Genomic DNA, 288,358 nt, shown 5'->3' on the forward strand with positions numbered 1-288,358 from the left:
TTGACAGAATACCATTGTGCTTTTAAAAACAATGAATGGAATGGTTTCAGAGAAACCTAGAAAGGCTTAAATGAACTGATGCAGAGTGAACAGAACCAGAAAAACAATTTATACAACAATTAGGTAAAGATAACTTTTAACTCTGATCTTTGTAATGACTAACCACAATTCCAGAAGACTAATGGAAACCTGTTATCCACTTCCTGATAGGTGGATTCAGAGTGCAGAATGAGACAACTTTTTTTTTTTTTTGCCTTTTTGGTGAGGCAATCTGGGTTAAGTGACTTGCCCAGGGTCACACAGTTAGTAAGTGTTATGTGTCTGAGGCTGGATTTGAACTCAGGTCCTCCTGACTCCAAGACCACCTAGCTTCCTCGAGACTTCTTTTCTTTTTAGCCATGGACAACAGAGAAATTTATTTTGTCTGACTATATGTGTTTGTAATAGGGGTTTTGTTTTCCTTTCATTGGGGGCGGGGGAGTGTGAAGAGGGAGAAAAGGCAGCTTTTGACTAATTGAAAAAAATGTTTTTTAAAGATAAAGATATCAAAAACATTTAAATGACCCTAGAAAATAGGTGAAAGAAAGATTCTACTACATAAAAGCCATGATTTGAAAAAAAAAAATTCCTAAAATTCCTAGACACTCTATTTAAGAAATCATGAATGAAAACTGCCTCAGAGCTACTAAAATCAGAGAGTAAAGATAGATAAAATCCACCAATCACCTACTAAAAAGAGCTCCAAAATAAAAATCCCAGGAATGCCTGTGCCAAAATCCAAAGCTCTCATATCAAAGAAAAAATACTAGAAGCAGTCAAAAAGAGTAGTTCAAGTACAAAAAAACCACTCAGGATCACATAAGACCTGGCAACATCCACAAAAAATGAGAGGATACTTCTTCCAAAAGACAAAATAAATAACACTTATGAAGAATGACTTACCCAACAAAGCTGAGTAAAATCTCACAGAGAGAAACACAAGCCTTTAATGAAATAGAGGAAGTATGAGCATTTCTGATAAAAAGATCAAAGGTGAAAAGAGATGTTGCAATATCAGTCCAGAGAAACCTAGAAGGGTAATTCATTTGATACACTGAAAGGTGTTCTATGATGATGTAGTACTAACGTTCCAAGAAAGAGAGAATGATCAAGTGCCCCTTCAGAACCTTAATGTTTTTAAAGGATATTAGGGGAGTTAAATAAGAAAAACAGAGGATCCGGGGTGGACTGATATTGCTCTGAGAGCCAGAAAAGCAAAAAGAGGGTAAAAGGAAGAAAACACTAATGTAGAAAGTAGGAAAAAAAGGGATGGAACTTGCTATTTCACATAACTGGGATGAGATTATACAAACAGGTGACAAAAAAAAAGTCACACAGGAAAATTGAGCGCCGTGTAAAAGTTTTAAGATTTAAGCTATCAATTAAGTATAAAGTGAAAGACAACTTATTTTTAAGGCCCAGGTCTGGTTTTACCTTCTCCTCTTAAACAAAGTGCAACCAACAAAGCCTTACTAAATGCTTTCTCATTCCTTCATAAAGTTTTCCTTTATCCCCTTTATTTGAGGAGACCTCTTGGTCCCTAGCCTTCCTATCATTTCACCAATGTTCTGCCAAGCCTCAGCCTTGAATAACTTCCATCATCTGCTGCCTTCACTCCTACACATGATAAACTAAGGCAGAGAAAATCATAAAACCATTCTCATTAGGTCCACTACAAACTTATATTATATAACCTCAACTAGGCCCTCATTGCTGCTAGGTAATCCTACTATACTTCCCTTATCAACTCACTATCCCACTGTCCACAGCTGCATTTCCAAACCTTTTCATCCCTCCTCAAACTTCCCATAGGTCCTCTTAACCCACCCATCTTTAACCTCCAGCCCCCTCTGAGCTAAGAATCTTACCTCATATTTTATAGAAAAACATTGAAGCCATGAACCATGAGCTCTCTCCTCACCTCTTCCTCATCTCCTATCACTCAAATGCCTTCTGCCATTATCATCTCCTTCATTCCTATCTCAAGGATGAGGTGGCCTAACTCTGTACCAAGACTAACCTCTACCTGGTCAAGTGATCCCATTTCATCCTGTCTCCTCCAACAGATTTTCTTCTCTTTCATCTCTGTTCTATCATATATTTTCAATCTCTCCCTGTCTTCTGGATGCTTCCTTACTGCATACAAACATGCCAATGTCTCCCTTATCCTCTAAAAAAAAAAAAAATCACTCAACCCCAGCATCCCTGCTATTGTCCTATATTTCTTCTGTCCTTTGTGGCTAAATTCCTGGAAAAGTCCTCCATTTCTCTGCTCTCACTCTCTTCTTTACCCCCTTACAATCTCGCTTCTGAATTCATCATTCCATCAAAACTGCTCTCTCCAAAGTTACCAATGATCTCTTAATTGCCAAATCCAATGGCCTTTTCTCAATCCTCATTCTCCTCAACTCTTCTGGAGCCTTTGACACTGTTGACAACCCTCTCCTACTTGATATTCTCTTCTCTTTAGGTTTTCATGATAGCACTCTCTCCCAATTCTTGTCCTATCTGACTCTCCTCTGTCTCCTTTGCTGGATCTTTATCCAGGTCACACTCTCCAATTGTAGATATTCCATAGGTGTTCTGTTCTGGGCCCTCTTCTCTTATGCTTCTCCACTACTTCAACTGATGATCCCATCAGCTCCCATGGATTTAATTATCATCTTTATACTGATGATTTTCAAATCTTCCTATCATGCCTTATAACCTCTCTGCTGAACTCCCATTCTTGAATCTGCAATTGCCTTTCAAACTTCACAAAATAGGCATTCAGTAATTATCTTAAATGCAACATGTTTAAAACCAAGTTCATTATCTTTCCCCCTAAAATCTACCAACCCCTTTTACCTTCCCTATTACCGTAAAGGACACCATCCTCCCAGTCCCTTGAGTTCACAACCTAGAAATCATCCTCAACTCCTAACTCTCTTACCTTTCATATCCAATCTATTGCCAAGGCCTGTCAATTTCACCTTTTGCAACATCTCTCTAATATGCTTCTTTCTCTCTTCTGACACTGCCCTCACTTTGGTGCAAGATCTCATAATCTCATGCTAGACACATGCCTGCTGGTGGCTCTGACTGCCTCACATCTCCCCCTCACTCAATCCATTCTCCATTTCAGCCACAGTGATTTTCCTAAAGCAGTCCCCCTAGTCAATGAACTCCAGTAGCTCTCTATTGCCTCCAACACCAAATACAAATTATTGTTTGGTGTACAAAGTCCTTCATATCCTAGAGCACTCCCTCACCACTACCTTTCAAGTCTTCTTACACCTTACTCTCCACCACATATTCTTCAATTCAGTCACACTGGCCTCCTTACTGTTCAACAAACAAGACACTCTTTCCCTCTGCTCTACATATTTTCTTTGGCTATCCACCATGCCTGGAATGCTCTCCCTCCTCATCTCCGCCTACTGGCTTCCTTCAAGACCCAAATAAAATCCCTTCTGCTACAAGAAGCCTCTCCCAAACCTTCTTAATTCTAGTACCTTCCTCTTCTTATTTACTTCCTATTTATTCCATATATAGTATGTATATATTCATTGGTTTGTTGTCTGTTCTGTTCGACTGTAAGCTCCTTGAGGGCAGGGGGTGTCTTTTGCTTCTTTTTGTATCCCCAGCACTTAGCACAGTGTCTGACACATGGAAGGCACTTAATAAATGTTCACTGACTGACTACAGACTATGCACCAACTGGAAATAATTATCTCTCTCTTCCTATCACCCACAGCAATTTGTTTGCACTTATCTTTTGCTTTTAGGACAATCTATTTTAGATTATATTTATTCCTGCATCAGTCTTATCTCTCCAATCAGACTTAAGTAAGTTCTTTGAGGTAAAGGGACCAAATTTTTGTAGTTCCAACAGGGAATGTCCTGCACCTGCTATGTTTTCCTATTGGTGGTTTTGTTTTTAGTTAGGACCTGTAATTTCCCTGAATAATATCAAGTGTGGAAACTCCTTCCATTGAGGCCAATCAACAACTCAATTTTAACTTAAAGTCTTATAAGAGTTGCCTGGGATAATGAAACATTAAGTGATTTGTCCAGTCACACAACTAGTATGTGTTAGAAATAAGACTTGAACTCAGGTCTTCCTGACTCCAAGGCTGGCCTTCTACCCACTTTACCATATATAACTCTTAAAAGAGCTTAAACACTTCTTTTTTTTACAGCATTTCTTAAAAGTCTTACTCCCCAAAACTGGCAGCCGAGGTCTCAATCCTAACCAAAATAAAACTAAATTCAAACACAAAATATATTTCCAACTTAGAAATAGTTACCAGAATATAACAATTTATGCAAGATGAATAAAAAGTGCTGTTGCTGAATCATTTCAGTTGTGTCCAATTCTTCAGTCATGTACAAATTCTACTTGGGGTTTTCTTATAGCACAGTATTTTTGATACAGCACAATAAAGTGATAATAAGATAATGGAGTAGTTTGCTATTTCCTCCAGCTCATTTTACCGAGGAGGAAATTGAGGCAAACAGGTTTAAGAGTCTTGCATAGGGTCACACAGCTAGTATGTATCTGAGGCCAAATTTGAACTCAGGGAAGATGAGTCTTCCTGACTCCAAATAACAAAGTAGTCAACCAGTAATCATTTATTAAGCACCTTCTATGTGCTTTCAAAAACTATGCTAAGCAAAAGAAGCTCAAAATCTAAAGGGAGTAGAAACAACTATGTACAAACCAGACATATACAGAATAATTAGGAAATAAATGGGAGGGAAGGCAACAGAATTAAGAGGGGTTGGGAAAAACTTCCTGTAGCAGATGGAATTTTAGCTGGGACTTAAAGGAAGAGAAGGAAGCCAGTAAGCTATGAAGAAGGAGAACATTCCATGCATTAGGGACAGTCAGAGAAAATGCACAGAGGCCAGGGATGCAGCATCTCGTTTTGTCAAACAGCCAGGAGACCAGTGTCACTGGACAGAAAAATATGTGGGAGGGAATAAAATGGAAGAAGATTGGAAAGGCAGGAGGAGCCTAGGTTATGGAGTCCTCTGAACACCAGACAAAAGATTCTGTAATTGATGATGAAGGCAATAAGGAGCCAGGGAAGTTTACTGAGTAGGGAGAATGGCATGGTAGGGTCTGTCCTTTAGAAAAATCACTCTGGTACCTGAATGGAGTAGAGGGAGACTTGAGGCACTAAGACCCACCAGCAGGCTGTTGCAATAGTCTAGTCTTGAAGTGATAACGGTCTGCACTAGAGTGGCAGCAATGTCAAAGGGGTAAAGAGAGCATATTTGAGGGATGTTGCAAAAGTGAAATCCATAGGCATTAGCAAGAGACTGACTATAGGGAGGGAAGGGGGATAAGAGATAGTAAAGAGTCAAGGACGACTCCTAGGTTGTGAGCTTGAAGGACTGGGAGGATTTTTGCCCTCTACTGCAACAGGCAAGGTTTTGGGGAGGGGAGTGACAGTGTTAAGAGGGAAAGATGAGTTCCATTTTGGATATATTGAGTTTAGCATGTATACTGAACATCCAATTCAAGACATCTGAAGGGCAAGTTGGAAATGCAAGATTGGAGGTCAACAGAGACTGGGGCAGAATAGATAGATAAGTACAGCAAAAGTTGTGTTATCTAATATTTACCAATGCAAAGGTTGAAAACTGAAAATTCTGATGTCTCAAGACAAATTAAACAATCTCACTAATCTTATAGGCTAGAAGTTCTACAACTGAGGGTGCCCTAGGATGGAAAATTCGTTTTAATTAACAAACACTTCTTGTGCACTTGCTCTATTTAAAGAAATGTACCAGCTGCTGGGGCTAAGAGTGGAAAAGGTGTTACAATGAATACATAGTCTCTTTCTCTTTTAGAATGAGAAAAAATTACAAGTAAAATGACTTAAGAACAGTTATGAAACAACCTATCAACAAGTACACAGTAATATAAATGGAATAAACAAATTAAACATTGTAAATAAAGGCTAAGATAAAACATGTGCCATAAAGTTAAAACTAATTTTACTGCAGCTAATGATAAGTTCTCTCAAAGTTATCGTTACACCCTCGTAAGGTTTAAATGGAATTTTTACAGTTTTATAACAAGAATGCTCTTAATTCTTCTATTTTGGTCCATTTTTTATCTTTCCTGACTTCTCTGCATCATTTAACACTACTGACTACCTGCAGAGGCTCCACTTAAACACTCTCTCCTTCCTGGTTTTCTATGACCCTGTTCTCTGCTGGTTCTCTGACAAGTCTGAGCAATCCTTTTAGTCTTCATCCCTAGCCTACTCACTGTATATGGGTATATCTCAAGACTCTACCCAGAAGTGAAGCCAAGATGGCAGAAAAAAGGCAGAGACTTGCCTGAGCTCTCCCCAAAACCCTTCGGCACACCTTTAAATAATGCCCTAAAAAAATTCTGAAGCAGCAGAACCCATAAAAAGACGGGGTGAAATACTTTTCCAGCCAAAGACAACTTAGAAGATCAGAAACAGCCAGAAAGAAACAGTTCAAGTATCATGGAGCCACTGTCAGGATAACACAAGATTTAGCAGCTTCTACGTTACAGAATCAGAGGGCTTGGAATATGACATTCTGGAGGGCAAAGGAGTTAGGACTACAACCAACAATCACCTACCCAGAAAAACTGAGTATAATTTTTCAGGGAAAAAAAATGGTTATTCAATGAAATAGAGGACTTTCAAGCATTCTTGATGAAAAGACCAGAGCTGAATAGAAAATTTTACTTTCAAATATAAGACTCAAGAGAAGCATAAAAAGTTAAACAGGAAAGGGAAATCATAAGGGACTTAAGGTTAAATTGTTTACATTCCTACATGGGAAAATGATACTTGTAACTCATAAGAACTTTCTCATTATTTGGGCAGAGTATCTACAAACAGAGGGCACAAGTATGAATTAAACATAAAGAGATGGTATCTTTAAAAAAAATAAAATTAAGGGGTGAGAAAGAAGAATGCACTAGGAGAAAGGGAAAGGGAAAGATCAAATGGGGTATATTATATCACATAAAAGAGGCCAAAAAAAAGCTTTTACAGCAGAGGGGAAGCTGGGAAAGGTGGTAGGGAATGCTTGAACCTTACTCTCACTGGAAATGGCTCAAAGAGGGAATAATATACACACTCAATTGGGTATGGAAGTCTATCTTACCCTAAAGGAAAGTAGAGGATAAGAGAAGGACAGGGTAATAGAAGGATAGACTGGGGGAAGCAGTAGTCAGAGCAAAATACTTTTGAAGAGGGAAAGGATGAAAAAAGAGAATAGAATGAATAAACGGGTGAAATAGGATGGAGGGAAATACAGTTAGCAATCATAACTCTGAAAAAAAATTTTAAGCAAGTTTCTCTGATACTGACCTGATTTCTCAAATATACAGAGAACTGAGTGAAATTTGTAAAAATAAGAGCTATTCCCCAATTGATAAATGATCAAAAGATACGAACAGTCAGTTTTCAGAGGCTATCTATAGACACATGAAAAAATGCTCTAAATCACTATTGACTGGAGAAATGCAAAATAAAATAATTCTGAGATACTACCTCACACCTATCAGATTGGCTAATAGGACAGAAAAGGAAAATGAAACTGTTGGAGGTTATGTGGGAAAATTGAGATTGTTAATGCATTGTTGGTGGAGTTGTGAACTGATTCAACCATTACGTAGAACAATTTGGAACTATGCCCAAAGAGCTGTAAAACCATGCATACCCCTTGACCATAATAAATACCACTACTAGGTCTATATCCCAAGAGATAAAAAACAAAAAGGAAAAGGACCTATATGTACAAAAATATTTATAGCAGCTCTTTTCTTGTGGCAAAGAATTGGAAATTGAGGGGATGCCTATCAGTTGGGGAATGGCTGAATAAGTGGTATACAATTGTGATGGAATACTATTGTGCTGTAAGAAATAATAAGCAGGATGCTTTTAGAAAAACCTGTAAAGACTTACATGTGACTCAAAGTGAAATGAGAACCAGGAGAACATCATACACAGTAACAGCAATACTGTAAGATGATCAACTGTGAATGACTTAGCTATTCTCAGCAATACAATGATCCAAGACAACTGTGAAAGACTTATGATGAAAAATGCAATCCATCCCCAGAGAAAGAACTAATGAAGTCTGAATATAGATCAAAGCATATTTTTTAAAACTTTATTTTTCTTGTGGGTTTTTTTAGGGGGGGTCTATACTTTCTTTTACAACATGACTAATATGGAAATATGTTTTGCATGACTATTCATGTATAACATTAAATTGCTTGCCTTCTCAATGAGGGGGGTGAGGAGGGAGAGAATTTGAAACTCAAAATTTTAAAAACAAATGTTAAAACTGTTTTTACATGTAATTAGGGAAAAATAAAATACTAAACAAAGAATTTTTAATAAAGAGTCTGCCCCAGGCCCTCCTCACATATTAACTCCCCTGTTTCTGTTGAGGGCATTACCATGTTGTCCCTAACCCCTCCATCTTCCTAAGTCTTCTTACCCAATCAACTGTCAACTATAGTTGATTCCATCTCCACAATACATCTAGCATCCATAACCTTCTCTCTATTTACATAGCAACCAACTCAGTTCAAGCTCTTATCTATCTGATGGACTGTTAAGATTAGCTTTCTAATTGGTTTCGCAGCCTCTAGGTTTTCCCCTCTTCAATTCATCTTCTATACAGCTACTGAATTGATATTTCTAAAGCACAGCTCTGATCATGTTATTCCATTAATCAGTGTCCCCCTATTGCCTCAAGACAAAATATAAACACCTCTGTTTGAATCTTTACAATATGGTTCTAATCTGCTTTTCCAGATTTACTGTATATACACCCAGCCCTCCTCTGCTTCGATGTCCCCCTCAAGTACTGTGTTTAGCTCTCAATAACACATTTTGGGAAGGATTTAGAATCCATGGCTTCCTCGTAAGCTCAACTTAGGTACTACTTCCAACACGAAGCCTATCCTGATCTCTGCCAGCAAACTACTTTGTATATATTTTGAGTTTTAATGTTCATGTACATGCTGTCTTCTCCAACAGAAAGTAAACTCCTGCAGAAGTACTGCTTTGTTTTTTTCATCTTTGCATTGTTAGCACCTGACATAACATCTGGCAACACAGTCAGCATTTAATAAATGTTTGTTGAATTTCACTGAAGAACAATGATATTCTGGAAAGCATCCAGAAGAGGGCAACCAATATAGTGCAGGAACTCAAATTCATGCCATATGAATCAACATCAATTGAAGGAACTGAGTATGTTTAGCAGAAAGAGACAGTAACTTCAGGTATCTGAAGGGCTGACACAAAGATGAGTTAGAGATGTTGTTCCTGGCTCAAGAGAAAACCGGGAGCAATAGGTAGACATTGCAAAGGGCTGATTTAGACTGATTTTAAGAAAAAGTTAAAGCTGCCAAAGCCGAAGTGGGAGCCCAAAGGAAAACTCTCGCTCCCTGGAGAGCTGAGACACATAACTGACTCTTGGCTGTAGGAGCCAGACTGGAACAGAACGCCTCTTGGATTCCTTCTATATGCTATACAAGAATGGCACCAGCCCAGGTCAAATAGTATCAAAGGCAGGGGGCAAAATTGTGGTGAAGGATGAAAGCATAGTCAGGAAACTAGGGAAATAAATCAATAAAAAACCAAACCATAAACCATTAAGAAGCAATGTGATTCACTCAGGAATTAGTTAGCTTATTAACTGAGGGAGTAGGGACTTTTTAATGCAAAGCAAAGTTACAAATAACACATACAAGAAAAATATTTCTTTCACTATGCTTAACATCACTCGTTAAAAACTGGTGACAAAGTACTACTGTGCCCTATACCATATAAAAAAGAAGATGGTGAAAAATAAAATTCAGCTTAATCAACTCAACAAGTATTTACTGAGATGTGCTACAAAGTCAGGGTCTCTCTCATGGAAGTTGTACCCATACAAGAAAAATTCCTCCTTCCTATCTATACCTTTCTCCTCCCAGAAGCTGTGCAAATTACTTAAAGACAAGACTATTTGTGTTCTAGACTAAAACGTGGTTAAAGTGAACTGGCATCTAGCAGCAACAAGAAACAGGTTTGGAGACACAAAATTATAAAGAACTTACATATCAAAGTGTTTCCAAAAATCTAGATAACTAGATGTTTTACATATTAAAACTTAATTTGTACTAGAAAACTAAACTGAAAGATTAGAATATTCAAATACAAAGAACTACAATCACTCTCATATTGAAGATGATATTAAATTAACAAATAAGACATACTGTCCTGATATAAGACTTTCCAAGTTTCTTGGTATGGTCATATGAAAATCCACTCAACAAGCAAAACTTTGGCTGGGGCAGTCAGTTTTATAATTTTGTATACATTTGTATACATTCTCCCCACAAGCAGAATATAAGACCACTCTTCCAGGTAGATCTGCTCCATTTTCTCTGCTAACATCTGAGGCCTACCATTATAAATTAATTAATTTATTCCTATTAAAATTCCCTTCTAGATTTTGGGAAAGTGGGGTAAAAAGAGATAACATCAATAAAATGACGTTCCATACAACCTGCTAACAAAATCTATTGCTTCAAAACTCTAATATAAAAAAGGGAATGTTAAAAGCTTTTAAACTTTACCACTGTTAAAAGTCTGAGTAAAAATGCAAATTTGGCAACCTGAACAGCTATGAGATCAAAAAAGTCAAACTTTTTTATGTTTGACTTAATTTTTAAATTGTCAACATACATTCTTCTCCTTTGGCTTATCTAAGATCATACACCTTCTTGGTTCTCCTACTTCTCTGATTTCTCCTTCTAACTCTTACTGATTCCTCATCATCTTCTTGCTTCTCCCACAAAAAGAATACTCTCCATGGGTCTGCCCTAGCTCTTCTCTCTATACTCTCTCCCCTGGTTATTCCTTTCATTTTCATAATGTCAATTATTACTCCTTATAGATACCTCCCTATCATCACTGCATCCCAACTCTAGTCCTGTATTTCCAATATCCACCTGGATAAACCATCAGCAGACCAAAATTAAAACATCTAAAACCAAATTCATCATCTTCCCCATTCCCACCTTCCCAGAAAGGTTTTCTATTTTTATTAATGGCACCCACTTCCCAAAGCCCATAGTGGAGGAGTCAGCTTTAACTCTTGCCCCTTTCTTACCCCACACATCTAAATCAGGTGTCAATATTGATTTCCATCATCTGCACTTGACCTCTTTTTTCTTTTTCCACTCCCAAGGCAACCACTCAAGTTCTTGTTCTCTACAGAGTACTGTAATAGTTTCCCAGTTGTCTTCCCAGTCCCAGTTTACTTCTCCCTTCAATTCAGAATTTACACCACTTCACCCATCTATTGAAGTCCCTCCCTTCCTTTAAAGGCCAAACTCAAATGCCAATTTCTCCATGAGGTCTTCCTTAATGCCTTCCAAAGTGAAAATGATCTCTCCCCACTCAAATTTTCCCTGTTAACACTTTTCCTAAATCTATTCTTTGCACTTACTCGGTGTACATCAGTTAATACGAAGATTTGTCATTTCTCCCATAGCACTGTAATGAAAAAGCAGGGCCTGTGTCATATCCATCTTTATATTCCTAAAGCCTAGCATTGTACCTTGGACATAGTGGGCATTTAAATAGTCATTTGTTGACTTGAAATGCCAATTTCATTGTTTTAAATAAAAACTTCTCTGTCAATTATTATCTTATTCAACATTAAGCATCTACTATGTATTTGTGCTAAGCAGTAGAGAATATAAATGAGACATAGTTCCTGACCTGAAGAACTTTATCATTTAATATTTGCCTAATAAAGTGGAGTCTCCTCTTTTAACTTTCTCATAGGACTTTGAAAAACGTCAACATTAAATAAAAAAAAAAAACAAGGAGAGAGAGCTGTTAAAAAGAAAGCATTCATAAATATTTACTAAAAGTAGCATTTAGGCAAGTTTAGAACTATGATATAGTTTCTGTTCTGCTGCACAGAACATTTAATTTTATGTGACCTTGCTATTAAGATTAAAGTATCAATCATTTTAAAAACTTGACCAAACCCTTATCTCTCTATAAAAAGCTATGATATTACATGCTAATTTTAGCGTCTTGATCTGCTGTTGCTCTTTTTTAAACATACCAAGGTCAAGGGCAATATGATATCACTAGCAGAAACTTCATAATTTGTCTGACTTTCAGTTGAAAAACTTAAGCACTTCAAGGGACTGGTTTCATGATTCTATTTCAGATTTATAACAGTAGAAGATAGAAATTTTGAAAAACTAAATACTTATTCCAAGTGAAGTATACTTATTTTGGTATTTTTTTTTTTACAATGCTGAGAATTCAGTGCTACTCAGTTCTAATGGGATCTGAGAAGTATATCTTATTTTCCACACACAGCAAATTTGGATCTTCGGTAGTAATGACATACAAAGAGAAGATGGTAAAGTGAAACCCAAAGAGATGCCAAATCTAATTTTACCTTCAAGGCTCTTTCCAAAAATGACTCTACTTCTCTTAAAGGTGCTTAGTGGAGAAATCAATAGGAAGAGAAGAAACAAAAGTAACAATAGAAAAATTAAAAAGGAGATGAGTATTATATTTTAAAAAAAAGTAGTATTTAAATACTAACTTGTAAAAATCTAATTTTGCTAAAAAGATATACTTTCCTTTCTCTGGAATTCTTTTCCGCCTTTTCTCTGCCTCCTGGCTTCCCTAGTTTCCAAGTCTCAGTTTCTATAACAATGACTTTGCAAATCCCCCTTAATTCTAGTGCCTTCTGGGATTGTCTCCAATTTATCCTGAATGTGCCTTAGTTGTATATTGTGGGTCAAATGCTGTCTCCCCCATTAGACTGCGACCTCCATGAGGGCAGGGATTATTTTTGCCTTCTTTTTATTTCCAGTGTTTAGCATAGTCCCTGAAGAATAGTAAGTGATTAATAAATTCTCATTAATAAATGCTTAAAAAATAAGATGTTTGGGGCAACTGGGTGGCAAAGTGGATATGCCTTTGGAGTCAGGAGGACAATGAGTTCAAATCCAGTCTCAGACACATGACACTTACTAGCTCTGTGAACCTGGGCAAGTTACTTAAACCCAACTGCCTCACCAAAAAAGCAAAAATAAATAAACAAACAAATAAATGAATAAATAAATAAGATGTTGATATAAAAAAAAATGCATAGAACGTCAAAGCATTAGTAAGCTTATTTTATTCAAAAGAATCCACTACAAAAAGGGCAGCAGTTTCATCCCACAGGTATGGTCTCTTTAAACCACAATATACCATTTTCAAAGAATTGTATTTTATGTCCCAATGTGGAGTCTCAAGGGCATATGGGCATTTCAAATTACCAACCAGAATAGTTTAGTATTATGTTGGTTTATGCCTTCCTACTTGTAACAAAAACAGATGAATAATTTGTCAAATATTAGTATCTATACTATAAATGTGAGCAGTAATTGAAGAAAAAAGTAAACTACTTCAAGCACTTAGGGTAAAATAAAAGCACTGCAAAGACAATGTGCTCTCTAAAGCACTTCTAACATGGAAATACGGTGCAAAACTAATATTAAACACAAAATCAAAAAATTCAACAAAACAGATTTTAGGACTTAGGGGATTTTTTAATGTGGTTTTAGGTTGGGTTTTATTTGTCCAATTATTTTTTATTTATTTGTTTATTGCTGGGTATGGAGGATGGACTGTGATTTCATTGGTGTAGGGAACCCCATTTTTCCAAAGTTTTACTGATTCCTTTTTTTTTAATATCACAATCATTTCTAGATATTTTCCCCAATGAGACTTCCCTTGCAATAAAGAAAAACAATTAAGCAAAACCAACGAACTCAACGTCACATTTGATATTTTATATAAACCTGAGGACAAGAGAACAGAACAGGGTCACCAAGGTTAAAATGATTTTTATAATAATACTAAGGCATTTTGTTTTTAAGGCAATAATACTAAAGCCCTTTTCACACTCATTCTCTCAAGTGAACAGTGGCATTTTTCAGAGGTTACATGATCTGTGAGTTAAGATTTAGCTGCAAGCATTAAGACTGAATTAAAATCCCATTTACAACATTTGTACTTTTGCCTCATAAGTGTACAAATCTATAGATATGGCTATATTCGCCATTTTGCTTGCATTCATCCAGTATTAGCACCAAATAACCATCAAATATCTTTTATGTGAATGCTTGGCAACAAATACAAGTGGTGCTGATACATTCAAAGTGTTGAATAAGTTTTTTGAATCTCATGATTTATTCCGGAATAACTGTGTTAACATTTGTACTGACAGTGCCAAAGCAATGGTGGGTAAAACTGCTGGCAATTTAGCACGATTCAAGACAGTGGCACTAAACTATAGTCATTGTCTTCTTCACTACCACACACTCATAGTAAAAACAAATGTCAATTTCACTTAAGCATATCCTAGAAAAAGCAATAAAAGTTAATTTTATTAAATCTCAACCTTGAGGGGCAGCTAGGTAGTACAGTGGATAGAGCACTGGCCCTGGAGTCAGGAGGACCTGAGTTCAAATATGACCTCAGACCAAACACTTGACACTTACTAGCTGTGTGACCCTGGGCAAGTCACTTAACCCCAATTATCTAAAAAAAAAAAAAAAAATCTCAACCTTGAGTATATATAAGTCTTTTTAAAATTCTGTGTGACAAAATGTGCAGTATGCATAAAGCTGGATACTGAGGAATGGTTGTTTCTAGGAAAAGCTCTCGTGTGATTTTCATGAACCATTTTTTCTTGAAAGAACTGACAAACTATTGTTATTCAGACACGGCAGGCATGTTTTTGAAAATGACTGAAGTATGCCTGTCACTTCAAGGAAAACAACTGACAGTCTTTATTGCCAAAGTTAAAATTTGAGCTTTCAAGCAAAAATTAGAATTTTAGGAAACTTGTATTCCCACCTGGAGTTTGACAGTTTCCCAATACTTAAAAAAAAAAAAACAACTTTTTAATGGTGATAATACCAAATATTTTGGGGGGGAGGGGCCGCTAGGCAATGGGGTTTAGTGACTCGCCCAGGGTCACACAGCTAGTAAGTGTTTTTATGTGTCTGAGGCCAGATTTGAACTCAGGTCCTCCTGAATTCAGGGTGGGTGTTCTATCCACTGCACCACCTAGCTGCCCCCGAATATTTTTTTTATATTGTATAATGAAATGTGTCAAACATTATAAGATCTGCGTAACAGTAAACCAAATGACCAATGCATGATGTTATAAAATCATGCATAAGTAAAAGATCCATTCAGTACAAGACAGACCAATGGATTTTCATTGAACAGAACACACACACAAAGTTCATTGATATGATTCCAGATTCCATATTGCAACTATCCCTTAAGAAACTAGTACCTGTTGAGTGGACAAAGAATCTGAACACAAATTTTCAAAGCAAGAATTGTAAACCATTAACAATCATATAAAAAAATATTCAAAATTACTAATAAAAGAAATACAAATTAAAACTCTCACATTTTACCTCAGCCATCAATTGGAAAAGATGACAAGAGAGAGAAATAGTGTTGGAAGGACTGTAGAAAGAGAAAAATATTAATGAAAACACCACTAAAAGTCACTTGAACTCAAATTAGGCCATTATTAGAAATTCCAGAGGATAAATGATATAATACACTTCCCTTTCTTAACAGTGAATGGCAGAGAGGACTACAGGTGCCTACTGGCAGATTCTGAGGCTATGCTGTTTAAATTTACTCAGCATTTTCTTTGTTACAAGGGAGCATAGAAAAGGGGGAGATTTCGGGAAGTGTCTGTGTCTTAAAAAATAAAAGATATCAATAAAAATAAGTTTCAGGGAGGCAGCAGTAGATTACCCATACGCTGATTTTCCTCCCAAAATTACCTGCTTCCACAGCATGTGTTCTTTTACATTGCCCCTTTCCATATCTCACTGCTATGATCCAATATGTATTGTACACACTCTCTCCCCCAAAAAAAAAGGCTCTAAATAGTAGTACTCGCCTTTTCTTTTCATCCTCAGCAAAGGAAAACTCAAAAGCTCCTGATTATGCATGCCTATGTTTATTAATAGTTTAACATTAATAATACTGCATATTGCAGTATTGTATGTCAGATCTTGTTACTACAAACTTTCAGCAACTGTTCAAATCCTCTTATTATTATGGAACTTTGTCCTAGTCGCCAACTTTTAAAAAAATAAATGGATGATAATTTAGGTGGTTAGAAATATTTTGCTGTATAGAGATTTTCTTACAATTGCATTTGATCTTATAACTAAGAGGCAGTATGGTATTGAAAGCAGGCCTGGGTTCAAGTCCTCAGTCTGACACACAAAGGCTGTGTGACCCTGGCCCAAGTGACAAGCTTCTAGACAACTATCTAAGATTATAAATTACAGAAAAGGTTCTAATCTGCATTGATAAAACGCATCTCCTCACTGGCGGGGCTTCCTACTCAGATGAAAACATAGGTCCAATTTAAACATACACATGCATACACACACACACACACACACACACGAAAACTACTGACAGGATTAGAAAAGATAGCAGTCACCAAGTTTCTTAGTAATCATCTATAAGAAACATATCTCATTATCTACCTTTTTTTTTTTATCTAAGCCTGTTATTTCACCAATGTCAGGAATATCTGGTATAGAAACTGATGCAGATTAGCCAAGTAACTCTAAACTAGAGCACTAAGAGATCAGGTGATTTGATTCCAGTCTCCCAGCAAGTACATGTCAGAAGCAGGACTGAAACTTCTTCAGGCCAGAGCTGACTCAATATCCACTAGGCCATGCTGCCTCTTAGAGGCGAGGTCCTTTGTTTATATAAATAGGATTTTTTTGTCATAGGCCAGAAAACTATGGGGGGAAAAAAACTTTATTTAACAAATATATTCAATTACTTAATAACCTCCCTAGCTTAAGAAAAGTATAAATTTACAACTATGCAGAGATGTCTGTTTTTCTAAATTATAGCAATTTCCATCACTCTAGGAAGCAATGTTATTTACTACCAGCAAAGAAGCCAGAAACAATCAAGAGTTCTAAGGCAGAAAATAGAATGGAAAAGCTGGACAACTATGCACCGCTGAACTATATAATCAATAAGGTGACATCTTCCAACTATAGTGAATCATGAGATCAAACATATTCATAATTAGGAAAACAAATAGTTCAACACCAAATACAAAGAATTTTTTACCTGTGCTATTCTCCAAGCGTGGACAACTCAGAATTGACTCTAATGCTTTTTCAAGCAGATATTTCTCTTTCTTAGATGAAAAGAACTAACGAAAACAAAGGACAGACCACCTTAACAACAAAGCACTACACTGAGTCAAAAAGACAAGCAAATGGGATTAGAACGACACTAGTAAGGCTACATGGAAAATGTTCAAGAGGGAAGAATAAGTATACAAAGTCTCTTGAACGAATGAGCTAAGCTAAAAACTAAAGCATTTGATAAGTACTAAGGTATCACTTACTAGTAAAGCTGAGTGAACAACTGGAGGATTGGGGTGGTCCATAAATAAAATAAGGCCTGGCAGACATCCTTGATCCTGGACAATGGCTCGCCTATTTAGTGGGTCTGCTGCAAGATCCCGAAGCTGGTTAACCACCGACAGTGCATCAGGCTCGTCGTTCGTGGCGGCAGAGCTCATCTTCTATGCCATACGAGGAAATAAAGCCTTTTTTAAAAATTCTGTTGAGAAAAATAATTTAGTTAGCACTACAGAGGAGTGATTTAAATCTCCTAGATTACAACAGAAAACCTAAAAAGTGAATAGCTGAATTAAATTTGTAAGAAAGAAGGAAGGCTGGGCTACCTTGAGAGGCATCTACCCAGGACTCAGGAGGCACAAGTTTCCCTGTGCTCTGCCCTGCTCAGATCACATCTCCAGAGTATTGTACTCAGTTCTGAGAGTCACAGTTTAGCTGATAAATTGGATAGAGTAAAAGGGGGTCAATTAGAATGGTACAAATTCCAAAAGTTCTATCGTACGAAAAGTGGTTGAAGGAATTTGGAATATTGTGGTTAGAAGACAAGATCACAGGATCATAACTTTAAAGGTGGATGGGACCTTGCAGACCATCAAGTCCAACACTCTTATTTCAATTTTCATCAAACATTTGAAGGATTGTTGCATAGTAGAAGGATTAATTGACCTTGACAGGCAGAAGTGGAAGAGAGGGCAGAAGCTGCAAGAAGTAAATCTGGCTTGATAGGGACTGGAACACTGGTATAGTAAAGTAGCATTATCTCCCAGGAAGGAGACCATGTTTCTAGTCTCAGTTCTGCAAACTAATAAACTATGTAAAAATAAATATTTTAAAAAGCACTTAGGGGCAGCTAGGTGGCGCAGCGGATAGAGCTCTGGGCTTGGAGTCAGAAGGACCTGAATTCAAATCCAGTCTCTAACATGTTACACTTACTAGCCATGTGACCCTGGGCAAGTCAGTTAACCCCAATTGCCTCACCAAAAAAAAAAACAACTTACTTTCTCTGCATTTCATCATTTAACCTAACCCCTTTATAATGTAGTTATGTTATTCTAATTAGGAAGTATCTGTTTTGAAGAATGAAATTCAAGTAGGCAGAATATATGTAAAAGTTCTATTCATATCCAAAGTTTAAAAAAGTCAACTTTCTCTCTGTATGTTACTTGAGGTGTTACTTTTCAGTGGATGTTGTCCTTTTTAATGAAAAAGTAATCTGGACCATTTATTTATACTGGAACAAAAAAGAAAAGGTGTTAGAGATCACTTGACCTTGAAACCAATCTTCAAAAAGATTTTAAAACAAGGGCCAAATTTTCAAAGAGCAAGTTCTCAGCTGTACTGAATTTTTGCAAATGTATCCATTCCTGAATCACCATAGTCAAAAAAATCGCAGGTATAATTCTCCCTTTTTAGCTAAACTGGTTCTCAGACAGTAGAAACAATGTCTCTCTGGTTTTCAGCTTTGGTTAGAGTGGACAAAACTTGTGCTAAACCGGCACTACCTTGGAGAACCTAGACTCACCTTCGCACATAGATCAAATATCATTGCTATACTAACTTGTATTGATAAGATCCATGGTATATAAAGTAATAAGATGATATATAGGAATAATAATAATAACAGGTAGTATTTGCATGGTGCTCTAAGGTTTGCAGAATGCTTCACAAATATTGTGTCATTTGATATAAATCTATATATTTCCTCCCAAATGTACACCCACCCACATTTATACAGTATTGATTTCTTATTTACTCTACGTGTCAATGCTGCAGTTTCAAGGATGTCTTAGTGAAACAATCTTGAGCTGGAAGAGACCTACCTGAGAGGCCATCTAGTCCAACTGAAATATGAACATGAAATCTTCTCTACACTATACAAATCAAGAAGTCATTCAGCCTCTGCTGGAGTAACACATTCCCCTTTTAGATAGCCTCAATTGTTAAGTATGTTTTTTTAGAAAAGGCATCACACTAAAAAAAAAAAGTGTAAATAGGGCTCAAAACGGATGATTATTAAATTTTTCCTTTTGGTTCCCTATGTGAGCATGTATTGCTCATTGTGGTATGTGTATTACATATGTACAAGCCCTATGAAAACAGTAGCCTCAGTGCAGAACTGGAGGCATCCCAGCAAGCTAGTGGAAAGCCCCACCTCAGCATACCAGGAGGAGATCCTGAAACCCAGGTGGTAGAGCACGTAAACACCAACACCTGGACCCCCAATACCTCAGTGAAGGCGGGGAAACCGGTGGAAACCAGCTTGGAAAACCATCAGGTGCCTCAGCATTCTACAGCAACTGGCTCTCCCAGTGCCTTAGCAAAACTAAAGGAAGCAGTGCTCCAAAGGGCCCCAGGCAGATAAACATCCTGCAACATCCATCTAAAAGGAGCTAAAGAAAGTGAAAGGAAGGAAAGGCCAGGGTGAGCAGGAAATCTCCAGAAGCCACACTACCCAATCCTACCCCTAGAGTTCCAGTGTTGCTGATTCCAGTCCAACACCAGGTAAGCTGCCAGAACCCTACAGCTTCCAGCTGCCAGCACTGGAGGCCCCAGAACACAAAACCAGTGACCAGGCCCTAGGCTCCCAACACAAAAAGCTTGGGTCAGGGCCCTCTGCTCCCCAGAAGGAGAGTTCAATCTCTTTAAAGGTCAGGAAATAAGCAAACACCATGAGCAAAAAGAAACGTCCAATACATGGGAAGAGTGAAGATTAAAGCAGAAATTCTGAAGATGACAATACTGTCAACAAACCCACATCTAGAACCTCAAAAGGGAATATGAACTGGTCTGAAGCCCAAAAAGTCACCTTAGAAGAGCTCAAGAAGGATTTTAAAAGTCAAATGAGAGAGGTAGAAGAAAAATGGGAAAAGAAATGAGAGGTATGCAAGAGAGAGTCAATAACTTGGAAAAGGAAGGACAAAAATTAACTGTAGAAAACAAGTCCTTAAAAAATGCAATTGGCCAACTGTAAAAAAAAAAAAGTACACTGAAGAAAACAAGTCCCTAAAAAATACAATTGGCCAAATGGAGAAGGAGGTACAAAATCTAATAGAAGAAAACAATTTGTTAAAAATTAGAATTGGGCAAATGGAAGCTAATGACTCTATGAGAGCAAGAATCAGTCAAACAAAAACAAAAGAATGAAAAAATAGATGAAAATGTAAAATACCGCATTGGTAAAACGACTGACCTGGAAAATCCATCCAGGAGAGACAAGTTAAAAATTATTGGTCTACCTGAAAACCATGATGAAAAAAAGAGCCTGGACAGCATCTTTCAAGAAATCAGCAAAGAAAACTGCCCTGAGGTCTTAGAACCAGAAGGTAAAATAGTCTTCGAAAGAATCCACAATCACCTCCTGAAAGAGATCCCAAACTGAAAATGCCAAGGAATATTGTAGCCATATTCCAAAATTAGCAGGTCAAAGAGAAAATATTGCAAGCAGCCAGAAAGAAACAATTTAAATAGCATGGATCCACAGTCAGGATTACACAGGACCTTGCAGCTTCTACATTAAAAGACTGTAGGGCATGGAATACAATATTCCATAAGGCAAAGGAACTTGGATTACAACCAAGGATCAACTACCCAGCAAAAATGGGCAAGATCTTTCAGGGGAGATGGATATTCAACAAAATAGGGGACTTTCAAACCTTCCTGATAAAAAGACCAGAGCTCAACAGAAAATTCGATCTTCAAATACAAGACTCAAGAGAGACATAAAAAAAGTAAACGGGACAGAAAGAAACAATATGTATTAATAAGAGCAAACTGTTTACATCCCTACAAGGGAAGATGACACTTGTAACCCTTGAGAACTATATTGTTATTATGCCATGTTAAAGGGGTATACATAAAGGGGATGGATATAAGTTGACTTTGATGTAATGATAAAAAAAAAATCTAATCAAGTGGGTTAAATGGATGAAAGTAATTAATTAATCTGATCTAACTAAGAAAACGTACTGAGAGAAAAGGAAAGGAGGAGGCAGACAAGGGTACATTAATTTACAGGAAAAGGCACAAAAACCTATTACAGCAGAGGGAAAGAAGGGAGGGAGATTGGCATTGTTTGAACCTTACTCTCATCAGATTTGGTTCAAGAAGGGAATAACAATCAGGTACTAATATTGCTAGACTTAACCCTTCTCAGCAATATAAGGATCTAAGACATCTCCAAAGGCCTCATGATGAAAAATGCTATCCACATCCAAAGAAATAACTATGGAGTTTGAATGCAGATCAAAGCATACTATTTGCTATTTTTTTCCTTCTGTTGTGTTTTGTTTCCTCTTTCTGGTGGTTCTTCCTATTGGTTCTAATTCTTACTTACAACATCACTAATGTGAAAATATGTTTAATAGGAATGTATATGTATAGCCTATATCAGATTGTGTGCTATCTTGGAGAGGAAGGTGGGGATGGAGGGGGAGAAAAATTTAAAACTCAAAAGCTTATGGAAGTGATTGTTGATAAATCAAAATAAATTAATTTAAAAATAAATAAATTTAATTTAATTTAAAAAAAGAAAAAAGGAGCCTCTAGAACACCAATGGCTGGTTTCCAGACAAGTGACCCAATTCAGATCTCTGAGAGCCAGGCACATTATCAGTAACAGGACTTTTTGTATGCTATTAGACCGTGGTTCCTCATTAATGCTTTTCCACCTAAGGGAAACCCTTGGGGAAAAAAATTTTCATAGGGTTTTATGCTATTCCCTCCCAAAATGCTCTTAAACCACAGCTACTGGCTTTTCCCACCCCAAGCCTGAGAAACAATATGTAGTTAGGCTTCAGAACACTCAAATACCCGAAGCAGATACCCACTGCTCAAACACATATTGGAGGTCTTCTCTGGGCTATGTGCTTAGCTTTGGGCAGAATAAAAAGAGTAGTAAGTTCCAAGGGGGTTGTGAGACAGAGGTCAGGCACTGAACTTATCTAGTATTTCAAAGGCCAACAATCCTGGCATGCATTTTCATTTTTCTTGAAATCAGACAGAAGACAGGAGGAGACTTCTAAAGCAGCTTTAACACAAAATAAAATGAAATGATACCTTTCTTCAAAAGTTAGAGACAAAACTGAATATTCTAACAGATGAAAATATGCAATTTCAACACAGTTCCTTTTGTACATAATAACTTACTCTGCTACCCTTATAACGAATCAGGCTCAGATGAGGAAAAACCTCAGCGATAGATCCTATACAGCTATTCACCAGGAAAAAAGGGCCTACCCAATAAAGGCATCTTTCTGCATGCTTGCCCTGGGAACAGTAATCAAAACAATGCTATCACAGTTACTAAAAAACAAAACAAAACAAAACTGTGTAAATCCACTATCCTATGGCGGCAATCACATTCCCAGACTCCTAGGCCAAAACTCCATTCTCTGTTCCATTTTCCTGTAAGAGTTATATCCCCCTATTAAAATGTAAATTCCTTAAGGAAGAAATTACCTGTCAGATCTATGGACAGGAGAAGAGATCACGACCAAACGAGATAAAGAAGGTACAGAAGAAATTAAAATGAACAATTTTGATTACATGAAATTTAAAAATTTTGGTACAAATAAAACCAATGTAGTTAAAATTAGAAGAGAAGCATGTAAATGAAAAAATCTTTGCAGCAAGCTTCTTTGATAAAGGTCTAATTTCTAAGACATTTAGTGAACAAAGTTAAATTTTTAAGAATAAGAGCCATTCTCCAAGGTCCAAGGTCTCCATGGTTCAAAGATATGAACAGGTTTTTTTCAGAGGAAGAAATCCAAGTTATCAAATAGCCATATGAAAAATGCTCTAGAACACTAATAATTAAGAAAAATGCAAATTAAAACAACCCCAAGGTTTATACCTCAGATGCATCAGATTGTCAATGCGGACAAAAAAAAAGGAAATGATAAATGCCAGAGGAGTTTTGAGAAAACAGGTACATTAGTGCACTTAGTAGAATGATGAATTGGTCGAGACATTTTGAAAAGCAATCTATGTAAGGAAAATAACTCTTACTGATTATCCAAATAGTTTGGTTTTTCATATAAATTGCAGCAATCCTACATTAATTCCCAAAGGTTAATTTGTTAGTTTAAGAAGCTTTTAAAAAAAAAAAAAAACCCTAATATTTTCGTATCCTTCCCACTTTGAAATCCTCATGCTGCACCCTTCACAATAAGTTTTAAAAGGATAAGAGTGTGTGTGTTATCATCTCTATGACCTTTCTTCTTTTTCTTCAGTCCTTTCTCTTAAGATAACTCAATATCAAATGGAATAGACACCTGTGACATATTCAGTAATTTCATTAAGCCCCACAGACCCAGTTATCATCTCTAGGCAGATGATTCCCAAGTCTTTTTGTTCTAGGCTAATCTTTCACCTGAATTCCAGTTCTGAATAACCAATTATTTACTGGAAACCCCCATGTGGCTCAAACTTAACACATACAAAACAGAATTCATTATATTTCTTCCTAAATGAACACCTCCTCTAAATATCCTTATTTTGGCTGAGAGAACATCTTTCCCTTCCCTCCCCTATTCAATCAGTTGCTAAGTTCTAGCAATTCTACCTCCACATCATTTCTCACATACATCCCCCACTTTCACTCCACTCATACAAAGGCAGTATGATACCATGGAAACAATGTTGTATTTAAAGGCAAGGGATATAGGTTCAAACCCTAAATGCAACTTATTATCTGTGTTACCTTGGTAATGTCACTTCATATCTCTTGAGCCTCATATATAAGATGAGAGGTTGGGGAAAGATGACTTCTAGGTTCTCTTATCTCTCAAAGTATGATTCTATGACATTTCATTGCCTCCTATTTGGGCTACTGTAAAAGCAACCTAATTGGTCTGCCTGCTTCCTATCTCTCTCCTCCTTAATTCAATCTTTTTACACAACTATAAAATAACTACTCCTACAACATGGACCTGATCATGACACTTCCTACACTTTTTAGGATAAAACACAAACCTCTATGCCTGGCATTTAAAGCACTGCGAAGTACAGGTTCCACATATTTGTCTAGAAGTAATCATATCATTTCCCTTTACATACACCATGTTCCAGTCAAATTGGCCCACTACCTTTTTTGTCAAAAAGGACATTTCATTTCCTGCCTGAGTCCTTGTACAGATTGTCCCCCATGAGTCAATTCAATGCAATAATTATTTCCTAAACTGCTTAATACACACCAGGCACTATACTAGAAAAACAAAGACAAAATAGTCACTGTCTTCAAGAAGTTTACATTCTCCTGGGGTTAGGGAGAGAAATACACCATGAATACTGAGAGGTAAATGCAAGATACAAACATACACACATTATAGGGGAGAAGGGGTCACACTAATAACTAGGTAACATTACTGTCAGAGGTAGAACTTCAGTTGAGCTTTGAAGGGAGCTGAGGGTTACAACAAATGGGGATGAGTAGAGAACACTCCAGGCATAGGAGAAAACCTCTGCAAGGGCATGGAGGCCAGAAACTAAAGTCACCTTTGGAGAATGGCAAGCAGGCAAGTTTGGCTGGAACTTATTACACAAAAGGGAGTAATGTATAATCATCCCAGAAAAATAAGCAGCAACAAGACTACAAGACTATAAAGAGTCTTACGTGCCAAATAGACACGTTTTATCAAAGAGGCAACAGGGAACCACTGAAGCTTCTGGAGCAGAAGGAACTAGGGTGGATGTAACATAAATGGAAAGAAGGGGAGAAACGAGAGATGATGGAATGAAAGGTGGAAATGACAAGCCTTGACAATTTATTGGATACAGGGGTGAGGGGCAGTGTAAAGAACTAAAGATCATTCTGAGGCTGTAAACCCAGGGGACTGGAAGAATAGTGATACCCTAAAAAGAAATAGGAAAGGAGTTTAAGGGGAAAATAATGAGTTTTGTTTTGGACTTGTTGAGTTTTAAATACCTATAGGACACCCAAGTAGAAGGGTTCAGAAGATAAACTGAAGCTCAGAAGACAGAAAAGAGCTGGATATGTATATATACCTTTGAGAGTCATCTGCATACAGAGAGCAGAACCAGTGGTAGCTGATAAGATCCAGACAAAAGGAAATGGGGGCCAGAATCCTGGACTATACAAAAGCAGGAGGGGACAGGACCAGGATGATGATCTTGCAATGGATTCTGAAAACAGCAGCTTCAGGAAAACCTAGGAGACACAGTATCCAGAAAGAGAGGACACCTAGTCAACCGTGTAAGATTAAGAAAAATGAGGACTGAGAAAAGCCCACTGGACTTAGCAAAGAAGAGAATGCCTGGTGACCTTGGAGCTCATCTTAGGAGGATGGGGAAGGGAAAAAAAGCTGGGTTGAGGAATGGGAGGTAAGAAAATGAATTTTTTCTAAATGTCAATGAAAAGAGAAGAAATACAGTTTGATAGTTGCAAGGGACCATGGGTTCAAGGAAAGGTTTTTATGGATCAGAAGGATGTGGACACATTTGTACCTAATGGCTAAGGAAATTAAAAAGAGGGATGAATAAAGAAGCATGCTCCTGGAGATGGGATCAAAGATACAAGTACAAAGGTTGGCACTGGCAAAAAAGAAGACATAACTATTATTAAGAGAATGAAGCAAAGAAGGAGAATGGAGAAAGATGGTCTCAGAATCCCTAGTTTTCTTCAAGGATCAGATCAAGTACCACCTTCCACAGTAAGTCTTCTCTGGTCTGCCCAGTTGTTACTTTTCTCTCCTTCCTCAAACAATCTTGTATTTTAATTTATATGTACATATCTTGTATCTCTGAAAAAACAAGCAAGGTCCTTGAGGGTAGGGGCCATTTCATCTTTACTTTTGCATACCCAGAGTCTCTCATACTGCACTGCCCACAAGTAGAGGCAGGGACTGGGATAGGACACGTACCTGTGATTTCACTGGCATACAGAATTCTCTAGTGAGGAAACTCCCTTTACCAATGCAGTCTGGCACTTTTTCTAATTTTAGAGTCTCTTAAAGCACTGAGAAGTTAAGTAACCTGCACAGGGTCACATGAACATTACATGTCAGGAACAAGACTTGAACCTGGATCTTCCTGGCTCCAAGGCTTGATGTTTAACCACTAGGTCATGCTGCTTCTACATAAATAAATGCTTAATAAATATTTGTTTAGCTGAATTTTAAGGATAAGACCTTCAGAAGACTACACATTCATCTAGCAAGAAAACCCCAAAAATGGGGTCACAAAGAGTCAGACAGAATGTGTACAACAGAATCAGGAATTACACAGATCTTGTTAGTTTAAACAAACCACCGTACATTACTCAGAAAGCAATGGCATACGCACAGTTTGAAAAGAGCCAATTATACCAAAACCTTCTGTGGCTATCACTGCTACCCTCACACACTTGGTAAAAAGCAGCCAAAATATTATGAAGTGAAATGTAATATGCAGATAAAATGAGGTGCTGAAAAGCAAGAAAAGAGTAAAGTTCCTATAGCAATTCCAAAACTGAGTCCATTTTTCCCCCAAACTCTTTCTTCTTCCTTTTGAGGGTACCCCCATATTTCTAGTCATCCAAGTTCACATTCTCAGTTATCCTCAACTCTTCTCTCACCTTTCATATCTAATCAAGTTGCCAAGTCTTGTTCATGTCCATAACATCTCTTTCATCAGGTCCCTTCTCTCCACTCACAGGGCTACCATGTTTACAACCTTTTTCATTCCTCACCTGGATCATTGCACCAACTTCCTAAGTGGCCTCCCAATTTCTTTCCATTCCAATCCATAATCACCTACTCAAAAAGCATCAGTGCCTCTCCCTATTAACTATAAACTCAAATACAAACTCCTATGTTTGGCATTTAATGCCTTCTACAACCTGGCTTCCACCTATCTTTCCAGGCTACCCGGAAAGTGCTCGTTCCTTTTGCCTACATTAACAGTCCAGAGAAGCTTCATTATTTGATATTCTTCATACATGACATTCCAGAAACACACTTCACCGCACTTTTCATTAAGTGCTTTAATTAAATCATTAAGAGCTTTTTGTGCTAGTCATTATACTAAGGGCTAGGATTACAAAGAAAGACTGAAACAGTCGCTGCCCTCAAGGAATTCATAATCCAGTGGGAGAAATAAAAAGTGTCAACAACTATGTGTAAGCTACATGTGTATATGTATGTGAACACACATATACATACAAATACATATTCACTGTCTGTTTATGTTTATGCATATATACATATATACACTATATATATATACACACATACAGAGTAAATTGGAGGTAATCTCAGGCAAAAGCACTAACAGTGGAAGGCTAGGAGGCGACTGGGAAGGGGGACAGAGACTCTCAAAGGCCTCTTGCAGGAGGCTGGATTTGATCAGGCTTAAGGAAAGCCAGAAGACAAAGAAGAGGGAAATCATTCCAGACGTGGAGGGAAGGCCAGTGAAAAGGCAGAACCGGGAGATGGAGGGTTGTGTACAAAGAAATGCACTATCCTCACGTTTCTACCTTTGCATTCCTAGTTTACTTCATAGCTCAGTTCAAGCACAACCTTGCTTACCCTCCCCCTCCCCGACAGCCCAGCTACTAGTGCCTTTGTCTCCAGCCCCCACCCAGAAATTAACTTATACTTAGTGTATATGTATTTTGCTTACTCATACGTGCCTCCAATTTCCCTTATAGAATATAAGCTCCCTGAAGGCGGGGAATGTTTCGTGTTTGTTTGGCTTTTTGTCTTTGCACCCCTATAGCCCAATCACAGCCCCTAGTTCCAATCAGGGGTTGAAGTTATAAGTGCTGATTGACATGACCAGTGAAAGGATGGGGGCGGATGGACAGTATTGGAGAAGACCAGGACACACAGGCTCCAACAAGACCCAACCTGGGGCCGAGAAAGAAGCCACGGACCTCGGGCCGACCAATATCCAAGGCCTCGCAGAGCTGGCCGTCCTAGCTGGGGTGAGTGCCGACCCACCCCCCAAGCCCTAGCGGTCGTTTGGCTCCGCCTGGCTTTGGCCGGCGTTTTGTCCTCCTGCCCACCAGCTCGCCTCACTGCCCGGCGGGCTGCGACGTCCCAACGTACCGACGCTCCGAGGGCAGCTTCACGCATCCAGGCCCCGCCGCATCGTGAAGCCGCACGGTCGGGAGCCTTCCAAGGCTGCGGAGGCGGCTCCGTTCGTTGCCCCAGCCGCGGCTGCCGGGAGAAACCCACCCACCCTCGACCCCTCGGAGAACGAAGAGGCTTTAGAGAGCTAGGGGCCAGGGAATAGGAGCGGACAGCGGGCTCTAGCCCAGTGACCCTATCACTTCTGCCGTCTCTGCGAGCTCATTGGCCCTAAGCTCGAGATCAATTTCCGCCAATTCCCGCAGTTCTTCTTAGGCTGCGATGGTCGTTGGCTGCGGCGAAAAAAGAGTTGTGGCCTTATAGAGACAGAGCCAATGGGAAACCAGAAACGCTGGAATGGACCTCGCGCTTCACCGTCCGCCTGGGCTCTGCCTAAAGGAGAAATCTCGTGGATTTGAGTCTTAGAAAAAAAGCGCTGATTTCAGCTTTGGAACTACAATTCCCAGAATTCAGTGTGACTTGAAAGCCTCTCATTTGTAGTGCTCCCAATTGAAGCCGCTGGGCGGAAAACTATATTTCCCAGGAAGCAGTTGGTTCAGCCTTTGATAACTTTATTAGAACAAACATGACAATACTTCCAAGAACCTAAGTATCTTAATGTTCATCAAAAAGCGGCTTTTGTTTGTTTTTGGTTTGGGGGTTTGTTTTTTTCCAAAGAAACTATTACGAGTGCTACCCAGATCTACACCTTCCTCTATTAGGCGTCCTTAGCTAACTCAAGCATGAGTACAACTCCCTTTAAAGAGTATTTCTCTCAGATTTTTTTTCTATCCTTTTCTTATCAAGAATCAAATTTTGAACAATGGAATTTTCTCAACAATTCCTCTATGCAAAACTTTCCTATTTATTCCGAATACTTAGTATAAAATGGATTGTTTATAGTCTGTTTCATCTATGGAAATATTCGATGTATGTAACACTTGAAAGTTGTGAAATGCTTTCTATATCTTCTCTCCATTTTATAAATGAAGAGCCTGAGGCTTAGCATCAATTCAACTTTACACTTCTCTCCTATTTTGGATCACTATCCCCCTCATCATATCTCAAACTACACAAGACCAAGCCTCAGCCTTGGATAACTCCCACCAACTGCCACCTTCTTTCCTACAAATGTGCTGCTAAACTGCTGAATGAAGGTGGAGAAAATCACCCAACCATTTTGACTGGGTCCACTACAGATTTATGTTACATAATTTCAACTGGGCCCTCGCTATTGCTAGGCAATCCTAATACCTTCTTCATCAACTCACTATCTCACTGCACAGATGCACTTCCAAATCTTTTCAGACCTCCTCAAACCACCCATGACTCCTCCTCCCTCCCCCTCCATTTCTTCTCAGTTGAGAACCTTGCCTCCTATTTTACAGAAAAAATGAAGCCATGCAGTTCCCTTTTCTCCCCTCCTCCTCATCTTCTGTCTAATACCTTCTGCCACTATTGCCTCCTTCATTCCTGTCTCACATGATGAGGTGGTCTTACCAAGGCTAAGTCCTCTATCTTGTCAAGCAATCCCATTCCACCCCATCTCCTCCAATAGATTTCCCCCCTCTGTCACATAGTTTTAATCTCTCTCTGTCTATTCTGCCTACAAACATGTCAATGTCTCCCTCATCTTCAAAAAACCTTCATTTGATCCTAACAGCCCTAGTAACTATTGCCTTACATCTCTTCTGCCCTTTGTAGTTAAACTCCTCATGTCTGCAATAGGTGCCTTCCACTTTCCTCTTACTCTCTTCTTTAAATTTTTAAAATTTTTTTTTTAGGCAATTGGGGTTAAGTGACCTGCTCAGGGTCACACAGCTAGTAAGTGTCAAGTGTTTGGTCTGAGGCCGGATTTGAACTCAGGTCCTCCTGACTTCAGGGCCAGTGTGCTATCCACTGTGCCACCTAGCTGCCCCTCTCTTACTCTCTTCTTAACTCCTTGTAATCTGGCTTCTGAAATCATTCCACCAAAGTTATCAATGATCTCTTAGTTGCCAAGGTCAATGCTTTTCTCAATTCTAATTCTCCTTGACCTGCTGCAGCCCTTGACACTGTTGATCACTCTTTTCCTTGATATTCTCTTCTCTCTAGGTTTTCAGGACACCATTCTCTCCTGGTTTTCCTCCTACCCATGTGACTACTCCTTCACTGTCTCCTTTGCTAGATCTTCTTCTAGAAAGGCCTTTGACTATAAGTGTCCCTCAGGGTTCTGTACTAGGCCTCCTTCTTTTCTCCCTCTATACAACTTCACATGGCAATTTCATCAGGTCCCATGGATTTAATCACCATCTCTATGCTTAAGATTCTTATCTCTACCTATTCTGCCCCAATCTCCCTGTTGACCTCCAATCTCACATTTCCAACTGCCTTTCAGATATCTCAAAATGAATGTCTAGTAGATAGCTTAAACTCAATATGTCCAAAACAAAACTTACTATCTTTTTTCCCCTAAGCTTCTCCCCTACTCCTAGCTTCCCTAATTCTGTAGAAGGCAACAACATCCTCCTGTCCCTCAAACTTACAACCTAGATTCATCCTGGATTCCTAACTATCACTCCCATATCCAAGCTATTGTTAAGACCTGTTGATTTCACCTTTGCAACAATTTATCTCATATACTCCCCCTTCTCTCCTCTGACATTGCCCTCCACTCTAATACAGGCCCTCATCACCTTACTCCTGTATTGTTGTAATACCCTGCTGGTGGATCAGCCTGCCTTATTTCTCTCCACTCTTCAATCCATTCTTGATTCAGTCACTAAAGTGATTTTCCTAAAGCACAAGTCTGGTCATATCATGCCCTACTCAATAAACTCCGGTGGTTTCTTATTGCCTCCAGGAGCAAATACAAAAATGCTGTTTGGCATTCAAAGCCCTTCATAACCTAGAGCCTGCCTACCTTTCCAGTCTTTATATACTGAACTCCTCACACACTCTTCAATCCAATGACACTGACCTCCTGGCTCTTCCACAAACAAGACATTCTATCCCTCAGCTCTGGGCATTTTCTCTGGTTATCCCTCAAGCCTGGAGAGCTCTTTCTGACTACAGATCTCTCTGGCTTCCTGTGAGTCCCTGCTAAAATTCCACCTTCTACAGGAAGCATTCCCCAATTCCTCTTAAGTCCAGTGCCTTCCCTCTGTTAATTATTTCCTATTTATCTTGTATATAGCTTCCTTTGTATATATTTGTTTGCATGTTGTCTCCCCCTAATAGGGAGACTGTAAGCTCCTTGAGAGCAAGCACTTTCTTTTGCCTTGTTTTGTATCCTTAGTGCCAGGCATATATATAGTAGGGCTTAATAAATGTTGATTGTTTGAATATTGCTTAAATCAAGGGATTTGCATTTAGTCACACAACAAGTGTCAGAAACAGTATTCAAACACGGGTCTGGCCTGACTGCAAATATTGTTATCTTTCCTCCAATCTTTGTCTCTTTACGTTCTTTCTACTTTTTCAACTAAATTTATGAAATGGCAATTTTTTCCTTAAATATGATTGTAAGCTAATGTTTCCTTACCCAAGACTGCACTGAAATTGTTCTATATTCAGTCTTTGATAATTCAAATTAATTTTTAAAGAAACAATTATTGATATAATTTGAAAAAATTTCTAATAGCTGTTTTGTTGTACTCTCCACTTCCTAGAATAGACTGGAACATATCCCATGGAGTTAGAAATGTACTTTGGTCCCTTGCTAAACCAGCAACTCTTAAACCATCATGACTAGAAACCCAAGATGGAGTAATGTCCTAAAGTGAAGAGGTCAACAAATATTTTATATTGTATTATTTTCCATTTGCTCTTTATATATAACCTAGATCTTCTTTGCTACACACACAATAATCTTTAATTAATTTTTAGTTTTCAAAATTAACTTCTATAAGCTTTTGAGTTTTAAATTTTCTCCCCCTCCCTCCCCACTTCCCTCCCCAAGATGGCATGCAATCTGATATAGGCTCTACATATACATTCCTATTAAACATATTTTCACATTAGTCATGTTGTAAAGAAGAATTAGAATCAATAGGAGGAATCACAAGAAAGAAGAAACAAAACAGAAAAAAAAGAGCAAATTGTGTGTTTCGATCTACATTCAAACTCCACAGTTATTTCTCTGGATGTGGATAACATTATCCATCATGAGACTTTTGGAGATGTCTTAGATCCTTGCATTGCTGACAAGAGCTAAGGCTATCAAAGTTAGTCATCAAACAATGTGGCTGTTACTGTGTACAATGTTCTCCTGGTTCTGCTCATTTCACTCAGCATCAGTCCATACAAGTCTTTCCAGGTTTTTCTGAAGTCCACTTGTTTGTAATTTCTTATAGGACAATAGTATTCCATTACATTCATATACTGCAACTTGTTCAGTCATTCCCCAATTGATAGGCATCCCTTCAATTTCCAATTCTTTGCCACTATAGAAAGAGCTGCTAGAAATGTTTTTATCCATGTGGGTCACACACACAATAATCTTTTACACAGCCCCAGGAACTAATATGGAGTTGCTGGGTGGGTGGTGTCCTTTAGCTAGGGGCTAAGTTACTCCTCAATTCACACTCCTCCACACCTTTATTATTATTATTGTTATTGTTAAGTGAACTGAAATCAGGATTACATTTTCAGCATTAGGTCTTGTCCTGACTTTGTTTCCCAGGTGCCCATTTTCTCCAGGATTTTTCAAGTCTTTTTAGGAAATAAATAGGATCTAGGCAAAGTCAAGTTATATTAATAGAAAGCAATTATTCAGCTTCTTTTGTACCCTGTTTTACAGGTAACAAATTTAAAGGGTTTGCATTTAGCTTGCTAGATTGTATTGAATGGTTTCTTCTCCTTAATACCACAAGAGGGAGTGGTAGTAAATGGACAGAGAAAACAACAGACGTCTCTCTCCCCAACTCCTCATTGGAGAAGAGGCAGATTCAATGTAATGAGAACCACAAAACCAGGTGCTTTATTTGTACCGTTGATTCAGCCCAAATAGAGCTATAAAGTGTTAAAAATAAATGATTAGCTGTAGAAAACTGTAGAATATAAGTGGCCCAAATGGATACTTGTCTGCTTAATCATAAAAGTCTCTGGCTTAAGTTACTAAATTACTTATAGCAAATTATTTTTGCTGTACAAATTTGTTTTTAAAGTAAAATATTTCAGTTTGACCTATGCCAACTTGAAATTTTACTAAAAAGACAGTTTAAACATTTATTGAGCACCCATAGAATCTAATGTTAATTGTAATTTTGCCTCTGCTGTGATTTGAGTCCTTATTTATCTGGTGCTGACTGTACCTTTGGAAAGAAAGAGTGGGTAAACAGCAAAAGATATTGAGTGTCTGTCACAAAAGATAATTACCAGTTGCTTAAATACCTGTTGACAGCAACCAGTTATAAACTGGTCCTGCAAGCTTTCTCCTTCCCATTTAAAGTTGAATGAGCTTTAGTGAAGTCACACTGAGATCATAATGAGTCTTACCTCATTCACTAGTCTCAGTCTCTTTTACCCTCCATGGTATATGGCATCCCTCTTTTATTGGAACAGGGCGTCAATACAAATTTCCCCTTGGGAGTGTTGCTCTGTAATCTGTATGTGTCAAAGTGTATGACACTGCCTGCAGAACGTCAGTGGTCACCCCACGGGGGAGAACAGAATGAATCCCATCAAAATGAAAACTATCCAAAGAGTACAGACCCACAGGAGAAAGACTACTGTGTCCAAAACACATTATCACGGATAACATTACCTTTTCAAGGTGCTGACTGTGCATATCCACAATACTGCACACACTAAAGTTTGGTGACTAAACATTGGACACACACTTGCCCCTGATTATGAAGTGAAGATGAATTGCAAATTGGGTCCCTAAGTCTGTCGGAAAGGCTTCCTTCCTACCTATATTATAGGGGGAAGAAAGACTTAGAATTGATGCTTTCTCTGCATGGCACCCTCAAGGCCGCCCCTCAGGACTTCATACAAAAAAACAAAAGGCCACACAAAGAGACGGCCCACGGAAGCAAACATAAAGAGCGGGGGCCGCAGCGCCACATTCCCGGCCCTGACGCCTCTTGGCCCGTTCCCACACCCAAAACACACACATGCGCAGAGCGGGCAGATCATTCACTGCCAGCTCGCGACCCAGCCGGGTGCCCGCCTGACCCCTTCCTAGTCTCCCCTCTCCACCCTAGGAGCAGCGCGGGACTTAGGACCCACCCCCTTCGGTAACGGAAGGCAGACGATTGGCCGACGGAGGCCAGGGGCGCAACCGGCGTCGGGATGGGATTGGCTGTCTGCCGGTGACGCCCTTGGGACCTCCCAGCCCGAGTCCGAAGCCGGTGAAGGAGGCACTGGCTGTCGCGGTGGGTCTGGTGAGCTGGAGGAGTGGGGGTGGGGGTCCCGGAGAGGAGGTGGGGACCCAGGAGGGCCGTTTACCCAGGTGGAAGGGGGCGGCTTCTGGATTTTGGCACTTCCGGGCGGGGGGGTGCGGGGAGTGAGGCAGGGGCAGCGAGAGGGAGAGGCCGGGGCAGGGGAGCCGCAGTTATCGACTCGCTGGGCCCCGGGGGCGGGAGGAGAGGTAGCCTGCCGAGCGGGGCGGGCGCCTGAGGGAACGGAGCGGGGCGGACGGGAGGACGCGGGCACGCCCACAACGACACGTCGCCCTGGGGTGGCCTGGAGCCGCCCCCACGCGCCCCCTCGGACTCGCGCTCCCTGGCGCCCCGCGGAGGGGATAGGCCCCCGGGCCGGGCTTCACCGCACGGCCGCCTCCGGAGCCCGAAGGAGCCGCTGCTCGCCCGCGCCGGGAAAGTAGCGTCCGTCCCCCACGTTGTAAAGAAATGTGGGTGTCGTTGCACTTGAGGGGTCCGAGGGTCAGTAAGCACTTGTCCGTGGCTGCCGCGTGCCCTGGAAGGGGACGGCGGTGTTTACTAACAGGCGCCGCGGGGTGCCGGGTAAACTGGAGGTGATCCGCGGAGGAGGGCGCCGGAGGAGGGGGGGCGGATTAAGGAGAAGGTCTGATTTGATCCGGCTTTGGAAGGAAGCCGGGAGGAGGAAGATATTTTTTTTTGGTGGTTCCCACTGTGATCTGTAGTCTTTCTCAAACTTGGCTGTGATTCTTGTATAATTGATACTGCTTGCTTACTCAATGGATGGGGGAAGGGCAGGAGAGAAGGAGAGAATTTGGAACTCCAAAATCTTATTTTAAAAATAAATTTTTTAAAAAATGTAAGATGTCCAACTTAAAAAATACCTGTGATTTCATTGGTATGGGCACTAAATCAGCAGCTTGGTGGCAGTGAGAGTAGAGCTGGGTCTGGAGTTGGGAGCTGGGGGAGAATGGAAGGGAAGAGAGCAAAGCAAATTTATTAAGCTCTTATTAAATGTCAGGCACCGTGCTAAGAGCTACAAATATCTTATTTGATCTTGTTGACAACCCTTTGAGGTATTTGGCTATTGTGATCTCCCATTTTACAGTTGAGGAAATTTAGGCAGAGAGGTTCAATGACACAGAGTTAGTGTCTGAGGCCGAGTTTGAACTCAGGTCTTCCGGACTCCGAGCCTCTTAGCCCTACCTGCTTCCGAGTTCAGCTTCTTCAGTTGTAAAATGGGTGTGATAAATAGCCCCTACTTGGAAGGATTGTTTGTGAGGACCAAGTGAAATAACATTTGTAAAGTGTCTGGCACATAGTAAGCACTTATTAAATGCTTATTACTTTTCCTCTCTCCCCTATCAAGGCAAGATGTCCTCTATAGCCTAATATCTTTTATGTCTTGGACCCCTGTTCAGAATAATGTTCTTAAATTCATAAAACACATGGGATTACAAATTAAACCAATTATATTGAAGTGCAGTTATCACAAAAAAAGTGTTTTAAACCAGTTCATAATTAAGAACCCTGGCATCAGTAGATGGAGCCTAGAACCGAGCAGGAAGAAACCCTCAGGGGTTCTAGCTGGTTTACCCTGACATTTTATATAAGAGATACGATAACAGAGCAGACAGGTAGCTAAATACATAGCAGAGTGATTCCAAATCATTTCCACAGTACAATACTTGTTTTCATGAGTTTCCATCACTGAAAAAAAAATTTATCCTGATGATTATCCCTCTGGAAACTAGGCAGCACTTAGCTAGGTTGATCCTCTTAAGAAGTACTGGGAATTCAATACTGGGCCTCTTCAAAGACCTTTTCCATGTTGATGGGGTGAAGCCCAGAGTCCTTACCTCATCACTATGACACATGAAAGTTAGATTTTAGTAGAGGATAATCAGTTATCCACACTTTGGAGACTTATTTCATATTATCCCTTTTATACTCTACTTCTCAGCAAACGGACCCATTTTCTATTCTGTCTCTAATCCCAGCCCAACTCCATAATCTCAGCAAGCAGAAATAGCAAATGTCATTCTTCTATGTGGTGAAGAAAAACCGTTGAACTTATAACTAGGTCTGAATTTTAATCGGATGAGTATATATCACTTAGAAGTTATGTAATCTTGAGTTTCCTCATCTCTAAAATGGAAGTAGTGCTTTTTCCTTGCTTCATAAAGCTCTCATGAGGAAATTTATAAACTCTATAGCACTATAAAATATAATGTACTGTTAATCTAAAGTTCAGACCACACTATAATAAAACAACAATACTTGGTTTAAGTAAAACAGATGAGATCCTGTTAAGGGATTGAGCCCCAGAAAAAAGAATCATGGAAGTATAAAATAGCAACTTAATTTTGTTAGGGGTTACATATGAATATGCTATGTTTTGAAAGCCACATAAAAATGGCTTAAATTCATATAACTTTTAAATGAAGACCCAAACTGTTTAATAACTATGGCAGACATTTTAAAATATACTTCTTTTCTTTATTATGGCTAGTTGAGGAGAAAGAAGGAAAGAATGCTGCTCTTTGAAGTAGGGTACCTGGGTTCTAGCCTAGGCTGGCCAGGAACTAACTGTATGACATTAGACCAACTCTCAGTTTTAGTTTTCTCATAGGTAAGATGGGAATATATTCCCTGTTTACATTGTAGAGTTGTGAAGATGGAATGAGATAGTGTACTTAAAAACACTTTATAAAATGAAAGGTTATTCAAAAATCAGATATTATTATAAAGTGGTTAGGGAAGACAAAGACCTTGTTCTGGGGACAATAAGAACAATATTTCAGATTAAGAAAGTTTGTATTAGGGAGTAGTAGTGTGATTAAGCTGGGAAATAGAGTGGAATTTGATTGTCAGAAGACTTGTTTGCCAGGCTGAGTTTGGACTTTATAAGTAATTGGGGTCTTTGTTTTATTGATTGACTGACTGAATCTTTTGGATGAGAGGCGTGCCTCACATTGAAAAAAAATATCGTTCTTATTATTGCCACATGTTCACTTGGTGAGTGGTGAGCTTCAGACTGGTATCATCTCTTTCCGTTGCCTTTTGAAACTTTTGCAGTTGGGGTAATGCAAGGCTTTTAAAGTTTTATTTTTTAAACTCTTAAGCTTTCTGAGTTTATAGCTATAGCTACCCACCTCAGAAAATTTTTCTCTGAGCTACTGTGGAATGAGCAGAACAGTATCCTAAGTAGAACACCCCTTGCCTCATGTTCAGAATCTCCTGATCGAGAGATCTTTCCAAAATAAATTCAGGCTTAAAACCAAGATAATTTGCTGAAGTTGTTGATAAGGTTAATTAGTCTTTATAGAGTAGTCACTTCCAAAATCTATGTCATACCTAAGATCATAGAATTTAGAAATCGAATGGGACTTTAATCTTTCTAGTCCAACCCCTGCCTAGTGGAACTCAGTTTGTCATCTGAAATCTCATAGCAACTTAATGGTCAAAATAAAACTGGAACCCAAGTCCCCTGGCTCTTGATTATTTTATTTTTTAAGTTCTTTTTTTAGTCAACGTACACATGATTGAAAATCAATTCCAATTACACATGGGTTTACTACAAAAACTTTGTATTTCTGTAATATATTTTTTAAAAATACACAAAATTAAGCAACTAGTTATGTAGTACACATTTTAATTTTTTTATAATGATCAGTTATTGCCAGGAAAAAAAAAAAAACGTTTACATTCAGTAAGTGGGAGGGTGATATAATGCAGCTTCTCAAAATCTGCTTCATAGATGATTATCTTTTTCTTAGTGGCATGAGCATTACCCACATACCCCACTAATATTTTTAGTACATCTTCCACTTAACTATTTTAACTAGGCATTTGAAATACTTATTTGGCAATCTTTGCTATTAGTTTGAAATTTTAATGGACCTTACATAAAAGAAAAAAATGCCCTAAAAAGAAATCCCTAGGATTTCAGTTACTAAAATTAATTTAATCTTAATATCCGGAAGTAGAAAAATCCCTAGGTTGTGTATTAGTATAGTGTTTGTAAGCTTTCTGGGAGAGAAAATAACTGAGAATGACTGACCCCTGAAGAAAATCATGGGAAGCAACATTCTCCATAAAATAATTTATTTTCTCAGGCCCATAGCCTACATGTTCTCTCTCCTCAAGTTTTCTTTAAGCCTTCTAACCAGTTTTGATTTGTGGAAAGATGTAGCACAGATGGAGGACTGGTTTTTACAAGGGTATAGAGGGGATTAGACTCAATTGGTTATTTCTTTAAGCTTTTTCTTAAATTTGTGGTTCTGTGATTTTAAATTATAGCCAATTAAAATTGACCCAGAGATTGACTCCTGATGAGTGAGTGAATCGATCATAAATAAGGTGCCATAATACTGTGTAAAAGTTTGCATTTATTTCTTTAATCTTGTAATTTATTGTCTCTGAAATATACTGGGCAATACAGTTTACTCCCAGGCTCTTAAGACTGTGACTTTGTAAAGAGAGTACTAGACTGAAAGATTAGTTAGCTTGTATTTTTTTCCATTTATAAAATGGAGTATATAACTATCCTATCATAAATGTCCTGAAGAAAAATCAAATAACCACTTCTTGGCATAGGCCCTGAAGATCCTTACCATGTACTGAAGTTATATAATTAAAAGTTTTTGAAGTTTTATCATTTCGATTACAATTCATTTCAGTCAAACTGTTGTGAGGATTCATCGCTTTGCTGCCACTGTTTGTTATAGCATTTTGTACTTTCTAGAAAGGTTCATTTCCTTGAGCTCCTAAGGAAAAAAAGAACTCACAAATACCCAAATGTTTTCTCTAATAATACAGATCAAAACTCATTCTTATCTTCAGGTCCATCTTGTACAACTCTATCCTCTGTCCTCCCACAAGTGTTCCACAGAGGGTCTACCCTTCATGCTGGAGCCCTTCCTTAATGTCTCCAGACATCTTGGAACACTGGTAGAACACTTAGGTTATCCACCTGTATTCCCCACTCTTGAAACTTGACCAGCCCATCTTTTTCTATCATACATTTTCAAAATGGCATTTTAAAATTCCATTCTTCAAAATTCATATATTGTAGCCTGCTCACATCCACTATAAATTGATTATTAAGCACTTAACTATGTACCAAGCAGAATGGGTTTTTTGAAGGGGGAGATAGAAAATATATTTATATTCTCAACATTTTTCTCCCAAGTTTTTCCTGCCTTCCTCCTGCTCTGTGTCCACCCATCCTCCCTTCACCCCCAAGATTATTTGAGGAGCTGCATGGAGTAGTGTACATGTTCAAAAAAATATATCAAAATGATACTTTTAAGTTTTCATCCATATGACATTTGGGCGAAAAAAAAAGAATACAACTCAATTCATAGCTCCTTTTATATTTTCAGAGAAAAAAAAACTATATTAAGGAAATATTCTGTGATTCTGTGAGCTCCCTCCATCTTCCACCCCAGTTACTGCCTTAGAGAGTTGTAACAGACTTAGTGAGATTTAACTTTGACTTTACCATGTTCACACCAGAGTGTTAAAGTGTAATGTAAACCCTGAGTTTTGCATCCAACTCTTCTAACTCCAAGGCCACCATCAATATCATTCTATGCTATTTCTCAGAATATGTTGTCTTGGGAGGGAAAACCTGTCTCACTTCTTTTTAAAATAATAACATTCACCAAAACTGTCATATATTTGGGGTCCAGATAAAGGTAGGAGCAAAACAGCACTATAGTAGGTTTACACAATTTCATTGGTGTGTGTATCAAATGAGACTTACATGAAAGCACTTTGATTAGTATTAAGGACTATTTTCTGTTTTCACTTTGACACATTGCCTGGAGGGACTCTTAGCTTGTAACACTGTACTATGTAGACCCTTAACCAGAGGAAGGGGGCCCAGTGTGCAGTATGTTATCTAATGTCTCCCCCAGGCTCTGGACTGGGAAAGGATTTTAGAGAACATCTAGTCTAACATCTTTATTTTGTAGAGAAAATAGACCCTTGTATGTATGTTGTGAAACCTTGCACTACCTTCTACTGTGAGAGGGTATAGAGAGGTAGTCCTCCCTTTTTAAAAAATAATTTCCAAATTTTTTATTATTTATTTTATATATTATTTTGAGTTCAAATTTCCTCCCTCTGGTCCTTCCCCTACCAATTAAAGAGGTAAGAAATGTATCGATTATACATGCAAAATCATGCAAAACATTTCCATATTAGCCATGTTGGAAAAAAAAATAAGGTGAAAAAATTATATTACAATTTATACTCAAGAGTTTATCAGTGGAGAGCATTTTTCGTCATGAGTCCTTCAGAATTGTCATAGATTATTGTCTTGATCAGACTAGCTAAGTTTTTCCACAGTTGATCATCATACAATATTACTATTACTGTGTATAGTGATCTCCTGGTTCCGCTCACTTCACGCTATCAATTCATGTAAGTCTTCTCAGGTTTTTCTGAAACCATCCCCCCATCATTTTTTTCAAGCATGATAATATTCCATCACAATCCCATATTACAACTTGTTCAGCCATTCCCCAATTGATGGGCATCCCTTCAATTTCCAATTCTTTGCCACCACAAAAAAGAACTGCTATAAATATTTTTGTACTAGGTCCTTTTCCTTTTTCTTTGATCTTTGGGATACAAACCTAGTTAGTAGTATTGCTGGGGATATGCATGGTTTGATAATCCTTTGGAAATAATTCCAAATTGTTCTCCAGAATGGCTGGGCCAGTTCACAACTTTACCAGCAATACATCAGTGTCCCTATTTTTCTACATCCCCTCCAGCATTTGTCATTTTCTAGTCTTTTTTTTTAATTATACAAGCAATTGAGTGTCTAAAATGACCTCACTATGTCAAATTCTGGAATATAATACAGAATGTTTTTATCAAAGTTTACAAATGCGAACAATTTAGTAAAGATGGATTGGTGAAGTGCGAGCATTGGAATGTCAGTCAGTAAACATTTATGAAGCATCTGCTATGTACCAGCACTGTGCTAAGCACTAGGGATACAAATACAAGTTAAAAGAAACCAAAAAAACATCCCCTGCCCTCAAGGAGCTTGCAATCTTATGGGGGGAAACTAAGGTGTGTTTCTGCCCCCCAGTCAGAAGAGCAGAGGGTACTGACAAGATGTGAGTACCAGGCAAATTCAGTCTTGCAGGATAATGAGATTTCCCAATAATAAGCTTCCGAGAGAAGGAAGGCATGATGAAGAAGTCCAGAGAAGTCCAAAAGCAGTACAGCTGGTAGGAAATGGGAATGTAGAAAAGTTTGTTATTTAGTTTGCCAAGTTTTTACTTTTTTCAGTTTTTCTATTCTAATCACTAGTTTTGTCAGAAGTTCGGCCCTGTAGTGTTCTTGATTGATGTTACGATTTCACTTAAGCGTTGTCTAGCATACCTTATTATACACCAATGTATCATGTGCTACTATACATGATTCAAAAATGGTGAGCTTAAAGCAGATCTCCTGTGTTAACAGTGCAGTGGCTTGCTATGTTATCAATGAGTTATATTTTCAATTTACTAATCATATGTATGTGTGGTTGAGAGATTTTGTGGATTAAATAGTTGTTTCACTTAGCTTATTGTGTTCTTTTGCCGTCTTGCTAGACAGGTAGTTAAATCTGATCTTGAAAGTATCTCATCTGCTTTCTGTCTGTAAGGTCATAAATTTGGTTTATATATATATACATACATACACAGAGGGAATGGGTTTGTTTTTTTTGGCATTTGTAAAATAAGTTTTTGGCCTTGTTTTAATTTTTGGCATTTGTAAAATAAGTTTTTGGCCTTGTTTTAGTTTTTGTTTAGCTTCCAACAAAAATTGTATTAATCCCCATTGACATTCCCAAACACAGTACTTAAATAATAATAAAAATAATAATTAGGGGCAGCTAGGTGGTGCAGTGTATAAAGCACTGGCCCTGGAGTCGGGAGGACCTGAGTTCAAATGTGGCCTCAGATGCATAACACTCATTAGCTGTGTGACTCTGGGCAAGTCACTTAACAATTGCCTCACCAAAAAGGAAAAAAAGATTTAAAAAAATAATAATTAGCATTTATGAGCTTAAGGATTACAAAGCACTTTAAAATATTATCCCATAAGTGCTCTTGTTATATCCATTTTACCGATGAGGAAACTGAGGCAAAAAGGGTCAGAGTTGGTAAGTATCTGAGACTAGATTTCAACTCAGATCTTCTTAATTCCAGGTCCAGCACTCTATTTCCTAGATCACTTAGCTTCTGAAAGACGAATTCTGGCCCCCATTGTATTACATTGTATTGTAGTATGTTAGGTTTTCCTACAGCAATTGGTGCCAGCTGATACACTGCTGAAATTCACTTCTCCAGACTTTTGCCCATTATACTTTATAATAGCACATCAGTGTTCCCCAAACCATATTCTGTTAGGTCCTGTTGTTCAACAAATAGAGTTTCCTTGAGAAAATAAAGCTAGCAATATTTCTCCTAAAACATTAAATACAACAATTTTTTTTCCAGAAACATTTAGAATGAGCAGCAGTTTTTTCTGGGTGAAAATTACTCTAGTTTCTTTTCTTTTTTTCTTGTTCCACAGTTTTCTAGACTTCCTGTTTTACTAAGATTATTCCATATTTCCACATCAGATTTTATGGAATATGTGCCTGTGTACACATGTGTCCATGCATGCGTGAATGAATGTAATAATTTGTAGCCCCCAAATGTTCTGGGCCCAATTAGATTGGAAAATGCTGTATTAATGCACTGATTCTTGCTTTGTTACTTTCAGTGTTCCTTCCTTAAAAGGTAGCAGTACTGTTGCCTTCACGTAAGATTCAGAGATGATAGGGGTAGAAGAAGAGAAGGAAGAGCAATAAAAGTGTAGTGTGTTACACTTTGAACTGCCGCTGTGTGCTGTGTGTTGTTGTGCTAAGTTGTGCAGTAAGACCAGTGTGGGCTGAAACAGCCTTGGTATGGCTGAAAGAGTTGTGAACTGATAGATGGATGGGTGGATGGGTGACTGACTCATGTCTTATGTTTTTGTGTTTCCTTTAGCTCCTAGAATAGTAATGGGCACCTAATATTAAACAGGAGGGAGGGAGAGTAAGAAATAAATTTTACCATTTAAAGTGGGCAAGATCATGATATTGATAAATTGACAATTGACTATATTGACAAACTGAGGAATTTAACACTAAAGAAACCTGGAGTTAAAGAATACCTCAAAGGAACAAACTGCATCACTTGATGCAGTGCATTGTTTTTTAATCTATAAATTAAAGAAAGTAGAGATAGTAGGATGAAAATGTTTATTTTAAATAAAATTATAACATTTTGTGTCAAATGATGGTGCTGGTTTTTTTTTTAGTATAAAAATTTGATGTGCTGGTTGATAGAGAGCCATTTAGCTCTTTGAATAAAATGACTTGAAGATAGTACTTTAGGAAAATTTATGTATGAGCAATATGCAGAATGGATTGAAGGAAAAAGTTGTTGCATAATATGCATTGCTCATCCTTCCTGTCCAATTTGACCAGCATTTATTAAGTGCTTGCTTTGACTCCAAGTGTGTAGCAGTGTGGCACAAACACAAAAAAAGTAAAGCAGCTCTTACCCTCAGGGAGCTTCCATACTTGGGGGTGGGGGATAGGAGTGGACAACAACATACACACAGATAAGCATACACAAAATATGTACAGAGGAAAGACAGATTAATTGGGTGGGAGGGATCATTTATCACCAAGGGGAATCAGGAAGGGTCTTACATAGGAGGTGGCATTTGAACTGAACCTTTAAGGAAGCGAGGGATTCTAAAAGGCAGAAGTGAGAAAGGATGCCTGTGCAAAGGCATGGAGATGAATGAGAATGTTATGTACAGGAAAGTGAATAAGCCATTTGGGCTAGAAAATAGAATGCATGTGGGAGAGGAAGATGAAATAAGTCAGGAAATTTATGTTGAAGTCAGATTGTGAAGGGCTTACAATTCCAGAGCAGGGGGGTGATGTGGTCAACCTGTGCTTTTTAATAATATCACTTTGACAGCTGTGTGAAGGATAGATTAAAGAGGGGGACAGACTGGAGGCAGAGAGATTAATTAGGAGCCTTTTGCAGAAGGCTTACCAGAAAGATGAGGATCTGAACTAGATTGGTAACTAAATTTCAAAATCTCTTGTGAAGGTAAAATGCATCAGAAGACAAAGCCTAAGAAAGGGCTATCTCTGGAAAGTGCAGGCAGAAGAGACTGTGCAAGGGGAAAAGATAGTGAAAAGTGTCAAAGATGGGGGTACGGTCAAGAAGATTAAGAACCAAGAACAGGCTTTCAGATTTGGCTATTATCAGAAATTGATTTCATTTTATCATTGGAATTGACATTAAAGACTGTTAAATGACATTAACCTCTGCTTTGAAACTATACCCAAAAAACTTTCCCAGCTTACTTACATTTGAAACGTTTCATATGTTTTATTTCCCCCATTAGAATGTAAGCTCTTTAAAATCAAGCACTGTTTTACTTTATGTTTCAATCAGTAAATGAACATTTATTAAGCACCTGCTGTGTTCCAAGCACTGTGCTAAGTGCTGGGGATACAAAAAGAGGCAAAAAACAATCGCTTCCCTTGAGGAGTTACAATAGTTACAATCCAATGAGGGAGATGACAGTACAAACAAATATTTACAAAGCAAACTATACATAGGACAAATAGAAAATAATTAACAGAGGAAGGTATTAAGAGGGATTGAGAAAGATGGAATTTTAGTTAGAACTTAACAGGAGGTCAGTAGTCAGAGTGGAGAGAGAGCATTCAGGCATGAGGGTCAGCCAGAGAAAAAGCTGAGGGATAGTGTCTTGTTCCTGGGATAGCCAGGAGGCTAGTTTCCCTGAATGTATACCTAGCACATAGCACAGTGCTTTGCATGCAACAAGAGTTTAATAAATGCTTCATTCATTCATTCTTGCCTGGACTATTGAAATAGCCTGCTGGTTGATCTCCCTGCCTCAAGTCTTTCCCCACTCACTTCAATCTATCCTCCACTCAGCTTCCAAAGTGATTTTGGCAGCTACTGAATAAATTAATAATAAATGTGAATAAACTTCAGTTGCTCCACATCATCTCTAGGATCAATTATAAAATCCACTGTTTGGCAAATAAAGCCCTTTAGAACTTGGCCCCTTCCTACTTTTCCAGCCTGCTCACACTTCCTCCATGAATTCTGTAATCTACAACTTTGGCCTACTTGAAGTGTCACTAATACAACACTGTCCTCCAGCTACATGCCTTAAGCACTAGCTGCTCTGCTTTCTCATCTCTGCCTCCTGGCTTTCCTGCCCTTTTTAAAGACTTAGCTCAAACCCAACCCTCTGCGGGGGGCCGTTTCCTCATCCATCCATCCATCCATCCATACATCCATCCATCCATCCACCATCTCACCCTTTCCCTCTATTCTTGTGTATGTACCTAATTGTTTACATGTTGGCTTCCTCATTATAATGTGAGCTCCTTGAGTTCAGATAGTGTTTTTGCCTTTCTTTGTATGCCTTGCACTTTACACAGTGCCTTGTATAGTAAACAATAAAATGCTTGTTGACTTATTACCTCAACAAAAAAGGGAAAATATAGATATGAGGTGAGAACAAATAAATAATCATAAGTATGTAGTGAGCCCTTGTTGTTTGCCCTGGGAAATGGGGCTTGAAGAATGAGTAGGATATGAATAAGTAGGACAGACAAATAGGATAGTTCCTACATTATGTGGATTCTCCACAAGGTTAAAAAACATGAACAGAAGTAGAAGGAATACATCTTAAATGTGGAGATCCCAGCCTGCTTAGAGCAGAGGGTACCAGCAGGGACTGCCAGGAAATAAGCTAGATAATAACACATTGATATCATGCTTTAAGATTTGTAAAGCACTTTCCTCACAAATAATCCATGAGTTACATGGTTCAAATATTATCTTTATTTTACAGATCAGAACACAGATCCACAGGGCTTAGATGACTGGTTCATGAACACACAGCTACTAAGTGTCTAAGATATAATTCAGAGTCAGAGTTCATAACTACAAGTCTGGCACTGTAGCCACTGAACCTTGCTGCCAGGAAGAGAAACTTAAGCTTGATGTGGCAAGTTATCCAGACCCACTTTTTTTTTTTTAAACACAGGAAGTGGTGTTAAAAGTACGTTCTGTTCAATTCAGTAGATGTATTAAGTGCCCACTATGGATACAAATAAGTAAAAGAAATATAGTCCCTGCCTTCAAGGGGCTTATAATCTGTGGGGGAAGGCAGCGTACAAAAGGAAGCTGAAATGGGAAGGGGACTTTGGCATCATGATGATGAGGAAGAGGAGGATGGAATCACATCCAAGGAGTACGGCTGGTGGGAAATGGTTGGGTAAACTGAGAATAGGCTGGCAGAAGGTTGCCTGTGGGTATTAAAGGGGTTTTTTGGCCACAGTGACTCAAGAAGATGGTTTTCAGTGCTGTTGAGCTTTGTGATCTGCATCAGTGGAGGTTAATATGCACATCAAAGAAATCACAAAACATGAGCAGCAGTGTGCAGGATAAATTGAAGATCAATGAAATAAGTCTAGCTAATGTTTTGTACTAATACTGGAATGAATTGATAAAAATGGCGACTAAGGTGGTAGAAGAAGAAAGAGCATGCATACAAGAAGTATTTCAAATAAAGAATCACAACATTTAACAACTGAATAAATATAAATTATTTACAAGAAGGATGATTCAAAGACTAATAGTGATGAGAGATATTATCTGTGCTCATTCATGTAGCTGCCTTGCACATGTTTAATAAATACTGATGTGAGCATAGATGTGAATTTCGTTTATGTATACATATATATTTAGCCTTTTCTCTGTGTAGAGAGGATTTATATAAATGTGATAATGGCAGATGTTTTTCCCCTAGCTGTTGTATTTGTCTCTTGATCTATTTCACAGACATAAGATTGTCTGTTTTAGAGCTCTCCATTCCATTATTGAACAAGCCTGGAACAAGCATAGTACAGAATAGGCACTTAATAAATGCTTATTGATTGACTCTTGTTACTCTCTCTGTCTAAGGCTTGGCACATAATAAGTACTAAATAAATGTTTTTTCATTCAATCAGTCATTGATATATATGCTCAAGGTCACAGATAATTTTTAAAATTTATTTTTTGAATAAAAAAGGTAAAGAAAACTTCGCACTACCTATCTTTCCATTTCTGCCATGTTTTACAGATTTGGAGGGTGCGGAGTAGAATGCTTAATGGAGATTGAGTAATTATCTGTGTAGACCTCTTAAGGTCTATGCAAAAAGTTAATAACTTTTGCCCAAGAGTTTTCAAAATCACCTATAGCTAAAGGAAGAAACCTTCCAAATTACTCATCCCTTTTCTCAAACAGAATGTGAAGAATTGATGGAAGCTTTTATATCAAGTGAATGTTTTTTGGGCAGCTGCATTCTTCTTGGAACATCATCCCAACTGTTAACACCACATCTGCAGTTGGCCTGAGCTAATTATTCCCTTCTGGCCTGGAGGAATATTCCCCAAATTCATATTTCCTAAAGACGTGTTTAGTAGCTTTGCGCCTGTATCTTGACATGAGACTGAGAGCCAGCAGACTGCACCCAAAAAATTTCAGTCCTATACATTTGGCTTCAGATGTAATCACAGATTTAGTGCTGAAAGAGATCTAAGGGGTCATCTTGTTCAATCCCCTCACTTTACTGGTAAGAAAAGTGAGATTCACAGAGAAATGATTTGCCCAAGGCTTTTAGAAGAGGGTTGTGTGTATTATTGGTAGATTCTTTCATTTTTTGGGTTTAACTTTTTACATAACACAATCTCACCTATTAAGAAAGCATGTGCTACTGAATGAAGGAAAATGTCAGGAGAGAATCAACTCCTGCTCCCAGTAAGTCCCTCTAACTGCCCAGTACATACGGACAAATATATAGCCTTAATTGCAAATATATTCTGTTTGATTCTCAAATTGGAATCCATAGCACATAATTATATCTGAATCTTCTAATTGGCCATGAGGCCCTTGCAGAGTGCAAGGGGCCATAACAGCCATAGCACCATTAGGTGGTCTTCACGATTCTTTCATGTTTCCTCTCCCTAGCTAAGTTAATCATAAGCTTTTTGTAAGTAGGAACAGTAAGTGCATAGAGTGATGATAGGTATGCTTAACTCTCTTGTTTAACTATTTGATTATAAAATCTGTATAATACCTACTGTACTAATGTCATAATTTCCCCTTCCCTCCCTCCCCTTAGTCCCATGTAAATTGCTTTAGAGCAGGGACTGCTTTTTCTTTTATCCCTAGTACCTCAGATAGAGTACGTGTTTAATAAATGTTTCTTGAAATATATTGGAGCTGGAACCTTAAAAACCAACCTCCTTACTTTAAATTGCTTTCCTAAGGTGTCCCAGCAAATTAGCGGCAGAGCTAAGACTAGAACCAATTTGCTGTCTTGGAGTCCTGTGCTCCTGCTACTATATTATTCCAGTTGATAATGTTAATTGAAAGTATGCCAATCTAAATGCTTCTTTTTTTAAATTTCAGTTTGATTATGGACCATGTGCTGATGTGTGTGCTTGAAATGTTGAAAATAACAATTTGTGAAGACTTTGCCATCTAGATGCTTAACTGGATTAAACGCCTAATTAGGATGGTTTGCGAACAAGTTGGAATAAGCATGGAATCAGTGAGTATCCAAAATTGATTTTATAAAGCAGTGGTAAAATATGTCTATGAAACTTAGTGGTTCCAAATGTTAAAAAATCACAAAAGACAACCTTCTTTAAGCAGGAGTATATCAGGAGTATACTTTCTTATCCAAATTTATATAGCAGACTTATATTATGAATCAGAAAACTTAAGAGCAGAAAAGGACCTTAGAAACCCAAAAATCTAGGCCAAGCCAATTTATCAATTTTAAAAAAATTTCATTCTACCCATTGAGAAAAGAAGAAAAACCGTCTATAGCAAATATGCAGAATACTATTTTTAAGTGAAAGGAAAATTGTTTGAATTTGATACTGTAATTTCATTTAGTGTCAGTATATGAATGCTCTTGGTCTGTGTTGTGTACAAAAATTTAATACAGTTTTTATCTATGAAGAATTCAGAGCCTTTTTTTAAAAATTAATTTATTTTGATTTATCAATAATCACTTCCATAAAAATTTTTCTCCCCCTTCCTTCCCACCTCCCTTTCCAAATTTAGAACCTTTTAAGAAGACAGTGGGGCAGCTAGGTGGCTTTGTGGATGGAGTGCCAGGCCTGGGTCAGAAAGACACATCTTTCTGAGTTCAAATCTAGTCTTAGACATTAGCTATGTGACCTTTGGCAAGTCACTTAACTCTGTTTGTCCCAGTTTCCTCATGTGGAAAATGAACTGGAGAAGGAAATGGCAAACCACTGCAGTATCTTTGCCAAGAAAACCCCAAAATGGGGTCATGAAGAGTTGTACTTGACTGAAGAACAGCAATAAGAAGACAACATAATTTTAAGCTTTTGAAAAAAAAAATGTTTTGAAAGGTAAAAGTGAATACATTATACTTCCAGCTTCATTGGGAGAAGATTGTGGGAGAGGACTTGAAATGAAGATAATAAGTAAAAGAAGTTAAGGGAGGTTGTTAACACAACAACAAAAAAAGAGGAATGAGTAAAAGGAAAGGAAGTTGGGTGGTAAGCCTTTATAAGGTACTAACCATGAGAAGGAAATATCAGTTAATGTCAGTGTGCAGTTTACTATAGCAGTTTTTCAAGAGCTTCTAGCAAGAAAGACTAGAATAGAAGATCTCATTTCCAGTAATTGGAAAGTAGAGCTTTTTCAGTGACTTGAATTGAATGTGAGATGTTTGTATTTCTTCATGGCCAAGTGACAAAATTTGTTCAAAGCACAAGCTACTTTCTAATACAAAGATAAGGTAAAGAGGCTTAAGGATGACCTCTTTGCTGTTCCTCCTTAGAAAAAATGAAGTGTTCCTGTGTGTGTGTGTGTGTGTGTGTGTGTGTGTGTACACAAATGTGTATATTAAAGAGGGGAGTGGGAGTGAGAAAGTTCAAAGTGAAAACTAAGGAGAGAAAGGATTTGAAGAGACAATATTGACTTGGGTCAGAAGGTTGGAAGGGCACAGCAGCTCTTTACATTCCCCCTCAGTTGTCCCTTGGTCCCATCCTCCTTCCACCCTTTCCATGTAGAGCCTTGGTCTCCGAAGTGTAGCCTTCTGTCCCATGATGATGGCCTCCTGACTGTTTCACAAATAAGACAACTCAACATCTTGGCCCTGTGCATTTTCTCTGGCTGTCCCTCATGCCTGGAACATTCTCCCTCCTCATCTTTGCCTACTGGCTTTTCTGGCTTCCTTACAAGTCCCAGTGAAAATCCCATCTTCTACAAGAAACCTTTCCTAACGACTGTTAATTCTAGTGCCTTCCCTCTGTTTATCCTGTATATAGCTTGTTTGTACATATTTGTTTGCTTGTCTTGTCTATTTGATTGTGAGCTCCTTGAAGACAAAGGTTGTCTTTTGCCTCTTTTTGTATCCCCAGAGCTTAGCACAGTGCCTGGCACATAGTAGGCATCTAATCATTATTCATTGACTAGCCGCCTAATTAATGTGTTGGGCTTTTTAAAGCCTTTTTTTTTCTTATTTTTTATAAAGAGATTGTGGCTATCAGGGTAGGGGAGCAGAAGGAATATATAAGGAAATTAAGGTGGTATAAAAACAGAAGCTAGCAGTAATTTTTAAAAAGTTCTTTCCCCAGTCTTAGCTGTGAAAGGTACCACCTCCTGTTTTCCTTTTTATAATGAGATCTGCAGTATTTGGATCATATACTGTTTGGAAATCAATAAAGCTATTTGTTTTGACCTTTTTTGGTAACATTTTCCTTCTCAGAGTCTAAAATCTTCCTGGATAGTACCTGGTCTTAAAAACTACATGTTCCCATAACTCTAGATAGTTTACCGTCAGTTCGGTCATATAAATGTAAATTTATGCTGAAAAGGACCAGAGGCCAACTAGATAGATGGTCCAATCCACTTTTACACATGTGTGGAAACTTAGGCACAGAGCAGTTAAATTACTTGCTTCAAGGTCACACATATATAGTGACAAAGGTGAGGTTTGAACTCAGTTTCTTAGTAGTCCTCCCACTCTGCCACACTGCTGTCTTCTCATTATCCTACATCTGATACATTGAACTAAGTCTTACTATGGTAAGCTCTTCAAGGACAAAGACTATGTCTTCCACCTTCATATCTTCTCTCTGTACAAAGAAAATGTTGCCATGAAGTGAGGACGGGCAGCAGGATGCATGGGGTGAAGGACTGGCTTTATGGTCAGAGTTGGTCGATTCTAGTCCCAGCTGCATTATGTACTGGGTAAAGCATTACGGTTGGAGTCAGGGAGACTCACATGAAAGTCCTGTCTCAGACACATGCTAGCTGTGTGGCCCTGGGCTTGTCTCTTAACCTCTCTCAGTTTCACTTTCCTCATTTGCAGAATCACAGTGAAGTAACACCTACAAAGTGCTTTGTAAATCATAAAGCTCTACATTAATGCTAATCTTCACCATCACTGCTACTACTACTATTCCTGTTGCTGCTGCTGCTGTTACTGCTACTACTTTTGGTACTTCTAGTACTTGACTCCACCACTTCCGCTTTGGCTTCAGTTTCTTCATTTGTAAAGTGAAGGAATTATACTAGATCATCTCAGAGGTCCCTTCTAGTTCTATATCTATAATTCTAAATTGATATTTCTTATTTTTCGTCTTTCTATTATCTTCCCTATGCCCCTTTTTAGATTTTAAAACATATTTTTACTTCTCTATTCTTTTCCTCTTCAATGAAGAATCCCATATATGTTTTTATATTACCTATTTTTTTTTTCCCGTTTGAGGAAGCAAGTATTATGGAACTGATGGGTTACTGAGCTCTTGCTTGTAGTGGACAGCAAATATTGAATCTGTGGGGAAAGAGAATATGAATTTAGAATTTTCTTGTTGTTTTAAGGAATGAACTTTTTTGCTTCCTGTGTTCTGTAGTAGGAACATGTGTATGGCTAAGAATTTCAGATGAGAAAGAAGACAACCAAGAAAAAAAATGTGTCCTTTGGTTAGAGATTTTTATGAGAATACTAGGGAGTTCCACTGTCCTGAATTTTTTTGTTTAATGTACAACTTAATCTTCCTTTTCTTCCCTACTTCACATTCATAGGCTAAAAAAACCAAGAGCTTATTTTTTCCTAGCTTGTATTTAAAACAATCCATTCACTTAAAGTGTTCATTGGGATTAAATTTACAGTTGGTATTTCCTACTAAATATTGTCTATCAGATTATTACATGAATCCGAATAAGTTAATGTAGAACAAATTTAAAAATAGAAAATAAAGTAGAAATATGGCAGCATTAATTATAATTCCCTTTACTACTACATGAAGCTAGGGTATGTAGCCAGCATGCCTCAGACAGATGACAGCTTCAGACTCAAGCCTCACACTTCAACACCTCTACTGTACCATTTCACAATGTTAAAATAGAACAAACTGCTTTCCTAATGTCACCAGATTCCCCCCATTTTGCTGTCATCACATTCAGACACTGTTGCTAAATGTTATGGACTGTCACAACTAGATACATATACACACATGCACACTGTCTCTCTACCTCTCAAATCCTTTCCCAGAATTTCTCTTAGCATTAATATAGCTATAGTTACCTCCTTGTGTGTGCATTTGATTTTTATATATGAATACACACTGTGTGCATAGCAAATGGATAAGATCAAAAATAATTTCACTGTTTAGAAAATTTTTGGAAAGTGATCCACTTCAGAGATTAGGCAATATAAGGTCAATATCAAGTAGTTTTTACCTCTCCCTCTTCTCTGATTGCTATCTGGGTATATCCAAATAACAATATATCTTAATTGCTTCAAAATAGAGGAAATCATTTTCTACACATCTACATTTACAAGGCACAGTTGAGCCAGGAGTAGAGGGAGAGAGACCCACTTGGGTCAAACAGCCTCCCAGTGTGCAGATGGTGACTTTTCAGTACCATCTGTTCCCTATTCCTTTATAGCTATTTGCATTTTGTTCTCATGAGGGCTGAGCAGAGAAAATAAAGGAAGACCTAATTCTGTGACTCCTGGAGGTTAGCTGCTCTTTTTCTCCACTTATCTTCTTCATACTGTAACAGAAGCAACTATTTCATCCTCTCCCTAGAGGCCCCAGTGAGCAGAATGCACGGACCTTTGCCTCCTGTTTCTTTATATAGTGCAAGGTGCTGTGCAGAACACAGGTGACAAAAACAGAAGAATACTATTCATTTCTTAGCTCACTGTTGTCATTAAAAAAAAAAGTAATCAAATACAACCGTCACCTTCTGTGTTGTTCAGGCATGTTTTTGGGTTTGTTTTTTTTTAACTACAACTTCCTTTTTCTGTAAAAGCTTTGATCTTGTTTTGTTTTTCTATGAAACAGTTTAGAAAATGGTAATGTAGAAAACTTAGGACTCTTTACCTGCATGTTTACTGTACAAGCCATAGTGCCATAAGCTGGAAGAGGTATTGGTAAATCTTTTACTTCTCTTGTTGAGCTTTCTCCTTTCTCATCATATCCACTCCAGATCTACTCTTATTGAAAAGAAAATTGGCTTGCTTTTGAATATTGTCTTTTTCCAATGCTTTATTACTTGTGTGATGATCAAATTATATTTTGCTTTAACTAAATCCATTTCTTATGTCATGGTATTATTTGAACTATGGCTTACTATTAGAATTACAGGAAAAAAAAATTAAGAAAGTAGGGTATTAATAACTAAAGGTTGCCATTTTTTGCCCTAGTTTCTTATGATTCTGTTTTTAAAAGATCAAGACTAAGGAAGCCCATTGAAAAATGTTTAAGGTAAAGATTTCCTTAAATATTATCTGTTAAGTCTCTGCCTATTGCATGCCCATTCAAATTTTTTTCTTGGCTTGGCAATTGCTTTGTTTTATTTATCCATTAATAAAACTCTGTGTTGCCTCACACTTTCCATTTTGTCAGATGTCCTTCCTTTCCCATATAACCTACTTCTGTTCAAGGATATATTTAAATGATAGTCCTCTCTCTGTTAGGTGGGAATTATATCATCTAAATTTCAGATCTAATTCTTAACTCTCTTAACCCATTTTTTTTTTCTGGCCTTTCCCCACTCAGAAATCAGTGAGACCCTGAACGTGCTAAAAATGGAAATCATGTAGAATCCCTGAAGGGAGACAAATGCTATTCCTGTCCTGTGCCTCTTCCAAATTGTGTTTGGCTTTGGCCCAACTCTCAGAGTTCAAGGTTAGCATAGGTAGAGTGGAGTTAGACTTAAAACTAAGTTCTCCTTCATCTGAAGCACTGCAGAGATACTAGCTTGAGCTCAGCCTGATTTGTGATAATGTATGCCCAGGGGGCCAGTCTGGACCAAGCTCCAGAACCACCTGTGTAACATTACATTCATTATTATACCCTGAGTGACAATAACGTAGAGTCAGAGTAGAATCATAGATTTGGAGCTGTAAAGGGACAAAAGGTTGAACCTAAAACCTTATTTAAAGATGAGGAAAGAGAGGCCAAAGAGGCATAATTGACGGAGCCAAGATTCAAAACCAAGCCTCTGGCTCTTGATTTAGGGCTTTCTGCACTCAATGTATCCCCAGCCTCTGGGCTACCTGGAGAGAGCACAGTGTACTGAATTACAAGATTTCAATATATAATAAACAGGTAGAATGTAGTCACAAATATCACAGACAATGATGTGTAGTAGGAAGTATAATTCAGTCCCGTGCCACTTCCATTCTTTTCTTTAGGATTTACTTTTAATGGCTCACTTCTCTTCCTTATTAATGATTGTCTTATCCTGGTCTTCCTACTACATTGTTTGCCTTTATCTCATCTGTCTTTTCTTTCAAATAAAGTATTCATGCAATCACATATATCCTTTCAGTGAAAGGCCAGTGTACTTAGGAAAACACATTGTCAGGCTTCCTAGAGGATCCAGTGTGCATCCACTAATCCACATGCGTGCCTGGTATTATTTTCTTTTGTTAAGTTTTGCTTTTTTTGTTTTGTATGTCATACATTAATAATTATAGCTGATACTGCAGTGTTTTAAGGTTTGCAAAGCATTCTGTATCCATTCTTATTTGATGTAAAATATCTGATAATATTATTTAAATCCCAACACATTTGTGTTATGTCTAGATCTTATGCTTTGAGGCTGAATCTTCAAATTTTCTAAAATGAAAGAATTAGGTTGGCCCTTTGGTAGAAAACAGTAGGGGAAAAATTCTCTGAAAGTAGACACTGCAATATAATAATAAACATGACATCAAATTAATTATTAGTTTCAATATATTACCATTACACATGCTCTCTCCAATAACCTTTGTTGCATTATTAATAGCTTAGGCTATATGCTTTTAATTTTTAATTGGGAAATACTTGAGCTATTCCCCCAAAATGTGGAGCATTCCTCCTATTATAGTATGCCATCTAATTACGTGGCACAGTCGGTGCTTTATAATTGTGTTTTATAATTGACTGATACACCTTGTATTAACAGTGTTGTAAGGATTGTCATTAAATATTTGTGTTCTCTACTTTCTCAGGTACTCTGGTCAGGCAAACCATATGGTTCATCTCGAAGTATTGTAAGGAAGATCGGTACTAACTTATCTCTGATTCAGTGTCCAAGAGTTCAATTTCAGGTATTTTTTTTCATGTTTTAAAATTTATTCATTTATATATGTACTGTATAAATTGGGGGGGGGTTTGTATTTTTTTAAAGGAGCCATCAGACTTTTGTATTTTGCTAGCTACATTAGTCTGCAAAAACAAAATAAGGATTGGGAATGCTCAGTAATTTCTTCTGTCATAAGTCTGATTTTTCTTCCTAACCTGAGTCATGTACTTGCATCCACTTTTATTTTTCACTGTTGGCAGTGTCATTGCTCTTCACTAAGAATTGCATGGTCTTATGTTTTGGAAATAAAGATAAAGACACTGTAGATTTTGTTGTAAACCAGCCCACACTAAGGTGGCAACCAGTCATTCAACGAGCATTAGGATTCAGGTTCCTTATGGCAGAAACTCAACTTAAGAATATGTGCATGTGTCCTGAGAAGCACCTTACTAAACAAAAAGCTCCTAGGCCCCAGGTGACCATCAGGTATCCTCCATTATAGTGCAGATACAGGATGCCTCCAGTATCACTGTTGCTTTCTGTTGCTACTGGAGTTACTTCCTCTGCAAAGAGGGCTTCTCTTAGAACTCACCAGTATTCCTTTTGAAAGTCTTTTGATACCTTCTGATACTGTTAATGCCCTGCAACAAAGACACAGTTGCACTGGTGGTAGTAGTAGCACAGGGAGGAAAGCTTAACTTGCTGTCAAGAAATGAGCCAAAGGACCTCACTGATGCCAAAAACCACTTGGAGCAAGGAGAAATCTTTCTTCCTGTGCTTTTCTTTGAACCAGTTTGAAATTGACCAATGACTATGTACATGTGTTTACAGCTAGAGCACCTTCCTTTCCAACTGCAACAGAACTATTTCTAAGGTGATGAAGTCCAGAGTGGGTACATCTGCTGTGCAGCAATAAAGCTGCTAAGGGGGTCTGTTCTTTGAAAGTTTGTGGTTCCTTGGAGTGTTCTGGCAATGAAGCCTTAAATCAGATGGGGACCCCTCTCTGCCTGGGGCTTAGGGATCTCCCTAAATGTCTCTGTGTGCCATGTCAGTAACAACTCTCTTTTTGCATAGAAATACATAGTTGATTTCTCTGGCTGAGGAATTTTGAATAATCCTGTTGATATAGCCTTTGATACACTATGGCTCTATAGCCATGTTCTTGTTCTTTACAGATTTAAAACACACAGCATTATGACACAGCCTCTTTCAGCGCAACTTTTTTCAGATTTAAAGCTGAATTTTATGCACACCAGTTTCATGTCACAGGTGGCATTTTGTTTAGATATTTTGGGAAGTAGAAGAAAGACAGTTCTTCTCATCCAAGAAACTCCTAGTGCTCTGGATAATAACTGCCCTTGAGTGAGGTGAGAGGAGTCACAGCTGTTATCACTGTTCATATGAAGAAATGGAAATAGGCAGATTTAAAAATGTCCAATTAATGGTTGAACCAGAAAGACAGTAAAACAAGTTATTTAAATTCTTAATTCTAAGAAAACTGCATACTGTAGTAATCATAGTTCTAGAAATTGGATTGTCTTAGAATTTAGATAAGCCTCAAAGTTGACAGATCAGAACTTTGAAGGGAAATGGACAAAAAAAATTTTGAATTGGAATACAGAATTTTGGTAGAGGTGTGCTTTGGGTTCACATCAGAACTTGAGGTTTTGTGTAAATATACTTTATTCAGGATATTCCTAGTAACTTTTTAAAATTTCCTTGATCATCTGCAGAGTATTTTTGTTTAAATCGGTGCAGACCATTTTTTCTTTTCATGCCAAGTTAGTAGGTCGGATGAGCTTTTGAAGAAAAATGTAATTAATATAAGATTGACTATTTACAAACTTTTCTTTTTTGTTATCAAAATTAACAAAATTGCAACAAATGTTCCTTATTAACCATATTTTAGTAATTCAATTCATTTTGACATAAGTGGCCAAACTGTTAACTTTATTAAAATCTAGCATTCTTTTAGGTACTAAAGAGAAGGCAAAGGCTTAGCTCTTCTCTTCCTGCCTGCAGAATCTGTTCCTCATCACTCAACCAGTTTAGTGATTTAAATGAACCTATTAAGGTTGTTTTTTTTCACTGTGATACAGAATAACATACTTTTGTTCATGTAGTTGCTAACAAATCCAAGTATCTTGGGATAGCACTTAATTGTAACCTGAATCTGCTCTGATAATGGCCTTGTCTGACTCAGTAATTGCCAAAGAAAAGCTTCTTTAGAAAGTTTCTGTTTTACCATATTTTATTCATAGTTTAGAATTAAAAATGTTTATGAAGTTTTAGAGCTAGAAAGGACCCTAATTAGAGCTCATCTAGCCCAACCTGCTCATTTTATAGATGAGCAGCCTTAGCCTCAGGGAGGTGAATCAATCAAACACCATGATCCCGTTATCTGAAACTAAGGTGGCAATTGTACATGCCCAGTGGCTATTTCTGGAATATGGTCTTTTAAATACTGCTAAATATCAACTGTATCATTCCTCAAGGGTTCAGTGGAAGACATTTGTTTGTAACAAGTGTATTTTAACCTAGTATTTTGAGACTGAGTCATGTGAAGTGGTGCTAAGTCTATGAGGGCTCCAGAACCAAGATACCTCTCACAGTGCTTGTAATTTATACATTTACCTATGACACCCCCTGTACAACATATTTTATTTTGTCCCCAGACTTTTTTTTTTTTTTTTAATTTTAGGCCAACAGAGTTAAGTGCCTAAGAGCCCAGGGTCACACAGCTAGTAAGCATCTGAGGCACATTTGAACTCAGGTCCTCCTGACTCCAGGGCCAGTGTTCTATCTACTGCGCCACTTGGCTGCCACCTGTCCACAGACTTAAGAATTACAGTCAAGAAGAATTAACTTACTCAGTTCAAAGATGCTTACTAATCAATTTTCCTATGTGCAAAACACTGTATTAGGCACAAAATATAAATTTGACATATATGATTCCTGCCCTCATTGGGATTGAGAGGGGTATGGGTAGGAGTAGGTAAGACAATTTAACTGCCTTTCATAATCATCAGACTGATTTCTTTAAAAAAAATAAAGCAGAGATTATGTTTTGCCTTATTTCAGCCATTTTATCCCACTTATGTTTCTGAGTAGATTTTGTATTTCTTCAGACTTGTAATATCATTATCACCATGTTCAGGAAGAAAAATATGTTGGAGGTATTCCTTTGAGTCTATTTAAAGAGCCTGCTTGAACTCTTCCAGGCCTTTATAAAGTAGAATGCAGTGATATATTCTGTTTTGAAGTACTCCACAAACTTCATTAATGCTTCCAAAAATGCTTCTCTGTAACCTGAGAACATCACTTTAAAAAAACCCCAAACTTAAGGCATTTTGACTTTTTAAATAAACAATAGTAATGATACGTATGTATCAGCTAGGAGTTTACCACAACTTGGTCCCTGTCTCAAGCATGTTTATACATTTGATATAGTGCATCTCTAAATTCTCAGGGTGCTTGTTCCAGTTTTAACTTAGTGATCTCAGAAAAATGGAGAGACTTCTGCTTTTATACATAATCATCATAGTGGGCATACACACACACACATACATGCTTACATATGTGTGTGTGTGTGTGTGTGTATAATGTAAGCTTTGTATGCACAACAACCCTGTGAATCAGATGTTTTTACAGCTTTTCTATTGTAGATGACAGTCTGAGATTGAGAAAAGTTAAATAATTTGACTGTGGTCACAGGGCCACTAAAGTAGAAGAGGCAACATTCAAACCTACTTTTGCACAAGTTTTGACTAAGTTTCTTCTTACTGAAAAAATAACCTTTCCTATTGTCCTTCTTTTAAAACAGTGTAGAAAATATCACTAACATTAAATTTTAAAATTTCTTTTTGGATTTTTGTTATGAAAAGATATTTGGACACAGCATTTTCAAAACTAGTTTTCATTTATTCTTTTTTTAAAAAATTTTATTCATTTTGAAGGATAATTTGCAATCAATTAACCTATTTGCCCATTTGGAAAGGTTGTTTTTGTCTTAGTACTTTTGTGGAATGGCATTGCCATCTATTGACAGTCATGAAAATAACCACTAAATCAGGAGTAAGCTTAGGTTCATTTTTGTCCCCATGGCACAAAACAGTCTGATATCAGTCTTAAATTATGTTGGAAAAAAAGCACACGAAAAACTCAGTAGACTTTTTTTATGGTTATGAAGTAGAGAAAATAGTAAGCTGAAGGTTGTGTTATATAAATCCACCCTTGTATAACTGAAAAAACTTAACTACATATTCCTCTCCCAACTTCCCCACTCTAATTATTGCTTTGCCTAACTTGAGGATTAAAGTTAGCTTTTTAAGTGGAATGGTGGTCTGGAAAGACTATCTTGAACTTTTGCTAGCATGACCCCAGGACTAAACCTACAAAAGAAATCCCAGGCTTCCTATTCATGGACTTCACCCTAGTCTCTCCCATCTATCTGATGGGAGTATCTAAAGTAAAAAGATATACACAGGGCACAGAACCTACACCAGTGTTCAAATAACAGTAATTTCCTAGGCTCTTTTTCCTAAGTATTAATTTTTTTTTGAAGATACAGAAAATGCTAATATAATTTCTTGTCAATTCCATTTTACAGTATTCAAATTAGGGATCTAAAATCATTTAACCCAACCTCTCTTTTACTGACAGTGAAGCTGAGATTCATAGAAGTTGTAAATTCCTTAGGGACACGCTATGAGTTCGTGGCAGGGTTAAGAGTAAGACTTTGGGGCTTCCAACTCACAATACTCCTTCACAATGTATATGTTCAATATACAAAAGCAAATTTCATTAGATTACAATACGAATAATCTGTACTGTTCTGTTTTGTTTTGTTTTGTTTTGGTGAGGCAATTGGGAACTCAGGTCTTCCTGACTGTTAGGCCAGAACTCTATCCACTGTCCCACCTAGCTGCCCCTTGTACTGTCTTTCTTACAACAAAAATGGCATGTGTAGAATGTGAAAGTTGTTAGCTTTTTTTAAATAAAAAGCTGAATACCAATTGACTTACTGTTGTATTTTCTGTTTGACTAAAACCTATTGTACTAGTGCTGGTAATAAAGTATAAAGTAGAAATGTTGCAATTATCAGTTAATAGACTTATTAAGGGTCTGCTTCCTGTGCTAGTTCAGTTGAAAGGGTGAAGGATAAAAGACTGTTTACCACCATAAAAAGTGCTACCTAAACTCTGCAAAGGTACTACAAAAAATTTACAATTTTTTATTTTACAGGCCAGAAACTGAAATGTGTTGTAGCTTAATATAGTGTATTAAAAATGAGAACTCACATGACCAAGTTGGGTGCTCTAAAATTCCCTGTTCTTTGTCTCAAGTCATACAGTCTTTTTCTACTTTGCTTTTCCTTTTATCAATATTATTCTGTCACTCAGTTTACTTGGTTCAAGTTAAAATTAACCAAGTACTTTAAATTGAAAATAGGCCCAATTTAGAATGACGTAAATCATTTTTATCTACCGTTATCTAGTATTTTGTCAAATATTTTTTCAACGAATGTGTTGCTTTATGTGAAATATATTGGGATACTTTGTGATATTTTATTCTTATCAAGTGGTGATTTTCATAGTGAAATTGAGTACTAATTTTAATTTTGTCTTCTATATCAAACTCTTGAAAATTTTCTATTTCTTTCTCTTTACTATTTTTCCTTCTTTTTCTTTTCTGCTAGCAGTAGTAGGAAAGGACCATGCCGTGAAACTTCAGTAAGTCAGCCTTGTCTGTCTCAAAATTCCTTTCAGTTATTGGTGCATGTTGATGCTGGTATCTGAATCATGCTACAGATAACTATAAAACTTGACTGCTAATACATGCTGCAAACTCACCTTTAACATGAACTTTTTCTAAGTGAATTGTCCTTTGGGTATTAAGTTAGTTCTTTTGTTTCCCATACTATAGCATCAGACACTTTGCATTCTGAATGTTTTCTTACCTTCTATCTATATCAAAAATCATTGAAATTACTGTTTGAATTTATTTTATCTTTTGAGTGAGTTTTTAGTATCTTTGGGGAAATAAAACCTAAGTGAGGTTTTTTTGCTTTTTGTTTTTTGGTGTTTTTTTTTTTAAGTGTCACTAGACAATAATCATGACACATGGAAAACTTAGAAATGTCAAAATCTCTTAAGTTCCCAGTACAGTAATACTTTTAAAGTAGCATAGTGTTACTTTTCAAGGATAGGATATGGAGATCTGAGCATGTAAGTGAGTAGAGATGTATGTAATGAGTAGAGCTCACTTTAATTGATTTTGGGACCAGATCTTTACAACAGCTTGTTGAGCACCAATTGTGGACATGACCTGTTACAATGGCAGTAGGTAAATTAATGTTTTAGTATTAAAGTAAAGATAACTATAGAAATTTGCATGACTTAAATAGGTGTGCCGTGCAAAGGGTAGTACTTCATATTTATATAAAGAAATAGAATAGACAAGGAAATATATGTGATACAAGGTAACTTATGTCCTTACAGAGTATTTTGAGAAAGTAATTATGTTCCTTGATCTTTGATTGCCAAAAGACATCCAAGATAGATTTAATTTATCCATGAGAACATGAGCCAAATCAACCTTTGGGGAATGAATTGGGCTGTATATAGTGCTTATGTATTTATTCTTTGAAAGCCATTTCTTTGATATTGGATTTCTCCTTTTACAAACAAAAGTTCATGAAGAGACATATTACTTGTAATTTTTAGAGCATGGCAAGAAATAAAAAGGATAGAAATAGATTTTAAACGTACCTTTTTGACAGAAGCAGTTTTATTATAATGTTTCTTTAAATTGATTTTTGTGAAAATAGTGTCCAGAAGGTCAGATTGGGGTTTTGATATGTTCAAAAGATATATGGAGGACTGCAGATGAGAAAGCCCATTAAAATGTTGTCTTTTAGGTATAATCATCCAGGTAGTCTCATAGGGCTTGCAGAGTCATATAGTAAAGGAGCCCTAACCCAGAATCTTGGCATAGGGGGCATATAGCCCACCAACAACTAATTCAGCACCCTTATTTTACCAATATAGAATTAATTCAATATTTTAATGTATCTGTGATTTCATTAATGTACATACTTTCTCCAACTATGCAAAGTAATGCTTCTTCATCCTATGCACCTCTGAATCTTCCCATCAGTCCTCCATAGAGAACCCTCCAAATGGAATGAGAGCCTTCCTCTAGGTCTCTTGTCATTACCAGGACACCAAATTAGGCTGACCATCTATTATTCTTTGCTCTTGCTATGTGACTTTCCCAAGGATAATTACACAGTGTTACTTGGAAACTTCTCAGGCCTCCCAAAATTATGCACTTATACTCAAATTCTTAAGGGTTGATGACTCTGCTCTGCAAGGGGAGAATAGAAGTCTTCCTTTTTCTTTCTTCACAAGATGTTAATGTAGGCCAAAATATAGATTCCCAGTGCTATAAATTCATAAAGGAAAATCTGCCATATAACGAGATGGAATTCACATTTACTTTACTTTTAAAAAACTCTTAATATTCCAAGATCTTTTCATTTGTGCATGTTCTTAATTTCAGTCCCACTTACTGTAAGTTTTATTTAATTTGGCTAGGTATCCCTCAGACCTATAATATATTTAGTTTATAAGCAAAAATAACATCTTTCTCTCACTTCATCTGATAAAATAAAGATGTATTGTCATGTTTAAGATATTTTATATATTAGGATATATTAGATATAAAAATGTTTTATATTTTGTGTTTGAGAAGTACATTGAGAACAAGCCTCAAAAGAACAAGGAGCAGGGTGGTCCTCAAAATCATGCTACACAAAGATTAGCTGAAACAATTAGGAATTTTGAGCCTGGAGAAAAGAAAGTTGGGCAGAGACATGATAGCTTTCTCAGAAAACAGAACTAAGAGCAGTGGTAGAAGTTTGTAAAGAGTCAAATTTAGGTTTGATCTAAGAAAAAACTTAATAGCAATTTGAATTTTCCAGAATTTGAATGGACTGCCTAGGTGGAAGCCTCCTCCAGCTCTCAGATTCTGTTGGGCACTTTGTTCCAAAGACTATATTATTATAATTCCAATTTTTCATGCCCTCTTATGTTGTTATAACTGTTTATAGGCTATATGACTTGGGCCACATTTCGTAACCTCTCAATGCCTTAGACAACTCTCTAAGACTCTTAAGTTTCAGAAAAAATGCCAGCCTGCATTGGTAGAGGGAGTATGTTCACTGGAAGTTCGCCATGCCGGTAAAATCACAGGTCTGGTCCCTGTCTCACTAAGAAATTCAAGAATCTGATTTTGTTGGTTTGAGTATTCCATTCATTGACATAATAGCAACCCTGTACGGTGTCAAGAAATGATCTTCTAGAATTGCTTGTTTAAAAAAAAGAAGTTCACCACCTTATGGTAATGAACCTCAACGTTGAACCTCTCTGAACTAGGCTACGCTGGTTGTCATGAGATAGATTACCAGACCATGTTGAAGTTTTTCTATCTTGATAAGATCTTCCAGACTTGGAAACCTTGTTCTAGCAGAGCTTTCAGGAGACCCAAGTGATCCCCTGGTCATCATCACACGAGAGTGAGGCATTAGAATAGGATTTTATCTGAGGACTAAGTAATTCTAACTTTCAAAATGATCCTACACACCAAGAGCCAAGCAATTAAGTACTTGTCGGTGATTACGTATACCACTTATTTGGCTGTCTTTTTAATTGGAGTTTTCTTTTAAACTAATTATGTTAATGTCATGTTTCACAGAATCCCAGGGTGGAAAGGAACCTCAGAGGCTATTTAGTCTAACCCATTCCTGAATAAAAATCTCTCCTAGAATATAGATGTCAAGTGACCATTCAGCCTTTGCTTTTGAATACCTCTGTTGAGGGGTAACTGCCTCAAGGGGTGTAGCCCATTCTACTTCTGAATTATAGCATGTAAGCTCTCTGAGGGTAGGGACTCTTGTTTTTTGTCTTCATATCCCTAGTTTCTAGCTCCTCATTGTAGGTACTTGATAAATAATTTTTAATTCCATCAAATAATTAATTTTTCCTAAATCTACCTTTCTAAAGCTTCTGCCTCTTATTCTAAAATATCTTACACGTGACCAACTTCAAATACTTAGACAGCTGTGATGTACTCCCTAAGTCTTCTTTTTTCCAGGTTAAACATTCCTAGTTATTTCAGCCAGTTCTCATTTGTCATGGGCTCAGTGCCCTTCAGTATCTTGGTCACTCTTTGGTGTATGAATATCCTTCCTAAAATGTGATGCACAGAAGTGAAAATAATACTCCAGGTGAATATCTGAATAGGGGAGAATACAGTGGGATAATCTATCAACTTCCTAGTCCTAGACACTGTCTGTCTTAATGAAGCCTAAGATCACATTAGCTTTTTTTGATAACAAGTTATTGACTTAGATTGAACTTAGGTCCACTAAAACCCTCAGATCTTTTTCATAAAAAATCCTATCCAGCTATACTTCTCCCATTTTATACTTGCACCGTTAATAACTTGGCTGTAACATTTATCCCTGTTAGATTTCATTTTATTTGATTCATACCAGTGTTCTAGCCTACTGAGATCTTTAGTGGGGCCTTTAACCTATTAACTTCCTCCTTGCTTTCCATTAGCTGCAAATGTGAAAAGTTTGCTAGCTATATCTTTATCCAAGTAACTGATAAATATGTTACACAAGGGCCAAGCACAGATCACTGGGGCACCCCACCAGACACCTTCATCTGGGCCTGGTAACTTGAACTCATCAAAGATAGCTAGATTATCTTTTAGTGTTCCCCTTCTTATCTTCCTACATTTCTTTCAATGGTGAGTTGTTGGTGGGTTGTTTTTTTTCTTTCTGTGAGAAGAAGGCATTATTCAGGTAGTCCCAAGGTTTGAATAGGACAGATACCTTTGCACAGGAAGAATGGAAGTAATGATTGGTGTAATGGATGTCTGTTTTCTACTTGTTTCATTTTCATTAGCTTCTGAAATTTATCCGGCAAATACTTACAATTGTCTTGCCTTAGCACTTTTTTTTTTACAAGAGCAGCTGTTGTTTTTTCTTTTGTATTTAAATTTTTAATTCTTCCATCCAAAAAATGTACTAGCAATCAGAAGTTATATTTCAAAAATAAATCTTACTAAAGTTCATATTTAGCATGTCATGTTAATTACAGAAATATTTGTATTCGTTTTACAACTTCTAAATTCCTTTCTTAGTTTACACATCTGAATAACATTTGTGATGACTAAGCAAAAGTGTAAGGGCTACCAGGACTGAAATTGAGTTGGAATTACTTTTATACTGATGCTCAGTTTCACATGGATTCTTTTGACATGCTGGACATTTTTCTTATAAACAACCCTAGCTGATCATGGCAACTTTTTTTCCCTTTTATGTCTGCAATTAGCTTGTTATCAATATCATCAATGAGATGCAGTTAGTAAGACTTTGATTTAGAAAGTGTTTTTATGATCAGTATTAATAAATGCCTTATATTTTAGATTGTATTTTGTAGATGAAAATATTTGAGCAGAAAACAGAACAACCCTGGTTCAGTTAAAAAACTAAAGCTATTATAAACATTGACCAACATTCAAAGATTAGCAAATTGTCTTAATACCACATAGTAACTGAGAATGATATTAGTAAAGTCTTTATAGAAAATTTGTGTTAGGAAAGTTTAAAATACGCTGTTTTGTAGTTCTAGTACCTGTGGTTTTTCTTTTGGGTACGTTTTTCTTACCTTATTCATTTCAGCATCAAAATAAGAACTTTTTGCCTTGTTTCTAACTTTTAGCTTACCAGTCATTTGACAGAATTGAGCCCTAATCAACACCATGAAGATACAGTGGCCTCTTTTGCTGATGTGGGATGGGTCGCCAGAGAAGAAGGAGAGGTTTCCACAAGGCTAAGGTTAGTCTTGAAGGCCAATAATAAGAGCTGAGTTGCACGTTTACCATCAGCAATAACTAACCCAGTTTTACAATTTTGTCTTAAGCATTTGAGCCTGCTCTTTGTTCCTGTTTATAACCTAACCAGTAATACCACAGATTATTTTCATTAGCTTCTAAAACTTAGCTGGTTCACCCGTTCTTCATTTGAGAGGGGAGGAAAGGGGACATGATCAGACCCGCACTTAAGGAAGATTAATTTACTGAGTTCCCACCAGGTTCTTAACATTATAGAAACCTGACAATGCATACATTTACAAATCATTCCCACCCAAAGTTCTGAGATACAAAAGAACCAATAGAAATATGTTTGCATGTCAGTAAAAATGTGTTTGAGATTCTCTCTACAAATTAAGAACTGTGTGTAGTTCTGAAAAGCACTTTCTGAAAAAGGGGGATTAAGTCGTAATCATCAAGGAAGGCTATATGTCGAACTGCTTGCATGGAAGGAGAAAAACGTAGTTAAGCAGTGGCTGGAAGGCACACTAGTTTGGAACAAAGGATAGAGACTGGAGTATAGGAGGAAATGCTAGTGTACTAGAGGAGCAGGATTAGCTGGTGAAAAGCTTTGACTGCAATTGTCCCATTTGTATTTGGTCTGGAGGAAAGTCAGTGCACTGGGGAGGTGTAGTTTGATTTTGTCATAGTGATAAATACGAACAATGCATTTTAGCTCGAGCATGCATGATAGTTTGAAGGGCAGTGGCTAACAGAACAGTCCAAAGGTTGTAATTAGTCTAGATCAGTCAGTAGGTATTAATTAAGCACCTGTTGTGCGCCAGGCACTATGCAAAGTGAGGAGGAAGGAATATTCCAGGAATGGGAAACAGCCAGTGAAAATGCCTGGAGTTTTATGTGAGGAACAGCAAGGAGGCCATTGTAACTGATAGCAGAATCTCGGGTGGGGAGATAAGGTATGATAAGATCAGAAAGGTAGGAGTGGGCCAGGTTATGAAGGGCTTTGAATGCCTAACAGGATTGTATATTTGATCCTGCGGATGATTTTTAGCGACTAGAAGTTATTCAGTGAAGGGAAAGGGGTGAGTATGGTCAGACCAGCAAAAAGACCAAAAGTCAGGTTTTACAATAGTTCAGCAGAACTGAGGTAATGAGGATCTGCACCAAGTTGGTGATAGTATCAGAAATGAGAGTGTGTGCAAGAGGTGTTATGCAATGATCAACTGTGAAAGACTTAGCTACTCTGATAAAGACAATTTTTCAAGGTAATTCCAAAGGACCCATGATGAAAAATGCTATCCATCTCCAGAGAGGGAACCGATGAACTCTCTGAATGCAGATTGAAGCATACTTTTTTCACTTTCTTCGTGTGTGTGTGTGTGTGTGTGTGTGTGTGTGTGTGTTTTCTTTTGCAACATGGCTAATATGGAAATATCTAAGATGTTATGAAGGTTAAATTGATAGGACTTGGCAGCAGATTGGATATGAGGGTTTAGGGAGAAGGAGGAGATGACACCTAGGTTTCAAGCCCGAGTGACTGGAAGTGAGTGATGGTGCCTTTGGCAGTAATCATTACATTTGGATAAGGGAATGGTTTGGAGAGAAAGATAATAAGTTCAGGGCATGTTGAGTGTAAGATGTCTGGTTTGAGATGTCTGTTAAGCAGTTGGAGTCTGGAGGTTAAGGCTGGATAAGTAGACCTAAGAATAAGTACCATACGGGTGATAATTATATCTAAGGGAGCTGAGGAGATCACCGTGTGACATAGTATAGAGGAGGAAGATAAGAAGCTCCAGGACAGAGCCCTTTGGGACACCCATGTTTAGCAGGCATGATCTGGGTGATGAAGAGATCCAGCAAAGAAGACTTGAACAGTAGTTGTCACATAGGTTAGAGGAGAACCAGGACAGAAGTGTCACAAAAACTTTGACAGTGTCAAAGGCTGCGGAGAGCTCAAGAAGAATGAGGATTGTTAAAAGGGCCAATAGATTTGGCAGTTAAGAGATCATTGATGACTTTGGAGAGGGAAGTTTCAATTGGATGTTGAGATTGGAAGCCAGACTGTATTGAGTTAAAAAGAGTGAAAGAAAAGGAAGTAGAGGTGTTACTTGTAGAACCCTTAAGGAGTTTGTCCTCAAAAGGGAAAAGAGGGACAAGAGCTATTAAGGGTAGATGGATCAAATAAGGGTTTTCTGACAACAGGGAAGACATGGGGATATTTGTAGACGGTAGGGAAGCAGCCAGGAAACAAGGAGAGATTGAAGATAAGTGAGAGGGTAGGAGACATGGGAGAAGGCAATCTACTGGAGAAATCAGGATAAACTGGTATCACTTGTACAAGTAGAGGGAATCTCTGCAAGATTTTTGATAGTGCATACTAAGAGAGTAATTTGGATTTTACTGGTGGCATGGGAAAAAAAAGAGACGAAAGTGTAAGGAGACAAAGGTAAAGGTAAGTTAGTGGCATGACCTACCATACTGGAGAATTGGTCAAAACTATTGTCAGGGAAGGCAATTGAAGGTGTATGCTATCTGTGTTACATGTGAGTTCACCTCATATATTTAACTGTAACTATGTAAATGTACATTTATATGTGTATCATTTAAAAATGGGAATATGGAGGTTTGGGGCTTTTTTAAAAATTAGATAGCAGGAGAGATGTCTCAGGACTTTATTCCCATAGTTCAGAGACATCTGAGTGAACTCAGAGAGGTCCCACTGTATTATTAGCTGACTTGTCACAGTGTCTCAAGATCCTTCACATAGAAAAAAAGCTAGAAAGATCCCTGCTATGAAAGTTTACCTGGCAGTTAAAATGAAAAGATTCAAATAGGCAGTGCTAGAGATAAGCTATATGATGTTATACTAATGTGGTGACAAAACTTAAAATTATGTTTCCTCAAGGCAAAGTTTCCTGAAAACTTTGGTACTAGATAGACAGGTGATGACAGTTAATTTTGTATTGACAGATAATGGATATCTGAGACATAAGCTTGCACTAGATGGCTTCTTAAAACAGTTTATTAAAATATATTTTCCACATGCCTTCTTTAAGTTACTTGCATTTCTGTTGACTCTCTTTTACAATTTTTTTTTCTAAAACCTACACAGATGAAATAAAATTAGATGCATTAAACCAAATGAAAACACATTGTGGAATATAATTTTAAATAGACTCCTTATAGTGTAAAATATGAAGTACCTTCTTTTTCATAAATTTCATTTGCATTCCAAACTGCTTAATTCTACGTAGAAACATCCTATTCAGAGACTCCATCTATTTATGGCACAGTTTGTTTCCTTCTCTCTCACATTTGCATTTGTATGAAAGCAGAACCTCTTTAAGAGATCTGTTTCTTATTTTTCAGATGACGTTTTTGTGGATGACATTTCAGCACCAATTAGTTGTGATGTCACAGCATTGTGTCGGTTAAGAATAGCAACAGGGACCATATGAGTCCCCAAGAGACAAGATATTAATGCTTTTTACAGGCACTTCCTTTTTCCTTTGTATTAACAGAACTGCTTGTGATTATTTGGAAAAACTCTCCCTGCCATTTGTATTAAGCATTCATGAGTCTTTAATCAGATTAATCAGTCAACAAGGATTTATTAAGGACCGACTGTGTGCCAGGCATTGTTTTAGGCTACAAGTACAAAGAATAGGTATAATTTAGAAGTATATCAAATCTTCCCCACTGTGGAATATTAACATATAATTCAACCATATAATAACTGACTACTGTGTTTAAGGAACTGTTCAGTGGTTTTGGAGGGGGAGAATAGGTGATGCAGAGTACTAAGACATTGCTCTACTATTACATAGCTAACAGTTTTAATAAGAGGATAAGACAAGCAGATAAATATAATACACACATTTTACAAATGCTTAAGAGAGTTGCAAAGCACAGTGCTGAATGAGGTTTGAGAGTAAGGAGAGGCAGGAGGTTACATGGTATGTTCACAGGACACGTAGACCAATTGATGGGAATCTCATGTGGAAAGAAGGGTGCTTTATGAAAGTAGGCCAGAAAGGGAGAGTGGCTTCAGATTTCAGAGGTCAGACAATCTGAAGATGACTCAGGAGATCTTGGTGATGTGGTGGATGAAGTGCTGTCCTTGGTCAGAACTGCCTGCATTTTCATGGTACCACTGTTCCCACACTGTGTATACCCACAGTGTGACCCTGTGCAAGTCACTAAACTTAACCTTTTTAGCCGCAACGTCTTCATCTATAAAATGGAGTCAGTAATAGCACCTACTTCATGGGGTGGTTATAATAATGAAATAATATATGTTAAGTGCTTTGCAAACCTTAAATTGCCATGTGAATGTTAGCTACTATTGCTATGAAGATCCTTTGGAAGATGGAGAGAGTATGGAGGTAGAATGGCCTACTAGATAGTTACTGTAATTAGTCTGGGGAGGTGGTAATATGATCCTGAATTTTAATGACCTCAGTGAGGGGAAAAGAGGACAGGATGGATGTGAAGAGGGGTCAAGGAGGTAGCATCAGCAGAAATTGTTATGGATAAGCCGTGAAAGAGAGAGAGAGAGAGAAGAGTCCAAGATATACCCTACATCCTGAAGGTGCCCTTCAGACATTTATACAATTTAAATTTGAAATATGTATAGTAAAGTGAAATCATATTTCTGTAGTTCTTTAATGGGATTTAAGCTACTTCACCCAATGTTTTTCTCCATTAACTTTGCTGTTTAATTTATTGATAACATTTTATTTTGCTCACAAAAAGTACTTTGGTTCTTCAAATGTGTATGCTACATGTAGAGCACTGTGTTAGGTACTGGGAATACAAAAATAAAACTAAAATGATCCATGCTTCCATTCTACTAGAAGGATATAGGATTTTCACAGAGAAGTATAGTACAAAAAAAATCAAGGTGGGAGAGAACACATCTGGGTATGGGCAGTGTTGGATCAGAACAAGATTCATAAAACAAATTACACATGGCTTGAGGCTTGAATGAATTAATGAAAAAGTATTTATTAAACTTTACTATGTACCAAGCACTATGCTAAACTGGGGTTTTAAAAACAAAAGGAAAGACAGCCCTTGCCTTCAAGAAGCTTATGTTCTAGTCACGAGTGGATACCCATGGACAGGGAGAGGTACAATCACTTCCTTCTACTATAACTCAACATTAACGTTCCTAAAAATCACCTCATTGTGCCATATGATGCAATAAAAACCACAGAGCTCATGCGGAAAATAATGTGCAGCACAACACTCAAAAACTTTGTCAGTGGCACATAAAAAAGATAAGAACCGAATAAAAATGGTAGCAAAGTTTTATGCATATTAAGTGGTTAAGAAATAGACACTACAATTAATAATGGTGCTGTCATTGGCCTTGGCTGATGCTCAGCCTGTGCCTCAGTTCCCATAGGGCCTGGGCTGGCAGAGTTGAGTCCATGCAGGCCTGTCAGCAGAGGGCCGGCCATGACGGAGGGTGGGGAAGAAAAGTGGGTCAGACCAGCCCTACTCAACTCACAGCTCCATCTTCACCAGAAGATAGGCAATAAATTTGGCATCTGACCTTGAAAAAGACATGAGGTTTGTTGGCATTGGAAGGGTTGTAGCTTGTGAGCTATTGTGCAGTTTTTTGTGTTTTCGTTGTTTTTCTCAGATGAAATCACACAGAGCAGACACAAAATTTGTGTTATATTCAAATCATTCCCTACTATATCAGTTTCATTGGAACAAAAACCTGTTTTCAAGCAAGAGTTATACTAGAGCTGACTATATTTGGGTTTAGAAGATTACTAGAATGGTAAGTGGATTTGCAGAGGAGTTGTTTGGCACACCTTTTCCAGTAGCAATGGTAGTATTGATTTGATTATGATTCCAAAACTTAAATGTGAGAGGCAGTGTGACCTAGTGGATAAAGAACAGGCCTCAGAGTGAGGGAGACCTGGACCTCTGACACATACTGGCTCTGGTCAGGTGAGGGAAGCAATGTCATCAGGGAGGAACTGGGCCCTGGGCCTCAGTGGGTGCTAGAAGATGGAGGGAATGAGGGAAGAAGAGGGAAGGAAGCTGAAAAGAAGTTTGTTAATTATGGAGCAGGCTTTCCAAAGGACACAGAGGCAGGGATGGGTGGATCTGTAGTGCGACATGGAGAGAAGGAGGAAAAGGTTGAGTTAGGTGTGGAAATAAGGGAGCAGGCCATTAGGAATGGGAACCCTGTACATTAATAGCCCCCATACACATCACCATTCAGCATCACTGGGATGGGGAGAGTAGAAGGAGATGGCAATGCAAGGTGAGCCACTTAACCTTACTGCTCCAGGTAACTGAGACTAGAAGTGGCGAAGGATGTTTCAACCTGCCATGGTAGGGGAAGTTTCCTCATCCGGGAGTTCTCTATCGTGATGAAATACAAGTTTAGAGGCTTTTACTAAACCTATCAAAAACCAAGAACATAGTGGGTGCAGAAGTGACTTTTTGATAGCACAAGTAACACTACTGTGAGCATTTTTGTAATATGCATCTTGCTGTAATCTCTCTGGCATATAATCCTAGTAGTGAGATACCTGGGTCACAATGTCTTGCATGTGGTAGGTGCTCAAGTGGTCTTGAACAAATGGTCTGCCAACATGAAACATGACTTGATTATCCAAAGAGCACAATAACACTGAATTAGTAAATAACTTGCATTATTTATTCATTCATTCATTTACCTTCAAAAGCTACCCTTTTTTACACATGAATTCCCTTAGAACTATCTCTGCATGTTTGGGGATGCATTTTTGATCAGATTAACTCAAAGGGAGAATTATAAATCTCAATTTGGCATAACACCCACAAGTCATTATTACTTTACTATTGTTTGTAACTCATTTCTGTATAAGGCCTAGTGCATTATTAAAGTCTCTAGTAGTTTTTACATAATAATAGTACAAAGAATTATTGGGATATTATTTTCCTGTGGCTCAAAATCGGGTTACATTTTATGTTCAGTTGAATGGAATTCTTTGTTTATTTGTTTAGTTATTTTTGTTAAAGCAATAAAATGATAGGATTTTCCCCTGAGTATTCATTTGTTTCTTTAGATTTAGGTAATTTATAACCTATGTCAAAGAATGTTGAAGTCTTTCCATTTACATGGATTTGAGGGTTTTTTTCCCATGTCTGATGCGACTAATATACTAAACATTATTGCTTAACTGTTTTAGCTTCCATATAAATGAGCCCAATTTGTTCAGAAATTGTGGTGAATGCTTTATATGAAAGCAACTATGTACAAATAGAAAATAGTTTGTCCGGGTAGGGGTGTAAAAAGCATAAAAGCAGAATACATGGTTGGAATGAATATTGTTAAAAATAAGATTAACATTTATATATGAAAGTTTTGGAAAAAGTTAAAAGGGCTAAACAAATGTAACAGTAGCATTAGGCTAAAGGGGGAACTTTGCTTAACTTAATACAAAAAGCTCAGTTACAGTTTGTAACAGTGTTGTAATTTGCTATTCTCTCTGTAATTTTATAAAATTGAAGAAAACTCATTGACATTGCATATTAACCCCGACCTACTCATAACTATCACAAACCAAGTAAAGCATAAAATATTGCACACAAATGACCATTCTCCTAATTTCATTAATATTTCCATTCCTCAGTATAACTCAGTATAGAAAGGTATAAACTTTAAATACAAAAAAAAGAAGCCTTTAATCCAAAATACAGCCTGACATGATTAATATTAACTGTTCTCCTTTCCTTCTCCCTAATCTCAGGTTCTTCCAACTTCTCTTAAAAATCCTTTTCCCTACTCTTCATCTAGCCACATCACACTCCTTTTCCCCTCTATCCACCTCCCATTAAATACTCTCTGTAGATGTATAAAATGTTGTTTCTAGCTTTACTAGGATGCTCAGCAGTTGTAGTTTGATAGCTCATTTGGTTAGAATGCAGTGCTGATAAAGGCAAAGAGTATGGATTCATCTTCCAGTAATCCAGTTAGCTTTGTTTTGTTACTCAGTTAAAGATTGTACCCCAGGCCTCAGCCTTATTGGTCACAAGGAGGACTGAGGGCATGTGTGTGTATCTTCATCATGTGATGATGTCTTAACTGTATTTATTGTATCTATCGACATAGTTTTGGAATGCAGATATGTCTGAATAAAGATATGTCTGTATTTAAAAGAAGAAACAAGGTGATTTAATTTGTTTAAGGTTAATAGTGTACTTACTTGAGTGTAAGTAATAAAGCTCTTTTCTAGGAATTTTATTTTGAAACTGTCAAACAGTATTTTAGAATTTCCTTTTCAAAAAATATTCAAGTTAAAATACTTAGTGTTTGTTACTGCAAGTTTATAGTATACTTTAGACTTTTTAAAAAGTCAGGAATTTAAGAGTGTTTTGCAAGTCTTTGTTTTCGTTGTAATTACCATACCTATGTGGCAACCCTTTGGAGTGGTGTTAGCCCAGATAAGGAATGCCCTACGTTGGCTGTCCCCTATTCCTACTCTTTACTGTCCCACACTAATTCCCCTTCTGACTCCCAACTGAGATATAAAAAAATTACTGTTGGAGTTTTCTGAAAGCAACTAAGATGTTTTAAAAAGGTGGGGAAAGAATGCACAAAAGCATATGAAAGGATGATAATTTTTTTAAAAGAATAGTTTAAGGTATAAAAAGTGCTTTATTTTCTTATTGCTTTTATTCAAATATTTCTTTTGACCTTCACAACAACTTCTCAAGACATGGATTATAGACATTATGCCAAACTTCTTTTTCTACAGCACTATAGTGCCTCTCTAAATCAGTTTATAGAATCTGGTTTGCGGATTGAAAGTTGGCAAAAGTTTAGCCATGGATAAAGTTTGTTGACACAGCTTAAGAAACACCTTCCCCTCCCCATACTGTTTTCCCCCATATTTAGTGTTATCTAATGCGAGAGTATCCTAGAATTTCAATTCCTAGTAGGGAGGAGATATAATAATGGGAAAGGACCACAGATCCTTCCATTTTGATTTGATGGTGGTAGTTGTATATTTTGGTTTTTAAATTGAATGCTATGTACCTGCCCTTAGTTTGATTATTCTTCTAAGTATTGTTTAAAGAGATTGTCACTCTGAGATTGCTTAACTTCCTGTTCTAGGATAAGTGTAATCTTTTTTATATCATCATTTCTTGAATTTTCCCAGAATTATGAACAAAAGTTCTAGGTGAAACTACAAATACAGTCTTCCTTGTGTATATAAATATATATATATATGTATATATATATATGTATATATATATCTGATCTGTTTTTGCTTTAAAATCTTAACTCTATTCTTAAGGACAGTAAAACAGATTGGTTCTATTTCTGAAATTTTAGTTGGCTGTTTTTGTAAAACAGTTGTCTGTGTGGGTGATGGTATGTGTTTGTTTTTTGTTTTGTTTTTCTTTTAAGTAAGATGACATATCTAAGAATTAACAGCATGCAGTCATAAACCTTGTCCCATATATAATGAGGAAAGATATACAGCAGCTACTTTTCTGTTACAGAAGAAGTTTTACATAATAGTCCGGCAGTTTGGAAAGGTCTGGCTATTTCACAGTTACTTACTTTCACCTTCGTTCCATTTTACCTTCTAAAAATCTTTGTCCTTAAGTTATAAGATTTTCTTTATTTGGCAGGAGTTGGGGAGGTCTTGCAGAATGTGCCCATGATACATACTCAAAGTAACAGACATTTCCCAAAGGAAAACATTGACTCTATATCCAAAGGTTTGTAAAACAGTGTGACCATATAGCACAAGTATTTGTTGAGATTTGTCACATTTATCTGAATAATTTTGCTAAGGACTCTGACTTTTTTTTTCTTACACTGGTATTCAAGGTTGGAGAGGAATTTGTCCTTAATTTATAATAAATGGAAACAGAAGAATAATGTTCTCTTCAAGAATTATGTATGGAGAATAGCTTAATTCTTTTGCAGTTCCAGAAAACCTGGCAACTTTATTAATGACCTCTTCCACTGTATTAAAGTTGAGAGATCTATTAAAGGAAGCTAAACTAAAATTAATGTGGATTTTTCAGATGTTGTACATTTTACACCAGAAATTCTGAACCACTAAATATGACTAATCATAGAACTTGCTAATTGGCTATTAGAATGAAAATTTTAAAGAAAAGTTTTATGAAGAATTAGTTTAATACTTACAGAATCTATAGTTTGCAGAAAAAAATTACATGAAGATTTAATCCATTAAAGTGACCATTGTGTTATAAATAAATGGCATTTTAGCTATTGTTCAGTGGAATGAAAGATTGCAATATCCCACAATGGACTTAGTTTGTCTGGAGTCAGTAGCATCTCTACACCTGTAAGTATTACAAAAAGAGGTCACTATCACATCTTACTATGTAATTTTCAAATCTGATGGACTTTTGGGGAGATTGAAAGATTTTAAAAATAATAGCAATAATAAAACTTTAGAAACATTAAACATCCTTCATGTAAAGATGTGACCACAACAGCAAAAGACACAACTCATTCTTACTCCCTCTTACTTAGAGGCAGTTAGGTAGTGCCATAGTGCCCAGTGCATTGGGCTTGGATTCAGGAAGACCTGAGTTCAAATCCAGTCTCAAACACTTGCTGGCTGTGTAACCATGGCCATATCACTTAACCTAAACCCTAAAATGGGGTTAATAATAGCACTTGCCTCCCAGATTAATTGTAAGAATTAAGTGAGATATAATATTTCTAAAGTGCTTAGCAAAGTGCCCGGCACGTGCTAAGAGCTTAATAAATGCTTGTAACCACCCTACCCCAGTGTTCCCAGATAGTCCTCCCCACCCTTAAAATACACAAAATTACTAATGCCTGCTACCTATAGATAAGGGAATATCTGCTACCAGTACATCTGTACCTTGATAACTCTCTTTTTATCATTGGGCCAGTTTCCAGTTCTCTTTAATTGTGAGGGTGGTCTCCACTAACTGCCTAGAACCCATCTATTTTCTTCAGTACTGCATGTATAAAGTAATATCCTCTCCCCCCTGGAATTTCATTTGAAGTCCAAAATTTTATATAGGTTCTATCCCACTAGTTAATTAAGTACCTACTATGTGTTAGGCAATAGGGATATAAATATAAGACTAATAGAATCCCTCCTTGCAAGGAGTTTATATTCTGAGAGGGGGAGGGTGGGAATATAGCATCTACTATGTGCCAGGCACTATGCTAAGCACTTACAATTATTATCTCATTTGATCCTCACAACAACTCAGGAGATAGGTGCTATTATTAACCCCATTTTACAGTTGGGGAAATTGAGGCAAACAGAAGTTAAATGACTTGCCTAGGGTCACACAGATAATAAGTGTCTAAGGCTAGACTCAAGGCCAACAACTTTACCAACTGTACCACTTAACTGCTTCCTTCTAATGAGTAGGTAGCAGGTATAGATAAAAAATGTATACAGCAGGAATATAAAGGGGCTTTTTTTTTTTTTTTTTTGCTTTTTTGGTGTTAAGTGACTTGCCCAGGGTCACACAGCTAGTACGTGTCAAGCATTCAGGTCCTCCCAACTCCAAGGCCAGAGCTCTATCCACTGCGCCACCTAGCTGCCCCATAAAGTTAACAAATGCAAATATATACACAGTAGCTAAATACAATATAGATTAGGTGGGAAAGAACTAGAAGTTGAGGAAATTAGCAAAGGTTTCATGCAGAGAAGGTAGTGCCTAAGCTGAATCTTCAAGGAAGGCAGATCTCTCAATTACACAGAAGTAAGAAGGGAATCCATTCCGGATGTGAAGAATAGCAAGTGCAAAAGCATAGAGGCAGGAGATTGAGTGCTATGTTTAAGGAAAAGAAAGACGGCCGGTTTGGCCAGATAGCAGAGTGCAGGATTGGGAGTGATGTCCAGTGAGACTGGCAAGATGGGTGCAAGCCAGCTTGGTTGAGAGCTTTCAGAGCTAAACTGAGGTGTTTATGTTTTTTATCCTTCATGCCATAGGAAGTTACTAGAGTTGATTGAATAATGTATGAATCACATGGTTAGGTCTGTGCTTAAGGAAAATTTTTGTTGTTCAGTTGTGTCCACCTCTTTGTGATCCCATTTAGGGTTTTCTTGGCCAAGATATTGGAGTGGTTTGCCATTTACTTTTCCAGCTCATTTTACACATGAGGAAACTGAAAGCAAACAGGGTTAAGTGACTTGCCCAGGGTCACAAAGCTAGTAAGGGTCTGAGGCTGAATTTGAACTCAGGAAGATGAGTCTTCCTGACTCCAGGCCCAGTGCTCTATCCATTGCACCACCTAGCAGTCCTATATAAATGCTAGCTATTATTATTATTATTCAGTCCAACAAGCATTTATTAATTATCCACTGTAACACTATGCTAGGCCCTGAGAATTCGAAGAAAAAAAATAGACCCTGCCCATAAGAAATTTATATTCAACTTAAGGGGAAACGACATATAACCAGATAAATTCGTCAGATTACAGAGGTCAGTATTAGTAGCATACTGTCATCAAAGGATAGATAGATAAATGCACGTGCACACACACACACGCACATGCACACGTGTGTGTGTGTGTGTAAGTAATCCCACCTTTCTCAGAACAATAATAAAACTTAGGCAGGGAATATAAAGAGATTCCTGTAGTTGTAAGCCTGTGTTTTGTTTGGGTCCAGACCTGTGATTTCATTACTGTAGGGAATTTATGATGAGGAAACACTCCCCCTTCCATTGCAGATCCCCAGCTGTTTTGCAGCTTAGCCTTAGCTTAGCCCCAATGCCTGGGGCATTGAGAGATTAAATGATTTGTTCGTGTTGTGTCCAAGGCAGCCCTTGAGCCCTATTCTTTCCATTCTTGGCCAGTTTTCTGTTCACTATGTCAAACTGCCTGCCTTCCTATGAGGATTATATAAAGAAGCAAAAGTTATCACCAAACAAAAAAAAAGAGAGAGAGAGAGAAAATAATCATTAATGAACTGGCCACTTGTAAAATTTGTCTCCATACAATATCTGAATCCTTTCCCCTTAACGTTAGGTTCTCTTCCTGCCCATTTATTTTTTCAGTCTCTGATTATTGATCTTTGCTTCAAAAGTGAATTATTTGAATAACATAGGATTAAGAAAGGCCCTTGGGAAATTGATGAAGCTGTAGATTATTTTTGCAATGGTGCCCCTCTTTATGATATGCTATAAAAGATGTAATGTTGTTTACAGTTTTGTAGGAAAAATTATGCCCTCCCAAACACTTGATTTGATCACTTCTTTGTTCTAAAAATTAGTTCATAGATGTGATTCTAGCCTAAATTATCTTAAATATAAGAATAAAATAAACTTTAATAATATTTAATTTCATTTTTTTTAAAGATAAAGTTCCAATAAAATTTTTTTTTCATTCACCATAAAATGTTGGTCCACATTTTAAAATGGATTCAGGTTAAGTGACCTTTTCCCATTACCCATTGTCCTTATCAATCAGGAAGTATTTATTAAGTGCCTAATATGTTCCAGGCACTCTGCTAAGCACTGGGAGAAAAAGGACCTCTTGTAATTTGTAAAATTTGGATATTTGTTGGGGAATGTCTGTTGTCAAAATAAAATATTAGCACATTTTAACATATCAATCGCAAAAGTACGTAATAGAGGAGAAATGTAATAATTGACAGTTTATAAAAATTAAGTTCTGGACACTTTACAGCAGTATGTTTTTTCAACAGTGTATTGTCCTGCAAGCCCAGTGTGGCTTAACAGTACAAGAAAAAGATCTTTTAAAAGCCATTTCAGTCTTTGGCAGATGTTGTATACAGAATCAGTGACATGACAGTCCTAATATACCCTTCTTTGGTCAGACCGTATGTAGAGTGGAGGGTTGTAGTCATTTGTGGTAACCACATTTTTGTAAGGTTCTGACAAATTAAAATGCATTAAAAGAAAGTTGATTAAGCTGGATACCATTCCATGTGAGCATCATTTGAAGAAACTTGGGATATTTAGCTTTAAGAAACAAAGATTTGGAGAATTCTAATGCAGCTGTCCCACTGTATTATGTGAGTGTTGGGGGGGGGAATCTAAATTTTAATCAGTTGCCTGAAAAGAGTCACTTGCAAAAAAAAATGTAAATGAAATTTAGGAGGCAGAAGAACTTGAGAATAACTAAAAATTGTCAGCCGCCTTCTAGTTACATGAAAATAAAACTAATTGCCCATCTAGCACACAAAATTATTAGAGATTAAAATTGTCAAAGTTTAACTTTTTTCCCTTTTGAATCATTTTTGGACTTGCTTATATTGCAGCAATATCTTTTGCAACAGAATTTACTGAAACTATAACACAAGGAAAATGCTAGTGATATATGTGTGCAGAAGCTGTTAGTAAGATGAAGATCAGATGAACTTTTTGAGTTGCTTCTGCTTGTGAAAAAGCTACCAGTTAAGTTTCTCTTATTTCTCTACAAGGATTAAACAGCTTCTCCTTACTTAAAAAAAGAAAAGACAGAAACTTGACACAAATAATGTTAGAACTTATGACTCTTATCTCTTGACAGTACTGTGAAGGTTATATGGGGATTAAGAGAATGATAACTAGATAGTAAGACGTCTTGAGTTGAAAAATGTTTTGTGTTTTTAAGGATCTTATGTAGAGGGTCAAAACAAACATTCATTAATTGTCTATTATGTGCCAGGCTTTGAGAATACAAAGAAAAGCAAAAAACTGCTTTCTGTTTTAAAGGAGTTCACAGTCTACTGGGAGAATATGACAAACAAACAACTATTTATACAGCAAATTTTTATATGTACAGAATAAATTGGAGATACAGCAGAAGGAAGGCACTAATTTAAAGGGGAATTTGGGGCTAACATTGAAGGAAATCAGAAAACAGAGACGAGGAAGGAGAATCTAAGGCAGGGGTGGGGAACCTGCAGCCTCAAGGCCACATGTCGCCCTCTAGGTCCTCAAGTTTGGCTCTTTGACTGAATCCAAACTTCTCAGAACAAATCCCGTTAATAAAGGATTTGTTCTGAAAAACTTGGACTCAGTCGAAAGGCCACATCCGAGGACCTAGAAGACCTCAGACTCTGAGGCATTGGGGGCAGCCAGTGAGAATGTCTAGAGTCAGGAGAGATGGGATGTCTTATGTAAGAAACAGTAAAATGTCATTGGGTCTCAGAGTACAGAAGAATAAGAAGAAAACTGGGAATGTAGAAAGCAGTCAGGTTTTGAAGGGCTTTAAATGACAAAAGGATTTTAACTTGAAAGGCTTTGAACAAGAGGTTTGTGTGTTTGATCCTAAAGGTGATATTTAGCCACTGGAGTTTATTGAATAAGAGAGTGACATAGTCCAGCCTGTACTGTGAGGAAGATCAGTTTGATGGCTGAGTGAAGAACCGACTGGAGGGGGAAATACTTGAGGCAGGGAGACCAACTCGTAGCGGAGGCTGCTGCAATAGTCCATGGATGAGGTGATAAGTTCTTGCATTGGGGTGGTGTCAGTGTCAAAGAAAAGAAAGGAGCCTATGGAAGAAAAGTTACAAAAGTAGGAAAAAACTATACAAGTTTGCAACTAATTGCCTAGAGGGGTGAGAGAAAGTGAGAAGTTGAGGATGACACCTAAGTTGTGAGCCTTTGACGGTAATGGGGAAGTTTGGAAGAAAGAAGGGTTTTTGGGAAAAGAGACTGAGTTAATTTTGGGACATGATGAGTTTAAGATGTCTAAAGGGCATCCAGTTTCAAGATATCCAATAGGCAGTTGGAGATTTTAAACTAAAGGACAAAAGTTAGGGCTGGATAAGTAGATTTTAAAAGCATCTTCATAGAGATGATCATCTATGGGAGCTGAAGAGATCACCAAGCAAAATTGTGTAGAGGGAAAAAGAGAAAAAGGCCCAGGACAGAGCCTTGGGAGCACATGTGACCTAGATGGAGATGAGCAGACAGTAGGAGAGAGGAGGCAATGAAAGCCTAAAGGTGGCTTAGCTAAGGTTAGTCTTTGTGGTAGGTATTTAGGTGGGTGATTTCTCTGGGCTATTACTACAGTTTTGGTGGCCATGTAGCTCAGCCCTACCAGGTGATAGTAATAATAGCTAACATTTTAAGTTCTTGATTTTGATGTCTATGGAAAGGAAGGAGTATTGTATAGTTTAATGTCCTTTCCATTCTTGGATTGTACTTTTAATATTTAATTATTAAAGTCATTTAAATTGGATTTTTATGGTTGGCAACTGCTAAATTTAGGCCTCGCCCACAATATTTGGTGCTAAGAGCAAAGGAGTTTGAGAGTTTGGTTGAGGGGGAGATAGAGTGGTGGTGGTTGGTTTTTTTCAGTGACCTGAAAGTCTAATTCATTTTTTAAATAGAGAAGTGATATAGAAGAAAGAGAGCCCTGGATCATAGGCTAGTTAGAAACAGGTTCTTTTTTCCCAGTGGCAAAGGCCTTGGTTAGATTCTGTGGAAAACCTCCTTTTTGGAATAGGAGTAGTTTCTACTGTATTAGAGGAAAGTCTAAATGTGGAAAGCACTGTTTCGTTCCTGCTGGCATCCATGGAAAAGAAAATGGTATGGCCGAAGTAAGGAGAAAGAATCTAAGGATTAAGCAATGAGAAGATGTAAACAGCTTTTGCTTTTTTTTTTTTAAATCACTGAATTCAGAAGACTGCCTAATGGATTTGATGATTACCCCAAATGAAGAGGTCATTGTTAATGGAGGCAGGGACTAATAGGCTCCAAGAGGAAGTTATGCTTTCTGACTCTGTTTCTCTGAAGAGTGCCTTGAACCTGTGGGATTGAGTGCTCTAAAGGAGGATAATAGAGATAATCATGATTGGGGATCAGAGCAGGAGGTGAAAGAGCTGCGGCCCCTGTGGTGTGGGGGATGCAGAACTGGGTGGCCTTTTTATGTTAAGGGACTTAGGAGGTCACAAGAGAAATTTAAAGAAGTCATTGAAACTTTAGAAAAATAGCTGATGGTCTAATGGAGCGATTTACAACATTCCTCAGTTAAAGAATTCCATCTAGGCATTTACATGCAGATGAATTAGTTGTCTCAGTTAAAGACCCCAGGTGGAGATCTCCCTTTTCAGGTGGTTTATGAAGTGGGGAATTCTGATTTGATGGGTTTAATTTATGCCCCAAAGCCTTCCATTCCTTATGACCTACCTGCTTCAGGTGCAGTTAGTTTTCCTGGCTGTCCACAAAAACAGGTGCTCTTAGGATGATGGGCATGATTTGCACCATCAGGACATGATGAAAGTCTTTCCTATAAGGAACTTTGAATATGGCTCTTAAAACATGGAATAGATAAGATGATTAGTCCATCTGAACAAGGGTAGTAAGGGTCCTTCTACCCTACCAAAACTTTGGACATTCCTAAAAGCTCTCACCTCACCTAATTAATCCTTGCATTAAACACACACACACATACACACACACACACACACACACACACACACACACACACCCTTCTGTTTATTTACAATCATAGAAGTCTTTGTATTCATATTGAGTTACTCTGTAGTAAGTCCCCTAATGAGGAGATCCAAGGTTTCTCTCCTGCCCCCACCCTTCCACCCCAGGACAGCAGAGACTGTATACCCAAATTACTATTGCTTTGGTAGGAGTGGGGTCTGAAATGCATAAAAAAGAATGCTTGATACTAGCAGCCAGGCTACTGCTATTACCAGAACATCTTCTATGACTTTAAAAAGTATAGCCCACTTTCTTTTAGGGGCTTTGGAAGGCAAATCACCAAAGGAAAGAGGTTGGTGGAAAACAACCCCGTTTGGGCCTCAGCTATAGTGCCTGATCAAGGGAAGTGTATTGTGGACATTAATATTATGAATTCTTAGAATACCTGTTCTGAGTATTTATAGTGGTAAGTTATATTCTGGGCATTACTGATCGGGCTAAATGGAAGCCCTTGGAGTTTCCTGAACCATCCCATATTGTTAATGTTAAATGTAGGGTTGGGAGGAGGAGTTTAAAAGATTTTTTATTCCTAGTAATGGAGGTGGAGGTTGGAGTACGCTTGATACACAAATTCCCCTTATAATAACCCTGTGTGGCCAGTGATAGATAGAGGACTGTACCTAGCAATTAAGAGTAGATTATCAGGAGTTAAATAAAAGTTATAACATTTGCTGTAGCTGTTGCTGATCTTGGCATTGTAGATCAGATAGCCCAGGCCGAAGTGTGGTATGGAGTTCACCAACAATCAGCTTCTCTATCCCAGTTGCTGAGACCAATTCAGGACTGGTTTGCTTTTACTGGAAAAGTTACTTTTCTTTTCTTTGGTTTTTTATCCTCAGTGTCTCATCCTCATGATTCTTTGAACTCCCTTTCATATTGCTGCAGTTTAGGGGGGGACAGACCTTAAAGGCCCCACTTGCTGAGCACATTTACTGATAATGTGTCCTAGTGATCCAGGCTCCCCAAAGCCCAGGACAACCCACATTTTTTAATCTATCTGTCTTTCTCACAGAACAGAGATTGGGTCAAAGCAAGCCCTTCCAGATGAACTTCATTTCTTTGAGAAGCCCCCAAACAGACAAGTTTCTTTACCAAACCTCTCCCAGGAAGATCCAGAACCCAAAGTGACAGTTTTAGCCAATGACGAAGCATTGCAGAAGATCAGTGCACTTGAACATGAACTGGCTACTCTCCGAGCACAGATTGCCAAAATCGTGACTTTGCAGGAACAGCAGAGTCTTACTTCAGGTATTTGAATCTTGTACTTCTTTTCTTCAGACAGATAAAATGGAAACCAGTAGAAGGAAGTCACTTGTCCTAAAATTTTCATGCCATGATGTATACTGATAATTTGTTTCATGGGTTCGGATCTGTATCCACAAAGACACGTTCACACTTTTACTAACTTACAAATGATTTAAAAATGATAATAATCATAAACTTACATGCACATAAATGTGATTACATATGATTATATGATCTTAGAAGCAAAGACAGTTAACAGAAAGATAGAGAGATAAAGAAGAAGAAATACATCACCAATCCAAGGAAGCACCAACTCCTGAACATCTAATCGGGGGGTCCTGTATCACAGCCATCAGAGTCTCAGTTGGGAAAGTCCCCACGGCAGAGCATCCTCTCCAAGGGAGACTCCCAACGTCACTTTCCCAAGAAAGACCCTTTTTATCATCCTTACACAAAGAAGTCAGGGAGCCAAGGAATAGGTGATTAATCCTAAGCATCTGAGAGTTTTGACCAAAACTCTCCAACCTCAAGAACAGTCTTGTCATGTCAAAAATGTCTCAGGTCAATGCCCAGGAACTGGCCAAGTCCCTGGATATTTACCTCAAGACCTGTTTTTAAGGAGTAGTTCCCCAAGGTGGGTCTGGGTTGAAACAAGTCCCAGAACAATATGTTAGGGAAGTTCCTTGTCCCTTGGCTTAGGCTATGGGTAGGGAAGATCTTATACATTAACCCTTCACATGATTTTTATCATCAGCTAAATATCAGGTATTTTTGGACATTCGCTAGCTGGGCAGCATGCCCAATAAAGCACTTAGTCAATGCTTTTTTATAATAATAATCCACACCACTGGAGAATAATGGATTTGGGGAATATTGTCTCCATTGAGCCAAAAAAAGTTTACATAATAACATGACCCCACACAAATGCTGTCTTTTAATATGGCTAACTTTTGATTATATGTTGACAAATTATTCCAAATAGCAAGTGAGGGAAGCGAAGGGAATAAGCATTTGTATAGTACCTGTTATGTACCAGGCACTGTGCTAAGTAAACCATTTACAAATATCATCTCATTTGATCTCACAACAACCCTGAGAGGGAGGTGCTATTATTATCTCCATTTTACAGTTAAGGAAACTGAGGCAGACAGATTAAATGACTTGCCTAGGGTAACACATCTGGTAAGTTTGAGGACAGATTAGAACTCAGAGGTCTTCCAGACTCCAGGCCCAGCTCCCTCTCTCCTGCTCAACCTAGCTGCCTCAGATAATCCCAAATTACTTATATTCTAATTTGGAATGCATTCAGAGATATATTTAAAGAGACACATGCTCAAATGACACCCAAATTAATTACTTGCATGCTAGTCTGGCAGTATGGTAAAGTGGAAAGACAGACATGGAGTGAATAGAATCATGTTTGAGTTCCAGTTCTGCCTGTTAGAGCTGTGACCTTGGGCAGGTCATTTAAACTCAAGGAGCCTCAGTTTACTCATCTATGAAATAGGGATAATACTTTCACTACTTTTAATCGTCATTAGCGAGAAATAGACATTGGAAGAGATGGGCTATAGCATTTCAATCCCCACTCCCTACTCCATTGACTTGTAATCGTGTGATACTTTTTTATAGTTGAGAAAACTGCCTTAAGTCAAAGACGGGACAGTTAACTCATATAACTCAGTGTACTTTTTAACTTTAGGTGGCTTTGTTACCAACTTGTTAGAAAAATCGCTTTGCCTCTTATTTTCTTTTATGTGGGTTAGTCTCCTATTCATTTAATAAACTTTGCCCAGATAGTTAACTTTTCCCTATAGTCTTTTTGGTTTTGTAACTTTTTAAATTATTGTTTGGCTCTACCCCCCTCTGCTGGTAGATTGGAAAAATTGCCACAAGTGAGAGTTTTACTTGCGGGTGGGGGGTAGGAGGTGCATTCCTATACACGACCTTGCGCTTTTATTATATTATCTGATCTAGATCTTAAAGAGAAATTTCTTTTGGATTAAGGTACTTTCCTCCCAGTAGCCCCAAATTATTGTCTTAAATTCAAATTGTATGGAAAGCTCATGTCCATATAATTTCTACTGTAGTTAAATAAAATAATTTGTTGGTCTTCAACTTTCTGTGTTGGATAACATAAAATTGATGGATTCCCTTCTGTCACCATAATTTTGTTGACCTCTAATGATTATGATTTGAATGACTTAGCTTGAATCATCAATTTGTCTTTTAAAATGTATATAAAAAAAGAAATTAAGTTAGCAGTTTAAATGTAAATTAGACAAATGCCAGTGTATGTCATACATTTGATCTTATAAATTGTCAAACAGCATAAATTTTAAAGGACTGTTTGTATGGCATTAATTGCCATGCAATATGGCACAGTTTGCAGCCACTATTGGTATGAATCCAAACTTGAACATTTGAGATCACAAAAGCACCCCTGTAAAAGCAGAACTTTTCCACTCTGGAAAGCTTTGGATGGAAAACTACTGTAACCTAGATTTGGGCATTTATAACAAAGTAACTGAAACCTCATTTCCACTTATGTAACCAAGATAACAAAAAGCGTATTGTGATTTCAGTACTTTGTCACATACCAGAAAATATTTTTATTTCCAAAAAATTTTTTTAAAAAATAAATCTAGAATATTGTTTGTTTCAGTGTCAAAATAGCATTAATTTTGTTGTGATTATTATTTGTGTAGGTGTCTTAAGTCCCACCACACCTGCAGTTGCCCCAGCACCACCTGCTGCTCCACCACCACCACCACCACCACCGCCGCCACCTCCTCTTCCTTCACAAGGACTACACCAAAGTATATCTGCTATTGATCTGATTAAAGAGAGAAGACAGAAGAAAACTAGTGCTGGAAAGATGTGGATAGAAAATAACCCAAAGAAAACTGACGTGCCAAATATGCTAGAAATCCTGAAAGACATGAACAGCGTAAAACTTCGGTCTGTGAAAAGGTGAAATATGTATTTATGTTCTCTGTCCTCCATTCTCCCTCATACCTATAGTTCTGTATGATTGTAGAACCCCAGACTTTTTTTTGGATCACACAAAATGCCTGGCTCTTAATGTTTAGTTCATAATAATTTGCTTACAGTGCTTTCATTCTTGAATAAGATTCTGTTCCAGTGAATGGGCCCTAGCTTCAGCTCACTTAAGAGACTAGGAAGAAACAACTTCAAGTCAAGGTTATTTTAATTTTTAAAACAATATTTTCTCCATATATCTAAAAGTAAAGTGTTTCTTCTGAAAGACAAACCTTTATTGTTACTGCTTCACAAAGCATTGAATCAGAGTGCAGTCATCTGGTATACAAAAAAAAATGGCTGACTTAGTAAAGCACAGCTCTTTTACCCATGCCTGGACTTCACTTGCTCAATGTTATAGAGAAAGTACCCTTTGTCAGCATATGACATATTGAATACAGTGTTCACAATATTCAGTACATGAAGGTGGACAGTCTCTCACCAGCAGATTTACAGCACATTAAAATTTGACCTTTTTTTTTTTAACCTCTTTAAGATCAGAGCAAGACTTAAAACCCAAACCCGTGGACCCTGCTGACCCTGCAACCCTAATTGCAGAAGCTTTGAAAAAGAAATTTGCTTATCGGTACCGAAGTGATGGCCAAAGTGAAACTGAAAAATCCATTCCAACATCTGAATCAAAGACCACCTCAGAAACAATGTTGGTAGGTACTATTTCCTTTCTGGTCATATTGCATTCATGTAATAAATATCGATTAAATGACTACCATGTATTTGTACTGTCCAGAGTAATGCTGAGAGACATCAATCCCCTCCCCCTTAGTCTCATAAATCATGCTATCCGTGCTTTCCAGTATCTGAAAATGCAGATGAGATCATGCCAAGATACTATATTACCACCTTACTTTTTTGCATAGCATTTTATAGTTTTCAAAACATTTTCTTATTTGACATGTACACAAATTCATAGGCAGCCTTATATCATGTTATTTCTTAGTAGTACAGTCACTAAAGCCATAGGAGTAGAGAGGAAGAGAAATCACTTGGCTAGAGTGATTGCGGATGGTTTCAGGGAGATGACATTTGAGCTAGGACTGGGAGGGTAGCTAAAAATGGAAATAATTTAAGTATGGAATAAGTAATACCTATTTTTCAGGGAATGATTACTTCGGTTCTAAGGAGAGGCACTTTTGTGTTCACAATGCTAATTTTAAAATTAAGATTTTAATTTTTTTTTTTGATGTTGTAAATAAGAATTAGAACCAATAGGAGGAACCACCAGAAAGAGGAAACAAAACACAACAGGTAGAAAAAAGTAGCAAATAGTACGGTTTGATCTGCATTCAAACTCCATAGTTCTTTCTTCTTTGTATTAGCATTTTCTATCACGAGGCCTTTGGAGATGTCTTAGATCCTTGTATTGCTGAGAGGGGTTAAGTTTATCAATATTAGTCATCGCACAATGTGGCTGTTATTGTGTACAATGTTCTCCTGATTCTGCTCACTTCACTCAGCATCAGTCCATACAAGTCTTTCCAGGTTTTTCTGAAGTAAGCCTGTTCATCATTTCTTATAGCACAATAGTATTCCATCACATTCATATACCACAACTTGTTCAGTCATTCCCCAGTTGATGGGCATCCTCTCAATTTCCAATTCTTTGCCACCACAAAAAGAGCTGCTTATAAATATTTTTATAAGTGTGGGTCCTTTTCCTATTTGTATGATCTCTCTGGGATATAGCCCTAGAAGTGCTATTGCTGAGAGATTTTAATATTATTAAGTTATTTGAACTTTCATTCCAGAAATATTTATCAGTAGTCATGCCTAATGTGTTGTATGGAGGATGTTATTGCTGTTATTGAACAATACGCTTATAATAATTCCTTCTATTTGTTTCTTTTCCAGTTTGGGCCACACATGTTGAAGTCTACGGGAAAAATGAAGTCTTTAATTGAAAATGTTTCACATTCCTAAGTAGACACTAAGTAGAAGGCAAAGACTGTTTTGTTGAACTGTCGTTTAGTTAGGGTTAAGTAAGGCTGGTAGAAATCAACATTATTTAGTGAATCCTTGACTTTTATGTTCAGCGGCTGCCTGTGAAACCAAAAAGTAAATTAAACCACGGAAAAAAACACTATTTTTTGTTTCTGAAAGATGGTCTTTTCTGGAGCCACTCATGGAATATATGGATTCTGACAAGTTTTAATGTATCCAAGTTGCTTGGATTTAAATTGTCCATTCTTTAAAAAATGTTTAGATTTCAGAACATTTGTGGATATTACTCTGAGATTTTTAATTCCTAAACACTAATTTATCTGTACAAATGTTTTATTTGCATGTATTTGACAGATTTAAAACAGTTTGTGATGATGGCAATGAAGTACTGTTAAGTTATCTTCATTCATATTAAATATTAATTTTGTCTACAATGATGGAACAGCTGGTATAACATAAGTTGTTGCAGTGAAACATTTAATTTGAGATTTGAATCTTCTTGCCTGAAACAGAGCTTAAGGTTTACTTACAACTCTAATTTCTTTCTTGTACTTGTTGGGAGTTAGAGGTCAAAAAGTTGCAAGAAGACAACTTACTGCTGAAATGTGTCAAAATGCTTGTTTTTGAAGTTGAAGTGGATGACCTTGAAGGCTTCTTTCATCTCGTGCCACCCAGTACCAAGTGAAAAAAATGCGACAGAAAAGGGAGGAATGGAGTTAGTTTATGACTGAGAATCCTTTTGTTTGGAAAAACCAAATGTATCACTGTGTTTTTCCCCTTTTGATGGCTCATTGTTTGTTCAGTAGATAATTCTAAAATATCAGCACAGTGAAGGATTTCAAAAAATGTAATCCTGTAAAAAAACGATGTTTGAGTGTTTCAGAAAGTGTTTGATTGTTAGTGAACTTAGTAGGTAAGAGTAAGGAGTTGTTAAATCTAGCAGTAAGAAGAAGTAACTTCCTATTGGTATATATCTGGTCACTGTGCTGTTGCACACTAGGACATGGTCAAAAAGCAGAAATCCCAGATATTAACACTTTCTGCTATTTTAAGATACATTTCCTACTTACAGCCCTTGATTACATCTTTAATAGCACCAGCAGTGCTATGCGTCTCCACCTGACAAATTCAGCTAGAGTCAGCGCCTGAAAATCTTCAACCATGATTTTTTTTACTCATTGAATTTACTTATCTCCTTGGGAAAATCCTTTACTTCTTTGGGAAGTGGGGGGAGTTTTCACTTTTAAGTTATTTAAAAATGTGTGCAATGGCCTCCTAAATATTAAAGTTTAGTTAACGTATATGCTGTGGTCTTCAAGGGTTTTGATTATTCAGTTTTAATTTTGAACTGTGACTACTTATTTTAACATGCTGTTAACAAGCATTTTGAAGTTTTTTCTGTTTTACGTATTTTAAGAGGCAACCCTTTAAAAAAATTTCAAAGCACCTAGTTTCATAAATATTTTGGCCTTCTGAGAGGTATATATTTGTACTGGTATTGAACTTAGGCCTGTGCACAGATTTAAAGACATTACTGTCTTAAAATAAAGCAAACTGTTTTGTTTCACCTCAATAATGTTGATTTTTTATCATTCACAATAGACAAGATTCCTTTACATTCATTACAAATGAATTTCACTACCATCCTTTGTCCTTGCCTTCAGTATTTTAAGAAGACATGCATTCCCTAAAATAAGCCACCAGCAGAAGGGACTGTACTTAAATTTTAAATCTTATCCAGTTTTAACTTCGTTAAGAATCTGTAGCATAGAAATTGCCACACACACAAGGTTTAGCTAGACACTGTTTCTTGAAAGCCCAGCTTAGTTCTTTGCCCCTGGTAAATCCATCTTTCGTTCTCCAGTTTTTCAAATCTAGTGTTATTAAGAACCCCTTCCCCCAACCAACACACATCTTTACGGCAGCACAATTTTGAAGCTGGAAAAGGATAGTAGAGATGATACAGATAATATTAATTGCCTGCTATGAATTCTGCTCTAAACAGAACAGGGTTCTCAGTCAGCAATTTTTGAGATTTTTTTGGTCTCAGGACTTGGTTATGCCCATAAAAATTATTGAACATCCCCACCTCCCAAGAGCTTATGTTTATATGGGTTATATCTCTTCTTACTGTATTACAAATTAAAATGTTTCAGTATTATTGTGAAAATAGTTTTGACCTTTCAGAACCCTAAAAGGATCCAGGGATCCCCTGTGAGCCACTCACTTAGACAAATAACTCATGATGGGAAAGTGAGAAAGGAGGATCAAAGCTACTGTAGTGTTTTTGCCAACGATAGTTATTTGTAAGTTAAACTTCCATGGTTCTAAGGACATGTTTGATACCTCCACTTCATTAAGATGGTGGTTGTGGCAACCGTGCAAAGGCAACTACAGAGTTAACTTGTAGGCCCCACTGATGTTTTCCTATTTCCTGCACTTTACATCTTTCTTTGTGTTGGAATCATGGAATTCTGCAGTTGGATAGAAAAAAGACTCTACGACCAGCCTTTTTGTAACCAGGGTTTCGTGTAACCCAGAACATAGGCAAGGAATGCATAGTGCACATGGAGTCGGCCAACTAGGACCTCTACCTGGCCTGGTGCTGGTTGGGACAACGATAGAATGCAATGAAATGAATATAAATTTGCCACACCTCGTTCCTAAAGGATGATTTTATTCTGGCCAGCTCTCCTACCATCTAGTGCAGTGCCCAAGAAGGCATGTTTGCTGAGGTTTGTTCCTGCAACTGGCCCTTCCTGACAGCAGAAGTTGCTGTTGTGGCTGTTCTCAGTGCTAACTTAGCATGTTTGTAGGGCCACAGGGGAGAAAAAAGGGGCTCCTGCACCATCACTGTTACATTTGAAACTTTACCACTGCTTGGTTCTACAAACTTGATACGACTGCTCAGTACATTCTCACCTCAACCCACCCCCAGCACATACCATGCATTGTGTAGTAGAGTTCTGAATTTTCAGTGAGAAGGACCTAGGGTTCAAATCCTGCCTCTCACTCTAATCCAGTCTTTTATTAGCCCCTTCCACTGTAGTCTACTGTGTAGGATGTCCATTCTGCTTTTTAAAGAAGTTAAATACATTCTATAACATTAAAAGTTTAAAAAAAAAAAAAGGTTGGCATGACAATACAGGGTTCTGCATTTGTGTGTGTCTGTCTGCACATACACGCACTCATGCAGGTATCAAGGGAGGAAAAAGCCTTGAGTCTGCAAGATAGAATTTTATTTAACATTATATCCAAGCCATTTCTAGCTTGGAGAGATATCCAAACTGGCATACTATTTCCCACATCATCAGACACTGATAGCCCCACCACAGTTTCAAGTAGAATTTATAGGAATCTTGAACAGGGAAAAGATTTAAAATAAACCAGAGTTAACAGACTTCAGCAACCATGTCACTATCCTATTCCTCCTGGACCACTACCCTCATTCATGGAATTTTTTTTTTTTTAAAGGGACCTCCTTCCTCTCATTGGTATTTTAATCCTTTCTCAATGGAGGAAAATGTGGTCTTGGGCCAATTACTTCTAGTAGGTGGCATTGCAATTAAGGGGGACCAGACAGAAGTTATTCTATTGTTCTGTCCACTTTCAAAAAATATTTTATTTTTCCAGTTATAAGTAAAAAGAATTTTTAACATTCATTTTTAAAAATTTTGAGTTCCAAATTCTCTTTGTCCTCTCCCTCCTCATTAAGAAGGCAAGCAATTTGATGTAGACTATGTTCTACCCATTTTTCTAAAGGGAGAAATCTGGAAAGAGTTTTAGGCTGGTCAAACAACACTGACTCTCTGAAATAAAATGCCCTGCCATCTCTCCAAAATGCAACTCCTCCCTGATCTGTAGGTGCAAATCATTGCAGGGAATCCTAGCTCTCCTACCAAAGGTTACCTCAGTGGTTACAGCTATGCATTATTAGTTAACCTTCCCTTTCTTTGGAGCATTATGGAGGGTAGCTCAGAGGGTAGTGTTCTCTTAAATGAACACAGAACTTTGCAGAATGAGCACCGAGCAGGGACAGACATGGTTTGAGATGTTCTCATGGCTTTAGTTCCCAGGTCTGAGACATCAGATTTCTATCATATCAGGCTGAACCTTGTTAGGCTTTCACCTCTGTTTAAATGAGGGAATGTGAGACTAGACAATATTGCTATTTTCAGTTTTTTTACAAAAATGAGTTACACTGGCTCAAGTTAAACAATTGGTTCCATTATTTAAGTTGTGAAGTTTTTAAACATGACAAGGGACAGAATTTTTCTACTCATTGCAAAGACATCCTCATGAACTCAGGGAGCTTAGCAACTTTGTCATAGTTCCCCCCAAATTTTTTCCGCAATAACATAAACAGGTACCAAACTGAATTCTGGCACGAAAGCTAAGAAAAACTCACAGTGAGTCATTTTTTCAGCCTAGGGCAGGTTAGGAAAACAGATGTGTGAACACTAGGGATGAAGCTGGCCTGGGAATACAGCATAGCAGAAGTAGCACTAGGCTATGGCTGCAACAATGGGGAGAGCAGCCCAGTGCCCAGGGAAGGTAAATGGACTGAACACCTAGGCAAAGATGCTGGGGGACTCCTGTATTAGGAAGCAGAATAGGTGCCATCTCACGCCTCTTTCTCATTAGTTACAGGTTGCAGTTTCAGGAGAGTGTGAGGGCAGTGAACAGACTTCTCCCCAGGTCACACTACATTAGAAACACTGAAAATTTACAGGCCCTCGGCTGTGAAAGCAGCAAAGGACATGAAAGACAGAAACTCAGGTTGATCATTCCCCTTACGCCAGAAAAGCGTAAGCAGAGCCCAAGGATAACATAAAGTCCAGTGGCATGAAGTATGCTGGAAAAATAAGCAAATGACAACAACAGAGAAAGAACCTGGTCATAAAAAGATACTGTGGTGACAGAGAAGCTCACAACACAAACTCAGAAGAAGACGATGACTTGACATCTACAAGCAAAGCGTCAGAGTAAAAAACATACAGATTGGATACAAGGCCAACAAGAATTCCCAGAAGAGCTAAACAAAGAAGGATTTTCATTGGGTTTTTTAAGAGCAAAAAAAGGAAATTATTCTAAAAATCAAATATGAGCAGTAGAGGAAAAACTGGGAAAATAAATGAGACCAATGCAAGAAAATTATGAAAAGAGAATTGAGTGTGGTAAAAAAAAAAAAAAGCATAAAAAGTTGAAAACAACTCTAAAAAATAGAATTGGCCAAATGGTAAAAGAGATACAAAACCTCATTAAGGAAAATAATTCCTTAAAAATTCATACTGGCCAAATGTAAGCTAATGACTCGATGAGACATTAAGAAACAATAAAACAAATCAAAAGACTGAAAAAATAGAAAATATGAAAAATTTCAGAGGAAAAACAACTGGCCTGGAAAATAGATCTAAAGAGAATTTAATAATTCTGATTCCCAAATGCTTTCTCCCATCTTCCATTTTATAGGTGAATTCACCCCATTCATGTTCACAATTGCTGTGTATTTCCCTCCATTCCATTCTTATATTTATCCTTTCATTTTTGACATTTTGCTTCCTCCTCGTCAGTTTTACTTCTGATTGCTGCCTCCCTTCCTCTTCCAACCCTCCCCCATTTTTCTCTTAGCCCCCTTCCCACCTATTTTCCTCTTGGATAAGATTAATTTCTGTACCTAACCATGTATGTGTACATTCTTTCTTTCTTGAACCAGTTCAGATGAGATGCTTTGCCCCATTCTCCCCTCTGTCATATAAACTTTTCCTTGTATACCTTATTTATGTGAGATAATTTTCCCCATTCTTCCTTCCCTCACCCCTCTCTTCACACCCATGCCCTCTTTTGACTATCTCTAACTGTAGACTCCCTCTAACTGCCCTAGTGATAAAGTTCTTAGGGGTTATATATACATACATACATAACATATATATGTGTGTGTGTATGCATATATATATGTGTGTATGTGTATATATATGTATATATATGTATGTGTATGTGTGTGTGTATATATATATATATATATATACACATCATACATACGTACACACACATATTTTCTACAGAGGAAGTTTAACAAGCACAGTTTAGCCTTGTTTAGTCTTCCCTTATGATTTCTCACGTTAATCATTTTATGTCTGTTGAATCTTGTGTTTGAATGTCAGATTTTCTATTCAGCTCTAGTCTTTTCATCAGGAGTGCTTGAAAGTCCTCTGTTTCATTAAATATCCATTTTTTTCCCCTATAGGATTATGCTTAGTTTTCCTGGGTGGACTATTCTTGGTTGTAATCCTAGTTCCTTTGCCTTCTGGAATATCATATTCCAAGAAAATAAGGGATGGAGGAAAATACATAGTAATCAAAACTAGGAGTATGAATTGAATGAACTCACCCATAAAACAGAATTGGATAGCTGAATGAATTAGAATATAACAAAGTGTTGTTTACAATATTATGCTCCAACTGAAGTTAAAAGTCAAGGGGGGGCAATCATGATCTCAGACAAAGCAAAAGCAAAAACAGACCTAATCAAAAGAGATAATCAGGGAAATTACACTTTGCTTAAAGATACTGAACATGTAAGTACCAAATGGCATAGCAATCAAATTCTCAAAACAAAAGTTAAGTGAGTTACAAGAGGAAATAGACAGTAAAATTATAATCATGGGGAACTTCAATTCAACCCTCTCTGACCTAGATAAATCTAACAAAATAAACTAAAAGGAAGTTTAGGAGATGAACAGAATTTTAGAAATGTTAGATGATAGACCTCTGGAGAATACTGAATGGAAACAGAAGTCTATTTATTGGTGTATGGCACCTTCACAAAAATTGACCATGTATTGGGTTACAAAAATCTCGCAACCAAATGCAGAAAAGTAGAAATATTCAATGCATCTTTACCTGACCATATTGCAATCAAAATTATATTCAACAAAGGACAATAAAAAAATAAAATACATTACCCTTCAGCTCATCATCCTCAGCCTGGCAAATATATGTCCCTTACACTAACCACCCGAAAATTGAGTTGCCTGTTTATATTCTGGATGCTCAATTATGGTACCATTCCAGTCAAGTTTCTTCTTAGACATCTTCATTGGCTTTTTTATTGTAATTATCAGGAATGTTTTGGTTCATAGTGAGGGTCTATCTACTGTTTCTCTGTTGAATTCTTGTGGATATAATTCAGTTGCATATATATCACTAAACCTATCATATTTAATACTTTCTAAGTATTCAAGATATAAAATCATATATAAAAGACCCTGATCTCCAAAAGCTTAATTCTAAGTATCTTTTTCATCAAACTTCACTGTTGAATTCTGTGGCATCTGTTTATGATCACCCTTACATCTTTGTTTCTTTATGTTGGAATTATAGAATTCTAGAGTAAGAGGGAAAAGGATCCATCATTAGCCCAATTTTAAAATAGCAACTAGAGCTGGGGTGGGGAACTTGCGGCCTCAAGGCCGCATGTGGCCTTCTAGGTCCTTGGGTGCGGCCTTTTGACTGAGTCCCAAGTTTTATAGAAAAAATCCTTTTATTAAGGGGATTTGTACTGTGAAGCTTGGATTCAGTCAAAGGGCCACACTTGAGGACCTAGAGGGCCACATGTTCCCCACCCCTTAACTAGACAAAGTGGCCAAGTTAGTTGTCCAGGATCACATAGCTAGTAAATGTCTCAAGGCTGGACTGAACTATAGGTGCAGTGTTCTATCCACTGGGCCACCTGGCTATCTTTCTAGCTACCCTCTATGTTATCTTCCCTCATTAGAAAACTCTTAATATTTGAGGGGAGGGATGATCATGTTTATTTGTATTTGTAACCCCTAGTACTTGGCATATTAGAACTGGGTAGATGCTGTATGTATGTTATCTATCCAAAGCCCAGGATGAAAATGAAAAGAATTATGAGAAACTGATTATTTTAGCTAGTTGAATAACATTTCAATCACTGGATAACCATACAATAGCAATTTAATAACATTTATTGACTGCCCATGTGATAAAAACCATCCCAAGTGGGACACAAAGCCAAGAAGAAAAGCTCCTGTTCTCAAGCACATACATATTAGAAGGACAAAGGCACAAAAGTTAATTTCACATTTATGAGTAAATGTGAAATACACACAAAATGATATAAATTTAGGTGAGTGGGGGAATGTAATAACAATAAGAAGTATGAGAAAAGGCCTCGCATAGGTGGACATTTGAAATTATCTTTGAAAGAAACTATAAATTCCAAGAGGCAGCGGTGAAGAAAACATTCTAAACATAGGTGACAGTCTGAAAAGGCAAGAGGCTAGAGTTGGAATATTATGTATAAAAAACAGCAAGTAGGTTTGCATTAAATTGAAATTGATTTGAATGTAGAGTATGTGAAGAGGAATAACGTAAGATAAATTTGGAAAAGGAGACTGGAGCCAGATTGAGAAGGGTTTTGAACAGCAAAGGGATATATATTTTGTTTTAGAGACAATAGGGATCCATTGACACTTCTTGAGTAGAATTAGCTGATCAGACCCATGCTTAAGAAGATTATTTTGACGTTCATATGAATGGGGAATGGTAGAGGGCAAAGTTTGGAAATACAGAGACCAATGAAGTTACTGCAATAATCTAAGTTACTGGAGAACATTTATAGAGCATTTCAAGGTTAACAAACTGCTGTGTGTGTGTGTGTATAATGCTCATTTGACCTTCACAACAACTTTATGATGTAGTTATTATCCTTCTCATTTTATAGATGAAGAAACTGAGGATGACAGGCTAAGTGACTTTCCTGAGTCATAGAGTTACAACGTGTCTGTGGAAAGATTCAAATCCACCTCCTCTTCCTGACTCAAGTCCAATGTCCAAATGAAGTAATATTGCCTCTAGTTGTACAGAAGTTTAAAAATATATGTGGAAAAATAATGCAACCATCTAAGATCAGAGTGTGAAAAGATAAGATTTTATTCATCAAAAGTTAACAGCAACAGGCACATATTAAAATGAGTATGGCAAAGCCTTTACAAATGGCTTTACACTGAAGCTTTCTCCTCCAAAATGGCTGTTGCAACAAACTGTAAACATAATTAATAAACAGTCTTTTACAGTAACAAGGGAAATACAAATGAACTAAAAGAAAGCACCAGTTTCTCTTAAAACTAGGTTACAGTTGTGCTTACTGTACTTAAAACAATTTAAAACAAACTACAAAAATGGAATGTTTTAAGTTTAAAATTAGTTCTTAAATTTTGTCCTAGAAAACATCTCCTTTTCACATCAAAAGGCCCACTGAGGGGTAACATTTCACCAAAGGGAGGAACAAGAAAACAATGCACTTTTTTTTTTTTTCAAATCAAAACAAGAAGTTTGGTCACTTAGCTGTGTGCATAGTTTAAGGCATCTGCAGCAATTTGTTACAGCTTCCAAAACTCCCTCCCCCAAGTGTGGTTGCTCATTAAGTCATCACATTCTAAAAGAATAAATTAAAAGTTTACAGTTTAAATCCTTTCCCACAAGGATAAACACATATTCAAACACAAACATTCTCTCTCTCTCTCTCTCACACACACACACACACATACACACACACACACACACACACACTCTCTCTCTCTCTCTCACTCACTCACCCCTACACTCATCCAAAAGTTTAAAATTCCTTTTTTGCACTCTCACTGCAGCGAAAGGGACACTTGTACCCTTGGTTCTGAAGGACACATTTCCCCATCCCACTATATTTCAGATTGGCAAATACCCTGAGCTGATTATGGTGTTTTTTAAACATTCCAGCTTTTCTTGCATGTGCAGGTTGAGAGTACAGTAGTGAAAACCACATGCAGCATCTTCCCTGCAGAACAGCGAGACAGCTAGGACATTGTTCATCTTCCCACCCTGCCCCCACCTCCCCATCCCACCTCTCAATTCAAAACTGGTATTTCTACTTTAAAAACGAAATTACATTCCCACGCAGCACTGGAGTGAAAACTGGGCTGTATTCTCTGACAAAAGCTCAGTTCCCAGTGCATAAAGTAAAACCATAGCAAATGGGAGACTTGTGTGGCATCCAAATGAGGAGAAAGTCAAACAAAAAGGGGATGTTTGGGTAAAGAGCTGCAGTCTCAGATTTGATCTTAAAAAATCGAGTGGTTCTTTCACAATCATGCTCCAAGGCAAATTTAGAACCCACATTTTTAGAGTCAATTTGTAAACATCAAGTCTTGTCAGAGGCAGCAGAGGCTGGGCACTTCACATTTCCATAGTTTCCATAGTGAGAACTTAGTGGTGGCAGGCCTTCTTTAAATTTTGTCCCATCAGCCTGGTTAAGTTCCGAGAGACCTCTGCTGAAGGAGCCATTTTAAGGCTCATAGTTTTGCTTTGAAAAACACATGCATGTGGCAAATGATGAAATGTCCTCTGTTACTCCTGGAGGATCCTGTCCCTGCTGTGTTTTGCATATTAAAGGGTTCACGCAAAAGTCAACTGAGGCATATGCATATTGCTATATGTTCAGGTTTTGTAACAGAAGGTGGGTTTAAAATATCCATCAAAGGAAATCTTGGAAATAAATAATGCTGGCATCATTCGTTCGGAAACCTCAGCAGACAGGAGTTAAGTTCTTTCACCTCAAGACCCCATTTCACAGCTCGTAAAAAAATCCTCCAAGAGTCTGTCTTGTGCCACCGATTCCAGGCAGGCCAGATGGAGGAGGGGTCACAACAATCGATTTTCCTGAGGTGATAATTCAGAGTCTACTTCTTCAAAGGCAGTGTCCATATCACCACCACCGCTGCATTGTTCTCCTTGCATTCCCTTCCAACTGGCTTTATTGAGTCCCACATGACCAAGCATGGTCTGTGATAGTCTGGTATTTGAAAATCTGGCCCACTCTGCAAATAATGGCTCCACTAGGTATGTCATAAAGCCTTGAAGGGGAGAAAGCAAAAACAAAAACATCAAATATGAATCTATTTTTTACATATTATCTTTTTAAAAATCTGTCAGAAACTTTAAAAAGCCTGATTCAATATTTACCACAGTCTATAATTCCTCAATGAGACTAGTAAGTAAAATTTAATTAAACTTCAAAACAGTTAAAAACAAACACAATTACACCATTCTCACACAGAGAACTCACAACTCAGTTGCCACTGGTCAAAACGTACTTGATCTCTTTCAGGACAGCAGAGTGTGATTTGGGATAGATGGTGGGTTGGACAAAACACTAAAAGCCGAGAACCCAACAAAGTTCTGGCAGGGACTTACAGAGATTCTACAGAAAGAGGTCGTAAGACCATGGTGACAGGGTTGTATAAACAGTGGGAATGGGAGGGCCTACTGAAAATTTTGTTGCGAAGTCTAACTTTTCTTTAGCTTAATTAATACTCCATCACTGATTATATCTATGGTTGATGTTAAGTATTATTCTACTAAAATGGTATGAAAGCATAAGTCCTGATTTTAAAATGCCAAAATCGATGCATTTTGTAAAATCCAAACACTACACTAACAGAAACTAATGTGTATAATAAAGCCAACAGAATACTTTTAAATAAAAAAACTGAAACTAAAAAAATAAGTGTAACTAGTAATCTAATTAATAGCTCTAATTCATTTTCACTGATCCACAAAAGGTTAATGTACAAGTATAAAATTTCAAATTATCCCCTAGCATGCTGAGTGGTCCTCTGCCAACATCTCCCATGTCATACAATTGATTCTAAAGTTCTTCAGAGAGACCCTAAAAAAAGTGTTCTTCTGACCTCCATATGAGTGCCTTCCTTGCATGAATTCTCCATAAAATAGTCTTTTAGGCAAATGTATGTTTGGCATTTGATGAACATGACCAGCCCATCGGAGGTGCACTCTCTGTAGTAGAGTTTGAATGGCTGTGGCTGTTTAGCTTGAGAAAGGACCTCAGTGTCTGGTACCTTATTTTGCCAGGTGATCTTCAGAATGTTCCTAAGATAATTATATGGAAGCAATTCAGTTTCCTGGCATGGTGCTGGTAGATTGTCCAGGTTTTATAGGCATACAACAACGAGGTCAGCATAATGGTTCTGTAGATGTTCAGTATGGTAAATGGTCTAATACCTTTTCTTTCCCATACTTTCCTTCAGAGCCTCACAAACACTGAGCTAGCTCTGGCAATGCATGCATTAACCTCATCATCTATGTGTACATCCTTAGAAAGGATACTGCCAAGTTAAGTGAACTTATCCACAGAATTCAAAATTTCTCCACTTGCTGCAACTGATGGTTCCATGTATGGATGGTAGGGCTGGTGGAAAATCTGTGTTTTCTTAGTGTTAATCGTTAGGCCAAAATTAGTACAAGCAGCAGAGAATCAATCCATACTTCGTTGCATTTTAGCTTCAGAGGTTGCATTGAGTTCACAATCATCTGTGAACAAAAAAAATAATCACACACCAACTCTCCTTCTATGTTAGTCTTGGTTTGTAGCCTTTCCAAGTTAAATAATTTACCATCGGTGCAGCTGCTAACCTTGAGGCTGTGTTCATTCTCAATGAAGGTATCTGACAACAATGCTGAGAACATCATGCTAAAAAGCATGGGAGCAAGCATACCGCCTTGCTTCACTCCACTGGTGACTGGGCAATCATGCCATTATGAAATTGATGTACAAGTACTAATGAACTTCTCCAGGCAACCAAATTTTGATATAATTTTCCATAAGCCCTCACAACTGATAGTATCAAAGAACTTAGCTCAACGAACATTGTGTACAGACCTCTGTTCTGCTCCTGACATTTCTACTAAAGTTGTCAGGCAGCAAATACCATCTCAACCACTCCTTGGCCCTTTCTGAAGCCACACTGGCTCTCAGGTAGATGACCATCTTCCAGATGAAGGATCAACCTATGAAGGAGAACTCTGGCGAGAATCTTGCCAGCAATGATTAAGAGAGTGTGATCGTCACAGGACAATCTATTTCGTTTACCTTTACAGAGATGGACAATGGAGGCATCCTGGAACTTGGGGTGGGGGGGAGATAACTTCCTTTTGCCATATAATCCAGAAAATTTCAGTCAGCTTTTTCAGCCTTTTTTTTTTTTCATATTGTATGACATTTCATTTAGATTCCATGCATGTATTTTCCTGTGTTGCCACAAGGTTGAGATCCATTCTTTCTGGAAACTCCAGCTTCTCACAGACTGCCTCCTTTACAGGTAGGTATTGTCATATTTCATTAGGCTCTATAAAAAGGGCTGGTGGTATGTGCATTAAATTTGCTATTTTGCTCTCTCTTGGAAGTGTATTCTCTTAACATGTAAGTCTTGTTACCCTCATGGTAAAGCCTTCTGTCATTCATCCTGAGGAGCACACCATCAATTCTTAAGAAAAATCTCAACAGCAGGAAAAAGCTAGAAGGTATCATTCTAATTGTCACACTTAAGCTTGAAATTCCATGATCATGAAGTTCATCTTCAAACAACAGAACTTTCTCAAAAAATTTAATCTGTTCCCTGGCTTTCAATTTCTCTGTTATCTATATGATCTGTTGTAGGCACAACCTTTAACTTAAGTGCTTCACTAAGCAATGTTCCTTTGTAAACTGTGGTATAGGTCCAATCATATGGTCTAATAACCTCTTTGGAGTGTTCACCTGCCGCCCTGCTCTCTTGCCATTCTTCAGCACATGCTACCTTAAGCACTCCCTGGTAGCTGTTTACACATTTTAAAGCATCAGTCGCATTGAACTCAATTCCAAAGCCAGAAACATGTTGGATTCTTAAAACGTTGTCTCCAAACATCATTTCAGGAAGAGATGGCCATGTGTAGCTCATCAGCTTATTTCTCCACATTGGCTGACTTCATGACGTGCATCCTGGCTGCTATCAGCTTCCACAGCCCGAAGTACAAGTCCTGGTGACTGCTCTGGATCATCATGGCCACGGTGGCGGTGCAGAACCAATGCAAGCGGTGGTGGAGGCCTCCCTTCTCCCCAACCCCTACTTCCCCCTCATCCCCAGCCCCGCTCTGCTCCACCCCAGCCTGGCCCCCAGTCAGCTTTTGTATGAGCAGTGGACCCTCTGCCTTGTAAATCTCAGCTGGAATAGAATCAGCACCAGGTGCTTTGCCATGGAGACGAACCTAATGGCATTCAAAAATCTCTTCTTCAGCTGGAAATTCAGCTAGAGAGGGACTGACTTCAATCTGAGGTAAATGGTCAATGGCTTCAGCATTGATTGATGATGATCTATTGAGAACACCACAGAAGTCTTCAGCCCAAATCTCCAGGATTATGTCCTTATCACTAATCAATGTGGCTCCATCAGCACTGAGTAATTCATATGCACCACATGTCTTTGGCCCATAAACAGCCTCCAGGGCATCATAAAAGTGCTTTGGATCTAGTTACTATCAGCATAAAACGGAATTTCATCTGCCTTCTTACTGAGCCAAGAATCCCGCAAATCTCTAAACTTCACCTGCATTTTACTTTTGTTGGAGTTAAATGCTTCCTTCTTAGGGACAGATGGTATCCTGCTGGTAAACCCTGTCGCGTTCTCATTTTTCATTTAGCAGCTTCTTAATTTCCCCTCATTTTCATCAAACCAATCTTGATGTTTGTGAGTGTTCTGACCCAGATGAGTAAATGCAGTGCTATACACCAATCTCTGAAAGATTCCCTCTAGAATTTCTAATACGATATTGAATAATACTGATGATAATGGACATCCTTGTTTTATTCTTGAACTTACTGGGAAGGCTTCCAGCTTATCCCCATTACAGATAATACTTGTTGATGGTTTTAGGTAGACATTTCTTATTATTTTAAGGAAAAAATCAACTTATACCTATGTTTTCAAGTGTTTTTTAATAGGAATAAGTGTTGTATTTTGTCAAAAGCCTTTTCTGAATCTATTGAACCTATATTTTTGTTATTGATGTAATAAATTATGTTAATAGTTTTTCTTATATTGAACCAGCCCTCCATTCTTGGCATAAATCCCACTTGGTCAAAACGTATAAGCTTTGTTATATATAGTTGCAGTCTCCCACCTAGTATTTTATCTCAACATTGAGAGAAATGATTATTTCTCTCTCATATTAATAATCAATTATTGGTTTAGGACCAGGATTTTTTTCAGAATCCTGGAGGTTGTTGAATCTCTGAAGGACATCGCTGAAAATGAGATTAAATGTTCTCAATCTTGCTCAGACCCCACCCAACCATACAAGGTGGGGAAGCTCATTGTGCTCTATACTGGTACGGTGGGAATAAATTCTTTGATTAGACTACCCAAGGTTGGGCAATTTAGGCATAAATGACATATTTAAAGTTATACCCCCCAGTGCCTCATTAGAATAGGACCACATCTCTGTAATATTCATTCCTTCTCATTAACTATTAACCAATCAGTTGATTGGCTATTTGATAGTTGATCAACTATTAACCAAGAGTTAATTGCCACCCTCACTAACACCCACTCTTCTAAGGGCACATAAACTGTGAAGCCCACTGTCTTGATTCATCTTTGGCATTTGAGAGTGTCACTGACCCCTTTTATTGGTAATATGCTACCATTATTAATAAAATGATTACCCACAAATTATATCTCTTCAATTTTTTAAATGTCACAACAGTAGTGAAATTGGTTTATAACTTCCTTCTCTGTTTTTGTTCTTCCTGGTTTAGGGATCAGCACCATATTTATTTCATAAAAGGAGTCTGGTGAGACCCCTTCTTGTCTGTTATTCCAAATAATTTTGTTAATATTGGAATTAGTTGATCTTTAAATGTTTGGTAAAATTCACTTGCAAATCCATCTGGTCCTGATGCCCTTTTTTGGGAAGCTCATTTATGGCCTTTTCAATTTCTTTTTCTAAATTAACTTGATTTATATATTCCCTTTCCTCTTCCGTTGATCTGGGAAATTTATGTTTTTGCAAGTACTCTCCCATTTCACTTAAATTGTTATATTTATTGGCATATAAATGGGCAAAATACTCCTAATAATTGCTTTAATATCATCTTCATTAGTGATGTATTCACCTTTTCATTTCTGACACTACGGATTTGATTTTTTTTCTCTCTTTTTAAAAATCACATTAACTAATGGTTTATCTATTTTATTAGTTTTTTCATAAAACCAACTCTTAGTTTATTAATTCAATGGTTTTCTCACATATAATTTTATTAATCTCACCTTTAATTTTCAGGATTTCCAATTTTGTGTTTAATTGGCAATTGCCTCCCTAATCTGCACACCTTTCTAAAAGTCTCTCTCTTATCCTATCCCCTTGCCCTATTTTTTAATCCATACACCCTTCTAAGAACCACCACCCCACACTATCCTCTTGCCTGCTCTATTTCTCTCTAAGTTAAGAAGACTCCTCTACCCTATTAAATATATATGGTTGTTCCCTCTTTAACCCAGTTCCAATGAGAATTAAGGTTTCTATACTACCCACCCTCCACTTCATCTTCCCCTTCACTATAACAGTTCTTCCACTCACACTTCTTTTGTATGAGATAATTTGCTCCATTTTACCTCTCCCTATCCAATTTTATTTTTTAGGATTACTCCTTCATCAACTCAAGCCCAAGATTTCTATATATACTCTTTCAAACTACCCTAGTAATGGTAATACTCTTAAGAGTAACAAATATCATTTTTTCCCATATAACAAATAATCAGGTTAACCTTATTAAGTCCCTTATAACTCAGTCTTTCTTGTCTACCTTATGTTTCTCTTGATTCTTATAAGTCAAATTTTCTTTTCAGTTCTGGTCTTTTCCTCAAGAATACCTGGAAGTCCTTTTGTTCATTAAATATCCATTTTTTTTTCCTCTTGCAGGATTACACACAGCTTTGCTGGGTAGGTTCTTCTTGGTTATAAACTCAGTTCCTTTGCTCTTCAGAATATTATATTTCACACCCTTAAGTCTTTTAATGTAGAAGTTGCTAAATCTTATGTCATCCTGACTCTAGCTCCACAGTATTTAAATTGTTTCTCATTGCTTGTAATATTTTTTCCTTGACCTAGGAGCTTTGAGACTTAGCTATAATGTCCTTGTGAATTTTCATTTTGGAATCTTTTCAGGCAGCAATCAGTTGTTTTCTTCAATTTCTATTTTACCCTCTAGTTCTAGAACATCATGGCAATTTTCTTTAATAATTTCTTGAAATATACTGTCTAGTTAGATTATTATTATTATTATTATTTTTAAAATAACTTCCAGGTTGTTTGACAATTCTTATATTCTCTCTCCTTGAACTGTTTTCCGGATCAGTTGTTTTTCTAATGAGATGTTTCACATTGTCTTCTATTTTTTCATTCCTTTGATTTTGTTTTATTATTTCTTCATGTCTTATGAAGTCACAAGCATCCCCCCTTGCCCAATTCTAATTTTTAAGCAGTTTTCCCGCTTGGTAAGTTTTGGGGTCTCTTTTTTCAATTGGCTGACTTTTTAAGTAACTTTCTTGCTTTTCTTGCATTATTTTTATTTCTTTTCTCAATTTTTTCTCAACCTATCTTATTTGATTTTTAAAGTCCTTTTCAAGCTCTTCCAAAAACTCTTTGGGCTGGTGACCACTTTATATTTTTCTTTGAAGCTTTACAAGAAACTATTTTTCCTTCTTTCAAGTCTGAACTCTGATCTTCTCTATCACCATAGTGGCTATCTATAGTCAAGTTCTTTCTCTCTTTCTCACTCATTTTTTAAAATGACTTATTTCTTGGCTGTTAACTTTATGTTAGATTTGGGCTTTGCTTCTAGGTGTGGGGATAACATCTCAGGCTTCAGGTTTTTCATGTTCTTGTTTACTGAGCTCCATCTGGGGGGCTCTGACCTCCTGCTTCTTTTGGTGTTCTATAATTCAAGACCAGGTATAGTCACTGCTCCTCCAGCTCATGCCTTGATCTATGAGTGACCGTAGGTACTCCTCTCTACTCCTGAGCCTCAACCAGAGCCCCCAGCACAGCTGCCACCACAACAGCTTCTGTCCCCTGAAGACTCTCAGGCAGCTCCAGCTTGCTTAGCTGCCCTGGAACCAAAAACTGAAACCAGGGACTCTGCTCTGAGAGTCTCTACAACCAGCAGGGTCCCTGCCCCTCTGTGACCACATTCACCAGTATTTGCTTGCTCCTCCTTGCCCTTACCCACAGGTTGAGACCCTTATCCAGAGGTTAAGACCCTTGTCTATTCAGTGCTTGTTCCTGGGCCCTCTGTCCAGCACCAGCAGAGGCCCTTGCAATCTTTTTTTGATACTGTCTATGGGATGAAAGCTCCCAAAACTAAGGCTACAGCTGCCCCAGCTGCCCCAGGGCTTGCTACTTATTGACTCAGCAGTATCTGCCTAGAGGCATCTGAACTTCCCTCCCATCAGACCACGACCCTAAGAGGTCAGATCTTTCCTAATGTCCTCTTAAGTTGTCTTAGGCTGGAGGACTGCTTTACCCTTTTAATTATTTCTGCCACTCTAAAATTTACTTTGAGGCATTATTTTAAGTTATGTGTTGGGGAGAATTTGGGAAAGCCATGTAGTTTCCTGCTTTATCCCACCATCTTCCCATAATTCTCTCTGAAAAATAGATTTTTTAGAAATGAAAGGGGTCATTTTTGTTTTACCAGCCGACTTAACCACTGTTGCAAAGTGACCACTACTGAGATGTACATGGTGGTCTTTTAGGCTGTACTTGCCTAAACTAGGTATTATTTTTTTTCTCCTTCATAGCAAACCAAATAAATTAACATGAAGTAAAATAAAAATGCTGGAAAATATTTTAATAGAATAAGACAATACTGAAGGTTATATTTCAAAGATATTTATCTTGAAAAAATGAAAATGAAAGCAAGTAATGACATTTTTCTAAAAAACAACACAAAATATATACACTTACCAATCTGAATGTTGGCAATTGATTCTGTCTGCCGATCACACAGCGGACTCACACTCAAATGATATTTTTTTTCAATATCTCCTACACAGGAAAAAAATGATAAAGATAAGAGAATAGTCTGTTTCTCCAACAGTAAAACATTGTCTCTGATATCCTTCTCAGATTTAAGATTTGATACTATGAGTCAGTAGATGTAAATGATTTCATTATATCAGAATCATTCAATGCTAGAAATGGAAAGTACACCACAGAAAGCATTTTATAGACAATATAATACTCTTAAGAGATTAAAAAATTTCCCAAGGCATGCAACTGAATTAGTAATAATGGTGGGATTAGAACTCAGGTTTTCTGGCTCCCAGATGAAACGCTATCACAACACTTGCCTACTTACATGTTTGTAAAATTACAGACTTAGTATTGCCTGTAAACTCTATGAACACAGAACAAGATGTCTACTAATCCTTCCATGAATTAATTTTGAGCTGGTTTAAAAAAATTATTCAGTCTCTGAAGACTAAGTTAGCATCCTGTCAAATGAAGAAGCTGAAAGATTTACTGTATATTCACTACTTAATAAGTAATTTCATCAAAGTGGAAATTCTTGAAAATAATGCAGATCACAGTATATCTTTACCTCATCCTGTTCGATTTTTATCTATGTTATTTTGTCCATGTATTTCCACATGTGATACAGTCAACACGCAGGAGGGTTTCATCTATTTCTTTTAACATTCGATGTGTACCAGTGCAGCATTCAAGCTATTTCTTGCTCTTGCTACATAACCAGACCACCTCCTTCTCCCACCATTAAAAGAAGTGTGGCAAAAGGGGTAGTTCTGAACTTGGAGTCAAAAAAGACCTGGATTCAAATCCTATCTCTGGCACTTCCTATACAACCATTTACAATCACTTCATCTCTCTGAGTCTTAGTTTCCTTGTCTGCAAAACGAGGACTACTGTGAGGATAAAATGAGTTAACACATCAAACATTTTACAAATTTTAAAATGCTAGACAAATGTCTATTATTACCACAAATTTCATGTAGGATACATTTTGTGTCCCTTCTTTTGAACAAATCATTATTAGTAATATGCTACTGCAATATTCTATTTATGCTCATTACATGCTTCTCCATAGCCCTCTTTTAGGTCACTCAAAATTTTAACTTGTTGAGAATGTAGGAGAACAGTTTATGATCTATTACTGATAATAACACTGGGAGAATACTGGTATTTATCAAATAGATTTGTGTCAGAGTAGTTTAGGATTGTTAAAAACACTATGTAATCTCCCCAAAGCAGTCCAAGTTGTTCCTTTCTTCTAATCAATTCCAGGTTCAGTTCACTATCCATCCACAGAGGATGTCTAAGACATATATACTAGTAGACTAACTCAAGGGACTGCCCATCCAAATGCGTATCAGAAACTGAACAATAAGCAGTCTTCATCCTTTTAGTTTGCTCTGTGTGGATCGTTCAACTTATCCTTCCTGTGGTGGCAAATGTTACTGAAGACTCTATATTATTCTGGGGCTTTTGTGCAATGCCATCTGCAAAGAGAAACATCTAGATGATCTTAACATCTACAGAGGATGTCTTTTATATTTGGTCTCTGCAGCTCATCTTGTGTGACAATAGTGAGTCCTTTTGGTGGGCATGTTTTCTCCACATTTTATGACCTTCTTGATATTGGTAAACGGCAGATCTTTGATTTTTTTGTGTCAAGGAATTTTGTAAGATCTTAACATATTCATCAGTCATCTTACTCGAAAGAACCTTTAAGACCATATTTTATATTACAGTCAAATACATTTTTTTTAAAGCAGTCAACCAATGTATACAGCAGGATCTTATAAATAATGTAGTCTGCTGCAGAACACTTTTTCCTATTCCCTTTTCATATTTCCATGTCACATGTACTACTGAAAACTACACATTCTGTAAGTAACTGAATCCATAGCCTCTTCATCTGATACCCAAACTGAGTGAATGAGTTGTAATGTACATCTACCTTGATGGAAGAATTCTTCTGTGACTTTTTCACTCCACTGCTTGCTTAGTTCCCAGGTCCGGCAAGGGTTGCATATATCAGCACACTTCAAAGCCATCTAGACAATACAACAACTATTATAATCATTACGTACAAAAATAAAATACTTCCATTTTCATTGTAGAGTATAAAATGTTCCCGTTAATTTCTCCAGTACTAAAATTAAAAACCACCATTACATTATGCATAGTTATTACAAAATAAAAAACTCATTATCTTTTACTTTCTGAGATGATGCCGACTATATTTATGTGTGCAGGAAAATGGCTAAAATGTCTCTATAAACTTCAAGTCTTTCAATATTAAGTATCAGTGCAGGATTTCTAATAAGCATCAGTTGGGATTAGATTGGCCTTTGCAAAGTTGTTTTAATTTTACAGGTTGACCTCTTGGAGTGCTGACTTCACCATGCTGATGTTCATAAAAGCCTCTTCAGGTTTCTTGAAAAATATACCTTTCATCATTTCCTTCAACACTGTAGTATTCATCAAATGCATATTCTATAATTTATTCAGCAAGTTCCCAACTAACAGACACCACCTAAGTTTGCAGTTCTTTGTTTTTATAAAAAGAGCACTGCCATAACAACTTTTGCACAAAAGTGTTCTTTTCTTCTTTCCTTGACCTATAGGCCTACTCATGGCTAGTTCCAACAGCTGTAGTTTAATGACTCTGGGGGCGTGGTTACAGTCTACTTTCTAAAATGACTGGACCAATTCACAGCTCTACCAACAGTGCATTAATGTGCTTATTTTCCCTCAGCTCTCCTAACAAGTGTAATTTTTCTTTTTGGTCATTTTGCCCAACAGATGGGTATTGAAGAATCTTTTCATGCAGCTATTGATAGCTTGAATTTCTTCACTGGAATACTGCCCATTCATATTGTCTGATCATGGTAAAGTTGGAGAATGGCTCTTATTCTTATAAATTTGAGTCACTTAAAAATCTTGGAAACGAGATCTTTATAAAAAAAAAACTGCACAAAAACTTCCTTGTTTCCCTTGTAATTTCAGATGCATTAGGTTTTGCTTATACAAAAACTTTTAGATTTTATGTATTTAAAATTGTCCATTTTACCTCTTGTGATCCTCCCAGCCCCTTGTGTGGTCATGAACTCTTCCTCTATCTATAAATCCAAAAGACACTTTCTTCCTTGCTCAAAGTAATTTGTCTATGATGACACCCATTTTATTTAAATCATGTTGAGTTTGCCTTGGTATTCAGTGTGAGATGTTGCTCTATACCTAGTTTAGGCCAGATTCCTTTCTAGTTTTCCTTGCAGTGTTTGTCAAAGAGCCCTTAACTCCTCAGTAGCTGAGGGATTTGAAATTATCAAGCACTAGGCTATTAGGTTGGTTTGTTGGTCTGCTGGGTACCAAATCTTTTCCAGTGATTGACTTCTCTGTTTCTTAACCATTACCAAATTTTGATGAAGTTTCATAGTCTAGTTTGAAATCTGGTACTGCTAGTCTCCATTCCTTTCCACCTTTTTTTTTTCATATTCTCCCTTTAAATCTTGATCCTTTGTTCCTTCAGATGAATTTTTTACTTTTTTTCCTAGCTCCATAACTGTTTAGTAGTTTGAGCACTAAACAAATTGATTTAGGTAGTATTGTCATTTTTATTATATTGGCTGGCACAAGAACAATTAATATCTGTTCAGTTACTCAGTTCTGTCTTTACTTCTGTAAAGATTGTTTTGTAGTATCATTCATTTAGTTCCTGCATATGTCTTTTTAAGAAGACTCCCAAGTATTTTATATACTAATTTTGAATAGAATTTTTCCTTTTGTCTCTTCTTGCTAGTTTGCATTACTAATATACAGAAATGTGGCTGATTTATGTGAGTTTATTTTACATCCTACAACTTTATTGATGTTATTAATCAGTTCAATTTTTTAAAAACTATCTAAGATTCTCTAAGTAAACCATTATCTATAAAATATCATCTACAAAAAGCCATAACTTTGCATCATCAGTGCCTATGTTTATTTTTCTCATGTCTTTTCTCTTCTTACTATAGCTAGCATTTCTATTCTCATGTTAAATAGTAATGGTGAGATGGACATCATCACTTTAACCTTTATCTTATTGGAAAAAACTCCTTTCATATGTGTTTATGTTACACACACACACACACACACACACACACACACACACACACACACACACCCCTTGCCAAGTTTTTGATAAATATTACTATGCTGAGGAAAAAATCTACTTAGTCCTACGTTTTTTAGTATTTGCAACAGAAGTATTAGATTTTATCAAAAGCTTTCCCTGCATCTACTGATATAATCATGTGGTTTTAAATTATTTTAATTATTATCCATTATGTTTACAGTTTTCTTTACATTGAACCAAACTTTTCTCCTTGGTATAAATCCAACCAGTTTATAGCGCATACTCTTAATCAAATGAGATAATAATGGTGCCTAGGCCATAGTATGTTCTATATAAAAGTCAGCTATCATTATTGTAGTTTATTTGCCAAAATTGTATCTAACATTTTTGTATCAAAATTTATTAGAAACATTGGTCTACACTTTTCTTTCTCAGCTTTGTCTCTCCCTAGTTTAGGTATGAAGACCCTACTTGTATCATAAGAGGAGTTAATTTATTGTTTTTGCGAACAGTTTATGTAATAATGGAATTAATTGTTCTCTTGAGTATTTGACAGGATTCATTTGTAAATTCATCTGATATTAGACTTATTTTTCCTTTGAGAATAATTTATATTCTTCTATTTTTTCATTTGTGACTGTTTATTTTTCTTTTTTTCTGAGAGTAAGTTAAGTAACCAATTCCTTTATTGATTATTCTGGGTATTTGATATCTTCATAAATATTCATCCATTTTATCGTTTTGTTGGCACGTGAGTGGGTAAAGTAGGTTCTGATAGTTTCCTTTATTTCTCCTTCAACTGTGGTGAATTCTACTTTCTAATTTTTATAACACTATATGGTCTTGCTATCAGATTATTTTTGCCACATTAGCTAATTCTCAATTTATTTCATTCCTTAAAAAAAAGAAACTCCTACTTTTATTTACCAACTTAATTTTTTACTTTCAATTTTAAGTTCTTCTTTCATTTTCAGTATTTCTACTTTGTTGCTTTTTTTTTAGTTGCATACCCAATTAGTTGATTTTTTTTTCTTTCGTCGATGAAAATATTTAGACATAAATTTCCCCCATAGGATTGCTTTAGCTGTGTCCCACAAGTAGTTGTGTTATTATTGTAATTTTCTTTGATGAAATTTTATATTACCTCTATGATTTGTTCTTTGATCCATTAATTGTTTAAGATTAAGTTATGTAGCACAACAACTCTTTAAGATCATCTCTAAATTGATACCTGTTTTGGTAGACAGGACACTATAAAACATCTTTAATTTCATTATTTTTCTAATACAGTGTAAGTAAATTAATTCAGAAAGTACTGTCATTTTTGTTAACTGGTTCAGCTTAACAATAAGCAATTACAATTTCTCCACATTTATGTCTATTTTTATTTTTATAAAGAGTATTTTGTAGTTTCATTCATATAGTTCTTGTGTGTGTTGCTGGTGGGCTCCCAAGTATTTTATACAGTTTTAGGTTATTTTAAGTTTCTATTTCTATCTCTTCTAACTGGATTTTGTTGGTAATATAAGAGATACTGATCATTTATATGGCTTCGTTTTATACCTAGCAACTTTCCTGATTTTAATTAACTTTAGTTGACTCTCTAAGTAAAGCAACACACCATCCGCAAATAACTAAGTTTTGTTTCATTGCTGTACTATGCTTGTTCTCAATTTCTCTTTCTTCTCTTACTGATTTATCTATTATTTCTGGCATTATATCAAACAGCAGTAGTGATACTGAATATATCCTTGTTTTATTCTTTATCTTATTGGAAAGGCATGTAAGTTAACATATGATACTGGTTCTTGGTTTTAAATAGATACTACTTAGCATATTAATGAAAGGTCTAAAACAAAGGTCTGTGTTTTCTAGTTTTTTGTTGTTGTTGTTGCTGTTGTTGTTTTTACAAAAATGGCAATTGTATTTTGTCAAAACTTTTTTGCATCTCATGACATGATTTTTCTGGTTCATGTATTAATAATGTGTACAGCCCATTTCTGATTCAGAAATAAAGCTAAAATTAAGTCAGCTAATTCTATCAATTTTTAAGATTCTAACCTGAGACTGAAGATTTTCTTCAAAGAGTTTTTCCCTTAGAGCACTTTATCAGAAATTTTCAGATAAAATACTTTAAAATAACTTTAAACACTTTAAAATAACAGCACTGAGTATTTCCTAGTTGTTATTTGATGCATTAAGATATAAACTGATTCATCTTCATTGACTTGAGTGTTTATTAGATGTGGATATACATATATCCCTTTTTTTTTAATGAAAAGGCTTTATTGCTATAGATCTTAAATCAATTCTACCTTAAGCATAGCTGATATTTATATCCACAAAATGCTACTATACTTCATTTCACTTGCTACAGTAAACCTAAGAAGTAGGTTTCATGTTACAAATGAGGGAACTATGTTTCATAAAGGTTAAGTGACTTGCATATGGTCAAATAGGTTCTAAATGTAGGAAGTGGCATTTGAACCTACATGCCTCCTGATTCCAGGCCAAGAATTCTTTTCACTACACTGCACCACCTCTCATTGCTTCTAATATACAACCAAATAATGTGAATATAACTTCTCTCCATGGAAGTCATAGCACTTTTATTCTCCAAGGCACAGGAGTTAGCTTAACTTGGTTCTGAGAGGGCACAAATCCAGCCCTGTCCACCACCTCTAATGAAGCACAGAGAGAAGGAAGTTCAGTGATCTACTCCAGCTTTCACTCCCTGGGGTTCTACCAAATAAGCTACTGCCAGGAAACCCTGTGGAAAAAAAGGAAGGAAAGAAAGAATAGAAGGCAGGAAACAGAGGAAGGAGAGCTTGAGCTCCTACTTTCTCCCTCTCAGACTCGCTACACTGAAAGGAAGGGAACATTCACCAGGGAGCTGCAGTTAGAGTCCTTAAGGAACAGAGATGGGAGAGGAGTAAATAAGGAATACGTAAAAGCAACAGAAATTAACAGTGGCTGTCTTTGTGCCTCTGTGACAGAAACAGGGAAAAATTTTATATCTATGTCTATATATGTGAGAGTTTCCTTCCATATTACCTGGTTTCTAATAGGCAATATTGCTGCCAAAGTAACATTTAATCATCTAAATATATTTCAGCGCTGGAAATCATGTAGGCCTATGTAAATTAGTGGGTCTTAGTACTTGAAGAACGTGAATGAATGTGAAAGTAAGGATAGTGGAGAAAGGAAAGTATTAGGTTCCCCCTCCATTCTATTCACATCTTTTTTCTCTTCCTTCCTCTAGAGGTACAAATTTAAAAGGTGCATTACATTCATCTTTTATACACAAGGAATAAATATTTGTTTTTAAAGTATGGCGTAGGGGCACAGCCAAGATGGCGGTGTAAAAGCAATGACTTGCTTGAGCTCTTCCCCAAACCCCTCCAAATACCTGTAAAAAATGGCTTTAAACAAATTCTAAAGGAACAGAACCTACAAAAAGACAGAGTGAAACAAATCTCCAGCCAAAGACAACCTGGATGGTTGATTGGAAAGGTCTATCATGCTGGGCAGGGAGAGGAATGCAGCTCAGCTTGGATGCGCAGGCAAAACAGGCCTCAGCGAAACTGGAGCAGGCCTCAGAGGACTGAATCATGGGCAGCTGTGGCAGTTTCCAGACTTCTCAACCCATAAACGCCAAAGAAACTTAGAAGTTCAGTAGGAAAAGTCCATGACTGCAGTGAGAGAGAAGCTCAGTCCCAGCCCCAGTCCCTGGTGCAGCCCCAAGGTGGTGGCTGCTTCCAGAGCTCTCGGCTCACAGACTGAGGGGGAAATGGAGTAGCTGATCACAGAGGGATTGCAGGGATCTCTTTGCTAGTGCTGAGGCAGTATTCTCTTGCTTTGCCCATGTCTGGATCTGGGTGGCGGTCTTGGGGCAAGGAGGAGTGCTGGCATGGTGGAGCTTGTAGTGGCAGTGGAGAGGGAATCCTCCTCACAGTTCCAAGGCAGAAAAGAGTGCTTGTGGTCACTCATAGACCAGAGCACAGGCCAGAAAAGGAGTAAACACCTTGCCCTTGTTCATACCACCTTAGAAGAGCTGAAAATTTAGAGGTCCCTAGAAGTATTTCTGAAAACAGCTACATGAAATCCCTGAAGCTTGGGACAGTGCATTCTCCACACTGGAAGCAGACCCCTATCTTTACAAAGAGTTTATAACTAAAGTAATTGGCTGTGATTATGAGAAAACTGTGCAAAAAAAGTTGTATCATAGAATCTTTCTTTGGTAACAAAGAAGATCAAAACATGCAACCAGAAAAAAGTGACAACAAAGTCAAAGCTCCTACATCCAAAACCTCCAAGAAAAATATGAATTGGTCCCAGACCATGGAAGAGCTCAAAAAGGATTTTGAGAAGCAAGTAAGAGAAGTAGAGGGAAAAATGGGAAGAGAAATGACAGTGATGCAAGAAAATCATGAAAAACAAGTCAACAAAAATACTGAAGAAAATAACATCTTAAAAAATAGCCTAACCCAAATAGCAAAAGAGGTCCAAAAAGTCAATGAGGAGAAGAATGCCTTAAAAAGCAGAATTGGCCAAATGGAAAAGGAAGTTCAAAAGCTCACTGAAGAAAATACTTCCTTAAAAGTTAGAATGGAGCAATTGGAAGCTAGTGACTTTATAAGAAATCAAGACATTGTAAAACAAAACCAAAAGAATGAAAAAATAGAAAACAATGGGGAATATCTCACTGGAAAAACAACTGACCTGGAAAATAGATCCAGGAGAGAGAATTTAAAAATTATTGGACTATCTGAAAGCCATGATCAAAAAAAGAGCCTAGACATCATCTTTCAAGAAATGATCAAGGAAAACTGCCCTGATATTTCAGAACCAGAGGGCAAAATAGAAATTGAAAGAATCCACTGATCTCTTCCTGAAAGAGATCCCCAAAGGAGAAGTCCTAGGAATATTGTAGCCAAATTCCAGAGTTCCCAGGTCAAGGAGAAAATGTTACAAGCAGCCAGAAAGAAACAATTCAAGTATTGTGGAAACACAATCAGGATAACACAAGATTTAGCAACTTCTACATTAAGGGACCACAGGGCTTAGAATATAATATTCCAGAGGGCAAAGAAGACAGGATTACAACCAAGAATCACCTACCCAGCAAAATTGAGTATAATCCTTCAAGGGAAAAAATGGACATTCAGTGAAATAGAGTACTTTCAAGCATTCTTGATGAAAAGACCAGAACTGAATAGAAAATTTGACTTTCAAATACAAGACTCAGCTGAAACATGAAGAGGTAAACAGAAAAGAGAAATCATAAGGGACTTATTAAGGTTGAACTGTTTACATTCCTGAATGGAAAGATCATATTTGTAACTCATGAGACCTTTGTCAGTATTAGGGTAGTTGAACGGAAAAAATTATATGTATGTATATCTAGATAGATAGATAAATAGAGGGCACAGGGTGAGTTGAAGATGAAGGGGTGATATCTGGAGGGGTGAGAGTGGATTATACTGGGAGGAGAAAGGCAGAGGTAGAATGGGGTAAATTATCTCACATAAAACAGACAAGAAAAGGCTTTTACAGTGGAGGGGAAATGGGGGAAGGTGAGAGGGAATGATTGAATCTTATTTTCATTGTATTTGGCTTAAGGAAGGAATAACATACACACTCAATTGGGTATGGAAAGTTATCTTACCCTACAGGAAAATAGGAGGGAAGGGGATAAGAGAGCGGGGGGATGATAGAGAGGAGGGCAGACTGGGGGAGGGGGTAATCAGAAGTAAATACTTCTAAGGAGAAACAGAGTTAAAAGAGAGAATAGAATAAATGGGGGGGTGGGATAGCATGAAGGGAAATATACTCAGTTTTTCACAACATGAGCACTATGGAAGTATTTTGCATGACTATATATGTATAACCAGTATCGAGTTGCTTGTCTTCTCAATGAGGGTGGATGGGGAGGGAGGAAGGGAGAAAATTTGGAACCCAAAGTTCTAAAAACAAATATTAAAAACTGTTTTCACATGCAACTGGAAAATAAGATACACAGGCAACGGGGTATACAACTCTATCCTGCCCTAGAGGAAAACTGAACGGGAAGGGGATAAGAGAAGGGGGGTGACAGAAGGGAGGCAGATTAGGGGAAGGGGTGTTCAGAATGCACATCATCTTGGGATGGGGGGAGGGATGAGATGGGGAGAAAATTTGGAACTCATAATCTTGTGGAAGTAAATGTTGAAAACTAAAAATAAATAAATAAAAATCGGAAAAAAAAATAAAGTATGGAATAGTTGGAGTTGGTAGACTCAAAAATGTCAGGTTGATTCTGTTTTCATATGCATCTGCAAGGCAGTTTCATTAAAATAGTATTAATCAAATACTAATCGTTCTGCTTTTCAAAAACATTATTACAATATAGTATATAGTTTTCTGCTGTTCTGACAGTAAACAGTATACTCAGATTTTAAACAAAAATAAGAATATAATCATACATAATCAACTTAAGGGGATATCTTAAAAATAATACTGTAATACATTAAAAGATGATATTATAGTCAAAGGTACCTCCTGCTAGCAACTTATAAACATTAAACTCATAGCACTGCCTCAGGATTTATGCATCACTAGAATACCAGTCTGATATTAACATTTTATTTTTATTCTGAAATCTCTCTACATGACATGCATTAGAAATACAAGTTTTGTAAGTCAGTGTCACCTGTAAAATGAAATGTCGGTGATTGGGATCTTCTAAACATAAATCTCCTTTGTCCAAATGGGATCTAAACAATGACAGATATTCATTTTGTCGACTAATGTCCGTGGCTAGAATCAAAGCACCTATCTGGTTTTCCATCTGTTGCCTGGAATGAGAAAAATAGACAAATTGTGAGATATATATTTACATAGAGCAGAAAAACTATAAACACTTCTCAATTTTTCTTAAAAGTTTTTATTTATAAAATATCCAAATTCCAATTAAAATGATTATCACAGGATGAACATATCTATCTATAACCACGATGTGAATTACTCCTGTCAAAAGAACTTATTTAAGCAACTACAGCTATGTCTTAAGATGGTTTTCAGAGAAGTAGGCATATCCAAATACTCCAAGGACAACACTTACACATTATCAGAACTAAGGTGGAATTGTGTGCTTTGGTAAACTTCCAGAAAGTTTAAATGACCAATTATCCAGTATGTTATAGAGGCAATTATTCAGTATAGGCTGGACTAGATAGCCACTGAGGTTGAACTCTGAAATTCGACGGCCAAGATGGATCATTAAAATTAATCTGAATCTGGATGCCTTTTAGGATTTTTATCTAAATTATTATAGTCATTATGTACACTATTTTGCTTCTGATTCATGTCTCAGAGGACACCTAATCCAATCCCCACATTCTACAGAAGAAGAAACTAAGGCCCAGGGAGGTTAAGTGACTTGCCTCAGGTTACACATGTAGTGCCCACAGGAGATTGGATTTGAACCCTGTTCCTCTTTAGAGCCACTGCTTTTTCTATTATACAATGATGCCTTTGGTTCATTCTAATGTCAGTCAATAAATCCTTTCCCTCCTATGTCCAAAATTGTTTTACTTTATTCTGCACTCTGAGTCCTTCATTTCTCTGTCAGGAGGTGGACAATGTTTCGTCATTAGTCTCATGGAATCCTGATTGGTCACTGAACTGATAAGAGCACAACAGTATTACATCATATTTATATATCATGACTTATTTATCATTACTCAATTTACGGGCACCCTTTCAGATTCCTGTTCTTTGCCACCTCTAAAAGAGCTATAAATATTTCTGTACACCCTTAAGAGTTCGTTTTGCTTAGGACTAATCCTTCCCTTAAACTGTCCTCTATCTACTTTTTACTCCTCCCTTTCTCCCTTTTCCCTATTTTCTGGCTGAGTGAAATGCATTTCTGTACCCAACTCTGTGTGTGTGTATGTTTCCATCTATTGACTAATTTGGACCAGAGTGAGGTGTAGTATCAGTCACTCTACCACCTCCTCCTCATTTATATAGATTTCTCCTTATGTGTACCCTCATTACATGAGATAATTTCCCTAACTACTCCCCCTCATCCCCAAAAGTATTTTTTCCCCTTTCTTTCCATTCTTTTCTTAAAATCATCAAGACATAACAAAACCATTCCCAGACTTTGTCTAATTGGACTCCTAAGAACCCTGATGATAAGGTATGGAAATACATACATCATCTTCCCAAAATTTGGATGTAAGCAGTTTATCCTTGTTTAGACATTTACTCATATTCATTCATGTTCATCTTTTTATGTTTTTCTTTACTCCTAGGTTTGAACTTCAAAGTTTCTCTGCAACTCTGGTCTTTTCATCATAAATGCTTGGAAGTCCTCTATTTCATTAAAGGTTCATTTTTCTCCCTGTAGTATTATACTCAGTTTAGATAGAAAGCATCTTAGAGGGGAAGGCACAAACAGCTGGGAGAAAAGGTAGTTTGTGTATGGACCAGGAAAAGCCTCCTGTAGAAGATAGGATTTGAATTGAGTCCTGAACTTAGTCAAGAAAACTAGGAGGCACAGCACATTTCAAATATGGAAAACAGCCAATGCAAAAGCATGGAGATGGGCTGTGGAGTGTCATGTTTGAGGAAGACCAAGTATGCCAGGGTTGCTGAATCACAGATTGCACAGACAGGAGTAAAGCATAAAAAGAATGGAAAGGAGTAAGAACCAGGTTATGAAGAGCTTCAAATGTGACACAAAGGAGCTTTTATTTAATCCTTGAAGTAAAAGGAACCACTGGAGCTCACTGAGCAAGAACAAGAGATGGTCAGACCTATGCTTTAGAAAAATCACCTTGTAAAGTCAGAGCAAAACTAGAAGAAATAAAGCAAATAATCAGGACATATTATACATGTAAGCAAAACTGAAAACACAAAAGAAATATAGGAATACTTTAAAAAATATAAAATACCCAGACTACCAGAAAACCAGTTGGAGATCTTAACTTGATCTCATAAAAAAATGAAAAAGCCTTTAATAAAATACAACACTCTTTGTGCTAAAAACTCTACAAATCCTAGGCACAGACAGATCTTTTTTTTTGTTTTGTTTCTTGTTTTTGTTTTTTTTTAGTGAGTCAACTGAGGTTAAGTGACTTGCCCAGAGTCACACAGCTAGGAAGTATTATGTGTCTGAGAACGAATTTGAATTTAGGTCCTCCTGACTCCAGGGCCAGTGCTCTATCCACTGTGCCACCTACCTGCCCCAATCTCTTTTTAAATAACATAAAAAGCATCTGCCTAAAATCAAAAGAAAGCACCATATGCCATGGAGATATAACCTTTTCCAATAAATATGAAAATGAAGTAAGGATACTCACTCTCCCCACTATTATTTGACATAGTTCTGTAAATTATAGCAAAAGCAATAAGAGAAAGGCATTAAAGAAACAATGATAGGTAAAGAGGAGATAAAACTATCCCTGTTTGCTGATAATATGATGATTTACTTGGGAAACCCCAGGGAATCAGCAAAGATACTAAGAAAATTAATAGATCCAATGAATTTCAAACTACAAAACAAATCTTCAAAAACCAAATGCATCTTCTATATATTAGAAACTAAACACAAGAAGCAATAATAGAAAGGGAAATCACATTCCTAATAACTACAAAATGCATAATATATCTGGAGAGCAACCTTCAAAAGTACACAAAAGATTTGCTTAGATTCAATTACAAAATGCTCCTTAAAAAGGGCAGCTAGGTGGCGCAGTGAATAGAGCTCCAGCCTTGGAGTCAGGAGGACCTGAGTTCAAATCTGGCCTCAGATATTTGACACTTACTAGCTGTGTAACCCTGGGCAAGTCATTTAACCTCAACTGCCTCACCAAAAAGCAAAAAAAAAAAAAAAAAAAACACCCCCCAAAAAAACCAAAAACCAAAATGTTCCTTAAAGAAAGAATAACCTAAATAGCTTGAGGAATATTCAGTGCTCATGACTAGGCCCTGACAATATAATAAAAATGACAACATTATCAACATTAACCTACATTTTTAATGCTATAACAATCAAATTACCTAGGGGATACTTTATAGATCTTCATAAAAACAATAATAAAACCCATTTAGAAAAACAAAAGCTCCAGAATATCAAGGGAAATGATGAAAATAAGTAAGAATGAAGGGGGAATAGCATTTCCAGACCTCAAACTATATTATAAAACAATAATCAAAGCCATCTAGTATTAGTTAAAAAATAGAGTGATAGATCAATGGAAGGGAATAGACAAGAGAGATATAGAAACAACAGAAGTTAGTGTCTGATAAAGTAGAAAACATGTTGCCTAGGGGAAAAACTCCCTATCTGATAAAAACTACTGAAAAACTGGAAAGCAGTTTGGCAGAAATTAGGGTCAGACCAACACCTTATAACACATAACACAATATAGTCTCAAAAGATGTATGATCTTAATATTAAATAGTACTATAAAACATTAGAAGAGAGATATCTCTCTCACAGCTAGGTATGAGATAGTTTCATAAGCAAATAAGTTAGAAGTGATTACAAAAGATAAAATGATTACTCTGATTATTTAAAAGTGAAAAGCTTTCCACAGACAACTTTAATGCATATAGGATAAGAAGAAAGTGGTTAAATGGGGAAAAAAATCTTTGTTTCAAATCTTTCTGATACGGGTTTGATATCCAATATATATAAGCAATTAATAAATGTATACAAGTATGTCTGTATGTGTGTGTATATACACACATACACGACTAATAGCCATTCCCCAATATATAAATGGTCAAAACAAATGAACAGCTCTCAAAAGAACTGCAAAATATTCACAACCATATGAAAAAAATGTTCCAAATTATTAATAAGAAAAATTCAATCAAAACAACCTTGAAGTTTCATCTTACACTTTGCAAATTGGCAAAAATAATAAAAATGGCAACAAGTCAATGTTAGAGGTGTTGTGGGGAAATAGGCAAACCAATACACTGTTGGTAGAGCTGTGAAATAGTATAAACATTTTGAAAAGCAATTTGGAATTATGCAAATAAAGTGACTAAAACATCCATATCTTTTCAACCAGAGACTCCATTGCTGGACTTATACCCCAAAGGAAATCACTGGTAAGAAAAAAAGTCCCCAAATATTCAAAAATATTTATAGTAGCACTTTTTATGGCAGCTAAGAATTGGAAACAAAATAGATGACCATCAATTGGGAAATGGCTAAACAAATTGTGGTACCTGAATGTAATGGAATATCACTGTACGGTAAAAAATGATATAGGGTAGCTAAGTGGTGCAGTCGATAGAGTGCTGGGCCTGAAGTCAGGAAGACTCATCTTTCTAAGTTCAAATCTGGCCTCCAACACTTACTAGCTGTGTTACCCTGGGCAAGTCACTTAACCCCCTTAGTTCCACATCAGCAAAATGAAGTGGAAAAGGAAATGGCAAACCACTCCAGTATCTTTGATAAGAAAACCCCAAATGGGGTCATGAAGAGTTAGACACAACTGAAACGAGTCAACAATACAACAAGAAAAGATGTGATGAATGCAGAGAAGCATGGAAAGATCTATCTGAATTGATACAGATTGAAGCAAGCAAAGCCAATAAGATAATCTATACAGTGACTACCACAACATAAATGGAAAGAACACATTAAAAAACTCAAAAGTAAATGTAACAAAATTATAAAGATGAAGTGGGACTTGAGATTTGGGAAGACAGCCCCAACCTATCCCTTTTGTGGAGGTGGGTTGTTCACACATTATACACTGCACATGTTCTTGGACTTTTTCAATGTATCAATAAGGTGTGTTGACTTTTTCCTCTCTAAAAAATACTGTCTTATGGGATGGCTCTTGGGAAAGGAGTAGAGGAGGGATACATGGGATACTATGGTGATGTAAAAAACAGAAAATAGGGGCAGCTCAGTGGTGCAGTGGATAGAGCTCTGCCCTTGGAGTCAGGAGGACCTGAATTCAAATCCAGCCTCAGATACTTAACACTTAACTAGCTGTGTGACCTTGGGCAAGTCACTTAACCCCGATTGCCTAGCAAAGAAAAAAAATAAAGGGAAAAAACCCAGCAAATATTGGGGCAGCTAGGTGATGCAATGGATAGAGCACCTGCCCTGAAGTCAGGAGGACCTGAGTTCAAATCTTGCCTCAGACCAAACACTTGACACTTACTAGCTCTCTTACCCTGGGCAAGTCACTTAACCCCAATTACCTTAAAAAAAAAAAAAGAAAATATCAATAAAAACTAATTTTTAAAAAAATCACTTTTGGAGATGAATAGTAACAAACAACATTTACAGAATTAATTGTAATGTAAAGTGACTAGAAGCAGAGGGAACAGTTAAAAGACTATTGTAATAGTCTAGCTGAGAGAGGATAAGAGCTTGAAAGTGGGGGGTGTCTATGAATGAAGAGAATAAGACATAAACAAAAATGTTATAAGATAAAAATGACAAAGATTTGGCAATGGTTTTGGTATGTGGGGTGAACGTAAAGAGTCCTGGACTGCAGACTAGGTAAATCCTTATATTCCTAATTTTTATGACCATTAGGTCACTGCATTTATATGTTATTCTGCAATTTACGGGTACCCACTCTATTTCTAGATTTTGGGGGCCTAAAAGTTATTTTTATGATCTTCTGGCATCCACCAAGTCTGAAGGGCTCCTATCCCACCCAGAAGGTACCTTTTATATCCCTAGGTGACCAGGAAGCCATGTCAACACAGCCAGAGGCCACAAGGAAGCTAAGTCAAGGGCCTTGTTCTACAGATGTCAAATATAGAAATAAAGGTCCTATGTACTCCAAAGCATTTATAATAGCACTTTTTGCAGTACAAAGAACTGGAAACAAAATAAATGTCTGTCAATTGGGAAATGGCTAAAAAATATATTGACGTATCAATATAATGGAACACGATTACATCATAGAGTATAAAGAATATTGTTAGGGGCCCCGCTCTGGACGGTGGCCTCCAGTGGGGTAGTAAGAGACGCCTGGAGGTGCTAACCTGCCCCTATGGGTACTGGGAACGCCTCAGTAACAGCGCTGAGCTCCACCTACGGGGAGGAACATGGGCAAGTTCCACCCACGGGGAGGAACAGAGTCAGGGCATATAAGAGCAGGACTCGGGGGTGTCTGGGAAGCAGAAGCAGAAGCAGAAGCAGAAGCAGCAGGCTGAAAAGGAGCAGGAAGGAGCCGGGACCTTGGGAGGCAGGAGAGCATGTAATCAATAAATCGTGTGCAGCTGCCAGCTCGGGTGTTCTGTCTAGTCATTCCCCTCCACCCTCGGAGGGGCCGGAGATGTCCGAAAACCGGGAAGGGTAAGTATCCAAGCGATGGTCCGGGTGTAGAGACCCCGGACAGAATATAAGAGAAATAATGGGAAGACTTATGTGAATGGAGACAAAGTGAAATATGTAGAATCTGGAAAATTATGTTCACAGTAACTACAACAATATAACTTAAAAAAAACAGATAAAAACAAAAACAATCTATGAAACCCAACACTAATTATAATGTCCAGGCTCAATCCTGAAGAGAAAATGCATTATCCTCTTTTGCATATAATGTTAGACTCTGTTGATATGTTTGCTACTTTTGCAGAACTGACACTGCTCTCTCTTGGTTTTCCTTCTGTGTGACTATTCCTCTATCTTTTTTGATGGATTTTCATTCAGGTGCCAACTGCTAACAATAGAGGGTTGAGAACCCAGGCTCTGTCCTGGGCCCTCTTCTCTTCTGTTGTTGTTCAGTCATGTCTGACTCTTCCTGTCTAAGGCCAGATTTGAACTCAGGAAGATGAGTATTCCTGACTTCAGGTCTAGCACTCTATCTAGCTGCCCCCTCTCTTCTCTTCTACCGCTATACTATTTTACCTGGTGACATCAATTCTCTATTTTCAATTGCCATCTCTACGCAGATAACTCACAGATACACATTTTCAGCCCTAACCCCTTTCCTGACACGCAGCATCTAATTTCCAACTGTCTTTTACACAAACTGTATGTCCCATAGATACCTTATACTGAACATGTGCCAGACTGAATTCATTATTTTCCCCCCCAAACCCTTCCCTTTTGCAAAGTTCCCTAATACTGTCATGGGTACCACCATTCTCCCAAACACCTAGACTTGAAATCTAGATATCATCCTTAACTTTTTATTCTCTATTGCCCTCCATATCCAATCAGTGGACAAATCCTTTTACTTCTACCTTTATAATATCTCTTGTATGCACCTTCTTCTCTGTTCGGACATTGCCACCAGCCTGGTGCAGGCCCTCAATACCTCACCAATAACCTGCTGATTGGTCTGCTTCCCACTTCAGTCTATCTTCCAAATGATCTTCCTAAAACACCCCCCCCCAACCCCCACCCCTGCCACACGATAAGCTCCAGTGGCTCCCAATTACCTCCGGTATAAAATATAAAACTCTCTGTTTGCCTTTCAAAGTCATTAACAACTGAGCCCCCTCCTACCTTTCCAATCTTCTTACAACTTGGTCCCTCTCTACCCCCACATACTCTGTGATCCAATGACACTGGACTTCTGTTTCTCACACATAACATTCCATCTTACAACTCTGGGCATTTTCACTGGATGTTCCCCATGTCTGAAATTCTCTCCTTCACTGTCTCTGTCTCTTACCTTCTCTGGTTTACTTTAAGTCTCTACAAGAAGCCTTTTCCAGTCTTCTATAATATGTAACTTTCCACTGAGGTTTACCCCAAATTTATTTCATATATATGTATATTATGTGTGTATATGTACATATGTATGTATACATCTATCTAATATGTACATAGTTGCATGACGTCTTCTCCATTAGACTGTGAACAGAAAACCAAGTTTTTTGTGTTTTGTTTTTATTTGTGACTTTTTTTGTATCCCCAGCATTTAACACAGAGCCTGGAACATATCAAGTATTTATTAAATGCTACTTGACTTTTTTTTTTAAATTCTTTGTTATAAGAGATGGCTTGGTAGATAAGGAAAGGAAGAGGGATGTATCTGGTAATAAAGATGATGAAAACACAGAAGATATCAATTTAAAAAAATTTAAGTGGCTCCCTCTTGCCATTAGTATAAAATACAAATTCCTCAGCTTGTAACTTAAATTCCTTCATATTCTAGTTACAATCTACCTTTCCAATCTCATTTCTTACTACTCCCTTTCATACATATCCTACGCTTCATAGCCAAACTTAGCTACTAGCTGATTACCAAAATCAGCATTCTACCCCTTGTGCCTCTGTTCCTTTGCACAGGAAGTCCCCTATGCTTGGAATATATTGCCTCGTCACTTGTCTTAAAATCCTTGGGTTCTTTGAATGTTCAGTCCTGGTGCCACTTTCTCTGACAAATTTTTACCACCACCTCTAAGTTGTTAGTCCTCTCTCTTGCTCACTCCAAATTGTCTTATATTTACTTATCTATTCAAAGGTTATATATGTAGGAGAATGTAAACTCCTTGAGGGCAGATACTGTTTTTGCCTTTTTATTGACAATGCCTAGAACAGTACTTTATATATAATAATCTCAATATTTTGTAGAGTTCTGACTGCATCAATATGGTTACTTTCCTCTATAATGTAGATCACAAACCTATCCATCCCTGACCATCATCCATATCCTATGCTAAATCAACCATAACGTGCTGAGGGGTCTTCCTCTAGGTCTCTATGATACACGGTTGACCATGAAGTTCGTGGACTGTCCATAAGGTATCCCTCACTCTCATTACATGAACAGCCCATCTTTTTATATGGTCACATAGGTCTCTAATAACATTTTTATGCTGATTTTCTTTGGATGTAGTAATCATTTAGTATTTGTGAACTGAGTCATCGCATTCATGACAAGTCCACATTAGGAGTGTTTTTGCTTATAGACTGTATGGAGACATCAATAAATTCCTTCATATGCAGAGTCATTAATGAAAAACGAGCCAATGTGATAATCTTATAATAGTGTATAGCTCCCAAAATGACTTCTATAATTTTTCTTTCATTCTGATGTGTTACTGGCTTTGATATGTCCTTTTATCCTGAGAGCAACAGAAATGTCTACAATGCAAAGAACTTTTGATAACATTTTGGTTACTGTATGTGAAAACTTCTAAACAGTGAATCTTGTGGAGATTAAAAACCAGTAGATTTTATAGATTTTTAGGAATTTGGACTTTAACTACTTTTTCTTCCTTTCCCTATTTGTTTGAATTCAGCCTTAAAGGGAAGCTAATTTAGCACCTATTTGAGATATTCATGGTATAATCTTAATATATGATTCACTCCATTGTATGGATGGAGTGGAGATGTAAATTTTAAAAACTCAGCAGCATAATTCATACAAACTAGAATATTAGAATGAATTTCTATAAAAATAAGTTTTTGGTAAAATTCTGAGTTAATTTTAAAACTAACATATATACTCTCCCAAACAAAGCCCCAGTTGTCATCCATTAATTCCAGGAAAAATACTGGAAATATGAGAGATGTCACATATATAGAAGCCTATATGTATTTTTATGAATATGCATTTTAATACATACATACATATATTATATGGATATAAATATATTTTTCTTTTTCAATTTACTGAATAGTCAAACAAAAATTTGTTAAATGGCAACAGGAAAATACTAACTTCAAAACATTTGGTAAAATAACTTTCTATGGTTCATAATAAAATGAATTTAATGTTAATGAACTACATTAAATCTATCCAACATACCTGTTTTCTAATGGCATATGGGCAAATAAACCAGATTCTCTCAACAACCCCACTGCTGATCTCCAGTGGTGATTTTCTAATACTGAGGTATTCTAAAAATAAAAGCAAAGCATTAAGTTATTTAATATATTTTAGTGATGTTTCTAAACATAAAGAATGCTTCAGTCAAACTACCTAAAAATCTCATCCCAAGAGAACTTCTACTCATTATTCTCACTCACAATATTTCACATTCTAGTGTTTCATAATTCTAAAATAACAAGTTTACTTAAGTTTTATTTTATGTTATAATTGTACTTACCTTGTATAAAGTCGCTAAGTAATGATTTGTTTTAATAAGGAAAGGTTGATTAACACCTGGGTGATCAAGATCATGTGTTGCAGCTGCAATTAAACTCAGCAAGATGTCCCAAGGAGTTACAGAGTTGGCAAGCTATAATTTAATAAAATGGATTATTAATCACCTGAATACATCTGAGAAATTCTGTACCATTACTACCACTGCATTAGTCAAAATGGATATTATACCACTTTTATTTTAATGAAGTTCTCTAAATGTTGTTCCATAAGTTAATGTAAATTACAACTACTTTTATTTTTAACAAACCTAATTTACCTATTAGTGATACTGTCTTATTAGAAGTCCTTCCTTTAGGAATTAAAAGGTCTATAGCTTCTTTCATTATTAAGTTACAGAAATCTCTTCTCTCCTCCAACATTGCCATCTCCTTTATATAGGCAGGCCCTCATCATCACATACCTGGCCTATGGCAATAGCCTGCTGGTTGTTCTCCCTTCTCTGTCTCTCCCCCTCTAGACCATCCTCTATTCAGCTGTCAGATTGATCTTAAAATGCAGGCTTTATCATGTCATTCCCCTCATACGATAAATTACAGTGGCTCCCTATAACCTTAAGGATTAAATATAAAATCCTCTGCCTTTTACAACCTGGACCCTTCCTACCTTTCTAGTCTTCTTACAACTTATTCCCCCCAGCATATTTTGCTGTCCAGAAACACTAGCCTCTTTGATATTCCTTGCATATGACATTCCATCTTCTGACTCTGAGCATTTCCTCTGGATCCATGCCTGGAATTCCCTCTCCCCTAATTTCTACCTCTTTGCTTCCCTGGCTTCCTTCAAGTGCCACCTAAAACACTCCCTTCTACAAGACGCCTTTCCTCTGTTAGTTACCTCTAATCTCTACACCCCCACCTCTCTGTGTCGTTACACTACGAGCTCCTTGAGACTAGGGACTGGTTTTTTTGCCTTGTCTTAGCACAGTGCCTGACACATAATAAGAGTTTAATAAAATGCTTGAGTGTTGACTAATTCTGGATTTTGGTTCTGACATTCCTGATACTTTTCCTTTCGGGGTTTCTTTCAGGAAATAATTGAATTCTTTCAATTTTCATTTTGCCTACTGGTTCTAATAGCTCTGGACAATTTTCACATAACATTTTCCAAGCCAAGGAGTACAATGATTCTTAAATTATCTTTTCATGACCTTTTTTTCAGGTGAGGCTGTTTTTGACAGCTGATAGCTTACATCTTGTTCCATTTTTCAATTTTATGATTCCGTTTGACTAATTTTTGTTGTTTCACTAATGTTTTGTTGTTGTTTTGTTGGGAAACCCCATTGATCTGGGGTTTCTGAGTTATGTGAACAAGAGGGAGGAGTAGATATTTTCTCTGATCCTCACAATGTCTCAAACCTCTCCAAAACAGAAATTATGCATTAGATGAAACAAGAAACTCAGCTGTCTTCATGGTCTAGGAACATCAAAAACCCTAAAGAAGGCTTAAAAAAAGCTATGAACCACTAACTATCTTGAGCTTACTTATTAAACCCTCCTACTGGCAGGAAGGCTGAACTAGCTGAACTACTCCACAGACTTACAACAAAATACACCCTGGTTCACTTCCTTCTTCATTCCAGTGCTATGGGAGATCTAAGCTCCAAACTGCAAAAATTTGCTGAAGCCTTGGCAGCCAGCATTCTGGAAGCACTCTATGATGCAAAAGATCTCTGCAGAAGAGTGGACAAACAGAGGGAAAGGGACAAGAGACCTGTCTGGTCTTGAAGTAGGGCTCAACCCCACTCTCAAACTTCTCTGGGCTCCTCCCAGAATCTCAGAGATCTAAAGGCTAAAAGACGGAAATCAATTCTTGATGCCACAACATCAGGATAGCAGTGCTCTTGACTACTAGGCCAGGAAACTTTATGTGGGTGTATGGGTGTGATGGCTGTGTGACACTCCACTAAGCCTAAGGAAAACATTCCAACATCCAGCTGGGGCTAGTTCTTTCCCACAAGTCACTAAAAGCAAAGACCCTGGCTGATGAATCTTGACTTGCTCTATATGGGATGGCTGAAATACTTTGAGACCCTAACCCCAGGGAAACCACCATCAAAGGTGAGGTAGTCAGAAAATAAGCAGAAATTGTTATTTTTCTTGGAGTGAGGTACAATGGAAAAGGGGAATCCACGGTGCAAGCTCTACAAGGCAATGGAAGAAACTTCTTAAGAAGGAAGAATCCAGAATGATACCTCACAAGCTTTGACTCTATGAAGAATGCTGAGAATAGAGAAACACTAGGCAAGTAAAGGGGTCATGAACCAAAGAAGGGGGGGTCTAGAGAAGACAGATAATTAAAAGAGTGAGAAAAATCTTCTCAGGAAAGAGATGCAAAAAAAAAAAAGGAAAAGAAAAAAGAAAAATGAAAGCTAGAATTACTGATTTCTGTTAAAAATACTGAGAATTTTGGGTCACTAAAAGAACTCTTCACTTTCCCCAAAGTCATTTCAGCCTGCTCTTTTCCTCCCATTCAATTCTTGATCCAGCATATTATCCATTGGTTATATCTGTCCTTCCTATAGGTATTGACATACTAATGGTGTGTCAACCAGATAATGTAACTGTTTCACCTTTCCCCCAAATTCCTCAAGTCTTCTCCATCCTAAGAAAAGGACATGTAATATTGTTGATTATTACTGTAATTGTTACTTATTTTTTCAACATTTATTAAGCATATATTTGGTGTAAAGCACTGTATTAGTTGTGTTAGAAGATACAAAGATGAAGCAAATAGTCTCTGTTGACACTGAGCTTTTAGTCTACTAGGAAAATATGAAGCACACACATAACTAGTAAAAAAATAATACATATAAGTGCATAGAGAAGGACAGAGTGCTAGGTGAGGTCCAAAAGAGGAAGGATCATTTCTGTATGGAAGAAATAAGTCAAGTTTATAGAGGAGTTGGCATTTAAGATAGGCTTTAAAGGATGGGTCATCCATCTCTTCTATGGGTCCTCAAAGTCCTATTTTGGATTCCTCATTGTGGAATGGAGGTGCTCTGGTTTCTTGAAGGCAATGCAGTAGAATACAAGTAAAACATTAAAAGTTTAAGCACAAAACCTAAGATGGACTATATTTTTGTCATCTGAAGATCAACTTAGTTTTGTCTGGATACACTCATCATGCTGGCCAAAGGGTGATAATTATTTTGCATTGGTAAGATTAATCTGGCAGTAATATGAAGGATGAATTAGATGGGGTAGAAAGTATAGGTGGGAAAACCAGCTTGGAGACTAAGTGGAAACTGAAATACCTGGCTAAAAAGAGGTGGATAAAAATAATGGAGAAATATTCAAGACAAATAGTGCCAATGAAGCAGTGACCACATATATCATTAACTACAGGACCCAAATTTGTAGGCAGATCTAGTCCAATCATCTCCCGACCCTTGACTTAGGCTCTCTTATCATGCCATCTAGAAACCTTTACTAGTCCAGATGCTATCTTTACATAGGCAGTTACTAATCTTTGATTTAAGACACCAAAAGAAATATGAAACATTTGAAATGAATATTCAAACATTCAAATTATGTTTTTTTCTTGTAGTAATAGAATCAATGTCAACATCTTACCTTAGGTTCTTTCAAATAACAGTGCATGGCCTGAGTCACATCAGCAGCATGAACTGCATTGTGATAAGGATTTTGACTATGATAATCTTCTTGAATCATAACTAAAGAGAGAAATATGAATTTAATTATAATGGAGAAATATATTAACATATGATAAATGCAGATTATCTATTAATATACATTTTGAGTACTCATCATCTGAAAATGACCTGATATATTTTAAAAACAAGTCACCACATACTTTAATCATATTTAAGTAATGAGTATATGAAATAATGATTTCAAAGCTTGGAATTTGTGATACTGTTAACATTTTTTGTTTTGATAAGATTCAATGCCCTGACTACAGGTTGAATGAAGGATCTGACAAAAGTATTTCTAAGAAATTTCTTACTTAATTTCTTATATTTTAAACAAAGTTTTAAAAAAATTTTCCCTTAAGAAACAAAGATGTATCATGGATACTAGTTAGAAAAGATAACTACTTGTTTGGAGTAATTTACAAGCAATATGCATATTTCTTACACAAACATACTACATGCATATCCAAACTTAGGTTTCCATTACATCCAGGGGGTGCTAAAGCCAGCTTATACCAGCTTGTGAGAGAATATTGTTTCAACATTAACACTTATACCTTGGAAATCAACAAATGCTAAAACTGAGGCTTAATTTGTTTTCTTAATTGTTTTAACTTAAGAAAGTGACAGAGAAAATGTTAATAATGCAGATTAAACTTAAGTGTTTCCTGCATTTTCAGAGAGCAGGTAATTAAACATTAACCCGCAAACACCCTGATCACAGTAAATCACAGAATTCTTTCTGCTTCTATTGGTTACTATTGGTTACAGTGGTCAGGTAGGAAAAGAGTACAGCATGAGATATTACAGTGTGCGTTCTTCTTGCAGTCTCATATTTAGGAAAGAAAAAACAGAAACTTTCATTTTTTATAGCAGGATACAACATAAAAATTTAAACAAATTCTTACATAACTTTAGGTAATTACCATGACATTAGCTAGAATTTCTTACCTAAAAACCTACGAAGCTTCATCATATCTAAGTGGAAGTATTCAATTAGTCCATGAAGACTAAATAAGTGAAAGGTTAAACTCACTAGACTGTTTCCTAAAAAGAAAAAGGAAAATGTTATGCCAATATAAATACCAGCACCTAAATTTTTTATTCCATTTTTAACCAGGAAATGCATTTGGCATATCTATAATATTAATATGTCTCTGACTACATTTACAGAGTTTTCTGTATACGTACAGACATCACTAAATATAATGTACTATCTTATGATTTTCATCTTCATTTTTTCCAAGTCAGATTTTAAAAATGAAATTTTATTTCTTATTTCTTATTTACATAAAAACGATTTCTTTATAGTTATTTTTTCCAAATGAGGATTTGACCTTTACATATTATTTTAGAAGGTGAATAAGTACAATGAATTATGAACAATGAAAATCCTCCTTATAAAACAATTTTGCAAAAGAACTACCTCATGTAAATTGATAGCATCCTAGATTTTTAACATCTTCTCTGACAGAATACTCTTTGGCAACAGGAAACATGTCTTATGCATTATTATATTCCCCCAACACCTATTAAAGTGACATATATGGTGAGCAATAAATATTCTAAAAATGAATTTCATCACATTTTTTCAGCATTTAGAAAATAAAAAAATTTAAACTTAATCAAGGGATTCATTCAAATTAATGAGTTAATAGTAGGCAGTAAGGTAACATAGAAAGAGTACTGGATACTGTCATCAGAAGACCTGAGTCTGAATCTTGCATCTGTGCTATCTTCGTGACCTACAGGTAAGTCATCGAGCCTCTTAGCACTCAGTTTCTTGATAGTAAAATGATGGGTTGAACTAGATCTATGAACTTCTTTTACAGTACACCCCCTATCAGCAAAAAAATTTTCCATACATGTGTCCTATATATAGTTAATAAGTTATATACTTATGTTACTATATTATTATATTTTTGTAAAATAATTTAAAATAAAACTTTTAAAAGAAAGATGAAATAATATTTGATCCTAAGGGTTAACAGGGAGCCATTGGATTTTCCTGAAAAGCAGAATGACATGATCATTGTTTAGTAGTCTTTTAGTCATGACCGACTCTTCATGACTCCTTTAGGGGTTTTCTTGACAAAGATACTAGAGTGGTTTGCCATTTCCCCTTCTCCAGCTCATTTTCCAGATGAAGAAACTGAGGCAAACAGAGTTAAGTGACTTGCCCAGGGTCACACAGCTAGTAAGTGACTGAGGCCACATTTGAGCTCAGGAAGATGAGTCTTCCTGATTCCAGGCCTGGCGCTCTATCTACTTTGTTACTTAGCTGCCCCTTGTGACATGATCAGGTCTGTGCTTTTGACAGCTTTGTGGAGAACAGATTGGACAGGAGAGAGACATGAGACAGTGAACAGTCCAAGCAAGAAGTGATAAAAACCTGTACTAGGGTAGTGGCTGTGTGAATGGAGAAAACGGATGTTGTAAAGATGAAAACAACAAAACATTACATGAAAACAACAAAAGATTACAACTTATTCATTCCACTGCTCCAGATCACAGAACCAACTAAGGAGAAAAGAGCAAGCTAAAGGATATCTATGGTAGCCACAAAATTATAGGGGGGGGGGGGGGGGCGGGGGGGGGAGCTGGCAGGAAGAAATAGCAAGAAGGAAGGTAATTGATATGCTGGAGGAAGGGTAAAGGGGGACTTTCCCGATATCATGTGTGCAGCTGCTGGTTACCCTGCTCAGAGGTTAGGACACAACCATACCAAGAGGTGCAAGACAGAGCTGGGGGAGGGGACTTAGAGTTTGAACAACAAAGGAGGCAGGGTGGGGTACTGTTGGGAGTTAATAGGTGGAGGAGGGCCTTGTGCTTGTGTTGCAGATAAGCTCAATGACTAGCTATTGTGTGTGTGTGGGGGGGGGGAGACCCACGTAAACCAAATTCCCAACCTCAAGTTGGTTGAACACATACACTCTTTAGACGTAGCGAGTTTAAGATGCCACCTAAAGAACATCTACTTTGAGAAACCTAAAAGGCAGTTCAAAAACAAGTACTTTTATGAAACTGAAAAAGTATCACGATTTACTAAACAAATAACAATAATTAATAAACATGAACTATGTGGTCTGGAAAATCCTTGTGAAATGAGTAAGCTATTCCTGATCCTTGTTCCAAATTTCACCTAGATTATCTAATCTGTCTCAGGAAAGTTCGCAATTATTTCCATAATATTCTATAAATGATAAATATCATGTTATCCCTACATTAATGTAGTATTATTACTACAAAGTGATACCCAATAATTTCTTTCACATGAATATAACCTATCAATTTCCTGTGGCTGAGTGAGCATGGGGCTCAGGAGTCTACGGTCTACTTTGATGGGAGAATATCCCCATCTTCTGGGGATCAGAAAAATTGCACATTGCGAATATTACATAAAACAGGACTGTAGCACAAAGGAAGAAACTTATATGTATCTAATAAAGCTTGGAACACAAATTAAACCAGAGAGGTTTTGTACATAACAGTATTTCCTTCACTGTTCCAAAATAGGAACTAATTACTATAATAAGAGTGAATGAGAAAAATTACTCAGATCAATCTATGATCATATAAATTTGGCTGACCCATTTGATGACAAAGATTGTAATCTATTCATACTTGCTGATCTTGTGCTGTTCTGGTTAAAACCAGTGGACTCTTTAAAAACATTCAATTTATAAAAATTTGAGACTACAATAAACCTTATTTTTATCATCAAAATCTACTGAAATATTACATAACAGTTTATGCTAAATCTAGGTACATATCAACAGTAGGCAAACAAGAAGTCATTTTTTTGCCAGTAGTACCATTAAGTGTTCTATTTATGTGTTAAATTTCAACTTGGCCAGTAATATATTTATTTACCTAGCTTTGCTTAGCACAGTGCCCAAACATACAAATATGTGCTAGACACAATTTATTATGATGATGGGTATGGGGGAAAGTGCTGGATTTAGAATCAGTAGACCTAAGTTTAAATCCTAACTCTGATATTTATTGCTTTTGTGACCTAGAGCAAGTTACTTAATTTCTCACTTCATTTCTTCATCTCTAAAATAAGGTTATACGAGATGACCTCTGAAGTCCCTCTCAACTTTGTCTATGGTTCTGCATACAAATGATATAAAATATGTTCAATGTTCATAGATTAAGTAATCAGTTTAACTACCTACATTGTGAAAGGCAGTATGACAGAATGGATGGAAGAGCAACCTTGGAGTGAGGAAGATCTGGGTTTAAATTAGAGCAACTGAAGTTCCACCTCATACCCATCAAATAGGAAAAAAAAAAAAAGCAAATGGTCGTGCCTGACACCTCATGACCATATTTGGGATTTTCTTGGCAAAGATATTGGAATAGTTTGCCATTTTCTTCTACAGCTCATTTTACAGATGAGGAAAGTGAGGCAAACAAGGTTAAGTGACTTGCCCAAGGTCACACAGCTAGTAAATATCTGAGCCCAGATTTGAACTCAGGAAGATAAGTCTTCCTGACTCCAGGCCTGATGCTCTATCCACTACACCCCCTAGAGGAAGAAAAATATTTTGGTCCTTCTGGCAGTGACTTATTTATAGAAATCAAATTGAGCATTTTTTTTAGACTTTCATTCTTTCTACTGTCTTTCTTTATTCCCTCACATTTCTCTACTATGGATGACTTTTGCTTTGACAGAGTAGATTAGAATAAACCATTCTTTACTTACCATTAGTTAATCTATCGAAGAGAAAGATATCAAAATTCCAACTGCCAACTTTTTCCAACATACACTGAAATAAAATAAAAATGTTTCCACTATTAACATAATTTCAATCAACATTTTCTGTTATCTGTGACTGCTTCCAAAAAAAGCAATGGAAATTGAAACTGACTCGCTCATATTATGAAGGAACATGTTACCAAATAATACACTTGTTCAAAGACCTGTCTACTTGATTCAGAAAGAGATAAAGTTACTATGATTTGAAAAATGAATCATTTCATATTTCTTTAGTGTCTGGGGTTGGGAGGGAGAATGACAGCAGAGAATAAAGCAAGAAGAAGGGGTTTTGGTCTTCTTATTCCCCATGTAATTTTAATAATCCTGTGTAAATATAATTTAAGGTTATCAACTATTTCAATCGAAGTTTTTGCAAATCACAAAGCATCATAACATTATGATGTTGATCTGGCTTATTATTTGGGATAAAGAATTAAGTTAATATGGACAATCTATTAGATATTAAACACTGCCTCCCTAAAAACAAAATTAAATAGCTTTTACCTAAACTGAAGATTCTTACTTCTATAAGGATGTGGTTTAAAACTATTCTCAACAATTCAGCCTTTATAAAATGTCTGCATAGATGTTAAAAATGTGTAGTACTGGAAGGTCTACATGGAAATAACAATTTTGCCACTGATTACTTAGATGAGCTTAAGCAAATAAGTTCTTTAAATCTCAGTTTCTCATCTGCAAAATGGAAAGGCTGGACAAGAATGTTCCTAAGGTATCTCTTAGCTCTAAAATCCTGTGAAATAATACTTGCCTAACAGCCAAAAGACATGGTGTCTATTTCTAGCTTTGGCATTAATTTCTTATGTAACAAGTCGAGTCAATCTCTCTGAGCCTCAGTTTCTTCATCTGTAAAATGGTAGGGTTGTAACCAATTTCCACATCTTTTTTTTTCCTCAAATATTATGTTCTAAAAATCTACTTTTTACTCAATGTTAAACCAATATAAGAGTATGCTTTCTTTCACTACTGCACAAACTCACGTTTTGTACCTTTCAATTTCAAAGGCAGTCATTCAAAAGAAAAAAGAGCATACAAAAGGTTAGCTCAAAAATGTATCTCAAACACTGGACTAAATCTCCATAAATTATTATGTTAGTATACATACGTGAAATTCTTTGCTTAATTTATTCAAAAAATTGAAAATGTTAAAATAAACTGTACAAACCTTAGCTTGTCCATTATAATCATCATCTAAAATGTTTAATGAATTTGAAACAGCAACACCACGGAAAAAGTGAGAAGATCTAAGATATCGCTGGAAACTTAGTAACCTTCTTATATTCCTGGCAGACACAGACACTTCAATTTCAGATTGTGCTGAAAAATAACAACAAAATCAGTAGATCAGTCAAAACTATTATTCCATAAAATATACAATGTCTTTCTGCCAATCCCTATGCTTCCACAGAAGATTTTTTAGAACTTATCTACTTAACAATTTCTACCATGCTAAGGAAAAACAGGCAATATTAATCACATTTTTTCATTGAGGATGAAAGTTGAAATGGCCTACCTGATGATCACCTGAAGAGCACAAAGAGACCCAAACAAAAGCCAGACTTTGTGCCTCTCAGACCACCTACCCCTAGCTGCACTGTTATTTGGTCTTTCTACCAGTTCTAAGTAGCATATGGACAAAATTGCCAAACCTGGATTAATACTAACTTTCATACTTAGAAACCGTTTCCAAGCTACATTTGAAACTCTCAAAATTATCTTTTAACTCTTTAGACTCTCTTAAAACGCTTTCCTAAAAAAAGAAACTGCTTTCACTGAGAGAAAAAAAAAAAGACCAAGTTGATTTAAGGATGATTTCTATAACTCATAGAGATGGGAAACAAATTTCCTAAAAGCAACTGACTGTAATTTACATTGTTTCTGGCAAATACAATATAGACTATTTTTACTAATGTTAAACACACATGTAAACACACCAGGCTAATAAAATGTCATCCAATACCATAATCTACAGTTTGCTCATTTCCAAAAGAAAGTAATGCATTTAACAATTAACTATTTTATTCCAAAACAAATATTTTGCCTCAAATAAAAGTTGTTTCAGCAAGAACAAATTTTACTTTTCTTTTCATTTTTTTAAAAATGAAAAATATTATAAAAATATAGTATAAAAAAGTCTCATACTATAAAAAATAGCCAATTAAGTCACATTTGAATGGTTAAGTGTAATAACCATGTGATCAGCTGAATACTTGCAATATCTTTTCCTAAGTCCTCTACCCTTTAATATTCCTACTTCTACCTCCCTCCTCACCTCTATTATCATCCACAAGGGGATGTGGATTTTTAAACGTTTTAAAATTTATAGTTTAAATTTCAAAAGACTTATGATGGAAAATGCCATCCACCTTCAGAGAAAGACTTGATGAAGTCTGAACGTACCTCAAAGCATACTATTTTCACTTTCTTTGTTTTTTTTGTGTGTTTTTTTTTCCTTTTGTTCAGTTTCTTCTTTCACAACACAGCTTACGTGGAAATATGTTTAACATGATTGCACACATATAACCTATATCAATCAAATGGTTTGCTATAATGGGGACAGCGGAGAAGAGGGAAGGAGAAAAATTTGGAACTCAAAATCTTATTAAAAAATTAATGTTGAAAACTGTCTTTATATGTAATTGGAAAAAATAAAATACTATTTACATAAAATTTATAGTCTAGTTTTCCAGTGTCACTCAGCTTGCCTGAGGATCATTAGTAGCAATGTGGCTGAGGAAATATAATTGCTAAATTAAGCAAAATTTAATTAGAAAGTAAATCTGGTGTTGCTAAAAATCATTTGACATCTGAATGCATTAGTCAGGTTTGTATTTGCTATGCCCCTATCTGTATATTACTAATGATATTCCCAAATAGTCATAAATGTCTAATGCTATATTCTGTCATTTGTACTTAAAGGAAAACATGTCCAATTTATTGTCAAATCCTCTTAAATCTATTTTCAAAATATCTCTTGTATAGGCCCCTTTCTTTCCTTTGAGACACACCTAGACTATCACAATAGCCTGATGGTGGGTCTGCTTGCCTCAAGTCTCCAGTCCACTGTCTACTCACCTGTTCAAGTGATCTTCCTAAAGTTCAGGTATAACCATGTCACCACCCTATTCAATAAGCTCCTTTGGCTCTCTAGCACCTCCAGAGGTGGCAAAGTGGTACAGCAGATAGAGTACTTGGCCTAGGGTCAAGACTTCAAATCCAGGCTCAGACGATCATTAATTGTCTGATCCTGGGCCAAGTCATTTCATCTCAGCCTCAGTTTCCTTATCTATCTTGTTTTACCTTACTCCTCACCACATACTCTGTGATCCAATGACACTGACCCTCTTGCTGCTCCTCATACAAACACTCCTTGCAGCTCTGAAAATTTTCACGGGCTGTCTCCAATGCCTGGATTTTTTTTTTCATCCTCAGCTCCATCTCCAGAGCCTGTCTTCTAGTCCTAGCTAAAATCTTATCTTCTACAAGAAGCCTTTCCCAATCCCCTTTAATGTTAGTGCCTTCCTTTTATTGATTATCTCTAATTTACCCTGTATATACCTTGTTTGTACATAGTTGACTCCACCCCTCCAGGCCCTCCCTCCCCACTGAAGTGCCTGGCACTTATTAAGAGTTCAATAAATGTTTGTTGACTTGATACTTTAATTTTTCAAAAGCTTACTTTTAAAATGTAAAGAACTATAAAATTAATATGTTACAACTATCTCAGTCTTGGGCTCCCCAATCACTAAACTAGAGTAAATCCCCAAATGCACAGTCCCTCAAAGCTACTTTTCCTGGTTATTATTCCATCACATCTAAAAGCAATTAGTTGAACTATAAAATCAATTTTGTAATCATCAATTTAATATCACCTGCTCTCCCCACCCCATGCGGAGGAATAGGACATGCCTACTACATTCAGGGCCAAGAATAAAAACAGGCCTCAAATATACAATTACTGATAAGAAGGCATAGAGTGCTAATAAAGATTTTATATGCTGAAAAGTTAGAATATGCTATGGACCCACTGTGGAAAGAAGAAGTCAATGCAAATCACTAAGAAGTAGTAAGAGGAAGAAAAATGAGCTTGGCCAGGGAAAGTGTCAAAGGAAAAATTATAATGAAGCGCATATGACTTCTGAAGTCATGCTTAACCTGAGAATATCAGAGGAGAAAAATACGACATTGGCTTGGCAGGATGGGGGGTGGAGGGCAGGGAGAAGTCCAAAGGATTTCGGCAATCACTAGAAAAACATATGTAATCGTTTAAATTTCAACTCTTCTATCTGTGAAGCAGTGTGATAACATGGATAGTGCGCTGGCCATGTTATCAGCAAGAACTGGCTTCCCATCCTGCCTATGATACATCCTGGCCATGTGACTGTGCGAAAATCATTGAATCCTTTACTGCAGATGAGCTGCTGATTTTTATCACTGAAGGGAGTTCCCCAACCAAGAAGCCCTCCACAGCAATTAAAAGTATACATGTATGTTGTTATGTAGTAATAATGTTCATGACTGCTAGTAAAAGTTCATGATTAGGAAAATAAGTTAATAACATGATCATGCTTTACCTTTATGTTTGTTTGTGTCCATTCATAGACTGTAATAACATGAATAGGATATAGGATGAATTCGTAAAAGTCGGCTAACTAGTACACTGAATACAGCACTGGGTCTGGAGTTGAGAAGATCTGAGTTCAAATTCTGCCTCAGACACCTACTAGTTATATGACCCTGGGCAAGTCACTTAACCTCTGATTGCCTCAGTTTCCTCAACTATTAAATGGTAATAATAATAGCAATTATTAGGATTAATCTGAAGATCAAGTGAGCTACTATTTGTAAAGCACTCAGCATGGTTTCTGGCACATAGTAGGTACTATGTAAATGCTACCTATCATCATCATCATCATCATCATCATTACCATAAGACAGAAGTGGGAGAATGCAAGTTTTGTACTCTCAATGGAAAATACTAACAAAAGAGGGAACTGAATCAATAAAGCTTCATTCTATACATTTCAAAGGATTAGTATGTGACACCTAAACTGCTCATAATGTAGAACAGGTTTTCATCAGCCAAAATAGAATGAAATAATTCCTAATAAGGTATAGAAATGCTTCCCCCCTCATCTGCAGCCCTATGGAGAAGAGGCCTACCATCCTCACTATCACCAATAACAATGGCTGGCCGACCAACTTCCATACAACGCCTGAGACAATTTTGTGTACAGAAATATTCAAAGAAGTACCAATTCATTAGATTAGAACCTCATCATAAATAAATTCTACATGTATTATGTGAAAAAAAATCAACATAATTGCAATTTGGGAAAACAAATTTAACTTGATCCATATCATATTCTCTACTATTGTAATGGGGAGTGATAGAAAGCAGAAGTTGCAGATATCAGGAGATTCATGTGGTAAACAGATGCATTTGATTTAAATGCAGAGATGGAAAAAAATCAATTCTAGTAACTTAAAATAGGAAGACAAGACAGTTAATATATTAGCTGAAACTTTTATTTAACAAATATCAAAATGTCAACTTAACAAGTCCTAGATAGGAGAGTCATGGATACAGAGTAGTTCATTTAAAAAAGATACGGGCAGGTAAAGAAGGTTAAAGTGCTTTGAGGCTGCAGGGAAATCCCTTCCAGCTCTACACCTATCTATGCATGATCAATGCACCTGTGACTAAGAAGGTGAGAGTCTTGCTATATTATGCCATGGTCAAACCACATCTGCAATACTGTGTTAATTTCTGGGAGTTACATTTTAAGGTTGTGTTTATCCTTTGTACTCGAAGAAGACCAATGACATCACAATGTTGGGGGTCAAGATATAGTGTGTTCAACTGTGGCTGACCAGTTCAATATGAGCTTGGAAGGCTCTGCCACAGGTTGGGTACAAACAATCCACATGAACATTCGGGAAGGCGATGTCTCTAGATTTGTGCATCTCAAGTTTCCTCTATGTTACTGGGATTCTGCTTTGCATAGCACCTTCTTTGATGCTGGCACGCCATGCTGGGCAGTCTTGTGCCAGTGTCTCCCATGTCTTACAAGCTCTTCAGAGAGACTTTGAGAGCTTCCTTGGACCACCCACTTCTTCCAGAGAGCACTGATAAATTATAGAGTATCCAGAAGGACAAACAGGATAGTGAAGATCCAGATTCATGCCAAATGAAGATCTATTGGAGGAACTAGGGTGATTTTGCTTGATAAAGAGAAGACTTAGGAAGAACACAGCTGTCTTTAATTACAATGGCTGCTACTTGTTTTGCTTGGCTGAAAAAGACAGACCTAGGAACGAGTGGAAGAAGTAAACAGGGAAATATAAGGAAAAATATTTCTAACATTTAGTATCATCCGAAAGTGGAATGGCTGCCTCTGGAGATGGTGGATTTCCTCTCATAGGAAGTGTCTGAGCAAAGGCTGGATGACCACATGTTACATATACAATAAAGGAGATTGTTGTTTAGTTACAGATTGACTTCTGAGACAACTGTGACATTCTGTAGCTTACATAGTCTCTAATAATTATTAAAAAAAAATTTGGGAAGGATTTATAATCATGAATGTTCATAACTGTAACAATTACCTTCAAATTATTTTGTATTCCAATTCAATTAGGAGGCAAGAGCTAGAACCAAGGCCATTACATACAATGGACCAATAGGAGCACCACTAGTAGTCTGGCTACCGTATATTTATATTTATATTATATTTGCATATTATATTGTACATCTTGTTGTCTCCTCAGATAGAACGTAAACTCCTTAGGGGCAAGAAGTGTTTCATTTTTATCTTGGTATACTCAATTCAGTGCCTGGAGTATAGTAGGCACATAATCAATGCTTGTTGATTGAATGAATGAAGATGAGTAATGTGCAATTAGGCTGGAGAAGCTGGAACAAGATTATGAAGAATGTTAAGTACCAAGCTAAATAGTTTATCTTAGAGACAAGAGAGCACCCTTAAACATTTTTGAGCAAGAGAGTGACCCAGGATCAGACCTATCTAACAGGAAGGTATTTGGCAACCGTGTGAAGCTTGAAGCAAGGAGAGCAAGAAATAGGCTGTAACACAGTCCAGGCCGGATGTAATGAGATGCCAACAGAGAATGGTGGCAGTAAATGAATTGAGAAAAAAAGAATGCATTTATGATTTGAAGTAAAGGTAAAACAGGACGTGACAACAGATTTTACATGAAAAATAAGGGGAAAGGATGAATCAAGAGTGATGCTGATGTTTTGAGCCTAGGTGACAGAAATAGGAAAGAAGGGCCAAATTCAGAGGGAATATGATAAATTCAGTTTTGAGTATATTGAGTTTGAAGCACCAGCAGCATACACATGACAAAGTCCAGTATTACTGGAGTTCAGTCAGTGGAGAAATTAGGACTAGAGATCATGGTCTTTAGAAGCAATGTGGCATAGTGGATATAGAGTTGGACATGGTCAGAATCAGGAAAATCTGGGTTCAAATCCTGCTTTACACACTGTGTGAACCTAAGCAAGTCACTTAACCTTTCGCGTGACAGTTTCCTCATCTGTGAAATGGGGATGATAACAATTACATGTACTTTAAAAGGTTCAAATGAGGATCAAATGAAATAAAACATGGAAAGCACTCTGCTAACCTTAAAGTACTATAAAAATGTCAGCAATTATGATTTAGTCAACAAGAACACCAAGTCAGAAGACCAAGGTTCAACTGCCAGTTCTGACATTTATTAGCTCTATGACCTCAAGTCACTTAATTTCTTTGTGCCTCAGTTTCTTTAATAAGTTAACAAGCACTTAGTAAGCACGTACTAAGAATGAAGTACAGTGCTAAGAACTGGTGATACAAACAAAAGTGAAAAACAGTCCCTGACTTCAGGGTTATAGCAATTGTGCATATAGTTTTCCTTGTTCTGGTTACCTCACTGCTCTACACCATTTTATAGAAGCATTCCCATGTTTTTCTACTTTCTTAATACCCATTTTTTACTATGATACAACTGTTAATTCCACTGTAGCCATATACCAAAATTTGTTTATAGTCATTTCCCAATCAATGGGCACTATATTGTTCTTAGTTCTTTGTTACCACAAAAAGTTTCATTATGAATATTTTAGTTTGCATAGGACCTTTCAGCTTGTTTGATAGCCTTAGGATATGGACACAATTTAGTATTTTTAAAACACAATTCTATAGTTTTCCAGAATGGCTGGGGCCAATGCACAGTTTTGTTAACAGGATATTAGTGTTACTATCTTTCCACAGTCCCCAACATTATCTATTTCCATCTTTTGTCATTTTTGTCAGTATTATTTGTGCTCACATAAATCAGGTGGTAGTGGCAGTCAATCATTTTCATAAGGCTTTGGAGGCTTTTGTATATCTTGTGTATAAATGCCTTAAAAGAAAAAATGGACCTTTCTTGTTATCAGTTCACAAATAGTTTCCTCAATACTCGAGCACAGAATCACTAACCACCCCTTCTTCTCACTTTTACTCTATGATTTACTCACAAGTCACCCTCCTTGCTAAAAACCCATGCTCCCCTCAACTTGCCCAACTCTTTGTCCCAACAAATAATGCTTAAGATTCCATCAATGTCACAAAAACCGAGGTTATTTCTGTTGCCAATGTTAAGATCCTGTTTTGTTGCCTGAGAACATTACTAATAATACGGCTTTCAAATTCATAAAATTTCTCTTTACTAAAGCTCAGCTTTTTCAGGCTCAGACTAAATTCTTTTAAACTATAAGTTAGTTCTAATTTGCATCATTATCTAATAATCCATCCCAACAAGTAAAAGCAGAATGGCTCAAATTACTGTTATCTTTCTCAACTCAATAAGTATTTACAATATGCAAGACACTGTGCTAGGCACTGGGGAGACAATTTTTTTTGTTTTTTTTTGGCTAGGCAATGGGGTTAAATGACTCACCCAGGGTCACACAGGTAGTAAGTGTTATGTGTCTGGGCTGGATTTGAACTCAGGTCCTCCTGAATACAGGGCCAGTGCTCTATCCACTGCACCACCTAGACAATTTTTTTTTTTTAAAACAGTTTCTGTCTTCCAGGTACTTAACATTCCACTGAGGGTGGAAAAGACAATATATAAATCACAAAGACTTAAAGTAAATACAAGATAATTTGATGAGGAAAATTGCACTAACAAGCAGAGGTATCAGAAAGATTTTCCATAGGAGGTGGTACCCAAGTTGAGCCTTGAAGGAGGGTAGGGACTCTTAAGAGGAAAAGATGGGGAAAGATTACTTTCTAGGTAGGTGGGACCACTTGTACAAAGGAAGGCTTGAAGGTGAAAGACAGAATACTGAGGAGGCCATTTTGGCTGGAACTTGGAATTGTTTCATTCTTTGTATTTTAGCACCTAGCACAGTAAGTACTTAATAAATACTTGTTGATTAACTGATTGAAAAGTAGGCTGGAGCCAGATTTTAAATGCCTCCTAAGTGTTGCTCCAATGATTCATCATGGCATAAAGTGACCCTCAGCTTTCAAAACATTTAACAGTAGCTCAATTCTGGCAGGTTGCTACTAAGATACAAAAATTTCAGAAACATATCCAGTGATAGACTTTGTTGTCCAAGGGCCAACCCAGCCTTAGGAAAGGCTTATAAATCACCAGAAGGCAGGCATGAAGGCTCTTTTTTTTGTCCTGCCAAAGCAATTATTTTTTCTTTACATTTCTCTATTCTATTCTAAAATAAGAGCTAAATGTGTGATAATGGCAAGCAATTTAATATAGGTCTAACCAGGGGTGGGGAATCTGTAGCCTCGAGGCCACATGTGGCCTTCCAGGTCCTTGGATGTGGCTTTTGATTTGTTCTGTGAGTTTGGGTTCAGTCAAAGGGCCACACTTGAGGATCTAGAGGGCCACATGTGGCTTTGAGGCCACAGGTTCCTCACCCCTGGCTAAGCTATTAGTGAACCAATTAAGAATGTGTACCAGGAACATCTCTAAGACCATAAATTACACTCTGGATTCTCAAAAGACAATACTGCTGGAATACAAGCTCTTGGAGGTCCTATCAAGTTGATGTAGACACAGTGAGGGACTATGATTTTATACAAAGACAAAAATCAAAGTCTGCCGTCAAGTAGCTTACAATCTAGTGAAAAGACAACACATGTATGAAAACACGTACAACATAAGTAACAGACAGTTTTGAGGGCAGCATGATATTGTGGGGGTAAGAGAGAAAGACATATAGCCTTAGAGTCAGGAAGATTAGGATTCAAGCATCATCTCTGATAGAGCCTTATTATCCCTCATCCCCCTTCTTACACTCTATAGTTTAGCCAAACTGACATGCTTGTTATATGTGAAACCAAGATAGAGAAAAAAAAAAAAGTAGTAGTAGTATCCTTGGAGGCTTGGAGAAGCCAATAAATGAACTGGTAGAATGTGCTTTATGGTGTTCTAAAGGGCAACAAGAAGAAACCTTTCTTTTCCCACAGGCAATTTGGGTTAAGTGACTTGCCCAGGGTCACACAGCTGTAAGTGTCAAGTGTTTGGTCTGAGGCCGGATTTGAACTCGGGTCCTCCTGACTGCAGGTCCGGTGCTCTATCCCCTGTGCCACCTAGCTGCCCCAGAAGCAACCTTTCTTGGGGTATTTGGTCAGCTTATATTTCCATATTCTTGATAAGTACGTATAAAAGAAGATCATCAGGAAAATAATTATGGCTTATATGCCAAAATCTGTTGCTGCAGATAAAGTGGCAGAAAATCGATGAAGAATTGAATAAGATGCTCCAAACGAAATCAGGATAATACTTTGGAACTAAGTGAATTCAGTGTAAAAGAAGGATAGGAAGGATGGCAAAAATGTATGCTAAACTATAGTGCTCAGTATTAAAAAAATAATGAGGTCAAAGGCTCAGTCTTATCAAAAGCTTCATGCCTAACTATTAATTGATCCATAAACATTTATTAAGTGCCTACTACATGCCATACATCATGAATACTTTTTTTTCAATCAGTAGCTAAAGGATATGGTGAAAACTAAATAAGCATCATTTAGAAATGAAAAGGGTAAAAATTTAAGACAGTTACCACTGCGAGTAACTTCTGAATCACTTATCAGTGTATAGTAATGCCATCAACATGATCAAAATCATTATCAAATTAAAAAATAAGCATAAAAATGAGAATATGGCATGCAATTAAAACAGTTTTTACATAACTTAAACAGGCTATTGAAAAATAAAATAAAAATTAAACAAGCTACTGAAAAATGCAAAATGGATAAAACATACATTGCCACTATTACCATTTTCTAAGTAAGTTTAGCTAATGAAAATCAATTGTCATAAAAAGGAAGCCAAAATAGCCCAGAAATCACCTCAGTTAGCAAATATTTGACCTCCTCAATAAATGGGGAGCTATGTCTGCAAAGAATAACATTTATCTTCTGCCTTTTGGAATATCATATTCCAAGGTCTTTGCTCTTTAAAAATAGTAGCAGCTATATCTTGTGTGATCCTCACCATGGCTTTTTGGTGCCAGAATTCTTTTTGGTTGCTTGGAGTATTTCTTCTGTGACACGCGAACTCCAGATTTTGGCTATGAAGTTCCTCGAAGTTTTCCTTTTGAAGTATCTTTCAGCAGGTGACCAGAGAATTCTATTTTGCCCTCTGGTCCTAACAGATCTGGACAGTTTTATTTCATGATTTCTTGAATTATGATGCCCAGTATACTTTTCTGATCATAGCATTTAGGCAGTATGATATCAATCCCATGTTCTCTCTCCTTGATCTGTTTTCCAGATCAGTTATTTTAAATGAGATACTGTACTGTTTTTTTAGTCTTTCGACTAACATTTCTTCCTGTCTCATGGAGTCATTCATTTCTGTTTGATCTTTTAATTTTCAAAGAATCTGTTTCTGTGAGGTTTTATACCTCCTGTGCTAAACTAATTCTACTTGCCAGTGTTCCCTCTACAACTGTCATTTTGTTTCCAATTCTTTCCTCTATGACTTACTTTATTTATAAAATCATTTTAATTTAAAAATAATCTCTCTTTATTTCTTGGAGGAATTCTAGTTGAATTTATGTCCAAGTTATTTGTCTTTGAAGCTTTGCACGTAGATGTTCTGGAGTCATGTTTCTGGAGTCTTCTTCTGGGTTTGTGTCTTTGGTTTATCTCCTTGTCACCTAAGATTTCTTTATGGTGGGGATCATTTTTCATTTACTTATTTCATCCAACCTTACTTTCTGAATGGGTATTCTGTCTTAAGGCCAGCCTCTAAACATTTCTGGAAGGAAATGTTTGTGCTTTGCTTAGATCTATTTTCTATTCTCTTGGCTCTGCTGCTGCTTTCTCGGGATACTGCATGCTGTATTCTTCAAAGATCTCCAAGAACACAGCTTAGACTGCAAGCTCTGAGTATGCGCTAAGCTTTCAGATCCAGAGTAATGTCTGATTGTTGCCTTCCTGGTCTGAGCTTCGCAGACCTGGTTTAGGTCTGGGCAAAACAACTGTGGGCTGGCTCCCGGTTGGAGCTCCAATAGACAAGTGCTTGCCCTAGCTCCCATCAGTTAGCCAGAAGGCTCTACAGATTTCAGACTAGGATAAGAGCTGAATCAGAGAACACACTTAGGGTTCAAAGAAACACAGATGCTGGTCACTTCAGTTTCTGCTCCTTGCCTTGGACATAGCCTCAGGCTAAGTACTACTTCTTGCCCCGGATCACCACTCCAGGAGCAAATCCTTTCTTCAGTCTGCACTGGATCTGTGGCATAGTTCTAGAGTATGAGTAGCAGAGCTACCAGCTGGCACCATTTTCTGTTCCCAGATTAGTAGCAGGCCTAGCCCTGTAAGATACAGGACCTCTCTTGACCCTAATGCACAGATGCAGACCTTGGTTCAATTTCTATGCTGAACATCTGACACAGGGCCACCCTTCTGTCTAGACATCATTCCCAGTTCCATAGATCGCCATCTCTTATGCTGAGTTGGACTAGAAAAATGACTCAAGTGTGATTTTTTTCCCTCAGATTTTCTTATCAGGCCATAATCTGATGCTTTTTCGAGGTCTTTTTAAAGTAGGCAGCTAGGTGGTACAGTGGATAGAATTCTGGGCCTACAAAAGGAAGACATGAATTCAAATCCCTCCTTAGAAATCTACTAGCTACATGACTCTGGACAAGTCACTTAACCTATTTTCCTTGGTATCCTCACCAGTAAAATATAAATAAAAATAGCATCTACCTTCTAGGGTTGTTGTGAAGGTAAAATGAATTATTTGTAAAAGTGCTTTGCAATTATATAAATGCTTAGTTATCATTATCAGCAGTAGTAGTTGCAGCAGCAGTAGTAGTAACAGCAGCAGCAGTAGTAGTAACAGCAGCAGCAAAGTAGTAGTAGTACATGGTGGTGGTATCGTCGCGGTCATCACTGTTGTTGAGATCTGAACTGTAACCACTTCATTATACTTTGCCTTCTTGGTTGGTCTCCAGTAAATTTCTTGTTAAAATCTAAGCTGGTTGGTGATTGTCTGCGTATCATATCACTCTCAGCTGACAAATCGCATTTTTTAAAACCATTTAACATTAACTTTTACAAACGGATATTTACTTCAAAGATATAGCAAGAGCAAATGTACAAACATTCTCCTCCTCAACACCTTGGGGCATAACCCCCCCCATGTCATCTGCGAACAGGGGTGGGAATTAAACTCTAAACTTAGGTCAGTTTCTACAGAGCATCATTCCCACCAAATTAATGTCCAAAAGAGGCATTGCTGCCAAATAGGTCCTTGTTTCAGGTTTTGCTGGTGGGGATATAAAAGGTCACTCCCAAAGATCACGCCTTGATGCACAGGCTATCAATGAGACACTGGTGGGAAAACCTAGCCTGATTGTGGTTCACTTCTCCAACCTCAAAGATCAGGGACTACATCTTGTACTTAAGAATGGAAAAGAATGAACAAAAAGGCTGAAAACCTAGGCTTATTTCTCACAGGGGAAGAAGGCCTAAAAGCCCTTCCCTTTATATCACACCAGATGCCATTACAACACGAGTGGGCAGCTGAAGAAAATGAAGCCAAGAGGGCTGGTTGAAGCCAACTAGGGACTTTAAAATTCTTATTAACTACTACTGATTATGCAGTTAGTGAAATAGAACATCAATGCCATCTCCACAGCCTCTCTCAGGAACTTTGTTGAAACAACATCAGGACTATGGGAGAAGCAGGCATCTGGTCTCTCAGATACTTTGTGCAAGTCCCAGGCTTCCATTCCATGTTTCTTTATGCTCTCTTAAAAGTTACAAAAAAATGTTCTCAAAAAATTACTCAGCAATTTAAGTTTTAAATGACTTCATTTTTAAGAAAGAGATATATATGAAAGGGCTATAGTATTATAGCTATGCTTTTGCTTTGAAAATACCACGTTTACCAAAGACCCCAGCTTCTGGGATAAGAACCCACTCTTTGGAAAAGAACTGCTGGGAAAACTGGAAAAGAGTATGGCAGAAACTAGGCATAGACCAAAATCTCACACCATATACCAAAATAAAAGTCAAAATGGGTACATCATTTAGCTATAAAGGCTGATACTATAAGCAAACTGAGAGAGCAAGGAATAGTTTACCTGTCAGATCTATGGAGAACAGAAGAATTCATGACCAAACAAGAGACAGAGAACATTACGAAAAGCAAAATAGATAATTTTGATTACATTAAATTGAAAAGTTTTTGAACAAACAAAGCCAATGCAACTAAGATTAGAAGGAAGGTAGAAAATTGGGAAAGAATTTTTACAACCAGTCTCTCTGATAAGGGCCTCATTTCTAAAATATATAGAGAATTAAGTCAAATTTATAAGAATGCAAGCCATTCCCCAATTGATAAGCGCTCAAAGGATATGAACAGACAGCTCTCAGATGAAGAAATTAAAGCCATCTATAGTCATATGAAAACATGCTCTAACTCACTATTGATTAGAGAAATGCAAATCAAAACAACTCTGAGGTACCACATCACACCTATCAGAATGGCCAATATGACAAAACAGGAAAATGATAAATGTTGGAGAAGATGTGGGAAAATTGGAACACTAATACATTGTTGGCAGAGTTGTGAAATGATCCAACCATTCTGGAGAGCAATTTGGAACTATGCCCAAAGGGCTATAAAAATGTGCATATGCTTTGACCCAGCAATAGCACTTTTAGGGCTATATCCCAAAGAGATCACACAAATGGGAAAAAGACCTACGTGGACAAAAATATTCATAGCAGCTCTTTTTGTAGTGGCAAAGAATTGGAAATTGAGAGGATGCCCATCAACTGGGGAATGGCTGAGCAAGTTGCGGTTATATGAATGTGATGGAATACTGTGCTATAAGAAATGATGAACAGGCTGACTTCACAAAAACCTGGAAAGACTTGTATGGTCTTATGCTGAGTGAAGTGAGCAGAACCAAGAGAACATTGTACACAATAACAGCCATGTTGTGTGATGACTAATATTGATAAACTTAACCCTTCCTGGCAATACAACGATCTAAGACATCTCCAGAGGCCTTGTGATGGAAAATGCTATCCACACCCAAAGAAAGAACTATGGAAGCCAAATTGTTATTTTTTTCTCTTCTGTTGAGTTTTATTTCCTCTTTCTGATGGTTCCTCCCATTGATTTTAATTTCTACTTACAACATCACTAATGTGAAAATATGTTTAATATGAATGTAAATGTATAGCCTAAAAAAAAATATACCATGTTTCAACTTTGTCACTTCACTCCTAAATCCACTGTTGCTTATATAATTCAATCAATCAACCATTCAGAAATTCTTATCAGGCATTTACATTTATTATGTCCAACTAGTTATAATAAGCTAATTGAGTTCAGAAAAGCATATTTTAAGTTATGCTAAGCTTAAACATTCAATATTCTTTAAACATAGGTCTGAATAGATAAGCTCACTGAGAGAACATATTGCCTCAATTTTGTATTTATATTCTCAGCACTTAGCACAGTAACTGATACATAGCAAGCATTTAATAAATACTTGATGACTGATACCTGTGTATAACAAATGTCTGTAAAACAAATACCATTTAGTATCAGAGATTTAGGCCCTTAAGAGATCATTTAATCTAACACTTTTAATCTACAGATGAGGAATTGCACTATTACAATATGATGCTATAGTCTGAAAACCTTAGAGTCAACTAAAAAAATAACTTCAGCAAAATCACAGGATTCAAAATAAACACTCAGAAATCATCAAAACTTATCCTGATTATTTATTTAGAATCTTAAATCCCTTTCTACTAAGAACTGAAAAGATACTTCTTTCATATTGTTATTTTTTTAAACGCCCTAATACAAGGGTGTTATTGCTTTGAAAATCTGCAATTTATGTTGCTGAAATAATACGAAAGTTAAAATTTCTAGTTTTTAAAAAAGCCTCAATGAGAAGTATTTTTTCAACTGCTATACTTACAGTGAAAAATACGAAAATCAATGTATGGATGAGAACCTCTTCTTTCTGATTCAAATCCTGCCCGACTCCTTACTCGTACATCTCCTAGATAGGGTCAAGAATAAAATAGAAGCTTGCAAGACTGTAGAGATAAATACACAAATGAAAAGAAGCTGCTGTCAGCAATACACAGCAGTCTCAAAATTAGTGATCTACACAACTTATCTAGTAATGATTTCTATGGGTCAAGTAGCTAAAAACATTGACAGAACTCATTTCTAAGGATAGTCTACTGTGATTTTTATATTACAAGAAATCCCAGGAATTTATTATATTATTTGTTTTAAGGTATGATGTCTTAAAGGAGTTAAACACAAATGGATGATAATCCTATTTCTATAAAATGAGCACAAATTGCTTCTGAATCTCCTAGAACAAAAAACCCAGCTAAACTAATGCAAATTTGTTAAATGTCAAAACAATGGTTAGCACAGAAAAATTTACTTCAATAAATCCAAGATTTAAGCACAATGTATGAGTTGTTTTAAAGTTAAATATCTTATCTGCTACTTTATCAATTTATAGCTAAATTTTAGTGAGTTTATGTAAGACAAAAAAATTGATTATTCAGAGTACAATAGCACTCATTAGTTTTATCATTCTAGAAGTACTAAATCATATGACTGATCTGAACAAAGAAATATAAAATACAAAGCAGTTTTAAAAGTTCCTTGTCTTCTAAGTTTATCTAACAGAGGTAAAATTCCACACATTATAGGGGAAAAAAGTATCTTCTGTGATTATATTTGCTACTGCAGTGAATATAATAAACAGTGTATTTTTTTTCTGTTGATTAGGAAGTATGTTTGCAATAAAGAAACTGATTTTGGTGGGTTTGAAGTGGATTTATTACTTCATGATGATCTCGCACATGTTTTCGTAACTCCAAATACTCAGGTAAGTCCTTTAGAAATAAAAGTTGATTTTTTAAAGGAAAATTATTTTACTGGTTAGTGAAAAATCAATTTACTTTTTCTTAAGCCTACTCCTAAACTAACATGGATCTCAAACCCTTATGTCCTAGGGACTTACCTAAGGCATATGCTAAATGATTTCACCCAGTATATCATAGCTCCTAATTGTCAGAGGCAAAGTTTGAATCCCACTGATTGAGACCCAGTATTTTATGAATACTTGGCCTTTACACTATCACAGCAAGGCAATCAACAGATGGCGACATACACATAATTCTCAGGACATAGAGATCTCAGTTAAAGAGCACCTGTTTCTGATAAGAATAGGCCAGTTATGATTGTATTTACACAGAATTCTTACAAATAATGATCCTAGAAATCATAACTATTGAGTCAGAGTCCTTAACCTTAAAATGAGGGTACTATATTAGATTAAATCTAGGTTCTCTTACATCTCCAAGATTTTCTTGATTCTAATGAATGGCTCATTTTAGAATTAGAGTGGATTAAAACTTATGAATGAAAAGAAACAAATCTAAACTCAAATTAACATTTTCTTCCACAAGTAAACAAATTAAATCTATCAATTTGTGTTTTACAATATACATAAACATCTTAGAAAGCACTTGGTAATTATAAAATGAAAGGAGCATCTCATCAGGTCTGACTGGCACTCATACGTGAATTCTTAATATCTATACATCAAGGACTCATAATTTCATTAATTCAAGTACTGCCTTCACCAAGAAAGATTACAACTACTCTAACTTTTAGCAGACAGCCTTCATAAGTTGTTATGATCAAAAACAGCTAACATCTAGTACGCTGTTGGTATTAAACTTAAATACCGGAGTTGTGTCCACTTCCCAGTATGACTTTGCAGGATCAGACAGCAATAACAGAAAGTTAAGGGTGATTATATATTAATAACAGATACTAGGCACTGATATGAATGCTTACAGATTAGGAAGAGCAAGTTTCAGTCAGCTAACAATATTAATTGACTTCTAAAAGAATAAACTTCAACATTACTATTTTATAGAAACACTCCTTTCCTTTCTTGCCAGGTAACTTTTTAAGGAAAAAGTTTTTTTTTAAAAAAGTCAGATACCCTGACAGTAAAATATTTACTGAGTTCTAGGATAAAGCCTTAACTGCAGAAAAAAAAAAAAAGAGCAGACCACATATAACACGGATACTAACCAGTCACATTCTTTATAGATCCAAACAATAGTTTGGAGAGTTTCAGAGTTACTCAACCAATAAGCATTTTTAAGGATAAATGATATTCAGAATACATCTGCTGATAAGAATTTAAATTTGCAGGCTCCTTTTCTTTTTTGATACATCAAAGTGAGTCACATTCAATTTTTTCAACATAGTTTGGTGTTTGTGTTGTAGTGAAAAGGAGATGGTCCAAAAAGTGAGAGTTTACACAAATATACAGGCAGATAAACCAATAAAGAAGATCTGTTTTTAGATCTGTTGATTTATCTGCCTAGTGCTAGATCTTTATTCAGACTTCCTCTGCTTACTTCCTGGTGTTTCAGCTTTCTTTCTGTATTACCACTCACTCTTTGGGCTCTCCTTTCCACTGCAATACAAATACCCTTTCATGCTGAAGGGGTCAGCTGGGCCCAGGCCCATGCACTGAGAAACCTCTTGGGAGACAGTATTGGCCTCAAATGCTTTGTTAGACTTTATACTTGCCTCCTTCCAGCCTTTGGTTTTAAACACTATGTGCACTTTTGCTGCACTTCTCAAAAGATTTCAATTTACCATTCCCAACCTTTCCTTTGACTAGCTGGGTATAATTACTGCCTGTTGCTTCTTGAAGAGTCAGGAAGGTTCATTATCATCGAAGATTCCTATAGGAGAACCCTTAATCACAAGCCCCTTCATATGTCTTGCTCAATAACGTGAGCAGGTAGTTATCAGTTGGAGATAAAGATACTGAATGAGAATTCTAAGTATTGAGTTCTCCAGAATTAATTCATGATGTGCACAGTGGAGGCAGATTCAGGGGCGGGGATTCCCAGTCTTTTTATCTTGTGGTTTTATCTTGTGGATTCAATTATAATTACTCTATGTCTGTTAATGCTTTCCAATAAGGTTTGGGATCTGGAAAACTTTGCAGCAAAGTTCAGCCATCTTGCTGGTGATGTGAAGGTCTAATCTATTCCATCTTCCATGTGATAGCCTTTCAAATGCTTGAAGATAACTAACTACCCACTAGCAGCTCAAACTCAGCATGTTCATCTTTCTTTCAAAACCTGTTCCTTCTGTAGACATCCCTCTTTTTGTCAGTGCCAAGCTTAGTATTCTATATTCAAAAATAGTATAATTATCTTTTACTCTTCTCTCACCTTTAATACTGCATCAGTTAATAAATCTTGTTGAATATATTTCAGCTATTTTTCTCATATCCATCTCTTTTCTTTTCTATTTCCAATCTAATATAGAGCCTCACTGCAGCCCATTTAGCCTATTGAAATAGTCCTCCAATTCATCCTAATACCAATGAAAGACTAATTCCTTATGCATTTTGCATTTCCCTGCCTTAGAATCTTCAGTGGTTCAGTGGTTCCCATTTACATAGAAAAGAAAAAAGTCACTAGCCTGACATTCAATCTACTGTATATTTCCAGTCTTATTTCATACTAATTTGCTTCACATATACTACAGTATAGCCAAATTGTCCATGCTATCTAAAGTACCTAAAATGAATGTTGCACCACCACCTCCCCAACCTTTATGTTTAATTCTAATCCTTTTAAATAACAGTACAAATTCCAAATCTTCCAGGAAGTATTCTCTGAACTCTGCTTCGCCCTTCCATAGAACTTTATTTCCCCTGTCCCTTAAGACTTCTATGTATTTTTTAAAAGTAGTTATCTGTGTATGGATGAATGAACCAATGGGGAAAAAAGCATTTATTAAGCACTACTTGCAAAATCCTGTGCTAAGCAATGGTGATACAAAAAATAAAATAGAAAACTAGGAAGGACAGGCAAAGAAGGATACAAAAGACAGTCCCTGCTCTCAAGGAGCTCACATTCTAATGGCAGAGACAACACATATAGTAAGTTTCAGCCTTAAATTAGATGGAAAAAGTCTCATGACCCTTAGGATACAGTGGCAAAATAGATGGCAATGCACTTAGTAATAATATTTATTCTTTATTGTCATTTAGATTGATAAAATCATCAGTTTCTAATGTTGAGCAATTTGACAGTGCCAACAACTGTGGTGGCAAAAACCTTCTTTTCCTGTTCTTCAGGAGTTTTGCAAAAGCAATTGAAAGGCTTATCTCCACTAGTGTTGCTTCCTGGGATGATGGCTCTGGGGCCTGAGCTTAAAGCAAGGCCAGTGGTCTAGGTCTTGCTGTGGGGCTCAGTGTCCTGGGCTATCTCTTTTAGGGTCCAAGGAAGGTGGTAGTCAAGGTAGTCGTGTTGGTTTTAATTGTCTGGCACTTGCTATTTCCTGTCTCTCCTTCAGGATATTTTTGCTGCTTCAGCTAGGCAGGTTTGTCTACCCTAGAGGTCAAGTAATTGGTAAGAATGGTTAGCCCCTTCTTCATAGGAGTTGCTTCTGTGGATAAGGGCTTTGGGTAGCATAAATCTCATCTTCCAACTAGACTGAAAGCTACATGAAGGCTGGGACTATATCTTAGGTAAATTTTGACTTTCACCAAAAGTTTGGTATAGTGCTATACACATAACAAATGGTTATTAAATGTTCGTTGAGGTGAATTGTTCTGCAGAGTAGACTTCAGTTCTTTTAAGGGTTCTGAATTCATTTGATATAATAGTTGATACCTTCGAAATAACAGAAGCTCTTGATATCCCAAGGAAGAACTTGATTCTGTGAATTTTTTTTCTAGAATATCCTAATAATTGAATTTTCCATAGATTATAATAAAACCTAGGAAATTTGAATAATACGTAATTATCTAATATTTTAGTAAACTCATTCAGTTACATGATCTCAGTGAAGGAAGAAAAATTTCATAAAATTTTCAAACATTATGGGTTAAGTAGCTTTTATATGCTGATTCACTTGTCTTAAATCACAAAAAATCTTCAATCTATAAGAAAGCATAAGACATTCTACTATCTATAGCTTTTGTTACTTATTTCAGAGGGGATCCCATAGCTGTAGTCCAATCTAAACATATGTAACACAGAATATCTTTGGCAAAAAGACTTTCTAAATACCCAAAAGCAGATGGAAGCATTCTTTCTTCTCATTTAAGAATCCAATAACAATCACAGATCCTGCATCCAAAGGCAAGGATGATTCACCATATTATACTTTGAGAAAGTGTAGCCTTAATATCTGCTTCCTGCTATTCACCTGGTCACTATTTCAAAATTTCATCTATATAGTAGCATCAATTTTTGATAGATACCAAGAACTAGGTCACACATATGAGATGTAATATAAGATATATCTAGCTATATAAAGCAATTTAATGTCAGTGACTTTCTCATTATTGTATATCTTACTTTTTATCCAAACTATTTTTGTTATGCCTTAGAATTTAAACTTATAAAATCATCTTAACACATTCTTGGTCATGAATTTTTGTTCTGAGGCCATTTTGTAATACTCTGGAACAGCAAACAACAAAAGGCAGTTAAGCATAAATATTAATATATGACAGACAGTCTCCCAAGACTTGTCAAATCTGATTACCACTACCCACTTCTGATGATTCATGCAAAAAGCAGAGTAGTGTAGTATGAAGAACACTGGATCTCGAGTCAGAGGACCTGAATTCAAATGCCAACTCTGTCACTTATTATCTATATGACTATGAACAAGTCACTTTCTGGTGCACATGCAAAAAACGCATGAACTAAATGATATGACTTCTAAAACCCCTTTTATTCTTAAATCTATGATCCTATGATACTACCAAAAGGACCCTGGAAAACATCTTGAGACATTACAAAGTCCTGAGTGGGAAACTAACAATAGATGGTATTTTTATCACTACCAGTACTTGAAGATAAGAATTCAGAGGAGACAGGAAAAAATGGAAAGTGAGCAGCTAATTAGGTAGATGATGTCAAAGAATGACATTTGGATTTCAGGACCAGAGTTTAAGATACAAGAATAATGAAAGAATCTTGGTCATGATTACAGTATCTCTGAGTACCAAGAATATATTATCCTAGAGAATTACAGACCTGATCAAGAGGATTTTTTTTTTTGCTTTTTTTTGGTGAGGCAATCAGGGTTAAGTCACTTGTCCGGGGTCACACAGCTAGTAGGTGCCAAGTGTCTCAGGTGAGATTTGAACTCAGGTCCTTTTGTCTTCAAGGTTGCAGCTCTATCCACTGCGCCACCTAGCTGCCCCAGATCAAGAGGATTTTAAACTGAACTGAGACAGGGGTAAAACCACGCATTAAGACTTGCTAAGCAATGTATCATAGAGAACAGTAGATATGATGCAGCAAGGATTGCTGTGGAAAGGACCATTAATTCAAAGGAGACAATACTTGAGAGCCAACAATAAAATTCATGACCTCAGATGTCTATTCACAAACATACAAAGGAATGAATAAAGGATAACACAGAGAACTTAAAAATGTCAATTTAATCTAACTGGATATCAGTGAAACTTAGTAAGAACAGAATAATGACTAGAATATCTACAGAAAGGTACTCCTTATTGAAAAAGTTCCCATTAAATAAGAATGGTAGTAAAATAGGATTACACATCAAGAAGATACTTTCATTGAAGAAATCTAGGAAGTCCACACAGAATAATCAGCTAAGAGAGGCCGAGCAACTACCTATGCTCTAAACATCTGCTGTTATTCTCTTCACTCTCATTCTAGGGATTGGAGACAGACTGCAAATGTACCAAGATGGGAGCTGGTATGATCATTCTAGGGTTTTTGAAGGATGGGGAAGACATGGGCAGGTTTGTAGACATCAAGGAAGAAGCCAGTACATACAGTGTGGGACCTTACCTCAAGGACTTTAAATTGTATTGAAGGAAAAGAACAGGTATACAGGTGTAGGAAGCCAAACCATTCTGTCTCCAATCCCTGGAATACACTCCTCCTCCATCTCTGGTCTTCAAAATCCTTATCCTCTCAAAAGCTTCAGTTTAATAAGTACCATCCCTTCCATGAAGTTTTAGTAAAACCCATTCTTCTTCTTTTTCCTCCTTTCGCCTTCATCCTTGTCAGAATTTCCTGTATACTTTCTCTATATTTCTCTTCTTCTGGATATTTTGTCTCCTCTAGGTTTTCGTGACACCGTTCTCTCTTTATTTTCCATTACTTTTTGACCATTAATTCTCAGTCTCTCTTGCTAGAGGTTAGCAACCACGTCACGTCCACTGAAAACAAGTGACCCCAGGGTTTGTCCTGGGCCCTTTTCATATTCTCCCTTTATAGTACCTCACTTGTTGATCTTATTAGCTCTCATGGGTTCAACTATCAGCTCTATTCAGGTTATTCCCAGTTCAATATAGCTAGTCCTAGTTTTTTTCCTGAGCTCCAGTCCCCCAACACCAACTGTCTTTTAAACATAGTGAATTAGATGTTCAATAGGTATCTCAAACTCAACATGTCTAAAGAAGAACTCACTATCATTACCCCCAACTCATTCCCCCTTCCAAACGTCCAAATTACTTTCAAGGGTACCACCATTCTTCAAGTCTCCTAGGTTATAATCTAAATATCATCTTCAACATAGTACTTAACTCATATTCACCCCACATATCCAAACTGTTGTCATTTCTACCTTCATAACTTTTCTCACATATGTCCATTTGTCTCCACTCACACACCAGCACTATGGTATAGGCCCTCATCACCTCATGTCTGAGATATAACAGCCTTCTCATTGGTCGGCTTGTCTCAAGTCTCTTCCTCATTTAATTTATCTCTACTCAGCTGCCAAAGTGATTTTCCTAAAGTGCAGGTCTGCCTGTGTCCTCCAGTTGCTACCTATAATCTACAATAACCTCAAATATTCTGTTTGGGGCACCTAAGTGGAGCATTGGATAGAACACTGGCCCTGGAGTCAGGAGGACCTGAGTTCAAATCCAACCTCAGACACTTGCCACTTACTAGCTGTGTGACCCTGGGCAAGTCACTTAACCCCAATTGCCTTGCCAAAGTAAAATAAAATAAATATCCTGTTTGGCATTTAAAGCCCTTCACTACCTGTCCCTTTCTTGCCTTTTTGGTCTTTATACACTTTACTCCTCACCAAGTATTACATGGTCCAGCTATACTGGCCTACTTGATATTTCTCATACACTAGGCTTCGGCCCACATCTCAGTGCCTTTTCACTGACTGTCTTCAATGTTTCTAATGCTTTCCTTCTTTACCTCTGCCTCCTGGCTTCCCTGCCTGCCTTCCTGCAAAATTCAGTTGAAATTTGACATTCTACAAGATGCCTTTCCTGGTGTTATTCCCCTACTCTCTCCCCCATGATAGTGCTTTGCCTCTGATATATTAAGATATAAATATATCCTTTTGTGATATGTATATATATGTACGTGTGTACACACACACACACACACATAAATGTATACGTGTGTGTGTGTGTGTGTGTGTGTGTGTGTGTGTATGTTTTAATGTTATCTCACCCATTAGAATTGTGAACTCTGAGAACAGGGGCTGTGTTTTTGCCTTTCTTTGTAACCTCAGCCAGTGCCTGCCACATAATGAGTGCTTAATAAATACTTGTTGACTGACTGACTGTAAAATCAACATGGGACCAACTCAAATATATGTATTTTGCTCTCTGCCCCACTGCATAAAAAGGTAGTAGTTGCTTTGTTTTGATTGAGAGTAAGTGAAACAACTTAGATAAAACCCAAGAAAAAAGCTATATTCCAAAAATAAAGCCTTTCCCACTCCAGTGATTTAGTAATGCCCTTTCATAAAAGGTATTGGGGTTAATTTTTTTTTAAAGTACATTATTTCCTAACAATGTGATTCCAGCATCAACACAGTTTTGCCAAACAACAACAAATTGTGAGTTTCGTGAGGACAGAGACTCTCTTTTGCCTCTTTTTGTATCTTCAGCACTTAGCATGGTGTCTGGCACATAGTATTCAGTATGGGTGCTTTAAAAAATTTTTACTAATTGGTTGACTGATTTTATTTGCTTGTTCACAAGCAGATGTTCTGAGATTTGGTGGCTTCTAGCACCTACACTACACAAAACTGAGCTAGAATAGTTATATTATAGCAGAGAAAGTTTTTCTTTCAAACAAAATTTGTATACAAACCAAGATTTTATAATGCACATTTTACTCTGCACTTTGGCAATGTCAATCCAGAATGATAGAAAATATGTCTATAAGAGCAGAAGTTAACCTGAACTACTATACATTTGGATTTCCCCATTTTCTTAAGGAAAAAGTAAAATCATCTTCCATTATGGTAGTTAATTTGAAATTCTCTTCAGAACAAATATGGAAACAAGTTTAAGAACTTTCTTTCCATTTAAATTTATATGGAAAGAGTTTTGTTATTCTAGGTTCTGTACTTTTGTGAATGCTGTATACACTTCCTGCCCAGAATGCTCTCCTCCAAATTATGGTAGAGTAGCACAGTTTGATACAGGGATTACAACATTAGACCATGAGTCAGAAAATCTAAGTTCCAGTCCTGTCTGGTAGTATCAGTTGTGTGAAGTTAAGCCATCACTTCATTTTGTTGAGCTTCAATTTCTTCATCTGGAAAATAGAGACAGCAATAGGCTATTCCTGATAGAAAGTGCACAGTATCCTAAGACTCTTCTCAACAATCTTTACAGTTTTGCACAATCTGTGGCCCATAGGCACCCCAAAGGATTTCAGGAGGTTTTGAAAAATGCAGAGGATGTTTTCCTCTACATTTCTCATATGCCACTCAAAATCTTTTGGCGTGCCACAGTTGTGCAGGCCTGGTCTAGACTGATCACAAGTCTATATACTAATATATACTAATACATGTTAGCATAGTATTAGTATGTTATACTAATTTATATACTAATATATAATTAGTATATTATACTAATCACTTACTCTAGTACATCCAAATACAATTTATACATTATCATGTATTCCAACAGTTTCATATTTGTCTCATATTTGTTACAAGTTCAAGAGCAAAGATAATAGCCATTTCTTTTGTTTCTCCTTTCCCCTCCCCCTGCTCACATGATACACAAAGTGGTAGAAATATTTCATTACTCCAATCCTAGCCAAAAAGATTTCACATTAGACTCCTAATTTTAAAAAAAATTTTTGATTTACTCTCACATCCCATATATTTCAATGAAATAATGTCTTATCTTCTCTCTTAAGCAAATGTCTGTAGATAAGCAAAACTCAGCTTCAAAAACGTATTTTCCGTATAAAAAAGGAAATTTCAATTGTCCAAAAAAGCTCTGAAAAAGAAAATGTTACTATACACTCAATTGGGTATGGAAATCTACCTAACCCTACAGGATAACAGGGTGGAAGGGGACAAGAGGGGGAAATGATAGAAGGGTGGCCAGATTGGGGGAGGGGGTAATCAGAAGCAAATACTTCTGAGGAGGGACAGGGCCAAAAGTGAGAATAGAATAAACAGGGGGTGGGACAGGATGAAGGGAAATACAGTTAGTTTTTCACAACATGACTACTATTGAAGTATTTTGCATGACTACATTTGTATAACCTTTATCGAGTTGCTTGCCTTCTCAATGAGGGTGGGTGGGGAGGGAGGAAGGGAGAGAATTTGGAACCCAAAGTTTTAAAAACAAATGTTAAAAATTGTTTTTACATGCAACTGGGAAACGAGATATACAGGCAATGGGATATAGAAATCTATCCTACCCTACAAGAAAATAGAAGGGGAAGGGGATAAGAGAAGAAGGGTGACAGAAGGGAGGGCAGATTAGGAGAAGGGGTATTCAGAATGCATGCCATCTTGGGGTGGGAGTTGGGGAGAGATATGGAGAAAATATGGAACTCAAAATCTTGGAGTGAATGTTGAAAACTAAAAATAAATATTTAAATTAAAAAAAAAAAAAAAGAAAATGTTACTCCATAATTGACATTATTTTTTGCAGTTCTCATTGTGAACTTGTATGACTCACAAGGCAGTGAGGTGGTGCAGTAGATAGAGTGCCAGACCTGGAGTCAGGAAGACTCATCTTCTAGAGCTCAAATTGGGCCTCAGAAACTTACTAGCTGTGTGACCCTAGGAAAATCACTTAACCCTGTTTGCCTCAGTTTCCTCATCTGTAAAATGAGCTGGAGAAGGAAATGGCAAATCACTACAGAATCTCTACCAAGAAACCCCAAATGAGGTCATGAAGAGTCAGACACGACTGAAAAGAAATGAACAACAAATTTTAATCATTCATTTAAATGTTATTCTCTTTCTATTAGAGTTTGTACCTAATGATATCTACACAGTAACTATCTTACCAAATTAAAATTTAGTGCATATGATTTGACAAAGAAAATTCATCTTGCAAAATCTTGCTAAAAATATGCTTTCCTTTCCCCTAGTTTGGACCATCTTGGAATATCCACATACATAACGAATACAAGTATCACTAAAGTCTCTTCCGAGTGTGAGATTCAATTATTTTAAATGGTTATTAATATCAATGTGCAGCTTTTAGAAGTATTGGTAAAAAAAAGAAATTGAAACATTAAGTTATTATATTTAAGATGCACAAAACACAGTCTTTATTTGCTTCTATATTTCTCCCCTTTGACTACTGTTTACTCCCAATTGAGAAGAAATGCCCTATGTTCACCATAATCACAAGAGTGTCATTTTTATATTCTCTTACAATCAGTGTTAAAATACTCATGGGAGAAAAAAAAATAAGGAACTGTATAAGTACAAGTAATATTGTAATAAAATAGTAAAATATTCAAACCCCCAAAATTCAAACTCAGGTAAGTTTTACTAAAATGTATCATGTCTACATATTAGCCAAAAATTCTTTCTAGGCTAAAGTAATTTTAATATCACAACAGTCTCCAATTCTTTATTTTATTGAGTTTCCAATTGAGACTCAAATCTCAATTACATAGTTTCTGTAATCACCAGATAATACAATTTAATGAATACTAATTTTTTTTATTAAAATATAATTAGTTTCATGTAAGGGATCACTGTTTTTTTAAATGCCACTCTAGATCCCATTCAATCACATGCAAGTAAGTATAATCTCTGTGTGACCAACAGAAAACCAAGAAGAGAATACTATTAGTGTTCATGCATAAAATGCACATATTAACTGATGTGTCATTTTTTTCTATATGCATCTATTCAAAAATGTTTCAGGCATCTTGAAAAACAGACATAGAGGACAAATCATTCTTTCCCTTTTGGACAAATAAATCCAGCACTGATATATAAAAAACCCCAAGATTGGCTTATCTGCATTTCAGCAGCTTTAAGATTCTATTTGTTGTTACAATAACAACAATAAAATATTATATAGCACTTTAAGGTTTGCAAAGTGCTTTACACTTTGAGGTCATTTGATTCTCACAACAGCCCTGTGAGGTAGGAGCTATTATGATCTTCATTTTTCATATTAGGAAACTATGACTTAGAGAGGTTAAATGACTTATTCAGGGTTATACAGCTGATAAGTGGTAAAGGCAGGATTTGAATTCAGACCTTCCTGATTTCAAGTCCAGCATTTTATCTACTGTACCATCTACCATATTTTTGTATTTTTCCTAAACACAACCTCAAATCACACTTTAACTCATTAAAAAGGAAAAATATAAATACTTACCCAGCATACGAATGTACAATGCAGTTTGATCAGAACTATCATAGGAAATTGCTCCACGTCTCTGAAAAACAAACAAAAAACCCCACTCTTAATACACATTAATACACATATCAGAATTTAGCATGTATATGAAACAATGGGATGGTGCTGTTATTGTTTAGGAAATTGATAAGAATATAGTGGATTCAGGTCAATATGTTTCTGTTGATAGGAACAGTATTGAAGATTATTTGGAGAAACTTCAAGGTAGTTTCTTTTTGTATCTTCAACTCAAAAAATACTTATTAAGTTCCTATTATGTATAAGGAATTATACACATTCTAGAAAAAACAAAAGAGAGGAAGGGAGGAAGAGAAGGAAGAAAGAAGGAAAAGGGGAAGGGAGAGAGAGAGAGGAGGAGGAGACAATATAATCCCTGTACCTTCAAGTTTATGATCTATCAAGGAGGATGGAACATGTATAATAAACTGATCTAAGGGGAGATACAAAAATGTATAAGCCTTATTTTCAAGAGTTTATAATGGAGACAAGCACATGAAAAGTAAAAAAAAAATTAATACAAAATAATATATGGTTAAATGAGTAACAAAGTATGGCAAGGGTTGTCAGGAAAGTCCCCACTGAGAAGAAGGATTTAGAGAAACATCATGAAGCCTGCTATATCAGATGACCTGGCTAAACCGGAATACAAATTATTCTACTTATTTATTTAAACCTGAGCATATCTAAATCTTAATTTCTTCATCTATGAGAGTAATTATTACACCATTTACTTCATAGCACTGTTACAAGGAAGATGCTATATAAATTTTAAAGAGCTATAAAAAATAGTTATTATGAATAAAATGAGCATGGAAGGATGAGCAACATTTAGGAGAGCAGCTTAGTTAGGTATAACAGAAAATAAAGAGAAATATACAAGACATGTTTGAGGACAGCAAAACAGCCTAAACCAAAAGTTAGGCTTTTGGTCAGGTTGAAAAGGAACTTAAATGTGACAATAAGGATTAAACCTGTAAGCAACACGTTAAATTTGTTGAGTTATTTTTAGTAAGGGGATAATATATTTCTTTTAAATTCTTCTTGTACTAAAGTAAAACCTTACCAAATAATTAATTTGGACAACATACAGTCTAATTGATTAAAAGTCTAAAACACCCTTTTTTTAAAAAAAAGTACAATTTTATTACTTAACCTATATTAGGAAGACAGTTACCAAGTCTTTCAGAAAATCTACTTTAGCCATTTAGAAAAAATATACTATGTCCATTGAATGTAAACATAAAACTTATTTCAAATTACGTTTTCAAGTTTACAAAGTGCTTTCTTTATTATAACCCTGAGAAACATGCAATTCAAGTTCCCATTCACATTTTGTGAACCAGAAAGCTGAGCCTCAACGAAGTTCAGTGAGCTGTGCATGATCATCCCGCACTAATAAGTGCCTGAAGCGTGACAGCCGATCAGCTCTGCTGTCTCCAACTCTGGTAGCACTCTTTCCATTATGCCTCGCTCCCTCTCCAACAAATTTTTAAAAACACAATACTTAATTTTCTGAAGATGTGACGGTTTTTTTCTTCTAAAGAAAGCTAAAATTTAATTATTTACATGGATTTCATTATGATTTATTTACCCAGCAAAACGTTTTCATTATACTTCAATGGCTCTGTGATATCAGTGACGGTGCTCCTTCAAATGATGCAGAACATATTTCATCAATCACCTCATCTTACATAACACTTGCCTATGTCCCCTGTAAATTCTCAACAGGGAGTCAAACCAATGTATCACAGCCCTTCTTCAAGTTATGCTAAGAATGGAGCACATGGGCTATCCAGTAACTTACTCCTTGTTCTCAATATTAGTAAATACAATGCCCAGCATAGTAGTTGCTTATTACTTGCATTGATCGCACAAAGGCATTCTTTATCCATTTTTTTTCTTCTGTGTGGACAGTTCAATTGAACTCCTTTGAAAAATTATAGGTATATAAGCCTCATGAGGGAGGCTCTGCAAACTTCCAGAACTTGATTTAATCAGCACAATAAACTCCAACGGCTCCCTATTATTTCCATTGTCAATTATGAAATTCTGGGACATTTAAAGCTATCATAAACTGACCCCTTCTTTCTTTTCTAATCTTGCTCCACTTGACTTTCCTCTACACTCTATGACACAAGTACATGGTCTGCTAACTATTTTTTGCACACCATACTTTATCTCCTGACTTTGCATCTTTGCACTGGCTGTCCCCCATGCCTGCAATACTTTCCCTCTGGACCACTGCCTCCTCATTTCTCTACCACCCTTCAAGATTCATCTCAGATCCTATCTTCTACAAGAGGCCTTTCCCAGTCCCTATCTCTCCTCACCTCTAAGATTACAAACCAGCTACTGAATGTAGATAGTTTACATTTTTCTTTGTAACCCCAGTGCTTACCAGAGTGCCTAACACATATAAACACTTAATAAATGCTTGGGGACTAATGACTGACATCTGTAAACAACATTTGGAGGACCTCATTATCTAGGGAATTCTTATTCTATTTGCATAGGATATCATAAAGGTGGCAAATACTTTTGGCAAGCATTTATCTCCCTGTCTTATAAACTGATTGGTGTTAATCAGAAGTTAATAGCTATATACATATTTATATTTTAAAAGAAATTTTGTGTGATTTTTTTTTTAAAAAAGCAAATTCATGGAAGATAACTTTAATTTAGAGGATAGTGGTGTGATGAATAGAGCACTGGGCTTGGAATCATGAAAACCTGAGTTCAAATCTGACCTTAGACAGTTAAAAATTATGTGACCCTGGGCAAGTAATTTAACCTCGCTGTCTCAGTTTCCTCATCTGTAAAATAAAGATAATAATAGCACCTACCTCACAGGGTTGTTATGAGGATCAAATGAGGTTGACAACGTGAAATACTCTGCAAATATTAAAGAGCTATATAAATGATATCTATTATTATAAGATGGCTTTTTTTTCCTTTACTGAACCAAATATATTTCAACAGTTGTACAATAAGTGCAGGAGGATCTCGTTCTCTACACAATTGTGGTGATATGGTTTGCCATCAATATTGCTTATTAAATGCTACCTATTCTTTCTTATACCTTCGTTGAGGATGCCTTCAATGTGTGTATATATTATTCTCATTAAAACTTTATAGTGCAGAGAAAGGAAGCATATAAGTTAATAGTCTCTAATATTCTCTTGGTCACTTTTGGAGGGTACAATAAAATCCAAGTCCCCACCCCCCAAATATTTGGTATTCTTTCTTCTTTTATATGACCTATAAATCAATCACATTCACAGCATTATTCTTCATTCTCCTCCCCATGTCCAGTTTTGTGTTGAAGTCAAAGTATTCAAATATATACAATGTGCATACACCCTCAATATTAAGTTTACATATTGATTTGAATCATATATGTAACAAGCATAAATATATGCTTATTTACTCTTGAAAGTGGAATTGCATTCCTCATTGAATTCTCTACCCTCATCCTCGGCAATAAATGTTGGACTACAAACTGCAATTATTTTCATAGTACTCCTCCAGTAAATGTCAATCATGAAAGTATTCTGGTTTCATTTATGATAAGAATGCAGAGATTGATATGATTTAGTTCCTCTGGCATTATTACTTTTATTTAATCCCTGGAAAATTCTCTCCTGTTGACAATGTCAACAATTAAGGTAATATTTGTCTATGCTGTAGAGAAGGTGTGATTCTTTACGCCCTCTGTCCACTTTCTGCCACAGTCACTAGTACAGTGGAAGGCACCTCACGGGCCTCAGGGCCACTTTAAACTCTTTACTGCTGGATTGTAACAGCCAAAGAATTCATCACCACACTGAGTAGATTGGTCCTCAGAAAGCAGACAGCACGTTTTGGAGACTTTCCAACAGGGCATAACTTGTCAGACCCTGAGTGCAGTTTCTGAGGACCCAGGATCACCTTCCATACAATGAAGACTGGAGTATGGCTTGGTGAAAAGCAGTTTAGCAGAAAGAAAAGGACAACAGATTTAAAGTCAGGAAGACCTTGGTTCAAACCCTATCTTTGACACTTATTAGTTATATATGATCACAGCCAAGTTGCTTTCTATTAGTCCGTTTCCTAGTTTGACAGATTTAAAACATGAAAGGAACTCAAAGACCATCTATTCCAACCTCATTTTACAGATGAGGAAACCAAGGTTCAAGTTAGTGACTTGTCTAGAGTCACAAAGGTGGTAAATAGCAGAACTGACATCCAAACCAAGGTTCCCTGCCTACAAAGTCAGTGCTCTTGCCACTGAAACTAGTTTGAAATCCACCTAATTGTACACTCCTGTCTAGTCCACATCTCCATCCTGCCCACAAGGATATCATGAGACTTTTTCAATGGCTTGATGAAATTCAGGTCTGTTGCACTGAAATCTAACCTATCAGTCTAACCTTTTCAAAGGAAATAAGCTAAGTCTGGCATGACCTAGTCTTAACTAACCTGCTACAGCTTCTCAAGCATCACCATTTTCCTTTCTAAATGCTCACAAACTATTCCTTTGACACCACATTTTAGAATTTGACATTACATTAATTTATAAAACTTTAATTCTAAACTTTGAATTAAAATAATCTGAAGAAAAATACATGGCTGTGTAAAAACAGCATTGGCTTATGCAAGAACAAAGAGACTCGAGTCTTCTTCCTGGCTCTGGAAATAGATTAGCTATGACCACCAGTTCAAGTCACAAACTCTTCATGTTTTAGTTTCCTTATCTACAAAATTAAGATATGAGACCATGTAACTTCTAGATACCTTCCCATCTTTAAAAGAATACAATTTCCACATCTTCTATAAATTATATATACAATTCTGTATTCTGTGCAAATAAAATTATATTCTAAAACTACATAACAATTCTTTTTAAGTTTATGTATGTCTAAGCAGACCACTTTTTGGTGCTTATAAATTGTAACTAAAATTGATCCCACTTCAAAATAGAGGTTCATATGCTGACAAATAAGATACAGTATGGGGGGCCAACCAGTCTTTTTCTATGGACTAGTATTCTTTCTGGTTTGATTTTGAAAATCAATGGTCAAATTGAAGTGTGTTCTGTTCTTCATGATGAACTTAATAAAATGACTTTTCCCACTTAATATACTTTTTATTACATATTTTGAAAGTCTAAAAAGGCTTGAGATAAAATATGCCTGTTACCTAGCATAAGTGTGCTTACTTTCTACAATTTCCATAGCTAATGTGTTCAATTTGAAAGTTAAAAAATTCTATTTCTTTTAGGTCTCCAAGTAAAAGAATTTCTTTCTGTCAAATTAAGCTAAAAAAGAAAAACATAAATTTATGTACTATAACCATATTGGTTAAAAATGATCAATTTCCTTATTAATTTAAATCTACTAAAAATCCACAAGAGAATCCTACAGGTATGTTTCCTGGTAAATTTGAGTTAATTTATTCTCAAGCAAAAAACCTGGCATCAATTGGTGCTAAAAAGCACTGACTGACAAGAGGTTCCCCCACCCCTCACCCTGTGCTTCCTGTTTAACCTGCAGAAAATGAATAGGTCATACAACTCAATTTAATAATACCATTATAGGTCATATGAAGAAATGCTCTAAATCATGACTGATTAAATTAAATTAACTCTGAGGTACCAACACTCAACTAACTAGACTGGCTAATATGACAGAAAAGGAAACTGATAAATGTTGGAAAAGATGTGGTAAAATTGGGACACTAATGTATGGTTGGTGGTGTTTTGAACTGATCCAACCGTTCTGGAGAATTTGGAACTATGCCCAAAGGGCAATCAAACTGTGCATACCCTTTGATCCAGCAATACCACCACCAGGTCTGTATCCCAAAGAGATCATAAAAAAGGGAAAAGGACCCACAGGTACAAAAATATTTCTAGCAGCTCTTTTTGTAGTGGCAAAGAATTGGAAAATGAGGGGATGCCCATCAATTGGGGAATGGCTGAACAACCTGTGGTATATGAATGTAATCCAATGCTATCGTCCTATAAAAAATGATGAGCAGGTGGATTTCGGAAAGACTTACATGAATTGATGCCGAGTGAAGTGAGCAAAACCAGGGGAACATTACACACATTAATAGTAACACTGTGCAATGATCCACTATGACTGACTTGGCTCTTCTCAGTAAAACAATGATCCAAGACAACTCCAGAAGACTCATGATGGAGAATGCTGTCCACATCCAGAAAAGGAAATATGGAGTCTGAATGCAGATGGAAGCACACTGTTTTCACTTTTTTGTTAGGGGAGGGGTTGTGGTTTTTCCCTTTTGTTCTGTTTTTTCTTTCACAATGTGACTAATGTAGAAATATGTTTCCATGATTGCACATTTATAGACTATATCATCAGACTGCTTGCTCTCTTGGGGAGGAAGGGAGAAAAATATGGAACTCAAAATCTTATAAAAATGAATGTTGAAAACTACATGTAATTGAAAAAAATAAAATACTATTAAAAAAAAAACAGACAAACACAAAACCAGGGGAAAAAATATCATTATAGGGAAAACCCTATGATGCATGATAGTACAAAATATTGATTTCTATGAGCCAAATCAGAATAAGGAGACCATCAAATAGTGAAATGACATATGCTATAAATCAACTTCCATTAAGCCTCTAATATCCAACAAATTACTAGGTTTTGAGGAAAACATTTAGCTTCTGGAATGAGAGTATAAAATATAATTAATTTTTTTTCTTTTGGTTATGCTGAAATGTCATTTTAATGTACTAACAATCTGGAATGTTCTAATAGTAGCTCACTGTCAAATCTTGCTGATTGCTGGACACAAGTCAGTTCTTATATACAGCTAAAATAAAGAACAGGATTATAGTCAAATATACTTAATATGAACTTTGAGTTAAAAGTCAAAATCTCCAGTTCTTATTAAAAACTCATTTTCAGCTATGCAATGTATAAAGCAATACTATCCCAACATAAGTCATTAAGTGAATCATAAAACATAAAATTAATTTATATAGATATACAAAGACATAATAAATGATATTATCTCAAATGAAATAAAAATTTATGAAATCAATCTGAAGGGAAAAAATCCCAAAACAACTAAGCTTCAAAACTATTTCAATGTTTTAGCTGCAGGATCTTGAATAATGCCACCAGTTGCATCTATTAGCATAAACAATTACATGCTAATCCTTTAAACCTTCCCATTTTCATAACAAGATATCCTAAAAGTACTAATTTTGAAAAATCCCTCCAGATAATTAATTTGTAACTCTGCAAGTCAGAAATTTCTATCTAATAATCAAGTTATAGTATAAAGACTGTGTAGTAAATATTTGGTTACAAAGGGTTGTTATAGCTACTGATTTTTTTGTTAAAAAGTTAATATAAAAATAGAAGTGCATTTTTTGGGAAAAATTGTAAAGTAAAATTATAATCAAACTCCATGACAATTACCAATTATAAAACACTGAGCTCTTATCCACCTTTCCACCTCATCAGTGAATGGAAATAACTAAGAGGCTTCCACTCGTGACTTTCTAATTTAGCCATCCTGGGAACAGCTTGTAAAGCAAGCTAGTATAGGTCAAAACATGGGCGAGGCTGAGCTAATCAGAAACTACTGACAGCTACAGAGAAAACAAGCTACACTGCAGGTTCCCAAAGCGACTCCCTTTGAGTGCTTTGTAATATTATCACACCAACACTCTTACCCCCCCTTTCTGGAGTCAGGACAAATCAACCCCCTATCGGTACAGTTTTTTATCAAAAGAAAGTATAATAAAATTTATTTTGCCCCATATTCTTAAGTATGTGATTTTTAACTGGATTAAAGTTAAACTTTTCAAAACAGAATACAATTTTTAAAAATACTGACACTATTTTCAAACAGTTTTCACATGTGTGCATATAAAGTTGATTTTAATACACAATATACATAAAAATGTGTACTCCACTTTTTTTTTTTCAATTTAACGTTCCTAAAAAGTTTTAGGTAAACAGAAACACTCTGAAAGAACACTGAAGTGAATCTTTTTATAAAATTCGTTCATTCATTCAACAAGCACTTATCAAATATTTACTACTAAAACTTGCAGTGGGAGGGTACTAGTAAGAGCACTGGCATGGATCAGGAAAGGCCTCATGGCAGGAGGTGACATTGAGCAGAACTTTGGAAAAAACTAGAGATTTCAGACAGCAGAGGTGAGGAGGGCATTCCAGGTATAAGGGACAGCCTATAAAAAGGCATGGAAATAGGAGAAGAAATGTTATGTGTGAGTAACAGCACAAGGGCCAGTCTGGCTGGACTAAGGAGCGTGTGAAGGAGAACATATGAGGCTGGGAAAGTCAGTTGGAACCAGCCTGTGAAACAGTTTAAATGTCAAGTAGAGGAGTTTGCATTTAAGTTAGATCACCTAATCCAAACTCCTTACTTCACAAATGAGGAGACTGAGGCCCAGAGGCCCATGGTTACAAATCTGTAAACAGAGCTGGCATGTGAACATAAAATGTAAGACTTTTGTCTGGACTCTCAGCCCTCAACCTGGACCAGTATCTTTTCTGTTCTATCCTTCCAAGACTGATTTGTCCCCCCACCCCAAACAATGTAAAATTAACTCAAACTTGAAATATTACTCTTTTTGGACTAATAATAGCTTAACAAAAATGCCTATTCTCAAACAGTCTCTATACTTGATTCAAAAGGTCTAAGTTTTATAGACTAGAAAGTCATTTAAAAATAGCTATACTTCCTTTCTGTTAACATTAATTTGATCTTTACTCAATAACTTAGCAAGCTTTAAAAAGGGAATGATACTAAATTAAATCAATAAAATAATGCTTCAAATTTAAAACTACAAGGTTTCTTTATTTAAAATGTACCCATTTTTATATTAATAGATTAAAAAATGACATCTCAAAGAACAATATGTCACATGATGAAAAGTATCAAATTTTGTTCTGAAAAAGCATACACAGCATTTATAGTGTTCTTTAAACATTAAAATTTTAAAACTCTTGAAACCAGCAAAACATAAACTAATGCTGGTTTTATAAATTTAAGTCAAATCTATCAGATCTGATAACAACTGCAGTAGAGGTTGAAAGAAAATTTTGAATACAACCAGAAAAATCTTAAAATATTATAATCACTGAAGATATTTCAAATGAACAGTTTCTGACTCTAGATGGCTATCGGTTAAAATGCATTAATCTCTTTCAACAGCCTGGTATTAAGGTTCGAGGCCAGCAAAACAGAATTATTTCATTCCTTCTATTAAAAAAACAATTTTCCAGATTCTATAAATTTTTAAAATTTAAATGGATTGAAGAAAAGGCAAAGACTATAAGGAATGAGGTATGTGTTTGGGCAGAAATACTTTTATTAGGACATCTGATTATTATAAGAAATAATAAAATTGCATCTACATTCCATCTAGAAGACAAAAACTTTTTAGATGAAAACCAATCACCAATATAGTTTTCATTCACTGGATATGTATAAAGATATACCCAAGTCTGAAATGTCAATTTCATAGTAAGAATTATTTAATTAGAGGGCCTAATATAGAAGTTGAGATGAAAAAGGAAAGCAAGGGTCAAGTTTTTAAGTCAAACAAAAATAAACTCTGTCCTTAGAAAGGACAAAGTTTATAGTTTATACCTGAAATATATTTTGGTCTCTGTTATTTAAATAGCTTCTTCCTCCATTAGAAAATGAAATTTCTTTGGTTACAAAAATACATATTTGATGTATTTGATGTAGAATAATTATTAACTCAGTCCCTCAAAAAGTCCTTTATAAAGTTTTAAGAATAAATTTGCTTAAAAACAACTAAAAAGGGCAAGTAGCAATTTTATGACTGCCCGACACTAATTTAAAATCTAATGAATGCTGTGGAATAAATACTAAGATAAAGTATGAGAAACCCATTAGTTTATTCTATCATATTTATATGACATTAATTTTTAAATCCTGAAAAATAATTATGGCCTACCTTAGAGGTAATCCACTTGATAAGAACCAAAGCCAAACACCAGATCAATGTAATTCCCATTGGATCACCCAAAACACTTCAGCATAATCTTTTTTTTTTTTTTAACCTAGCCAGTACTGAAAGCTATCTAAATCTGTTAAATAAGAAGTGATCCTGTGGCAGAAGGCAAAGGGGCACTGACTGCCTTGAACCTCAAGCAGCTGCTTTAATGCAATCATCACCTGACTTCTTTGGGAATGCACCACCCTGAAGGTCTCATTACAGAACACTTGCTAAACACCATAATACTAGGTAGGGGGTAGAAAAAGTTAGGCAACAATGAAAAATAAGGGGCTCTGGGGGGGAAAGTAAAGCAGGGACTAAATTCAGTGGTGCTTACCTAATAGTTTAGCAAAGCAAGGATGAAAAATTATGCCCAATTCAGTCAGCTTAATATTTATAAAACAAACTGCAATTAAATAAAATAAATATCTTAGTGACAATCGAATGTCTGAAGGAGTTAAAATAGCTTGGTTGAAAAATCTGTGAGCTTCCCCAAAATTTTGCTGAATAGAGACAATTTCACCAGCTATTTCCACATATACCAGCATCAAGCTGATGATATTATTGGTAAGGAACATACTTAACCTAAAATTATCACCTTAGACTTTTTTATAAACTATTAAGACATGTACTGATGACCTACCTAATTTCTATTAGTTATAACTATAATGATCTTTAAGAATGTGCATTTTGCAGTAATTTCAAAGAACATATTAGAAAACTGTATACAGTCCACTAAGTTCTTAATAGCCCATATATAATAAAAATGTACTTATTTAGACTAAAGGTAAAAGGAAGCCAACCCGAATTACTGAAAATCTCAAACAGCAGCAATGGATACACATACACACACACAAAACACTTTTAAGATTTGCAAAGCATTTTGTGTTTGATTATCACAACAACTTTGTAAAGTAATAGTTATTACCATTTTTAAGATGAAGAAACTGGGGCCTAGAGACATTATAAAAATATTAAGAACCAGAGATAGGATTTGATCCAAGTCTTACTTTAAAAGCGTCTAGCATTCTCTAAGGCTGCCTCTCAGGAGTATATTTCTGTGGAATCATAAAAAATATTATTAAACACATGCAGTTTTATCATTTTAGTAACACCAGTAATTTAGTATTTCAGTATGGATTTGGTGTTAGAAGGCTTGGGTTCAAATCCTGGTTCTATCTGTGACCTTGGACTATTCGTTTCCTCATTTGTAAAATGTATATAATGAAATTTGGTGTTAAGGTCCCTTCCAAGTCTAAACTCTTTACTTACTCTAAAGGTTCTTTAAAACTGTCTTGGGTCAATCATATGTGTGCTAAAACATGGTTATTTTATTCTTTATTAGGCTCAAAGAAAATAAACAATAAATTTGTAACCACATTTCCATTTACTGCAAAATGTCCTGCATATGTGTGTTTGGAGAGGAGAGGGGGAAACAACATTTTCTACATCTATATAAATATATATGTCTGTTTATTTTACTTTGCATCAATTGATATGGTTTTCCATGTTTCTTCTGTGTTTGATGTTTCTTAAAAGTACAGTAATATGCCATTATTCATAGTTTAGCCATTCCCCTAGGGATGGACATCTACTTGGTTTACAATTTTTTGCTACCACAAAAATTGCTGCTATAAATATTTTGGTATATATGGAGCCTTTCTTATCAATGACCTCCTTAGGGTATTTATCTAGTAGTAGAATTCTGCACCAAAGGGAAAAAATATTTAATTACTTTATTTACATAATTCCAAATTGTTTACTATAGTGGCTACATTAATTCACAGTTTGCTCAACAATGCATTAAATGTAGCTGTTTTCCCAAAGCCCCTCTAGAATTTGTAGTTTGGCCAACTTTGTCAATTTGATGGGATGAAGTTGTACCTCAGAGTCGTTTTCATTTGCACTTCTCTAATTATAAGTGATGTAGGTTATCCTTCATAAAGTTGCTAATAGTTTGCTATTCTCTTGAGAACTGTTTATTCCTATGCTTTGACTGCTTCTTTACTGAGCAATGGCCTTTGGATCTAATATTTGTTAGTTTTCCACACATGCTGGATATCAATCCCTTACCTGTGAAATCTCACATACAAAGCTATTTTTTCTATTCAACTGCTTTTTTCAACTGCTTTTTATCATATGTGAATTTTGTTTATTCAAAAGCTCTTGAACTTCATGTAATCAAAATTACCTATTTATCTTTTGCAATTGCCCTCTATTCCTTGTTTGGTTAAGAATTCATCTCCTAATCTACTTACTAAGATACACACAGGAACTATTTGAATACAATTATGAAACACTACTCAAATATAGATCCAAATAATTAAATAAATATGACATACAATTAAATCAATTTATTCATTGAAGACATAGCAATCACACTACACAAGGATTATTTTATAGTTAGGAAAAAAATTAAAAATTCATCTAGAGGAACAAAAAGTTAAGAATCTCAAAGGAAATAATGAAAAAATGTCGGAAGGAAGGGGTCTTAGCAGCACTGGATTTCAAAATATATTCCAAAACAGTAATTATTTGATTTGGTCACTGATTAAGAAACAGAGGTCAATCAGTGGAACAGGTTTGTAACATAAAGAAGCAAATAAACAGAGTAGTCAAATGTTGAACAAACCCAATGACCCCAGGTATGGGTTAAGGGCTCACTATCCAACAAAAATTTCTGAGAAAACTGTCAAGTAATCAGGAAAAAGTGAGGTTTAAACCAACACTTCACACCATATACCACAATAAGTTCTAATTGGACATGCGACAGCTACAAAATGCCACACTGTGAATAAATTAGATGAATAAGGAAGAAATAGGGGAAGAGTATATGTCTAAAGAGGTATAAGGAACATCAACATGAGATAAAATAGGACGATTCTGAGTACATAAAATTAAAAGTTTTTGTGAAAACAAAGCCAAATTAAAAGTGAAACATTAACCAGGGGGAAAAAAATCTTTGCAACAAATTTCTCTGATTTCTGGTCTCCTTTACAAGACATATAAGGAAATGATTCAAATTTATAAAAATATAGGCTATTCTCTAACTGATAAATGGTGAAAGGTTATGAACAGGCCAGTTTTCAAAGGAAGAACTAAAAACTATCAATAGCTACATGAAAAAAACACTCCAAATCATTAATAATTAGTGGAATGCAAATTAAAGCAACTCTGAGGTTTTACCTCAGACCTATCAGTCTGGAAAAGTTGACCAAAAAAAGGGAAATGTCAAATGCTAGAGGAGCTGTGGGAAAATTGGCACATGGATGCACTGTTGTTGTAGCTATGAATTACTAGCCATTCTGGAAAGTAATTTGGAACTTTGCCCTAAAAGTTATAAATAAATTATGATATATGAATGTACAGTAGGAAATAAAGAAGGGGATAGTTTCAGAGAAACCTAAGAAGGAGTTGTATGAAATGATGCAGAGGGAAGTGACCAGATCCTAGAAAAATAATTTATACAATAGCATTCATTATTAAGACAAACCACAATGAAAGTCTTAAACCTCTGATCAGTTAACACAATGACCAACTATGATAACAGAGGACCCATGACAAATTATTACTCACCACCTGACAACAGAAGCGATAGATTCAATATGTGGAATGAGATACACACACACATTTCAGATAGAACCAAAAGGGGATTTGTTTTGACTTTATATATGTTTAAAGGTTTTGTTTTTTTCTTTTTATCTTTGTCAAGGAGGAGAAAAGAAAATAAAAACTTGTTAACTGAAAAATAAAATGTAAATAAAAGAATTCATCTCCTAGATATCTTTTTTAATTTATGTGAGATATGGTGTAAGATCTTGGTCTAAGCCTAATTTCTGCCAGATAGCTTTCTAGTTTTCCCAAGCAGTGATCAGAGTTCTTTCCTAAGTAATTTATGTTTTCCAGTTTAATTAACATTGGGTTATTTTATCCACTATGTCAAATTCTCTTATCTAATCTGTTATATTGATCTTTTCTATTTTAACTAATGCCAAATGATTTTGATGACTATTGTTTTATAATGTAGTTTAAGATAGAGAAGTAATAGTCCCCCTTCATTCCTATCTTTTCATTTTTTTCCCCTTGATATTCAAGTTGTATCATTTCTCCAAAGGAATTCTGTTACTATTTTCTCAACTTTTTTCAAGTATCCTTTTGGTAGTTGGATTGGCATAACATTTAATCTGCCTCAAACTTTCATGTAACAGTGAAAAAAGTCAATGCCCTGAGATGTTAACACAGGTAGTAGACAGAAGAGCCAGAATTCAAAGCCACTCTGAGACAAGTACTACTGGTATGTAGCACATTTTTTAGCTGAAGAATCTGAGGTTCAGATAATGACTTGCCCATGCTGACAGAGCTAGTAAATTTTAGCCATGGGATTTGAACCCAGGTCCAGCAGTTTAGCCACTATGTAACAATATTCGTAAGTCATCCATGAGTCATAATATTCCTTCATTCTCTTTCTGATAGTTTACAAATTAGCTTATACTTTAAAACTAGGTAGTTTTTTTGTTCCAAAGTCCCTCCATCTGACAAGGAGATAAAGTGCTGGTGGCTGAGACATTATGAGGGTTCTATTCATCTCCTGTTTGATGATTATTTACAGTATTCAAATTTCTTTAATAAACAGTGACAGTCAAAATATGTTTGATCATTTCCCATTATTCATAGTTGACAGAATGTTTAAACTATGGTGTCTTTTCAAGTTGATATTTATTATTTACTTTGACCTTTGCTCTAAGCAATCAATGATATGACTGTACACAAACTGGTAATTTTAAAATGATATTACATCTATAATCAATCATCTATCAAGATACAATAAACTTAATTTTCTATGCTATCTGTTGCTCACAACATCAAACACCTGCAGACTCTCTTACTGAATAAGTACATATGCACAAGACTTATAAGTGATCTATAAGCCTTTGGTTTCTTCCATTTCTTTCCCATTTTCTGCCATTGTTTCTCATATACACTTTTGCTTGGAAGTCACCAAGTATTCAAGTTTATATTGACAAACTTAAGAATCCTGTCAATAACGTGGAAATATGTTTTACATGATTGCACATGTATAACCAACCTATACCAGATTGCTTGCCGTCTTGGGGAAGGGGGAAAGAAGAGAGGGAGAAAAGGAGAGAGAATATTTTGGAACTCAAAATCTTTTGAAGAAAATAAATGTTGAAAACTATCTCTACATGTAATTGGGAAAAATAAAATTTCATTTAAGGAAAAAAAGGTAATCTCGTTAAGTTCTTGAGAAAAATAATAAGTGCTTAGTAAGTGCTTGCTTAATGATTAACTTTTAATAGAATTGCACTATTTTTTCATTCTCTGCAATAGATGGGCACATAGGCTGAATCTTCATGCACACACAACTTATGAGCATCCTCTATTTATTCAAATAACTTTGTATATATTTTGCATTTATTTATCTATGTTCATTTTGTATTTAGTATACCTAGCACCCAGCACAGTGCCTTGAACTGAACTTTTTTTGATTCAACAATTCAATTTATCAAGCACCTAGTATATGCAAAGCAAAGCGGTACAGATACTAAATCAAACTGCATAGTCAATTGTCCTCAAGGAGCTTTCATTCTATAGAGGAGAGGGTGAGAGGGAGAAAAGAGATCAGGAAAGGAATTGTACAGTTGTGTAGGGTTGCACTGATAACAGAGCATAGGAATGGGAACAAAATGGGAAAGCAGTAGGAATGGAGGAGATAGACATTCAGTGAAATAGGGGACTTCCAAACCTTCCTGATGAAAACACCAGAGCTCAACAGAAAATTTGGTCTTCAAATACAAGACTCAAGAGAGGCATAAAAAAGTAAACAGGAAAAAAAACATGTTATTAATAAGGGCAAACTGTTTACATTCCTATAAGGGAAGATAACACTTGTAATTCTTGAGACCCGTATCATTATTAAAACATTTAAAAGGGCTATACATAGAAAGAGGGTGTGGGTATAAGTTGACTTTGATGTGATGATAAAAAATGTAAGTGGTGAAAAGAGATTGTTCTGGGAGAAGAGGAAAGGAGGAGGCAGACAAGGGTAAATTACATCACATGAAAAGGCACAAAAACCTATTACAGTAGAGGGAAAGAAGGGGGAGATATGAGCAACTTTTGAACCTTACTCTCATCAGATTTGGCTCTAAGAGGGAATAACATAATCAGGTATAGAAATCCAACTTACTCTATTGGAAGTAGGAGGGGAAAGGGGAAAAAAAGAGAGGGGGTGAGTGAAAGGGAGGGAAGAAGTAGTAACGGTAATGGGAAAGAAAGGGGACGGGGCTAATATAAGGGAGGACAGACTGAGGTGGTAGTTGAAAGCAAAACTCTAGTGAGGAGGGAAAGGAAGAAGTGAGAGAGAAAAGCATAAACATGAGGGGAAACAGGATGGAGAAAAAGACATAGATAGTAATCATAACTGTGAATGTGAATGGGATGAACTCTCCCATAAAATGGAGTGGATTAAGAACCATAATCCTACAATATGTTGTTTAAAAACCTGGAAAGAGGGGGCAGCTAGGTGGTGCAGAGGACAGAGCTCCTGCCTTGGAGTCAGGAGGACCCGAGTTCAAATCCGGCCTCAGACACATGACACTTACTAGCTATGTGACTCTGGGCAAGTCACTTAACCCCAATTGCCTAGCTGGAAAACAACAACAAAAAACAAAAAAACAAAAAAAAAAACCCCAAATTTGTAAAGACTTATATGAACTAATGCCGAGTGAAATGTGCAGAATGAGAAGAACATTGTATACAGTAATGGCCATGTTGCGTGACAGCTGACTTTGATAGACTTAGCTTTTCTCAGCAATGCAAGGATCTTAAGACAATTTCAAAAGACTCAGGGTGGAAAATGCTATTCACATCCACAGAAAGAACTCTGGAGTCTGAATGCAGATAGAAGCATACTATGTGCTCTCCTTTTCTTTTGTTGTTTTGTTTCTTCTTTCTTATGGCTCCTCCCTCTAGTACTAATTCTTCTTTACATCATGACTAAATTGAAAGTGTGTTTAATATGAACATGTAAGTAGAGCCTATGTCAGAATGCACGTCATCTTGGGGAGGGAGAAAATTTAAAACTCAAAAATCTTATGGAAGTGAATGCTGAAAACTAAAAATAAATTATTAAAAAAAAAAAGAAATAGGAAGTCACTGAAGATTTTTGTGTGGGTGACAACATGAGAGTTAGACACAACTGAAACAACTGAACAACAGATGGAAGCAGGGAGCCAAATTAGGAGGCTGTTATAATAATCTTGGTAAGAAATGAAATTCTGAGCTAGTGCAGTGGCTGTGTAAATCAGGAGAAGGGACGAATGCTGTGGAACAGATATTATAAAGATAGTAAAAACAAAATGTGGCAACTAATTTTGATTATGAAGGATGAAGAAGTATTACTCCAAGGCTGCAAACCTGGGTGGCTCGAAGGTTAGTGATTCCCTAAAGAGAAATGGAAAAGGAATGGGCTTGAAGACCTTTTGTTATCCTTATCATATTCCCGTGGAAGCTCTCCAGCTTATCAACAGCCTTCATAAATGTGGCACACAGAACTGAATACAATGCTCCAGATATGGTCTGAATAAGGCAGATTATATTACCTCCCTATTCTTGGATACTAATGCTTCTCTGAATGTAACTCAAGACCGTATTAGATTTTTCTGGTTGTTACATCATACTATGAGTTTCCAGGTCCATCAAAAACCCCAAATCTTTTCAGACAAACTGCTATCCAGCTATGCCTCACTCATCTTATTGTTCTGAAAGTGGCATTTTGAAACTTTACATTTATCTATTTTAAATTTAATCTTATTAGACCTGGCCCAATGTTCTTAGCCTTTCAAGGTCTTTTTGGAACCTATCATTCAATGTATTAGCAACCTCCATGGTATTTAATTTAACAAACATGCTATCTATGCCTTTACTCAAGCTGATGGAGGGCTTTAAATGCCAAGAAAAAAAGCTGCAATTTATCCTAGAGGCAAAAGGAAGCCATTAAAGGTTTTTTAATAGGACATGGATAGACTTATACCTTCAAAAAGTTACCTTGGTAACTATGTAGAGGACGGATTAAAGAAGGGAGACAATGGAATTAAAAGAAGCATTTTCAGTTATTCACTACTTCCAAAAAACACTAAAACCTAAAAAACTTTCCCCAAAATCAGTTTTAAAAATTTTACCACTATGCTTTAAAGTACAAAACATCAAAGATCTCAAAATTAAGTCTGAGACACTTAATAAATGACTTTAAATAACTTTAAAACATTGAAGTCTGTGACAAATTGTGTTATTACATGAAGAACTTTACAGGGGGGAAAAACAACCAAAAATGTTAACTATTTAAATCATTTCCAATTTTCTCTTGATTTTTGTTCATGTATATGCAAACTTCTTTTTAATAAAGTCATAGTTAGTGCATATGTGGTCTTTTAAGAAATGTAGCATTAATTTATTTCAACAAATAAGGGTCACAAGATTTAAACCTGAAGGGCCCTTAGGCCGCTTGTCCATCTAGACAGAGTGGAAGCCTGGAGGATTAGTACTTTGTCCAAAGTTGCATATTAATAATAATAAAAGCCCACAGACAGTTCTTTAAGCTATGCAAAGTGCTTTATAGATATTATCTCATTTTATTCTCACAACAACCCTGAGAAGTAGGTGCTATTTTTATTTCCATTTTACTGATGAGTAAACTGAGACTGACAGAAGTTAAGTGACTTGCCCAGGGACAAATATCTAGTAAATATCTGAGGCAGAACTCAAATTCAGGTCTCTGACTACAAAACTTTCCACTGGACCTCCTTCTTCATCACAAACAGAAAACAAAAGAAAATGGAAAAAAATGCCACAATAAAGCTGGGAAAACTAAGGGAGAACACTTCTCACAAAAATCACCCTTGATATGTACTCTCAAGTTCTGAGTTATCTCCTAAGAAAATTCGCAAGGGGGAAAAATTCAATTCAACAATATTAATCTATAAAGGATCACATCTTTTAAAGTAAATTATAAATGAATCACATTTCTTAGCAACTATTCAATTTGCAGATGCATCTGACCTTAGATGATACTACTTGATTTTACAAAGGACAAACTTTTGTTTATGACTTAAAAACCAAAAAAAAAAAAAAAAATTAAGTTTCCTTAAGATAGCTTCTTAGGGAAATGAAAATAACTTTGAACATATTGTTTCTAACAGAAGTAAGAACTATAGCAATGTCAGCAGCAAATTTTATCCCCAGGGTTCTCTGCCACCCACAGGACACCTGTCAATCTTGGCACTGGCCTTTATCTCTCCATGCAGTGAAGACTTAGCATAGCATGTACCTCTCTTGACCAAATTAGGCTAACCTCATCTGCATTGACATCAGTGTCTATAATTTTGGAATCTCATAGCCAGAAATAGCCTATCACAGAAACCAGTATACAAATTAAGTGCAGACAGAAGACAGTGCTGAATTTATGGAAGAGTGATAAAAAAGCTAAAGCAAAAATTCCATACTTGGGTTTTTTTTCCACAAATACCTAAAATATCGTGTCAAGTTGGCTAATAAATACTCGGTTTTTTTTTTTAAATTAAAGCCTTGTTTTAGGTTTTCTTATGCTCAATATAAAATTTAAAATCTAAACAATTTAATGGTACTAATAATTTTTATGTACTATAGTATAGGAATTATTTTAACACAGGATCAAAAAATCATTTAGTCCAACCACCTCACTTTACAGATAAAGAGAAATTCAGAAAAGTTGTCTTGTTCAATATCACATAAGAAATAAGCTGCAATGTGAGACTCAACAGGATTTGAGTCAAGACCTTTTACTTAAAAAATTCAGGGCACTTTCCTTTCTTTATACCATGCTGCTGTTTATTATTCAAATGAAGCCCTGACAGTATAATATTTTTAAACCTCTGAATTGAGTTTTTCGACAATAATCTGTTTTATGGTAATCACATTTAATTCCTATTCTACTAGAAGGGGTAGAATATACATTATTAAGGAGCTCAAATCCCAGAAAACTAAAATATTACTTCTGTGATCTCATTCAAAAAGTAAGGATTTTACTGTATCTTTATACGTTTTCATTCTATGAACTTCTTTCTGCTATACCTATAAAAATTCTACATAAAGTCCAAGCAACATGTTAGTGAGAACTTCTGCTAAATCTCTTGATATAGCTTGAATGCTACTGGTTATTTCATCTCAATATATAACTAGTCCACCTCCTTTTCAGGTCATGCATCTCTCTAATGACATCCTTCTATTTAATTCTATGCCCAGATCATTATCCATCCTTAATACCAGTCCAAGATACCTGTGCTGGAGTCCATCCAATTACATGTAATTTGGACAACAGGTATTTTTCATTCACTTTTTTCCTACATGAATAATCAGACTAAACTCTTTTTGAGTGATTAGGAAGACAGTGTAACTTAGTGGTCACAGTACTAGACTTGGAGTCAGAAAAACATGGGTTCAATTCCTACCTTTGACAGTTACTAGCTAAGTGATCAGTTAAGTCATGTAGCCTTCCTTAAAACTTCAATTTTCTCTTATGTAAAATGTGAATAATCAAGTGCTACCTTTAGCCGAAGGCCTTTGTTACCTTGTTTCTGCTTTGTATGTGCAATGTATATACCTATATACATATGTATGTGTTATCTCACTAGAATGTAAGTTTGAGAGCAGGACTTATTTCTCTTTTTTTTTTTATCCTCAGGTTTATCCTAGTTCATGGGATATTTTAAAAAAGTTTTTTTTCAATGAACCAAAATGTATTTCCTTTTCCTTTTCTGCCCCACCCCACTGAAAAATAAGAAAAATAAAACCCTTATAACAAGCATAGCAAAGCCCCCTCCCCAAATCCTCATTTCCAAGTCTCTGAAATCTTATGTCTTAATCTGCACTCTGAATCAAGAGGAAGAGGGTTTGCTTCACCATGAGTCCTTTGAAATCTTGGTTGGTCATTTCATTGGTCAGTTAAGTCTTACAAAGTTGTTTGTCTTTATGATGTTGTTACTGTGTAAACTGTTGTCCTTGTTCTCTCTTCATTCAACTCAAGTTCATACCTGTCTTCCCAGATTTCTCTGAAACTGTCCCTTTTATCATTTCTTATAATCCTATATTATTCCATTACATTTACATACCGTAATTTCTTCAGCCATTGCTCAAGAAGCAGCACCTTAATTTCCAGTTCTTTGCCACCACAAAAAGAGCTGCTATAAATATTTTTGTACACATGGTTCTTTCCCTTTTTCTCTGATCTCTTTAGGGTACAGTCCTAGTAGTAACATTACTACTAGGGGCAGTCAAGGGATATGCACATTTTAATAACTTTTAGTTCCTATTTGCTTTTCAGAATGGCTGGATCAGTTCACAGCTCCACCAACAGTGTATCAATATGCCTTTTCTTTTAGCCTGTCCAACATGTGTCATTTTCCTTTTTTTTCCCCTTTGGTTAACTTTGCTGCTAGGATGGGTGTGAGGTGGAATCTCAGAGTTGTTTTCATTTTTATTTTTCTAATTATTAGTGATTTGGGATATTTTTTCATATGGTTATTGATAACTTGGATTTCTTCTTTTAAAAAAAACTGCCCATTCCTATACTTTCTCCATTTACCAATTCAAGGCACACAAGTAAACTTTTTAGAAAAGCTTGCTAATTGATTGATGGTAACTATATCATAAGGTGAGGCTAAAAATGTGATAATATATGTAAACCATTCTGTAAAACTTAAAAACACTATATAAATGTAAGTTAAGACAGCAATTAGTTCATTTAGAAGGTTCTTCAAAGCTGCAGAATTTGATGTAATCAGCTCAGCTTTGTCCACAAAATGGATCATATGGAGAACCTCATCATTTATAAGAAATCTCTTATTCATTTAGATTCTATGTTGGTTATCCTTCATAATGGTGGCAAAGACTTTTGACAAACATTTTCTTATTATATGTTCACTTGAGATTAGTAGTTAGAGGAACCAAAATTATCTTGGTTGTAAATATCTTTAAAGAAATTCTGCATGATTTCTATATATGCATGGGAGGCATCTTGTTAGAGAAGAACTATTAAGTATTTTATTCTTCCAAATTAAATGCTTTTTTAATTAGTCAACAAATAACAAGCATTGGAGATTCTTATAATCATTTCACCTTTCAACCAGTCAATACAAATGCAATCAATGACTATAAAGATGTCTTCTGTTAAATATCATTTGCAAAAATCTACCCTTTGCTTCCTCATAACTCCATCAAGGATGCCATCGTGGTATTTAGAGATCATTCTCATAAGGATTTTGCGGAAAATGTACAGGCAAATAGGTAATTATTGATATTTTCTCATTTGCAGACTTTTTTTTTTTTTGTAGTAAGTTCCCCTCTTCTATGTGCTTGATCTTTTTTAAATGCTAAGAATCACTTTCTTAATGCCCTCAAAATTGTGTCACCTACACCTCTTCTGCGTCCCCTATCTTTGTTTTCTGTAGTATTATTTTACTCATTTTTTAACACTTTTTTTCTGCTCTTTGTCCTCTTCATTTCATCCTTATATGCCCTCAGGCCGATATGTCTTAGTTGGGGCGCTTGCCAAGTTTCTCAGATAAAGATTATAACCCAATTAAATTTACGGATTTTGAGTCCTGTTGAATTGGTATTTGCTTCTTAATCCTAGAGGGGGACAAAGATAATGTCTTTCGAAAACCAAATGAACATTACCTCATATTGTTTTACAACGGTTAAGTCACGAGAGACAGTTTGATATAGTAGAAAGAGCACTGGAATCTGAGGAGATTAGTTAAGTTAAAATCCTTTTCTATTTACTACCTAACCAACACAACCTTAGGCAAGTCACTTACCTTTTCTGCGGTTTGGTCTCCTCTGTAAAACAACAAGATTGAAGTAGGTAACTTTTAAGGTACCTTCTACCTCTAAACTCTATGATGCTATGATCATTTTATATTGGTATTACATTTCATCTCTACCCTAAACTACAAGAACTTCAAGGGGAAGATTCACACTTTTAAATTAATTTGAATTAATTCATGGAATTTTAATCAATGCTCTTATATTCAACATTGAAGTGCTTTTAGCTAACCACCTAAAGTTTATTTTTTTAACCTAAGATGTGTTATTTTTTTTTCTGCTTTATGAGTATATATCTAACTAAAAATTGGTACTCCTGACATGCTTTTTTTTTAAAAAATAAAGAGGTTTCTAGCCCACTTAGGTAGAACTTTTACAGTAGAGGTATGGGAAAACAACATGGAATATAAAGAATGAGGAAATATAGTGGAAGTTTTAATTTGAAATGGAAGCAGTGTCTATAGGAAAAGAAAGTACACATCCAACTCAAAAATTGTTATTCTATGCCAGAAGATAGTCTCTGTTTCCTTCAGGTCAGTTAATGAAACCACCAGATGGGAAGAGATCACAAATATTTAGTTATCTCTGGAAGATAACTATTCTTGCTGTGTTTCCTATTTTTGCCATCTTCTGTATCAGTCCTAGGTCCATTTACTCTGTCCAGGAAGCTAGGACCACCATTCTGTCTAATCTCTAAAGGAAACCTGATCTCCCTAGCTAATGTTATATGGACAAATAATTCTTTTTTTCTTCAGTACACAGAAAGAGATCAGACAAAGTTGAAATTTTTGCAAAGGAATTTCAAGAGAAAACTTAGGTAAGAAAAACTGCAATCAAAACAAAATGCAAAAGCACACACACACACACAAAACCATGAGTTTAAAGAATACAGATCTGTTACCCTACAGCAACTTAAGTAGCTCTACTGATTGATTTGGCTGATACAGCCTGTGGAAGGCACACAGTTCCCATTTCTAGTTCAAACTTGTCTAAAGAAAACCTACTGAAAAAAGCTTCCCCTTTCAGTCCCTCAGTGTTTCCCCTAGAAGTAAAGGACTAGAACAGCTAAAGAAAACATGAGGTAATTAGGTGGTCAATCCTAGGAGAGGATATAGGCAAAAAGGACAAAGGAGATTTCCCAACAATGACAAATCTCATCATAGCAAATAACATTGTAACAACAAAAATCTCAGAATAGTAAAATTTTAAATAGACAAACTTTAGACTGACTCATTTCACAAAGCACATCTACAGGATCCAAGCAGGGGTACAGTTCCAACACAATGAGAGGGAAACAGCTTACAGCTAGAGAAAAAAGGAATTGTCCCATGCCAGGAAATAAGGGGCAGGATAAGTTAGTTTGAGTGGAAGATGATGAGATTTTATTATGCCATCATGTAACAGAAGTTTCCTAAGAGCTGTTAGGTTCAGAAAGAGACAGGAAACTACCCTATCAAAGAATTCTCCCTGTGGCTGCTCCCATATTTATAGACGTAACAATTTATCTTGCTCTTTCCAACCTCCACACCCCACATCTAAGTTCTTTCATTCCTTCCTATCTAAATACTGTAGTTGCTTCTTACTTTTCTATAGTTCATCTCACCTGCCCCTTTCCATCTATCCTCCAGAGGCTACCCCAAAACCTTGCCTCCCTGTTCACCCCCCCCATCCACTTTTTTGCGGCAACCATCTGAACTAATTGTATTATCACTAAGATTGCTACAGATATTTTAAAGTAAATTAGAAATAACTATCACTATTTTCAGGAACCAAAATAATGTGCTGAAAGCAGTTTAGTAAAATTAAAACAAAAGAAACTATTCTCAAATTAACACCCTTCATTTACATCTAATAAAATAACAGAGAACAAAGAAAGTTATGTATTTAACAGCTGCAACTATGATGCTTTGTTTAAAGTAGAATAGACAAAGGACGCAAAAATAATTTTCAAATTTGCATTGACGCACATCATACTCCTCGTTCAAGAAAAATGCATTTGTAATCATACTGTACGGGGAAATTTTAATCTTAACCTAAAACTCATCCATAACACACCAATTATACAAGCATTCCTCATTTAAGTAAAAATTCACTGCATTGTGTTTTAAATTCTTTAACTTAAAATTTAACCTTAAGGAGCTTCGTTCTTCCTAAACAGAAATTATGGGTATTTATCATCTTACTCCTCTCTGCCTTTATCTCCTGAACTTGACTCCTTGTTTGTCTAGAACTATCATAATTAGTAGATCCTTCCTACAGGCTCTGTATTTTAATCAACATTGTCCCAGTGCTGTCCACTTCAAGGGTCACTGACTTCAAGAGCTTATAGTATAAATCAGACTTGTGGACAATAGAGAGCCAAAATATGTGACACAAATAGTAAGTGCAATGGAAGAAGTTAGTAATGGTTCCCATTGAATAATGGCTCATATGTAATAGCCCTTTAAGGTTTACAAAGCACTTTTCTCAATAATTCTATCAGGTGAGGAATACAAGAATTATTAGCTCCATTTTACAGATGAGAAGACTAAAAATTAGAGGAGTTAAATAACTTGCCTATTATCATACTACTAGTAAGTATCAGAAGAAGAAATGGAATTCAAATTTTATGAAATCAATTGCCATATCTTTTTCCCCTATACCACACTGCTTCTTATGAAAGGTGGCTATAATTGTAGGCCATAATATAGGAAGTGGAACTAAAGGTACATTTATAGGTATATTTAGTCAAGTGGACAAGGCTAACATGCAGTGATGGGGAACTACTATATGTTAAAACTTATTCATAAACAGATAATGTTCAATAATAATCTTAATTATTACGAGGTTGGGAACTGAATACTAGCACAAGCAATTAATGTGGGTATTGTAACTGAATCCATCTAGTAGGTTAACAATGACATATGACATTATCCACTGGAAAAGGCTTTTAATGTGAAGGACAACGTGTAAAGCTAAGGAATGAACTTAACTCTTAGTTCTGAAGATAAAACTGTACAAGTGTTCTTCAATAAAAAATGTCTGGAAAGAGGTCTTCATGGTATATGAAAAGTACAAAAAAGAAAATTCTTGCACATCAAGTTAGCTAAGTCAAGACAGTTTCAGAAATATAGAATTTAAAATGGAGTACTATATGAGGCAGACAATTACACTCAGTTTTCATAGACCTTGCCAATGTGTCCCTGATCTAGTCCAGCTGCTTTTCTTCTTCTTTTTTTTTTTTAATCGATTGTCAAGCTGCTTTTCAATACTTATTTTTCTCTAGTGCCATTTCTACTTCCTCAGTATGGTGGCTTTGCTGTCATTGATGGAGAGAAAAGTTAGTTACAGCAGTCTTTATGAATAAAATATCCTTAAAATATTAGGAATCAATTAAAACTGAGAGATCTCATTATATATATACTACTACAAAAGAAAAATGTAATTCATAGTCCTTGCTGTGGAGAAGCTTATAAACAATGGAAGAACTATACAAGATAGTACATACTTTACATGCTAAATAGTATGACACAAAATATAAATGTATAATGTAATTTATTCAGACTGCATTCATACATATATACATATTGTATGTATAAATACGTATATTCATACTACTCAGGATTAAAAAAAAATCCAATGTGAACCATGATATGATGCCTCTTTTATGTGAGAAAAAATTTCCTCATTCTACCTTTCCCTTTCCCCTTCTCAAATGCATCCCTCTCTCTCACCCCTTCATTTTTTTTTCTTTTTTGGAGATTATCCAAATATAATTGACTCACACCTATGTTCTTTATATAGATTCCTTCTAACTGCAGTAATAATGATAAAATTCTTAAGAGTTACATGATCTTCCCATGTAGGAATGTAAACAGTTTGACTTTAGTCTTTTATGACTGATTACTCTTTCATGTTTACCTTTCTATGCTTCTCTTGGGTCTTGTGTTTGAATGCCAAATTTTCTATTTAGCCCTTGTCTTTTTGTCAGGAATGCTTGAAAGTCTTCTATTTCATTAAATATCTACTTCTCCCCCTGAAGGATTATACTCAGTTTTGCTGGATAGGTTAGTCTTGTTTGTAATCCTAGATCCTTCGCCTTCTGAAATAACATTCCAAGCCCTCTGCTTTTTTATTGTGGAAACTGCTAAATCTTGTGTGATCCTGGATTGACTCCATGAAATATTTCTTTCTAGATGCTTGCAATATTTTCTATTTGACCTGGGAACTTGGAATTTGAATATTAAACTCCTGGGAGTTTTCATTTTGAGATCTCTTTCAGTAGGTGATAGATAGATTCTTTCCATTTCTATTTTACCCTCTGGATCTAAGATGTCAGGGCAGTTTTCTGTTATAATTTCTTGAAATATGATGTCTAGGCTCTTTTTTGGATCATGGCTTTCAGGTCATTTTATTAATTCATAAATTATCTCTCCTTGATTTATTTTCTAAATCAGTTGTTTTTCCAATGAGATATTTCACATTTTCTTCTATTTTTTTCATTTTTTGGACTTTGCTTTATTGTTTCTTGAAGTCTTATGGAATCATTAGCTTCCACTTGCCCAATTCTAATTTTCAAGAATTATTTTCTTTAGTGAACTTCTGTACCTCTTTTTCCATTTGGCCAGTTCTATTTTTTAAGGTGTTATTTTCTTCAGTATTTCTTTTTGGTGACTATTTTACCAAGATATTTATTGTCCTTTCATAATTTTTTTGCACCACTCTCATTTCTTTTCTTAATTTTTCCTCTACCATTCTTAACTCTCTCTTTAACTCTCCCAAGAATTCTTGCCAACCTTGGGTCTAATTCTTGAAGGCTTTGCTTCTAGCTGTTTTCACATTGTTTTCTTCTGAGTTCATGTCAATATTCCTTGTCACCACAGTAGATTTTTATGGTCAGGTTATTTTGTTGTTGTTTGCTCATTTCTCCAGCTTATTTCTTGATTTTGAACTCTATGTTAAAGTTAGGCTCTGTCCAGGGATGTAGGTGGGTGGACATTGTCCCAAGTTTCAGGCTTTTTCATGCTGCTGTTTTCAGAGCTAGTTTTGGGGATCTGTAAGCCTTCTGTGCTTCCAAGGTGGTGTTATCTTGGAAGAGGTGTGGTCACTGCTCTTCTGGTCACTCTGTGCTCTGATCTTTACCCAGGAAGGACCCTTGCTCCCCTGAAGCTGCAAGTACTAGTGTTCTTCTTGACCTCTGTGTCTCCTGCAGCCACAAGTGCTGGTACTCCTCTTGGCTCTGAAACTGTGACCAGGGCCCTTGCTCCCTAGTGACTGATACATGCATTCCTCTCCACTCTGCAACTGCAACCCGGAACTGTTTATGGGCAAGAGTTGCCTATCAGCATCAGGTGCACCCAGTGCCAGCAAAGGGTCTCCCATAATCTCTTTCTGACCAGTTTTCTTCCCCACTTGCCATTGCTGTCACTGACGCCTCCAAAGTCCACCACTGATACTCCTGCACACAACAGGCCAGCTCCCACCCCAATGCCACAGACCTCACCTGCAGACCTCTTAATTTGCCTTGGGGTGGAAAATTTTTTCCCTCTGACTTTTGGTTGGCTCTGACACTCCAAAATTTGATTTGAGGCACTATTTTAAAGTTGTTAGGAGAGGAATGTTGGGGGAGTTCAGCGCTGGATCCCAGCCTGTACTCCTTCATTTTCTGTATATAGAAATTTTATAAGAATCACTTCACATGCTTGAGGACATCCTTCAGGAGTATTAGTAAGGAAAAGACAGGAGTTCACAATATTCCACAGTGGACCACAGCCATACCATCGTCACACAACACATTGAAAGACATACAGAATATACAATTTACTATGCTTGCTGATTATTTTTTTAAAAATTAATTTAACAGGCTGAGGGGCGGAGCCAAGATGGCAGAGTGAAAGCAGTGACTTGCTTGAGCTCTCCCCCCAAACCCCTCCAAATACCTATCAAAAATGGCTTTAAACAAATTCTAAAGCAGCAGAACCCACAAAAAAACAGAGTTAAAACAAATTTCCAGCCCAAGACAACCTGGATGGCTGATGAGAAAGGTCTATCGCGCCTGGCTGGGAGAGGAGCGCAGTTCAGCGCAGGTGCAGCAGGCCTCAGAGGACTGAACTGCGAGCAGCTGTGGCGGTTTCCAGACTTCTTAACCCACAAACTCCAAAGACAACTTAGAAGGTCAGTGGGAAAAGTCTGTGAGTGCGGTAAAAGAAGAAGCTAGGTCTTAGCTGCAAGTCCCAAGCCCGGGCCGTGGCTGTTTCCTGAGCTTCTGGCCCACAGACTGAGGGGGAATCAAGTGGCTGATCTGAGGGGGATTGCAAGGATCTCTTTGCCAGTGCTGAGGCAGGAATCTCTTGCTTTGCCCGTGCTTGGATCTGGGTCACAGTTCTCAGGGGCGGTCCTGGGGCAAGGAGGAGCGCTGGTGTGGTGAAGCTTGTTGTGGCAGTGGAGAGAAAAGACCTCTCCCCTTATCATAGCACCTTGGAAGAACTGAAAATTTTCAGGTCCCTAGAAGTATCTCTGAAAACAGCTGTACAAACCCCCGAAGCTTGGGACAGTACATTCTCCACATTGGAAACAGACTCTTACCTCAACAAAGAGTTTAAAACTCAAGTAACTGGTTGGGATCATGAGCAAGCAGCGCAAAAAGAGTCAGACTATATTATCTTACTTTAGTGACAAAGAAGATCAAAACATACAACCAGAAGAAGAAAACAAAGTCAAAGCTCCTACATCCAAAACTTCCAAGAAGAACATGAATCAGTCCCAGGCCTTGGAAAAGCTCAAAAGGAATTTTGAGAAGCAAAGGAAAAACTGGGAAGAGAAATGAGAGTGATGCAAGAAAACCATGAAAAGCAAGTTAACAGCTTGCTAAAGGAAACCCCAAAAAATACTGAAGAAAATAACACCTTAAAAAATAGCCTAACCCAAATGGCTAAAGAGGTCCAAAAAGGCAATGACAAGAACACCCTAAAAAGCAAAATTGGACAAATAGAACAGGAAGTCCAAAAGCTTACTGAAGAAAATACTTCCTTAAAAATTAGAATAGAGCAATTGGAAGCTAGTGACTTTATGAGAAATCAAGACACTGTAAAACAAAACCAAAAGAATGAAAAATTAGAAAACAATGTGAAATATCTCATTGGAAAAACAAATGATTCAGGAGAGATCATTTAAAAATTATTGGACTATCTATAAACTCCTACAAATATTGTAAAAACATTGGAAAAACAACTGACGTGGAAAATAGGTCCAGGAGAGATAATTTAAAAATTATTGGACTATCTGAAAGCCATGATCAAAAAAAGAACCTAGACATCATCTTTCAAGAAATTATCAAGGAAAACTGCCCTGATATTTTAAAACCAGAGGGCAAAATAGAAATTGAAAGAATTCACTGATCTCCTCCTGAAAGAGATCCCCAAAGGAAAACTCTTTGAAATATTGTAGCCAGATTCCAGAGATCAAGGTCAAGGAGAAAATATTGCAAGCAGCCAGAAAGAAACAATTCCAGTATTGTGGAAACACAATCAGGATAACACAAGATTTAGCAGCTTCTACATTAAGGGACCACAGGGCATGGAATATAATATTCCAGAGGGAAAGGAGATAGGATTACAACCAAGAATCACCTACCCAGCAAAACTGAGTATAATTTTTCAGGGGAAAAAATGGACATTCAGTGAAAGAGAGGACTTTCAAGCATTCTTGATGAAAAGATCAGAGCTGAATAGAAAATTTGACTTTCCAGTAACAGACTCAAGTGGAACATGAAGAGGTAAACAGGAAAGAGAAATCAAAGAGACTTATTAAGGTTGAACTGTTTACATTCCTGAATGGAAAGATGAAATTTGTAACTCATGTGACCTTTGTCAGTATTACGGTAGTTGGAGGGAAAAAATTATATGTATATGTATATAGATAGATAGATAGATAGATAGATAGATAGATAGATAGATAGATAGATGGATGGATGGATGGATGGATAGATAGAGGGCACAAGATGAGTTGAAGATGAAGGGGTCATATCTGGAGAATAAAATTAAGGGGTGAGAGAGGATTACACTAGAAGGAGAAAGGGAAAGGTAGAATGGGGTAAATTATCTCACAAAAAAAACAGAAAAGGGTCTTACAGTGGAGGGGAAATGGGGGAAGGTGAGAGGGAATGAGTGAATCTTATTCTCATAGAATTTGACTTAAGGAGGGAATAACATACACACTCAATTGAATATGGAACTCTGTCTTACCCTACAGGAAAATAGGAGGGGAAAGGGACAGGAGAGTAGGGGGATGATAGAGAGGAGGGCAGACTGGGAAAGGGGGTAATCAGAATCAAATACTTCTGAGGAGTGACAGGGTCAAAAGAAAAGAATAGAATAAATGGGGGGGGCAGGATAGGATTAAGGGAAATAGAGTTAGTTTTTCACAGCATGTCTACTATGGAAGTGTTTTGCATGACTGCACATGTATAACCTATATTGAGTTGCTTGCCTTTTCAATAAGGGTGGGTGGGGAGGGAGGAAGGGAGAAAATTTGGAACCCAAAGTTTTAAAAACACATGTTTAAAAAAATGTTTTCACATGCAACTGGGAAATAAGAAATACAGGAAATGGGGTACAGAAATCTATCCTGCCCTACAGGAAAATAGAAGGGAAAGGGGGGTAGAGATAGCAGGGAAAGCAGACTAGGGGAAGGGGTATTCAGAATGCATGCCATCTTGGGGTGGGAGGAGGGGTGAGATGGGGTGAAAATTTGGAACTCAAAATCTTGTGGAAGTAAATGTTGAAAACTAAAAATTAAAAAAAAAAGAATTAAAAAAAATTAATTTAACAGAGCAAAATGCTGCTTTAAAAAAGACATTCTTCACAGTCAATATTTCAGAGTAATTCAAGAAACAACAGATAAACCTCATTAATGATATTCTGATCATAAGCATCACGTGAGATATAAAACTTCAAGATTATTAGAGATGAAACAGCTCTTAAGAGTAAATTTGAAAATATGAGCCTGAAGATAATCAGAGAAGTTAGGCCAATTCAAGAGTTACCCTACAAAAAAGACATGAGGTCCAGGCATAATCACAAGAAAACTGTATCAATATTTTAAGCAATTAACTCTTATTATTATGCAGAATGTTTCAAAACATGCTGATCATACATAGACTACTCACCTTATTTTATAAGGCAAATATGGTTTTGATGCTTAAATTCAATGAAAACAAAACCAAGATAACCAAATTACTAATTTAACAAAAAATACTAAATAAAGTATTCACATAGAATATAGCAATACACCTCCAAAAATTATCCACCACATGCCAAGGCAAGATTTATAAATAACATCAAGGGTGGTCTAATACCAGGAAAACAATATAATAAATTCTAATATTGTAAGAAAAATTGAAGACTACATGATATACTAGACACAGAGAAAGTTTTTCACGAAATGCACAACTCATTTGTTTTAATAAATCTTTCCTTAATACAATAAAAAGTATACATTTTTGAAACCATAAACTAATATTACATGAAACACTTGAAGTATTCTCATTAAGACCTTTATTTCTTCATTTTGACATTGTTTTGGAAGTTTTATCAAGAGTAATTATGTACGAAAAAGTACTGGCAACCAATAAGCCAAAAAATAGATATCTATGTAGATGACAAGACTGCATAACTGGAAAACTGTAGATAGGCAAGAAAAAAGTTAAGAGATAATAAATAACTTTGGAGAAGTAAGTAGCACAGAAAATAAATCCACAAGAAGTCATTTGCATTTCTATACACCACCACCAAGAGCAATATCCTTCACAAAAACCACAAAATGTATTTTTGGGAATTAGCTTCTATACAAAGAACTTTAAAATGATTTTGATAAAATTTAAGGAAATACTGAAAAAATGAGAGAGATGTTTAGGTTAACACGGCATTGTTAAGCTTTTATTATGTGCCAGGTACTGTGCTATGCTCTGAGGATATAAACATAAACAAATAAAGAGTCTGTGGCTAGGCTACATAGTAGAGGCCTGGGCCCTGGCAAAACAGGGCAAAATTACTTCTTACGGTTGGGTTTCAAACAAATGATAATATTTCCCCAAACAAATTTACAGATTTAAAACACTATCAATAAAAATACCAACAGGCTCCATTTCATGGAGTTAGATAAAATAATAACAATCTGATTTCAAAATACACTATAAAAAATTTTTTTAATCTGGTACTAGAAAAAGAATGTGAAACTAAAATAGTATGAGAGAATAGAAAACCAAAAAACAAAATAAGTTGGTGGTTTAACAAAAACAAAAACAGAATGGAATCAATATTAAATGAAAACTTTAGAAACATAATTCACTACATGAAAGAGGGAAAAAAAAAAAAACTTAGGGATTCATACTTACACATATGGTAGCTAGATGACATGGCGGATAGAGCGCCAGGCCTGGAATCAGGAAGGCTCATCTTCCTGAGTTCAACTCTGGCCTCAGACACTTATTAGCTATGTGACTCTGGGGAAGTCACTTAATCCTGCTTGCCTCAGTTCCTCATCTGTAAAATGAGCTGGATAAGAAGATGGAAAACCACTCTATTATCTTTGCCAAGAAAACTCCAAATGGGTTCTCAGAGATATGACTCAAACAAATGAACAACTCACATATCATAGTACAACAAAGATTTATTAGATCAGTAATATAAAGGTTTTTTTTCAAAATAATATAAAGCCAGATAACATGTTTTTCTTCAATACAAAGAAGAACATTTTTATCAATAAAGAAAAAGAAATTACTGAAAATTTTAAAAATCAAAGAGTTTGATCATACTTTGATACTTCATTGAAGCTATGAGCTCATCAGCATGGATATTCCCTCCAATGATGCAAGTCGCAAGTCACAATTCACTAATGCTTTTTTTATTGTAGGCTAACACATCTTATCCACATCCTAGCCTCGAGAATCTTTCAAAAGGGATTCACCCAGTGATACTGCTGGTTATCAATAGAGTATAGAGTTAAAAATTGTCACTTGACCTGGCTACATGATCCTCCTTTTTTTCCAGTCACATACTTGGATATCTTTTATGCTATTTTTATGCAAATCATCCTTTGTAATATGCTACAACCTACTCAAATCCACCATAACTTTCTTTGTTGTCCTTCAAGTGACCTGCAACTTTAAATTTTTGGAGCTGAGGTATTTTCCATGTTTGAAAGCTATCTAGCAACATCAGAATAATACTGGTTTTTAAAAAAATAGATCTCTGTTAAAGAGATAAACTTGCAAATTCTCTCAAATACAACTTCTCAGATGTACTCTTCTTCAATTCAATTCTGTGTCTAATTTACTGTCCATACACCATCTATATGGTCCGTCATGCATACATATACATATCACATAAACACTGATCAACTACCTCTCTAGGCTGTAAATCTAATCGCCCATCAAAAATCTGGTCAATAGGCAGTTTTTATCCAGTTGGTTTTTGCTCTGTAGATAGTTAGGCTATCACCTGAATGATCACAGATCTTAATAAATAGCTAGCATTTATATAGTGCCTACTAATGTGCCAGGCACTGTGCTAAGCACTTTACAATTATTATCTCATTTGATCCTAATAACAAACCTGGGAGACAAGTACTAATACTATCCTCATTTTATAGTTGAGGAAAATGAGGCAGGCAGAAGTTAAGTGACCTTCCCAGGGTCACACAGCTAGTAAGTTTCTGAGGTCCTATTTGAATTCAGTTCTTCTTGACTCCTGGCCCAGCACTCTATCCACTGCACCACTCAGCCGCCTCTAGATATTATTAGAGGATCTGACATTATTTAGTGATGATTGAGGCAATTAAGCACAATATCACCCACAGACAGGCTATCTTGAGGACCTTAAGATATATCTATAAGGAATCTTCCATTTGGCTTCTATCTTAGGAATATTCTATGACATAGTAAACTCCTTTGATGATTATACATCTCTTTTTTAATGCCTTGTTTGACATTTATGATCTAAAGGCCACAGAAGTTTTCTGTTACCATATCATCTTTGTATGAGAGCCACCTTGTTAAAGAGCGTCTAAAGAGGCATTTTACTCTTCCAAACCAAATGGTTTTTTGTACAGCACAGTGAGATACTGTGTTCCCTGAACCTTTCAGTTAATTGTTTGACTATAAAGATGTGGTTTGCTATAGAAAAATCATTCAAAAAAGTGTGCCTGCTTTCTTTTCATATTTTCATAATAATATACACTTCAACACATATAGATTAGTCTCAAAAGATTTTGGAGAAATGGAAAAGTAGTCTTAGGTGTCAGTAGTTATTGGAAAAAGTCCATTTTTTGGTAGTAATAATGCCATTTTCCCCAACTAATTGTTATCTTCATCTTTAAAAGACATTAAAAAATAAATCCTTCACGTCCTCCTCTTAAGTTGTGTTGCCTCCCACACAGACTTCCCTTGTGGGTTTGATGTACAAGGACAAAAAGGGTTTTGTTTTGTTGTGTTTTTTTACAACAAAAAAGCAGCATCTTTTAAATGAAAATAAAACAGGTTGGGAAAAAATATCTGCAGCAAATTATTTAGATTATAACACATTCCCCAATGAAGTCAAAATACTTCAATATAAAATTTAGAAGAAATACAAACTATTAATAACCCCATGAAAAGATACCACATTTCCTCTCAACCAGAAATGTAAATCAAGACAATCTTAAGTTACCACTTTAGATCTAGTATAATGGCAAAAAAAAACCCCAAAATGATGGAAGAACTCAATTTTGGTGGGACAACAGGGAAACAGAAGCTCTGATACATTGCTGTTTGGTTGTAGACAGGCACCAAAAATTCAAAGAACAATATTACAATATACAACATGAATCAAAAACTGATCATTCCTCTTATCACTGCAACATTATTAGGAAGGATCTTATCTCAAAAACACTGTATATGCACAAAAAATATTTAAAGGCATTGTTTGTAATGGCAGAAAATTGCAAACAATCAGTATGCCCTACGATTGGAAAAAATGGCTGAATAAATTATAGTAAATTAGTATAATGGAGGATAAAAAAAAAATAAACCCACACCTCAGTTTTATTGGTTCTCCTCCTACCTATCTGACTGTCCCTTCTCAGTCTCCATGGCTGGATCTTCATCCAGGTGAGGTCCATTCAAAGTTGATGTCCCCCAGGATACTGTCTGGAGCCTTCTTCTCTCTCTCTAGTTTCACTTAGAGATCTCATCAGCTCTCATGAATTCAATTATCTCTATGTTAATGATTCTTAGATCTACCTAACCAGTCCTAATTTCTCTCTTAACCTCCATACTCACATCTCCAATTATCTATTAGACATCTATCTCAAACTGGATGTTGGATACACATCTTAAATATCAACACATGCCAAAAACTGAACTCATTCTCTTTCCCCCTAAATCCCTTTTACTTCCAAACTTCCCTATTACTGCCCAGGACACCACCATTCTACCTAGTCACCCAGGGTAGTAACCTGGCTGTCATCTTCAAATCCTCACTCTCTCACCTCCACGTCCAATCTGTTGCCAAGACATATCAACATTGCCTTTGTAATCTTTCTCATATATGCTCCTTTCTCTCCTCTGACACTGTCATCTCCCTGGTGCAGTCTCTCATCACTACATGCCTAGACCATACCAACAGCCTGCTGGTTAGTCTTCCTGCCTCAAGTCTCTTACCACTCCAGGCCATCCTTTTACTTAGCTGTCAAAGAGATCTTCCTAAAGTGCAAATCTGACCACAACACCCCTTAACCAATAAACTCCAGTGGCTCCCTATTGTTCCTAGGATCAAATACAAAATCCCCTATTTGACACTCAAAGTCCTTCACAACCTTGTCCCCTCCCACCTTTCTAATCCCTATACCTTACTTTCTACCTAACCAACATACAAACTCTGCAATCCAGTGACACTGGCCTCTGCACAAGACACTCCATCTCCTGACTCTGCATATTTTCACTGCTGTTCCCTAAGTCTGGAATGTTCTCCCTCCTTATCTCCTCCTCCTGCCTTCCTTAAATTCCCAACTAAAATCCCACCTTCTACAAGAAGCTTTTCCTGATTTCCCCTTAAAGCTGGTACTTTCCCTTTGTTGATTGTCCCCAACTTATCCTTTATATATCTTGTTTGTACATAGTTGTTTTCCTTCTGTCTCCTCCATCAGACTGTGGAAATCCTTGGACATAAGGATTTTTTTTGCCTCTTTTTTTTTTTTGCATCACCAGTGTTTAGCACCATGCCTGGAACATAGTAGGCAACTAATAAATACTTAGTAATTGAATGACTGACAGAGAGTTTATAACTGTGAAATCCCAGGTCCAGTCATTATCTCTCTCCATCATAGATGAAACAGGAAAACAAATTTTCAGCTACATAAAAGGGCAGTTCACAGATTCTCCTCTGAGAGGTAAAAGAAAAAAAAAACTTGGGGCATTAAATTCTATCCTGTAATTGAGAGGGTAAAAAAAACAAAAACAAAAACAAACAAACCAACAAAAAAACTTAGGAGGAATTAGTTCCATCCTGTGAGGGCAAAAAGAAACATTTGATGGAATATTTTCACCTTTGGGTATTTATGAAATGAATGTAATCAAAAAGAACACCAGGAAGATAATTACAGCTTATATGTCAACATCTGTTCTAGAAGACAAAGTAAAGAAATTCTAGAAAGAACCTGACAATTTTCTTGAAACCAAGCAAACACGGGCAAAAGTGGACACCCTCAAAAAGAGAGAATAAGAAAAATACAGTTTAGGTGTTTAAGAAAGCAATTAGAGGCTTAGAGATTACTCAGAAGTCTAATGTTGATATGCAAATGAAGGCTTTCTTTTTTTTTTTGGTTACACAATGGGGTTAAGTGACTTGCCCAGGGTCACACAGCTAGTTAAGTGTTATGTGTCTGAGGCCACATCTGAACTCAGGTCCTCCTGAATCCAGGGTCAAAGCTGTAATCCACTGCACCACCTAGCTGCCCCAAATGAAGGTTTTCTTCAAAAAGAGTGAAAAGCTAAGGAAAACTGAAAAATCACACCAAAAAAAATATAAAATTGAATATATCTTAAGAGACAGGAAATCAATGGTTGCAACACAGGATTTATTTCAGAATCAGTTGTTTGCAGATTAATTTCAAGAACAATAAAAATATCAAATTAGAAGAAAAACCAAAGATAAGACAACATGATAGGTAATTAAAGAAGCCTTTTAAAACAAACCAGGAGAGAGCTGTTGATTCTGAAAACGAGAAATGGATAGGCTCAAGTTCTTAAAATCTAGCTCCCAGGTGCTCAGATTCCTTAAGAGTCTGGTTAGTATGGGGGATGTTCTAATAAACCTTGTCTCTGGCTGAAGAAAAAAAAACCGGATAAAAGAAAAAGCATTGATTATTACCTTTTCTTAGAGAAGTTTAGCTGCCACAATGAATATAAACAAACAAACAAAAAAAAAGCACAGAAACTATGTTGGAAAGTAAGTATTTCCTTACCAATAGAAAGAATTAGTGAAGGGCAATACCAGTATAAAAGTATGAGCTTTTTTTTTCTTTCTGCAAACCATGAGAGGAGAGTAACACAAAAATTACAAGCAATAGTAACACCACAAAAAATAGTAATTGGTAGGAAGAAAAATAAGACTATGGAAAGTGTATCATAAAACTCATTTTATCCAGGATCATCCCAAGAGCTGATGAAGAATGGATATTAGAACTGAAGAAAAACACCAAAGAAGTACAATAGAACAATTCTGCCATTGTTTCTGCAGTGATCCAGTCTCATCCTTGATAATGGTATTACTATATTTGAACTCTTCATTATTTCGGTATCAATTCTAATTCATAAAAGTGACTATGCAAATAAGATAAAGTCAGCAATTGTGGCTAGACCTCTCTAAAAGCTTACAGATAGTCTTTGCTGAAAGCAACACAATTTTAAAGGCACAAACACATATGTCTGCTTTCCCATCTCTATAAAGCTGTTATGAGAACCATCTAATTATGCAGGGTTTATCCTTGATGAAAACATGAGAAGGGAACTGGCAGTCTCTTTCAAAGTCTATTTTCTATAGCATCTTTAGAGTCATTATCTAAAAGGGATAGAGAATACCACGTCTGGCTGTGTTTATTATTTTGCAGAAGCACAGAATTTCCAAGTTGGAAGGTACAATCAATGGTCACCTAATTTAATCTGTTCCCAAAAGGGAATTCTTAAACAACATTCCCAACAAGTGGTTATGCAGCTTTTGCTTGAAAGGCCACCAATGCAAGCTATCTCACAAAGCAACACCTAAGACAACCATTTGTCGATTACAAACAGCGAGTATAGCAACAATCTTAAAAGCTGCCATCAAATAGTGTTTCCGTTTGACAAATACAGTGTTTCATTATTTGTTAGCAGGCTAAAATGATATTAATTTCATAATAGATATAATAACGAAGATAACAACAAATCAACAATCCTCTGGAGCAGGGGTGTCAAATTCAAATAGAAATGGAGGCCACTAATCAGAACATTAAGAATCCAAGCTGGCTGTATATAGACACAGTTTTAAAATGAAAAGGAGTGTTATGTAACTACAAAGGAGTTCTCAGTAATAATTTAGCCAAAGAGCCTTTTGAACTTTGGTATGAAGACTCTATAGTTGCAAAAAAAATACAGGCAGATTTCAAGTATATAGCATACTTGCAGAGTTCAGCTTTGCCCTGGTCCAATTTATTACAATTATGAACTTTCTCTTGTGCTTTACACAGGTTGACTTCTTAGTAAGCTAAATATTCTCTTAGCCTCTATCTTTAAGGAGCATTTTCTTGCTATTTATTCAGTCAATCCCAAGAGTCAGGCTAACACTGCTCTCCTTTGACAACCCAAGCTTGCTATCCTATTTTCACCACACCCTAGGGTCAGAATCTCCATAATTAGACACTCTTTAATCCTACGATATTTTTTTAAAATGGGTACTCATGTTCTTTTGAAGTTTCATCTTTATCTTTGTATCCTTAGTGTCTAATAAATACTTGTTAAATGAAGGGAAAAAATATTTAAGATACCTTTAATAATACTTTTCATTATTAGCACCCTTTTCTTTTTCTAAATACTGATATCTTTTTTAGATCACATTTCCTTCTGAATCTCTCATCTCCTCACCTCCTAGGGAGCCATCCTTTATAATAAGGAATAAGATGGAGGAAAAAAAAAGTTCAGCAAAATCAATCAGCACACTGAAAAGGTCCAACATGACATGCAATGTTCCAATTGTTTTGTTGTTTTTGTTCAACTTATATTATTGTAGTCATCATGTATATTGTTTTCCTGGCTCTGCTTACTTCATTTTTATCACTTCATGTAAGTCTTCCCATGTTTTGTTTTCATGTTCATCATTTCTTAGAGTACAACAATTTGTTTTGGGGTTTAAGTAGCTTTCTTTTTTTGTCAATGATGTCCTTGGAGTATGTGCCTAACAGTGACTATCTGAGTAAGAGAGTATGGAGAGTTTAGGCACTTAATTTGCATAATTGAAAGGTACTTTCCAGAATGGCTGTACCATTTCTGAGCCTTATCAACAATGAAAAGTATACCTTTTATCCATATTTCCTCCCCAAACTGATTATTTCTTTATTTTTTTCATCTTAACAATTTGCTGGGTGTGAAATGAAACTTCAAGGTTATTTTGATTTACATTTCTCTTACGATTAGCAATCTGGAACTCTCTTTCACAAGAATACACTCTGATAGTTAAAAATACACAATTCTGTTCAGATAACCATTCATTCATATTCTTTGACCATTTATCTATTTGAGAGAATGTCTTCTGGTCTCATAAATATTTTCAGATGTGTATATATCTTTGTTATCAGATATTTGTAAGAGATATTTGATAGTTATTTTTTCCCACAGTTGACCATTTCCCTCCTTATCCTATATGCATTTTTTGAGACAAAAAACAAACAAAAAATGGGGAGGGAGGGTCCAATTTCATCAAGTAATCAAAATGATTTATTTTGTTTTTTAATTACTTCTATCTTTTATCTTGTTAAAAAAAAGTCACTATCTACTCATAGCTAGGAAATGTGTGTCATCTAATTCTCTTCTTTTTTCAAGGTATGATCTTTAATTCAAGTCATAAATCCATTTTGAATCTGTGTCATATGGCAAAAGATATTGCCTAAACTTAATTTCTTTCAGGCTGCTTTCCATTTTTCCAAGTAGTTTTTAATCAAACACGGAATTCTTTCCCAGATAATTTAAGTTTGGGGTTTACTCACTAGAATACCAGGTTCAGCTATTTCTGATTTTTCCTCCAGCTTTTAAAGTTGTTCTTTATTTCCTTGAGGACCATTTTGTGATTGAATATTCAGATACTGGGTGGTGTTTTGGTAAATGGACTTTCAAGAATTTTATGCATTTGGCAGTTATTTTGATTGGGACTTCCATTTCTATTAGTGCCTCCTTGATTTTGTTATATGGATGATTTATTAAGAACTTACTTTGCCAAGAGCTAGAGAGACAAATAGAAAAGGCCCTGTTCTCAAGGAGCTCACATTCTAATAGGAGTGGGGGGTGGGGGAAGAAAACACATATGGAAGGCTTCAGCTCCAAGTCAGATGGAAAAGTCCTTTAGGGTACTATAGCAAAGCTGATGTTAATACCTCTTCCCTGCCATTATTTAATGTTACTACTCCCACTGCTCCTGGATAGAGGGTCTAGAGTCCTTCACTATTCCCACCAGAGTCTGAGTTTGTGAAGGAAATGGTGATGGCTCAACTGGCATGGTACATGCTGCCTCTTATTTATATAAAAATACTGTTTATTTCTGTGGGTTTATATTGTGGTCTGAAACTGCTGAAGCTATTCTCTCAATTAGATTCTTTGTTGCTTTCCCCAGAATTTTCTAATTAAAGCATTATGTCATCAGCAAATACTGTCAACTTTTCTTGCTGAACATTACAAATTTAATTTCTTTCATTTATTGCTAGCATTCTGGAACTATGTCCAAGAAAAGTGGGAAAAGAGGGAATCCTTGGTTTATTCCTGTATTTATAAGAAAAGGTTCTAGTGTCTTCCTGTTCTAGATAACCATTATTTTTAGCACTGGATACTTTTTATCTATTTTATTTTTTTTTTTAAAAAGATCCCTCTATAGTTATACTTTGTTAGGTTTGGAGCACAAATAAGTGTTAAACTTTGTCAAAGGCTTTTTCTCATTCTATTAATTTTTTTTTAATGTTTCTGTTTTTAATATTGCTTGCTTTCTCAATGTTGAACCATTAATTGCTGTATTCTTTTTCACAGGATTTTATTTTCAAATTTTCAATCAATATTCAGGAATGATATTGGTCTATAGTTCTCCATTATCTTTCTGTGGTTTAGGTATTAGGGCTTTATTTATCATATAAAAAGAGCATGGTAATATAAGAATTGTCCATTCTTCAAGTTTGACAGAATCCTCGTGAAAATTCACCTTAGTAAATTTCCTTTGGTAGTTCCTTCACAACCAAGTCTATTCCTTTTTCTAATATTAGATTATAAGGTCTCTATTTGGTGTTGTTAGTTTGGATAGCTTCTATTTTTTAGAGTAATCAGTTTTGTTGGCACATAACTATCCATAGTAAGATTCTAATTATTAAAAAAATTTCTGGTTTTGTTGTGATTTCACTTTTTTCATTTATTTTGTTAACCTGATTTTTTTTACCTTCTATTTTTAATTAGGTAGACTAATTATTTTTCAGTTTTGTTAGCCTTTTCAAAAATTATTTTTTGGCCTTTTTTATCAGCTCTATCTTGGTCTTCAACTAATAAATTAAATGATTTTCATCTAATTCTCTAATTTTCAAAATGTCCTCTTTTGTGCTCATTTAGGATTTGATGACATTCTAATTGTTAAATGCATCTTTGACACATTATTCCCCTCTTTTAGTATGTTCTCCAATCATTGTCTTTCACAATTATTGTTCCCATGATACATTCTTTCATCCACTCCTTACTTAGGATTTCATTAAGTCTTCAGTCAGGGCTATCTTTTATTTAGGCTCTTAGAATAAATGCATTTATTGTATTGTCATCTGTAATGGCTCCTTAGTATTTCTGCCTCTTCACGTTTATTTGCAATTTCTCTGTGCCCTAATACATGGTCTGATTTTTTTTTGGGGGGGGGGCCCCTAGGCAATGGGGTTGACTTCCCCAGGATCACATATCTAGTAAGTGTCAAGTGTCTGAGGCCTGATTTGAACTCAGGTCTTCTTGACTCCAGGGCCGGTGCTCTATCTACAGAGTCACCTAGCTGCCCCTAAAGTCTGATTTTGTAAAGATTCCAAGTGCTGCTAAGATTTTGTGTATTCCTCAACAGTACCATTCAGAAGGTACTATAAATCTTTTAGTTTTAATTCTTTAACAGTTTGTTCAATTTTATATTTTTCCTTTTTTCTTTCTTTTAGATTTGTTCAACTCTGTAAGAGAAACCCTCACATCTTCTCTTATTGCATTGCTATGACATTTTGCAATTCAGTTCATCTTTCTTTCATGAATTTAGATGTTATGCCTTCTGGAGAATATAAGTACAACATTTTATTGGCCTATTGTCTATGTTTCCTTTCCATGTAATGTAATTTCTTTAGCTGTTAATAAAATATAATTTCATTTTTGCTTTATCTGATACCATGATTTACAACTCCTACTTTTTTGGACTTACCTTATGCACAGTAAATTTTGTTTCAGCTTCTCATCAATCCTATGCAAGTCTTTGTTTTTTTAGATGTGTTTCTTATAAGCAATAAATTGTACAGTTTTGTTTTCTTATCCACTCTGCCACTTGTCTTCTATCTCTCCTACCTTTTGTGGCTAAATTCCTTCAATTAGTTCTTCATATTCTCTTCTAAATTCTCTGCCATCTATCTTCCAACCTCATCATCCACCTGGGCCTGCTTCTCCAAAATTACCAATGATCTCTTATTTGCACAAACTAATGGCCGTTGTTCAATGTGAATCCTTTTTTAACCTCTCTGTAGCATTTGCCACTGTCGATCACCTTCTCCTGTATACTCTCTCCTCTTTAGTTTTTTGAGACATTGTTTTCCTCCTGTTCTCCCCTCCATCTTTCTGACCCCTCCTTTTCTGTCTCCTTTGCTGATTTATCATCTGTGTCATGCCCACTAACCTTTTGGACATCTCAAACTGGATGTCTTTGAGGCATCTCAAACTCATAATATCTAAACCAAAACAGAATGTATTACCTCTTCTCAAAAAAACTCTTTTCTTCTGAACATTCTTAATACTCTAAAGGGCACCATAATCTTCCCAGTCACCCAAGCTCACAGAGTCTTGTTCTCACTCACACCACATATCTCTTGCCAAATCCCATCATTTCTACATTCAGAACATCTCTTATACGTGTCCCCTTCTCTCCACTCAGAAAGTCACAACTCTAGTTCAGGCCCTCATCCCCTCTCACCTAGCCTATGGCAATGGCTTACTAACTGGTCTTCCTGGCTCATGTTTTTTCTCCACACCAATCCCAAGCCAACCCCTCTACTCAGCTGCTAAGATGATTTTCCAAAAGTATAAGTCTAACCATGACACTTCCCTCACCATACCACTCAATGAGCTCCAGTGGTTCCCTATTACCCCTAGTATGGAACAGAAACTCCTTTGTTTGCCATTTAAAGCTCTTCATTATCTGGCACTGTCCAAACTTTCAACACATGTTTGTTTATACCACATCCTATGCCTAGAATGTCCTCCTCACAATCTCTGCCTGTTAAAATCATATCTATCCTTCAAGGTCTAACCCATCTTTCATTGTCCAGCTGATGTTGATGGGGCAAGCAAGCTGGCCTAGCTGAAGAAGCAAAGAGAGGAAACAGAATCTGCCAGACAGGAAGAAACCATCTCCACCTCAACTACCACCTCTCCTTGTATTGTAGTGATGATATCCCAAGACCCAGAGCCCAAGAGCCCCAGGAAGTGAGGCGTTCCCCAGATCACAGATCTTGATTCCCGCAAAGTACCCACAGCAAATATCTAGGGGAAAACCCTGGTGTAAAAGAGGTCTATACTGCTACTAGTATCACCACTCCTGACCAACGACCACTGACAGGTAAGCCCCAAGAGTAGTAGCCCCCCAAACTATCAATCCTATAGATCTGGTCCCTAAAGCCATGATCCAGAGAAGCAACAACCCTTGTGGAGATATCACTTGGTAACTTCTCCAATGAGATACTTCATATTGTCTTCTATTTTTTCATTCTTTTTGTTTTGTTTTATAATTTCTTGACTTCTCATAAAGTCACTAGCTTTCCATTGCTCTATTCTAATTTTTAAGGAAGTATTTTCTTCAGTGAGCTTTTGGACCTCCTTTTCCATCTGGCCAATTCTGCTTTTTAAAGCATTCTTCTCCTCATTGGCTTTTTGAACCTCTTTTGCCATTTGAGTTAGGCTATTAGGTGATATTTTCTTCAGTATTTTTTTGGGTCTCCTTTAGCAAGTCATTGGCTTGTTTTTCATGATTTTCTTGCATTACTCTCATTTCTCTTCCCAATTTTTCTTCTACTTCTCTTACTTGCTTTTCAAAAATCCATTTTGGGCTCTTCCATGGCCTGGGACTGATTCATATTTTTCTTGGAGGCTTTGGATGTAGGAGCTCTGACTTTGTTGTTTATGTTTTGATCTTATCACCAAAGAAAGATTCTGTGGTCTGACTTTTTTTGCATTGTTTGTTCATGTTCCCAGTCAATTATTTCACTTGTAGACTCTTTGTTAATGTAGAGGTCTGCTTCCAATGTGGAGAATGTATTGTCCCAAGCTTCAGGGGTTTTGTGCAGCTGTTTTCAGAGATATTTCTAGGAACCTGTAAATTTTCAGTTCTTCTAAGGTGGTATGATCTAAGGAGAAGTGTTTACTATTCTCCTGGCTTGGCCTTTGCTCTTCATCTTCCTTGTCTACAAACAAAGATTCTATGGTCTGACTTTTTTTTGCGAGGTTTGCTTGTGATCCCAGCCAATTACTTGAGTTATAAACTCTTTGTTAAGGTAGGGGTTTGCATCCAGTAGGGTAAATCTGACAGGCATTTCCCATTGACCTTCCAAGCTGTCTTTGAAGTTTGGGGGTTGATAAGTCTGGAAACTGCCAAAGTTGCCCATGATTCAGTTCCCTGAGGCCTGGTCACCACCTGTGCAGCCCACAGTGAACTGTGCTCCTCTCCCAGCCTGGCACAACAGACCTTCCCCATCAACCATCCAGGGTGTCTTGTGTTGAAAATGTTTCACTCTGTCTTTTTGTGGGTTCTCCTGCTGTAGAATTTATTTAGAGCCATCTTTTCCAGGTATTTGGAGGGGTTTCGGCGGGGGGGGGGCTCAAGCAAGTCACTGCTTTTACTCTGCCATCTTGGCTCTGCCCCTGACCTGGTAACTTCTCCACTGTGCCAAGTGACCCCTCAGCTCGTTAGCTAGAGAGGAGGCATTGACTTCTCTATTTATATCCCCAGCCTAGCACAATGCTTTGCACATAGTAAGAGTTTAACAACTATCTGACTCCTGACAATTTTCACTAGGTTTCCCCAAGCCTCAAACTCTCTTTCCTCAACTGTTTCCGGGCTTCTTTCAAACCTCAGCCTCTGAAGCTGAGATGTAACAAAGTATGGCTCAATTCTCTGTTGCTTGTGCTAATTTTGGCCTAACAATTAACACCAAGAAAATACAGGTTCTCCACCAGCAAACACCACACCACCCATATGTGGAATCATCAATTACAGCAAATGGAGAACTTTTGAATATTGTGGGTAAGTTCACTTACCTTGGCAGTATACTTTCCAGGTATGTACACAGATGATGAGGTTGACACACGCACTGTCAGAGCTAGCTCGTGTTTGGGAGGCTCCAAAAGAAAGTGTAGGAGATAAGAGGTATTAGACTGACTACCAAACTGAAAGTCTACAGAACACCGTAATGACCCCATTGTTGTATGCCTGTGAAACCTGGACAATATACCAGCACTACGCCAGGAAACTGAACCACTTCCATCTGAATTGTTTCAGGAAGATTCTGAAGATCACTGGCAGGATAAGACACCAGACACTGAGGTCCTTTCTCTAACTAAACTGCCAAGCATTCAAATTCTGCTTCGAAAAGTACAACTCTGATGGGCTGGCCATGTTGTTTGAATGCCAGACATTTGTTTGCCTAAAAGACTATTTTATGGAAAACTCACAAAAGGAAAGCACTCACATGGTGGTCTGAAGAAGAGAAACAAGGATGCTCTCAAGAACTCTCTTAAGAACTTTGGAATTGATTGTATGACATGGGAGACACTGGCACAGGACCATCCATCATGGCATGCCCTCATCAGAGAAGGTGCTGTGCTCTATAAGCAAAGCAGAATTGAAGTAGCTCAAAAGAAACATGGAAATGCACAAATTTAAAGAATCCACCCCAAATATTCATATGGATTATTTGTGCCCTACCTATGGTAGAGCATTCTGAGCTCGTACTGGTCTGATCAGCCACAGTTGGACACACTATAACTTGACTCTAACATAATGATGTGATTTTGGTCCTCTTCAAGAATGAAGAACAACCACCACTAATGGACAACCATCCAACTGCACATCATAGTCTGAACAAAAGAAGCATTCTTTATGCACTTGGTTTTAACCACGCAAAATGTTAAGCATAACTACTTTGAGTGGTTTTAAAGCTCATTTAGGTGGTTCTCTGGTATTATGGACCCTGGTGCAATCAGTAAAATGTCACCTCTACGTATGAAAATAGGATACCACATCAGTAAACTGTCATTTTGTCTTAATTCAGTTTCCTTTTCTGTTATTTGTTATGCACCATGTCCAACACCTTTCAACTCTTCTTTGGAAAAAAAAATATTTATGATACATAAGCAAGAAGCTTCTATGAAGTCTAAAAGACAATGGTTTTTAAATTTTCTTAACCCTGAATAATAGTTTTCCTCAAAGACTCCATTTTCTCTTACTATAAAGTTTTTATAGTGAATTGACAAGAGTATTAAAGTATATATTGAGTTAATAGGAAAAAACTTAATGGGTCTTTCATAGAATTTTCTTAACTCCTCATCCTCTCCAAAAGATTTTGGTGTATAAGGTACGATTTTATTTATGGGAGGTTTTCAGATTTGTTTTAGTTTCGTTTTGTTCTGCCAATGCTCACCATAAAGGCAAGACAGTAACATGTTACATGAATTGTTTCTAGTTACCTTCGACTACATGAAAAAAAAAATTCAACCGAAAACCTTTCTGTATGTCTTCATTGAAAACCCAAAAGCTATTCCTCTATTTAACTGTAACCTCCTATCTTCTAGTTTCATTTTTAGCAAGAATGTCAATATTATATGATTCAATCAACTTGGAAGATTGATAAGGATCTCACATTTAGAGTTACAACAAGCAAATTAACATTTATATGTAATACAAATCTCACGTAATTCTTACCATCTCCTGTCCCTTTTTGAATGAATGAATGAGAAAGCATTTATTAAGTGCTTACTATGTGGACAGCATTGATTCTTCAAGTTCCAGCCTTTTAATTCCATAAGTAATAAACTAAGCATCTAGACCACACAATATTAGGCCCCCTGCAAAAATGCCTTCATGACCTTTTTGGTTATTATCTTTACCCCTTTTAAGTCAATTTAAAATATATCTATTTGAACAGTGTTTGCATCTTACAAAAAATAGTTTCCATCGTATTATCCAATTTCTTCCCTATTAGGGTCAAACTACCAACACTACATCAGTAAATGTTTCTGAAACACAAGTTTATTTAGAAGAGTATCTTAAAAATATAAATTAATTAATTAAATTTTTAAAAAGAATATCTTATATCACCAATGTACCACTATCTTTTATATGATAGTTATGATTAAATGCAGCAAAGTTTATAGAAGGGAAATTTAAAGTAGCAAAGTGTTTTGTTTTGTTTTTAACTTAAAAAAGCAGCCTGGCTAGAGGCCTTGCTTTAGTGTTAGAAACCCTATTCAAGTATCACATCTGTCACATACTAGTTATGTGACCATGAGCTAGTCACTTCATCTACTGTCCCTTGTTAGGGGACAATTCACAAAAGGAAATAAGGAAGAAAGGTAGCCTAGCCATACCAGATCTCAAACTATATAATAAAGCAGTAATCATCAAAACAATGGCACTAGCTAAGAAATAGAGCAGTGGATCAATGAAATAGATTAGGTACATAATACACAGTAGAGTAAATGACCATAGTAATCTAATGTTTGATAAATTCAAAGACCCAAACCTTTGGAACAAGAACTAGTTATCTGACAAAAACTGTTGGGAAAACTGGAAAATGATATGGCAAAAACAAGGTATAGACTAACATCTTACACTATATATCAAGATAAGGTCAAACTCAGTACATGACTTAGACATAAAGGGTGATACCATAAGCAAGTTAGAAGACCATGAAATAGTTTACCTGTAAGATCTCTGGATAAAGGAAGAATGTATGACCAAACAAGAGATAGACAGTATTGAGAAATATAAAATGGATAATTTTGATTACATTAAGTTAAAAAGGGCTTGCACAAACAAAACCATTGCAACAAAGTTTAGAAGGAAAGCAGAAAGCTGAGAAAAATTCTTTTATAGCAAGTAACTCTGATAAGGGCCTCATTTCTAAAATATATGGAGAACTGTGTCAAATTGATAAGAATACAAGTCATTCCCCAATTGATAAATGATCAATGAATATGAACAAGTTTTCAGATGAATAAATCAAAGCTTTCTATAGTCTTATGAAAAAATAATTTAAATCACTACTGATTACAGAAATACAAATTAAAACAACACTGAAATACCACCTCACTCCTATCAGATTGGTGAATATGGCAGGAAAGGAAAATGATAAATGTTGGAGATGTGGGAAAACTGGGACACTAATGCACTGTTGGTGGAGTTGTGAACTGATCCAACCATTCTGGAGCACAATTTGGAACTATGCCCAAAGGGATATATAAAACTATATATATCCTTTGACAGAGCCAATACCACTACCAGGTGTATACTGCAAAGAGATCAAAGAAAAGGGATCTATTTGTACAAAAAAATATTTATAGTAGCTCTTTTTGTGTTGGCAAAGAACTAGAAAATGAAGGGATGCCCATTAATTAGAAAATGGCTGAACAAGTTGTGGTATATCATTGTAATGGAATACTGCTGTGCTATGAGAAATAACGAGCAGGTGGATTTCAGAGAAACCTGTAAAGACTTATATGAATTGATGCAAAGTGAAGTGAGCAGAACCAGGAGAACACTGTACACAGAAACAGCAATACTACTATATAATGATCATCTGGGACTGACTTAGCTATTCTCAGCAATATAATAATCCAAGACAATTCCAAAGGACTCACGATTAAAAATGCCATCCACCTCCAGAGAAAGAATTGATGGGAGTCTGAATGCAGATTGAAGTATACTATTTTTCACTTTATTTTTTTCAAGCTTTTTATTTTGGGGAGGGGGGGGGTCCTGTTTTCTTTTTTAAAATTTTTTAAAATTTACTTATTTTTAGTTTTCAACATTCACTTCCACAAAATTTTGAGTTCCAAATTTTCTCCCCACCTTGTCCCTCCCCCCACCCCAGAGGACAGGAGATAGGCAAATCTATCTATTTTCAAAAAGGAAAGGCATATTTTACAAACTAGGAGCTAGTAAGCATGACTTCAATTCCCAACAATATTACAGAAATCTAATAAGGGATGGTTTATTAATACCTAAAGAGAGAAGGGATAACTACAGCATGGGTTAATAAAAAACAAGTCATGCCAGACTAACCTCATTCCATTGGTTAACAGGGTTTCTAGATTGGTAGATAAGGAGAATGTAGTCGAAGTGATCCAACTGCCAAACCCAATGGTCTTTTCTCAGTACTCATCCTCCTTTACTCCTGAAGTACTGAACAAACACCACAGGCCAATTTCCATTCCTAAATACTCTCCTGTATTCTTATAAAAATTGGTCTCTATTTTTCTCCAACTTATAGCTTTCTCATTCTCCTTTCCTGAATTATTCATGTCCCACTCCCCACTCCCAAACTACAGCTGTATGTACATAGCTCATGGGCTTCCTCTCAACTTTCTATATAATCTCATCAGCTCTCCAAAGTTCCATTATCATCTGTATAAAAGATAAGTCGTAGATCTATATATTTACTCCTATATATCTCTCTTCCTAGCCTGGTACCACCAATTGCTTATTGCATACATCCAACTGGATATTCCACTAGCATGGTGAATTCAACACGCCCCAAACAGAATTCATTATATTCCTTGCCACCACCAGCTCCCCCGAAATCCAACCCTTTTTCCTAACTTTTCTGTTTCTGTTTAAAGCACCATCATCCTTTCAAACACCCAAGTCCTTCTAATCACCTAGGCTCTCAAACTCTGAACTTTGATTTATCCTAGACTCTTGCTTTTCCCTAAAGACACAGATGGAATTCTTATCAAAATATATGATGACTCAAAGCTGGAAAAGATAGGGGAAAACAGTGTATATACTAGATAACAAAAATCAATATCCAAACTTCATGGGCAAAATCTAATGAGATGAAATTTTTTAAGAATGAAGTGTTATTCTAGGATTGAAAAATGTTTAGTTAAGGGGTGGCCATGTGGCTATACTAAGTAGTTCATCAGAAAAAAGTTCTGGGGGTTTTGATAAACTTGAAACTCAATATAATGAGTGGCATCCACAGAAGCTAGTAAAATCATAAACTCCAAAGAGAGGTGAAATGTCCAGGAAGGAATGGATTGTCTCACTGTGTTCTATCCTGGTCAGTCACCATTTAAAGTATTGCATTCGGTCCTAGCCATCACAGAACTGGAGTTCAGAGATTGGTAAGCAGAACAGTGTTTAAGTAAGGGCTTGTAACTATATATATATAGATAGGCAGAAAAGGGATCTTAGAGACCATCTAGTAACAATTAAGGAAACTGAGGTTGAAGGAGGTCAAACTGATTTGCCCAAGGTCACATAGCTAATAACTGCCAGTGATGGATTTGAACCCAGATCCTCTGAGTTGAGGATCAGAGGGTTTTCCACTGCCCCCAAAAGGAACTTCTACCCTAGGTAAGAGGCAACCCCACGATCTTGGCCTTAGGTCAGTATTTTATTGATATAATTATTCCACAAGAGGATCAAGTTAAGGAACTAGAGATGTTTAGCCTAAAGGAAAATTATTGGGAGGGGGGACATGATTCCGGTATTCAAATATTTGAAGGGATTTCACACAGAAAAATTACATTTAGTCTTCCTGATCCTAAAAGGTAGAACTATGCTACAGGAAGGTAGCTATCACTTCAATATTTAAAAAGACAAACACAAAACCCAACGAACTTCCTAACAATTAGAACTGTCCAAAAATGTACATTCGTATTACTTCGACAGGTAATGTGCTTCCTGGGGACTGGTACAAGCAGAGGATGAAAGAACACTTGTTAAGAAAGTTGTACAAGAGATTCACTCTCCAGGGAGGGTTAGGATGGATGACCTTTAAGGTCCAATTAAATTCTAGGAGTCCAAAATTTTTTTTACATGAGAAGAATCCTGAAAAATGGGTGGCAAAACAGCTATATAAAAAACACCTTGTTTACTACTGCAGGCAAAAATAAGCCAGAATTCCTTGCCCTCAAGTAATTTAAATTATAATAATATTAAAGCATTTGAGGTTGGATGAGATCATGTTTAAGGTCTCCTTGGAATGCTGTATATGGGATAGAGGACTCTCTCTGACAAATGGTTATTCAATCTTTTTTAAAAAACTTCCAATGAAGAAGAACCCACTACTTCCCAAGGAAGCCCTAATTCTCAACTTTTAGATAGTTCTAGTTGTTAGGATTTTGGGCTTATATCCCATTTCAATCAGTCTTGTTGCAACTTTTACCCATTTCTCATGGTTTTTCCCTCTGAGAATAAACAAATCAAATATCTCTTCCACAAGACAACCCTTCAGTTATTTTAAAGACAACTATCTTATTCCTCAACCCCATCCCCAATCTTCTTTTCTCTGAGGTAACTACTCCCAATTAAAAGATTCCCATTATGACATGTACTCAAGGTCCTTCAATTCCTGGTTGCCAACCTGTCCCCAGCATTCTCTAGCTTAAAAATGCCCTTATTCAACTATAAGCCAAGAACTCCACACAACGCTGTGGATAACACAAATGTTATCTGACCCAAGGCAGAAGAGAACAAGAGGACTATCATCTTATTCTTGGATACTGTCTCTCTGTAACAGTTTCCTTGGCCGCCATATCACACTGTTGACTCACATTGAGCTTTCAGGCCTTTGAATTCCCAGATCTTTTTCAGAGCAACAACTGTTAAACAAGGCCTCCTTCACATGCTGTACTTATAAAGGGTGAAGAAATGCAGGTCAATTAGAAAATAAGGGAAACTTAAGCACACCTGCCAAATTAAATCAACATATTCTTTCATACTTAGTGACTTCAGTTTAGAGTTGGGCACAAAATACATTTTAAAATGATGCGAAATATGGTTTAGGATTGAGAAACAAAATAGGCCACAGGCTTAAAACTGCTCAGAAGCCTCATGCCTGAATATCATGAATATTTTCCTCAAGAATAGAATCAGAAAATATCAGATGTGTTCATTAAAACTGAAACTTATCTTAACAGATATCAAACAAGTGGTTACAAATCTGATTCATTTCTAATGACTGAGATTCCTTACACCTTCAAAAAATCTGTATTTCTATGAATCAGCTGTCTTTATGGAGGTTTATAGCAAAATTCAAATCATTATCAAATTAGAAATAAAAAAAAGGATAAAGATGAGGACCAGACAGTGTGTGTGATTAAATAGGTTAGGTTGGAGCTGCTTCAGGTAAGTTGTCAATTCAGAAAAAAAGCAACAAAAACAAAGACAGCCATTATCATCATTACTATAAGTTAATCTGTTGCAACAGTCACAAGGAAAGAGGCAGAAAGAGCCCAGAAACTTTTGCAAATATTTCATTTTCTTGCCAAGCAAAGAGATAAAGCAGCAAAAAGTAATATCAACTAGAAAGTTAATTTGTAAAAACCATGAAATAAGATAAAGACTACGCTCTATCATGGTAGTTCTCAAACTTTTTGGTCTCAGAACCCCTTGTTGTTGTTTAGTCAAGTCTGACTCCTTGTGACCTCATAGACCATACTGTCCATGAAATTTTCTTTTTTTTTTTCTTTTTCTCTTCCTTTCTCTCTCTCTGTGTGTGGTGTGCACAATCAGGGTTAAGTGACTTGCCCAGGGTTAAGTGACTTGCCCAGGGTCACATAACTAGTGTCTGAGGCCAGATGTGAACACAGATTTTCCTGACTACAGGCCCAGCACTCTATCCACTGAACCACCGAGCTGCGTCCTAGACAGAGGTTCAGTCACTTGCCCAAGGTCACACAGCTAGCGTCTAAGGCGAGATTTGAAATCAGATCTTCCTGACTCCAGGCCCAGTACTCTATCCTCTGAGCCATCTAGCTTCTCCTCTCAGAACCCCTATATGCTCTTAAAAATTACTGAGGACTACCCAAAGAGTTTTATATCTATCAATATTTGCCAGATCAGAAATTAAAACGACTTAGCATTATTATGAAAATAGTTTTGATTTCACAGACCCTTGAAAAGATCCCAAGGGGAATCCCAGACCATACCAGCAGAGAACCGTTGCTCTGCCGTATCACCTCATAAATAAATGAAAAGCAGTTATAAGGGGGGACAAAATCTTCAGAGAAGTTGGTGTGAGAAATAGCAATGCCAGACCATCCTGACATCAACTGTAAATGAAACTAAAAGAACAAATGAACATAAATGGAATAGATCTTCTAGTGTTTCAGGCCCCAGTGTGATATACTTGGGATAACTATGATAATGAAAGAAACACAAGACATCCATAAAACCTTATTTGAATTAAAAAAAAAAAAGTAAATAGCAGCTTGGTATCCAATGATCCCAGGAGCTGAATGGGATCTCACTTCAGCCTCCAATCCAGTCTAAGTCTGCAATAGTATAACATTTGCAGGAATTCAGGATCAAAGCGGGGCCTGCAATTCTGTTACTCTGAAGCTGCAGAGCTTTCTAGGTGGCTGACAACTGAGTCCAGCTGTCTACTGGAATTTCCAAGTAGAGCCAAGTTAACAAGAGTGTTTGTTGCAGAGACCCAAGCTCAGGTCAAGAATTTATAGAGCTCAGATCAAGAAGGTAATGATCAGACTTTGCTCGGGATTAAAACACTGAAAGTTTGAAGTTCTCCAGCCTGAGCTAATCTTGAGATCTAGAATAGCACAATACGTCAGATCCCATTAAAGGAGCAGAAGGATCCAGATATTTCCCCCAGAAGTATGCAAAGCACAGTATTATTATTTTAGGACACAGTTTGAGTAATCAAACAGTTCTTCCATAAAAATTATTATTATTATTGTGATGACAGGCACAATCAAAACATAAACCTAAAAGAAAAAAATTAGTCCAAAACATCTAAAAAAATAAAAATAAAAATAAAAACCCACAGCTTAGGCACAAATTTAACTAGAATTCCTAATGAGATGAAGGAAAAAAATTAAATAAAAAGGGCTTTAAAATTATTTTTAAAATCAATTGAGAGCAAGAAAGAAAAAAATGGGAAAAGAAAGTAGAGCTATTTAAGACAGATCTGGTAAGATAATTAACAATGTATAACAAGAGGTATAAAAACTGACCCAAGAAACAAACTCCTTGAAAATCAAAATGGACCAAATAGAAGCTAATGACTCCATGAAACAAGAAATATTAAAATAAAGTCAAAAGATAGAAGAAAATGTGAGGTAGGGCACCAAATGTCAGGCACTCTACTAAACACTTAAACATTATGTCATTTGATCCTTACAACAACCCTGAGAGGTAGGTGCTATTATTATCCTCATTTTAAAGTTGAAAAAACTGAGGCAAATAAGAGGTGAAGTGACTTCCCTAGGATCAAACAGATAGAAAGTGTCTGAGGCCAGATTTTAATTCAGGCCTTCCTGACTCCAGGCCCAGCAATCTATTCACTGTATCACCTAGCTGCCAAGAGAAAATAACTGACTTCCTTAGGAAAAAAAGATCAAGGAAAGGTAATTTTGGAATCACTGGATTACCTGAAAGTCATGACCAAAAAACGGGGGCCTTTACATTGTATTTCAAGAAATCATAAAACTATTTGGATCTCTTCAAAGCAGAGGACAAAAACAAAATAAAATTTTGATGAAAAGACCAGAGTTGAGTATAAACTTTGAAATACAAACACTAGTGATGAGAAACAAAGAAAGGTAACATGAGTAAGTAATCATAAGGGACTAAATAAGGATCAACTGTTTATATTCTAATATAGGAAGGTGATACCCATATCCCCTCTCTAATTCATCTTCATCAGAGGCCATAGAGGGAGAGAGTCTAATTAAACAAAGAGTAGTTTTATAATGTTTTGATGATCTTAAAGGAAAGGGAAGAGGAATACACTGTGGTGGTGGTAGGAGAGTGCTGAGAAGAAAGATGAGAAAAATTATTTCAAGTAAATGTAGTGCTCAAGTAGAAGACTACACAAATGAAAGTGGGGTGGGGAACAGGTGACACTTGAATCTTATTCTCATCTTAACTGGTCAAAGAAGGTAAGAATACAAAAACATACAGTTGGGTACAGAAAAACATTTCACTCAACAGATAAAGAGGAGGAAAAGGAAGAAAAAGAGGGAGGGTAGATTAAGGGAGAGATTGGTCTTAAGCAAAATAAACTAAGGAGGATGGATTTCAAAGGAGAGCTTAAAAGAAAAGGTTAAGAAGCTATTATTGGGCACGAGATGGGGGGGGAAGGAGGGGAGGGGAGAAGCAGACTACACCAAATCTAGAGCACTGGTGCTGGGCTCAACACTCTCTCATCACCCACAACTTCATTATAAAGGAGTGGGAAACAGAGAAGGAAAAGTATAAGAGAATAGGATATAGGGAAATAGGCAATTAGCAACCATAACTGAGAATGTGAATGGGATAAACTCGCTCATAAAGTGGAAGAGGACAGCAGAATGGATCTGAAACCAGAATCCAACAATATGTTGTTCATAAGAAACAGGAAAAAAAAAGTTTAAAAAAGAAAAGGGCTGGTGTAAATTCCACTACGCTTCAGTGGAAGTAAAAGAAAAGCAGGGGTAACAACCATGATATTTGACAAAAAAACAGCATAAATAGACTTAATTAAAAGAGACAAAGGAAAATTACATTTTGCTAATAGGTACCATTAACAATGACTCTATTAATATTAAAAAACATATGTGCCAATTACTATAATATCTAAATACTTAAAGGAACAGTTAAAAGAGTTACAAGGAGAAACAGACCGTAAATTACATTAATGGAGGGCCACAATTTACCCCTCTCAGACCTAGATTAATCTAACAACAACAACAAAAAAAAAAACCCAAAAACAAAAAATGAATTAACAAAACAAGTGAAGTACCTAAACAGAATTTTAGGAAAGTTGGACATGACAAACCTTTGAAGATTACTGAAGAGAATTAGAGTATACAAATTTCTAAGCTATGCATGACAACCTCATTAAAACTGACTATCAGGGCATAAAACCTCACAAATAAATGCAGAAAAGTACAAATAACAAAAATGCATTATTTTACAGACCACAATGTATATTCAACAAAAAAAACCACTGAAGAAATTATTATAAATGAATTAGAGATGAAATACCTTAATTTTAAAGAATGGGTGAGTCAAACAACAAATTATAAGAACTACCAACTTCATCAAAGATAATGACAAAAATGAAACAATATACAAAAATTTGGAGGAAGGGTGCAGCCAAAGAAGTCCATAGAGGAAAATTTCTACTTCTAAACACTTTTTACCACTAAAAGAGAAAGCGCAGATTAATGAATTATGCAACTAAAAAACCTAGAAAGCAAAAAAATTAAACCCCTTCCAAATAAATGCTATAATAGAAATTCTAAACAAGATTGAAAGCAAAAAAAATTTTTTTTAAAAAATCATCAAATAAATAAAACCACTAATGTGATTATAAAAAGAAAACCAAATTACAAGTATCCAAATTAAAAAGATGAATTCACAACAAATAAAGAAATAAAGAAGTTATTGATGAGGGTGGGGGTTTCGGGGTGCTTCTAGATGCACAGAGGTACCCCAAGATGGTGGGGAAAAAGCCCAAATCATGGCGTGGATCTGCCTCAAAAAATTTGACCCAGATCTTCTTCTAGCCAGAGAAAAAGTTTATTAAAGATAAGCATATAGGCCAGACTTCAAAGGAACCCAAACATCAGTGATCTAAATGGGGGTTAAGGTGGTCAGGTGTGGCGTGGGGCAGTCTCAACCTCTTGGGCATGAAGAAAGCTCAGCGTCTGAGTGGAGGCTGGGGGCTAAGGTGGATAGGCCACGTGATGCCGGTGAAGACAAGCGGGGAAGAGCCTCAGCCTCTAGGCTTGAGGACAGCTCAGTGTCAGAATGGAGCAAAGATGAGTCTTAAGTACAGAGAGACTGGGGGAGGGGTCTAGGAGTGGCCAAGCAGTTTGGAGTGACAGGAGGAGGGGTCTAAGGAGATCTGGATGGGAGCGGTTAGTAAGCTGGGATGAACAGAACTCCTGGGTCTAGGATCTTGTGGAGCCTAACTAGGATTAAGGGTAGGAATGGCCAGGAAGGCAAAACATTGGAAGGAGAGGTCTGTTGAACGGTCCAGGTGAGAATTTCCGTTTGGAATGTCTGAGGGATTTGAACAGACAATGAGAATAGATAATGAAGGGAGCTGAAAGGGGTAGAAGTTTGCTTTCAAAGGGAAATAAGGCAGCTTCCAGAACTTTAAGGTTTTCCTGGACTGGCAGACAACTGAAGCCAGGTTCTTTTTGGAGCCAGGGAAGAAAGATGCATTTGAATAAGCTTTCAAATTGAGAGAGATAAAGTGAGTCTACAAGGAATCTAAAAGTTTTAAGGTTTTTCTGGGAAGTGTAAACAAGGAGCCAAATTCCTTTTGGCATAATGGGGCAAAGGTAAATATCTTCACTATTAGCAACTATTTCACCCAACTATATACAAATAAAACTCTAAATGAAATGAATATTTACAAAAATGTGAAATGCCCAGATTAACAGAACAAGAAATGAGAATTTAAAAAAAAACTTTTAACATAAGTTAAACAAGCCATAAGTTATTTCTCTGGGAAAAAAAAAAAAACCCAGGACTAGATGTATTTACAAGTAAATTCTATCAACAATTAAAGAAAAATTACTTCTACGCAATTCTACATAAACTGTTTGGAAAAAAATAGGAAAAGAAGAGGTCTTACCAAGTTCTTTGACTACAAATGTAGTCTTGATGCCTAAACTAGGAATAGTCAAACTAGAGAAAGAAAACTATAGACCAATATCTGTAATTAATATTAATGCAACTAAAAAGAGACTACCAAAACATATCAAAAACATTATGCACTATGACCAGGTTGGATCTACAGCAGGAACATAAGGCTGGTTCATTATTAGGAAAGCTATAAAAATAAATGAACATATTAACAATAAGAATAAAAAACATGATTATATTAATAGATTAAGAAAGTTTTTGACAAGATATTACACCCATTCCTGTTTAAAAAAAAAACAACACACTAAAAAATACAGCAAAGTGGGTTCCTAGCTGTGTGACCCTGGGAATTCACTCAACCTCTATCGGCCTCAATTTCTTCAACTATAAAATGGGGATAACAACAGTACCTATCTCTCAGAGGTGTTATGAAGAACAAAGCAGATATTTTTAAAGCCCTCAGCACAAGTTCTAGCACAAAATGGGTACTATATACATGTTTGTTTACTTAGTTTCCATTATATGATATATAGTATTTATATGTATATATGTAAATAACATCTATCTAAAACCAAGAGCCAGCATTATCTATAATGGGAATGGAGGGTTTTCCAATAAGATCAAGAGTCATACAGATATCAAGGATATTCATTATCATCATAACAATTCAATGGAGTGCTAAAAATGTTAGCTATAATAGTTAAGACAAAAAAGAAATAGAGGGACTAAGCATAGGCAAAGAGGAAATAAAATTAACACTTTTTAGATAACATGTTTTGTTTTGTTTTTTACTTAAAGGACCCTACAAAACCAACTTTAAAAAACTAACTAAAACAATTAACAACTTTAACAAAGTGTCAGGATATGAAATAAGTTCACATAATAATAAGCATTTTTTAATATTACAAACAAAATGCAGCAGAAGCAGAAACTCCATAGAAAAATAACTATAGGGGCAGCTAGGTGGTACAGTGGATAGAGCCACCAGCTCTGGAATCAGGAGTACCCGAGTTCAAATCGGGCCTCAGACATTTGGCACTTACAAGTTGTGTGACCCTGGGCAAGTCACTTAACCCTGACTGCCTAGCCAAAAAAAGAAAGAAAGAAAAAAAAAGAAAATAACTCTGGAAAATATAAACTATTTGGGAATCTACTTGCCAAGACAAACACAGGAATCACATAAACACAAGTTCAAAACACTCTTTTATACAAATCAAGACAGACTTAAGTTATTGGAAAAACATTAATTGCTCACGGGCAGGCCAAGTTAATTTAATAAAAATAACAGTACTCCCCAAATTAATTTACTTATTCCATGCTATACCAAACTAGATTACTTTATACAGTTAAACAAAATAACAAAGGTCAAGAATCTCAAGAGAATTAATGAAAAAAAGAGGGAAAGAACGAGATCTAACAGTACCAAATCTCAAACCATACTACAAAGGTGTAATCATCAAAACAATTTAGTATGGGTTAAAAAATACAAAAAGTAATAATCTAGAACAGGGTAGGTACTGTAATATAAAAGAATCAAATGAGTACACTAGCTTAGCATTTGATTAACCCAAAGATTTCAGCTATTAGGGCGAGAACTCACTATAGTCAGCTTTGCTGACTTGTTTTGAAAACTTGAATTTGTTCCAACTTGATTGATACAATTAGCGAACAATCTGAGCATAATGCAAATTTCACTTTGCATATTATGGTAGATTTCATTTTGAGAGACAGAAAAAATGCAGAAAATTGCATTACTTCACAATCATTCACAGGCTACAATCTTTCGACATTCACTTCCACCAAAAATGCACTTCAGATGTTTTCAGAGGTATCTTCTGGTAAACTGTGAGCAGAGAAGCTGATCTTCACACCTTCCTCCTCCACCCCCCACCATGATCCCAGCCCCTAATGCTAACCCCAGCTCACTTAGGTACCAGAGAAGCAGGCCAACTACCACTATGTATTATTGTAGTATTTATGTATTTCTTCACATGTCTGTTTACCATGTATAAAATTGCATTATCATTTTTATTAAGTCCTTATCTTTAATGTGTGTCACCCATGAAATTTTTGAGTGTTGTCCCAACCCTGTTTTCCGCATAAGCCCTCAGGTTTATATTTCTTGATTTTGCACAGAATACAATATCCCATTACAGCAGAACTGACAGTATTTGACAAAAATTATTGAGAAAACTGGAAAAAAGTTTGGCAAATAAGTTCCAAATGGGTAGAGTAATAGACATAAACGGTGATTTCACAAATTACAGAAAGAAGAAATTATCTGTCAGCTTCACAGATAGGGGAAGAATTCATGACTAAATGAAATAGAGAGAATCATAATAAGTAAAACAGAAAATTCTGATCACATAAAATTTATGTTTTTGCACAAAACCAATGTAGCTAAAATTAGAAAAGCTGATAAGTGGGGAGAAAAAAATCTTTGTAGCAAGTTTCTCTGATAAAGATACCATTTCTAAGATATACAGGGACCCGAGTCAAATTTATAAGAATAAGAGTCATTCTCCAACTGATAACATGGTCAAAGGAAATGAAAAGGAAGTTTTCAAAGAAAGAAATTCAAGCTATTAATATTTTTGTAAAAATGCTCTAAATCACTAATAAAGAAATGCAAATACATCAACTCTGAGGTTCTACCTTATACCCATCAGATTGGCAAAGCAACAAAAAAAGAAAAAGGCAAATGCTGGAGGAGCTAATGGGAAAACAGGTACATTAATGCACTGTTGGTAGAACTGTGAACTAATCCAGTCAATTAGGAAAGCAATTTGAAACTATACCCTAAAAACTATTAAACAATGACCCTTTGACCCAGTGATACCAATAGTAAGTTTATACCCCAAAGAAATAAAGGACCCATATATGCAAAAATATTTATAGCAATTTTTTTGTGGTGGCAAACAAACAGGGAATGGCTGAATGAGTTATGGTACATGAATGTGATAGAATACTATTGTTCTGTAGATACAGGGGAAGGGAATAAGTATTTATATAGCACCTACTGTGTGCCAGGCACTGTGCTAAGTGCTTTGCAAATACTATCTCATGTGAAATGATGAAAGGTACGATCCAGAGAAACCTGGGAAGACTTGTAGAAATAGATGCAGAGTAAAGTGAGCAGAACCAGGAGAATAATTTGTACAAAAATAATTTTGTAAAAATACATTACTTTGAAAGTTAGGAACTCTGATCAACACAATGACTAACAACAATTCCAGGGGATTCATGATGAAGCATGCTACTTATCTCGACAAAGATGTAATGGACTCAGAATGCAGACTGAGCCATATTTTTTTGGACATGGTGGATGCAGAAATTTGTTTTGCTTAACTATAGATATTTGTAACGGGTTTTATTTTTCTTGCTTTCTAACATATGCAGATGGATGGAGAGAGAAAAGGTGGTTATTTATTTAAAAAATAAAAATATGGGTCTTTGTTTCAGAGAAGCTTGAACTTTGCAATTTGCCAAAGCCAATTTAGCTTGGCTAAATTAAATCTCCCCTCCCTCCCCCACTCCTGAATGTCCCCTACACACCTACTTTTTTAATTTTATGTGTTTTGTTTTTTCCATCAAATTTTTCTATATATAGCCTCCCCAAATTAACCAGCTTCCTTGTAACAAAGATTAAAAAAAGGAAAAAAATAATTCAGCAAAACTGTATATGTATATGCAACATTCTACACCCATATAACCCCTTTCTCCCCATCTCTGCAATGAAGGAATAGAGAATCAATCAACAAGTATTTATTAAGCACCTAATATAAGCCAGGCACTTAAGATACAAATATAATGAAACAATTAGGTGCTAGGATACAGATATAATTAAACAATCCCCACTTGCAAAGAGCTTACATTCTAACAGGAGAGACAATAAGTGTGTGAACACCCAAACGCACAGAGAGAAAAAGTGGGTGAAGGAGGGCAGGGAAGTGGCTAAATTGGCTTTGGCAAATTGCAAAGATCAATGAACTCAAGCTTCTCCCTAAAACAAAGACCCACATTTTAATTTTACTTTTTGTTATTTGTTGGGTTTTTTTTTTAGGGGGGTTGAGGGGGAAGGCAATGGGGTTAAGAGACTTGCCAGGATCACATAGCTAGTAAGTATCTGAGGCCACATTTGAACTTAGGTCCTCCTGCCTCCAGGACTCTATCCACTCTGTGCCACCTAGTTGCCCCCATTTTTTATTTTTTAAATGAAATTTTATGATTTTTAAACAAACGTCTACCTTCTTTTCCTCCATACTTCTCCACACATTGAGAAATTAAGAAAAATAAAACCCCTATTACAAACATATATAATCAAAACAAATTCCTGCATTGGCCATGTTCAAAACTATGTCTCAATCTACAACTGAGTCCATCACATCTCTATCAAGACGTGGCTAGCACTGTTTCATCAAGAGTGCTCTGGGGGGCAGCTAGGTGGTATAGTGGATAGAGCTCTGACCTTGAACTCAGGAGGACCTGAGTTCAAACCTGGCCTCACATACTTGACACTTACTATCTGTGTGACCCTGGGCAAGTCACTTAACCCCAATTGCCTCACCAAAAATTTAAAAAAAAAAAAAAAGGGAGGAAAGAGTGCTCTGGAATTGTGGTTGGTCATTGTGTGAATGAGAGAGAGAAAATATACACAAAGTGGAGATTTTTACACATGCACACTAGCATGTGCATATACACACATCAAATAAAGAAATACAGAATGGAAATACAAAGTAGAACACAGGAGGATGGATACTTGCAGTTGAAGGAGTCAAGAAATTGTTCACTTAGAAGATGATAAACAAAGTAATTCTTGAGCTGTATCTTGAAAGAACACAGGGATTCTGAGGTAGAAGTGAGGAAGGAGTACATTCCAAATATAGGGAACAGTCAACACAAAGGCATAGAAAAAGGCATGGAATGTTACATATAAGGAACAGAAAGAAAGCCAGTTTGGCTAGATCACAGAGCTGGAGGTAAGGTGGGAATGTAATATAAAATGAGGTTAGAAAGTATTATTTTTTTCATCTATTCCCTGGGCCTAAGCTTGACCATTAGGATTTACAGGGTTTAATTTCACTTTATTGTTTTGTTTAGTTTCTCACTGTGCATACTGTTTTCCTAGTGCTATTCATTTTACTCAGCATCAGTTCATAAAAGTCTTCCCACATTCCTCTCAATTATTCATATTCATCATTTCTTATGGTACAGTATTCTTATAGTGTAACTTGCTTAACTAGTATAATTTGCTTAACTGTTCCTCAAATTCATTAATACATACTTTGTTTCCAGTTCTTTGCTATGATAAAAAAAGAAAAAGTCTAGCTGCTGGGTAATTTAACCAATTTGTGAGAATTGCCTAACACTGAGAGGATAAGTGACTTGCCCAAGGTCACAGAATAACAGTAGATCTTCCTGACTCCAAGGCTGGTCCTAATCAAATAGCTGATGATCTATAAGCACACAAAAAATACTAGGCACACTCTGCTATTTAAAGAAATATTGTGACTTAAAAGAAGTTCAAAATAATTTTTGTGAAGTTCAAATTCCCTTTTAAAGAAGATAATCACCTCAGTACCTCCAATAAAGTCCTTCTTCAATGTCTCATTGTGATGTGGATCATCCAAGTTTTCTAAGGCTATGCCAGTAGTAAAAGCTCTGGCAAGTCCTAAAAAGCTATCAAAGTTTTGAATATGGCCTGACAACTTTGTTATCTGAGGACTTGTAATTAGCTAAGAACTGGAGTGCAAAGTGATACATTCTGACCTCAGCAAAACTCTCAAAGAAGCTACCAATTTATTGAGGGACTGCAATCTATCTCAAATGGTGGAGTATGCCCACCAATAAAACCATGGATCCAATCCTTTCAGTACTAATCATACTATAATTTACACATTTTATAAGTTCATTCTTTTCTAACAAAAACAGCCTACATTTAGATACTGCTTCAAAATTTATTGAGGTCTCTTCCTCATAGACAGTACTATTTGAACATTTCTTCTACCCCAAACCTCTGATCTTAAAAGTCTTCTACTGACTTCAGAAAACTAAGGAAAATCCCCACCACCAGATGGAAGCAGGGAGCAACAATCAGGCAGATAGGACCCAGTAAAAGTGAGCAGTCCACCTGACTTAGGGGTTGTGACAGAATAGCCAGGTCCTACATATACCCAATTAATAGGGATTATATAGATGCAAGGAGGAAAAAATTAAAATTGAAAAAAAAAAAAAAAACTTTGCTTGCTCTGACAGATGTAAACTTCCCCAACATGTTCAATTTTAAGTCCTAAAACTTTTATTCATCAAATTCAAAACTTTTATGTCATAAGTTTTTAGATAAAACATGTATACAGCTTTTTTGAAAAGCATTTTTGGGAAAAATGCATAAGAAAAAGTAAAATCTTTAATCTTATATAAAATAATAAAAATTCAAATTTTCTTGTCAAGGTCAGGTCATTCAAGTTTAAGTTCTATATCACAAAATATCCCAAACCAATGGGGAAGTTGTAAAAGTAAAAACAAGTAGCTTCCCACTGTTTCTCCTTTTAGCTAACATTCTAGACCTTTAACAACTAATAGATTTGAAAATGATCATCTTTCATTTATGTCTGATCTTAAACTGATCTTCACTAATGTTTCTCCAATACAAATAATATTAACTCTTGGTTTTAGAAAGATACTATTTATCACATTAAGGAAAAATCCATTTATTCCTATGTTTTTTTCACATTTAATAATGGAATGCTGCATTTTGGTAAAGGCTTTTCTACCAACTATTGCAATGATCAAATGATAACACTATTGTTTTTGTTACTAATTCAGATCATTTTGTTTATAGGAGTCCTACTGTTAAACTATGGTGTAATAAATACTTTCTAATCACAGTAAATAATCTTTAGAATACACTGCTGCAGTTTCTTTGCTAATATTTTATTTGGTATTTTTGAATCAATATTCATCAGAAATATTTAGCTATAGCAGGAATTCTTAACTTCTTTTTAGTGTCATGGACCCCTTTGACAGTCTCAAGAAGCCTACAGAACCCTTCTCTGAATAATAATAAAGGGATACCTGGAGGGGGCAATCCAGGTAATATTAATACATTGTCATTTCAGGTATCAACAGCACACCATTTAAATGCATAACATAAAATGCATAGGAATACAAAGGAAACCAATTATATTGATATACTTATAAAAAATAATTGTAAGACCACAGGTTAAGAACCTCTGAAATATAGTTTTCTTTGTTTTATCTCTTCCTGAACAATGGACCACTGGGTAAGTGACCAAGAAGCAAATAAAGTAGCTTTGATAAATCTAAAATACTGCTACATCACTGCAACTACAAGTCTGTTCAATAAGGTGTTGAGACTTGGGAGTCAGCAAGGCTCGGGTTCAAATCTCAACTCTGACATAATAGAGGTATCACCTCTGGTACTTACCCTCACTGGACTTCAATGAGATTGATAACAAATGCAAAGTATTTTACAAATTTTACACTGTTTTTACAATCTCAGTTATTGTTATCAGTGGCTGAGCACACAAAGTTAAAAACAGATTCACTCAGACCTTAGAGAAACTTTCAGAAGTGTCATCTCTATGCCATAAGAAAAGTCACCTCTGGCAATTTCCTCCAAGCACTAGGTAGCTAACTCTTTGGCTTAAGTGTTTTATCCCTCTAGAACTCTTGAAGTTTTAAAAGGGGTATTGGAAGAGGGCAATCCAAGTAATACATTAGCATAGTAATTTCAGGCATCAGCAACCTCCCAGAATAATGAAGAGCGTGAGTGTTATGGGTTGGTTTTTGTTTTGGGGGTTGGGGAGTGGGTGCTGGGGTTCCTTCCTGGAAAATCTTAAATCATAACCACAGAGGGTGTTTAAAATATCTTCTTTTGGACAGGACCTGAGTTCAAATCCGGCTTCAGACCAAACACTTGACGTGTACTAGTGACCCTGGGCAAGTCACTTAACCCTGATTGCCTCACCAAAAAAAAAAAAAAAGAGTTTCATGGGGAGCAGCCCCATTAAATTACTCAATCAGAGACACAGGGCCAATGTGTCAGAGGTGGTATTTTAATCTAGATTTTCTGTCATTCTAAGAAAAGGGGGGGAGAGATGGACTCTGCCACTATGCCCAGCAGCATCTACTAATAAACTAAAAAAGACACCACACAACCAGAACTATACTTCAAACTCACTGAAAATTTATTTTACTACTCTTGAACATGTATCTGAAAGAAAACTAAAGCAGGCTCAGAAGCAGTGACTGAAAAACTGTTTGAATACTAAGACTTAAAGAATTTCTACATATGATCCAAAAAGAAAGGAACAAAGGTCCTGAAAAGAAACATGTGCCTGTCTGCACACATGCATGCAAGATAGGAATAGTTCTCATTCCCATCTCCTTATAATTCAGCATGATTTTAGAAGGAAATCATCTCTTCTGAATGGTACCCTAGAGCAAAAAAAGAAAAAAAAACTGGAGAACGACAGATGAAGAAAAGGCTATTCAAACTGTGATATGTAAGGGGCAGCTAGGTGGCGCTGTGGATAGAGCACCAGAGTACCAGCCCTGTAGTCAGGAGGACCTGAGTTCAAATTCCACCTCAGACACTTGACACTTATTAGCTGTGTAACACCAGGCAAGTCACTTAAACACAACTGCCTCACCAAAAAAAAAAAAAAAAAAAAAATCCTGTGGTATACAAATGGAAAGGATTATTATTACATCCAAGAAACAACAGATATAAGTAATTTGGGGAAGCCTAGGAAGATTTAGATACATAAAGGTGGTGTGAAATAAACAGAACCAGAGTAAACAGTACAACAACTATAATAATTAAGATGAAAAGAACAGTCTAATCACTGAGAATTCGGCATCCTTTTAATGACCAGTTTTGATCTCAGATGATGAAACACTTTCCTCCCTTCAACAGCGAAGTCTGGAATGTCCCAGGAACTATAAAATATGGATGCTCCCTATAATTTCTTAACTCCCTTTCTTTGAGGGACAGCATATGCTGAAATGACTAATATATAAACAGAAGACATCACACCAAAAGAGATGGAGGGAAGAGGAGGAGGAAAGGGAGAGAAACTCAAAACTGTATTTTTAGGTTCCTCTATAGGAAGTGTATAAGCAAATCTCAAGACTTACAGAAAATTTTGTGAAAGAAAAACAGAATGTAAATTTGATTGATTATTACACAATTCATTGTAACTTTCAACTTTCCAACTTATTCATAAGCCAAAAAGTTAGTGTTCCCAAGTTGTACTTACTGAATGGAATAATACTAATAAGAATAATATAAGTTTAAGACTTGTTACCTGGTAATGCTGAACTTATGAATCAATAGCATTTCATTAAAATTTCCTGTACAGACTAAAATTTCTACCATAACTAAAATTTCATTTCTGATTCTACCAGGAAGAATTCTGACATTAAATTAAACTCAACAAGAAAAACTATTTTCTACTTCAATGCAAATATTCTTCAAACCCACTACTCTTGTAATAATTTTTTAAACTGGTAAGAGAATTTAAATGTTTATCTAATAATCAAGTATATTCTTCTTTCACAAAGCTCAAATTAGTTTAAAATTAACCATCTGAAAAAAGTAGCATGTTATCCAATTCAGTTAAATGTCATTTATCTATCTGAGGAAGTATTCCACACAAATGAATTTTTCAGATCATGTGGGATGAGCCAGAAGACTTAGGCAAGCCATCTGTGCCAATTACCTGTATGACCTTTACCAGGTCACTTAACTTCCCTAGGCCTCAGTTTCTTAATCTGTAAAATGAGGAGACTGGACTAGATGACATTCAAAGCCTTTTCTAAGTCAACAAACTGAAAATCCCTTCTCATGCACCATGAAAAAATTTTAAAGCATCTTGGCCATTTTGTATTAAAATCTTTCAAAAATATTGCACACTTTCCTATCTTAGAGGATAGTGCCCCTAATAACCTTTTCTTGTTGACTCTTGGTCAACATTATGACCATCTATTACTGTGCTTTAACAGAATGAGAAGGAAGTCTTAATTTAAGTTTCCCTTCTCTCTCCCAACTAGGCACTTTCCTAAGAACTCTCTACTGGCTGCCTCTGGGGTGGAAGTGCTGAAGCTTTTACTCAGCCATTGTTTCAAAAAGCTGAAATTGACAAATAAGCAATGGATTTGTGAAGTACTTTACAAGTACTTTGACACTGTTGCAGTATTTTGAAGTTGATATCTAACAATGACATCATTAACATGATTAAAATGATAAAATAGCTAATTAATAGAATAACATTTCAAATTTTGTGCAATAGAAACATGTTAATTATAAAAATTAGTGTTTGTTAAAAAAAGTAAGGTTTATAAATTCTTCAAAAGTGCAACCAAATTTAAATAGAAATTATGTCTATAATTTATTAATACTATAGATAAGTAGAAAAATAACTTTTTAGCAACCATTTTTTCATTCGACAGAGCTCTGAACAGGTGCAGAGAATCATTTATTTCATTTTTGCATTATTAGCCCTTGCAATGACTTTAAAAATATACCTTTTGCACTCGGACATAGAATATATAACCTATAGATATCACCAGCATATACTTCTTCATAATATGAAGTGTTAGCAGTGACAAGGGTGCATCCTCCTATCCCTTCCAAGCTCACTTCTCTCCCCCAAAAGACAAAATGTGTTAGTACTACTCAGTAACTCAGTAACTGACACTGAGCAAAGAACTAACCAGAAAAAGTAGTTATTTTAGTTAGGGAAGTTTATAATCTAGATTTACAAAAGTCCCCATCTGCTCATTTCAGGTTTAGAAAGATGAAAAAAGTTTGAGGTCAGTAGACCTATCTTCATCAAGTTTACTATCTGCTTCTTGTTTGCCACCAATCATGCCTTTAAAATTCCATTATACATATAAAACGTATACTAGGAAATGAGTTAAGAAAGTAGTGGGACTTAAAATTGGTCTCTCTGGATTAATTAAAACATCAGATAAAAACCTCTGAGATCACCTTTACTTACTTTAATTCCTTTGGGATTTCCCTTCTCATACCTTTTCTTCATAAGAAACACAAATGATTTTACCCTCTTATAAGTAATGATTATTTTCTTGATTATATCTTGAAATGAAAATCAGTTTTGAAAGTCAACATGTACCTGCTGGTTTGTGAAAGCAAAATATTATTTTAGAAGAAGTAGAGAAAAGTAACAGACTTCTAATTGCTATATATTTTAGTGGCATTTTAAATTCAACACCATGCAACCTGGGAATGCTTTATGCAAGTCAAGAAAAACAAGTCATTGATTTTTCAGCAGCTATTTCTGAATAAGAATAGTCGATATTCATATAACACTTTAAGCTTTTTCATATATTAACTCCCTCCCAATAACCTTGTGAAGTATAACCATCATCATCCCGATTTTACAGATGTGAAAACAGACTGAGCAGTGATAGTTAATCAAGTAGACTCCAGTAGTACACCACAACTAACTCTTTAATGAAATGGTTCATGAAAAGTGACATTTATTGTTACAGTAACTTCCACTCAATCCTCATTAGCACAGTACCACCCTATGGTGAACAGGATTAGGAGTTCGGATCTTAAGTACTTTCTCTGTGTTGGTATTTAAACGAAACAATTCTTATTTAAACGAAACAAAACTTATTAATTCAAGAAATTTTTACTGACCATCTGAGATGAGTAAAGAGTTTAATCCCTCCCCTCAAGGAGGTTACAATGGACCTGGAGAGTAAAGACACGGATACACTTTTTTTAAAAAGGGGGGGAGAAAAGAGGGGGAGGGGGGAAGAGGGGGGAAAGGAGGGGAGAAGAGGAGAAGGGTGGGGGAGGGTGGGGGAGGGAGGGGAAGAGAGAGAGGAGGGGAGGAGAAGGAGAGCTTGATGGAGGAAGAGAAGGAGGAGGTGGAGAAGACAGGCTTGATCACAAAAAATAAATAAATAACCAAAGTAGCTCTGTCGAAGTGAACATCTGACCACTGGTAACTAAATTGTTGTCGACAACTGGCACTGGGGCATTCATTCAACACAACTCTGTTCTGTTTGAAGTCTCATCAGTTGTTCCTATATACGTGTGTATGTATGTGTGTGTATGTATTTTTTTTTAACCTATCTCTAAGCTTCATATTTTTTCTTTGTAATCTAGGAGTTGAAGGGGTAAAGGGAGCTGAGAGAAAATGAGGAAGCTTTGTCCAGGGTTGATTTTTTTGTTTTGTTTTGGTTTTTTAAGGTAAAAAAGGAAACGGTGTAAAGTGACACAGTACAGGGGCCCATCCCACTTAAAAGAGGAGAAGACTAATTTCAGAAGAACTTCGGGTGTGGAAAGAAAACCTAGGTGGAGGGGTATACCAGGGGAAGGGTAGAGATAAGGAGACAGGTGTTCTTCGCGGCTGTTACCCAGGGGGCAGGAACTTCTTGGAGGCGGGGAGGGTGGGGGGAGAAGACCAGAGGGTCAACACTGTGGGGCTTTATTTTGTAGGCTGAAAATAGTGGATAAGAGGAAGGAACTGGGGTATGTATTTTCGGGGCAATTGGGGGAGGCAGGCTTGTATGTGTGTGTGGTTGGGGTGAATTGGGGTTTGGGGGGAAACAGGGTGTGTACATGGTTGAGGAGGAGGCAGGAGTGTGTGTTGGGATGGAAGGCAGGCATGTATGTGCGTGTGCGTGTTTGGAGGTTGCAGGCAAGTATGTGTGGCTAGGGGTGGAGGTGGGTGGTTGGGGGGAGGCAGCCCCCCGGGGCACCCTTGCGGACTGAGAGGGGCAGGACGGCGCGAACAGGCAGGTTATGGGGGTGGGGCGGTCGGACAAGGGGCTCCCCAAACAATGAAGGGGGCGGAGGCCGGGCCGGCGGGCAGGGGAAGGGGCGGCTGGCGCGCGGGCAGCGGCGGTTACCTGCGAGAGCTGCCGGGGGTTGGGGCAGCCGAAGAGCGCCGAGCTGGAGCTGAAGCTGATGGCTCCTCGGCGGCTGAGGACGTGCTGAGGAACCGGCCTGTCCAGGGGCAGCACCGGCAGCTGGTAGCATACTTCCATTGAATACAGCCGCTCTGCTCTCCGGCCCGGCCCCGGACCGCCGCAGCCCCGCAGCCGCCGGGCGGGGGAAGCTGGGGAGCCAGGCAGCCGGAGAGGAGGAGGAGGAGCAGGAGAAGAATGAGGAGAAGGAGGAGGTGGAGGTGGAGGTGGCGGCGGCGGCGGCGGCGCGGACCCCGGCGAGGGCAGCCGCACTCACGCCTCCCCGGGACGGGGGCCGGCCCTCCCTCCCCCTTCCCCTCCCTCCCACCCCAGTCCCACCGCCCCCTTCGTCCCCCGCCCGGGAAGACGCGGCGGCGGCGACTGTTACAGACGCGCGCCCCGCTATTGTCAGGAGGGAAGGGGAGAGTGGAGCCGAGAGGGACCGGCAAAGTCCGGGAGGTGCCCGGGGTCCTCGGCTGGCCGGGGAGGAAAAACTGGGGCAGGCAGGATCTTTAAAAAGGGGAGGGCGAGCTTAGCACAGGGGGAGCGAAAAGACCGTTGCTGCCGGCGGCGAGACCCAGGGCGCGCGAGGCTCCGCGACAGGCAACTGGCTTTCTCTGCCGCCGTCCTCCTCCTCCTCTCTCTCTCCTCCTCCCCCCTCCTCTCCTGTCTTCCCCTCCCCCTCCCCCTCGTCCTGACTTCACTCCGCCGCCAGCGCGCGCCCGGCGTAATTCACACTTTGCAGCCCCAGACCCTGCGCCAACCACCGCCGCCGCTGCCGCTGTGACGTCACGACGCCGCGCCGGCGCGCGCGGTTGGATCGTGCTGCCGTCGCCGCTCTTGGGGGAGGCTGACGAACGGGCCCTGGGTGGTTAACTAACGTCTCCTCCCTCTAACTTTCAACCCTTTGACCATCCCCTCCAACCACATTCCAAGCAGACGTCCCACTCCCTAGGAGTCTTTCCATTCTCCTTTCGCGCTCACGCACCGGATCTCCAGAGCGCGTGCGCTCTCTTTTCTCACACCCTAGGGATATTCCGCTGGTGACCCCCGCCCTCCCTTGCGCTATTAGGGGTGATCCCCGCTCCTTCGGGACACCGGACTAGCTCCCCGAGTCCTCCTTCCCCTACCTTCCCTCCGGGCACATAAGTCCAGACTAACGTTGAAACCCTCCCTGGCTTCCAGCCCCGACCATTGGGTCCCGGCTTCCCTCCATTCCACTAGCCCTTTACCCTTCCATCTCCTCTAAGAACCGGCGAGCCAAGTGACGTCCACGTGCCGTCATACTAGTGACGTCATTCTATGCCAGCTGTACTAGCAGGTGCAACCCATAGAAACAGCTGGTGCTGGAAAAGTGGCGAAGGGAAACTGAGGCACAGGAGAGGGGAAGAAATAGAAAACTGGTGGAAGAAATAGTGGATAAAAAACAGGAACATTGGGACGGGGGAGTAAAGAAATTAGATGGGGGTAGGTAAAGGACAAGGTGAATCGAAGCTGCTGCCGCACCCCCACTATCAAGGATTTTGCATTGCTTTGGGTATTTAACATATATTTTATATGTTCTTTCATTGTTGCTCACATTTTCCTGAAAGTTCTTAACTCCCTCCCTCTATTTCCCCCCTGGCCTCAGCTGTGTCATCCTAGGCAACCCTTTCCCCATATTAGCAAGACTGCTGATAATGGCTCTGCTTTAACTGCACCCACCCTCCACTCCTTTATTTCTAATATGCAGCTGGCTCACTGCCAAGCACCTCTGCACTTTCAGGAGATTAATAAATGGAGGATGAAAGTAGCTTCTAAATTCACATAACCTAAACAATTCCAGGTTATATTCAAGAATTTCATAATTTTAAGTCAACAAAGACTCAAGTACCTACTGTGTGCAAAGCACTGTTAGCTACTAGGGAGGATACAAAGCTTAAATAAAATACAATTCTTGCCCCCTTGGAAAGCATAGCACCAACCCGTGGAACTAGAATATACAATAACATAAAAAACATTAAGGAAAAAAGAGTAAAAGTGAAAGAAGTGGCTGATTTGGGCCTTAAAAAAATCATACAATTTTTAATGACAAGATAGTCTCTGTATGATCAGGGAACATAAATGTGTGCCATACAGGTAAAACACACCTGACGGCATCTAAGGTTCAGCTTTGTTAATCTATTCAGTAAACTTGTCTTCTATACATGCAACTCAACAATATACTTGAAAACTTTATGCAAATGACATTTTAAAAGTTCTCTAATTTAAGGATCCTTTGAAGGACCTGTGACTTCATCTGTATGTGTATTCCCTCCACCTGTGTACATTGTCATCCATAGAGAAGGGAAACCCTATGTTCATTGCAACCTCTGAGCCCTAGTAAATGGTTTCATGAGTTCTTGTCACCCCAAAATCAATAATTTGGTAAGAAGCCTCTTTGACCTTAGCCAGGCTAGTCCCAGGCAGAGGCAGTCTGTTCCCGTCTGTTCCCTTTCCCTGTAAAACCTGTCAGAGTTTGCACAATGTTGGCATGTTTTTTGAGAACCCAGAGTCACTTTCACTTTACTGTGAGGCATCAGAGTAGGGCTTTTTTAGGAGAAAATGACAGGAAACAGACTTTTAAAATAAAAGCTAGACATTTAGAGAAATAGAAGTAATTGAAAGAAAAATTTGAATTGGGCATACAAGATTGATAGAAACTTTAGGAACAGTAGCCACACCTTAACTAGTAGTTCTAGATGAACGCAGTTTTACATTAAAGACCACTCCTCTCTATCACACAGCAATTGAGCTGGGATTAGGTACTCCAGATCAGTTAGCAGTTTACATGCATATATATTACAGGCACAGTGTTCTCAAAAAGGTTGATTTTCATACTGGAGGTTTCTTTAAAACCACAGTAATCAAGTTAGATGGTTTTTAGGGCACAGTGCAAAGCCCATCTGTTCAATTAAGCAATGTGGGAGGATTGGCAAGGTTGAAATCACAAATCTGAGTTTCTAGTTATAAATATTTAAGTGTATGCCCGACTGAGGTTTACATTTAGTTTTTAAAAATATTGTCACCCAGAACTATCTCTAAAGTAGAACAGTCTGATGGTAGTACAAAAACTACCCCTCCCCGCAACAATCCACTCAACACAGTAACAATTTACAAGGATTTGCAGAATGAATATTTTTCAGTAACATAGTATCTTAAGGTAGATTTGATATAATCTAACCTGATTTTTCCCCCTCACAAACAATAATTCTGGATTTCATTATTTCCTTGTTATTAATATAAAATAAGTCATGAATTTTTATTTAAAAAAAACCTTTAACTGAAGTGTTTATAGTATAATAATGTTTTTTTCTGATCTTATGTACACAAACACTTCCTTGATTAGACTTAAAAGAACTTTCCTTTTAAAATTGATTAATTTAGAAGTAAATCTTTAGAGCATAAGTAATTTTCTACAGAGATGCTAACAAAATTCTAGTATGTAAGTACTTAAAACTCTAATCATCACTGCAAACAGCTGAACATATATGCATAGCACTCTTATAAGGGCTTAAAAAATAAAGGGAAACTTTTTTTGAGCTCTTTAGGAACTTATTCTTTAATAAAGAGAGAACAACTGACAGGAAAAAACTTACATTTTATCAACCAAGTTTCTTCAGTTAATCAGTGTTTCAGTTATCCATTATTCCACATTCCCTAAACTCCCTCAGATTAAGGATGGGAGTAACAGTCACTGAAGCAACCACATGCCTTCCTTCTGAATATATTAACCACGTCATTTAAGATTGCTCCAAGATCTTAGGAAGATTTCATTTTTTATGTAAAAGTAGCAAGTCTAACTCAATATCCCAGATCCAGGCTACCTATATCTCCCCCTAAGAGTTCTAGGGATACCCTAAGAAGTTTGAATATGTCCCAACCAAGCTTTGTTCCCCCTTTTTAGGTGCCAGTGACTAGCACCCCAATTTCATTTAATATCAGTTAGCTTTTATAAAGGGATATTTATTTTAAAGATAGGTCAATAACAAAAGCACCAACGTTTCCCCCTGACTCCTTTGGAATAGATGCTAACTCACCTCAGTTTCTGGGGAGAGTGGGCTCATACTTAGCTCATTTTCTGCATAGCATTGGTCTCACCAAGTTCTTATCCAAATGTAGCATTGCTATTGAATGACTCATTGTCTCAGCTACCAGTGGACTAGGTCTCAAAAGTCATTCCTTGCTCTTTAGGGCATCAATACTGAGCTGGCTGTAAAACCCAGACCCTGGGACACAAGGACACTGCCCTCCCCTCACCTAGAATGGAATAAAATGAACAGGCAGGCCTATATTTGTAGGGTCACATGACCTCAGAGGGAAGAAGACGAAGCAGTGGAAAGTCTTCTTGAATGCCTCCAGAGCCTATCAAAGAGCTTCTGTTTACCACATAGCCCACCAGAACCAGCATGTCTATGCATGTTCCATCATCTCTCCAAGGCATCATCTCCCATTATACATAATCATGACTAGAAAGCAGGCTCCCTATCTTAGCCTTACCATGTGAGGAGATACCATCAGAGGTGCTCTGTGCATGCGCCAGATCCCCATTACACAAATGATCTATGTAACACCATCCAAAGCTAGAGTTGGCATTTTAAAAAATGAACTTTTTGCAAACTATGCCAACAATCCCAAAGCCTCTCACTTTTATTTTCGTCTGTACCAAACCCCTTCACCCATTTGTATTAAGGAACTATATTGAAGAGTCATATGATAAAATTTAACCCTACTCACAGCCTGCCCTGAATCAGAGTTGTTCAATCATGTCCGACTCTTCCTGACCTCGGGGTATTCTTAACAAAGATACTGGAGTGGTTTGCCATTTCGCTCTCCAGTGGATTAAGGCTAACAGAGGTTAAATAATTTGCCCAGGGTCACACAGTAAGTAAGTAAGACAAAGCAAGTGTCTGAGGTCAGATTTGAACTCTAGACTCCAGGCCCAGCACTCTATCCACTGGGCCACCTCACTGCCTCTATCTGAATCAGAGTATTAAACCTTAAAAACACTTGGGAAGGTTGTAGGATTTCACTTGAACTCAGGAGTTCTGAGCTGCAGTAGGACTAAAGCCAATCAAGTATTTGTACTGAGTCTAGCACCAATATAGTGGGCCCCAGGCTGCTGAGGGAGGGGCAAAGTGGCTCAGATTGGGAATATAGCAGGTCAGATCTTCCATGTACAGTGGGATCAGGCCCAAGATAGAGAGATCCAGTCTCAAAAAAAAAAATTATATCCCCCCCCCCAAGCACGGAAAACAAAGCAGCAGAAAAACAAAAGGATATACAATAGTAGTTTGTTAATAGAATTCACTATACCTGTGGCTACAAGGATCAATATATAATATTTAGTTTGTAACAGCATGGTATGAAAAGAAAAAAACTTATAAGCCAAAGGGCATGTAATTAAATTATCATATGTTACCACCAATGATTTGGATGAAGTAGAATAAAAGACAACATTGACTACCTTTGTGATGGGAAAAGGAGTTGGTTGGTCATGTAGAGTACATGAATGACAGCCAATGAGCAGTACAAATAGTATAATGGCACCCTTTTACAATAAGAGAATGAAAGAATAACTTCTATTGCTTTGAAAGCATTTTCCATCATGGATCCTAGATTTAGAAGTGGATCTTATATGAGTGATTTTGGAAAGATATGGATGAGAATTGTATAGAATAAAACATGGAGGAATTTTGATCTGCTTCAGAATATTCCACCCACACCAATAAAACCATTAGTAAACTCTAGGATACACATACACATATATATAAATACACACATGTATATATATATATATATATATGTATGTACATATACCTATTAAAAACCAAAAAACATTCATTTTAAACCTATGCATTATAAAATAACAATCTGTACTGGAAACAGTATAACAGTAAACAGAGAGCCATCTATAGAGTCTGGAAGATCTGATTCAATTTCTGCCTCTGACACTTACTATGGCCCAGGCAACTCTGTAAGACCATAAACTGCAGAACAGTTGCTGATCTGCCTCACTGGAGAAGGTTTCCTCATAGGAGAGGTCCCTACACCAATGAAATCACAGATCCAGGTAAAATATCTATGTTCTTACCACTTCCTTCAACTAAAGTGCAATGTGAAATTGGTCATTGAGTTGATGTGGCTTAATGGAAAGTGGGATGACTAGTATTTACCTGATAATGGAGGTTCTTAACTTTTTTTTTTTTAATCATAGATCCCTTGGGCAGACTGGTGTGATCTAAGTTTTTTTTTCTCAGAATTAGGTTTTTAAATACATAAAATAAGATAGGTAGGATTACAAAGGAAACCAATGATATTGAAATACAAAGATGAATATATATGTGTATATATATATAGTATGTATGTGTATATATATATATATATATTTATATATATATATTTTAAAGTTCCTGGACCCCAGGATATAAACCTTTAGAGGAACTATGTGTGTGTGTGTGTATGTATGTATGTGTGCATATGTGTGTGTGTGTATGTTTGTGTATGTTTCCTGGTCCTCAGCTACAAGTTCTACTACCTCAAAAGTCAAGGCTATAGAGTCACCACTACTACAATGGACTGTAAGCATTTAAAAAAAAAAATCACTGAAGGGTGGAGAAATCACTACAGTGCCTCTACACTATATGGGCAGAAATACATAGAAACATTCCAAAATAGTAAAAAGACTTTACATTTACTTTGCACTTTAAGGTTTGCAATTACTTTTTTTTTTCTCAAGTAAATGCTGTGAACTGAACACAAGAAATTTTACAGATGAGAAAATTGGTGAAAAGAGGTAAATTGACTTACCTATGGTCACAGCTAATAGGTTCCAGTCAGGAATCAAACCCAGCTCTTCTGATACCAAGTCTACTTTCCATTATACTATACTATCCCTCCAAAAATAAGGCCTGTATTCAGGCACATAACTGTAATCTTAGATAGTTAGAGACACAATAGCCCCTTATGTAATTGATGCTGGTTCCTGTTTGAAATGTTTTTTTCTCCATCTCATCCACTTCTGGGATGATGTGGAATCATGGAAAAAGGGCTGGACTTGGAATCTAAAGAGACCTGGCATTTAATCCCTTCTCAGGCACTTGCTGTGTGTGTCCATGGATGTCACATTACCTCTCTGAGATGCAGTTTCCTCATCTGTAAAATGAAGATGTTCATACTTGTAGTACTTCTCTCATAGGACTGTTGTGCTATTCAAATAAGTTAATAAATGCAAATTGATATGTAACTGTTAACTAGCATTATTGTTCAAGGTCTGTGGCATTCAGAGCCATCATGCTGACCTCATTGTATGCCTGTGAAATCTGGACAGTAGACCAGCGCCATGCCAGGAAACTGAATTGCTTCCATTTGAATTGTCTTAGGAAGATTCTGAAGATCACTTGGCAGGATAAGATACCACACACTGAGGTCCTTTCTTAAACTAAACTGCCAAGCATTCAAGCTCTACTTCAAAGAGTGCAACTCCAATGGGCTAACCACATCATTCGAATGGCAGACGTACACTTGCCAAAATGACTGTTTTATGGAGCACTCACACAGGGCAAGTGCTCACATGGTCATCAGAAGAAGTGATACAAAGCCTCTCTCAAGATCTTAAGAAGTTTGGAATAGATTGTGTGATATAGGAGACACTGGCACAGGACCACTCAGCATAGTGTGCCCACATCAGAGAAGGTGCTTCATTGTATGAGCAAAGCAGAATTGAAGTAACTCAAAAAAAAAACGTGAGATGTGCAAATGTAGAGAATTCACTCCAAATGTTCACATGGACTATTTGAGCCCAACCTGTGGTAGAACATTCCAAGCTTGTATTGGTCTGATCAGCCATAGTCGGACACACTGTAACCTGACTATAGCACAGTGATGTCATTTTTGTCCTCTTCAAGAGCAAAGGACAATAACTAACCAACCATTCCTAAGGATCCCCAAGAAATAGTCTTGACCAAGAAAGTTTAATAGTCTCTATCCCAGATTGAATTAACATGTAATTTCAAAGCTTTTACCACCAGTTTTTTTCTGAGCATTGCCCTTTATTTTCCTCATCTCTGTTAAAATTCAGATTGGGTCCATTGTACAGCAGTTGTTGTCTATAGTGCCTAATGTGCGCTGTTGGTACTTAAATGTGAAATAACATTGTCACTCTGACTTGACAACTTGGTTCTTTTATGTATTTCCATAGTTTGCTTCAACTATCCAATACCAGCAGTCAGAATACTATAATTACAATGTACCTGCTGGCAATTATCATAAACAATACAGCCTACATCCCAGCCACAGCAAGGAAAATTATAGGACACACATGGAAATACAATGGAATAAATCACAAACCTAAGGCAAACTTAAGAAAATATCACTGATGAAAGGTTTAAGCTAAACATTTGCAAGTAAAAGATTTCTGGGGAATAACTGTCTTTTTAAAACAACAAAAACAACAAACAGTATGACAAAAGCCACAGGAAGTAAGTTGCTTTCACTATGCATGATTTTCTGTCATGAAAGGGGGAAATGTTTATAAGAAGAAATCTACAGTGAGCTTTGATCTGCCAAATAATCATTAGGACAGTTTCCCATTCTTTGCTTCTTTCAATTTGAAATCAAGAGGCTAATGCATACTTCATATACAACTTAAAGAGAAGTTAGGAAAGAACTTGGGGGAGAGGATGGGGAAGAGATGTTGATACAATTTTGTGCAGATGTAATAAAAGCTGATGGATGAAAAATAAAGCAATTAATCTGAAGGAGTACCAGACACTGATGGGGTTGCTACCTTCTGAGTGAGTCACTAGTACTACGTGCTCTCTTTTTCCACCTTTTCTTTCATTTGTAGGTATACAATAATTGATGGAGTTCATTGTGATTTTTGAACTCTTACATGACAGAAAGTTTTCTTTGACAGTAACTTTCTCTATATTCATCACAATGGTAGTTATAATCTTCTAATATATTTATTATGGCTAGTTAGGGCCATTAGGCTATTTTAAGGTGTTGATAGAAACATAATAAAAGTACCCTTAACTTATATTGAACTTTTTTACCCTGTGGAAGAGATTCAAGTGCTTCATCTAAGTTATTTATCTCACTTATCCTCATCAGCCTATCGGTTTTTTTTCCTTATTACACAAAACTTCATAGATAGTTGAGGTTGTGTTTTGTAAGCCTTAAAGCACTATATAAATGTGAGATATTATTATTGTCATTTATTAAAATGACATTTAAAATGAATATCATGTACAACTTGTGTTCTTAAGAAACATAATTTCTGATCTTTACCTGAGTATACATCTTTTTTACTCCTTTCTCTCAATTTATAATTCAATTTTTAAAAATATATCATTTCCACTGGAAAAAATAGAATCAAAGTTCACATCAGTACTTCTCTTTGTTTTTTTAGCTATACTGAGCTTCATTTAAATTCCTACTTCTTTCTATTGATGCAGTATTTTTCCACATGCATGATTTTCATTTTACTTTTCTAATTATTTTAGAATATCTATGCTGTTTTTATTTTCTCATTATAACTATTCTAGAACACCCATACTTATAACTTTTATCATTCTCAAATTTTCTTTTTGTAACATCAAGAGTTGGAAAGACTCGAGAGGCCACCTAGACCAGGGCAGAGATTCAGTCAAAAAGCCTCACTTAAGGACCTAGAGGGCCACATGTGGCCTCAAGGCCACAGGTTCCCCATTCCAATAGAACAATCTATACAGGAACAACATATAAGATAATATTGCTTCACTACTATTTGATCTTCACAACAACCCTGTGAGGTAAGCGTTGTTATTATGCTACTTAACAGATGGGGAAATTGAGACTGAGAAAGGTTAAATGATCTCCTCAGGGTCACATAGCTTAGTATCTGAGGCAAAATTTGAACATAAGCCCTAACTCTCTATACACTACACTTTGCTGCATCCCTGACAAGTGGTCATCCACCCTTTAAAAAGGCTGAAGACTTCAAATGAGGGCTAGTGGCATACTTAATTATATTAGCATCACGTTATTGGTTCATATAGAGTTTGTGGCCTATTAACACCACCCTTTTCCCACCTCCTTGGCAAAAGCAATAACTTAGCCCTTCCCCCCCTACAAGTTAGACTGTTTTTTTCCTTAAAAGGTAATGAAACCATCCTCAAGAATTGGTTGGTTCAAGGAACTGAAAACTCAGGGTGTTGACATCACTTCTTGGTCACCTGAGCTCCAAATACTCTCTTATGTTTGGTTGTGGACCATGACGGGCAACTTGGCCAAGAGAACTTCACTTAACTGAATCAACTTAAGGTGTCTCGATGCCAATCTTCACTGAATATCTTTCCCCTTTTATGGCTAAGTAAATTTTTTATTAACTGTTGAATTATGAATACCTCATTTTGTTCCAAAATTGAACATAAACTACTAAAACTAGTCTGAGTCAGGCCTAACCTAGAACAATTGGCTTGGTTCTTCAGGATTGGAATCGAATGATATTGAAAAAGGGGATGGTAATGCAGAGGAAGGTAAGCTTAGACTAGCTTTCATGCTACTTGTGAAAAGGTGTCCCCCACTCCTGGAAATTAGAGAATAAATTGCCTATGGCAATTCAGCAAAAAAAGACTTACATTTTTATTCTCTGTGTCCTTGAGAACAATACCTTGAAGATAATTGCTGTAAAGTGGTGTTTAGACCTACCAGCTGTGTCATCCCTGGGCTTTTCTGACTGAAAATTTAAGCCTTTCCCAAGTTCTACTAGATAATTTTCTCAGGATTCAGTTTACCTTCAAGGGAGCCAGGATGAATTAAACTTTCGGGGATTGAAGACAATTTTCTTCTCACTACAAAGGAAAAATTTGGAAGAATGGTCTGTACTCTTTCTTGCTAGGCTTTTGTATTGCTAATGGTCATCACCAACTAATTGCCTTGGGGAAAGCCTACTGAAGGAAGGCCCTTGATGCAGCATCCTTTGCCCGTTTTCAGCACATTAACTGGACTGCAATTGGCACATTTGTCCATATCCCCAGTTAGAGAAATGTGTCTGGGCTCCTGGGAAGCATTAAGCATTGTCCTTTCTAGTACCTCCCTCAACAACTTGCACCATTCCAGTGGTGATGGCAGCCATGTGACAAAAGAATGGGCATTGTCATGGGTAGCAGCAAAAGGCAAGCCTAGTATAGCCCATTGTTTACTGTAATGTGGAACTGATTGGCTCCTCCACATTGCTGCCAGTACAATACTCAATGATCATTGAGCAATTCCTCTTCAGGGAAACCCTCTAGAAAAATTAAACACCAAGGGATGAAGTAGAGTGGGAGCAATATCCTAACTTCTTTCCCCATGCAAATTAGACTAAAATGTATTGAAACCATCCTCAAGACTTGATTGACTCAAGAGACTAAAAGCTCTAGCTATTGACCTCAGTACAGAACATCCGGAGAAGCTCTGGATAGGTTCTGATGCTTGGCTGTGGACCATGGTGGGCAACTCAGCTAAAGAGATTTTTGCTCAGCTGAATTAACTCAGTGCATATCCTTGTTAAGCATTCTTCTGCTAAGGCTAAATAAGTCTCCTTTTGTTAACTGTTGAACAACCTACAAGTTTTTCATTTTGTTCCAACACTGAACATAAACTACCAAAAGACTGGCCTTAATTCCAGCCCACATTACCCTCAAATCTTTTAAGACTAATTGCTGATGCCTCTTTTTAAAAATTTCCATTTATTATTATGTTCTTTTATTATTGTTTTCTTATAAACCATATATTCTTATAAATCTATAGCCACAGATTAAGATTGCTAGTGATGCAGAATTGGTCAGAACCAATTCTACATCATTGACACTTTCAATCCATGGCTATTTCAAAAAATGTTTTGACATTGATACTACTACAAAGTTGGACTTGACTGTGTCCTTTCCTTTGTATATCGACAGTTGGTATTCTTCCTTATTAAAAATTTCCAATTATTTGATGTCCATCAAATCCTATTTATCCACACTTCTAGAAGCCACATATTGTGAAAGTTTATTTTTCCCATCTCTCATTTCCATCCTGCAGTCAATACCATCAGCATACTTTTCTTTTAAAATAGCCTTGTATGTCAATCTTCTATTCTTCTTGATGCAGAAAGTAATAAAAGTAGAAAAAAGGAAAAGAGTAAGACAAATTAGTGTGGAAGAGCCAATATTTTTTAAAGCACTAGGCTCTTTGGGCATATGCTTCAATATTTCAATGGATTCATGATCTTGTTTGCTTGAGATCTCCCTCAACCAATGCAGATGATGACCAAACCATACCCTCTTATTGTATGAAATTCTCTGGATGATTTTTTGTAAAATGTCCATAGAGCATCTACCCAAAATAGTGAAGATCTTGCCCTATTAAAAAAACACTTTCAAAAGAGCTAGATTCCATATAGAACCTATCCATTATTCCTCATTCTTACTGTATGACTAGCCCATCCACTTTTCCAGCATTATTACCCAAATATGATCATCTCTTATTCAATTCTGGGCCCAGTTAATTTCCCATCTTTTAAAGTCTACATGGTATATGTACTGATAGATCAGATCAGTGAATTCTGACTCAACTATACATCATAATCTTAGAAATATGCCTTCTTCATAAATTTAATTCTTCCTATAAAGAAGCCTATGTCTATCTCTTTTGAGTGACCACGAACCTTATTTAGAAGGATCCATGCTCAGTGGCGTATTAAGTGGTCCCATCCTCAATGCAATCAGCACAAGGAATATATTCCACAAACAGGAGCATCTTTAGAATCTTTCCAATGAAAGACAAGATACAAAAGAAAAATAAACTGTTACTGACTTTAGGAACTTTCATAGTTGAAGGGAAAAACATAAACACATGGAATCAAAGATTTAGAGCTAGAAGAGAGTAGTTTGACCCCTTATTTTACAGAAGTTAAATGATTTTTCTCAGGATTACCTAGCTAGTAAGGGAGAGTCAGAATCAGAGTTAATAAACATTTATTAATCACTTACTATGTGCCAAGCACTGTGCTAAGTGTTGGGTATACAAAACAAGGCATAAGACAGTCCTTACCCTCAAGGAGCTCACAGTCTAATGGGGGAAGACAATACATAAAAAAGAAGGTGAAAGTGGCAGGGGAGGGAGGGGAATGGAACGTACTTAATGCAGGGCCATGATAAAATCCTGCAAACAGGATGGAAAATGATCGGAAGAGGTGTGATTTCATCTGTCCAAATGATGAGTTTCAGAAATAGTCTATATATTAGAAAATCCTTGAGAAAAAAACAAAAGAACAGGTAAAGAGGCAGGGATTTTCAAGACTTTTTTTTCTTCAGAAGACCGCAGCATATGATTATTAAGTACTAGGGGGGAATGGGAAGGTTAAAGCCAACTCTAACCACCCTCTAAAGCTGATAGTATATACTAATTTTCTATGTATTTATAGTAATCATCAATGCTGCAAGGCAGGACTTGATTTGATGGTTTGTTGATTGTCTATATTTAAGAAAATGTTACTAATTAAAGTTGTACTTAGAAGTAAAAAAAAAAAAAAAAAAGAACGAGTTTCTGGAGATGATGGAGTCTAGGAAAATAGCCAGGTGGGAAATAAGGACAATTCACTGAATGCCATTCTTAAACTATCAGATCCTGACAGAGTCAGTAGTTGAACCCAGGTTCTGTGACTCCAAAGCTATTGCTCTTTCCGCACTTGACAATGATAAAGTGACCTACTGTATTAATAGTGAAGAGTACCATGTTACACACAGAGTCTTAAAGTGCGGATTGGATACAGGATAAAAAGGTGACCTAAGTGAAGTTTCCTTAACAGTAAAGCTTTCCTGAGGCTGGTGAGGCTGAGGCTTAAAGCAGGTAATCAACATGGATTTGCAGACAAGGTTGGAAGGGCATTCTGAGTACTGAAGGAAGTTGAATAGAAGGGTAGCATTTAATCCTTGTTAATCTTCATTGTTTCTTTAGTTCTAAATAGTCTTCTTCTGACTTTGAGAATGGACCCAACTTATCCCCCTTTAGAAGGGCTTTCAGCTTGGTTCTATTTGAGCTTCTGTTATTGTTTTTCTAAATTATTTTCTTTAGTCCTAATATGAGCAGGATCTTGGCAACTAGTATGACTCTATTCTTGCTTTCCTAACTTTCATTGAAAGTTTCATAGTTTTATGTTTCTGCATAATTTATATGTCTTTCCCAAGTTATAAACATTTAAATAAATATCAATCTTTTAATATTTTTAAACTATATATTGGAGATGTATGACTATTGAACATGCACAGTTTATATGTAATACCTACAATTTTCCCCATGTAAATAATTTCCTTCTAGTAAATTTGTTCTAAACTCAATTTTTCATATCTCTACATTGTATTTCTCCTCGGATCAGGTAAGGTACAACAGTAGAAAGTATTGAATTTGAAGTCAAACGACTGGGATTCAGTCCTGATTTTACCATTAATTACTTTTGTGACTTTGGGCAAGTCATTTAACCTCCTTGTGCCTCAGTTTCCTGATTTATAAAATGAAGAAGTTGGACCAGATGGCCTCTAAGATCATTCCTAGCTGTAGATTTATGATGTTATGATTCCCTTCTCACCTTCCAAATATTGCTTTGCTAACTTATCATTTCACAATTGTTTTCTGCACAGTGAAATATTTCATTATTCTATTTCTTTTATTCCATTACCAGAATATATGAAAAGTGTGTGTGTATTTGTGTGTGTGTGTGTGTGTGTGTGTTTAGTGGAATATATATATTCTATCAGAGTGTATCTCCTGGAGCTCAGTTTCCTCATCTGTAAAGTGGAGGCCTTGGACAAAATGATCTCTAATACTCCTTTCAGCAGCATAGTTCTACGAAATCCTCAGTAAAAATTTAGGTCATCTTAGCAACTTTTCCCCTACCCCAGAGAAGAAAACAACTCCAACCTCTACAAAAATCTATTGCTGCTTTCCGTTACACTCCATTTTCCTTTCCTGAAATCCACAGATTCTACTACTTTATTCTCTTTCAGCCTTTTCCCTCCCTGTTGGCATTTTTCAGCTTTTCTTTCTGCTTTTCCTGGATTATTGCAGTCATCTTCACACTACTCAGTCATCGTTAAAGAAAGACTTTCTTATTTTCATATACAGGGAAACTGAGGAAGAAACACTTTAAAAGCCAGGTTCACTTTATATATTCTAATACGGTGTCAATGACTCTTTATTGCCTCTTTGTTCCTTTGGAAATACCTAAGCTAATACAGTTTGAAGATCCCTCAGAGTCTTCAGCTAATGCCAAATAGGACTGCTTACTTACTTACCAAGGTCAAAAGCACAAACCAGTCAATGTACAATGCCCATTTATTGAGAAAGTTGTTTTAACAAGCCGTCCAGATTTTCTCAACATGTTAGGAAATTGAATAGATAGCAGTCACCTCAATTATCCTGAAATGTTCAGGCACAGTAGGATCTGGTCAATTTTGGCAGTAACAGTTTTTAAGAACAAGCTGTTAAGGTATTTGGCTGCTCTGGTAAATTCAGAAAGCCACACTAAGAACTCAGAATTTCAGATCCTTTCTTTACACCCCTAGCTACTGACATAAGGAAAATGAACTAGAAAATGCAAAAGACACAAAATACCTCTTTCATTTATATGCCAAGTCCTGGTCATTATGGCTATGATTTCTGTCCTGTCTTGAGATTAGAGGTAAAATCCTGTAGGAATTTTGTACTTGGACAAAAATGGAAGATCTTGGTCTTGCCACCAGTTTAAAATCTTGTGAAGACAGCCTTCTTAGAGTGATATAAAGAAAGGTTTTTACAGGTCATAGCACCATAATTTGGCAATGTAGATCTGCCTGATTAGCCCAGGAAGAACAACCTTTTACATGTACACAAGACCTGTACTGCAAACTAAACTGGTTCCCTTTTGCTTTAAGGAACAAGCTATAATGTTGCTGATAATAATCTTTAAGCCTCTGAGTAATACAGGACCTGTTTGTGTAGACTAGACCCCCTTTTACCTTTAAAAATTAAGCATCTGTAAGAATTGAACTAGTTCGGTTATTGTCTTCTAAGACTTAACTTTACAGAAATGGACCGGTGGATCACCCCAAATAAAAACGTTCTCTCTCTTCAAATTTTCATAGAGCACTTAGTCTGGATCTCATCACGCTATGTATTATATCACACTATCTTGTTTCTCCACTCCTACTCTTGAACATTATCTCAAAGGAGTTGCTCAACCAGGTGTTTGAACTATCAATTCACGGTATCTAATCTCAAATAGACCTTCGCTGTTTCAAGGAGTCTTTTTTTTTTTTTTAATTTTCCTGATTCTCTCTTTGTCACAATATCACAGAAGCTGTTCCAAACCATTTCCTTTCTCTCTCCTCAAGCCCTCTGTCATTCTCACTTCTCTTTCTCTCAGCACATGATGTTGCTTTTACTCTGAGTGTCTTCTTTTCTCTTACTCCACACAACAAAAACCTACTCCGTACATCAAAAATCTCCTACATAACTGATCTTTTCCTCCTTTGGTTTAGTCATTTCAATCATGTCCAGCTCTTTGTGATCCCATTGGGGTTTTCTTGGCAAAGATACTGGAATGGTTTGTCATTTCTGTCTCCAGCTCATTTTACACATGAGCAACTGAGGCAAACAGGGCTAAGTGATTTGCCCAGGGTCACACAGCTAGTAAGTGTCTGAGGCCAGACTTGAAATCAAGAAGATAAGTGCTTCCTAACTCTAGGCCTAACTCCAGGCACTATGCACTGCACCAGCTAGCTGCAATCCCATCAAGAGGACTTGAGTTCAAATTCCACTTCTGTCATTTACTACCTGTGTGACTTTGGGTGAGTCACCTAAATTTTCTGGGCTTCATTTACTATATCCTGTAAAATGAGAGGCAATACTAGAGTATTCTAAGTTCCTTTTCAGGTCTAAATCAGTTATCACTTGTGTCTCCTCTGGGAGCTTGCCTTTTCTTTCCTTATCCTGTCTTTGAGATAATGTGTAGTATAGCAGATAGAATGCTGGGCCTGGTTTTGAATCCTGCCTCAGACATGTCAAGGCTTCAATTTTCTCATGTATAAAATGATAGGGTTGGACTCAGTGATCCCTAAGGTCCCTTCCAGATCCTATCATTACCTCAAGTTCCTGAGACCTAGAAAGCTTCAGGATAACATTCCTGAAGACTTTAAAGGACTTCTCCAAGATCACAGATTTTGGCCCAATCCTTGGGCCAAATGGTTGTCCGATATTTAGGAGAATTTGTTTTGATGTTCCAGTCACCTTGAGGAAAGGACTTCAACCCAAATTTGAGAAATCAGAAAGGATAGGTAGGGAAACGTAAATGAAAAATGAGCCTATAAGAACTGGAGAGCAAGAGGACGGAAGACAGGTGTGTGGCAGGAGTAGAGAGGAACTGAGATCACGCTGAACTCATAGTTGGCGGTTGGTGAGTTTGAAGTTCAATCAACAGTTCTTTTCTGTCCCCTGATTTTTCCCCAGAGCACAGATGGTATAATTTTCACCCAGAGTTTAAATCTCAATCAGACTAGCTGGGGGTAGGGTGGAGAAGAGAAATAGGTAACCCTAGTTGCAAGCCCCATCCCAGAGTTCTATACCTTGTATGAATATTTATCTGCATTTCTTACTTAAATTTGTTACTTCATACAGATAATAAATTGTATGGCCATAAAATGATTTTTGTCTAAGCCTGTGAGATTGAGAAAGGGAAAGCTAGCCCATGAGAAAAGAGATTTCCCCCTTAGGAAACCTCTCATCCTATGAGATTGGAGGTAAGCCAATTAGAACATTTATATGATTTTTGGTAATTTACTGAGTGTATTCCAGAGCATTATCTACTAGACTGCCTTTGATCTTAGAGAGAAACATAGAATTAATAGGATGATCCAGTGGCATGAAGAGGTTGAGGTTGTTGTGATTGTCCTAAAGTGCATCTAAAATGCACAGCTCACACCCGGTATCATACATCCATATCCCACATTTATACGTTATGATATTATGATCTCTAATCTTCAATCCATAACTATGTGCTGTCTCATTTCTCAATGCCTACAACTGTGCTTGATGTCCCCAATCTTTAAAAAGGCTTTCACTTGTCCTAGACGTCCCTTCAAGCAGCCATCCTATATGTCTCCTCCCACTGCTATACCAAGAAAAATAATTTGTCTGTACACACTGCCTCTACTTCCTTACGATCCACTTCTCAACTCCTTGTAATTCAACTTCCTGCCTCACTGCTCTACACAAATAAGAGATACATAAATATATACAAATATGTATAAGATATATAAATGAAAGGTGGGCTGTTAAGGGAAGTGCCCTCGGCCAACCTGATGAGATTATGGAACATAAGCCTTTGTTCGGAGATCTTAAAATAGTGCCTCCTTTTTGAGAGTGATTATGCACATAATTAATCAAAAAGCATTTATCAAGTCCCTACTGCCTACAATGTATCAGGAGAACATTCCAGGCATGGGGGACAGCCAGTGGAAATGCCTAGAGTAGAATGTCTTGTTTGAGGAACAGGGAGGAAACCAGTTATCACTGGATCTAAGAGTTTGGGTGGGGAGGGAAAATTTGGGGATTGGATCTTCTAGAGAGAGGAGGGAATTTTCTGATACAGCGTCGCTCCTTGAAGAAAGAAGAGGATAGTCCACATGATTCCTAAGGAGCATCCTGTTTTGGAAAGCAAAGCTAATGAGTTATTTGTACAGTTCAGGTCTGAAGAGAAAGGGATTATTTATTCAGTAAACCACGAAGTGTGTTCGCCTTCTCAGGGAGTCTAAACCACAGGGTGGTACTATGAGTCTTTGGAAAACTGTGGGATTGTTTGAAAGAGGACTCCACTCACCAGAATGTCGAAGGGTTGACCCAATGGTAACTGAAAGTTCATTCTCCTTCTCTGAGCTAATGCATTATTTGATTGCTTTATGTCTTTCTGTATTTGTTTGTGGGTTCTTAGGAGTCTTTTGCACCTTCAGCGTTTTTCGATAAGCCAAAGTAAAAGCTGTCCTATATTTATTTGCATATGCTGCCTTACATGCTTTTATGGGAACTGGAGTTACCTTTTATCCACATTTGGGGAGAACCTAGATGCAAGGTTTACTCAAACTGCATTTTGGAAATTACCTGGGTCAAGTTTAAGTGGAGACAATGAGCCAGAGAAAATGACGCGTCTTCCCTTTTCCCTTTTGGGGACAGGAACTGACTCTCTTCTCTACTCCCCTCCCCAATCCCTATCACTGCCAGAGGGAATCCAGAATCCTCACTCCATTCTGACCCTTCTTGGGCCAACTCCCTGCTTTTCAGATTAGCCCTACTGTAGTGGTGTCAAAGTTAAATGAAAACAGATTCCCGTGGGTGGCATATTGACCTAGAAAATCACAAATTACCATTATTTATGTTGTATTTTTAATTATTTTGCTAAGTAGTTCCCACTTACATTTTAATCTAGTTTAGGCCACACTCCAAATTTTGCCAGCAGCATGTGGAGTTTGACATCTCTGCCCTACTGGCTCCCCTTCTTTTAGACACTTGACGAACCCTAAAGACTCCTGGACCTCTGCTGTCTGCTTTGCTTTTACCCTGGGGTCTTCAGGACTTTCTATCTCTCCTATATGTCTTCTGTCCCCTCAATTAGAGTATGAAAGGCTTGAAAGCAGAAACTATCTTCTTCTATTTGTGTCCCCAGCACTTGGCACATAGTAAGCACTTAGTAAAGCCTTCCTTCCCTCCTTTGCTTTATTCTTTATGTTGATGAACTTATCTAGTTCTGAGGGTCAATTTTCAATTCTACGCAGATAACTTCCAACTCAGTATATCCAGCTATAATCTCTCAACAAAACTCCAGTTTTGAAGATTGTTGGACATTTTTTCTTGGGTATCCCATTGGCAACATGTCCAAAATAGAGCTTATCTTCCTCTCTCCCGCCCCCTTAACATTACACCAAATTACTACCACCATTCATTCTCCTCCTCCTCCTCCTCCTCTCATCCGGGTTTCTAACCTAAGGATCATCTTTGACTCCACTCATTCCTCACATCCAATTCTTCCTCTTTTCTCCACTCACATGGCAACTACTCTAATTCAGGCCTTAATCACCTCTGGCCTGGATTATTACTTCCTAATGGTTTCCCTTCCCCCAGTCTCTCCTCACTACAGTCCTCTATAAAGCTGCTAAAATAATCCAAGATGCAAGTCTGACCAGGTCCCTCCCTTACTCAAAAACCTTTAGGGACTCCTTAATGCTTGTAGGATAAAATATAAGCTTCTCTCCTTAAGACCCTCCACAATCTGGCATGTGTCACTGGATCAAAGCATACTTGGAGGGGAGAAGGTGTAAGAAGACTAGAAAGGTAGGAAAGGGACCTGGTTATGAAAATATTTGAAAGACAAACAGAATCCTGGAGACAATGAGCCATTGGAGTTGATTGAAATGGGGTATATACTATGGTCAGACCTACTTTTTAGAAACATCAATATGACAGTCAAATGGAGGCTGGATTTACTCCATATTCCTGTCCTCTGTGAAATCTCTGCTTCACTCAAACAGGATTACTCACTGTTTTTTTTAACCTAATCTTAGACTTTCTGCGTCTGTGCATGTGTTCAAACTGGCTCTCTTGATTGGAATGCCTGCTTACATCCATCTTTTAGAATCTTTTAGAATATATTTTAGAAATTATATTGTCAAGTGCCTTCCTCCTCCATGAAGCCTTCTCTGATTCTTTTCCCTACCCACTTTGTTAGCACTTTCTAAACAGTGCCTAGCACACAGCAGTCAATGAATATTTGTTGACTGACCGAATATACTTATTTATACATTATATATATGTTGTATCCCCTCAGTAGAACATAAGCTCCTTGAGTATAGGAACTGTTATATTTTTGTCTTTGTGCTCTCAAAGAATTGAACTGAATTGAATTTGTATACATGTTAAACCTTCTTATTAGACTATAAACTCCTTCTGGCCATTTTTCAGCTTTGTATTCCCAAGACCTTCACTTCACATGGTGGTCAGAAAAAGTTATACAAGGACACTCTCAAGGTCTCTCTTAAGAACTTTGGAATTGATTGTGTGACATGGGAGACACTGGCACAGGACTGCCCAGCATGGTAGGCCCTCAATCAAAAAGGTGCTGTGCTCTATGAGCAAAGCAGAATAGAAGTAATTCAAAAGAAACACAAGACGTGCAAATTTAGAGGAATCACCCCAAATGTTCACATGGATTATACCAGCCTGTGGAAGAGCATTCCAAACTCACATTGGTCTGATCAGTCACAGTTTGGTACACTGTAACTTGACTCTAACGTAGTGATGTCATTTTGGTCCTCTTCAAGAACGAAGGACAACAACCATTCCAAAGACCTAGTATAGTACCTTGCACATAGTAGACACTTAATTAAGGCTTGCTCCATTGGGATATTCCAGCTGGCTAGCCATCCAGAATTCAAATTTCAGTGACCTTCAATATGACATTTTCATTTAAGAATGTTATTGTTGCTTTATCTTTTGGGAAGGGGGACAAGGAAGAGTTTTGTTGTTGTTTTTTCCTTGCTACTATTACATGCTTGTTTTTGTTGTTGTTATTTTTGTTTAATTATTTGCGAAGTTAAGATTTGTTTTGGCAAAGAAATCCAGAAATTCTGTTTTATGCGATCCACTGCTAGTAGTTTTCCAACAGTTTGTTCTTAGATTTGACAAATTAGCAGCTAAGTGAAATATAAATAAAGAGTAATGAATAAATACCATTGAAAATGTAAGCTTTTGTTCTCTTTTTTTGTTGTTTCTTCTTTCTTGTGGTTTCTCCCATTGGTTCTAATTCTTCTTTACAATATGACTAATATGAAAATAGGTTTAATATGAATGTATATGCTGAGCCTATATCAAGGTGGAGGGACGGAAGACATGGGGAGAAAATTTGGCACTCAAAATCTTATGGAAGTAAATGTTAAAAACTAAAACTAAATAAATTTATTTATTTATTTTTTGTTTTTTGTTTTTTTGTGAAAAACTAAGTATATTTCCCTTAATCCTATCCTGCCTCCCCTTTTATTCTATTCTCTCTTTTGACCCTGTCCCTCCTTAGAACTGTTTACTTCTGATTACCTCCTCCCCCAATCTGCCCTTCCCTCTATCATCTCTCTGCTCTCTTGTCCCCTTCCCCCGCCATTTTTCCTGTAGTGTAAGATAGGTTTCCATACTCAATTGAGTGTGTATGTTATTCCCTCCTTAAGCCAAATCTGATAAGAATAAGATGCACTCATTCCCTCTTACCTTCCCCCGTTTCCCTTTCACTGTAAAAGCTTTTTCTTGTCTGTGAGATAATTTATCCCATTCTACCTCTCCCTTCCTCTTTCTCCCAGTATAATCCACTCTCACCCCTCCAGATATCACCCCTTCATCTTCAACTCACCCTGTGCCCTCTATTTATCTATCTATATATATATACATACATACATATAACTTTTTTTCCCTCCAACTACCCTAATACTGACAAAGGTCTCATGAGTTACAAATATCATCTTCTCATGCAGGAATGTAAAAAGTTCAACCTTAATAAGTCCCTTATGGTTTCTCTTTCCTGTTTACCTCTTCATGTTTCAGCTGAGTCTTGTATTTGAAAGTCAAATTTTCTATTCAGCTCTGGTCTTTTCATATAGAATGTTTGAAAGTCCTCTATTTCACTGAATATCCATTTTTTTCCCCTGAAGGATTATACTCAGTTTTGCTGGGTAGGTGATTCTTGGTTGTAATCCCATCTCCTTTGCCCTCCAGAATATTATATTCCAAGCCCTGTGGTACTTTAATGTAGAAACTGCTAAATCTTGTGTTATCTTGATTGTGTTTCCACAATACTTGAATTGTTTCTTTCTGGCTGCTTGCAATATTTTCTTTTTTTTTTCCTTTTTAAAAAAAATTAATACATTTATTTATTTTTAGTTTTCAACATTTATCAATATATTATTAATATATTTTTATATATTATATATAATATATAATTATACAATACACAACACACAATTATATATTATTAATTATATATTAATCATATATTATTAATTATTAATATATGATTAATATATCATTTTCAACATTTCCACAAGATTTTGAGTTCCAAATTTTCACCCCATCTCGCCCCTCCTCCCATCCCAAGATGGCATGCATTCTGAATACCCCTTCCGCTAGTCTGCCTTCCTTTCTATCTCTCCCCCCCTTCTGTTATCCCCTTCCCTTCTATTTTCCTGTAGGGCAGGATAGATTTCTATACCCCATTTCTTGTATTTCTTATTTCCCAGTTGCATGTGAAAACATTTTTTTTAAACATGTGTTTTTAAAACTATAGGTTCCAAACTTTCTCCCTTCCTCTCTCCCCACTCACCTTCATTGAAAAGGCAAGTAATTCAATATAGGTTATACATGTGCAGTTATGCAAAACATTTTCATAGTAGATATGCTGTGAAAAACTAACTCTATTTCTCTTAATCCTATCCTGGCCCCCCTATTTATTCTATTATTTCTTTTGACTCTGTCCCTCCTCAAAAGTATTTGCTTCTGATTATCCCCTTTCCCAATATTCCCTCCTCTCTATCATCCCCCTATTCTTTTGTCCCCTTCCCCCCATATTTTCCTGTAGGGTAAGACAGATTTCCATACCCAATTGCTTGCAATATTTTCTCCTTGACCTGGGAACTCTGGAATTTGGCTACAATATTCCTAGGAGTTTTCCTTTGGGGATCTCTTTCAGGAGGTGATTGGTGGATTCTTCTAATTTCTATTTTGTCCTCTGGTTCTAAAATATCAGGGCAGTTTTCCTTGATAATTTCTTGAAAGATGATGTTTAGGCTCTTTTTTTGATCATGGCTTTCAGATAGTCCAATAATTTTTAAATTCTCTCTCCTGGATCTATTTTCCAGATCAGTTGTTTTTCCAATGAGATATTTCACATTGTTTTCTATTTTTTCATTCTTTTGGTTTTGTTTTACAATGTCTTGATTTCTCATAAAGTCACTAGCTTCCAATTGCTCCATTCTTATTTTTAAGGAAGTATTTTCTTCAGTGAGCTTTTGGACTTCCTTTTCCATTTGGCCAATTCTGCTTTTTAAGGCATTCTTCTCCTCATTGGCTTTTTGGACTTCTTTTGCCATTTGGGTTAGGCTAAATTTTTTTTTATGGCAATTGGGATTAAGTGACTTGCCCAGGGTCACACAGCTAATAAGTATCAAGTGTTTGGTCTGAGGCCGAATTTGAACTCAGGTCCTCTTGACTTCAGGGCTGGTGCTCTGAGTTAGGCTATTTTTTAAGGTGTTATTTTCTTCAGTATTTTTTTGGGTCTCTTTTAGCAAGCTGTTTACTAGTTTTTCATGATTTTCTTGCATCACTCTCATTTCTCTTCCCAGTTTTCCCTCTACTTCTCTCACTTGCTTCTCAAAATTCTTTTTGAGCTCTTCCATGGCCTGGGACCAATTCATATTTTTCTTGGAGGCTTTGGATGTAGGAGCTTTGACTTTGTTGTCTTCTTCTGGTTGTATGTTTTGATTTTGTCACCAAAGAAAAATTCTATGGTCTGACTTTTTTTGTGAGGGTTGCTCATGATCTCAGCCAGTTATAGGAGTTATAAATGCTTTGTTAAGGTAGGGGTCTGCTTCCAATGTGGAGAATGTACTGTCCCAAGCTTCAGGGATTTTATGCAGCTGTTTTCAGAGAAACTTCTAGGGACCTGTAAATTTTCAGTTCTTCCAAGGTGGTATGATAAGAGGTGAGTTGTATACTCCTTTCCTGGCCTGTGTTCTGGTGTATGAGTGACCTCAAGCACTCTTTTCTGCCCTGGAACTGTGAGGAGGATTTCCTCTCCACTGTCACTACAAGCTCCACCATGCCAGCGCTCCTCCTCCCACCAGGATCACCACCTAGAACTATGACCCAGATCCAAGCACAAGCAAAGCAAGAGAATCCTGCACCAGCAGAGAGATCCCTGCAATCCCCCTCTAATCAGTCACTTGATTCCCCATCAGTCTGTGGGCTGGAAGCTCCAGAAGTCACTGCCGCCCTGCAGCCACACGCAGGAAGTGGGGTTGGGACCAAGCTTCTTCTCACACTGCAGTCACAGACTTTTCCTAATGACCTTCTAAGTTCTCTTTGGTGTTTGTGGGTTGAGAAGTCTGGAAACCACCACAGCTGCCTGTGATTCAGTCCCCTGAGGCCTGCTCCAGTTTCACTGAGGCCTGTTTTGCCTGCGCGCCCATGCCGAGCTGCGTTCCTCTCCCTGCCCAGCAAGATAGACTTTTCTGATCAACTATCTAGGTTGTCTTGGGTTGGAAATTTGTTTCACTCTGTCTTTTTGTGGGTTCTGCCACTTTAGAATTTGTTTAGAGTCGTTTTTTACAGGTATTTGGAGGGGTTTGGGGGAGAGCTCAAGCAAGTCACTGCTTTTACTCTGCCACCTTGGCTCCGCCCCCCCAATAAATTTATTTTTTAAAAATAGAAGAAAATGTAAGCTTTTAGGAAGAAAAGCACCAGATCTGGCTTACTCTGTGATTGTAGACAAGTTGCTTAACCTCCCTGGTCCTCAGGTTCCTTAGAGTTAGATTAGATGCCTTCTAAGGTCCCTTCCAGCTATGGAGTTAAAAATCCTATGATACTATAAACTGATGCAGAGAAGTAAGCTGAATGGAATTGAAGGGAAAAGCATTTGTTAAGTACTTACTGTATGCCTTGGGCTAAACTGGGGTTAAGAATGGAAAAGTAAGACAGTCTCTGTTTCCAGGGAGTTCACATTCTAAGAATTAAGGAAGATAACACATCACAAAGGAGTCAAGAAAACAATATACACAATGACAACAATAGAAGTGGGAAGAACAGTAATGACAGAAAACTGAATGTAATATAATTCTAATAACTATGTTTACATACAAAGATAAGAATACCTCCTTTCTCTCATTGAAGGGGTGGGAAACTCTGGATGCAGAGATTTGTATGTACTATCCAACTCAACTGATGTGTTGTTAGTTTTGCTAACAATTATCTTTTTTCATTTTCTTTTTTGTTTAAAAGGAATTGTTTATTGGGTAGGGGAAGAGGAAGAATTTGAAAATGAAGTTATGTAAAAACAAAATATATTAATAATTTTTAATTTAAAAAGAATGAAAAAAATGTATGCTCAACTTATTACTCAGCCTGAAAGAAGGTGTTATTCCAAATAATAGAGTGTCAAATGCACACTCTTGGAGGAAAATCAGATGATTTCAAGTTACAAGATTGTATCATCAAAGAAAAGGCATTGACTATCATGTGAATATATATACATTGCTTAGGGGCCAATGTCACACATGATTTATCTTTGAGGCAAGGGAAAATGTTTTTACTTCTTCTACCAACATATCTCTTCATTCCAACTAATACTCCTCACTCCTATTTCAGGGATTATCCCTTAATTATTCTTTTTTTTTTTTTTGCTTTCTGGTGAGGCAATCAGGGTTAAGTGACTTGCCCAGGGTCACACAGCTAGTAAGAGTCAAGTGTCTGAGACCAGATTTCAACTCAGGTTCTCCTAACTCCAAGACCAGAGCTCTATTCACTGTGCCACCTAGCTGCCCCCCTTAATTATTCTTCAGGCAATTCTTTCTCCTTTTCTACAACTTTCTCAATGCTTTGTTCCATAGATGGGTCTTTCTCATTCACTTTTTCTCTGTTTTCTTGTATCACTTTTCATTTTTCCATCTATCAGTGTGGTGTGGAATGTTTTTTGTTTTTTTGTAAAATCTCATTTTCTCTAATGTTCTCTATTTTTACATTTTCCCTAATATTCTGTTCCTTTTTCCATTTTCTCTCCTTACCCATGTGGTAGAAAATGTTGTAATAAAGATAATTTTACAGATATATAACAACTGGAAATCTTTGGCTGCCTAACTTCTCTCCTGTTGTTTTCCAAAGCAAAAGGAGATGATGGATGATTTGGAGAGTAATTCTGTTGAGGTCTAGGGGTGCTGGTAACCCAAAAATTCAAGGGCAAAAGACATGGGTACTGCCTTGAAAGAATTCTGCTCAAGCCTTCTTTCAATCAGAGACAAGGTGTATTAAAACACTAGTTGGGGTGGGCGAGATTCCTAGTGAGTCAGCACTATTGGCCAGATTTTAAGAATCTGAGCATTTGTGATGCCAATACAACCAGGACAGACACTTATGATGTCTGAGCAATGTAATGGGGGCAAGATGAACACTTATATACATTGGTCAAGAAATAGGGTGACTGGGAGGTTCTAGAGAAGGGGTGGGTCGGATTAGAAGTAGCAGACAAGGGGTCTAGGTGGGATTAAGGAGTGGTGGTCTAGGATAGGGTCAGGTGCAAACAATGAGGGCCACAATGAAAGGGCACTTAAAAGGATTAACTGCGAAGGGCCAGGTGAACCCAGAGACTTGAGCCACAGTGGGAAAGCCCAGGGAAAGTTTAGGGAGGGCAGGGGTGGTTTCCAGAGCCCATACCTTTGCTTCTAAGACAAAAGAAATGGTGTACCAAAAAATTATTTTATAGAGCTAGAAAAAAAATAACAAGATTCATTTGGAATAACAAAAGGTCCAGAATATCAAGGGAACTAATGAAAAGAAATGCAGGGGAAGGTGGCCTAGTCATTCCAGATCTTAAATTGTATTATAAAGCAGCAATCATCCAAACTACTTGGTACTAGCTAAGAAATAGAGTAGTGGATCAGTGGAATAGGTTAGGTATGCAAAACACAGTAGTCAATGGCTATACTAATCTACTATTTGATAAACCCAAAGACCCCCGCTTCTGGGATAAAAACTCAATGTAAGACAAAAAATGCTGGGAAAACTGGAAAAGAGTATGGCAGAAACTAGGCATAGACCAAAATATCATACCATACACCAAAATAAACTCAATATGGGTTCATGATTTAGATATAAAGGCTGATACCATAAGCAAACTGGGAGAACAAGGAATAGTTTATGTGTCAGATTTATGGAGAACAGAAGAAGTTATGACCAAACAGGAGATAGAGAACATTATGAAATGCAAAATGGATGATTTTGATTACATTAAATTGAAAAGTTTTTGCACAAACACAGCCAATGCAACCAAGATTAGGAGGGAAGCAGAAAACTGGGAAAGAATTTTTACAACCAGTGTCTCTGATAAGGGCCACTTTTCTAAAACATATAGAGAGCTAAGTCAAATTTATAAGAATACAAGTCATTCCCCAATTGATACATGGTCAAAGGATATGAACAGGCAGTTCTCAGATGAAAAAATTAAAGCCATCTATAGTCATATGAAAAAAATGCTCTGAATCACTATTGATTAGAGAAATACAAATTAAAACAACTCTGAAGTACCACATCACACCTATCAGATTGGCCAACATGACAAAACAGGTAAATGATAAATGTTGGAGAAGATGTGGGAAAATTGGAACCCTAATGCATTGTTGGTGGAGTTGTGAAATGATCTAATCATTTTGGAGAGCAATTTGGAACTATGCCCAAAGGGCTATAAAAATGTGCATACCCTTTGACCCAGCAATAGCACTTCCAGGGTTGTATCCCAAAGAGATCATACAAATAGGAAAAGGACCACATGTACAAAAATATTTATATCCGCTCTTTTCGTGGTGGCAAAGAATTGGAAATTGAGGGGATGCCTATCGATTAGGGAATGGCTAAACAAGTTATAGTATATGAATGTAATGGAATACTATTGTGCTATAAGAAATGATGAGCAGGCAGACTTCAGAAAAACCTGGAAAGACCTGTATGGACTGATGCTGAGTGAAGTCAGCACCAGGAGAAAGTTGTACACAGTAACAGCCTCGTTATGTGATGACTAATATTGATAGACTTAATCTTTCTCAGCAATACAAGAATCTAAGACATCTCCAAAGGCCTCATGATGGAAAATGCTATCCACATCCAAAGAAAGAACTATGGAGTTTGAATGCAGGTTGAAGCGTACTATTTACTATTTTTTCTTCTGTTTTGTTTTGTTTCCTCTTTCTTGTGGTTCCTGTTATTGGTTCTAAATCTTGCTTACAACATGACTAATGTGAAGATATGTTTAATAGGAATGTATATGTATAGCCTATATCAGATTTCGCACCATGTTGGGCAGGGAAGGGGGAAGGGCAGGAGAGAAAAATTTTAAACTCAAAAGCTTAGGGAAATGATTGTTGATAAATCAAAATAAATTAATAAAAAATTAAAAAGAAATGGTGATCTTTTATTTATGTGACATATTTGCTATCTCAAATTACTTGAGGAGGGGGTCAGGGGCCATATCGTATTTAACTTTGGCTTCAACAAATATATATTAATCTTCTACCATGTTTAGAGCACTGTTCCAGACAATGAGGGAAACCAAAATATAAATTGACACATTTCTTACCCTCATGAAAGTAAAAAATTTAGTAGTATGATATAATACATACATAATTTATAATACAAAATTCTATATGAAAAAGTTCACAAATGAAGAGCAAATCATGTATTTTATTAAGTCCAAGGACAAGGTTCATTATCGGGGGGATCAGGGAAGACTTTTAGAAGGAGGTAGCATTTGAGGTGGGTCTTTAAATCACGGGCAGCATTTTAAGAGTCACACCTGGCAGGAGACAAAAGAGAAATGAAGGAATTCTGGACGAAGCCACACTTTGTGAAATCAGCAAGGATGCTTAACATAGGCTCACGGTTAAGTTTAAGGCAATTGGTCTTGGGTTCCCTTTTGACCCCTCTCTTGTGTGGTCTACTCCTTTACACCAAACACTCATCTCAGAATGCAGAAAAAAAAATGAGTTTATTTTTATCTGGAAACAAAACCCCTTATAAAAGTACAGGCTGCAAATAAACAAGGTTTTAAGTGGAGCAAGAAACTTTAGAAAGGAAGTGATGTCATTTGGCTAGGCCGTGGGGATAGGGGGAGGGGAGAGACAAAGAAGAATGTGGATGACTTCACCATGTTCCACGGTGTGGCTTACAAGACCATCCAGACACACAGCAAATTCTGTGCAAGTAGGTCGCTCTTTAGGTGAGTTAGTGAGCTGGATGAGGCTCCAGTTGTTCAAGAGTACATAGCAGCACATGCTCTGAGGTCTAACTGTCACTCTTCTGAGTCTGCTTCCCAACCCCTCTGGGCTCTAGATTTAGCCTGAAGTGTTGCAGAGAGTTTTTTCTAATGCTGTAGCTCCCGAGCCACCACTGATGCGCTTTCGCCTTTGATTGTCACTTGATACGAATTGCTGTTCGTTTCAGTCAGACTCTTCATGACTCCCTTTAGGGTTTTCTTGGCAAAGATACTGGAGTGGTTTGCCATTTCCTTCTCAAACTGAGGCAAATAGGATTTGCCCAGGTTCACACAGCTGGTAAGTGTCTGAGGCCAGATTTGAACTCAGGAAGATGAGTCAGTCTTTTTGATTCCAGGCCCAGTACACTATTCACTGGGCCATGCCTTCGTAGCCTCCCAGATGATATGAATTAGCCAGGCCTAATGAGGGTATTTACTGGTTGGTTGGTTGCTGTCCTTCATTCTTGAAGAGTACCAAAATGACACCACTATGCTATAGTCAGGTTACAGTGTGTCCGACTGTGGCTGACAATATGAGCTTGGAATGTTCTACCACAGGTCGAGCACAAATAGTCCATGTGAACATTTGGGGTAGATTCTCTAAATTAGTGCATCTTGCATTTCCTTTGAGCTACATCAATTCTGCTTTGCTCATGGAACACAGCACCTTCTCTGATGTGGGCACACCATGCTGAGTGGTCCTATGCCAGTGTCTCCCATGTCACTCAATTCCAAAGTTCTTAAGAGAGACTTCGAGAGTGTCCCTGTATTGCTTCTTCTGACTACCAAAGTAAGAATAGTAGACACAAAACATCTTCCCCACCCACAACCCCAAACACATTCTTCCACAGGTATGTATTGTGTCAGGCTGCTAGGATTAGGACACTAATGAAAAGATTGAAGTTCTCTGTCAATCAGTCAACTAGCATTTATTAAACAATTACTATGTGCCATGGGCAGTTAGATGGCTCGGTGGATAGTGTCGGGCCTGGAGATAGGAAGATGTGAGTTCAAATCCACCTTCAAACACTTACTAGCTGTGTGATCCTGGGCACATTACTTAACCTTGTTTGCCTCAGTTTCCTCATCTCTAAAATGAGCTGGAGAAGGAAATGGCAAAGCACTCCAATGTCTTTACACAGAAAACCCCAAATGGGGTCACAAACAGTCAAACATTACTGAACAACAACATGTGTCAGGCACTCTCCTAAACACCAAGAATACAAACAGAAGCACAAAGAAAGACAGCCCCTTCCTCCTCAAAAAGCTTATATTCGACTGGGGAAAGGTAGAACATCAGAGCAAGCTACAGGAGGGTGGGGACACAAAGGTAACCAGGTCTGGGACATGGTAGCAGAGGTCTAGCGTGTGTACTGGAGAGGATTGAGACATGGCTAGCCCAGGTGCCATCCTTACTTGGAGGGTCTGGGAAGAGCCATTCAATCTGAGGGAGATCTGAGGGGCGGGAGAATACTTTGAATGTGTGAATTCCAAGATTGGAGTGAGGTTTCAGAATGACGAGCTAGAGCCTTTCTCTCTATCTTTGATTATTGCATGGCTATCAGTGCAATTCTTGAGCTGTTTCTTTATTATTGCTCACTTTAGCTAGATGACTGACCCATTGCCTATCAGCCTGCCATAGTCAGGAGTAATTTGCAGGAAATAGATATATCTAAGTTCTTCACTGTGACCACCATAGCTCCAGCTATGATGAATAAGCTTGCTGTATACAACGTAGTTCAAATTCTGACTTGTCCTACGGATACTGGACTTCATGTGAAGAAAGAGAAAATTCTTCTTTTGTCCCATCTCATTGCTTTTGATATTGGACCTTACCTCCATATTTAAGGTCATGCAGCATGGCATAGTTAGTAGATAGAGGTTTAGACCCTGGAGTCAGGAACACAAGTTCAGACTTAACCTTTGATGTTTACTAGTTGCATGACCAGGGGTAAGTTACTTAAACCTCCTGGGGCCTCATTTTCCTCAAATGTGGATAACACTACCAGTAGTATTTACCTCACAGGGTTATTCTAGAAATAAGATAGAAGGATCATAGCTCTAGAGACTTTCTAGTCCAACCCTTTTATTTTACAGATGAGAATACAGAAGTTCTGAGCGGGAGACCCAGCAGGTTAAATGACCTATTCAAAAACTCCTAGGTAGTGTGTGGGACAGTGACTCTAACACAACTAAACTTAGAGACTTCTCAAGGAAGCAAAAAAAAAGTTACTTTTTATTACAATCTCGCGAGAAGGCGCGTCTGCTCCCCCAGTTCACTACCAGCAGGAGAGAGGTGAGGCACAAAGGACAAGGTGAAACTATGTGCTATATCTGAACAAGCCTCCCACCCACCACTGTCCCTTAATTCCCATTGGTTGGGAGGCAGGGCTCACATTTTAAGCACGAAAATCTTCCCCGGACACAAAGAACAAGGAAACAGGGCATAACCAGTCAAAATGTATATGTCCTTATATGGCGAACTTAATACTGATATGGCAGTAAAGGGGGGGCCGGATTCCATAGGATGAGTAATTTTCAGGAAAACGAAACTTAGGCCTGTTGGTTTTTTTCTTTGTTCTCCGGAGCCTGCCTCCAGTTTCGAGACAGTCTCTCCCTCACCACCCTGAGAAGACTTCACAAAGTCAATACCCCGCTCAGTAGTGAGCATCAGAAGCGGTAATTCAGTAAAGCACTTTGAAAAATATAAAGCATTATATAAATGACAGTTATAATCATGATCATCCAGAAAAAGAACTGACTTATATAAGCATATTTATGTCTAATGGAAGCCATCTTTGGAAAGGAGGGAAAGAAAAAAGAAAGTTACATGATTACTTCGTTGTATATTTAGAAGGAATAGCAAGTTACATATAATCAATCTGCAGTTTCAGGTGCAAAAAAAAAAATTATAATCATGATAATGATGACCCAGATTTTTCATCTAGCAGCCTTGATTTTGTTCATACAATAACTTAAATTTTATGTAATCAAATTTATCTTTTTTTATCACCTCTATCCCTTGTTTGGTTAAAATTTTTCCTATAATCGATGTTGAACGAAGCTCATTCTTCCATTCTCTTTAGTTTTTTATGGAGTGACTTTTTATATTTGAGTTGCATATCCATTTGTAGATTATTGTGGTCTATGGTATAAGATGTTATGACCAGTGATCACCAAAGAGAGAATTATAGTTCTTTAGGAGGCTGTGGTATGACCCCAGGAAATTTAGCCTGACCTCAGAGGGCGGGTGATCAACCAATTGGAGGGTAAATAGATATTTCACAACTCACCCTCTCTTAAATAGCCAGTTTTAAGGGAGGCTTATCTCCAAAAAGTCACATTTACCATTATCCCCAATATATCTCTACTCTGCCCCCTTTCTCCTGCTATTCAAGTATCCAACCTCTTCCCTTCAGAGCCAGGCATAACAGCTACCAGGGACCCAGAGCAGTATTTGTCCTGATGTCACTGGGAAAATTCCTATCCTCTCCCTGTGCCCACCAAGTACCTGTTTTTTCTGGCCCTGGTATTACTTCAAGGCTGGTGTAGGCACTGCCCTCCAACCTCCCCAAATAAAGTAATAAAATCCCCAAATAAAAGTAATAAAAAAAACCATTCCCTTTATCATGCTTCCCTGTGGCACTACCCTCCTTCCATGTTTCTAACCCCAGTGTTATCCTCAATTCCTCACTCTTAATCACCCCAGGTATTGATACAGTTCCCCAATCTTGTAAATTCTACCTCCACAAAATCTTGCATCTCTCCCTTTCTTTTCATTGACACAACTAGTACCCTAGTTGGGACCCTCATCCCCTCATAGACTATTGCCATAGCTTCCTCATTGGACACCTAGACTCTAGCCTCTCCTCACTTCAAACTGTCCTCCATACCCTCGACAAAGAGACTTCTCTAAAGCACAAGTCTGACCATGTCACATACCCCCGCCTCTTCAATAAACTCCAATGGCTCCCTATTGACTCTAGTATCAAATATTATTTTATTTTTATCTCATCCTTTTAAAATTTGCATTTCTGTGTAAGCTTTTACATAATTATGATCACAATAGTACATAGCATATAATTTACCAATAAATAAGTATACATATATTGGGAGTAGGTGATCAAAATGTCTTTATTGTTGTGGATGCATGATTAAAAAATATTTAGAGAGAATCTAGGACTAAGAAGCTGCTGAAAGGACTGTGCTATATGATAATGTATCACATAACTCCACTCAGTTATGCAATAAAGTGATAAGCGGTTGCACAGATGAGGTCTGAGGTGAGGGATGAACTCAAGTGTCCAGGACACTTAGCACAGTGCCTAGCACATAGTAGGTGCCTAAGAAATGTTGATTGATTGATTGATTGATTGATTGAAGGAAGGAAGGGACATAAAAATGTACTCCATCAAGCTCACTGATTTCTTTTTTACTCCAAATTCATTAACATGTTTGTCTTTTGCTTTGCATTTTCAGTGACATGAGTTCAGATACTATATACCCTCTCTCTTTTTTTTTTAAGTAGCTTTAGATAGGATCTGTTTCCACTGTTTCCGGGCAGTTAATTGTTTAGATGTTTATTAAACCTACTTTCCATCATGAAGGGCTTGACAAGGGCTTGGATGAGCACAGATTAGTAAAAACCTTAGCATAGTCATAACTACCCCAGATTGCCCTGTTCTTTGGCAGAAGGTTAAAACTTGAGGTTTTATTTTTAACATCAATTTCATTTATTTATATGAAAATATAAATAGATCTAATAATATCAGAATTTTAGCAGACTATGTAATGATTGTAAAAAAGAAAAGCAACCAGGAATTGCTTTACCTTATGCACAACAGGCTTGTGTCAGTTGCCATGGAAGATGTGACATCATTCGGAAAATGTATGCCAGAGAATTGTCTGGTGTCATGTCTTTACAAAGGAAAAATAAAGATGAAAGGCAATCTTTAACTTACCAGTATGTCATTTGCTCTAAGTAAAGCAGTTATTGAATTTTAATTCTGAAGTAATTTGATTTTTTTTTAAAAATGTGTTTTTTAGTTGCCATTAAAACAGGTTATCTAATTTTCATGTATTAAGAGTACAATAAAGGTGTTTTTTGAAAGCAAACTAGGTTTGCAGTAATGAATTAAGATTTTTTTATCTTAACCATAATTGCAAATTTTTATTATATTACTCTTTAAATACATGTAGAAAAATAAAATTATTCAGGAAAATGGGCTAGAGGATATTTTATTATTTTGGCAATTTTTCTTTAGATCTTATAGCTGAATATTTAAATTCTGCCCTCTTATTCTTCTGTTGTTTTTTCTTAAGTGGAAAAAACTTCTGTGGTATTTTGATACCCAATACATTAGCTTCCTTTCTTTTTATTATGTCATGTATTCATAGGTTCCTCAATCATTTAGAACCCACAGAAAACTCAAAAAATTATTTAGGATATCCCTCTGCTTCTGGATGTCTGTCAGTATTCCTTCCCAAACAGTGAAGTCTGTATCTCTACTTTGGTTAGAATATGTGGGTGCCTGTTGGTGGAGAGAAGACAGGATAAGGACTGCTGGTAACAACCAGTGATAAGAAAATGGAAGATAAGCTAAGTCGAGAGCACAAATGTGCTAGAAAGGAGGGCTTCAAAGCCAAATTACCATGAAAGAAAGGGACATAAGTATAGAGAAAACTCTGTCCAGGAAATCCTTAGCTTCCCAAATGGAAAGGGGATGAAAGTCAAACGAATTCTGATGACCACTGATAAAGAGTTATAATTAGCAGAATTTATGTCAGTGGTGTAAAATTCCTTATGGTATAGTATAGGGACAAAGAGATCCCCCTACTCATCCACACTGGAGAAACAAAGTAGGTGAAAGAAAGCAGCACACAGAGAGATTTACAGCTTCCTTCCCCTCCACTCTATACACACATAAATATGCATGTACACACACAAACCCACAATATATATGGATAGGTATGTGTGTGTATATATAGATGTAGGTACACATATATGTGTGGGTGTATATATATGTGTGTGTGTGTGTATACATCTATATATACACATACATACATATATATCCACACGTATGCTAAGGGATATCTCCAAAGTCTTAATGCACTTTTAAGATCTAATAGCTTAAAAGTGCACTAAGACTTCGGAGACACCCTGTAAATATGCCCATTGACAAGAATTGGAGATGGACAGTGACCTATCCCTGAAATGGTGGAAAAGGAGGAGGTTGTACTCGATCACACTTGGGAAATTGAGCAGCACTTCCAGTGAGCCCAAGCTGCTTATCACTACAAAACCCATTTCTAAGGCTTTTATGGTTCGGTGGTCTAAGGACAGCTAGGTATAGTGGGCTACGTGAGATGGTGCTCGCTGACTCACTGATCAGTATAGCTCAGCTCCAGAGCTAGACTTCTGTATCTGAATGGGCTCGGTCTTTCTAAGGCGTGGTCTCTGGTGATCTATATCCAGTGGTCTGGAAGATGCAGCCTCAAGGTAGATGACAAGAAGATAGCTGGTAAAGACAGTTGGAAGCATGCTCTGAAGATTTAGGGCTGGCTAGAAACTGAGGACTGTATGTTTGCTTTCAGTGATTTACCCTCCTGACCTCCAGACCTACAGTGACCAGGCTTGAGAGACGATCAATTTCAACTTTGGAACTCCCAGCCTGGGTCTGAGTCAGTAAGCTCATACTTGGGTAACCCAACTATAACTAGCTAAGCCCAGACCGTTAAACTGTGCTTCTAGCCACCCATTGAAACAATCAACAAGCATTTTTTAATGCTTACCTCCTTAGAGACTTCAGGAGATTTCCCCTTGAGTGATATCAGAGGCCTCTCTCAGCTAAGTTGAAATATTTCACTCCCAGGAGAATAGTTCATTCACCCTGTGTATTTCCTGGTATATTCTAATCTGAATAACTTCTCCAATTTCTGTTCACTATTTGCTTAAATAAATGAGTGTACTCTCTATTCACTGTGTGTGATGGTCTTTTGTGTACCTAGCATTTGGTGTAAAGGAATCAACTCTGTGGGAATAAACTTTGGGTTGTTTTCCCCCTTAGCAGCTTTGCTGCTTTTGATTTTTTTTTTAATCACATCACTAGTCCAGCAATACAATTCTAGTTCAGTGCCCGTTCTGAAAGAAAGAAATGTCTAATCTCCTGGCCCTGTCTCCTGCTCCTCTCTAGGCAGGAATCAAAGTCTCCCTTGTAGAGGGGTGGGCAAGATTCCCCAAATATCTATCCATATCTCCCTGGAAGCTGCATTTAGAAATCCCGTGTGCATATGCATGCACCTTACATTAGTGATTTGGAACATTTTTTCAGATAATTATTGATAGGTTGAGGTTTTTTCCCTTGCAAATTGACTGTTTTATCCTTTAAATGTTTATCAACTAAGCATTGGATTTTGCTTGAAGCCCTGTATATCTTGGGTATTAGAGGTATCTAGGATGCTGTGGATAGAGAGCTGGGCTCCTAGTCAGGAAAACCTAAGTTCAAATCCACCCTCAGACACTTACTAGCTGTATGACTCTGGGCAATTAACTGCTTTTTGTCTCAGTTTCCTCATCTGAAAAATTAGTATAATAATAGCACATACCTCCTAGGGTTGTTGTAAAGCTCAAATGAGATAATAATTGTAAAGTTCTTAGCACAGTGCCTGGCACATAGTGTTATATAAATATAAATTGTTATAAATACCAGACCTTTATTAAAGAAATTTGCTGCAAAGATTTTTTTCCTAATTTTCTTTTTTTTCTAATTTTCCCTTTATTGACTCTGTCTTGTGTAGAAGTTGTTCAATTTTATGTAATCAGAATTGTTCATTTTATCTTTTGTGATCTTGTTTGGCCAAAAATTCTTCCTCTATCCATATTTGAAAAAGATATCTTTTCCTGTGCTACTTTAATTAAACAAATGAATACTTATGATGTGACTGTTTATGCCCAAGTCATATGTCTATTTGGAGTTTATTGACACCTCCCTTTCTTGTTCTTAAAATTGTAATCAAATCAATAATACCATTGATTCTGAAAAGGTCATATCAATCAGCTCCTTAATGGCTCCATTCTTTGCCTTATTTCTTACTTAGTCTTAATCACTGAATGGCATTACCTCAGTCAAATTGGGTCCAGTTTCCTCTCTCTTTTCCTCTCCTTTGCTCTCCTCTCTCTCTGTCCACATAAGGAATCATACCCTTACCTGCCAAAGAAAAATAAATTTTGATTGCTGAAACCTCAAAAGATATCTTGGGATTTGTGGGTTAGATTTCTTACTTAAGGACCATGCCTTAAACCCAGATCACTCTGGCTCTCAACAATAGGTCCCAGGCCAAGCCTCATTTGATTGCTCAGAGTGAATATAAATAGCAACTGTTTCTGTTTTGGCCAGAAATTCTGAAGGTCTTCCTCTGCTAGATTGATTTTTTTTTAAACTAGGTAAAAGAGGCCATTCTTTCCTCATTTTTTAGTAGCCTTAATCAGTGAATGGGCTTTGCCTGAGACAAACAGACCTGGGAAAGACTTTAGCTTTAAAAGGCCAAGATCTCCCACTGCATGGTGCCATACCCAGTCATCTTGATCTGTATCTTGCCATTGGACCCAGATGGCTCCAGAGGAGAAAGTGAGGCTAGTGACTTTGCCCAGCAAGTCATGGCATCACCTTCCTGGTGCCATTGTCCTCTTCAAGAGATGAAGGGCAAATAAGGACAGCTCCATTTGAAGTCTCTTTGATTTCCTAAACCATAACACCCATTCATGTCTACCCCTCCCCTTTGTATGTTGCCTTTCTCTATTCAAATGGAAACACCTTGAGAGCAAAGGTTGTTTCTGTGTATTTGTATTCCCCATGTTTGGCACACTTCTTGGCACAAAGTACTTAGTTGTTGCTTTTTATTCATTCAGTTGTCTCCTGGTGATGTTTCATGACTATGAATCATGAAACACTGATCTCAGAAGAATCACAACTGTAAATTATCCAAAGTGATAATGGATAACTTGCATGAAAGAAGGATTTTGTCCACAGTAGATATTTAATGTATTTGGGATTGAATTGAACTGGAAGGCCACAAAAAACATTAAGTGTGTGTATGACTAAAAAAGAAGGAAAAATAAAGTACAGCAGATAGACATTCATCAAATCATGGACTTACTGGTGCATCTGAGTCAGGAACCTACATGATAGACCTCACTCAAGACCATGCCAACATATTAGTGCAGAGGGGTAGTAAAAAATGAGTATGGCTGCCACAAAAATCCACCAAACTTTGGAGAAAGAGGTTGAGTCATACAAATAGTCACATATTTGACATTTTCTGTACTCCCAGATGGAGTTTCTTCTTCTGAAATTGGTTTCCCATTTCAAGTTCTAGGATTCTTGCACCAAGGAAACCCTGGCCTTCCTTGCTTTGGACTCTACCTGTTGTGCCTAGGAGGAAATTGACTCTCCTCTCAGTCAGAGCTTATCTTAATCACATTTCCTGCATGGCTGCACTCTTCTGGCCTTCACCACCATGCCCCAGGAACTACATCACCTAGGAAGATCACTTCAACCCTGGAACTCATGCCTCATCAGTATCCTTTGCCAGGGCCCTTCCCTTTGATTTGGAAAGGGTGGAAATGGAGAGCTCCTCCATTTAAGGATGGCACCTAGATCAACTATTTCTTTGTTTCCTCCCCAAACATACTCCTCTGGACTTAACATCAAGCTCCTGTACTAGGCACCTTCCTCCTCACCTTTTCAGCTTTCTTCCTGTGTTCTTTTCTCCCCCCCTCCCCCCTCCCCTTAGAATGTAAACTTCAGGGCAATTAGATTTTTAGATTGAGGCAGGGACTGATTTTCTTTTTTACTTTTATTTTTTGGTATTCCTAGTGCTTAGCACAGTGCCTAGCACATAATAGATACTTAATAAATGTTTATTGACTGACTGATAGATCTCCAGTATATTGGATAGATCCTATATTTATGGAAAGACATGGATAAGAATCAAAAAGAATGAGAAGTTATGTGGAAGTAACTATCTGCACTAGAAGAGAGAATAGCAAAAAATCAAAGATTCATAGAACTTGAGAATTGGATCTAGTCCAACCTCTATAAGAAAAGCATCCCCACTATCACATTTGTAACAAGTAGTCATCTGACGTCTGTTTGAAGAGGGAACCCATTTGCTATATATTCACAAACTAGCTAATTAGCAAAGGTTTAGAATATTTGTCACATGGCCAATTAGAAGTTAAAGATAGACCATGATCACATCTGTGAGATAGATGTCTGTATCCCATTGCCATGAAAAACGTTATTGTAGATAGGATAATTGCAAAAGCTTAAAGAGGGAAGGAGGACATGAACCTCATACAGTGGCCATGACATTCCTCAGGGAGAAAATAAGCAGCAGAAGATCAAGGAACTGGTTTCATAGAGCTTTACATACATGTTTCTGTTCCAGAGCTATCTCTGTATAGCACCAAACTGCAGAACCTGCTCAGGAGAAGAAGCCATTCCATCAGATCTCAGGTTTGGGCTGCATTGGCTTGATGATTGCCCTCTGCCTATTTCTGGTCCCCTAATTTTGTCAGCTTTACTGAAATTTGACCTCTTCCTTTATTGTGGCTCTTGCTTGTGTGTTGCATGTTGCTGGGTCATTTCAGTCATGTCCAACTATTTGGGACCTCATTTTGGGGTTTTCTTAGCAAAGATACTGGGGTGGATTGCCATTTTTTTCCTCCAGCTCATTATATAGATGAGGAAGTGAGGCAAATGGGATTGAGTGACTTGCCCAGGGTTACACCACTAGTAAATGTCTGAAGCTGAATTTGAACTCATGAAGATGAGTCCAGCCCAGTGTTCTATCTACTGCACCACCTAGCTGCCTGTGGGTTGTGGAGTGGTAGAATCTCAGAGTTGGAAGAGATCTCAAAAGTTATATAATGGAATCCACAGCTCACACAGAAATTCCTGTAACATTAACTACCCATGTGGTCTTAGCCAAATCACTTAACCTCCTTGGCCTCAATTACTTCATTTGTAAAATTAAGGGAGTCAGACCAGAAGCCCCCTAAAGTTCCTTTTAGTTCTAGACCAGTGAATTTATAATCTCTGACAAATGGTCATCAATCAGTCAATTAATAAACACATTTATAGTATCTACAATCCAGCCTTTGCTTGAAGATATCCAAAAAAGGGAAACCTGCTCCCTTCACTTTGGAGGCAGCCCATTCCACTTTTTAATTTCTGTAATTTTTAGCAAAGCTTTTTTTCCTTCTCTGACTCTCAGAAAGCTCCTATCCATTGCTTATGGTTCTGCAAACAGAAAAAAAGTCTAAGTCTCTCTTCAGAGACAGCCCTTCAAATACTTGAAAACAGCTGTTATATCCTTTATAAGCCTCTTTTCCAGGATAAACAACCCTAGTACCTATACTCTTTTGGTATGGTATTTTCTCCAATGCTTGGTCATAATCCGAATTATTCTCCTCTAAAAATGTACCAACACCTAAATTGGAGTGTTAAGAAACAAATATAATATTCCAGAAGTGATCTGACCGGGGGCAGAGTATAATGAGACTATCATTTCCCTTATTTTGGACACCATCTCTCTCTCAAATGCAGCCTAAAATCACTTTAGAATTTTTATCTACCATGTTGCATTGTTGACACACTTTGATCTTGCCGTCTGATGAATTTCTTGTATCTTTTTCATAATGACTGTTGTCTGGTAACATTTCCCCCTTTCTGTACTTATGAGATTGATTCCTTTAACCAAAGTGGAGGTAAGAGAGTCATCCCTTTTAAATTCTATCTTATGAGATTCATCAGAGTGATTTAGTCAGTGACCATCATCCAGTTCCTAGCCCTCCCAACTTCATGTGATCTGCATATTTCATAAGAATGCTTTGTCCAAGTCATACCTATAAAAGTTAAATGCGAAAGGGCTGATTACAAACCATTCGCTGGACATTCTAATGGGTCAGTCTCTCCAAGTTGACATCAACTCCTTAACGACCAGTCTTGGATTCTGGACATTCAACTGGTTTGGATCTACCTCTCTGCTGTCATTTGTTTCACATCTCTCCATTATTTCACAAGAATAGCATGAGAGACTTTGTCAAAAACCCAAGTATCACACATATACACATACACACACACAAAGATGGGCGATTAGTCTGGTATGGTCTGTTATTGATCAAGTCATGCTGGCTTTTAAAGATTGCTACTGTTTTTCTAAATGTTAATACATAACCTTTTAGTAATTCATTCTAGAATTTTTTTCCAGGAATCAACATTTACCAATTCTGTTTTTTTTTTCTGGTACAGTGGAAAGAACACTCAACATTGAATCAGGAGCCATGGATTTTAAATACAGCTCTGATATTTACTAGCTATATGAGGGGATGGGATAAGGAAAAGGGAACAAGCATTTATGCAACCTACTATATGCCAGGTACTCAGTTAAGCACTTTATAATTATTATCTCACTTCTTCACTTCAGCCCTGGGAGGGAGGTTCTATAATATCCCCATTTTATGGTTGAGGAAACCAGGGCAGGCAGAGGTTAAGTACCAGGGTCACACAGCTAGTGTCTGAGGCTGGATTTGAGCTCAGGTTTTTCTGACTCCAGACCTAGCCCTCTATTCACGGTACCACTTCACTGCAGTACTTTAAGTTATTTTTCCTGAACTGCAGTTTTGTGATCCCTAAGATGGGAATAATAAAAATATCAAGGGAATTAATGAAAAAAAGTGCAAAGGAAGGTGGCTTGGCCATACCAGCTCCAAAACTATATTATAAAGTGGCAATCTCAAAACTATTTGGTACTGGCTAAGAAATAGAGTAGTGGGTCAGTGGAATAGGTAGTCAAAGACTATAGTAATCCATTGTTTGATAAACCCCAAAACTCCAACTTCTGGGATAAGAACTCACTATTTGACAAAAACTGTGGAGAAAACTGTAAAATAGTATGGCAGAAACTAGGCATCGACCAACATCTCATACCCTATACCAAGATAAGGTTGAAATGGGTACATGATTTAGACATAAAGGGTGATAACCATAAACAAATTAGGAGAGCAAGGAATAGTTTACCTGTTAGATCTATGGAGAAGAGAGTAATTTATGACCAAACAAGAGATAGAGAACATTACAAAATGCAAAATGGATAATTTTGGTTACATTACATTAAAAAGGTTTTGCACAAAACCAACGCAACCAAGATTAGAAAGAAAGCAGAAAGCTGGGAAACAATTTTTTGTAGCAAGTGTTTCTGATATAGGTCTCATTTATCAAATATCTAGTGAACTGAGTCAAATTTATCATCATTCCCCAACTGATAAATGGTCAAAGGATATGAACAGGCAGTTTTCAGATGAAGAAATCTAAGCTATCTATAGTCATATAAAAATGCTCTAAATCACTATTGATTAGAGAAATGCAAATGAAAACTCTGAGGTACCACCTCACACTTATCACATTGGCTAATATGACAGAAAAGTAAAATGATAAATGTTGGAGAAGGTGTGGGAAAATTGGAACACTACTGCATTTTTGGTAGAGTCGTGAACTGATCCACCCATTTTGGAGAACAATCCCAAAGGGCTATAAAACTATGCATACCCTTTGATCCAGCAATACCACTACTAGGTCTGTATCAAAAAGAGATTATAAAAAAGAGAAAAGAACCCACATGTACAAAAATATTTATAGTAGCTATTTTTGTTGTAGGCAAGAATTGGAAATTGAGGAGATGCCCATCAATTGGGGAATGACTGAACAAGTTGTGATATATGAATGTAATGGAATACTATTGTACTATAAGAATGATGAGCAGGAGGATTCAGAAAAACCTGGAAAGACTTACATGAACTGATACTGAGTGAGCAGAACCAGGAGAACATTGTACACATTAACAGCAGCACTGTGCGATGATCAACTATGATAGACTTAGTTCTTCTCAGCAATAGAGTGATCCAAGACAATTCTAAAAGACTCGTGGTGGGGAAAATGCTATCTACATCCAGAGAAAGAACTATGGAGTCTGAATGCAGATTGAAGCATATTATTTTCACTTTTTTTTTGTTTTTACTTTCTCATGGTTTTTCACTTTTGTTCTGATTCTGCTTTCACAACATGACTAATGTGGAAATATGTTTAACATGATTGTACATGCATAATCTTTATCAGATTGCTAGCTTTCTTGGGGAGGGAAGGGAAGGAGGGAGAAAAATTTGGAACTCAAAATCTTACAAAAATGAATGTTGAAAACTACCTTTACATGTAATTGGAAAAAAAATATTATTAAGTGAAAAAATGGGGATAATAATATTTGCATTCCCTGTGCTAGAGTCTGAAAATACTAGCACAGGGAGAACATCTGCACTTGGGAAACAGCAAAGGTCCACAGTTGACAGTCCCCAAGCTTATTTAGATTACATTGAAGCAAATTTTCAACACTAGTGTTATACTAGTAAAACTATTCCCCAGGTGTGTATAGGTAGTTTTGAAAGGAACAGATTGTATTTGTGAAAGGAAAATGTGAATATAACTAGTCTGCCTATGGGAGGAAGGGGAATGAGTTGAGAGAAGAAGCAGAAGGTATGAGGAAGAATCTAGGAGCTGGTAGCTCTGGCACATTGTCAATGAAACTGAGGGAACATATATGCATATGTGTTTGTGGCAGGGCATGGGAAAAAGTTTGGCTGTGTTCTGAGTCTTAGCATAGCCCCCTCCTAACCATGCAGCAAATAGTAATATTAGGGAGCAATGAAGAGAGGCTATTTATAAGATCTGGGCTTGTATTATTTGCCTTAATGAGCAAGGGTCTGAGCTCCTGTCATCTCCATAAGGAATGAGTGTTTGTACAGGGGCAAAAAGGGAACCTGAATGTGAGAGTTTTCTTTTAAGCAAATGGTAGTAGTGGAAGGTCTAGACCTGGAATTTAGGAGAACTGAGTTAAAATCTAGCCTCAGCTGTGTGACCCTGACCAAATCACTTAACCTTTCTTTGCCTCAGTTTCTTCACCTGTAAATGGGGATAATAATAACACAAGATCAGGTTGTTGTTAGGATAAAATGAGATAATATTCGTAAAGCACTTTGCAAATTTTATTGTGCCATATTAATACTAGCCATTATTATTTTAGAAATCATTATGGTACTTTTAACAGAATGGCAACAAAAACATAATCCAAAAATGTTGTAATAGACATGATAATTTAATAGAATTTTAATAGAATGATTAAATTCAGACCATGCCAAGAGTTAAAAACAGAGTTCCTACACTTTTAAAGAACACTTTCAAGATAATTTGTTCACGTCATGTTTGTAGTTGTGTTTTTTTTTAAAATAAAGCATTTGTTTTCAAACAGGGAAATAAAGTTCAGTAAAATTACACTTTTTGAGGGAAATGAACAAGTGGTGGTTTGTTAAGAGATTAACAAACAAGAGTAAGTTATATATTGAAGCTCTGGAATGCAGCACCTCAAATTTACAATAGCCCTATGCATTTGAGATTATGAAATTCCGCTGTCATGTTGCTCAAATCACAGTTGAGGGTTGTTCTATTTGCAATTCCTGACTTTAGCATTTAATGTCAATTAGAACATACCCTTTACAAACACTTGTGCTAAAAAAAAAATGTTAAGATTCTAAATATTGCCATCATTCCCCTGGCTACAATAGAAAGACAAATAAAAGAACCTTGTAGAATGAGAAAAGGTAGGGAGACTGAACTCTGCATCAGCCAAGGCTGTCTCCACACCAATAAAAGTCATAAACCCAATGGGCAGAATAAAGGCACCCAAATATCTTAAGGATGGAGGATTTCATCAGTTTCATTCCTCTACTAATATAGATGGCAACTCCTTTAGATCCTAGTACATGGACTTGAGTTACTGTGCAAATTAGAGTTCATCTCTGCAGCAATTTGAATGTAGGTTTCATGATTTGGAGGAATTTAAAAATGAGAAAACTTGCTTAATTTCTGCAGCCCATTTCAATACATTCATTTGTTAGCACATTTCTGTCCAGATGAGTAATTAGATGGTAACTCAAGCTAAAGCACTAGGGAGGAGAAAAGGAAACATATGCTTAACACTTATGTGTTCAATAGAGATTTATTAAAGGATATTCTGTCCAACATACCGGAGATAGGAATGGAATAAAGAGGACCTCTAAATCTTCAATCAGATTTGGGGGATGGTATGTCAGTTACATCAGATTGGGATAATGTAACAACTCCAAAGATGGCTTCCCAGCTTTCCTTTTTTGTATAGATAAGTTACCTCTCTGATATGGGTTAAAGATTCTTCCTCTGTTTAGGGGTTCCAGGATGGTTACTGGTGTTATCTGGTATCCAGATGATCTACACTTTGGAATCTTTGAGGGCAGTAAAAGGAGATAAAAGTATCGTACTAGAATGTTCTCTGATTTACTAAAGGTTGGCTCACAAGGGAAACATGGAGGGTCTTATCTGTGATGCCAGGCACTGTGGCACCGTCTGAGCCTAGATGAAGTTATTGGGGAAAGAATGGTGAAAACAAGAAAGAAGGAACAATTAAAAGTTACAGGATACATGCTATTAATCTGACAAGTAACAGGAGAAGGCCTTAAGTTATTATAAGTTAGGAGGCCTTACAGAGGTGTTTATATTTTCCCAACTTTGGAATTCTCTATGTGAAATGTTTACTCAGATTTGAAGGTTGAACAAATTCCCAATACACAGATATTCTACTAAGACTTCTCTTTCTCAAATTTATTTTATTTTTAATTTATGGAATAAAACAAACATTTCCATAACACGGTAAAATAAAAAAGATGATTTCATATACAGCTGCAAATCTACCATGCACAACTTGCTATTACTTTCAAATATACAAAGTTATCATGTAAATTTCTTTTTCCCTTATT

At 36.8% G+C, this 288,358-nt stretch overlaps 3 protein-coding genes and 1 pseudogene across 7 annotated transcripts in view; 1 reads left to right on the top strand and 3 right to left on the bottom strand.

Annotated features, from left to right (window-relative positions):
• LOC114053703 (armadillo repeat-containing protein 1) overlaps positions 1-28,808 on the bottom strand; it is a 90,347-nt gene extending 61,539 nt beyond the window's left edge. Inside the window, exons 1-2 of the mRNA XM_027876822.1 lie at positions 28,597-28,808; positions 17,536-17,753 (exon numbers count right to left, since the gene is read on the bottom strand). Coding sequence (XP_027732623.1) covers positions 17,536-17,712 — 177 coding nt within the window. The 5' untranslated portion in view covers positions 17,713-17,753; positions 28,597-28,808. The remainder of the gene's footprint in view (positions 1-17,535; positions 17,754-28,596) is intronic.
• Positions 28,809-34,897: 6,089 nt separating this feature from the next.
• On the top strand, positions 34,898-92,877 carry LOC114054050 (mitochondrial fission regulator 1-like). 3 transcript variants are annotated; one of them, XM_027877115.1, is made up of 9 exons: positions 34,932-34,985; positions 49,545-49,686; positions 54,838-54,898; positions 56,632-56,730; positions 67,502-67,617; positions 86,071-86,306; positions 89,012-89,276; positions 89,842-90,010; positions 91,215-92,877. In XM_027877115.1, exons 3-9 carry the CDS (start codon positions 54,890-54,892, stop codon positions 91,281-91,283), a joined length of 963 nt encoding a protein of 320 aa, XP_027732916.1. In that variant the 5' UTR covers positions 34,932-34,985; positions 49,545-49,686; positions 54,838-54,889; the 3' UTR covers positions 91,284-92,877. The 3 variants fall into 3 exon arrangements, with proteins under 3 accessions (XP_027732915.1, XP_027732916.1, XP_027732914.1); XM_027877114.1 differs by lacking the exon at positions 54,838-54,898 and having other exon boundaries at positions 34,898-34,976; XM_027877113.1 differs by lacking the exon at positions 54,838-54,898.
• Positions 92,878-100,238: 7,361 nt separating this feature from the next.
• On the bottom strand, positions 100,239-241,458 carry LOC114054206 (high affinity cAMP-specific 3',5'-cyclic phosphodiesterase 7A). Of its 3 annotated transcripts, none has more exons than XM_027877375.1 (13): positions 241,299-241,458; positions 169,098-169,158; positions 156,369-156,452; positions 141,051-141,202; positions 139,814-139,877; positions 136,054-136,149; positions 135,023-135,123; positions 131,392-131,523; positions 131,091-131,182; positions 121,037-121,181; positions 112,183-112,279; positions 110,169-110,249; positions 100,239-102,220 (listed from the first exon to the last, which is right to left on the bottom strand). In XM_027877375.1, exons 1-13 carry the CDS (start codon positions 241,434-241,436, stop codon positions 102,009-102,011), a joined length of 1,455 nt encoding a protein of 484 aa, XP_027733176.1. In that variant the 5' UTR covers positions 241,437-241,458; the 3' UTR covers positions 100,239-102,008. The 3 variants fall into 3 exon arrangements, with proteins under 3 accessions (XP_027733176.1, XP_027733177.1, XP_027733178.1); XM_027877376.1 differs by lacking the exon at positions 241,299-241,458 and adding an exon at positions 179,122-179,195; XM_027877377.1 differs by lacking the exon at positions 156,369-156,452.
• Positions 104,376-105,206, bottom strand: LOC114054207 (annotated as a pseudogene).
• Positions 241,459-288,358: the final 46,900 nt, after the last annotated feature.

The sequence above is a fragment of the Vombatus ursinus genome, unplaced genomic scaffold, assembly GCF_900497805.2.
Source record: "Vombatus ursinus unplaced genomic scaffold, bare-nosed wombat genome assembly UNPS02014812.1, whole genome shotgun sequence".
Classification (NCBI taxonomy): Eukaryota; Metazoa; Chordata; class Mammalia; order Diprotodontia; family Vombatidae; genus Vombatus; species Vombatus ursinus.

Bases quoted from the DNA above. Each gene is read 5' to 3' on its own strand.
- LOC114054206 (XM_027877375.1), bottom strand. From the start codon at position 241,436: ATGGAAGTATGCTACCAGCTGCCGGTGCTGCCCCTGGACAGGCCGGTT. The intron at 141,203-156,368 runs GTAAGTATAGCA...GTTATTTTTCAG, and splicing joins TGATTTTCGTATTTTTCACT to CACAATCTGAAATTGAAGTG. The intron at 135,124-136,053 runs GTAAGAAATTCT...TTCTCTCTTTAG, and splicing joins GAAGCTTCGTAGGTTTTTAG to TTATGATTCAAGAAGATTAT.
- LOC114054050 (XM_027877114.1), top strand. From the start codon at position 49,621: ATGCTTAACTGGATTAAACGCCTAATTAGGATGGTTTGCGAACAAGTT. The intron at 67,618-86,070 runs GTTAGTCTTGAA...TCTTTCTCACAG, and splicing joins GAGGTTTCCACAAGGCTAAG to AACAGAGATTGGGTCAAAGC. The intron at 90,011-91,214 runs GTAGGTACTATT...TTTCTTTTCCAG, and splicing joins CCACCTCAGAAACAATGTTG to TTTGGGCCACACATGTTGAA.